Raw genomic sequence first — 214156 nt, 5'->3', positions numbered from 1 at the left:
TTAGTATTAGTTTAGACAATGGTGTATATAAAAAAAAGTGGAAATTACTAATGTCCGTAGATAAGGAATCTTTTGGGGCCTTCGGCTTCCTGTACATTAGTGTATTGTACTGTAGTTGAATAGGCAGCTGCATGGTGTTACGTTGCGCTGCAGGATACACATGAAGAAAGACAGAGACAGCCGCCTACTGTTTAAAGAAACTCAGACCACCACCACTCTAAAGTGGGTCCTGTCCTCATGTGAGCTGAAAAATGAGAGGAGCAGAGTGGGAGGAGATGAGGATAACTTCTATAAGCGGATGCCAAGCCGGCGTGGCAGTTGCTAGGGCAATGCTAGGGTAAGGCTAGGGCAACAGCGGTCGATCTGCCCACCAACAGTTCCACACCAACAGGTCCAAAATGCCTCGGCGCCAGTCTGCACCCTCCCCTGCAGTCCGGCCTGGGCCAGTGGACGGACTTCCTGCAATTACTAGAATCTGAGATGTTGCTCCAAGAAACATCTCAATGTTGACCAAACACACACTGGACAGTGGGATGCAAGGATTCACCTGAACCGTTTTATTCCCAACTACAGCTGCATCAAATGAGTCTTCTTACAACGTCTTGAAATACCAGATTCTGATTCACCACCAAAATCTAACCACATCTACCTCTGCAGATCTAAAAAGTCAGTTTTCATCACCAGTTAAGAGGCAGATGTAAAAGGGGAAAACGCTTTAACTTAGTCTATAGTAGTGTCAATACTAATCTGTCTGTAAAATATTAAAGCACTTATATAGATGCCAAGTAAAAAAAAAAAAAAGGTTTAAAAGACTGGATTGATGTAAAAATCTTTATGCAAAACTGTTTGTTATTGTGAAAACATTAATACTGCTAAAGGTAGGTGCTAGTATGACCAGCACATGCTGGTTTTACAGTGTAAATAATGATCTGTGAATCACTTCAGGTCATGTTAGGTTGAGACAGTCATTGTTATTTTAAAACATTACCAGTATCAGCTACAGCGGAAACCCCAGCTTCCTGCAGAGCTCATCCTAAAACAACAAAAGCTTTGTTGGCCTAGATGCAGACAACTTACCCATGAGTCAGGCTATATCAAATAAGCCATCTGGAAGAGGTACAAATCTGTGCGTGTTGAGCGTTAGTGAGTGCGTGCATTGAATCTGTGTGTTCATTTGTACATGTGTGTATACTTTGGACGCGACTGGCTAGTTACTGCAGCTCTGTTTACATGGCGACCTACATAACAAGCAGCTTTACCTGGCTCAAGACTTCAGAGGGGAGAGGGGGAGAGGGGGGAAAGATGGACTAAACAAGAAAGAGAGCAGGGGAAAAGTGGGGAAAGGTGAGCCAGTTCCCTCCCAAGGCAGAGAGAGAACTGCCATGGCTTCAGTGGAAACTAGGAAGCCGGAAGATTTGAGAGAGCAACAGAGAGACACAGAAAGAGAGCAGCGTTAGTATGACTAATGGAATCAGTGGCCCTGGTAGTGTAAACATAACCAGAAAAGTGCTGGCTGTCAGTACAGTACAGTACAGTACAGTGCTCTCAGCTGCAGCGAGGATCGCAGTATGTTCAAAAATGTTTAAACTTGCACAGCTGAAGTGTACACATAAGAGTCTGCATTATTTGCTGAATTGGAAATGTAGTAAAGATACATATGGGGCAGCAGGTCAGCCAGTTTCACAATATTAGACACACACACACACACACATATATGTAGACCCCTCGCGTGGCCCCAGAGCCCACATGGTGAAGTACCTTCTTCTAAAGCATATGCACAGCTGTAGTGACAGCAGCTGTTCTTAACCAAATGTGAAACAGCAGTACCCAGCCAGGCTCTGCTAACTTTAATCAAATACAGCACCTGTTGGAAACATGGCTGCACTGCACACACACACACACACTCACCCACAAACCCACACACACGCTGGCATACCCCCCTCAATTTGCTTTTGCTCAGTGGTTTTCTTTGCAGTGTGCCTGTGTATTTGTGTGAGTGTATCGACTGTCTGCACGCATGCGGCTGCCTACGTGTGTGCGTGTGTGTGTGTGTGTGTGTGGACGTTCCCTCATGCTTATTAAATAAAGAGAGCAGCTGTCCTTCATCCACAGATCTCGCTCTCATCTAATAACGCCGTTTAGTACGTCAACCAGCATGCATTATGGTCGCCATCCTTGTTGCTCCGGCTGTACCGCACATATTGTTCTGCTCAGTGAAACACCAATTGTGAAGCAACATAGCCACAAGTTAACCTTCAGTGGGTAATATTCAAAAAAACAGGTAGGCTCACCCAAAACAGCACGTGTTGTCTTGTGTTAGTGTTCACAACAGAGAGAGGGAGATGTAAAAAGTATTTTAAATCAACTCTACTCAGCACCTCCACCTGGTGGGAGAAGAGTATATTTCATATGAGTCAAGATTCAAGGGGACGGACATCTTTCACTGAATTCATTAAAGCCTCATATGGGTCAGCTAAAGCTGCTATAAGTCATGAGTCCGAGCTGACTGCGGGCCGTGTCACGCAGACTTTCATGAGACATCAGATGACCCAGCTGCAACTGGAATGAATGTGGACACGTCATCCCCTTTATGCTCCATTCTCAGTCCCTGTGTGGCGGATGGACAGTTTCCGTTGAGAGCGTCACCACTGTTGATTCATGTGGGAAGAAAACACAGGAAACAAAGGCACCCTTGCACATCGGCATCAACACCAGAGGGGGAGGAAAATTAGCAAGGAGTGAACTGAATTGATTTTTTGCCATGATGCTACATGTCCATATAACATGTAGGACACTCTTTGTTCGGTTTTAAATACAGTTATATAACATGTGATGTGAGCCAGTAGAAGCCAATAGACCACGAGAAGATGATGCCTTTACTTTACCACAATCATTATTATTATTTATTTTAAATATGCAGACTCTGTGTACTGTCATGAATATTGTATGGACTGTGTAGCAATCAACTCATTATAACTAACCTAAAAAAAAGTGTTGAACATTTTATTTAAACTGACAAAACTATTAGAGGTGCTCTCACATACAGTACAGAAACTCCAGTGCACATATCTACTATGGAAATGGCATAGTTGAGAAGGCGCATGTCAGAGATAGCGTCACAAATATCTGTTACCACACTAAAAAGACTTGCGTTGACTTTATCTTGTAATATATTTTTATATTTTTTGGGGTCGAAATTCAGGGTTTTAATTGGGCTCTCAACCGCTGCCGTGGTTTGGGCTCGGGTCGGGCTTGGACAGAAATGATGCAGGTTCATGTCGGGTCGGCCCTAATGTTTTGGACCCGATCATAGCACTAATTTGTGTGCACACACCCGTAACATCATATGCAAAAGCACACAGGCAAACATACAAACACACTACAGACTAGAAAGTATAAATGCAGTTTTAGTCCAGTGAACGTTCACTCAAAAACAGAAACATACACAAAGTATGTCCTGCTGAGGCCATTACAGCTCCCTAGAGGAAGCACCTGGAGACAAGGGGCCAAAACGAGAGAGAGAAAGGAGGGAGGGTGGTTCCTCCATCACACACTTGTCAATGATCTCACATCCAGATTTCACAGACCGTGTAGGTGCTACAAGCTATGCTAGGTCACAAACACACACATGCTGCATGCGCTGCTTCGCCATTTCTTTTTTTTTTACGGCAATGACCTTTTTAACAACACACACTAACGCTCGTAAAAATAACCGTTAAGAAGCAGACAGCATTGCCTCACTAATTACTTTAGCATAATCTACACACCGAAACACACACACACACACAAACTCTTATCAATTCAATATGCATTTTGTTTACAGGATCCAACAGGGAGAACAACATCAGAGGGGCAGTTTGGAAAAAGTAAGGATTTATATTTCAGCTTGCTAGTAAACTGAAGCAGGGCTTTCTCTCTCCTGTTGAAGGAGGCTGACTGATGGCCGACTCGGGATCAGAGCCACAAGGGACAAGAGTAGTACTGTTCAAACAGAGCTCTTTCCTGTTTTCACACCAAAGAAGAATGGGAGAATACAGATGGAGAAAAAAGAGAGAGGGAGAAAAATGTCTAAGAAATAAGTGCTGTTTCTGTGTCACTTCACCACGAATCAGCCACTCAGGACGTTATTTTTCCCCTGGAATAAATGTCTTGCGATCGTTTAAATGAAAATATGTAAAGACATGCAGACGGAGATGGGAATAGAAAAGAGGTGGCAACTGAGCGACAACCTGTAAAGACAAAAACATTTAACTGGAAACAATGGGACAGAGGGGGGTGGAGATGGTGGGAACAAACAGAGACAGAAAAGCCTGCAAACATAACAGGCACGGGACAGATAAAGACAGATCCGCCAAGCTGCTGCACAAATCCTGCAGAGCTCCAGCTCCAAAAACCCCAAAGAAAACATGCAGTCAGCAAACAGGACAGAATGAGAGAGTGGAAAATACCGTGGAGGGGAAAATAGAGGCAGGCTCTTACAGAATAGACACCCGATCACAGTGAAAATGCTGATTGAAGAACCCTAAACTACACTTTGTTTTCCACTCAGAATAGAAGCATATGGGCTGAGAGTTTATCTTACCTGAGAATTTGTCCCCCTCCATAACCAGATCACTCCCACCACAGCCACATGTAGTGTCTGCTCTTTGACTCCACACACACACTCACACTCACACTCTCTCTCTCTCTCTCTCTCTCTCTCTTTCTCTCTCTCGCTCTCTCTCTCTCTCTCTCTCTCTCTCTCTCCCTCTCTCTCTCTCCTTCCCTTTCTCTGTTCCTCTTCTCCTTACTCTCTCTTTCCTTTCGGGCTCTCTGTTCTCCCTCCCTCTCCCCAGTTTGATTCCTTCAGTGTGCCTTGTTAATGAATTCAGAATTACGACATCGCCATGTGCTTATCATATGTTGCATTCGCAGCTCTCTCTCTCTCTCTCTCTCTCTCTCTCTCTCTCTCTCTCTCTCTCTCTCTCTCTCTCTCTCTCTCTCTCTTACCCGCTCTTTCCTCTGATGAGACCAAAAGACTGAAGCAGCATTGTATCTTGAAAATAGAAACCATTAGCTCCGCCATGTGACATGGACAGGCTCCTTACAGACTAAAATAACCTGCTGGACTTGCAAACTCTTCCGCCTGCATACTTATAATGTTCCTTGTGTGTGTGAGGCCTTGATTCATTTGATACCAACAGCAAACTTGTCGAGCTGGAGTGAAAGACATTCCCCGTACTACGTCTAGACTTCCTCGTGAATTGGGCACAGCTCTGGCTTTGTAAACGTGTGGAAGGATGATAGCCTGTTGAAACAATACTGACATGGAAAAACAATACAAGGTGGAAGCGAGGGGGGACTCTATCAAAACACACGTCCTTAAAATGTGTTTAAGACCTAAGAGGAGAGGCGGTGTGGGGGAAAATGACAGCAAGAGTGAATATCTGAGACAGAGAAAGGGTGAAAGAGTGACTAGTTAATAAGATTGGAGGAACCCCAGCCCTCGCTCTGAGATGTTGCTCAGACCCGTGTCTGCGTTCAGGAAACTCAGATGACCTCTGACCTTTGGCACGTCCCTCACACTGCGCCGGGGGTCAGAGGCCACAGGGCGAGCGTCTGAGCTCTGATAGAGAGATCAAACACACTCAGACATGTCCGTCTGACGTCTTGTGCAACGCACACCACTCCACTGCCTTTGTGTTTTGCGTTTGTGTATTCATGTTAGCATTTAGTGCGCGTGTGCGTGCTTGTTTTTCTTTTATTCATCCGTCTCTCGTGATGTGTTCATTCATTCTTTCATTAAAGCCAGCTGCCTAGTTTTGGTGCACACTGGGTGATGACATAAGGAAAATGTGCACACTGGCGGTCCCAAATGGCCAAAACATGTAACTCTGATTGCCTGCAAGTTGCCAGAAGTACAGAGCACACAGTTCACAAACCTGTCAGGAGGTGTGTGGAAAGATCAGCTCCCATATAATAAAGCACTCATCAGGCACTCAGTCCTGAAGATTTAGTTTCCAACTCAAGCAGTCTGTGATGCTCCACCCCAAATCATACGGAGATGAGAGAAGCTGTTCTGGGTGGAGCACTCACTCCCTCCAGCTTATTAAACACTTTACACATTCAATTCATAATTTTGCTGCCAATTTGCCAAATAATGTGACGCTGTCAGGTCTCAATAAAGGCGGAAGGGATGTTCTTGTATCAGGTCTAAGATAATAAGGTGAAAACGTTTTTTTTAAGTATAGCTTGCTGGGTCCTTATTAAATGTGACAATAGTAATCATTTTAATATAATTTAATCACTGTTGGAAGAAAATTGAAACGGAGGTTGTTTCACCCTTGTAAACATGCACACCTCTGACTGGGATCAGCACTCGTTGTGTGTGTGACCAGTACAGCAGGATCTGCTGACAGCCAGATGGGAATTAACCACACACAGATCAACAATAGGGACAGTGTTGGATAGACCTTTGTGTGCGTGTGTGTGTGTGTGTGTGTGTGTGTGTGTCATGAGTTGAGGTTACAGTAAAGCATCCTCCCAAACACCCACCCGCTGGCTCATAAATCTGCCCTGTTGGCAGATGTTTTGTATGGGACATCTCCCTCCAAACAAACACACACACACACACACACACACACACACACACACACACACACCGTGGCAACTGCATCAACGCTAGGGAGGTCTGCTGACAAGCAGGGCCTTATCCTCACCCTTAAGCACTTCCCGACAACCTGTATGTGTGTGTATCTACTTATGCATATCTGCATGTGTGTATGTTTCTGTCTGTCAGTACGCTTTTTGTGTGTGTCTGCGTGTATATGTGTGTGAATCTGTCACTGGTTCAGAAAACCGATTTTAAAACACTTTTGCGGAGCATGTTTTGGGATTTTGTGAACACTCAGTAAAATATATATATATATATATATATGCCCCTCTCCAGGTATTTAGGCAGATTCTGAGCACTTGTCAACGTGAAAAGGAAACACCCAAATTCATCAAATTTATTTCACAGCTGTTTCTAGAGTCTAGACTGTGTCGGAGGAAGTACTCATGGTAACTCACATCTAATTTATGACCCTCATGCTGCTGTCCTCATTTGCTCTCAAAACCTCTATTTGTTTTGTGCTAGCTCCTTTTTTTGATGTATTTAATGACCTCCAGATACTCTTCTGCGTGGACACATACGTTTTTCGCAGAACAATCACCGTGCACTGTCAGAATGTGTCTGCTGTCTCGTCGCCTGTCAGCTGTCTGTGGGATGAATACACATCCTGGGGCCGGTTTCACAAAAGCAATTTGCAAGCACACACAGATCACGAATGGAGATATTGCATGTTTATAGATTTTGGTTAAAAGGTGTCAAAATGAACAGGAAAGGAAGTGATCTCATGCTGCAAGTCATAGCTTGCATGCTGCAAAAAACGGGCCGCCACCGAACGACACACGGCTCCTCACATGCTGAGTGTGCGCCTTCACATACAGTCTGCCATTTTTGTCTGGAAACTTGAGTGTGTGTTTCTTTTGATGGCTTTTGGGGAAATTGTCTTCTGTAGATAAGAAAGAGGCATACCTTTCAGCACACACAGACTAAAAAAAGCATCCACATACACAGACACGATAACTCAGACACCAGCATGTGCACCAAAACACGAATGTCTTCTGTTTTTTGTGGAACAGTGTGCCAGTCTCTAAAACTCTCTTTATCACTGCGTCTGTGATCTGTTGTTAACCTGCTATCAGCTGTTATCTGTGCAGGAAACAGTGCCTGCTCCGCCCTCGGTGTTACCACATCCCTCTGCTGGGGGGTCAGTGACACAGACTTACGTAATACTTTACAGGAACAGTAAGGGAATGGAAGCTGTTGAAGGCAGTGCATGACTCTGACAATGACCAAATCTGGATGGATGATTCATGAACTTGGATCCCTCAGTGGGGCAGTCCCCCAGATATGCACTGAATGCGTGTTTGCTCTACGCGTGTGCTGAATGTATGTGAAGGAAGTTTCAGGGGTGCAGTCTACTTACTGGGGCTGGTGATGCCAGATCCCTCTCTCTCTGTTCTCCTTGTCCGAGTGCTGGCGGATCTCGCTGTAAAAGAGGAAAAGGACAGAAGGACACGTTAGTGACGTCTCCTGGAAAGTAATCAACAGATGTGCCGTTACACATTCATCAACACATGACCAACACATGATCTGATACCTCATTTCTGATAAATACTTTTAGAAATATTAAAACTTAGAGAGGACCAGCCTGAGTGGCAGGTTTGGTTTTTGAAATTAGCTTTTTTGCCAACACTCCGGACTTAATAATGCAACAAAACACGCATAAGCACCAAGTGGAAAGCAGTTAGCTCACATTCTCCTCGAGGCCAAATAATCTACAGTTGTCATGTGGAAAAAACAGCTGATATTTGAAAGATTGCTATTATTACTGCTTGACCACCAGAAAACTGCCATTTGGTTACTGAAGGAAAGCCAGACATGCTTTCTCAATTTAACTTCTGGTTTGTTTGTATTTTTAGAACTGTGAGGATGAAGTGGAAATAACTGGGACAAAATGCATGAAATCGGATATTAATACAAGTGCATGGCACACAGTGTAACAACTCTTCAACTATAAAACTGAGCCGCTTTGTTTGCACATCAGTGAAGTCAACATGCCGATGGAGAGCCGTTAAATATCAGCACGGGGCTTTGACTGGTGGTTTACATCACGTAAAACAGTAAGCGGTACACCTAATTAATGATCAGAGACACTATCTAACAAATGTAGTAAAATACACATATACAAAGCATCAATATACACAACATTTGAGTTGACGTAACTAGTGCAAGTGCTAATCACAGTAAGGGCCAATAAAAGTTAGAATAATCAGGGAAAATGTTGCCACGGTTATCTTCTAGTATTGATTTTGTCTTTTTAAAAGGAGTGACAATTGCAGGAAGCAACTGAGGATAAGAAGCAGACAGATATGTCACTATGATGACCTCAGGTACCCGATACTGTTTTAGTTCAAACACGAGGGTTCTGGTGATTGTTCAGTGCGGTCAGTCTTTTCGGAAACCGGATGGTCTGTGTCCTAAGTGACACCGGCTGGTTTAGTGTTTAGAGGAATGCCTTTTCCTCTCGGCTGACGGTCTGCTCCCCGACGCCGGTGGAATGCTGCGGGTAATCTCGCATTGATCGGCGTTGGGGTGTGTGTTCGGTTCTGCTGAATCACCAGCCATTGCACAAGGGAGGACGAGCCAAACAGGGACGCTACTGTTGTTCAGATGGGTGATTCAGCTCCACTGGATCGGTTGGTCTTTCCACCACTTTGCTCCAGGCTGGAATATCTCTGTTATTATTGGACGGACTGCCACAAAGATACAGATCTTCATGATCCACACACAAAAAAGAAACCCTCAAGACTTTGGTGATCCCTTTACTTCTCCTCTAGCGCCATCACGAGGTTGACATGTGTGGTTTCCTGTTCCTTGGAACGGGTGATGGCGCGATAGCAAGATGCTGCATCACTCTTAGATCACCCACACAGTCACGCTTTTCTCACCACTTCCGCCGTGTTCCTCTCTGCATCAACCCAGTCAGTGCTGATCAAATGAGGCTCATTGGTGACTCAGTTGTCCCATCCTGTTTTTAAGTTCTTAGAAACACTTCATACCGCAAATCAGTAGACGACATCATTTTTATTTTCTGCCAGAGCTAAACATGGTGGTTTTCAGCCTGTGTTGTCATTGGTTTCAACACAGAGACAGCTGTTAGAAGGGAAGGGGAGTGAATGTGCCTCTGTGTAACTGGTGAGCTTCTGTAATGTGTGTGTGTCTGTGTGTGTGTGTGTGTGTGTGTGTTTGAAAGAGAGAGAGAGTTCCTTTTTTGTGAAAGGACAGCATATTAAAGAAACTACTGTAAGAGATGATCTGCTTCCCTTTTTAGTGTAGAAACCTTTCTGAATTATTTTGGGATATTTTTCAGGGATGTGTACTTTAGTATTAGTGTATTATTTATTCAATGTTTGCCAATATGCCACTGAAAAAAACTGTGGCACCAAAAATAACTTCTGCTTCTCCTAAATATATCAAATGAGGCTTTCTGGGGAGCTCGTGTCCCTTTCAGGGTAGCCAAGCCCCCCGTATTTTGAATCCTGCCCTTCTCTCTCTAAAGTGTCTACTTCAGAGACAAACGGATCAATATCCCACTATTTCTGCCACTACAAGCCCCACAAGCCAGACGATATACTGTATAGAGAAGGTGAGAACAAACTAATCAAGGCCATATTTTACTACGCTGTATCGAGAAATATGAGGCTGCCAGTATCTTTCTTGAGAAAAGCTTCTCAGATAGTGAAACAGCATCAGAATGTCCGAGCTTCTGCGAAACGAGTTAAGATTTTTGTGCAGCAAAAACCTCATAATAATACAGTTCTATCTGACTACCTCCGAAAACAAGGCTTTTAGAGAGTAAAGTTACTTTTTGTTGTTTGAGTTTCCAAAGTAGGTTGTGCAGAATCATAAAATGTCCTTAGGTAACTCCTACTCCAAATTTCAGCATTAATATTAACTGTTTCACAGAAAGGAATAATCTAAAATTGACAAGAATGTCAGTAACAGAGCTGCTTCTGGCTCCATTGTTGATTCAGAGAGGAAGCATTGACCCATTTGTTTTAGACTTTTTAAATCACTAACAGGGCATTCAGTCTATCAAAAGGCGCAATAGTCAAAGAGTCAACCCCTTGAACCTGCTTTAGGAGCAAATCATTAATCTGCCATGAGCCATGTGATACCACCATCAGACTGTTATACGAGTGTGTCCATATCTAATTGTGTTGGAGCTGCAAGTATATGGAAACATGACAGAACAAATGAGAGCCAGCCAAGTCTTTTAAGCCTTGCAGCTAATAACCATGCCTGTGCTTATTTACTCTTCTGGAAATACAGCTTGAGAGAGGCGAGGTGAACACACGCGCACGCGCGCGCGCACACACGCACACACACACACACTTCGCAAAGTGCTTTGAACAAACCAAAATTTACCATAGCAACAAAGCAATGTGCCACAGAAGCCGTAACAAAGCTGTGATGATAAGATATTTGTCATTGAAGTGATATAATCCAACACTCCAGGTGTGTGGTTTAAAGTGAGGGCAAAGTACCGACAGACAAAACGCAAACAAATATGCAGCAGCCAATCACAGTGGGCTTGAACACAAACTAAAGGGGTGACACCTGAATAAACTGTATGTTGGCAAAAAAGGTGTATGTGTGTGTGTGTGTGTGTGTGTGTACTCACCTGCTCAGTCTTGTCTGGGGCCACAAAAACACACACACACACACACACACACACACACGGTACACATCACAGCTTGAAAAGGTTTCACACAAATGTCCCGACACTAAGATCCATGTCTTTTATCCCCTCAAGGGGATTTGTCATCTTCTGAGGTCATATTTGCCTTATGGCAGTGCTATGTACAACAGAGGTCATTACGGGCACATGACACATGAAATGAATGAAACCAGTGTTCATGCTTATGGGAAAAAAAATGTACTTTGAGCAGTGCTGAGTCATATTGTGCACCAGAGTGAATGCATTGGTGCCTGTGTATTTGCTATATAGGCCTCAACTGATTGATGTCAAGTGCTCTGCTCGATGTAGCCGTGTTTGTGTGTCTCTGTGAGTAACATGACCGGTCAAGTGCATGTGCCTGGATAAACATGTCAACTGATTAGTTATTGGTCTCAGGTGACTCGAGCAGGTAAACAGAGGGCAGAGGGTGCAGCACTTAACGTACTTGAGACACAAGAGCTATCACACACACACACACACACACACACACACACACACACAAATGAAGGCCTGCAAACAGACACACATACAAGGGTGGAGTGATTTACAAAACACGCACTATATTGCACGCTCTGTCTCCTTCACACACACACACACAACTACCTGAGATTTTTGTGTTTGCACAAGGAGGCCACGGCGTGTCTTATTTGAGTAGGAGGTGAAAGATCTCTTTTCTTTCTTTCCTCGCTTTTCGCATGTCCTCTTTTACTTCAACCTTTCCCTTTAGGGCTAGGTGGTGTTTTGGTTGAGACATTAATCAACTGTGTGGTAGAGACTGTTTAAATGTATCAACAACGTCAGGATGGGAGAGGTGTTTCCTTTTAAACTTCTTTAATAAGTAGAGACCATCTTGTGCTTGTGATGGGATCACACCAGACGCGGTGCCAAATTGGGCCAGGGGCCTTCCCCAGCTCCTACCCCCGATACTTTCGGTGTCCTCACCCTTCGTTTTGATCTCAACAACACATCTGGGAAGTTTTGTGACCGCATCTTGCACGGTTGAAAATCTGTCCACCGACAGACAGGCTGACATATAAGCAAATGGCAACATACTCATGTGTGGTAGTTACCGATACAGGAGGTGTCTCCAGGACCATAGTTTGCCGAGATGAAACACACACAGACTCAGAAGGTGAAAACATACCAGCCTCACGCTGTCACGGGTGGTAATAACTTTCATTTTATCAAAAATTTCCCCAGATGTAACGCGTGTGCAAAGAGGATGTTTAGCCCCTGAAAAAAGATTTATTTGCATAAATATTAATAATTCCTTGCATTTCATTTTCACACCAATGTCAGTGCCCTAATGTTAAACATGAGGTTTTTTTTTTCATTAATTAAAGACAATGAAATAATGAATACATTCTGATCCTATGTCCCTTTGTTTATTGTTTATTTATCTCTTGTATCTTCTTTTCATTCTTCTTCCTGTAAAATGTTGACATAAGTTTGATGCGGTTCTCCTCAGGTCTTTATCTCTCTACTCCACATTGCATAGTATTTGCAAAGCCACTTTTGAGCAATTTGTGTGTATTTGTATCACTATCTGGAAACGTTAACATCACTCATTCCTAATTCCCTTCCTCTTTCGTCTCTCTGCTCACCCGTCTGTTCCATTGTGTTTTTATGGCCCTCATTACACGTGTTAAGGGTACGCTGCAAACACACCGTTTCACAACTCTGCCTGTGAAAGAGCTGGGAGCGGATAGACGGGTGGGGAGAAACAGAGTGAGTGGAAAAAAAAGAAGAAGAAAGAAAGCAAGACAGACATTTTTCAAGATTGTTTTTACTGCCCAGATAAGGCCTTTTTACCTGGATGCATTCTTAATGAGTAAGGACCCAACACACACTTATAAGCCCGGGAGACTCAAACGTCACAGAAACAGTCGAGAAAAAACACATTGGCCGTGACCCTGAACTGCACTCCTCCCAAATGAATAGCCGTTGTTCTGGCGCCAAAGGTATGAACTGGCAACACCTTTTCCTACCTCCGCCATTTCAACACGAAACCTATTCCTCACTCACCACGCTCATTGAAAACCAACACCGCTTTGACAAACACACGGTCACCTTTCTGCGCTCTTCACAATGAAAACAGCAGCCCAAATCACATCTTATAAAAGTGCTTTTATGCCAGGGTTAGACAGGATACAGCGGCAGTCTATAAAACAATACTGGTGTGGCAGATAAGGATCGGCCTTCCTTCTTCAGAGGCCGTTGAAACCCACAGAGTCAGTCCATAGAGCTTTATGGGTTGAAACTCCCCCGAGGAAACATGTATTTACTGTATATCACAGGTGAACAACTGGGTGAGTGGGCGGTTGTGTGTATGTCCATGTTGAGAAATGTCAGAAAGATAGGAAGAAAGAGATCTCAGCAAGTGGCGACTAAATAAACGTCATTCCACCTTAACACTGAAGCAAAAAACATACGATACATATGCATGTGTTTGTTTGTTTGTGCATTAAATAACCTATATGTCGTCATTATGGCCTGCACTGTGTCTAATCCATTTTGCAATCTTGTTTCTGAACTCTCATGTGTAATAAAGTTGATCAAACTGAAAGTGGAGCACTCCACCATCAGTTCAGTTCAGCCAAGAAAAATAATGGGTGTTTAACTCCCAGGTAGTTATGAGTGATTATCTTGGACACAAGTAATATAAAGACTTTGTATGATGGCAACAGTGAGGCTCGCACGCAGCTAACACGCATTATCTTGCAAATTGTCCGCTCCAGCTCTCACAGATATGAATCACTAACACTTAAAAGCGTTTGCAATAAAAATTTCCATTCATGTCATGACAGGACAAGGTTGGTCCTGCCAAACAGTGGAGCCACTATCTCTTACGTACATGGGCTCTGCGGCCGACAGCGGTGAAGCAATTTCCACATTTCTTCTTCAAGTCTATAAATTAATCAGGTGACGGAGCACTGAACTCAGATTTAAGGACACTTATACGTTAGAGGTATTAATACATCTATATGAAGTATTAAAATAAGTGTACACGTGCCTGTCCATGCAATTAATCATTCTAATACCCATGTTGAGATGTTGGTGCACATGTTCCACCACACATCAGAACCTCTCTGAGCCTGCCATTATCTTTTTACAGGCTCTCTCCTGGCCTGGGGCCTGCAGTACAGGCAGTCTGTTGTATCAGTTGACACCCCCAGCAGCAGCAGCAGCAGCAGCAGCCAGCATCACAGAGATGCATTCTTGGCTGCAGATAATAAACACAGAGCGGAGTGGACACTTCAGAGGAGGCTCCACACGGCTGAGAGGGGAGGACCATACACAGCAGAGACAAGACATGGACCGAAGGCCCACTGCAATCAGGGGAACTCCGCATTCCAGAGTGTACCAATGACAATATATATATATACAGTATAGTGTAGTACAAAGTGGACTTAATGATTAACTTACATTCATTTCACCTCTGTGCCCAACCACATGCATTTTTATATCTATCTTTAAAGTAATACCTGTTGACAGTTCACTGAGCCACGCCCCCTGAGTTACCGATGCCGATCTCTATATTCTCGTAATAAAGTTCACAATAAAAACGAGCCGATTCAACGCTCTATATTTCCATTTTTTGAAACAATGGCTCCTTGATTTCAGCCAAAGGGGACTTTGATTGATGAGCAGATGTGTACAACCACAGCTAGCTGGCTACGGTTAGCTCCAGGTTAGCTCTTGATGGAAAAATGACATGATATTGTGCTGAAAGACTGAAGCTACATCTATATCCCAGGCAAAGCGTCAGGATAAACTGACGATCCATGTAGAAGACTCCGGGATAAATGAATAGAGCAGCACTAAACTGCAGTTTTGAACAAGTTAGTCCTACTATGTATTCATAACGTAAAGTAAAAGAAGCACGTTATTTCATGATATTATCACTCTGTTTAGCCGCTTTCCTACATACTTGGACAAGCAACACAGATGTAAGATTTATGTGTTATTGTTCACATTTTCAAACAGTACGTTTCACTTTTTTAATGTTACAAGAGAAAGGGCTTTCAGGGTGGCGACGAACCAAAATGTTTGTGACAGTATAACTAACTAACATTTGAAGCCAACATTTAATTAGATAAACAGACTCACTCCGTACACCTTTGCTCTTGTATTTTTGATTCTGGAAAATAATAAAAAGATATACAGAGTATGACTCTTAATACAGCCCTATGCACACCACTTCAACGTGTGGAGAAATCCAAAGAATCGATTGATCTGCTGCCCGTGAGAAGATTGGGGTTTTAACGAACAGTCAGGTTGTAAATACTTCAAAATCAGTTGAGAAAGTGAACATTTAGGAAAACAAAACCGGGAAATGTTATAGGAAAAAAAAAAGGGTAACAGTTTGGTTTTACGGATACGATGACTACCCTGGAAATCAAACCAATTCAACATTTTGGGGTTTTAACTGTCATTCATTCGCTGCCAGTCTAACGCTACACTTCCAACCAGTCAACTGATGCGTTCTGCACCCTCGCACTTTTCTATTCTGGCTATTATTTCCAAAGTTATGTCTCAAACTCAAACATGTAACTCCCATGACACCACTCTTATAGATCATAGCAATAGTCTACTGTACGTGTGCACGTCCACGTGCTCCAGTACCTTATTAGTCCATTATTCACAGGCTGCTAGGAAGCCAAATTGAGGGTTAGACCATCCTCGGCATGCTCTGCTAGATGACAGGGCAAATATGTCTCAACACAGTTTATAGCTCGACTTTAAAGTTGCAATCTAACAATAGCTTTAGGCTCTGAATCAAAGCCTCGCTGACTCTCCAGTATAAACAGGCTAAAAGTCGTAATGCAGCGCGGAGTGAGGCATTTGTCACAGGTACAAGTAGTGGAATTAAGTTTGTGTGTTTTGAGTAGGACATAAAAGCACATACCAGGAGTGTACTTGGAAAATAATGATTGTGTGTGTGTATGTGTGTTGTAGTGGGCTGTTTTCATGCAGGTTACTCATTGATCCAGATGACTTGAGGGAGTGGTGGTACAAGGCGGGGATCGGCTCCAGCAGCAGCTGTGAGGGGTGCATGAGTGAACACAGACACACACATACCCACACATTTCTATATAATTTCTAAAACTGAAACTTCACAGGTGCCAGATACACAATCACTGTGTGTGTGTGAGGGTATTTGCGTACAAAACATACACACAGGCTGACCTTCCTCCCTTAAAGTCACCCCTCCACATCTCTGATGCTTGTCTAAACACTCCTACAGAGAGAGGAGGGCTTTTCACAACACACACACACACACACAAACACACTTTGTTATTAGACAATTCGCCGAGTTGAGCTCTGACAAAGAATGTGACAGCTCCACACACGTCGTCGCACGGCAGAGGAAGAACACACACACACACACACACACACACACACACACAGGAGGAGGCGGAGAGGCGGCATGACCCAACATGCGCTTGGCTCCGATGGAAAACTGTCGGACGCTCCATGGCACAAAGACTCTGGGAAGAGGAGCCGGGAAAGCCGGCATTCCGCGGGACAGGGTTGTGTACACTGTCCTGAGCCGGAGCTTAGAGGGCGAGAAGGAGAGAGAAAGGAGGGAGGGAGGAGGGCAAGGAAGGCCCAGAAGATGATGGAAGTGATAGTAAGCAGTGCCGGAGAGAAAGGGGAGAGAGAGAGAGAGGAAGAGTTGGAGGAGAAGAGAGACAAATGAAGGAGGGAAGGAGATAGAGGGATGTCACAAGTATCAGTCAGGAAGTACAGTATGGACTGTTTGCAGCAGCCATCGTGGTTAGTGACTCCATCCTTCAAGCCTCGAGGCAGCAAACATGTCTCTGCTGAAGGGTCCTTGAGCAAACAGACTTTACCTGCACAATCACAACTTAGTCTTCAAGACATCTGCATTAAGCTGCAAACTTTCTAGTACCCGGTTATGATTACCTCAGCATCTTTTAAAAACACAACTTCGCAATAACCACAATCAGATCCAGCCGGTCGCAAAATGAATAGGCTTATGTTGATGCAGATGCATAAATCAAGTCAATCTTCAGGTTATTAGCAGGGAGGAGTGACTGAGCTGCACCATAAAGCTGTCCATCAAACTGATTAGCAACCTAACTCTCTCACAATATAGTGAACAGTAGGCATTGTAAACCTAAACTTTATTTTTTTCTTCCGCCAACTGCAAATGAAGCCTATACACAACCTGTTTGCACGCCATGTTTTAGTGTCAGTCTATATTATAAACGCCAAGTGGCTTAACTTATTTATGTTCCTAAGGGCAAAAAGAAACTCACATTTTGCCTGAGGACTTGAAGAATGAGCTCAGCACCTTTCTGTCATGATGTCATGTGTAAAGCTACAGGAGATCACCTGCCTTTGGAGATTAAATGTTCTACAACCACAGATCCATGTGTGAGCCTTGTTTTGGCAAAGGTGGAAATTTAAAAAAAATTGATTGAAAAGTTCCCATCTGCAAAGGAGCAGTTATGAAAACTATATTGCTGTTAAACATTTACCTGAAATTACGTCAATCCTTTCTCCCCCTCGGGCACCCTCATGCACGCGCACACCAATAGAACCAATTAGCCCGATAAGGTCAAGAGCAACGCGCTTACCTGAATATGCATATTTCTTCATGATTGTAGATGTTTCTTCTTTCAGTCGTTATGTGCTATTGTAATTTGAAAATCGTAACGGTTGATGCGTCGATCCGGTTTCTCAGTGCGTCAGGACGTTTGCATCCGTAACTTTTCCAGATTGTTTCTATTTTTGTGGGTGCCCTCCTCTCTCCTGGACGGTCAGCTTTCACCTGGGCGCAGGTAAAACCACTTCTTACTGAGCTTTCTGAACTTATTTCCGCGTCTTAACTTCCACCGCGAACCACTCAGGGCGACAGTCTGTTGGGAATGGATACAATCTCACCTGCGCTCCTCCTGACGCACGCCCAGTCCAGGAGCGGGAGTGGTTTACTTATCAACTGTGGGAGCTTTTAGCATCAAACTTTAGGAGGTGGAATAAAGACAGATGTAAATCATATTGGCTGTGGGATTGTGAATAAAGAGACATTTAGCAGATCTGGTCTGTTGCGCTATTTAGAGATCATATAACTTGATATTCTGCCTTTAAACATATGCACAAAATCTTATTTATGGGTCTGCATATAATTTATCAACGACCACAAGTTGTGTGTGTTTTGTATGAGGGAGTGCGGGGACAATTTGTTTCCAGTGTAGACTCTGTGGCCTGCTTCTTGTTCATAGAACATGGATTCACATTCTGCAACAAAGAGCTGCAGTTCCGAGCTGTAGAGACCTCTTGTGGCTGCTGCCCGGTGTCGTCCTCTTCCTCTCAGCACTCTGAACCCAACAGCTTTCATACAGCAGATATATTATATTTCATATCCAGATCTGATACCCGATTTATTCATTCAGGAAACGTTTTGAGGTGTCATATTGACTAAAAATACTATGCAAGTAGAGAGTACTGTTCCTCATTAAAAGGACGGAGTGCTCATTGGAACTGAATTATCAAACAGCAAAAACATGCCAGTACTTGGATTTACAAGTTACACCAGATGTACCTTTCAAAATGTGTCTATTCAGACAGCTGTGGGTGGACCTGCAGGCTGTTTGACCCAGAACAACATCTAGACTCTAGATGCTCATACTTTGATCAAAGTATGAGCATGCATTGTCAGATGCACCCAGCAAGACTTTTATTATCAGTGGTTGTTTTGCAGAGTATAGACTTGATATATTTAGAAACAGAAAGCAAGAAACTTGTAATAAACTGCTGCAACACGCAGGAGACAACTATGGACAATCGTACATGCTAAAATGTAGCATTGAAGTAGCACAAGTGCAGTAGTATCAGCCACTGACTTGTATCAGCTATACAGAAATGTTCACGTAAAGTTTGATAGCATTAGCCACCATTAGCTTCTGGTCATACCAGACCAAATGATCAGTGAAATTAACATATTTGTAAGAGGAAGAACGAGTTCCTTCTTTGAAAGTCTCACTTAAATATTTGTGTTTTTTCAAGGGACGCAGCACAAAATGTCAAGTGAGTCATCTCAGTTCTCAGAAACCTGAGTGTGCTTGTTGTGCATGGACTAAGCACAGCACATACAGTAAATGTGTTTCTCACTCTGAAAGGCTGACGTAGTTCTGTCATGTCTGTCAAAATTGAGTTATCCATTATCTTTAAGTGTCTCTGTTCTAAGCCTCCACCCACAGGGTTTAACTAGCTACTGAGTGGATATATATATATATATATATATATATATATATATATATATATATATATATATATATATATATATGTATATATATATATATATATGTATATATATATATATATATATACATACATATATATATATACAAACGATATACATATATATATATATATATATATATATATATATGTATATATATATATGTATATATATATATATATATATATATATAAATTGATACGTCAAACTGATTCTGACAAAAGACATGTTTTCAGAATGGACCAAATGTTTTATCAAATGATCAAATGGGCAGGGACTGGAGCTGCTGAGGAAGACAGAATATTGATACCCAAATAAAAGTTTCTGGACCCAATAAAGAGAAGAACAGTTCTTTCACAAGTTTAGCTAAGACCTCGATACAAAATCTAAACCCGTAAGACAACTTCAGCATCTAAATCTGGCAGCCCAACATAAACTAAGCAAAACTGAGCTGAGGCCACTTGTGGTGAAGCAGACTAGGAGAGCCTAGAGGTGGTACCGCTTACTTACCTCAGGTGCAGAACAGCAATCCTTTAGCTAAAACGTTGCAATCTGCCGCTACATCCCAGTGCTTCTACTTGCATGCATACGGTGAAAATATTTCACCACGGGTGCTTCCCAACTATTACACTCTGCTTCACTGAAAGAAAGGAACTAATGCAAAGAGGATAATAAAAATAAAAAAGGTAGTTTGAAATACAGGCAAGAGAATGATAACAAGGGAAACAATGAGCAAAACAGCAGCAGGGGAACCTAAAAGGGGAAACGTACTAACAGGGTTCCCCATGCTGCATACTAAAATTATACATTTTGATGTTGTGACCGCACTCACCACCTTAAATTGGGAGGGGAGCATTTTCAACCACACTTGATCAGTTTCCTTTGAGTTCTGTAATGCTTCAAATGTGGGATGCCCTGGATCACAACATCAGCATCACCCTCTGCTTACCAGCAGACACCAGGAACCTCATCAGGCCTTCAGGAACATGATGATATCGCATAACTGCTGATTCAAAGGCTCCGCGTCTCTGTGTTCCAGATGCAGCAAACAGCGGAGGCTGCAAGAGGCAGCCGACCGTAGGAATCCAGGATCCCATCTCACAATGCAGGATTGTGACTGCCCTCGGTTGCTGTTGATATTCACAGTCAATTGATCAACTTTATTGTTTTTTACATAAAACAAATTTCCATGCAGGACATCACCCACCAAATGATGGACCAAATATGGTGTCAGATCCCTGTAGCAGAGTGAGGATATAATTATGTTGATATACCCTTATCAAAAATGATACAGATTAAGTGTAAAAAATAAAGATTAGCTATGTGACATTTTACATTCAAAGGCTGACTTTGAAATTGTGACGGGACTTTGACGTAACATGTAAGGCCATAACCACATCCTGGTACCGTGGTGAACTAGCTCATAGGACCTCTCATGCAACAGGCTTCAACCAGAAAAACTATAGGTGCAAAAGAGATACACACACCAACTCTCAAACTTGTAAACATTATAGGAAAATAACTAATCAGATAGAGTTTCAGACACTTTGAATCAAAACTTTTTGTCACCCAACACCTGCGTAGACTTCGAAAAGCACCTGTTGTGAACAACAGTCACAAAAAACAGCCTCTGACATATTTTGCGAGAGCTAAAAAAACCCCACATGAGAAGTTAGCCCCATTTTTAGAACCAAAAGAAAACCAACAACAAAAATAACACAGCCTTGATCAACTGCACCTGTTTGTGTTTGTGTGTGTGTGTGTGAGAGTGTTAGTGTGAAGGGGGACCACTTGTAAAAACTGGGCTTTGAGGTCAGTGGTATAGCACTCTGAGGGGTTATCAGACACGATACTGAGCCCTCTCAGAGGCCACGTTAAAACAAATTGTCTGTACATGTCAAATGCAAGTCAAATATCATATCATCTGGTTTTCTAACTACGCGTCACAGCACCCATTGGCTGCGGGAAACTGTGACAGATTATTATCTCTAACTGTGTTGTACAGTATTATTGTGCCTCAGGTTCTTCCGTATACCTTATCATTTGGTGTTTCCTGTTACAAGTTATGACAGTTATGGAAACTGATGCAGCTGCACGATCAGTACTTTTCTGCTATTGTGCAAATAAGTCTAAATTCATACAATGAAAGTATAAAGTAGAACATTTGCTGCGTTAAGTAGCTGGGACCTTGTGGTTGAGATGCGTTGGGTTTCTTGCTGTAAATGAGCTGATGTTCTTCTTCTTGTAACAGGGGTCTCAGTTTCCATGTAAGCGCTATACCACTCACCGCAAAGCCCAGTTTCCATTTCTAGATGGACTTTTTACAAGTGGTCCCCCTTCACACACACACGCACACACAAAACTACAGCTACTGCATACTCGCAACGCTGCACCTTGACACATTTCACACTTGAAGGCCTCATCTCATATTTGCTGCTTGGTGAAGAGTCACAGCTTGTGACCACACGGCTGCACCGCACAAGTAAACATTCTCCTGTCTTGCAGGCTGCCATAAGATCAGATTTTGTTTCCTCCGTGACATTTTATTGTTGACTCATACAGTGTCTCTCTGACCTGAGTTTGAATGTGTCTTGTCTTGAGCTACATAGTTTGAACTCTTTGATTTACAGTGTTTACATCGGTGAAAACATGCACTCGGCTCGACTTGGCGCCGCAAATAAGTTATTGTGCTGTTTTTCATAGAGGTTATTTCTTCTTGCGTGGTTCTTGTTGTAAAAAATATATTTAATGTAAAAGACAATTCGCTGAGTTCTCCCGTATTCTGATAAAAAAAATAGTTTGTCACTCAAGAGTTGCCTTTGAAAAAAATCAAATGGACCTATTTGATGTGGGATGTTGGCGGCTGAAGCTGTGTGAAAGTTAGAACCTCAGACTAAGAACTTAATTTGTTGTTGTGATGTTATCTCTTTTACAGTAAACCAATGGAAGTGAAAGTTAACAATCAGACCATGGGATGACTCATTTCATCACCTGTTCACTTTTTCAGTAATCTACATAGTTCCAGTGCTGCTGCTCATCAATCACCAACGTCTGATGTTGCAGCTCAGAGAAAAGGTGTAAGGGGTTGACTGGGAGTTAAAAGTTGGAGTTTCCCTAAATGAATGAATCCAGCATTACTACAAAAAAAGAGTGAACATTTTCACGCCCAAACCATGTTTCTGATTAACACCTTGACCAACCAAACAAAGGGTCAGCGTTTTGCTGTGTCTGTGAACTCATTCAAAAATTAGCTCAAGACTCGTTTAGACTGGCGTTTGGGTAACAACTCATGTCCTAGGCCTGCTTTTAAACCATGTTTTACTTTTTTGTGCATTCCTAATGTATATTATTGGCTCTTATATGGTCACATTGTGTTTGTAATTCTGCTCCTGTTAAGCACTTTGTGACTAATGTCTGTGAAAAGCGCTTTATAAATAAATTTGACTTACTTACTGGTTTTAAATATTTAGTTCACACAAAATTCCAGACATTTCTCTCTAACTTTTCTCACTTAGTTTAATTGTCATTGCAGGGAATACTGACCTGTACCTGGTTAACCTTGTGTTTCATTTTCATTTATTCGGACTTGACTTAAAACAAACACAATCTATCTCATGGCATCATGGTGGCGGTGCCACAAAACCACCGGGTTTAGTAAATGATTTCAGACATGGCTACCAATCCCACTAGTTCATTGTTTTATTTATGTAGACAATAATTACAGCTATTACGATCACAATACATAGTATCATCTTATAAGACGTTCAAGTCAACCTTGGCCTTTTTTTTTTTTTACAATAAATCATCTCTTTGTAGAAAGTTATAAGAAATGTATGAAATTAAAGAAGATATTTACATTAAAAATACATGTCAGGGTACAATCCAGTTCAGATTTCTGGCCACTGAAAGACAAAACTAATCGTGGCATTTGTGCGTCTCTATACTAACAGAGTTGTGTAAAGAATGTTCATACAATGTGTCAAACTGTTCATTAGCACTGCAGGTGTTCTGGCATTGTGTCTGGCATTGCTTGTGCCTTAGTGGTGCAGAGAGATTGTGGAGTTTCAGGTCGCTCGCCTGCAGGCTGACATCTTTATTTTCTGCCTCCACGCATCTCCTCATACACATCGTTGTTGGGGACGCGCCGCGGTTTCTTTGCGGTGCACATCTTGGTCTGGTAACAGCAGAGATCGATGTCAACATGTTAGATGCAGGGCAATTGCACAATAAGTAGGAGGATTATTATCCTGTGTATTTTTTTGCAACTCGTTCTTTACTGGGGCTGTTTTCTTGAATCATAGTTTATCTTTGCAACATGACAGGTTGTATAAAAAGGGACATTTTTAAGTGACACAACATTGTATAACACACTTTATCAATAGTGGTTCACTTGAACTTGTGTATACTCAAGGTTTTATTTCAAGACTGGTCAAGACCACAACTATACTATGTATATATATTTATATATATATATATATAGTGTATGTACACACACATATGTACAAACTGAATAATTCAGATTGAACATTTTGCTCTGACATAAGTTGCTGTCATGCGGCTACTATTATATTGTCTGGAAATGACACTCACAATAAACCTCAGTTTCAAACTGAAATAATAAATTCAACACATAATTGTAATTATGAGTGTTTTTCAGACGAGTACTTTTGAGAATAACAGGAAACACAGAAACAGCCCCTGAGATTCCATCAGGGTTTTGTGAGTCACAGCCAAACACATTAAAATGAAGAAACACACACACACACACACACCCACACACACACACAGAGAGAGAGAGACTAAAACACATGGGTACCTTGAGGATGATCCACATGAGGAAGCATATGATGATGCCCAACAGGGTAGCCGCACAGATCACAACCGACACCAGGATCAGATTGTTGTTGTCTGATTTGTCGTCACACCTCATATCTGTTATCAATGGAAAGTGTGTTCAGCTGAGACTCACGCTGGAGATGCTCTCCTCGTTTTTACCCCTATAATGTTATATTGTCGATGGCATTTTCATTTATTTTGCAACTTTCCATTTTGGGTGAATTATCCTGATACAATATTGTTCTGGTAAAATTACAAAAACTCCACTCAAGATTATATAAAAAGTATAAAGTCTCTGTACCAGCCTCTACTGAATGTGAGACTATTTTATCTTTATTGTCTTTTATGATTATTTATACTAAATTAGGTAGTATTGGCAGTGGAGTCAAAAATAGTTTAATTTGCAATGAAGTGAACAGAAGGCATATCAAATAAGTCAATGTAAGTTAAGTATGTATCAGACACTTTGAGGCACTTTGTGAAATCCCTGCTTTAACGTCTTGGACTGGATATAATCATCTGTTAATGTTTGGATTATTGTTTCCCTCTCACCTCTGAATTAGTTACATCACATGTTGCCCTTCTATATATTCTATATTTCGTGAGTATGCATAAATTGAGAGGCTCACCTGTCACCACCAGGAGCACAGACCCCGAGCCTTGCACTTCTACGTTTAGATTGCTCTCTCCGTCAAACTTATTGTACATGCACCAGTATGGCCCCGTGTCGTCAGAGGTCAGGTTCTTGATGAGAATGTCCAAGTTGGGGAATACTCCGTTCACCTGAAGTCTGCCGCTGAATTCTTTGGCAGTGTTAGATTTGTCTGATGTGCTATATTTGAACAAGACTAACGTCTCACTGAGCCCCTGCTTCAGACTCAGGGAATCGTGGTCTTTTTCACTTCTGCACTGGATGGTGACGGCTTCTCCAAAATCTCTCCATACCACTCCACTGCTCCTTACTTAGATAGACACACAAAAAAAAAACCTGCAGAATTAGTCTGTTTCATCTCACGTTACATTTGAGAAAGCTTTACACACATGTTCAATTCTCGTCTTCCATGTAATGAGTCTTACCTGTGGCACTCAGGGCTGTGCATGAGAGACAAAGGACGGCTGTGAGCTTTAAATAGACGGCCGACATGCTGAGAGTGACTGTCACACAGCGGTTCTCTTGAGTTGTAGCTCTTCAGCAGGAAATTTGTACGTGTCTTCTCTCACAGCACCAAGTGCAGCTTCTATAACACATGACCTACATCAAGGTGTGTGATGTGGGCGAGAAGGTGACAACGTACTCAGACAGCATAGATACATTCTAATGTGGGATTGGCTGACTTTTTAACAAAAAAACCCATCTCTGACGTAACACCGCTCGTACCGGAAGTGTAGATTAACACTTGACTGTTTTAAACCCTCTATAAAGCACGAGGCACGATATCATCATTGCGTGGTGTGTTTTAAGAGTCTGCACGAGTGCATCTGCATTGCTAGCAGAGGAAGATCAAACACGTCTGATGACAATCACAGGTGCTTGAAATCGAATTGGATAAGATCCAGTTCTACAGTAAAAAGAAGAGCTTTTAATCAGTGTTGAGCTAGCTGTCACAATAAACTCCTTAAACAGGCTGTGTGTTGATCAACTTAACTGTAAAACATACTTTATGTTTTAAAGATGAGTATATATTCTGAGTAGATCATATGCAGACAGCTATGAATATAATGCCAGCTAATGGCGTGTTTCATACAAAGGAGGAGAAACCACCTCACTGGCTCAGAATACAGTATCACAAGGAATGAAATTAAACAGTTGTATAAAAGGGTCGGTATGATTCTACGTAGACAGAGACGAAAATAAATCACTGTCGTAATCCCAAAGATGCAAAAGCGTCATGAAATCTTAGACATTAAACATGTAATGAGTCTTACCTGGGCCACCCAGGGCTGTGCAGGACAAACAAAGGAAGGCTATGAGCTTCAACCAGACAACAGACATGCTGACAGTGACTGTATGAAAGAAATGACATGAAATATAAACCCTAAAAAGGAAGCGTTAAAAAGGAAGTCGTTTTTTACGCCTCAGGTTTCTTGACCAAAAGTCTTCCAACAACATGTGAAACTTGTGCGTGAGAATAAGATCATTTCTGCAATATGAGATTGGCAGCTCTAATCTGAACTGGAATAATAATATACACACATGGCATGAGTTGGTTTATCACCTTGACAAAAGACAGATTGTGCGTTTTAAAGATATGTTTTCCTCAGAGGTCGTATAACTCATACTTAAAGGGAAGCTGACTATTAGACTGCTCTTCATTAAATCTCCCGAAAGCATCAGACACAAGGAAACATTAGCACTCAACAATGTTTTTGAGAGCTTGTCAATGCACATTCCACACTGAGAGTAGGTTCAAAGTTTAGCATTTAGTGTGGTGCAGTGGGTGGGAGGCCTTTGTTTTTCACTGTTTCTATTGCCCTCTAGTGGCAGAAGTGTTAACCATTTAGACAAAATACAGTTTGATGCTAAAACTCCTCTGGGCACCAGTAAGTGCAGGCTGGTGTGTAAACAAATAATTAATGACAATATAGTAAAACTTACAGTTGTAAGAATATAAAATGTGTTTTCGTAAGAGAGATTAGAATTGTTGGAATTTTGTTGTTGGGGCTCGCAGCATTAACAATTTACATTTAACAATTCTCCTTTTCACGCTTCATTCCAAAATAAAGAATAATGAAAGAACAAAGAAAATTAAGCATTTCAAGTGCATTTTACGATGCACTTGAAATCTCCACACATGAGCCTCTTTAAATCAAATATAAATAATAGATAAATTCTGAAATTCATTAAAAATCATATGACGAGCCAATCAAGTTAAAAACAAAACAAAATAGATACAGCATCTTTTCTGCATCAACATACTCAAAGAAAAATATCCTCCCATATATTCAGGAGTAAAATCATATAATGTACCTATTGCTAACAAGGTTCTATAAGATGCTGACCAGTCTAGTTTGAAGCAGAAAGGACCTCAACAGACTCCATTAAGTTGTCCCTGTCCTGAGAGAATTGTAAACATCAACATCAATCACATCAATAAAAGGCTTTCATTGTCTTTGGAGATGAACTCAAAGACTACCCCCACCCCGCCTGCTCTTTCTGCCTTCCTCTGGGACAGATTTGAAAAGGTCCCCGTCCATCTTCTCTCCTCCAGTCTCATCCGGTTAAAGAGAGACGACGTGAGCCGCAGCAGACACCGCAAGGATCCCTGTCCATTTGCCAACCAGTGCTTCCTGTTTAGGGCTTCTGGTGGGTGGAAAGCGTTATATTTTTGAGAGTGCCAGACAATCAGGAGGCTCTGTCTGTGGTCACAGAGAGGACATATCATTTCTTCATACATCATTACTTTGGTTGTGGATTCATCATTTCAGTAGAGAAGTAATGCTGTCTTCCGCCTGGTGTTAGGATACAGAGCAACACATTAATAGTGTATTTCCTCATACAATTATTCCTTTCTCCTCAATTGCTGAGTCAGTGCAGTGTGAGTGGATGGGATTATTGATCGCCTGATTGCTTGCCATGTCACTCAGAGATGACTCACCTCATTTCCATGCGCTCATATCCTTTTCCTCCTCAGAGATCTCCTGGGAACACACGAGGCCTCATCTGGAGGGCACATGGTATCAATACATTGAAGTTGCAAATGAGCACGGGTGCTTACACATTAATAACAGACATCGGTTAAATAACTCGGCATATGGCTGCGGGGGAGGAAGATGTTAATCCCCCGTCTCTCTAGAAAGATTAGCAGGATGATCCAGGGGGGGATAGACAAGATAGTCTGTTTCTAATGTGGTTTTACTGATTAGCTGTTGACCTGGACGAAAGAGCAAACGCCAGGGTGGCATTTGTTTGCTACAGAGGGGGGGGAAAATAAGGAATTGTACACTCAAAATGAACAGCGGGTCTTCTACAGAAGAAAAAGCACCAGAGATCCGTTCTGACTCTGCGTCTTGAGGTGTATTAAAAGGAACAGGGCTTTCCCTTGTGGGTACAGCACTTACCTAAAAACAAGCCTTCATTGACTGCCCTCCAACATCCTGGCGCGTCTCCAGAGCAGGAAGTTATTTTCTTGATCTTAAGTGACCTCTGCATGCCTTTCACAGCAGACGAGGGCTTCAACACACCGCACTCTTCACGGGCTGCTCAGGGTTTGTCAGCGAAGGAGGGAGAGACAAAGGCCACAGTTACAGACATATGGAGCGTGCAGAATATAATGGAAAGCCCGCAGTGAGCACAGGATGAAGACTTGGATGCTCTGGGTCAGCAAGACCGTTCAAAATACCCGTCATTCCCAGATATTTCTCTATTATCACTGCTAAAAGATCCTCCAGCTTCACAGTGAGGGTCAACAATACAGGCAGTCAGATCAAATCACAGAGTAAAGATGAGAGGACTCTATTCGGGGGTCATGAATAATCAGAAGTGATCTTTTTCTATTAGAAGCCTATTTTTTTTGCATTTCACATCAAGGACTGAGAAGTGCCTCTTTCCATCTCAGGTGGATATACAGTAGTTCACTAGTTCAAGGACTCAATATATGATCAGGAGTCACTTCCTGGGGTTGAATTTCTATGATGATCACCCTCGTCTCTGCTACTCAGTCTAGCAGTTATAGCTTCCATGCCGTTATAAGATAAACACGTCTGAGCATTCTGGCATCAGCATAGCTGTAACAGCTGAAGGAGTTATGTTGATAAATGCACTAAATATAGGTGACCATATCTCAAATGTGCCTTTATATATCAATACCGACAGAACTACCGTCTTCTCCAGATGCAATAATTTGAATTGGTCCCATAATTGGATAGAAAGTAACCAAAACAAATTTGATTTTTTACGCGTTTGTCAAATAGGAAATCTAATCGTCATGATTCACCATCTTTGTGTAGCTTTCGATTCAAGGAATAACTCAACGATACATTCTCAGAGAGACATTGAACTCTCTCTGAATATTTGAGAATATGAAAAAAAAGAAAATTTGTTAACTGCATCCAAATAAAACTCAAGACTAAGACAAGCAATTCCAAATAAAGCCATCTTCGTGCAGTGCTGTTGAAGGTTATGTTTCAACAGTAACATTACATCTTCGATGAATCACTTCACCTTCTGAATCGGACTTCACAGCAAAATGCAACGCCGGTCTTAAATCAGACTGCAGAGAGCCAAATATCCAGCGTGTGATGTCATGAGACATGTGGGGGCGGGCGGCTTTGTGATTACTGTGGCAGATCTCCAGTCACAGAGCCCGTCTCTGCTCTCAACAGCCGCAGTTTCATCCAACTGTACTAAATAATATTCAGCTCTACGTGCTGAACTGTTAATACACATGGAAACTGAAAAGGAGAGATTTGACGTCTACATTTTTAGTAACTTTACGTGCCTTCATCCACACTATACGTCTAAACTGCAATAATCACATTAGCTAAATAAAATATGCATCCTATCCTGTTGTATGACCGTTACCGAATATAAAAAAAGACTCCAGCCACAGCAAATTCATATCAATCTTTATTGTATTTAGAAATCCACGCATCAAATCTTTTAATTATTTTTTCCTTTACCATTTACAACAAGGGAAGAATGAGGAACAAGCTAAACGTCATGCCTTTCCCAGCAGGCGCGATGCACTACAGGATGGGCTGAAATGGAAGAGGGGCCGAGAGAGAGAGAGAGAGAGAGAGAGAGAGAGATACATAAAGTGCTTTTGTCAACAGTTTTCTTATTTTAATAGAAAAAAGGATCAAAACAAAAGGTCTGAGTGGAGGGAGAGGACACGGGGGCCCATGGACGTGACGGCGCTGAGTGCATGTGAAGTAGGGAAGAAGGTGACGAGTGGATGAGGAGGAAGAGAGCGGTGCGGGGGCATTTATCTTTTAAAATATAAAAAAAAAGCGTTCGAATGAAAAACAAAAAAAACAAACAAGTGGTCTCAACCCAGGATGAGGCTGGACTTGCCACCGGGTGGGTTTCTTCGGCCGCCCGCGGCAGCTTTGGCATCTCCCGACGGGGCAGAGGGCTGTGTCGTCTCCTTCGGCTGCTCCTCTTGCTCCTCCTCCACCTCCACCTCCACCTCCACGCTGTCAGGACACTCTGCAGGTGCAGCACAGAGACACAACGAGGTTCAGCCGGTAAAACACACTGGGGCTGGAAGCCAAGTACAGTAGAGGAAACTGAAGCGTCAACAGTTTCATTACGTTTTAGGGTAAAGATTGGTAAACTGGTTAACGGATGCCTCCTTTTTAGACCGATTGTGTTAGAATTGTAGCATCTGTATAATTTCTATAAAAATAACATTTCATATGTTATTATTACAAATGTCAACAAGTCAGCCTCTGGTCCATTAGTGGCTGAATTACTGCAGGATTTGCAATTTCAAGAGGACGCAACAATGTAAATGTCACATATAAGGGCAACACCGATTTGAAAATCTTCTTTTCTTTTTTCTCATAATGGACACTCAAATATTCTCGGCTTGACACCAGAGCGAGTGGTGCGGTTGCTGTGACAACTGCATTAAATGATGTTTTAGGAGCCTGGTGCCCCAGATTTCAGGACCTACACGGGCAGCCTGTTCAGCGTGGATCCAGAAGCTCACACATCTGAACTCTCCAGGGTAGATGCACTCGTTTCTCAGGCGCGGACGAGACGCCTTCCGCCACAAACGTGCGTCGTATTTATCAAACAGATGCACCCGGCTGGAGTTGCAGTTTGCATTATTTGTTTGCAAGGTGCGCCTTTCACCACATGTTATTTAAGGGAGGATCATGCAAATAATAGGAGGAAACGTGTCAACAGAGGGCGATTATGTATTTTGCTGGATCTACTGATCAGTTTCGCTGGAAAGATTCTCACTCAACACAATGAACTCTGTGGTGCCAGAAATAAACATGCATTACATAAAGGCTTGTAAATAACTAGAACCGGATTATTAGAAACAAAACCGTTAACGAAACAAACATCTGATAACTGTCACGCACACTCAAAGTGGACGGTAAATTGTAGTTTGTGTTCAACTATCAATGAACTGTAAAGCAGACTAGCTTCATTGTGTTGATAAGCTGACTGAAGTCCTTCATATTTCTATTATAATATATACTTCAAAAGCACACACACCTTCCAATCACATTCAAAAACAGGGCAAAAATGTGAGCTTATATTTCTAAACCCTCCATTATGTGAGCAGTCAGCCACTCTCTTACTAACCTGCACCTGGAGGTTAATAAAAAGCCTTCCTCACTAAGTGAAGCCTGCCATCAAAGAACAGCTGCTCGACTGCAGACCATCACGCCATCATGACAGGGACAAACCACATCAAAGAGATCATGTGATGTTGACTTAGAAAAGGAGAACACGTGTACTGTCTCTTTAAGAAGACAAGTAATGGACGCCAGACACACATTTAGAGGCAGTGAAAGTGGAGTTACCCGATCTATTATAGTGGACCACGGAGCTACTCAATGAGTAATCTAAGTCATGCTCTGCTGTTTAGACAGAGAGACACTCACAGGCCTCTTCACAAACAGCTCAGCATACTCACCAGTATTCGCTGGTTCTTGGCCATTTTCAACCTACAATGAAAACACAAGACAAAGACATCAGATATCCTCACTGAACCAAAGGGACTTTATCACCTGCATGTAAAAATGTCTGTTTTATCTGAATCATGGTCCGCTCTGTGACAACACAGTCCATGAGACAGGTAGTGGATTAAAGCTCATTTGTGTCGTCGTCTTGTTATAACAGCTGGTTTAAAAGGCTCTGGGTATATTTTTAACCCGTCCGGAAGTCAGAATAAACCATCAGAACTTGTAAATGGTATCCTTTTACTTTGTTATTTTCCTCTATAGTGGTTATTATCATAAAACATACAATTCAAATGATTAGGAAATAAAAGATTGTATTTTTGTTAATAACTTGGCATTAGTAGTTTTAATTATGTATTATACTCATACTTAGCGTTGGCGTTAGTCATAATTATCTCTCTAATATTACTGTGAAAACATCTCCTTCAAACATCTGTATTTATTAAAGTTTCTCGACAGAATCGACATTTTACAAGATTACATTTCAACACATCAAGTTAATTTAATAATTTACTTTTGCTCAATAATCCTTTTTCCATACGGATCAACAGCGGTCCATTGCACCACCAGGAACAGACTTCCTGTCTCACCGTCTCTTTATACCTCATTTAAACTGCTCGAACAGAACATTCTACCCATGTCAGTGAGCGAAGACGAAAAATTAAACCACCACAGGGATTACAAATGTCAGCGGAGAACATCGATCAAACAACATCCTGGGTCAGTTTCAAATAGATGGATTAAGTCATCCATCCCCCAATGAATTCTCCACTGAACTGTTTAGAATGACACTTTAATCTAAGACCGTGTGCTTTTCAGCCCCCAAACCATAGGCTGTGCCTGTCGAGACTAAAGCGAGCGGTACCTCTCGTCTCTGGTTCCAGACCAAGGCGGCCCCGGAGTTGTGGATGGTAGTCAGCTCCGGCTCGGTGTTCTTGGGGAAGAGAAGAGGCTGCTGGCATCGCCTCAGCGGGGCGGAGGGCTCGCCGCACAGGGTTCCTACAGCTTCTCCAGCTGTGATGGTGAGAGAAACGAACTAATTAAAGACCGATCAGAGTGTAACAGTCAAGTCCATTTTATTTATACTGCCTGATATCACAGATCTGCCTCAAAGGGCTTTACAATCTGTACAGCATACAACACCCTCCATCTAGAAAAAACATGTTAAGAGGAAAACGCAACATAGACGAGCTGAAAGCCTGTTTTATTGATCCCCCCTCCCCCCTTTTGGCCAATAGATTATTTTGAAGCGAGACAGGACACACGGGAGACAAATGACAAAACATGACTCGGGCTTCAAAGCAGCAGACTCATACCATATGAACACTAATCCAATTAGCTACAAAGCCCCCCCCCGGACCCCGCAATGTTTCTAACCCATGAGGCAACCACGCTCACCAAAAAGATTCATCTCGTCAGATTTGACAAAACATCAGCTTTATATAAAAAGGGAATTTGACTGAAAAAAAAAAAAAAAAGATCACTGAGAACCAACAGAACAACATCAGCAAAGCCGATTGGGCGTCTGCAACAGAAACACAGTGGAACTCTTCCAGGCAGACAGCACCATTGCCAAACCTCACGTAACGCTGCAGCGCCTGTATTCTCCTTTAGCAGAAAGAGCATTAAAACCCGGCGCTTTGGCCCGCTGTGGGGAACTAAAGCCACATAAGGTAACAGCCCAGCTGTAGCCCAGAGGGCCGGGGAGCGGACAGAGCGTCTTTTGTCATGAGGGGAACAACGGCTGCCGGAGAAGCGTGGGAGTGGCCATTGTTGTTAATGGAGTGAAGTGAATCAGCCCTGCTGAAAGCCTCGTTCGCTCAACAAGACCTCCTTCATTACCGGCTCCACATTTCTGAGTCTGGACGGTAAGTGGAAGACGATAAACCAGATTCATTGGCTGGCCAGTGATGCATTATGTTATCATCACCACAACACATATCCTTCTACTTAGCCGTATAGATCTCCTGGGGCCGAGATATAAATGCATGTTGACGCTAACGTCATTGGACAAACGAGCTTGAAGGCAGAAACGACAACCATGCTGCTGCTGCTGGTGGTCTCGGCTTCTTCTTGGATTTCAGAGGGGTCCTCGTGTGGCCCGATGCCGAGGACACTTGAGCAAACCAACAGCTCTGGTATCTGAAAATCCTGACAAACAACCTGCCAACGGCTCCGGCTAACACGTCAGCATAAACATAACACCAGCACATTCCTACAGTTGAACTGACACAACACAGTCATAACACTCATCAGAAGATATGTTTTAAGACCCTGACCAACTTTAAGAGTTCGCTTCACACACTCGCGAGACAAATCACAAAGAAATGAAATCTCCCTTGGTCCTTGTGGAAGATATTTTTAGATGAATTTACTCTGATTTTCAGATTCTAAGGCTTCTGTCATCACCCCAACACGATTAAGAAATGTCATTGATCAAAGCAGAAGTTATGCACTCGTCACTCAATTCACATCGTGTGAACAGTTTTTCATTGGAAATACTTTTTAAAAGGAACAATCCCTATAAAAACTGTTCCGTGATACAGACTCAGTCTTTACTGTCCTCTGAAGAGGAAATGTGCTTTCACAGTCGTGCAAAAACACTCAACAACAAGAACGTCAACACAAGTCTTCTAGTGTGCCCAGGCTGTTATGCCTGAAGGCACAAAACTCCTCCCAAAGCAAGTTTCTCATGCAAAGCAGTCGTCCATATCTGCTGCCAGAGGGCACGAGGGTGAAGCACGGGTTTGTGGGGGGTGGGGGCAGGGGTCGTGTGCTATGGTTAGAGCTCTGAGAGTTGTGGCGGTGTCATCGAGAGCCGGCAGGTTGGAGGCCAAGTATTCAAGAAGATATGTTGGTGAAATTCAGGAGCTTGTTTCTATCGGTGAGGGGAAGCATGGGGGAACTAGCAGGTGGATGGTGAGGTCTACAGAGCTTCCTAGCTCTGTTAGTGTACACAACGTTGCCATATAATGTCCAACTATAACCAGACTAACAGCTATACCCAGGCTGACGCATGGATGCATCCTGCAGGACAGTATTCATACTTAGAAAGGATCTACCCAGGCCGGCCTGTTCGTCTATACTAGGGAGTTCACAGGGAGGCCAGACACACAATGCTTATAAAACCTGTTATGGTAATAAATCGTGCTCCATTCAGGCGGAGACAATTATCCTCATCCAGTTGTATCCGTTAAAGGGGGAAAGCTATGAGAAGGCTCTCCTGAACTCGACTCAAGTGGAACAATGCGGGCAGGAAAAAGGCCGTTACTGTCAGCAGCTGCTGTCCATAAAGGTCAGAGGCTGAACTAATGATTTTAGGGTAAATTCTTCACTGTTCACACATCCAGAAATCATAATACACCATGTAAACTGTTTCCCACAGAGTGACCAGCGTGAAGACATGTGATCACTGGCTCGTGAGGAACTTCACGGCCTCGAGCAGGAATGGAATCCTACTGCTGCGGGGACTCAACCTTCCTCTTTCTGCACGGCGACTGGAGCTGGCTCCAAATCCACATCCTTATCACGAGCAATCAGGATAACGCATACTTAAGCTGAGAATGAATTATTCATTTGGCTAAATACTGGCAGGCACATGTCGGACTATATTCATTTTTCATTCGAGCCTCAGTGGCTGCATGTTTGGCAGTGACCGTGACACTTTATACATCAGTTAAACTGCCGCTCACAGGTCCCATATCGCCTACTGCTGCATTTGCCTTCCTCTCCTCGTGTACCCAAAAGCAAAACGTCCCTCGTGTCTGTACAAGGCCACACGTTTCACCGACTGACACGTTTTTATACTGACCTATTTCTTTCCGTTGAGGGCTGATCCTCATCCCCGTCCAACAAAGCCTAGCTTCAAATTACCCTTATCCCAGTGCTCCAGGGCTATTTCACTTGTGGGATGTTCTTTCTGACAACCTAAATGGAAAAATACTTAACACTCTAGTTTGTATCTTTTCCACGGTCACCTGAGAAGAATTAAGTCCATGTTGCTTTTCCCCTGGTGCCAAACTCAAACGACTTGTAAATCTAAACCCTATTGTTTCAGCCCGTTGGTATTGTCACATGGAAAAATTAATCAAGATGGGGTTAAAGTGATATTAGATTGAGTTACTGGGTGGATTGTTCCTCCGATGGGCATGGAGGTCTTCGGGTTCTGCAAAGATGTTGGAGACCATCTTGTCCTTGCGGGGAGTCGAGTTGCCATCTGCGCCGAAGGAAATGCTGGAAGCCCCGCCCGGCGGCCGTAGTACCCTAAGGAGCAACAAATCACGGGTCATCATATCATTTGATTGACATCGGGCTACCATCCCCCACTATTTAGGCCAAACTAAAACGCAGGGCCTTCATGTCACATGCCGCTGATCAGCTGCACAGTTGGAAAAAAAAAAAAAAGAAAAAAAAAAAAAAAAAAATCAATAGTCAAATAACGCCTTAAGCTACTTGCAGCTTTCTCGCTGCTCCACCCTAACCCTTTTATAAACATACCACACACACAAAAAACACACAGGCTACCAGCAAGGTCTCCGCTCTCTAAGCCCCGGCTGTCAGCCCGTCAGACAGACAATCTCTGCCCTGCAGCTGACTCCAGTCACAAATAATCAAAGAGGGTAGCGGGCTGGCCGCTGCCTCTCCTCGCCGCAGATTCCTTTGCAGTGACAACACGAAGGCGTTGGTGTCGGTTCCTGGTCGCATTGTAGTGTCATTATTTTATGAGTAAATCAAACGTGACGCCCCTTCTGGGTCAACGTCACACAATAGAGGTGAAAAGTCTGATGTGTACAGCTAATATAGGTCACCTAATAAAATAGGCTGTTCTAGGACAATATAGAAATGCTGCATGCGGAACCAATGCATGGTAAATAAAGCACACTATCCACCCGACATTCATACACAAGCTCAACAAAAGGGGACGTGATAAGGAGAAGGGAGACCGCTTTTCCTCGCTGTGCTGAAGGACAGTCGGGGTGTGTTTGCAGAGCCCCTGCTTGACCCCTCCCTCTTTTTCCAGCAAACTCTCCTCTCCTCACAGTCCCTGTAGCCACCAGCTGACACACACTGAGCAGCTGTCTGAGGGCCAGGCCAGGCAGATGCTCGAAGCAAAACTACAAAAGAAAAGCAACTGCATTGGCGTGGATTTTCTAAATTAATTATTGTATATACACACACACACACACACACACACTCTTGGCTGTGACAGTAATGCCTAAAGCAGACTTCACCTCCTGGCCAGCGAAGGATGAGCTCATGCTTTCCACTCGGATTGCGATTGGGGGGGGGGGGGGGGGGGGGGAGCTTTTAGCTGCCTGGCAGCAGACCCCACCCTAGAATGAAACTGCAAATAATACCAATGAAAAAAGGGCATTAATGATTAGAAGCTGGAGGTTCAGCCTCAGGGTCGGCGGAGCTAGGGCAGATCTAGCTGAGCTCAAAAAGCCCAAAGATCTGCATGTCTGATAAGAGAAGGGTGGGAGGCTTTTTGATGGCCTACTAAAGATTTTAGCTTAATTCTGCTCAAGTAGCTGCTGCACGGATCCCTCTGGTCGGCTAGCATCAGAAATGACCAGCAACTCGTAAAAAAAAGGGTCTGTAAAAAAAAAAAAGCAAAAGCAAAGAGCTAAGGGAAGATTTACAGGCTTATCTAGCGCAAAGCCCCCACCCAAGGCCTCACATCATCAGAAAACAGCATGCGACTTCAAAACGCTTAATGACCGACAGACACTTGACATGCTCACGATAAGCAAAAGGCGAATAGGAATAGTTTTACTCAGAAATCGGGCTTGTATGCCCTAAAAATCACGACCCATTATAGGCATTTTCTCTGCATTGTTTTTCACTGCAGAGGGGCAGGAATGCATCCAGACGAGACGCATCACTTACTGGAGAGCCGCGTCTGCGTGCCTGGAGGATGAGTGGCCCTCTTAAGGTGTTTAAAAAAAAAAAAAAAAAAGGATTTAACCGATATTATTCGTCAGATGATGTAGTCTATTGAAACTACAAATGGAGTTTCTCCAAACCTCCATTCGCCCTAACCAACAACGAGCCATATCGAGTGATAATGACATATGCAGACACAAGTCTCGTCTACGATTCTTCCTGCAATCAATCAATCAACATTATCATCACATATCTGGACTCTCGCCTCTGAGCTTTAACGTTACACTTTTTTTTACTTCTATTGAAAAATGGCTGCAAAAAAAACAAAAAAAAAACAGTTAATAGATTGGGTAGATTAGTAGCTAGCAACTCCGAACAACAGCACATTTAGAAATCACCGCAGGAGAGGAGCTGGGACTTGAAGAACAAATTAAAAACTTTTTTTTTTTTTGTATGAACCACAGCTAGTTAAAAGCAGGGTTAACGTGAGGTAACGGCAGCTTTGACCATTTCTCCATTTTCTCCCTTCTTCTCAAACCCGCATGTCTAATTGACGCTATCCTACAACGCCCAGACAGGCTAACCTAGCTAAAAGCTACGTGGAGCATCAGTCAGCCATTAAGATTAACTTAATTAGCAAGACTATGTGACAGTTTCTCTAAATCCAGCGGGCTAACGTGAGGTAGCAGGCTTGCCTTGAAGCAGAAAAGAGGCGTTTGCTTGCTGAGAGGTTTGACCGCATCACACTTCTTTTGTTCCTCCGCGAAAGGTTTCCAGCTCTTTTCATTCTTTCTTCTTACCTGGAGCTGCTTTTAGAACCAGGCTCCATTCCTTTGTAGGTGGTTGTCGTCGTCATCTTCGTGGAGTATTTCGACGCCTTGGCGGTGACAAATAAGTCAAAGAGAAACTAGCGAAAGAAACAGTCCTCCTCCTTCTTTCCCCGCAGAGCTGCGACGGGATGTAGACTCCACCCGACACTGAAGAGCACAGCGAAGACCAGATCCCTTAGTTCTGCGGGTGCCAGCCCACGAGACCCAGCCCACCAGCGTTCGGCCCGCTCTGATTGGATAGAACGTCACAGAACTACTCTCTGATTGGATAGAACGTCACAGAACTACTCTCTGATTGGACAGAACCTCAGCGATCACCTCTCTCGATGATGGCAGGTCTCAGACAGTAGAGTCCACATCCCTGCTATCTAATCTATTAGCATTGATCATGAAATATTTCAAACTGCAATGTAAGGGTAAAGAAAAACGCAACTTTGTCCTCAAGCTATCTTGGTTCAAATATCTTGTGTTGTCCCAGTTTTACAAATGTATTTCATATATTTATATGCGTTTCTGCCCAAAAGAGGGTCCAGCAACCACATTGGAAAGCCAGACAAAATTAGTGGAAGTTTAAAAAAAGGACAATAGCTTTATTTTAACAAGCATCTTAATAGACAATACAGATGTTTATTTAAGGGGAGACACCCCAGGTGAATAAGGTAAAAATGTTTGACTGACATATATCATCATGAAACTTCCCGAGTTGATTGTTTATATTAAGGCAATACATTTCTTTTTATTACAAGTTTTCAGAAACATTATTTTAAATATGCAAATGAGGCATTACCTTAATAAATATGTGCTAATTTGCAAAAAAAAAAAAGCCAGGTTAAAAATTCATGTTTCATTTTGTTGACATGTTAGAGGGTAAGGTTTTTACGTCACTCTATAAATCAGAAAATACTGTCAACAGCCATAAAAAAAAAAAAATGTCACCATGTTTTTAAGGAATAAGATGTTCTACAAATCAGGCTATGAAGGATATATGAACAAACCCGTCTTTAGAAAAACTTTCAGAATATAGAACGGAATAAAAGTGGAAACTTTGGTGTATGCAAGTCTGATGGAGATTTCTGGTTCACTGTATGACAGACAATAAAAGACAATACAGGTAAAGAGGGCAAAACATTTTCTGACATTTCATTTTAAAATAAGCAAATGAGACTATCTATTTCTAACATTTGGTGAATTTAGGAGAAAGTGAAGTAAAATAAACACCTAAATGTGTTTTTTGGATGGTTTTGTGTCCACTAGTCTGAAATCAGACACGTTATGGAAGCAAAATATCCCAAATTCTCAAAATTGATTAGTGCATAAAAAACAATGTTTTTGCCCGGGGGTGTCTCTCCTTAACTGAGACGTCCCTTCAGGCTTCCCAAAACATAAAGCGTGGCTGAGTCAAACGACTAACGAAACATTCCTTCACACGTCTACTACTATATAAAAATGTATAAAATCAAGTATTTTTTACTGAAGATAATTAAATGACAATGCAGCCCCATTCCCAAACTGGGTAGACTGTTCCCTACAGAACTACAGAACAGATATTGTGGACACTTACCAAGCCGAGCCCAACAACATTAGCTCAGTAAAGTCTGTTGCGTTCATTCTCCCTCCGTCACCAGTCCTATCTGTCTGCAGCCCTCGAACCACAATACAGCATGAACAATCAAAACCTGGGCGTGGTTCATGTACAAACACAGAAAAGTAACTCGGGTAAGAACGACAAACACTATACAGCAGTTGTGTGTAGTGCAGAGAAAATGAGAACTTCTTCTGCATGGAGATCTGTTGAAGCGGCCGCTGTCTATCACAGGCCGGAGAGGTTGATTGTGTTAAGAAGGAACAATGGTGAAGCATTTGCGGTTGATTAAATGAGGCCTCCAGTCTGTTGTTGAAACACGTCAATTGTATCTTCATCTTCCATTTCCAACTGTTAAGAGAAAGAAAACAAGAAGTTACACAAGCACGTGTCACATGACTTTGATAAGCCTGAAGTTATGTGCAATCTCTTTGCTACATTTCATACACAGTTGGTCTGCATCTTCCAAGATAAATTGGCTTTATTAGGCAAACGTTGTAAAGTGGGAGGAGATGTTGCAGTTGCATGTTATGAGCCTCGGGGCTGAGATCGGGCTTTATTCAAGCTTAAATTTGTTGTTTGCATCGGCAAAATGGCCCCATTTAAACATTAAGCCAGGCTTGCACAGCATTGCAATAAAATGGCATAACATGCAAGTTGTGCGTACTCCAGCCATTAACTGCAGCAAGTACGTTTCCGTTTAAGGTGTCAAATACTATCACATAATTACTTCATTTCTATAGCGTATTTAACATCGCAGAGGGTAGAAAGGGAATATCAAAAATCCAGAGGACCAGTTCGAGCTTGAAAGGGTCTGAAATACGCATACCTTTCTGGATAAGTGACACGTGTGGAAGTGCATGGCGCTTTATCCAGTCTGTTTTGGGTATTAACTTATTGTCTCTTACCTGCGATGGTGTGTCCGTCTCATTTACTGGCTGTCCGTCAAACCTGAACCTGATTTGCCTCATTGAAAGTCCCTGGAGAGACAAACGCATACAACCATTGTTGTAAATCAAAAGACTCATTATTCCCATTCCTTGGTATGAATTGTAAAACAGACGGTGCTGATCAGGTGACTTTGACCAACACTTTAAACGTTCCGCAGCCTAACGGACAGAAGGCGGACAGCTTCCGAGTGAAGTTAACTCTCTAACAATGATGAACTTCATGATGAGTTCACCAGCAAAACAGAGATTTCACTGTGTAAAAAAAACGAGCTGCCTGATAAACGCGTCTCTTTTCTGGCCGTCTAAGGAACAGACAACGCAGAGCTTCCATTCCTCAAGAGAGTTAAACCTCATCTGACTTTCAGATACAGAATAATATCAGAGGCTGCTATTGGATACTCTCTCAACTTTATGAAATAGATACTTCAGTATGTGAAAGTTATCAAACCTCAACATTGTTTTCTGTTGCCATGCGATCACTCTGTAGCTCTGACTGCATGTCATAGAGCAGAACTGGATCATAGCCAATACACTATGAACAATACCTCTTTGAGGGAACAAATGACCTGATGAATAACTCCTTAGTGAGTCTCTTCTGGCTTTTATTTAAGTCCGACCTTTTAGCAGACTGCAATGTCTTTCGATGGCTGTTGGACAAAACTTTAATTTCTCTAACATCCTGACTTGGACCTAAAAGTCTGTCGTCAACTGAAGTATTTGTGTGAAATAAAAACCACAGTTACACACTTAACATAACTAACTAACTACCTACCCACCGAACGCTGGCCGTTTGTGTCTTCAAACAAGACTAAACATGTGCATGCTTCAGAGAGGTTGCTTTGAGCCATCGATACAATTCAAATAATTATTTCCATATGACGTCAAAGCAGCACAACTTAGCAACATAGCTCTTCTAAGCCTCGCTCCACACCGTCCAAACATTTTGGAAAGACGACTACAAGGCTTCTCTGCTACAGTTTGCCAAAAAAACATTCCACTCTGATTCCACATTTTCTTAGCGGCTGATATGAAGATATGCAGGTATTGAGCAACCACCCACCTGTCTGTCGCAGTAGGCCTTCATGAGTTTGATGAGCGGCGTGTGCCTTTTGATCTTGAACTGCACTATCGATCCATCCTGACCCGCTACCTTCAGGTTGATGTGTTCGTTGTTTTCTGTCTTGACCGATTCCTGATCGACAAAGTCAGGGAGAGAAAAAAACAAAACAGTTAACACGGCCATGCAGGGAACCAGAGCGGATTAATCAGATTGACTGTTGGCTTATATATGCAGATGTGATCCACTACAAACACGGTTCATTTCTGGGTTACAGCTTCACAGATGTAAAGAACTGAATGTGTCTCTTCTTGTTCCAGAGCTGCAATCTTAAGTCATCTTTGTCACAAACTACAGTAAGTCGTTATTGTTTGTTGATTGATTTAGGGTGATTGATTGATTAGTAATAAAATATGAAACATCAACAGTGAATGAAGAGCAACAGGTAACAGGTGTAACATGTCATTAAGGTAAGTAGAGCAGTATGAGTATATTCATACTGTGACGCTTTGACTTATAAACCTTCTACTCAGGCAGATATCTTTTTAGTACCATTGACGACAATGTTGCAAATATCATTAAATATGCAAGATTTTTGCATTAATGTGATGCAATTATTAATCCACTTATGTATTTTAGTAAACAGTTTTAATGGCCTGGGGCATATGAAATTGTATCATCAGCAAAACAAATGGACATTAAATTATTAATTAGGAAGAACTATGTTATTTAGGTATTATGTAAACAGCAATGGACCAAGGATGGACCCCTTCCTGATGGTAAGCTGGCTTGACTGAGAACCATTATAGATGCAATATTGTCTTTATCACTTTAATGTTGCAGCTGGTAAAGGTGGAGCTCTGCTGGGAAACCTGATCCGTAATAGCATATCATAATGTATTAGTTGTATTGTATTTCATATTGATGATCTGAATCTACAAAGTAACTAATGTGTCAAACAAATGGAGTAAAAAGTATATTTCCCTCTGAGATGTAGTGAAGTAGAAATAGAAAGTGAACACACACACAAGCTATTAACATCAAAAGTCTCTCTCTCTCTCTCTCTCACTCACTAGTAAATAAACTGAGCCACTGAGGATGACACGCGCTGGTTGGCTGTGTGATCAAGCAGAAAGCGATGTGCGCGCCTGTGAATGCGCGTTCACAAACCTTCCGGTCTATCAAAGTAGGTACAGCGAGTAGTTCAAATTTCGCTCTCAACTTTATCAATGCAAAACAGAACATGTGGACATTTTCCCATGAGTTCCTATGACACAGGTCTGGTGGAATAAAAGAGTATTTTTGACACAATGTGAAGATACTCACCTTTGGTTTTTCATCAGCCATGGTCACTCTTTTGGCGCTTCTCTACGCTGCCACACAAAGAATACGGGTGCGCGCACGTACTCGCTCCCGTTTAAACTATTCCAACCAAACGTGCGCGTCCACGCACCAGTGCGCGTCCACAGTGCCGGGCTGTGATTGGCTACACGTGATCACGAGGATGAAAGCGCGGTCTGGGCATGGGCGGGAGAGTCCCAATGCGCGTGCCAGGGGCACTCAGCACCACGTGCACGCGCACAGCTATGTTTTTTCCTATTGTTGTCAGGAATGTGTCGGTTCAGTTAACCCACAACATGCACCTCCTCACACTGCTGACCTCTCCTCAGTCCTCAGCCAGCATCACTAGACAGTACATTACACTTACCGCACTTATTCTTCTTTCTTCTTTTTAACTCTATAAATCCCAGCGGCCATCTTGTTTTTCTCTCTGATGATGAAGATGTGCTTCTTTATTAAATTATTTCATATATATATAGATGTAAGAATGTGTGTACTTGCATGTAAATCAAATCAAAACACTGATTCTTAATCTAGTGAAAACGTGTATGTTTGTGCGTGGATAACAGAACATATTTAGACAATTCATTAGTTGATGTCCTGTATGTGAACCCAGATGTATTGATCATATGTTGTTCATTTAAGTATGTATGTCTTATATACAATCCATGGTCGGCACAAAGCCACATAATGAGCCATATACAAAGCAGATGTAAAAACCACCGTACAGGCAGGAGAACGGCCACCTCCTAGCATGACGTCATCACCACTGCGCGGTGAGGGGCCTTCGAATGAATGAGTGAGGCGCGCGAGAGGAGCTGTAGTTCATGTGGTGGAGTGTTTACAGCTGAATAGTTGTTCATTTATAATATATTGTGTCTATAATATCGTTCTCTGATGGAGGAGGTAGACGTGGAGCCGGCGGTCACAGTGAGTAGCCCGCTGTAGATGAATCCTCTCTCTTTTCTCGCACTGAATAGCATTGCTAACTAGCTTAACTGTATCGCAACAACACAACTAATCAAGCTACGTTGAATTATGATATAAACAGAGAAAGTCCCATAACGTGTGTGAGACACATTAAAGGTTAATAACATAAATATATACGTCCTAAATAAAAAGCAGTAAGAACATAGCGGATACAATGAAGACTAGTTAGTTAGAAAGTATTCTAACTTAATCATTGGATGATTAAATTTGTAACTTAATTTAAGTTAAAACGTTGGAAATTTGGCTATTTTATCATGCTTTTATGTCTTTATTCAATAATCAATGAAGTTGCAATCATGAGAGGGATTTCTACAAGCTAGAACACATTATGAGTCGATATTTAATTTGAATCTTTCCGTCACCTGTTTTGATGACATTGTCTCTCTTCTTTAAATGCAGAATATTCCTGCAGCCAGTGATGGGAAGCATTTGGGATTTGCATGGGGTCCAGGTGACATCCTCGTGTATGAGACCCTTTACAAAGCATCAGGTATGTGTAGATGTTGATACAAGCCCCTCTCTATGTTTCCACCCTCTGCTGCCCCTCTCCCTCGTCCCTAATGTTGCCGTCCGTGTCTTTATTTTCAGATGCTAAAGGATCATGCTGCTCCTTCATCCATGAAGTCAGGAAAGACGAGGATATATACTCCCCCATTTTACGCAAACTCTTCAATGAGTCGCATCACATCTTTGTTGGCCTGCAGACGATTAGAGAGGACCTCCCCAGCAAGAACAAGAAACCCCAGTAAGGCGACGCCTCTGTTTCTGTGCATGTCACTGTGTTGCTTTTCACACAAACCTTCGTTATAAAAGGCAGACGAAGCACCCGCAGAAAGGATTGGATATCATGATCTGTGTCCATCTTGCTCCTTAGATTTGTCAGCATCAGTAAAAACTACAGATCCGTGATACGAGCCTGTATGGAGGAGCTTCAGCAAGTCGCAGGTCAGAATTCTCAAATGTAATTTTAATATTTTGATCTTCACTGTGAATATTCTGAAATAATCACATTTCTCTCTTTTTTCTGCAGTTTCTACAAAAGATGCAGAAATAGCGACGCAATATGGAAATCAGGTATGTACTGAGCCATTACATCCTTATGTGAGATGCAGACATAATGCACATACAGGATGCAATCTGTGTATTAGTTTAGAGTAGAGCTCGGCAGTAATTCAAGAACAACCTCTGCCTCTGTGTTGGTGTTACAGGTGTCCATTCTGTTGGCCATAGAACTGATCTGGAATCTGTGTGAAGTGCTGTTCATTGATGCTGCTCCTGGTTAGAGTTTGACTTTGTGCTTGTTGTTAATCTCCCTTTGTGTCTTTGGAATACATTTTATAATTTGACTTTTGAGATTACGAAAGCACCCAAACAAACTGTGTGTGTGTGTGTGTGTGTGTGTGTGTGTGTGTGTGTGTGTGTGTGTGTGTGTGTGTGTGTGTGTGTGTGTGTGTGTGTGTGTGTGTGTGTGTGTGTGTCTGTGTGTCTGTGTGTCTGTGTCCTCAGCAGGTTCCCTGTTGCTCCACCTCCTTGACTGGGTAAGGCTACATAAGGCTGATGTGGATGAGAAGGCCAGAGAAGTGCTGCAAAGTGAGAGCCCTGCTGAGCACCACGACTACTGGGATGTGGTAGGTGCAGCACACACACACACACACACACACACACACACACACACCATGCACACCTAGCCCTAGTTTTGAGGGTGAACTCTCAGTTATCTCACGTTTTGTATCTGTGCTGTGCAGGTGGTGAGTTATGTGCTGCAGGGCAGGTTGGAAGAAGCCAGACAGATGCTGGTGAAGCAGGCCACCCTGCAGCCTGCTGCCAGGAACATGTACAAACTGATGGACACTTTGCTCAGCAAGATGCCATTCTACAACGTAAGATCATCTTTCAGCCGTTTATCTCTCAGAGCAGTTTTAGTCTGCCGTGGCGAGATGATATCTGCATGTCATTTTCAATTCTTGCTCGCCAGAAGTATGTCACACGATGGTTTGATCTCAGCTTAGTGTGTATAGATGGCCAAACAATGTGCTGCTACTGACATTTAACATTTAATTCTTTAAATATGTATTTGGCTTATGATGTGGATAAAAAGAGACAGTTCCTGACCGGCACCCCTCCCTTGCTTATGTTATGTTCTTAAACACAGGGTGACTTTTGCATTATTCAAACTTAATTGCAGCTCATGAACCAACCAATAGAGGTTTTTATCTCTCTCTCTCTTTTTTTTTTTTAACTCTCTATGATGATCATTAGCCTGGTGGCACTCAGACGCTGACAGAGTTTGATGTGAAGTGGAGACACTGGCATGACGAGGTGAACCGTTGCCTGCAGGACAACTCGTTCGCCAGCAATCAACACCTGGAGATCCTCTGCAAGGTCAGAGCCCTCAGTAGAATATGTAAAATGACATCTTTAGTAGAAGCAATGAGAAGTCCTGCTTTAAGATATAAAATCTGTACATTAACACCTTTTCCCTCCTGCGTTTTGTCATGTAATGTTAGATCCTAGTGGGGGATGAAGACACGTTGCTGGATCACAAGGACCTCCTGAGCACCTGGTACCACTTCCTGGTCACTAGACTGCTCTTCTGCCACCCCACGGTCAAACCCACCGAGTTACATTACTATGCACAGGTACACTATACTAACTGCTGCTGCACCACTCGGCATTCATGTTCTCTGCTACTGTGTCCCTGTTATTTACTGTGTCTGTCTTTGTGTGTGTGCGCTGCAGTCATGCATGACGATGTTTCTAGACTTGAGGAGCGTCCCAGAGCCCCTGGACAACATCTTGCTGGCTGCCTTTGAGTTTGACATCCATCAGGTCATCAAGGACTGCAGGTAACATGCAGAATTACATCCATCTATAAATACAGATCTATATATATATATATATACTGTACATGCAGTACAAGCCACATTCGTGTTTAAGCTTGAACTCTTTCCTAATGTCTCCACCACGTGTCTCATCAGCATTGCTCTCAACAACTGGTGGTTTGTGGCCCATTTGACGGATCTGTTGGATCATTGCAAACTCCTCCAGTCTCACAATCTGCAGTAAGGACTCTGTTCAGCTGCCTTTGTACATGCATACAGTCTTAATCTGGAGAGAACAAGACTGCACACTTTATTCATCTAACATCTATGTGTGTGTGTCTGTGTCTGTGTGTATGTTCAGCTTTGGCTCCAACTTGAGAGAGTTTCTCCTGTTGGAATATGCTTCTGGTCTCTTCACTCATCACAGGTACGTTTTATTTCAGTTACTAATCATCCTCATGGTGTAGAAATGACGTAGTGTATTAAATGACATTAGTCTCTGCCCTAGAAGGTGTCAGCACAGTTGGAATTTGCCTCTACAGTCGCCTCATCTTATAGGATGTTTTTGTGTGTGTGTTCAGTCTGTGGCAGTTGGCCGTGGACTACTTTGACCACTGCCCAGAGTTCGGCCGTGTCTACCTGGAGCTGCAGATTGAGCGCGTTCCTTTAGACACGGAGCGCAAAGCCCTCAAGGTGCTCCGGATCTGTGAGCAGAGGCAAATGTCCGAGCAAGGTACCGCTTACACAAACGTTAATTCTGCTGTGTGTTTATCCCAATGCGATAGGAAGTTAACCCTTTTTAATTCCTTGTCGTCCTCCAGTGCGGAGTATCTGTAAGATCATGGCTATGCGGGCGCTGAGGAATAACAGACTGGGCTCTGCTCTCTCCTGGAGCATCAGGGCCAAAGATGCCGCCTTTGCCACGCTCATTTCAGAGAGGTTAGTTCCCCGAACAACACTTCTTCTGCAAGATGTTTCCTTTTTAAAAAACCCTTTTGGCTTATTGGAGAGAGGTGTATCTTGTTCTCGTCAACGCTGCTTCCACCATGGACTCTGAAGAGCAGCCCTTCTGCAGGCATGTTTTAATCACGCTCTTATATCTGCCTCAACCCTCAAGTTCAGATGAATCTTCTGAGATGATATTTCTTGAGTTGATCACTCTTAAAGACAACTAAAGTACAGTGAATAAGTACATGTGGTTTGTGATTTGAGGTCTAAATTGCAGCTTGCTGGTCTCTTTGTGAAAGCACTTGAGGTTGTTTTCTTTCCAAGTGATTTTAAAAGTGTGTGTGTGTGTGTGTGTGTCAGGTTTCTACAGGATTACTGCGCCAGAGGGACCTTCTCTGATTTGGACCTGATAGACAACTTGGGTCCGGCGATGCTCCTCAGCGACAGGCTCACGTTCCTCGGTATGAACAAGGAACACTTGTAGCGCTGCTCAACTTGTGACTCACAAGTGAGAGGACATTCAGTCACATGAGACTCGGACACAGAGACATGTGTGCACACAGATAAATAACGCTATGTGCTGCTTAATGTGACAGCATGTCACCGCGTGATAAACTGGAAGAACATCAGTGAAACTAGACGAACCAACCTATAGATACAAGTACCTAAAAACGACGCTCTATTTTCGTTCCCAGGGAAGTATCGCGAGTTCCACAAGCTGTACGGAGAGAAGCGCTTCAGCGAGGCGGCCAAGCTGCTCCTCTCTTTAATGACGGCCAAGATCGCCCCCCGGAGCTTCTGGATGACTCTGCTGACCGACGCCCTGCCGCTGCTGGAGCAGAAACAGGTCGGACCACCGCGCACAAAACAAAGAACAAAAGAGGAACCGCAATGCTCGCAAAGAAGTTGTTTTGTGGACTGTTTCACCTAAAAGGTTGCTTTGTGTGTCGAATGTTCAGGTGATCTTCTCGGCGGACCAAACCCATGAGCTGATGTTCTGTTTGGAGGAGCTCACCTCCTCGCTGAACGCCTCAGACAAGCCCCCGCAGGTACGCAGCTCCTCACGCAGCCTCAATCCTGCTCAGCTGCTGATCATTGTGATGACAAAAGTGTTTCATATTTGGTTGTTTATGTAAACTTGGTGCTTCAGTTTGAATGAAGGTAAGTGAAACCAGACATGTTATTAAAGTTTTCCGATTCAAGGTAAACGAGAGAACAATTCACCCATGATGCATTAGCTTGTAATACACAGACTCTTCTTCTACAGCTGCAACACTGCCTCAATGTTAAAGACATACATTCCTCCACACTTCTTATGTGAGTGTGTTTGTCCTTTCAGGATGAAGACATAGAGCTGACCAAAGTGGAGCTACTGAGACTCGCCCTGGCGAGGAACCTGGCCATGGCGATCATCAAAGAGGGAACTCTGGAGGCATGAGTGGCGACAGTAAAAAGAAAAGCTCTTCTTTTGCATTTTTGTATTGTATATAAAATTCAAGTAATCAAAATGTGCCGTTTGATAATAAAACTCTTTTCTGACTCTCAATAAGTGAAATAACCTCAGACATCCGTTGAAAGTATTTATTTGTTTCAGGTAGCGAACACACGGCACATCATACAGTATGTACAGACCTAGCGCTCTCTCAGAATCTACACGTCACATGTTCACATAACTTGTCATACAATAAAGAATAGCTACATTACACACTATGTACAGTAAACGCCTCGTCTGTGCATCCCATATGACGAGCTGAGGACGACCAGAGGGACCTACGGGAGGATCAGCAGGACTGATTCATGAAACGTTACCCACAGCACAGCCTCACTGCTGAACACACACTTCATCCACCTGGTGACGGACTTCCCTTTAAATTTACATTTTTTTTTTTTCAGTTCACATTTTCTAGGTTCAGTGATGCACTGAAATACTATAACCGAACAGAAAACAATAAATAAGACACAAATACTCCCAACACTGACATCGGTAGAGGAGTAAATCATCTTTAAATATAAAAACAAAAATATGATGACCCACTGCTAACATCGCCACTGAAATGGGAAGAATCACCTTTTATTTATTCTCAAAAGAAAAAACTAATTCCATGAAATAAAACCAGAGTTGGACTCAAACATAACGACATAGTCATGAATACAAATGAACCACCTTAAGTGCAGTCGGTTTCCTTTACAGCACAAAATTAAATATTGTTGGTCCACTACATATTTTAAAAGGACAAATGATAAACAGGTAACCGTGTCAAACATCTCGATGTCTGAAATAATCAGTACTTCTCACTGAACGGGATTCATTTCCCAGTTTGGTTTACCATCTTCAGAAATCTACTGGATCCTGTTTTCAAATGTCTGGATATATTCAAGTATATTTTCTGCGGGCTAACAAAGTGCTCAGCCAGAGGAACACATTAAATAAAAGCACAGCTGTGGGTATCTTAGGCTCTGCTAACTTTAGAGGTTAGCAATTCTGCGATACTGCAATCCATCACGTCCGTCAGGAGCTGAGCTCTGATGCATTGATTATTTACAGCACGTTAAAATCCGTTATATTCATCTTGGGGAAAATCCCTTTTAATATTTATCTTAACACCATCGACCTGTAAACACCACGGCTCTCTTACTTGCCAGTGTATATCTTTAGTTTGTGCGCTGCAGGAAAGTATACAAGCACCGTATAAATACAACTTTAGTTTCTGCTGTTAGCTTCTCACTGCCAGTGATAACAATGGCCAAACAGAAAAATGAACAACTATAAGGAATGTGACGCTGTAAGGTCGAGTGCAGCTGAATCCCTTTCTCTCTGGGATGGATGTGCGCACGCACACACACACCTTCATGGAGCATGAACCGGTGCCCCACACCTCTATAGCTGACCCCATGTCTCTGGTGGGGGGAACTGGTCGACCTCTCCAACCTCGTTGCACAGACGGTCTCCTAGTGTGAAGGCCAGCTTGAAGCGCAGACGCACCTTCTCCTGTGAGGACACACACACAAAAATATATTTTAGCATTATCAGCATTAAGCTCTGTGGTGCCTAAATTCTTAGTGTATTTATGTCCTTCAGTGCGATTGTGTCACCTACCTTTGTTGGGTTGGCCAGCAACATGATCTGGGTAATGGAGGCTGGAGGTAGGATGGGGTTAAACGGTGCCAGTTCTGTTCCTGATGGAGGCAGCAGCTTCACCTTCATTGACTGGTGGTGGATGAAAGGAGTCTGTGTATTTATGCCTTCATTAAAGAGGATGAATTTTCTACAAAGTGCTTCCTTGCCGAAGGTGGCCGAGGGACAGCAACACAAAGAGTCAAATGAACGCACAGAAAGAGAATGCAACAGTGGAAGGTTTCAGAGGTCTCTACCTTTGGCACGGCAGCTTGCAGTACCACATTGTGAACAAGCAGCGGTGCCGTGTTGAGCATGGACACCACCATAACCAACACGTCGGGCCTGCCGGGGGGACAGTCGGCTGCGAAGTTGAGGAGCATGTGAACGCCGTCCTTATCGTAGGCCGTCACGGGCAGCACTTTACCTGAGGAGGGGACAGGCAGACATTCATCCAAATCATTTGTCCGTTAACCAGTCGAGCCCCCGTCGTCCCTCCCCGCTGTCCCCTGTTCCTTACTCGGTCTGATGGCCTCCGGAGGGACGTGCATGCTGCTCAGGGAGTCCGTGGCTCTGGCCGGGCTGCCCTGGAGGGGGAGGTGGCAGGGGGACAGAGAGCGGAACAGCGGGCTGCCCGGGGCGGAGCCCAGGCTCTGGGCCGCCTTGGTGTGGGACAGAGCGGGAGAGCCGGGAAACGTTCCCTGGAGGAAAGAAGGCGAGGAGGGAGAGCCACGCCCAGGTACGAGGGGGGGTGCTGCTGCAGGCAACCCAAAGCTGCTTCCTCTGGCCGCCATCTGGACTGACAAACTGAAAAATCACATTTGATAGATCGCTATGAGACCTTAAAGTACCTGAAATAAATCCTCAAACCTGTCAAAATGTCTACAAACAAGGACATAATAAGAGACAGCTGTGTGGGAATGTACAGTGTTTACTCTTACTCAAATAGTTAGAGAGCACTGACAGAGAGGCTGTCGGTGACTGTGTACCTCTTGTGATCTGAAAAGCCCATCATGGCCAGGTCTTGCAGGTCCTGGAGACTGTGTGTGGCAGCAGCTGGTTCAGCTGGAGGCACAGCTGGACCTGAACACGCCACACTGCCAAACATATCCACACCTGCAGCTGGAGCCTGCAGAGGAGAAGAGGAGACAACAGGTAAGTGACCCTCTCCTGTTCACATGTTAACGAACAAAGCTGCGGTTTGGTTCAACATCCTAGATGTACCTGTAAGGAAGTCCACTGATTGGACAATTCATTTAACCTGGGTTTTGATTGGCTGCTCAGAGGGGTAGGGGGGTCGTTCAGTCCTGGAAGAAGATACAGGCATTCGGATTTTGTTAAGAGAGCCATGAGCCGAGCTTATTACCCAAAATGTCGAAGTGTTCCTTTAGCTCAGTGAGTCCCGATGGGGGATACGCTACCTAGAGACAGCAGCTCATCGTCGAGGAGTGAGAGGGCAGCGGAGGCCTTGTCGAGGGGGGGGTGACTCGGGCTGCTGCTCTGGCTGCCGTGGGAGATGACCAGGCGCTTGGGAGGAGGAGGCAGGACGGGGATGGGAGAAGCCGTGGGATTGGTGGAGACCAGATTCGAGTACTGGAAGGGAGGGGGGGCGGGCTGAGGGGGACTCGGAGTGTCGAGGCCGGCGAGGTCGATCAGCGTGTCTGTGGTCTCTGTCGAGTGAAGAGGACACATGAAGCAATCGCGCTTGTTTAACAGAAACGTGAGCACATCTCTGAGACGTCCCTCACCGCTCTCGCTCTGAGCAGCTGTGGATCGAGGCTGCTCGCTGTCGCCGTTGATGTTCTGCCCCTCGACAATCTTCTTGTAGGCGTTGATGACCCTGGAGAGGTCATCGCTGGCCTGCAAGATGTCACCTGAGGAGTCAAAGGTTACAGATAGTTTACACAGAGTGGCACGGTCAAGAATGGGCTTCTTCGGATAAAGAAAAATAGCAAACAAGCAAACCTAAATTGGTGTCATTGTCCTCTGTCTCGGTGGCCATTTTGAAAGCAGCACGCCTCAGCTTGTCACATCGCTCGTAGAGCTCCTGGGAGGGAAACACAAGGGAGGTGCTGTACGGTTAAAATACAGCTGTGGTGTTGGTATTTCAAAAATGCAAACATATAAAATATTTAGATATAAATATAAGAGAGAGCACTCGGAAACTGATCTTTAAGCACAAACTTACGTACTCTTATTGGGTTTACATATCTGCTACTTTTGTATTGTATTCATGTATTCTATTGTATTTCATTATTATTGTGTTGTATTGTGCTGCACATTGCTGTAGAACAGTGCTACATCTGGAAAAGTTGTGTTTTCCCTGTTTAGAGGGAAATATTCCAGTTTCTTCCTTGTAGGTTAAAGATCTGATGCGTGTGTGTGTGTGTGTGTGTGTGTGTGAGAGTACACGGACACACACACACCTTAATGATATCCCTGTCTGAGTTGGTGGAGCTGTCTTTGTTGTAGTGGGACAGCATCTCCGTGAGCAGCTTGACATTGATGTTCACCTCCTCCAGCGTGTGGATACGCTTTGTAACCTTATGCACTCGAGCCTCATCCTGTTAAAAACAACAAGGCACGATGTCACTGTGTACCACACATAGTCACGTCATATACAACAAATATTATATAATGTTAAATATATTCAATCCAACGGTTTCAGCAAGCCTCTTACCTCTTTCACCATGTTTTTGATTAGTCTGTTGGCTTCCTGGAGGTCTTCTGGATTTTTACTCCGGAGAAGCTCAGCAAGCAGCTAAACACACACAAACACACTTACACACCGACCTCCTTCACTAGTAAATGGACAGCCCTAGTTTCAACTCAGAACAAATGATTCTGCTAAACTGTTGGTGACGATGACCCTCATTTCCTGGGAATGTAAATAAACACTAATTATTCAGAGAGGAGCGTTGCTTTCTTTGCTCGTGTCTTTCCTCCCGTCTCTCACCTTGCCCATGTCCTCGTTGTCAAACACCGGATGTTTCGGTCGAGTCGGAGGAGAGGGAATCAGAGTCCTGTCCAGCGGTAACTCGGGGTCGTGCGTCACGAGGCCTGGGGAGGAGAGCGAGGATAATAAGATGTCTAGTCACACGCGTCATGTGACCCGTCTTGTCTGATCTCAACACACCCTGTCTCCTCAGCGTCTGGTAGGCTTCGCCGATCTTGGTTTCATTTGGAAAAGCCACCGTCCAGCTGTACAGCATCTCCACAATCTTCAGCTTCACCTTCTCAGGTGCACTGTCACCCATGTACTGGAAAAACAAGAGGAAAAAAAAGAGGCTGGATGGTAGGACACACAGTCAGCATACTTTTCAGATACACCTATTTGGAGACTGTTTACCTTTGGAGACACAACTTTAATCAGCTCGTTCAAAAATCGGTATTTTCCGACTTCATTATGAAACCTTCTCCCGCAGTTCTTCATACATGCCTCCAATACCTGTAGACAACATCGTTAAGATGAAGACAGCTTTGAGAGGGAGTAAAAAAAAAAAAGGCGCTTGTTGATATTAAGGTGAATCATTTCTTACTGTCAGAGCCTGAAGAGCTTCCCATTCTTGTGGTGAGTGTATTTTGTGGACGAGCAGAGTCACAGCTATCTGAGGACTGCAACAAGAAATTCCAGATGAGAGACTTTTTCTTTTCTTCTGGAGGTGACTAAAGAAAGATAATCACAGACATACCCTTCCAGCTCCTTGTTGATCTGATCACAGAAGCCTATGATGTACTCCCAGTCCTCCTGTCTGTTTGTCGGATGGGTGGCTTTATCTGTCAGAGAGAGACATTTACACTAACTTACAGTAACTGGTGTGTTTGAGGAGCACTATGCATCCACAACAACACATCCTATTGTGATCAAACGTTATAATGCAGCAATTGTCGTCCTTGTAATTACTGATAGAGTGCTCATTGTATTGGCAGTGCTGCTCATGGCTGTCCAAACAAAACAGCTGCAAGTATTAAACTGTGCCGAGGGTCAACTATCTTCTGTAAACAATCACTGCACAGTGCACACACACTAAGCTGTCACTGATAAACGTGCCCCATTGCAGTGTGAATTAAGGCTCTCCACCCATCCTGCCAGTGATGCAGACTGTGAACCAGCAGGACCCTCTCTATCGGCTCCCTCCAGCAAGCTGGGAAGCGGCTATCAGCGCGTGCTAACAGCTTCCTTACTCACAGATGTACCGTTACTGCTTCGTATCCAGCTAATTACCCACACTATTTAATTCATAAAATGAGATGAATCACTCACTGAGCCAGGATTCAAGCGACTCCCCTTCCTGGTACGCCATAGCACTAACAACATCGCGTGATGTCACCACCGGCGTGTGCGCGAGAGTCCGACATTATTGATCAGAATTATTTAAAAAAAACAACAAACAGTGTGAACCGTTGTAAAAAAAATAAATCACATTGGTGTTCAATTTTAAATCTGCCGAATGAAACTCTGATTTTGAATTCGACTTTTTTTTCTGAAGGCATCTGCAGGAGGTACTAAGCTGGGGTCCTACCTGACACTCACATTTTCAAGATGGCTGCTTCCATCTCAGGATTATTAAAACCTTGGACACCAAGGTAATTATCATTTTACAAAGACACAAACACATTAACAGGTTGTATTAGCTGTCAATTTGACATTACTGTGCTTTGAGTGCAATTTTATTGCAATTCAGGAACGAAACGATGTAAATGATGTGATTGCTCTAATGTTTAAATATCTGCCAACACGAACCTTAAATAGCAAGTCTGCGATAAACTATTATCTTCATTATTACGCTCGCTTCCTCTGTCCTATAAAATAGATTTAGTTAGTTTGTTTTTCAATGCTCTTAATGATTTGGCAATCTCACACATAGAGCGTCTGTCATACGACACTGCATACTACTACACAGACGTTAGACTATCAACGGTCAACAGAATAATTAACACTATAGTGTCTAAAATAATTACATAATTTTTTGTCAATTTAATAATCTAATCTATAAAATGTTTCAAAACGGTGAGATACTGACGGGACGTCATCAACTGTGCTCGACCAATAATAAAACCTAAAATTCAAATGAATGCCCCCAATATTCCTCAATCACTGAATACACTATCACTTAAAGATCACTGCTCAATTGTTGCTGATTAATGTTCTGTAGATCGACTAATCGAGACATATAATTTTAAAGATCTCCTGTCCTCACACACATAAACTCTTGGAGTAACTTGTGAAACTCTCTCGCGTGTCCTTTGTTGGCAGAGTGTTCCTGGTGAGGTGGAGCAGATACAACCCGTACTATCTGGAGCCGGAGGTCAGGAAGGAGGCCTACAGCACCCCGGAGACGGAGCTGAGTGCCGAGGAGAAGGAGCAGCAGGAGCTCAAAGCGCTCCGACCCATCAAGGCAGCAACCAGCGGAGCCACCAGCTCTGTGTTCAGCGACGTGGTCCTCAGGTACAACAGACAGACACGCCCCAGCTCTCTGCAGCAGGAGGTCACGTCTTCAGTCAAAGCTCTGAGACTTCATGTCAGGCGATAAAGGTTTTCTCTTTGCTTTTCAGTAAATTCATCAACATGATGATGACGGATGGAAACAAGGTTCTGGCCAGAGAGATCATGACGGACGTAAGGAAGCAAACACAGTCTCAAAGTGGAGCTCAAAGATTTGCTGTGTGTCTAAATCTCTCTCTCTCTCTGCTTCCAGACCCTGGAGAGCATGAAGAGGAAACAGGTGGAGAAATACCACAAAACTCCAGAAGGGAAGAAGGAGGAGATCGAGTGTAACCCCTACGCCATTTTCCACCAGGCTCTGGAGAACTGCAAGCCTGTCGTTGGACTGGCCAGCATACAGAAAGGAGGAAAGTACTACCAGGTGAGTGATGAGGCAGATCAACAATTGTTGGATGTGAAAGAAATAAACATAAAGTCTAATTATATTCTGTTTCGGTCCCCCCCGTCTCCACCCAGGTGCCCATCCCTCTGTCGGACAACCGACGTCGCTTCCTCGCCATGAAATGGATGATCTCGGAGTGCAGGGACAACAAGCATCGACGCATGCACATGTACGAGAAGCTTTCCCAGGAACTGCTGGCGGCATCCGTGAACGAGGGCAACGTCATCAAGAAGAAGTTTGAGCTGCACAAGATGGCCGAAGCCAACCGAGCCTACGCTCACTACCGCTGGTGGTAGAGAGAGAGAGAGAGAGAGAGAGAGAGAAACCCCTCGGGACTGAAATACAGACATTCAGGGACCCATTCTGCCACTCGGAGCGCTTCTGTGAATAACGAACACCGTGAAAACCCTTTTGTTGGAAGGACTACGCTGTAAAAAGTGAGCTGGACTACTGCATCGTGTACAATATACAGACGGCGCTCAACTGTACTGTTAATAAACACACAATTAAGGAAAAACTTCCAAGATTTATTAGAACAAATACATTTGCGTTAAATGTACAACCCAACCATAAAAAATGGAATTGAGAAATGTAAAAATGTAATAAAATATATGAACAGATGCTGCAGTCAGCACTGCGTCCCGTCACTAACTCTTCAGGCTCACTTTCATATGTCGTTGAACTTATCGTGTTTGTTTTATCAACTTGGTCTGAGGAGGTGAAAAAAAACCTTAAACTGAAATCCTCAAACACAACTAGAAAAACAATATTTGGGGAAATATAATACATTTCCTAAATCCTGACCATGGCTGGGCTTTTAATTAAACTATTTTCCAACACCGAGGTTGATCTGTCCGCCAATTTTATATTAACCCTTACTTATTTACAAATAATTACAGGAACAGCTTTTCAAAACAATGCCATTTCAAAGAGATGCAACATTTCTACCACATGACATTCGTCTGCTTGTGTCTGAATCAAAAGGCACAGCTCTGGTTAAAGACTGTGAAGACGTGAGTGAGAGTCACACAGCAGACTGAGCTCAGCTACATACGGTGGAGTAACCAGGAACAGGACTTCTGCTGGTTTATAACTGACCTGCATACACGTGAACATAAACATAAACATTCCTCCAGCAGTGGTGAGAGCAACTAAGCACATTTACTTAAAAGCAATCGAGGTAAATATTGTACTTTCATTTATTTGATAACTTTAGTTCCTAGATATCTTTCAGATTAATAATACGAGATGAGTACTTTACTTTTGGTTACTGTGATATTGCTACTTTTATTTCAGTAAATTAAACTACAAATTAAGAGCTTCGTCAAGAAGTGTTGCACGACGCTGTTCTTGTTATATTGGCACGAGTTGTTTAACAAATCAAGTTTGTGAATCCAGAAATTTGTTTAATATCTGATTGATTTATCTGTAGAAACAATTTAAAATATGAACGGTCACTAAGCTCTTGGTCTTTAGTGTATTAGTCGAGCTGTAACAAAGAATTAAATAAAAGAAGGTCCCTGAATGAAGACACTTTATCTAATTAAAACAGTAACTCAGGAATCCTACAGGACCAATGAGGGAGAAAAGTCCTCTGAACAGCAATTCAAACCTTTTGTAAAATGTCAATTCCACACAAAAATATTGATTATCAATTAAATTTGGTCACACAACAAAAAAAAGCAAAGCAAAGACCAGCTTGTCTCTTACTGGAATGTCTGTTCCAAGTCCTGTGAATTTGGTAAAAATTAAGTTGGACTTTGAAAAGCTTATTTAAAACAGGAATGCCTGCAAGATCAATAAAAAAAAACTTAAAAAATATCCTCAGCTTCTTCAAAATAAAGTGTACCTGAATGTGGCTAAACCTCGTTAACGTAACTTTGTGAACTATATTGCACATTCCACATCCACGGCACCAAGTCTCGGAAATATTATCAAACAGCCAAATCAAAAAGTCTATTTACAGTTTTATGAACCGCCGTCTTCTCAAAACCCCTCCGCTGGTTTCCTGGAGGATGTCGATGTCCTTCAGAAATGTTGCTGGTTTTTAATAATCAGAGGCTGCTCAGCACCCTTTGTCCACGCAAAACAATCCTAGTCGGCAATCTCACTGTAGTAGTACTTGTGGGCGGTGCCGCTGAGCACCCAGCCTCCGGCCCTGAACTCCAGGACCTCCAGCAGCAGCAGACGGGTCATAGAGGTCAGGCCCTCCTGCAGCAGGAAGCCGTCCCGCAGCAGGAAGAACAGCTGGTCCATCCGCGGGCCGTTCACCTTCTCCAGCTGCTCTCCGATGCGATGCAGCTGCACCACCAGGCAGTCCACCTGCAGAGGAGGAGGAGGGGATGTTAGGGACTTATAAACATGACATTACGGTTACATTAAAGTAAGGAAATGGCCTCAGACACGGCCGAAAACGTTTGTGAATAAAGCATGGTGGTCTAGAGGAGAGCTGTGCAAGGTGTTTTGATTTTGATGGATTTGCATTGAAGGTCACACTGGTCTGCACCTCGTTTTATGTGGTTTCTCAAAGTTAAACATGAGTATTATTGCTACCATGTCCTGTGACTCAAGATATGTCATAGGAAATCAGAATTGCTCCTAAATACTTCTGCTACAATGTCACAAACTTGCTCCGGGAATGTGACAAGGAGGGAGTCCATGCAAGGTTAAACTTAAAAACACAATTTATGTGACTACGGGTAACTCAAATTAAACAACGGGTTGTGGATCAACAATGCAAGCTGTGTGTGTGCTGTGGAGGTGATGAAGGTGCAAAACCAAAAGACAACGAGGCAGAGTGAATATCAGCCTTCATAGCTCCAGGCTCCAGGTGAGTCTAATCAAGCTAACGACCCTCTCTGCTGCCTGCTGAGGAGGAACAGGACCGCCTCCAAGACACTGGGAGGGGTGCGAAAAACTATTTCCACACATGCAGGATATCTATCACTGTTGACTAATAAAATGAATATAACAAAAAAAAAAAAAAAAGCATTCTTCCTCACCTCCTCTTCATTCATTAGAGCATCTGGTTGGGCCAGCCTGAGCAGACAGTCATACACAGGATGGACCAGAGCCACCATCGGCATGTTGTTCACCTAAACGTCAACAAAAAAAAACATACATAGTGCTCAAAGTATAAAAGACTAACACTTTATAATAGATGCAGCGGTGTTGTTGTCCGTAGTTTAATTTCTCTTTCACACAAAGTGAAAAATGAGCACTGAGCCACTATTGAGAGAGTTGACCTGTTCAAAACAACAATGGCCGTTATCAAGGGTGAAACCTGAGTCACTGTGAAGGTGAACTGGGGCCACACCTTCATATTTAACCCTTCTATTACCACACTTACAAACAAGATGTTCAAGATGCTGCAGCAACAAGAGAGGCACATGTGAAGTGTTTTACATCTGAACACAAGACGTGATCAAAGACATCACATCAAGACAACACATTCAAGCCATTCTACAGATGCTCTGATCCAGAGATATTCAACAATGTCGCTCCGTATTGTTGATTAAGCCCACATGATAACATGATCAAGTTTAAACATATCTTAAGGGGAAGCAGCAGTAACTCACTTTGAGGTAGTCGAAGACGTTACAGATGAACGTGACGTAGCACACCCACTCCTGCAGCGAGCGCCCCCTCGTCTCCTCGCGCTTCTTGAACTCCTGCTGGAGGCGGTTCAACACGTTCCTCCTGAACACGATCCCGTTGCTCTGCTTGGCCTCGGTCTGCAGCGAGGTGACCAAGATAGAAGGTGGAGGCATGAACAAAAAGTCAGGAAACGCAGCGATGTAAGGTAAGCTGGCTTAAGAGCCTCCTGTTTCTCCAGTGTAAACTACCAGTTAGGCATTAATAAGGGAAGAGGATTAAGAATTTGGTTAAGAGACTTAATAAGATGTTTAAGTTCTGCTCTGGTTTCTTATATCCCTCTTGTCTCAATGGTGCTCAGTGTCTTGATCAAAGAAACTCATGTGGACAACAAATACTGGTAAATGGACAACCAGCCCGTCAAACTGTGTAGAGGCAGATGTAGCAGCAAAACCAGTATGGACCTGCACGATGGTGTAGCAGATGCGTCCAGCCTCTTTGCTGAAAACCTGGTCCTTTAAAGACTGATCCACGATGATATCGGACACTTTCTCCAGGTTCACTGAACTCGGATCTGAAAGAAACAAAACTGCATTTACAAAAATGTGTATCATTCACACAGAGGATGCTGCAGGAAACTGACATTGTAATAAGTCAGTAATAAGAGGGACACACAAACCTTTCAAGGCTCTTTTCAGCAACATCTGTGTGTCCAGGTCAAAAGACTGGATCCTGTAGTCATCAGCAGTGTTTTCCATCACAGACGGTAGCACCCAAAATACACCAGAGAGCGGTCACGCTGGAAAGATCAGATAATACTTATTTACTGCTTTTTTAGATTTAACTGGTATTTTAAAACGAAATGTAAACACACACATTGAGGGTCTGCCTCAAGCCTGGGCTAGAAACACATTAACGTTAGAGACAGAGACAGCAGAACAACTTCTGGAGCAACAACAACAAAATCCTGTGCTGTCATCAAACTGCCCACAGCTCATTCACTGAGGGATTACATGGGCCGACGAGGGTCAAATGTCACCCAATACCCCAAATCAACAGATTCAATTCAAGCACATAACGTTAGTATTCCTTTAAATTGGGAGGTATTTATACCGTTAGCCAGATGTAATTTACGCTAACGTTACTCCTAATGTCTGGCTAACGTTACACGTGATGTTAGCTAACCTAATTTACACAGAATTAGCTAACGTTAGCTTAAGTGCTTCTCCTCAATTGCAGAAACCAAAACGTTTAATGTTGAGAGTTAGCGTCAAGTTTGATGTCTAACGTACATTTTGTTACGTTACAACCGCCAAAAGAAAGAAACGGAGTAACGTTAGCTTAACGTTACATGTAGAGTTAACAGAGTTACTCACGTTTCGATAATAACAATGCGAAAAATTACCTAAAATTGACTCCACTTCTTTACACCGAAGCTGGTCATCCCACTCGGGTGGATGTAAAGCAGACGTTAGCCTTTCAAAGCTGAAGTATCGCCGCGTGATGAGTCCCTGCCTCTCTTCAAAAATAACGCAACGACGAACGAAAAGAGAGCTACTTACGTCTGTGTCCCGCGTAAAGTCCCGATTCTCGTAGTCACAACGCTTATCTATACTTCTGCCGAATTTTATATTTTTTATTTTTAATGTAATCACCAGAAATGCTATTTGGGTAATCCCAGAGCCGTATCAAGAGATGAGCCATGAGCAAAAAATTGAAGAAAAATACATAAAATGGACTTTCTAGGGCTAAGGCACAACAGTTGCGTTGATTTGTAAGGTTTAGTTACTTCATACTCTGCAGGTTACAAGTAAATACAATTTCAGCTGTTGTATTTATAAATGGCATGCATACTGCTGAGTGTTTTTGTGAATAAAATTAACTGCAGTATTTAAACCTTTACTTGACTTTTTACTATGCCTAATTGTTTTACCTATGCTTTAATGAGCATTTAGCATTTACATATGCCATTGACTATTATGCAGCATTGCATAGTCATATCATCTATATTCAAACTAAAAGCATAGCTTCACATTAGCAATGCTACATCAATTGCTCCGTATTTATAGGACTTAATATGGATGTTAACAAATATTTTACGCCTGTGTTCTTGACGGTCGTGTTATTTCCGGTGTGTTGAAGCGAGGCAGGGATTCATCTTGTCGCGATATTTCGTCTTTGAAAGACGGAGTACGGTGGCCTGTCTCACCCGGAAGTAATGCGGACAAATCGTGACGCGCAGCACCACACTTATGAGTAGCAAGCTGTCTTGTCCTATTATTGTTGGACTGGACGTGTCGGGCTCAGTACTGCAGCTGTAGTTTAATGTATGAAGGACTTTAACTAGAAGGTAAGTGTCTGCAGCTCAAAGGCATCAGCTGCTCTGTTGTTGTTAGCTTAGCTAGCCCCAAGGTCCCACTGCATGTCCTCTAGTTACATGTTGAAAGTGTTATTTTCTCGAGATGTTGATGCTTCTGCAGTAGTTTAGGATTGACGACAGGTTCTAAAAATGCCCATCGAGGAAGATGTGCCACAAACCTCTGCAGACTCAAGAATACAAGTGAATGAATGAATGACGTTGTTAAAGGTGTGTTTGTGCATAATTAAGTCACATTTTAAAAAAAAGAAAGAAAAAGTGCAGGACTTTTACTTGTAAAGGAGTACTTTTACACTGTGTTATGTATACTTTTTACTTAAGTAAAGGACACCAAAATATTTCAGGGTTTTGTCAAGTAATTTTAATGGCTCACACATCCTGAATCTACCAACTTAATAATCCATTTTAAACATTACAAAAAGCAAATACCGCGTTCCATCATTTCTCTCTGCAGTAACGAGCATCTGTTCCTGTGGAGACATGGTGGGCTTTGACCCCGGGGCCCAGGGTGCAGCCCTCTGCCCAGAGGAGGCCGCCCTGGCCGGGTCAGCTGCTGGGATGGTCACCCGGGCGATCATCAGCCCCTTTGATGTGATCAAAATCAGATTTCAGGTAATCATGTGTGGGACTACTTTCTGTGTGCGGTCGTCGGGACTCACGATAGAGCTCAGTGTCGTATTTTATCAGCTGGACTCTCATGGGTAATAGTGCTGTTTGCTTCCTGTATGTTCATCCCTATTTCTTTCCCCCCACAGCTGCAGATTGAGCGCGTGTCTTCACGGAGGCCCGAGGGAAAGTACCGGGGATTATTTCAGGCATCCCGGTGCATTTACTCAGAGGAGGGACTCTCTGCTTTCTGGAAGGGCCACGTCCCCGCACAGCTCCTCTCCATCTGCTTCGGGGCTGTCCAGGTATTAGCGCCTGTGGCCGTTTTCAAACCAACCTGACAACACGATCAGCTGTATTTACATGTTTTAAATAACTGTGTGCGCGTGCTTTTACAGTTTGCCAGTTTTCAGTTTCTGACGGAGGCGGTCCACAAGTCGACACAGTACGACAGCCAGACGGCAGGAGTTCACTTCGTGTGTGGCGGCTTGGCTGCGTGCTCGGCTACTGTGGTCTGCCAGCCTCTGGACACTCTGAGGACACGCTTTGCAGCTCAGGGAGAAACCAAGGTGGAGAGATATTAATAGTAGTCAAGAATTTCTCACGTCATAGTTTTGATTTTATTGGATAGACTCTGTTCGGACTGAAATTCAAGACACTGGGAATTTAGCTTTCTCCTTTGAATGTATTTAAAACATCTTAAGTTGAATCTACAAAAGTCTTGAATATCCTCTCTTGCCTGCTAGCTACAGTAGCCAGCTCATTGACTGATATTGCTATAGTTAGCTAACTTTGGCCGGTATTTAACTTCATGAGCCCCAGACCCTGTGTAACGCTTCTTCTTTCCTCTCAGGTGTACAGGAACCTGCGTCACGCCGTGTCCACGATGTGCCGCTCGGAGGGAGCGCTGACATTTTACCGCGGCCTGTGTCCAACGCTGCTGGCGGTGTTTCCTTACGCTGGGCTGCAGTTCTTCTTCTACAATGTCTTCAAGAAACTGTTGGCTCCACTGCCCAAAGAAACGGGAAACTCAGTAGGTCAGTGGAGATGGTGGCATTTATATCACCGCATAAAGCGTGTGAAGGGTTCACGGCTTGACGTTTTGTCTCTTCCTATGTCCCCCATTCAAGGCCACCTGAGAAGCCTGGTCTCTGGCAGTGGAGCTGGAATGATCAGCAAAACAATCACATACCCCTTTGACCTCTTCAAGAAGAGACTGCAGGTGGGCGGCTTCGAGGCAGCCAGAGCTCAGTTTGGACAGGTAAGCTCCTCCGCAACGTGTTTCACATACCCGGAGCACGTCTACGTCTGATGTGTAAGCACCGTGTCCGGTTTCTCTTGTGTGCAGGTGCGGACTTACAGAGGCCTGGTGGACTGCATGGTTCAAATAGCCAAAGAGGAGGGCGTCCGAGGCTTCTACAAAGGCCTCTCGCCCAGCCTTGTGAAGGCGGCGTTGTCAACGGGCTTCACCTTCTTTTGGTACGAGGTGTTCCTCAATGCCATGCGGGACCTCAAGGAGAGACGGAGAACAAACTACCTCACCAAAGACCTAGAGGAAAGATAGTGAAGGGGGAAAAGTAACAAAGGCACAATCACGCACATCGGAAATAGACCCTTCTTCTTTCTTTGCACTTAACACATTTCATCAGCTATGTTCGGTGGAGGTTTTCGTTGTGTTTACATGTAAGGATGTGAGCACATAACCTCATTTTCTTTGTTTCTGTGCTGTCGTTCCACCTTGTGTTGTATAAGCAGTGGGTTTTGTTTGTATGTATTTCATATTATCGGGGTGTCTGATAGGTATGGATGCTTGCTGTTAAAAGATAAATGTCAGGACAGTTTATGGTCAAGCTGAACTTTGCACATTTTACACTCTGACTTATTCTTCACTTTGCCAACGTTGACTCAACTTTTCTTGACATTCCTTCATCTGCATCATCTTCCAGATGAACGACTTCACCTGGAAGATGATTATTCAGCAAAACTCATGTAATATTTATTTTGTTTTGTACTGTGGTGGAAAGAACGGCATCCTGTTGACTGCAGGATAAATCCACTGCTTATTAAGAGTTTAGTGTTAGTTTGTTCTAAGTTAAACTCTGTAACGTGTCTGTGCCCACACAGGTCTATCAAACACTTTTTTTTAAAATAAGTTTTTTGTAATAACCGAGTTGTCTGCGTGGTCTGTTGTAAAGAGGATGCATAAATGTTTGCAAAACACTGACAGACGTGTGTATTGCAGTAGCATTAAATTAGGTAAAATTTCATTATGACTTGTTTCGGACCCAAAGTTAAGGACTTGTTGAAGGAGGAAAACCGCACACACACGTTTACTCATTTAATTTAAGCCCAATGTCTCAACATGTGTCTTCATCAGAGGCCAAACAAGAATACTTGGTTGCAAACCACTTTTTATACATTTTCAAACACAAGGCAGATAATCACGTCAACATATGTATCACCTGTGTTGCCTTGCCTCCTCTATATGCGTTGCATGTTATGGCGCCATCTTGTGCTTAAATAACAAAACAAAGTTCAAATTTTATTTCCAACAAATTATTCCAAAACTAAATAATAGCAGTTGTACTTAACATATAAGGAAACATCTAAGTCAAGCTCCTCATTCAGTCCATGTGGAGATGTTTTTAGTTTATTTATCCAAAATGCTTCGTGTTTAAAGAGAAATACATCCAGATTGCTTATTAAAATAAGCTTTCTCAATGCCTTGTGTGGCTGTGCCCTAAACAAACTATTAGATCTCCAAATGTTGCTTTTAGGAATCAAGGCTTCTCACACAATTATGGATACATCAGGATTGAATTTTAATTAAATTTACTGAATACAAAACCCATCAACAGTATGACAAAAAGTTAATACATTTGAAATGAATAAAGATGCAAAACAACATGCAAACCACATGACTGGTCTGTAAAAACTCAGTTAAAACACAACATCAAGTGTGAGACCAAGCTAATAAAAACAACATTTAATATTTAGTCTCTGCAGCTAAAATCATGCAATTACATATAAGTCATTTACAGACGCCGTAGCTGACAGAACTCACTATAATAAACACTTAAAGAAGATAGAGTCCTGAATACAATTTCATAGCAGCATCGTCACTTGATATGATATTCTTTTTGAAGTACTGACAATTTACCGGTTAGATATAGATCATACAATATATACAAGAATACACAATCACCTTACACCTGACTGTGAAAACCATAACACTCAACTGATACAGTGGCCAACGAGGATCTGTCGTAAAGTCTCAACCACATAAATAGATACGTCAAACCACAAGGTCCAGTTAACAAAGCCAGAGACTCCGATGCCTAACGCAGAAAAAACAAATTCTGTACATGTAACGATTATGTGCAGTGACTGAACCTCCACATACCCTGTCAAGACACAAAAAAGCAAGGTGATAATCTGTGGGAGAAAAACATTTTCAGGAATGTAAACTAAAAGAAGAATGAGGAGCCTCCAGCTGCTTTTGTTCGCACTATAGGACGCACTATACCTTTACACCTCACAGGACTGTTTGCTATGGAGATCAGGCTGCCTGTCTGAACCTGTTGGCTTTTGCTGTAACACCGGCGAGTGTGCCGAGGGGGCTTGGATCACCAGGACAGTGAAAAGTCTCCTTCACTTCAGCTGGCTTGAGGGGGGGCATTGAGGGATGTGCTGGGCAGGCATCCTCCACTGATCCACAGGTCAAAGGCGTTCACCAGTGGCGCAGCCCTGCTCTCACTCTGGCTGCGGACTGGAGTTCCAGGAGAAAAAGTTGGGCAGTTTGAAGAGGGAATCCCTCCGGCCCGGATCCGGCAGGGTCAAGGTCTCCGGAGCGGACTTCTTCCTGGGGCGCTCCTTCGGCACCGACAGGAACTCGGGGGCTTCTGTGGAGAGGGGAGTGGTCGGGGCGCTGCTGGGGCCGCTGCGGGCGCTGGATGACAGGGGGGTCTCTGAGATGGAGATGGCGGGGGGGAAGGTGCCGATCTTCAGGTTGGTGGCTTCTTGTGTGGCACGCTCGTACTCTCTGACCTCCTCCATGGTCATGTCTGTGGGGATGGATTACACACTTCAAAAGAGTGATAGGACTTCATTCTACAGAAGGCAGGGACACTTTGTCCGGGGTCTTGTGATTAACATAGAAAAAACGTCAGGGAAATGAAATGGATGTTGGCCGTGGATATACTTTACTAACAGTCCAATTATTGTTGTAACAGTTCTATGTAAAGTAATGAGAAAAGGACGACTGACAGTAATAGACTGTCACTTATGATAAGTTGCCTGTTTCGCGGCGGTTTAAAAGCAAATTAAATAATAATGGCTCAGATGATGGCTCAGAGGAGGCGTGAAATGAATCATGAAATAGTGGAGATGAAGAGAGAGAGAGCACGCAGTTGAAAACAATGAACCTTTCAATGAAAATGAAAAACTCAAATCAAACGAGACGGCCTCATTCATTTAGAAGATGAGCCACCGTCATGAAATACAAATAAAAGGTAACAATACCAAAAACAACATGATTCAGCTATGAGTGTAGTGACAGCAACAGGAACCAGTCCAAACAAATGTAATTCTAAAGATGTAGGCTTGAAGCATCATGTATTCACTTCTGCTTTGCCTTTAGAGTGACGACAGTGCTCACAGGCTTTCTGACATAAAGACATATACTGTAAATGACACCACCATGTTCTTGTCTTTGTTGGATTAAATGCTAAACAACAGCATATAAATTATATAGTTATCTATCCATTCAGAGAGATTGTCATCTTTATAAACAAGAGAATACTACAGTGTACACTGTGTCTAAATAATGTATAAATAACATTGGTAGCTATGAAACACATGACCCTTAAAAGATATATTCGCATTAGCTGTCATCAGTTTTATACTTTCTTTGAGGTATACTTTGAATTTGACCCATACAGATTGGGCTAAAACGGTAAGTAAACTTTATTCCACTCGCTGATTTCTGATTTGTTCCGCATTATCCAACTACAATCGTGAGATGAGTCAGTGTCTACACACAAAGCTAACCCATGTTTCACCAGCGCTGCCGTCTCTAACAAACTTACCGATCCACTCATCCACCCAGGCAAAGGCCTGCCTGTGTCCTAAAAGCAGGACATCTCGAATCACCTGAGCAGAACAAGAAAAAGAGAGAGAGGAAGAGGAAGAGGAAGCAGGAAGAGGCGCAAGATCACAGAGGAAGAAAGACAAAGAGGGGCAGAGGGAGTTCAAGGAGAGAGGAAGTGAATCACAACGCGTTAACTTTGAAGGCCGTTAATGTTTCAAAGACATTTACTTGTTCTGAATGTTTCCGTTCACCCCTTGGGTTATGTGATTAATATGAGTCACTCCCGGTGTTACCATGTGAGTAATGGCCCTGACGCTGTGTGTGTGTGTGTGTGTGCGCGTGTGCGCGCGTGTGTGCGTGCGTGTGTGTGTGCCTCGGGCAAGGAGAGCACAGAGACGGTTCACCCCAGGGGCCGATGCTGTAGAGGGCCAGGTGAAATGTATTTGGGAAATAGGAGATATGGAGTTTAAACTGTGCAGCCGAGGCAAAGGGAGGCGGTGCAAGGTAATCTGCAGGTTGTGAACAGGGCAGATATTGTAGAAGGTGAAAATGGAGCATCTGATTTGGTTTCACGGCCAACTGGTGGTGTGCCGCATGTTTTCAGAGCAGAAAAAGTAACGCCTGAAGCACTGACATTGATCAACAAGGGTCAAACAGTCTGACTGAGTAAGGAAAGGGTATTTCTGAGAGGAAAGAACTTGTTTTCATCCCGACCTTGTGTACAAACTGCTCCACACGTGTTTGCAGGCCCCACACTTCAAACTTGACTGAGACCAGCTTGTAGGAGCACATGATGGGCTCTTGGTTGTTGATCCATCCTTCCTCCAGGAGGCCTCGGTTAGTCTTCTTCGACTTAAAATAATGCAGATCCTGCAAGGCCATGAGACACCAGTTTAGAGAAAAGGTAAGACCAAAAATCCTCTTTTAAGATCTGTTTTTCAACCCGTTATTAAAATGCTGTTTCCCATCGTTTATCTCTCTCACACACACATTTCCTCCTCCCTGCCTAAAGGACATGAACATGCATCCATTATGTGTGAGATTCCCGACTCACAAACTTAGCGTGCATTAATCACTGCTCCCTAAAGACTAATTATGCTGTCGTGCTTATTTGTCTTGGGGTAATGTGTCTGACTGTGACAGTGTGCGGGGGTGTTACAAAACTCTCTCCAGCCCTGCTGGGAAAACACTTGCAGTGTGAGGCGGAAAAGGCTTGTTGCAATTTGTCTGCGAATAAAACGTGTCGTACTTTAATTGGGAGACCTTTTAAAACGATTTTATAAAATACCGCGATTACTGATATACTGAATAGTTTCAGGAAATATTCTTATTCGCTTTCTTGCTGAGAGTTAGATGAGAAAATCGCTGCCACTCTCATGTCTGTAGCATGAGCTCAGCCAGCAGGTTAGCTTAGCTTAGCACAAAGACTGGAAACAGGGGGAAACAGCTAGCCTGATGTGGTTTTACGAGGGATAACGTGGGCTCCTGGAGTCTTTGCTGGCAACCTTACAGTACACTTCAGGAAGTGAGCTAGGCCAGTAAATAGTCAGGCACCTAACCCCTGTTAAATCTACAACGCATTTCAACGAACACACTTGCTGTTAGTTCATTGATGCTTTCGAGGTGTCTGACTTCATTCATGAAACTGGTCTGTGTTGTCAGGTGTGGCTCCAGAAAAACATCTATCTTTAAAATCAAATGGTATTTACATTGGCCATGTGACATCCACTTTTAGCCCTGGACAGCATCTCTGTGCTATTTTTAGCTGTGAGAGGATAAAAGCAGAAGACCGTGAAGCCTGTTGGGAGGTGTGTGTGTGTGTGTGTGTGTGTGTGTGTGTGTGTGTGTGTGTGTGTGTGTGTGTGTGTGTGTAAGTGGGGGTGTCAATAATAAAACACCACTGCACTGAAATCATGGCCCCTCGTGATTATTAATAGCTCAGCATTTTATGAGCATCACACCCTGACAGACGGACACACACACACACACACACACACACACACACACACACACACACACACACACATAAATGTCAAATCACCACGGCTAATGTCCATCACCTCCCCCTCACATAAACATGCATTTCCATCACTCCGAAGAGGCAGATGGTCAGAAATGAGCTGGCGCTGCAGGAGAAAGATAACACTCTATTCTGTCTTCTCACACGCCATCCCTTCTTCTGATCTTTCATTTGTGGACTTGTTTGCGCCCCCGTTCGTCTCCATACTCTCTCCTCTATTCTCTCCTTTTCATCCTTCCATCCTCTGTCTTTGTGTGCATGCGTTAATTTGCCCCGTGCTCCTCTACATTCATACAAACATATGTATTTGTACCATGAGGTCAATGACTGGACTCCCCTCACCTCTGACTCCTTGTAGTGGCGCTCGGGGATCTCATCATAGCAGATGTCCACGAAACACACCTCTGTTTCCTCTTCTTTGGGCTCGCTGCAGAAGATCTGAGGAAAAGGGAACAAGTCAATGTGTGAGGAGGACATTTAAATCATCAGGGGGTTGACGTATGTTGTGGGACGGTGCGTTGTGTTGTCCTGGTACGGTTGTAATGGGGCAGCTTTACACACTTACTGACAGAAAGGGAAAAAGAACATTAAATATTGTATCCTTAAAGTACAAAGCACAGGTGTCCTTCCTTCTGGCTTTAACACACTAAGCAAAAAGGATGTGACTCACTCCCTGTGGTCAGTGATGTCTTCCTGTGTCTGACTCACACAGGAACAGCAAAGCAATGTCGTCTAGTTATCCGCTCCTTAGAACAATTTCACCGCTCCTGCGTCACAGAAAGTTGATCACACTTTTTCCACAAGCGTTCGCACAGGTGTAGCGGAAGGGAGAAAGGCCAGTGAGAGGGACGATGAGGTTATTAAAAGAGACGAGGGAGAAGAATGGAGGAAGAAAAAGACAGACTGCACAAACGGTCAAGGCAGTGGCAGGAAGTGTAAGCGGAAGGAGCAAACACTTCTAAAACACCTCCGCTCGTTACGATTAGCTGCAAATGTGAAATTACGACCGTCTGTGAAAGCACACTGGGTTTGCGTCTCCCCTGAGCCGCCACGAGGTGGAGCTGTGGCCTCGTGTTTTCAGCCACAGTACGGATCGAGGCAGTATTGCACAACCTTCAGACCCTACTGCCACCAATGTGGTGCTGAGGGAGAAATGGAGAACAAGCTATGTGCTTTTAACAATAATAATAACACTCAACAGCATTATTATTGTTATGATTTATTGATATGCAATTGTGCTGTAGCTACATCCTTTGGAAATACATTTCAAGCCAATAGCATTCATGATATTGAACTGAAATGATTAATTGCTCCTGTGATGTCTTTGACTTTTAGCTGTTGGTTGTGATGTAGCTACAGAACCTTCGCAGTAGTGGATTCTTTATGTTTTACTATTGATGTTCTGACTGACCTGCAGCTAACTGTCATAACTTCATAATTTCAGTCACATAAATGTAACCAAAGGCTTGATCATACTGAGTAAAAGGTGTCTACAGGATTGAGAACAGAGTAGACTGAGTGCTAAACCTCTTCCTCATCCTTCACTTAATTAATATCAGCAAAATCTCACAATGAAATGATGGCACAATGACACCGTCACCCTCCGACAAAGAGAATTCACCAGCTCGGATTTGGAGGCTTTGAAGCAACAAGGTCGGTGTAAATATGGGAAGAAGGAAAAAAAAAAAAGAGGCAAATTAAATAGACGGACAATTGTGCAACAGGGGACCGGCAAAGGTACAAGACAGGAGGGTCGCTTGAGAAGCCATGCTGAGATCCCTTTAGCTTTGTCAGATCGTTTCCACACAATACAAATCTCCCAACCACACGACACGCTGAGCTCTACTCACATTATCATTGCTCCCTTTGTTGTCCTCGTATTTGGTCTCTATGTGGATGGAAAACTTGGGCAGGAAGGAGCACTGGAGGGAAAAGAAAAGACAAGAGAGTGAGGAATTGATATGAACAGATGATAATTACATAGCTTAGGTTTGGACCAGACTAATTGTGTGTCTCTACGTCTGTGTTGTATCGGCCAAACCACACGAGCAGTAATGATTACCCCTGTGTAGATTTACTGCACCTCTCTCTTTCTTCTGGAGCACTACACACACACACACACACACACACACACACACACACAGACACACTTTATTGCCTTTGGTAATATTGACTGCCGTTCATCAGCTCTTAAACACAGGAGCTTGATTAGATCAAAACTTAACACTTCCTATTAATACACAACCAAAGAATGCTGGTTACATAAGCTGCTGATGTACAAGCTGGTGTTTGTGTGTGTGTGTGTGTGTGTGTGTCTGTGAAGGTGTGTGTTATGTGTGCCACAGCAGGACAAAGACAACCGGAGGGATGAGGAAAGAATGAGCTGTAGAGGGCAGCGGGAATGAGTCCCAATACCTGCAAAGTTAACATTTTTGTCAATGGGCTTTTGGTTACATGCCTTAAGAGATGTTAACGTTTTGTTCTGTAACATAAAATACACTAACAAATACCCATCACTTCAAATTTGAAGCTTTTACCAACCTTTAAAAAAACGGCTGCTAACAAGGAGATAAATGAGACAACAAAACGTCATCACGCCGACTGTCCGTTTTTACAGCCTAAACTCGCACGATCCTGGTTCGTCTGTAGCCTAACATTAGCTTTTTACTTCTGCCCATTACATTGCTACTGCAATTATTGTGCACAGTGCAGGTAGTCAGTGCTGCCAGGTCTCACTGGCCTTGTCACTCTTAGAATGAGACAACAAGCAAGGTGTGTGTGTGTGTGTGTGCATGTGTGTGTGTGAGAGAAGATAAACACATACACCTTCATTCTGGAGAAGATAGACGAGACTGAGCTTTTATACAATATCACATTCATCTCATAATACAGTAGGCAGCATGTTCAAGGACTCGTGCAGTGGTTACTTGCCAACGATGTGCTTTGAGCATGTACTTTTTAAACTCCTTTAATCTGCTGTCATTTACTTTAGCTTTTCTTACAAAAGTTGATTAATGAAATTCCTATGTCTCATGCAGACATTGCTGAAAAAAAGAGAGTCTAAAGCCACGTGAGCAGCTGTGTGAGGCTGTATTCAGACACAGCGGTGCTACGAGTTAAAGGTGGAAAGAAGAAAGATTGTGGATAATTGAACTCAAAACCCGAAGAAATACCGATTAACCATCCCTCTCGCTCCTCTTTGTACATCCGTGGCCTTTCCCGTGACCTTTGCACAAGCAGTAGCGTTGCCTGTTGCTGATTGGCTGTAATAGCTGTTTGCTGCTCATTTACAGAGCCAGGGCCGTTACATTGCATCGACAGCTGGGTTCTGTCAATGTCACGTGGAAATCCAGAGGCGACAGTTCGTTTTGAACAATGGCGGCTCCTTAAGAGGTTAGCGTAGATGCTGCAATAGCATCAGTTATATTAGAACCGGAGAGTGTTTCTTCATTAAAAGAAGAGAGAAGAACGATTTCCAATGACGGGTTCTCAGATGGTTGTGTGTGTAACAAACCATCTGGCGGGTCAGGTTACGAACAACACACACAGATCAGACAGCTAGTTGACTACGATTAGATATTCGATGAATTTGTCAAAAAGTGTATTGGATTAGTGCACGCTAACACATTCAAAATGACAAAGTTAACATGCTGATGTTTGCCATCCCAGTTTAGCAAGTTAGCTAAATTGAAGCTAACATTAGCTAATAAGCCCAAAACACAAAGTACAGCAGAGGCTAATGGGAATCAGACATTTGGCCCTAATTATTGGACAAATTCAAATTTTTGTTGCTAGTTGAAAAGTCAGATTATCGTATGAGATTATGTCAATTATTATCATTATATTATCACAATTCACCCCGAGAGGGACAGGAATCTCTATACCAAATGCCATGGCAATCCATTAAATAGTTACGATGATATTTCACTAAAATCACAAAATGTCAACCTGCTGGTGGCGAGTATAGAGAGAGGAAAGCATGACATGAAGACAACCTATTTTAATAGCAAAGTCATTGTCATTGCCCCGACCAATCATTATCCTCATCTTTTGCACCATCAACCACCTCTAGCTAATCATGACAAACCATTCCCGAGCACAATCAGTCCCATGAGGCAGCGTGACTACACAAGCACCATCAACACAGACTGTAAATACCGAGTACATCTGGACATCAGTTTTGTTAGAGGCTCTTATCAAAATCATGATAATTGCCAATTTGAGAACACAGGGAGCGGCTTTGTACACCTACAGCATCATTTTTTCAGGAAAGGTTGCTTCTGATAAGTTTCGGCAACCTTCCTGACCTCCTTGCAACACCCAGATGTTTCATGCATCTGCACAGTCTCGGGGGAAATGATCGACCAGCTGCTGATTTTATTTGTGCCTCATTGATGTTTCTTGATGCCTGACGTAAGGTGGGCAGATAGCTGTTCCTTTAATGTCCCGAGCAAATCATTAGTGCTTTTTCTCAGTGACGGTAAATTAACCAGTCGTACCACAGAGAGCTTTGGGGGTTTTTAAATGTTTTTAAAGGAAAATAAACTTGATTAGTTGATATTTGCAGGCGGATCGGTGCAGCAGGGTGGCAGGCGCCGTACCAAACAATCAGTGAAGAACGATCTAGGCCTGAGGGGGACGTTCTTACATCTCGATTTGACATTTCAACCTTCATTATGGGCCTGAGTTAAACTTGATTTCAGAAACAAGCAGCTGCAATTAGTTTCCTTTACAGGGTGTCTTTGTGCCCCCATATGCATATGATGAGGAGCTCGTACTGTGTATTCAGAAGGAGCTTAAAGTAAACTGGTGCTCCTTTTGCATAAAAAAAGAGTCAGTTCATCAGGATTCTGATCAGGATTTATCCTGGACGTCCTGAGTTACTCCTGGTATATCCAACTGGCAGTTGACCCCAATCAGACCCACAACACACTGGAGGTATTAAGTATAGCACTTGGCCTGGGAACACCTTGAGAATCCCAAGGAAGAGCAACATCATGGTTACCTTGTTTAGCATGCTGCCAACATGACTGACTCGGATGAGCAGTGGAAAATGAATGGTTGATGCTTATTGTTACCATCTCTTGGGTACCATTTTAATTGGATGTACATCATTTTGTAAAACACAAACTAATCATCAAGTAAGAAGGAGAAAAATGCAAAGTGAGAAAAAAAACAACAAAACAAAAACATTACTTCTGGATTCATTTGAGTTTCCAGATCACGCTTGTTTTTTGACGGATGTGTTTGAAAGATGTGATGGTTGAAGTTAAATGTCACTGTATGGAAAATGCTCAAATCTGAGACGAGATGTTGTTACTGTTTGGATTAGAAGAAATTAGCTGTGAGCACAATAAGATGAATGAAGGCAAGAAATGTCACAAACACGTTTCTCTTTCTCTCTCTATGTTGCGCGCACGCACACACACACACACACACACACACACACACACACACACACACACACACACACACACACACACACACACACACACACACACACACACACACACACACACACACACACACACACACACACACACACACACACACACACACACACACACACACACACACACACACACACACACACAGCATTTATTTATGCACTTCATTCTCATAAAGTTGAATCAGTATGCACGGTATTGAATTGCATTCAAGCACACAGCAACGTCAACACGTGCCCTCATTCAAATGTCAGAAGGCTGAACAGTCTGAAACATTTCCAGGAAAGGAAAATGATTAAAAGAAGGGAACCTGCTAACGTAATATTGGAGCATATTGCAAGACGTTGTATCCTAATAGACTACAGTGTATATATACCCTGTATGCACTACAGGTGTGAGCAGTGTGACAGATGGCGTTGCAAGACATTTCTATATCACGATTCAAAGAACCATGAATTCCTGCAGCATTCAGGAAGTGTAACCACTTTCCCAATTAACTCTCTACACCACAAAGATTAACATGTCAGCTTTTGGATCAAAGTGTTTTTTTTTTGCATGTGTGATTTTGTGCATGGGTGCAGACACATTGAGAGTACTCACCGTGTACTCTGACCATATTCCCAGCAGAGGCCATCAGTGTAATGGGCAGAAATGGGAGGAGTGTGATGAGGGTGCAGACAGGTGGAAGAGAACAGAGGAATGAAACAGTATGAGAGAGATAAGAAAAAAACAATTTAGTTCAAAATGGACAAAGGAACATTAAGCCTCAGCAATAGCACTTCAGTCTCAGCAATAGTGTTTATGAAACAGTCTCATAAAAGTATTATGGACATACTGCACACACAGGAGAGCTGCACTTCCCTGTGCAGCTGCTGCCATGTTGTTTTGCATGCTGCAGTGCTTCCAGTTAGTGAAAGTTCAACATAACCACAAGGCAATGTGATTTCCACAGGCTGATGATAGTGTATTACCCGTCAGTATTTTTTGTTAAGCTTGTGTTCATGTTTAGCCTTCCGTTTGACCATTTATCTTTCAGTTAAACCTGCCTGTCCTCTCTCCATCACTTCCACCCTCCCAAATGACCTCCGTCTCCCCTGCTTCCCTGCCCTCTGCTCATTGTGGATTCTGAATATTATAGAATATTGCTTCTATATCTCTTTGCCCTCCAAATGATCCCATATAATGGCTGCCAGCAGGTGAACGGAGCCATGATTGTAGAGGGCTGGAGAAAATGAAATGTATTTGTGTGTAAATTGTTTTCTTTAATTAAAAAGACAGGTTTTTTTTAAACCAATGCTAATATTTGTGTATAATATAGTGTCCTTTAGGTAATAATGGTGGGACAAATTTAGTACATTTGAGTTAATTGTTGCACAAGGATGTGTAATTAAAGCTTTACCTGTGACAGTGTAGGGGTAATAGTTCCAAGCCTTCTCTGTGACATAGAAGATTTTAGGGACCACTGCTCTGGCCCAGCTGGGCAGCTTGCTGAAACACAGAGAAAGAGCGGGTGTATTTGTAAACTGTAAACTGAAAAAGTTAGAGGACTGATGGTACAAACAACTTGCTGTACAGTAAAAGTAGCCCTCTCTGAAGGTGTCTCCACTCTATTCCTTTCACCCAGAAAAAGCAATGACAAGCATCCAGCTGTTTGGAGCCACGGAGGCCATACAAAGCAGCCAGGATGGCCCCTGGGGAAGTTAATTACACGCTCCACCCTGCAGTGGAGTTTCACCGGACTCTGTGATAGATAGAGAGAGGGACATGGAGGGCGGAAAGTACACAAAACTAGCTATTACTCAGCCCAAATTGATTCTAAATGCGGACAATTGCAGCCGAGTAGACGGCACTTTATTGGGCGTCCAAGCAAAATGCAAACGATTGCTGAGGAAGAGAAACAACAGGGGCCAAACATTGCTACGCTGGAGGGAACATTTTGAAAGAAATGCACGATTTCACAGGTGAAAAGACCAGATTTCTGGGACAGCGATACCTTTAACAATTGAACAGTACGTCCAGAGTAGCAAGAATGAAAATTGAGTGCAGCCTGTCTCATTATTGGGTCCAATCAGAAACATCAGTGCATTCCAAATCACAGTTGGTTCAGATTGCTGCTGATTTTCAGCCAATCAAGCGAGGAAAATAACACCATGATTGGACACAACGCCAAAATTCAGCTATACTAAATTCCACTTTCAGGATAATTCTCTTTTACACCAGCCTTTGATTATTTCTCCTACATTATCACCCTCGTCCTTCTTATTTTGTGTCTAGCAGCTATAATTGAATGTGGAAATTATACGGAGTCCGTACGGACCATCGGGAGGAGACGGACGCTTCCCTCTGGTCTCTCTCCAATGGACTGTCAAACAGCCAGGGGAGTGTGCAGACACAGCAGACTGGTCACATGTCCTCACACTGCCTTAACTACAAGCCACACACACAACCACACACACACACACACACACACACACACACACATAGACTGCAGCTATATCGTGGTAACAGGTGGTCTGTGGGTGGAGAGAGGCAGGCGCGGCGTCCAACAGTGACTGCTCAAATTATCCATCACTTACACTGACCTTATCTCCCACTGCCCACACACGCACACACACACACACACACACACACACACACACACACACACACACACATGACACTAAATCTTCCCGTCCTCTGAGTTTGTCAATGACACTTCACATTTCCCAAAGGCCCACTTACTTGTCACTCCTGACCACGAAACCTTCCCCTCTCTGCCTCTCACGTTGGATCTCTCCATGTGGCTCTCTTTTCATCTCTGTCTCATTGTCTTACTTTGGGAATGAGTGACCCAGTTGTCTGTGACAACAGTATTTGATTCTGATGAATGTGGACTTACTCTTATCTGTCATTACATCTTTGTAGACCTTTATAACATTATAAAACTATATATGAATGCCGTGAACGGGGCAAGAGCACCGAAGGGCCCATTAACAGTGTGATAGTCCTGTTAACACACCACCAGGCATGATCTCAGCTATAAATACTCCCGACAATGTCACCAAAAACGGCGCAGCTTCGTAAAGATAGACGCTATGGCAGCACTGTATCAGAGTGTAGGTGTACCTGATTCAAGAGCTTTAACATTCTTCCATCCATTCTGTTTGTTTATCTCTCATCCTTCGCAATCGTTATGGATCCAATAAGGGAAATCACTGAAGTACTGAACCAGACTTTCACCTATACTCGTCTCATCAGTGTACTCAACAAAAAGTCCAACTCTCCTTTTTCTCTCTATATTCTGTGTACACACTTATTTGTTTACTGCTGTAATGCTGCAGAGCAACATTGATGCAGGTGTGTGATGAGGGGTTACATTCAGAGCAAATTCACAAATGAGAATGAGGAGACCACACTTCAGACTACACACAGAGAATTCAACCGCAATCTACATAAAAGAAAATGAAATAATCAGTTTCACGCTCGTCAAGTCTAACAAAGCACAGGACAATAGGCTTGGAGAGAACCAGATTGTCCCCTCTGCTTTTTTCCTGAAACACAGCAGTAATTTCGTAGTAGCCTTATGATACCTCAAATTTGCTGTTTATGAAATAATCATGTCCTATATGTGACTACACATACTCAGCTATTTATTTGAATAAGACAAATGTTGACATGAACACATCGTAAGATATCTATGGATTGCTAATCTATGTCTGCAAGGACTCTCCTGATATCTTCATCAGCAGCTGCCTAACGAACGCTGACCTGTGATAGAATACTGAGGGTCATTAGTGTGAAATTAAATATTTTTTATTCATATTGAACGTACGTTACATGGCAAGAGGAAGACACTCACTTGTTGAGGTAGATTCGTTTCTCGGTGAACTGGCCCGATCCGTGCTCTGGGTCCTCGTACGGCTCGTTCTGGACCACCTCCACCCCCTCCCCACGCTCACTTTGTTCATGACTGTGTTTACTGATCATATACAGCTGGCCAATCCGGTACTGAAAGACAGACAGGAGACAAACAAACAGAGGAACCTTGATGTTAGATCAATTGTTTTATTGAATCTAGTGAGACATTTAAGGCAGGAGGAGGAGGTCATGCCAACAAACTGTCCTTATAAGCATCTGGAGTTCAATTCTGATGAGGCAACTTTGAATGGAAACAACATGCTCTTTGCTTGAAGTCCAACAACTGATTTAACGTTATAGTTTTAAAGCAGCCATAAAAATAAACACAGAAGGGAAAACACCAGGGTTACTGCTTTCACTGAGTGGTCCTGACACCTTGGCATAGTTGCCATAGGGGAAGAAAGCTGGGGTATTATGAGCTGTCAGATATCAGGTCAGGACCAAGCAGGACAACAATAGTAACACTAGCAGCAGCCAGTGAGGTGACCCTATACCACGGCCCCTTGGGGCACATTAGTCAACACCCACATCTTTCTCTCATTGCTGAATGACCCACTTGGCCCAAAGACGATGTCACTTTGATTGGCTGGTTCGTCACACTGCAACTATTTTCCGTACATTTGGAAAACGACAAGCATTAGAGCGAGAGTGCTCCAGGACGGAGATTTCCGACTACTTGTGGGCCTATTTCCGGGGGAAATAGATATGGCCTTGATGGCGACTTATGCCACTCTGCTGGAATGCCTAGGGGTCATGTAGGACTCAACTGCCACACACACACACACACACACACACACACACACACACACACACACACACACACACACACACACACACACACACACACACACACACACACACACACACACACACACACACACACAACCAATGATAGCTGTGTTAAGCTCTTGGGGGGAAAAAAGTGCCTGGGATGTTGACTTGTGACTCCATATCCAGCCACAAAAAGCAAGGAATGGAGAGAAGAGAAATTGGATAGTGTAGTGGAAAACAGCAAAGCCAATGTGTACCCGTAAACAAGCTCAGGGTGTAACTTCTATCACAATGCCAAATTTTTCCATCTGCCGACCATGAGAGAAAAAGCAAAGGGCTGAGGCAGAGTATTCCTAGCTGGAATGTTGATGGCCGTACGTTTCTGACTGAACAGCTGTTGGAGTCGGGCATAGTTTTTCCACTGCAATGACAGTCGCAGGCAGGAGGATCCTGTGTTTAGTCACACAAACACATGACACACATACAAAGCACAGTGGCAGTGGATGATTTGTGCACGCAAAACAACAATAAGGCACGAAGAGAGACAACTTAAAGCTGCTCTAATCAATATTACTATCACCAATGGATCCAATGATTGTATGTATGTAAAAGGGGTTTGAACCCACAGAGAATTATCAACGGTAGTGACTGGCTGGTGGATATTGTGGAGCTTTTAGCAGCTGAAGAGCCAGATATTTCACTCAGGAGTTGGGGGAAATCGTAACAAAATAAAAAGAGAGTAAACACAAAATCTATTATAGAGTGATAACATGTTGATGTTGAAATTAAACTACGCAGTTTTAAACATTTAGATCTAGTGTTACTACTACTAGAGATCTTTATTGAACTGCAATATTATTATAATATGTATGAAGAGATGGACAAGGGCCTAGAACATCATACACATGCAAAATACATATTGTGTAAACAGCATCGACGGACAAGAATAGCTGTCACAAGGTGAAACTAAACACCAGGGATATACTAAGGACATTACATGAAACTGCTGTATACTGCATAGCTACTCATCCAAAACATTTGAGACCCATCTTTGTCCCTTTGTTTGCAAAAGAGAGTTAGTTATTCAAAGGCGTATGAATTGGCGTAATGAGTTGACATTACTTTGTAATTAACCGCAGCATTACGCCATCATTTGTTGCATATTTCATCTGTATTTATATGATTTATTATGATCGAGAGTGAGGAGGTCCGTGACTTTCAGACAGCTAAAAGAAGAAGAAGGATGAGGTTGTCGTACAAATCAATAATTGCATTTCCAGAGATCCCCGTTTGGGCAAAAAACAAAGATGAGAAGTGGTGTGAACAGCACACATGAATCTCCCTGCTATAGATGAAAAGCATTAAAGGCAGAGTAACCACTCGAGGGGACCTCTGAATGCCACTCTGATCACACTGATGGCCAGCAACAGCGCATTAACACTAGGCACCATCTTTCATGTTTCCCATGGCTCATTCAGGGCTCAGACATATTGTGTAAACACGCCAGCTGTGATGATGTTCTTCCTACCTTCCATTGTATTGAGCCCCTGTGGGCCGTCTACCTGATGGCTGCAGCTGATGAATGAGAGGCTGCTTTCATTGTTGTCTTTGGAAATCTTGCTCTAATGACTAGGAGGGAGAAGTGGCCCTTGCTCAGTTTAGAGTAGCCATGAATAATCTTTTTTATCTCTTTCTATTCTTCCCTAAAGAAAGTAGAGCCATCGGGTAGGAGCAAGGGCTGACAGCAGGGAGAAAAAATGCTTCATCGATGGCTCGGGTACCGTTTTTTCCTCTTCCACCTGTCATTAGATTTATCTACACAGTCAATTTTCTTTATTTCCTTCTATTTTATCCTCACCCTTCCTCTATGTCCCTACCTCTATGTCCCTTCCTCTATGTCCCTACCTCTATGTCCCTACCTCTATGTCCCTACCTCTATGTCCCTTCCTCTATGTCCCTTCCTCTATGTCCCTGCCTAATGTCAACCTTTCCTTTTGTAAACACCTCTTTTCACTCTCTGCCACCAAACTTTGCAAAAAGTACCTCATTATGTTCCATCTGTTAAAGCCACATACAGTTCAGTCACTTTCAGCACTCCGTCCTCTGTATCATTAACTCTGGTTATTACTGGTGGTTGAGAGCTAACATTTTTATTCATTTTGTTTGTCAGAGGGAGACTGGCTGGATGAGCTGACCCAAGAAAAATATCATCCTGATGTTGGCCCGACTTCTTCCTTTCTTTCAATCTCTTTGTGCAACTCATCTGTTTTCATTTCTGTCAAATATGAAGCTACAGCCAGCAGTTACCTTAGCTCAGCACAAAGAATGGAAACAGGGGTTGGTTATATTTCATATGTTTAATCTGATACAAAGACTGGAGAGTAAAAATTACAATTCACTGTTACTGCCTCAAGCCCAGAAATGGTCCCAGACATAACCCACCGTTAAATACGGAATCGTCCTTTTCACACAATAGCTTTTGGATGGATTTTACAAAAAGAATGTTAAGTGTGTGGTAGGTGCTGGTAGACAGATTTAGTCTTCATTTGGACTAGAGCTGCAACAATTAATCAATTAGTTGTCAACTATTAAATTAATCGCCAGCTATTTTGATAATAGATTAATTAATTCTCTGATTCCAGATTCTTGTTTCTTTACCCCTTTATGACAGTAAACTGAATATCTTTTAACGAGACATTTGAGGACGTCATCTTGGGCTTTTGGAAACACTGATCAACATTTTCCACCATTCTCTGAAATTTTATAGACCAAATAACTAATTGATTAATCGAGAAAATAATCAACAGATTAATCAACAATGAAACTAATCGTTAGTTACAGCTCTACTTTGGACAGAGCAAGGCTAGCTGTTTCCCCGTTTCCTGTCTTTGTGCTAAGGGCTGTAGCCTCATCTTCAATGGCCAAATGTGAGAATAGTCCAAACCGGAGACGGCCACAAACACACTTCATTCACTGCACACAAGTATAAAACAAACATGAACATATCAAAGCGCCCCTCTGTGCTTTTACTCTCAAAAAGCGATTTCCGAAATGTCAAACTTTTACTTTAACAAGCAGATGAATATCACATGACGATATCAGTTCAAGGTAATGGCAGCAATGTCCTGGTTACATTTAAATGTAGTCCCCAACACATCGGAATTAATGAAACACATCCTGCTCTTTGGAAATGATTTAAGTATATAAGTATTTTCTACAGTGCATTAAAGAAACATGCTGGTTACAACTAAAACATGCAACCGAGTCGCCATGGCTTGATAGTCATGTATGAAAAGTAAAATAATATTTAAAGATGAAAGCACTGAACCAATTCTGTGATCAAACTGTGTCGCATACTGCCTCTCTGTTTTAACACAACAGCAGGTGGTGGGGAGCTGTTATTGTGCCGCAGCCAAGGAGTGTGTTAGTGTGAGTGTAAGATAAGACTCCTGACAGAATGCACACACACACGCACGCACACACACGCACGCACACACACCCACCCACCCACCCACACTTCTGCATATAAGACAATACTGGGCACAATGCATACATGTAATTAAAATTCTACCAGAGACAGAGTAATAACTGCTTAAGCGCTCTGTATTCTTGGATAAATGACTGTGCTCCTGTTCAGACAAATGGCTTCTGCAGTTCGATGTCCCCTTTAGGGTTGTGTGTCGGCGGGGCAACGGATCATAAAACCCACGGTTCGTCTTGTATCACGGTTTTCATTCACGGATCGAAAAAGTTCTAAATGTAATCCTTTTAATTTGTTATAGTCATCTATCGTTGTTATTGACATAACAACACAGAAAAGATTGTATTTTATTGCAAAATAAATATTGGAATTAGCAGTTTTATTTACATATCATAAACTAGTGTTAAGAAGTTAAACATGTACTAATTCGTTCTCTAATATCTATTTTATATTAACATATCCTTCAAACAACTGTATATATATTCAAGTTTGTCTCCCAAAAACTACAAGATTACATTTGAACACACCGTGATAACGTCATAATTTACCTTCACCCAATACACATTTTTAATGTACAGAGCTGAGCCAGTTTGCCCACTTTTATTGTTTGGCTATCAGCTAACGGAGCTACACACACAGCTGACTGCATCACCAGCAATCTGCAGCCAGAGACAGTTATTCCATGCCTTTGTACTGAGCATCAACCTCACGTTTACATTGGTATTGTGGTAAAAAAAAATAGACTTGAATAGACGGCTGTGAGACGGAGCTGAGAAGCAAGCATACACAGAGCCGGTGCACACATCTGAATAGACGAAAATGAAAGTCTATCTATTGCGTAAGACCAGCGAGTGAAAAACAAGTCTGATACACTTGGATACTCTAGACGGTTATTTCTTAAATAATAAATAAAGTTTCGTGAAAGTGAATACTTTCTTTGTCTTTATTGAATCGGATGTGATGTGAATAAATAAGAGTTTTCATTCATTTTAGGCCATATCACCAAGCCCTACGGTATCTTTTAACAGCTTTATTTATGAAGTTGTATTCCCTCTGTTCCTTCCCAGATAAATGTTTGTGAAAGCCATCCTTGTGGTATTATCTCGTCTGCCCATATGGTGGATGAATTATTCTGACATCTGAGGGCATCTGCTGCTGTGAGAAGAGGGGTCTTTATATGTATATCTGTGCACCATATTTGTTTACGTTGGCAAAGGTTGATCCTAATTTATCAAACCACATGAGAACACCCATATTTCAATACTGGGAACAATGTAGCAGACGATGAATTAAAAAAAATAAAACATCCACCTTCCTGCCAACAACAACCAGTCCCCTCTGTGTCAGGAGAGGAAGGTTGCTTCCCCATAACGGACCAAGACTAATACAAATGCATCTTTTAATTATCTGATCCATCATGAATATACTCAATTTGAAAACAGACAATAGAGATACAAAGGAAAGCCCGCTGAGCTTGTTAAGGTACAGAACTTATGTTTCAGCTTGGTCGAAGTACTCCTGTGGCGCTGCTAATGCTAAACACATACACGTAACACACTGCTAATATCACCAGCTGAACTTAATCAAGGCAATCAGTCAGTCAGCGAAAGAGGCACACACACACACGCACATGCGCTTGTACTAACGAGAACACGACCCCCACCCACGACTACACATCTAACCTGAATACTTTTCCTGAACACACACACACAAACTGCTGTTTCAGCAGAAACCAGGGCATGCTGTTGAGAGCGAGTGCATATGACTGACTGTATTTGCTCCACTCACGCTGATTCAGCAGAATGTGAAGGTGAGCATTGACTCCCTGTAAAGGTTTGATGAATCCACAAGCCATAGCATTGCGGGTCACACAGGCAGCGTAGGAGGATGCCAAAGATGGCAGCAGGCTCAGCCGTGTGTGTGTGTGTGTGTAGCCAAAACACGAGTGTATGTCGTGCCACACGTTGTCGTTTCCTAATTTCATTGCCTTACTCAAGAACTCAGTCAGTCAGAGCAGCATGCAAGAGCAATAGAGTGTGACAGGTCTGAGAGCAAGATGACTGAGTGTCAGTGTCAGGACGAGTAAGTTCAGATTCTACCAGAGTACACCTTTCGCATTTTGAATAGAGTCAAGTGAATTCATCGTGCAGAACTTCTTCTGTAGTCATGTATAACATAGATGGAGTAGACCACATACTACCCTATACAGCAGTTGTATTTTGTGCTTATTTATTAAGGGAAAATTGAAGGGAGGGCGTATAAAATATAAACCTCTGTTGTAGCATCATAAAATCACCCATTAGATGACCTACAAGCATTTCCCAACATAACATATTCTGTGTAACTACCACATGGTTGACGCACAGCAACAATATCAGAATTTTGTACAGATATTGGTTTTATGGGTTTGAGATTTTCTGCCGACGCCTCACTACAATAGAGGGGAATTGAATTTTTATCACTGGGTGAAATGCACTTGCACTTTAGTTGTGGCAACAAAGAATATATAGTGTCCGACTGCTAAAATGAATGGACTGAAGTGGAAATGGCACCAGCCCTGATCCGCACAGCGAGGTCTTCTTAAAGCCACTTGCCAGGAGCAAAAGACTGCATTACATAAACCATGTCAAAGACGTGTGGAGAAGCATCATTTATTAATACTGATGGCTGCTGGTGGGAGGAAGCCCTCTCCTGTCGTGCATCCATCTCCACCCGTCTTCTCATCCTGCATCTCTGCAGTGTCTGAGGTCACTGAACCAAACATTACATAACGTCAAGATCACTCACTACGGATCACACCACTACCCTTCATCTTTACTCCCCGCCTGGCAGCACACTGGGTAGCCTACCGAAAAGAGATGTGCTCATATGCATACATGTACCAGGAGAGAGAGAGAGGAAAAGGGTGAGGAGAGGATTGGATTGAGGTAGATTGGCAGAGAGAGGCGAAGATGGCGACAAGGAAAAAGAGAGCAGTGCTTCAGAAGCAAGGTGTTCAAGAAACTGACAGACTGTTGGAGCTATTACATAACAGGACTTGACTGAGGGCAGCTGTTTCCCTCTTGCCCTGCCCACTACTCCTGTTCCTCTTCCCTTTTATATGATGCATGTCACTTTCTCCTTCAAGCTTGCCAACATTTGTTTCCTCCCCTCCCTGTCTTTGCCTCTTGTCTCCATGCAGGGCGGAGAGCATCATTACGTCAGCCATTCTTCTGATACTAGTGGATGAAAGCATTTCACCCCTTTTACCAGAACGCAACTCCTTATTTCAAGCCCTACGATATTACCTTTGACAATATTTCAGAACCAACATCACATTAGGCCTCGACTGGGCTGGCAGCGGCAGCAGTCTATAACCGTGAAGCTTTTAAGGACTCGTTGATGCAAGACAAATGCCTGCATGAAAACAAAATGAAATATTATCGGATCATAATGCATGCTGTGTGTGTTTACATGCAATTTACATTTATATGCATTCATATATGTCACTTACTTATTAACACTTAGATCTGATCTCTGTGGTTAAATATCTATGCATTGATTGCCATAATTGATCCGAAATAATGACATCCACATCATCCTCAGCCGTACTTTGCGTTTCACACTAATTAGCACGCAAGCACGCTAAGCTAAACTGGTGAACATGGTACACATTATACCTGCTAAACATCAGCATGTTAGCATGCTCCTTGTAAGCATTTTAGCATTATGATAATAGCATTTAGCGCAACGCACCGCTGTTCCTAAGTATAGTCTCAAAGAGCCACCAGCATGCCTCAAGACTTGTGATCCTTAGACGTGCATGTTAAATCAAAAACCAGCAGGAGATCAAGTGCCTTTTTTGGATACTGAAATCCTAAAGTGCAGGGAGTGTTACTGGTGAGAAGCCTGAAAGATGGGATCAATCTTTGTGTGAGAAAAGGGTGAGATTCCCACACCCCAGAAACTCTGAAGACCCTACGGTGACACAATGTGAGCTAGCAAGAGAGAACAGTCAGAGAAAGAGCAGAGATAAAGAATAGTGAGTCACAATTCAAGTTAATGAATAAATTAACTTGGCAAATTATTTTTGGTTCACTGTCAATTGGTGCTGTTGGATTCAGTTCATTTCTTCATACAAGTCTGTTTATTAATGTCCTTGGCTTCGTTTTAGTACGATGGACCACACATACGCACACCCTCAACACAAAACAAACAGTGTTCTCCATTGTTCTGAAACACAGCTAAAAGATAGTCACATGTACCAAGGCCAATCTTTTTTCATGTTTTTGCCATTTTTCTAGCTTATACAGCAGGATTAATGAGCAAAGAAAACATGATTTGACAATCAGTCGACTATGAGGCAAGACTTAACCAATCAGATTCGACTATGTGAGTCTTAGTTGGGACACTCCTAGTACACACACACACTAACACATTTTGGAACTGTTGTGATGTTCAGGTGACACACAAATAAAAAACAATTAACTGAGATCACATCTTTTCACTATGCCACCCAAGGATGTGTTTAATCTCACTCCCTGCAGAGTTTAATTCACAGTCAGTAAAAAGCAGGAGTAGGGAGAGAACAAAGAATACGCCGAGCCCACGGTGGATGCTGAGGTGTGACACACATTAGTAGCAACGCAGATTTTTGGTTATTGTCATTTGTGTCACAAACATAACATGCATATGTGGGCACACACCCAAACTCTGAAACACTGTTTCAACTCATTCTGGTGCTGTTTGATGTGCAGCTGACTGCAATTTAAGGGTAAGCAACTGCAAAAAGAGAAGCTTGTTAAAAACCCTAAAAAAAGGTTGGCATGACATAACACCAGCAGTGACAGGTGCAGCAGACCTTTTTTAAAGTTTGGAAAAAGTATGACATACATGTGTGTTTACACACGTAGTTTGGCAACGGAAATACAGCGTAGTACAATAGCTTGTCAAGCTATGAAAGGGCATTAACTACCAATGATGAAACCTAAACAAGTCAATTTTCCAGATCGGTGTGCTATTAGTGAGTGGATAAAATACATTAACAAGTGGCCCAATATTTAGTGCTAAGATATATACATGTATTTGATGGAGAAACCTAGCGTGTAACGATAAACCAGCCAGACATTACAAGCATACAAGCCACTCATTCATCTACGTTATCGCTGGTCATGTACAGAACGTCAAATACCATGACATATAGACTCTGATTTGTAAGTTTATTTAGTTTTAAAATGGGCACCACAAACACAAACATTTTTTAACAGTCCAGAGGTAGTCAACACGTTAGCTTGGAGCCATAGACTGCCGTGACCGTGTTAACTTGGTACTCTCAGTGTGATGTGTCCGTGGTTGCTCGTTGTGACGGCAGCTGTTGAAAACACGACCGGAACAGGTGTCCTGATAAATGCCTTGGATCAATTTTAATTATAAACTCATCCGTGTTTATTTGCTGCGCCAACCATTTACATCAGTTGCTACGAGCATTACGTACATTATTGATGACATCGGCAGTAAGAGGGTCTTTAAGGGCAGGGAGGCTTAGGACTGAGCATAGAGCAGTCTTTACGGAGTAGGGCAGTGCTGTGGAAAAACAGAAGCTGGTTGTAGAGCCAATATATTTGCAAATGTTAGTTTTTTCTGTTCTTGGGAAAAACAGGGTGAGGGATAAGCTGAGAAAGTGTCGCATGAAAGAAACTGTGAGGTGTGGAAAAATCTGAATTGGAATAAGCAGTTGTTATTTTTATCAACTCAGTCAAATAGTGTTGTTTGGGAGGCTTGGTTCAAGGCAGCAAAAGCAGTGGATAGTCCTTTTTGAATAAACACAATAAAATAATATGACCAAACATACTCACTGTACTATTGTAGTTCACTCTGCTTAGAAAAAGGAAGGTACTGTAGTGTTATAACAATCAAGGATTTCTGGTTGGGCAACAACACTGTTTTTGGGATGCGTGCACTTTATTCAAATTTCGTATGATAGGAGTGCAATCAGTACAAGTGCTCACAACCAGAAAGGGATACAGTTTGAATTGACAGGAATAGGACAATCTTATTACTTGCAACCAAGTAAGACGGCAGTGCTGTAATTTGCCACAGGTACAGTACATTCAGTAGAGAGCAGATAAAAAGTAGAGGGTAGTAAAGGTACCCGTTATCTCTGATTGGGTCTTTGTCGGGTCAGCTAAAGCAAGAAAAAACCTGGCTCTGTTGGACGCGCTTTGTGGTAAGTTTGCTCTTATGTTAACAAGTGGTTCAAATAAGGGGCTTTCATTTCATGCAAAAACTTTCTTCATTTTGTGACTGTGGCCTTACAGTTCAGAAAGTTGACAAATAGCAATGAACGCAAATCAGTGCATCTTTACACATACGGCCTTTTATTCAGTTTTAGCTCTTGTGGCGGCTAACATATCAACATACAGTATATGTGTGCTATCTGATATACCCTGTCCAGTGGCCTCTATGCACAAGCAGTAAAGCCCCACCCCAACAAATATCAATTATTCAGTTGTGGCAAAAAAAAGGTGTTTCGTGATGTCACAGTGACCTTTCACTACCAAATTCTTTGTGCCAAATTTGAAGAAAATTGCACAAGGCGTTCCTGAGATATCATGTTCAGCAAAATGGGACGGATGTGAGGTCACAGTGACATTGACCACCAAAATCGGATCAGTTCATCCTACAGTCCAGGTGGACTTTTGTGCCAATGCACCAATGACACTAGTAGCTGCCCAGAGACGTTGAGTCAGAGAAACCAGGCAGGAACAATTACAAAAGAAGAAATATCTTGACAGAAAGTGTTGGAGAATGGCGTAATCATGTCCCACAGGATGAGAGGGTTATTATTCCGTTTGAAAAAAATATTTGTCATGTAAAAGCTTCAATACCTCAAACCACTCTTTGTTTGTGTGCTTGCCCTCATGAAATAAGTCAAAGAAAATATTGATTACGCTTGGAAGAAAAAAAACAAGCTCAGGTCATCTTGATGGAAATGTTGTCCTTGTGTGATTGTTTCCAACAGATGTTTGACACTCAAGTGAGAGGAAGTGTTTTTGTACTTTCTGATAAAAGCACTATTTACATGTCGAGGGAAAGAAGGCCAATTCCCTTTTAAATGCTTTAGAAACAGGTGGTCCTCACAATCTTCATTTGAGTAATGAGTAATGAGTAATTTGCCAGCAAAATCAATCATGTATAGTATATACAGTATGACGTACATGCATCACGCACCTACTGGTTCCATTGCCATGTTGAAGTGCTGAACTCTCTATCGACGTAGTCACTGAGAAAAGCTGTTCACCAGATTATTAGGTTTGTCAAAACACAGTACAAATCATTAAAGGTGTGTGAAAATTTAACTAAAATAACTTAATGTGAGGAGACAATTATTAATTGAATTAATTGTATTAATTGTATTAATTGTGTTCCCTTTAGTAAACTCTTTTCCTCTGTGTCTCAGGGAAAACAGTTGGCTGTGTGGGTCAATTGGTTTCAAACACACACACACACACACACACACACACCAACCTTTATACGCATGTGCTCACTTACTCCACACAAGAGGCCACTTCATCATCAAAGAGATTTTTAATCAGTTGTGAGCTGCTGATGTTCCTATAGTAGCCTGGGACACTTGTACCTGCTATAGTATGTGCACTGTGTATCTGCGCATACATGAATACACCCACAAACGGTAGAAGGGTGTGGACCTGCATTTGCATGGATGTGTTTCATGGTCAAAACAGGGCTGTTTAATTGTGAAGCAGCCCTTTGGCATGGCACTAAGAGCCACTCGTGAGAAGGTTAATAGCACATGCAGGTATATTTCACGTTACTTTAATTGTGTTTTGGTAATGACCGGGGTTGGGAGATGATTGGGTGCCAGCGGAGTTGGAGTGAACTTCTCCTTTGAAGGCGAACCCTTTCAAAGCCCTAGGTGTCATTCGGACACATTCATGTGTGTTACTTGTACGGATTGGGGTCATAACGTAGTCTTGTGTTTAGCAGAGAAAACAAAGAACTCAAGGAAATCAATTTCACCCCGGTGACAGCGTAACGTCTGTGAAACAAACGTGATGGAATATGGATTCATCAACATAAAAGGACTCGACGATGGCAGGATGGGTAATGATTAAGTGCCTTGAAGAGTTGTTTATTTTCCTATTCTTTGTTAGAAGGGCACTTGTTGTAGTGATACGCTCAAGTGCACTCCCAATCGTCTGACCCTCTGTGAGCCTTGGCAATTTACGGTTAACAATAAGGGGCTTCTTTGCGTTGGTTGTCAAGCATGTTTACGTCCGTGTAAGCAGAAGCAGAATTTCTGTTTAAAACGTTGACAGATTTGTTTCCTATTTTAACACAAGATTGAAGGCTGGAGATAAGACTTTCTTGTTTCGATGGATGTTCTGTAGCAACCGCTTTGGGGGAATCAGTGCCATTTAAAAACAAAAGAAAGCAAATGACTGATGCACGTCACTCCCCATTATCATATAATGATTCTGATCACATAAACAATCCACCGCCAATGCGTCCTGATGCATTGTGATCACATTATAGTGTGGCGTGCCCAGCTGGTGCCCTTCTCACACAGCATCTCTCCTACCACCTGCCCCATAACTCTACCGACACATTCACAGTGTGCCAGCACAGCTTCTATTCTCAGTCGCCATTGTTTCTCCTTGTTTAGACAGAATGTTGACAGTAAGTAAGGTTTAGGAGGAGAGGAGGAGAAGAGCTGGGGTACAAGGGAGAAATGGAGAGACAGGCGATTAAGAGCTTCCTGTTATGAAAAGGTGAATGGCGACATCTTCCCATTAAACTGGAGGAAGTGCAGCCTGCACACACAAAAAAATCATATAAATGCATTTTTCACACCGGTGTAGTTGCCAAACCTGAACTTGCGAATCGGCCGTTATGGGCTACCAATGAGATACAAGTGCATTCTTAAAAAATATGTGCATATATTTATATATATATATATAACATCCCAGAATGTGTTTTCAAGACATCAGCAAGACAGTTTCGACTGTTTACTTTTTGTCCCCACCAAAGCATGATCTACAGGATTATCAACACGCAGAACGTGTTTCTGTTGATAGTTTTTACTCAAAGTTTTTTGTCTAAAAGCTTCTTCATCGCCTCATTGTAACGTCAAATACGAAGGCCGTAATCCAAGATGGCAACAGCGAAATTGGCAAACTCGAGGCTTCAATGCGGCGGTCCACAAACCGATGGGTGAAGTCACGATGACTACGTCCACTTCTTACAGTCTATGAGGGTAATGAGTTGACAATTCTGTCTGATATCAGGCAATTAACAACATATTCTGTAGTTTAATTTAAAGGACATTGTATTGTTGGTTTTACTGTATTCTTTGTTAATCAGTGTGTTGGTATACGTTTGCAGTAATGTGTAGTGCTAGCAGGACTCGACATTCTTGTTTATAAGGGAAATGTTAATGAATGTCCTGACCTTATCCCGCTATAATGAGCAGAGCTGATCCAAGTAAAAATGTCCTCACATTGCTTGTGCACATTTCATTAGATACTGCAAAATAAATAATATCTTTGTGGCAGATTTTTCCTGGAATTAGAGTAGTGTACCCAGGTTCTTAGAAAGTGGCAATGTGTGTGTGTGTGTGTGTGTGTGTGTGTGTGTGTGTGTGTGTGTGGAAGAGACCATTAAAAACATGTCACCGCCTCTTCTAACCCCACAGGACCTCTGTTTGAAGCTCAGTGCTGCAATGTGTGGCGTTTCAGAGATACAGCCAGAGGCAGCAGCAACAGAACACAACAGATGACAAGCAATGGTATGACTCCCCCCCCCCTCCCTCAAGGTTCAGCACACACACGTGTGCCATGCATTCATTTCAGTTCAACCATCATAGCGTGAAATTGTTATTGGCCGTAATCAGTAAAAATATGCGATCAGGAGATCGTCATAAATATTGGCTGATCCCTGATAATGCTACATTGTGAGCAATCTATGTTGAATCAGCAGAAACAGAGCTAGTGATGTTGGCATTGGCTTTCTTTCTTCCATTAATGTCTGTCTACGGTAAATATTTGGAGAAGTTAATAATTTTAGTGCAGGGCTACCCGGAGCTTTACAATCTGTCCCACTGGCTAAATTACTGAGACTACATCGTCACTACAGTGCGCAGGTTTTAGCTGTTGGAGCGACAGGAGCAAAAATAAAAGCGGCAAGGCCGGCATTTTACATGAGATTAGATGCAACATGTGTTAAGCCATTGAGGCTGCATTCACACAAAATGAGGTGCTGCCGAGAAAACGCCAGTCCGCACATTTATTTAGTCAGTTTAAGTATTTTGCATTGGTTTTTTTCATCAGAAGTATCTAATTTGTGACCCTCCTGTCTCTTATTTATTTTTTTTATTGTTTATTGTTTAGTCCCTGACAATTTCTTCTATCCTCTAGAATCAAACAGATCCAACACCCAGCCTTGCTGTTATCATACACAACACCAGTAAAACTCCAGCAGTACGGTTGCTTAGTGATGTAGCTATCAACTAAAGGGCTTGTGGAAGTTTATTTCTCAGCATAGTTATCATTTTGTCCTTAATTCTCCTAAATCAGTCTGATCATTCCCTTTTTCTCTGTCTAGGTCTCTTCTCTAAATCATCAAGCAGCTATATGTAGATATTAAATAGAAGAAGAAAATAATGATTCAGTGCGCTGGATAATAAAGTGCCACCCTCTCTGAGTTTGTACTGTACGCTCTCTTTGTCTAGCTACACAAAACTGTGTGTGTGTGTGTGTGTGTGTGTGTGTGTCTCTTTTGTGAGCCAGTTGCATCTTTGTTTTCTTCTTGGCTCTGGCATATTACCCACTTGATCACCATGTTTGGCTGTTATTCTTCCCAGCTCACCTCTGTCCGTTTGTCTGCCCTTTATCGACCGTGTGCCTTAAATGAATGAACGCACTATGTCTACTGTGATCCAGCCAATATCAAAGGCTCCCCCCTCACCGGTCCACTAGCCACCCTGGTTCTCACGACCTCCAGTCACTTGACCAACTGTTCTTGCACATTAACTGCTCTTAATTTAGTCCTCTCTACTATAAATAGAAAACTGCTGGCCCTACATGTTTACCAGATCAATAATGTTGCTACGTAGCCATTGCAGACGGGCCATTTTTGCCAGTTTGTCTGTTTTAGTATGTAACCCTGCCACGCCTTCTTAGTACATGCCTAAAAATGTTTACTCTGCTTGCATTCTGTGCAATACTTCGTCCTACGTGGCCCCTTGCAGGCAAGTAAAAAGAAGCAGCTGGCAAAACTTTGCATCACAGAGGTTGCGCATCTCCGTCTACACACCCTCCCCAGGCCAACAGCAGAGAAGGCAGTGACATGGACCGCAATTTAAGGGGAAGTGGGCATTACAAATTTGGAGAAAACAGAGAAAAATGCAAAAAGCATGACAGGAGAATGACACACGAGAGTTCCAAAGCCAAACTCCAACCACAAGGGTCGGAACTACATGCTATGCTTTTTAGACCACTGGATCACCACATCGCCATCTTTAGGTAATATATCGGATGTCTTTGGGACCATTTTTTGGAACCATCCAACTAACAGACAAAAAGGGTCCTATACTTGCTGGTGGTCGAGGCCAAAACACAGTGCTACAGTTTTTCACTCGACTGCATTACACTCTTATACAATCCATTTACAGGCCAAATAAAGCTTGCCAAGTTATCGCTTTTTAAAGCTGCCGCGTTTACTCTTTCGTATTTAAAACCTTGGAATCTGTAGAGTAAATATTGTGTGGTGGGTTAAAATGTGAAGAGAAAGAAAGAGAGCGACACAGACTTTTAATAAGAGTCAGACAGACCAAAGATACAATCAAAGCAGATATTAAGACATAGAAGTGTATGCTTGACTCTCTCTCTCTCTCTGCTGTATATCATCTCTGTGCGGATTTGCCACTGCATCACTAATCCAGTGCACCAAAATCTGAATCCCCCCCCCCCCCCCCCCAGCTCATAACAAACACACACAGAATGATGAAGCACACTAACATGATTATGTAGGAGCCTGGATACGAAAAACATATCGCATTCATTGTCTGCAATTGCCCATTGTTCGCCAAAAGATGAGCCAAGCCGACCACAATGTAACGCACTGATAAACGTAAAGCCAATGTAGCTGGATCCCAAAATAATGTATTACACAGAAAACAGCAACAGTCTGACTCAGAGAGAGAAGAGCTCAGCTGGAGAAGAGCAGAAAATTAGCTTTAATAGCGAAGCCGTAATCTCAGACGAGGCTTGTGAGCGCAACCTCGAAAATACCACCAGGGTTTCAATTACCCCCACAGCGGGTTCTCATTCAGCGCTGTCCTATGAGCTGGCAGGCTGGCAGCTGGATAGAAGTCAGTCAAATGGAAGCAATTTAAGAAATGGTATGCGGATAAATAACCAAACTGACTGATCACTATCAGTTACAACCTGAGGTAGAACATAACAAAGCAATAAAGAGTCGATTGTTGAAGACGTACGTAAACAGGCACCGAGTACAGACCATTGCAACAGTCCAGCAGAGGAAGCAACGAATAAAACGTAACATTGGAAAACATAACAGCAAACTACAGCAGGATTCAGCAAAGACGGGGCAGAGAACCACTCCATTGCATTCTTGTCGTGCATTATCTTTCTTTGATTTCATGTTTAAATCCACACGTGCCAATTTAAAAAGTTGAAAATGTACTTCACACCAGTACAGCATATCAGCTGAGCAGATGTTGGAGCGTACAACAGTGAAGTGAAAGTAGTGAATAAACTGTGATGGGTCTGGACTGATGGCTCTGTTGATAGTAGTAGTGGTTTAAACACTAGCACTGATTTACAGTGTAATTAAGCTCCATTTGAATGACTCAGGGGGCTCATTTACTGCCTTTATTAAACAATGATGGCGAGCAGACACTTCCCCTGTCTTTTATCAGAGCGTTCTCCAAAGCTCATTACTCAGGATCTGATCAAGGAAGCGGTGAGAGTAATTCAACTGCTGCCCAGGTGCAGAATAGACATTCTCAGTTCTTTAGCCAGCGAATGGGTAATTAATTGCGGAAGAAACGGCACGGTGATTTATGAGGCAGAGAAGACTCTGCTCCGTGTAGTCTGAAAACAAATGTGAGAAGGAATCGTTCGTAGCTGTATGTGAGATTTGTTTTAGGAGGTACTGAAGATTAGTTTTTGCCTGTATATCCATTCATCAGATATACCGGGTTTAATTTCTTCAACAATATGAATTTTTTCGTCTATCGCCACACCGGTGAATAGCGTCCTGATTCCTATTAACTTTAATCTAAATTATAGTGTTCATTCATGTATTTTAAAACATTTTGTTTTGAAAAGGAAGCAATGTTAAACGTGTTGGCATATCTAACTTATTTATTTAAAAGTTGTTGTTTGTTGCAGTGTGCACAAAAAATGGCTTATTCTGCAACCGTTTCATGCATTCTGATGTCTTCATATATTGTATAATGTATTTTTTGGGGGGTAAGCTTACCGTATAGTAATTAAAGTCTTAAGTATATACATATTGACATTTAAATGTTTTTTAAATATATATTCTAAGTAGTCCTGGCAGTATAATAAGCACTATTAAACCTATTAAAAGGCCCAGTCATGCAGACAAATAAATAAATAAAGTACAGATGCTCAACAACAATTCCAGAGGCCAAAAACAAAATCGTTGTGAATTAGACAGACTCTCTGAGAACTGGCAGATCATCTCAGTGAGCATCTTTCTCTCCATCTGGTGCGATAGAGCCAGGTCTAAGTAACAGGCTTCTCGCTAGTCCGAGCACAGAGTGTCCACTCTGGGGACGTAACGATCTTGGGTGCGAGCTTGGCGTCTCAGTATGCGGGGACACAAACAAACATATGGAAACCCCCATGGACTGACCTTACACTGACTGGCTGATGTCCCCTCAATCGAAACAAGCGTCTGTCTCCTAAGCACGTTCCGATCACGAAGAATGTCAGCATGTGGGTTTGTGTATGTCCTGTGTTACTCTGGCCTCTCTCTACTATTAAAAGTGATTGTGACGATCAAATCCCCCCCCCCCCATCAAACTGTGTCATATGTTTAACAAATAGCATTCATAGTTAGTATGAATGTAACATTATAGAGTTAGAAGTCTCACCAACTTATGCACAAAATGAACAGAAACAAATATGCAACAGAATACTCCGACCCTTGCATATTGTCGGCATTAAGGAAGAGAGCGCTGCAGCTATTTCTTAGTGACATGTTTTTGTAATAGTCAACTGAACTGCATTACTACCATGAAGAGATCATCATGACGGCGTCTCCAATTTTGTTTCCTCAGCAGTGCAATAATGTAATCACCTCCTGAAGACTTGTAGATTGTTGGTAATGAAATCCCTGATCTGTGTGTGCAACAAAACCCGTCCACTTCACTAACGGACTCGTATTTATCTGTGCCCGGACGCATTAAACCTCTCAGGCTATAAGATTGCCTCATTTTCGTCTCAGGATGCCTAAAGACGAGTTGTAGATATAGTCACTATCACGATTTCTTAGGATGTTGTAAGGGAAGCCGTTTGATCTCCACGTGTTTAGCCGGAGCTACTTGAGTAATCCTTTAAGCTTTGCTAGAACATCCTTAGTAACCACTTTCCAAAGCACATTTGAAGAAACTCATATCAGTCTCTTTCAGGTGAACACGACTGGACAGCTGTTGTAGCTACTGTCAACAACGTAACATTCGTGTTTGGACTCGCAACTTTGTTGGAAGCTATAGCCGAACTGCCTCATATATTAACGTTCGCCATGTGGTTTTGTTGAAACTCACCAGTTTTGTCGACTCCTGCCATGTTTGGATATCTCCTTTCTTGCGGTCACAGTAACGTTTGAAACTTGAGGTCGTTTATTATGCAACTGGGCACTAAAGAGGAGCCTGTTTCCCTCATGCTGCAATGGCATTGAAGGAGTTTCTGATTTGTGACTCTTATGATGTGTCAGCAATGCATACAATATAACCCGGACTCTCAGGCACTAAATGGATTACTCATTACTCATCATAAATCCGGTATACCGACTCTGTGAGATGAAGATGTGTTTCTATCATGCATCCAATTTTCATAGAAGCCCATAGCAGGAATTTGCATAACAAGATGACGGCACCACTGAAAGATATATTGACCACATGTCGTCGGTTGCTGCTGTGTTGAATTAGGAAAGAAGAGAAAGTGTTTGTTTTTTTTCCTTTTACTTTGTTTGCATTCGAAAATAGTTTCCATCACCAGTTTTTCAAACTCTTCTGAGATAATCTCTCTCTCACACACACACACAATACTGGTAATGACTATGATTTATGTGTCTTTGTGTGAGCATGCTCCAACAATGAATAGATTACAAATGTTAATTTGTTAAGTCCATGACGGATCAATAGATTAGGTTGAACCCCATAATTATCACAACAGATGTGAAAGCCTTTAGCTGGCCACAGAGGACACCGGTGTCTTCTATCACCATCGGAGCGAAGCAAAGAAGAAGAGCCAATCAGCCTCAGGACGCGTTGTGATAAAGCGGCATCCTGGTAATTATAAACATGAAACTCACAGAAACGAAGTGGGACAAACAGAGCAAGATCAGGATCAGGGGCAGGATCGATAGACTTCAGGAGAGGCTGTTCAAGACTCTCTGGGGTACAGATTTCATCCTCGCCCAATCTAAGAACGCAACAATGAGCTCGGCTGGACTGCAGTGAATGATTGTATCTTCACAAACAGCTGACTAAGACACATTTAATGGTGGTGCAGTATGGTGACTCTTTGAACCACACTTATTCACCCTTTAGGTGGGAGCCCATGTCACGTCATAAACTGGGTTAAATGGTGTGTAAAACCTTACAGTCTCAGTCTCAATAAAACACTTGCTGGAGCATCTGTTGTTTAGGTTCAGGCGTGAAACATTTAAAAAGGTAGGACTGAAGCAGGTAAAGGAGAGACAGGGGGCGGGACAAAGCAGAAATCTAAGAAACACAGTCACAACTCAGTTGAGCGCTGAACATTTGAAAAACACTGTATCTTATCTTGCATCCTAAAATGTCAAAACGCAGCAGCGATCCTTGATGGTGGTGCTGTTTCTGTGTCACTGTGACCCGAGGGCAACTTCAGCCAGCAGCAGATGCTTCTCTCCCTCATCCGTTCTTCACCCCGACCCGTCTCCAAACAGAAACACTGTGTGTGTGAAAGTGTCTCTACAGATGAAAGGCGACCAGAAATGTGCATCCAAAACTGCATTTCAGTCATTTAGCCCCGAGACGGAGCGCTGTGGAACGCATGCATCAATCAAAAATAATAGTACAAAGGTAACAACACAAAAAGTCATGTTAATATATACGACCATGTGGCCGATAAAAACACAATGTTGTTTGGAGGAGAGGAGACAGAATAATAACTGTGAACACGTAGTAGAAAGCAATTTGCTTATCACCACTTACAAAGCAATCTTACAAAGCAATCACAATCGCAATCACAATCCAGACACTCACAATCCAGACACTCAGAAACAGATGCACGATTTGTCCATTGGTACCAATAATAACACGCTTCCCTCTGCTGCTGATAGCTGTACACAGTCTCTCCTAAACTGCATGACTTCCCTTGAACACACAAGAGCTTTTTAGGCGAAAAGAGAGACAACATCAGCTCCACCCGGTGGTTGCTCTTTGACCCCGCACCTCGGTTACACGGGGCTCAATACGTCCTTTGGTGCAAAATGACAAACGCATCACTGACAACTTTGCAAGATTACGGGTTTGATAGTAAACACAACGTGCGGACCTGCGATCCTGTGGCTGTTAGCCACGCATTTGTGATGGAAGAGCAGCCAATCAGCAGACAAGAGAGGGACGCAAAACACGAGGAAACCCAAGAAAAACTTCACCTACCTCCTCCACTGTGAGGGGCATGCAGATGCGGTACTCCTTCATCAACATAGTCCTTTGTACGACGGTGATGGCAACGCAGAGGACGGCGTAGTAGGTCGTCGGGCTTCGGTCTGGAGTGCGATGCTGCAAGTCAGTTATTTCATTGAAATGATTTGTGCAGAGAAACGAGGCAACGGAGTTCCACAAATGCACTAAATCCTTCCTCACTCGTGCATCAGCACCTGAAACGCGCGATGCCTACGTGAGTCTCTACACAACCAGGTCCGAAGTACAAGGGGGTCTTTTAAGGGTTAATTTGACCCTGCAGTCGCCAGTTTGTAGAAACTAATCCAACAGCATCAATTTGTTTTTTTTTGGGGGGTAACGTCTGCAGTGTGGAAAGTGTACCGAAATCACACCAAACTCCCCAAACAAGTCGCTTTAAACTACCGCAGCTTGAAGCAGCTACTTGTAACCGGACGAGGATTGATCCTGTCGTCGTCGCAAACACTCTTCATTTAACCGTGTGCACGTTAAATAAGGAGCTCCTCGCGTGCACCAGTGTGTCTCCTGCTCCTTCGACAGAGCTCCGCTCAGAGATGCGCAGCAGCAGCAGCAGCCGCGTGGATACGCTGCGTCAAGTGAGCGCGAGAGAGAGAGAGAGAGAGAGAGAGAGAGAGAGAAATGTGCAGGAAACACGAGGATGTCACTGTACAGGTTCCCTATTAGAAACGATGAAACCGTTGAGCTATTGTATAACAAATACAAGTAATGTTAAAAGTCTTATTGCTCATTTTTTTTTTTTTTTTTTTTTTTAGCAGCTGTTCAATATTGGCCTTTTGCGTCAAACATTCAGTCAGATCTTATTGTCATGTAGGATCGGAACCGAAGTCCTTCGTGTTTTTGTAGCTCGTTTAACTTTCCCTCCACAGGCTCACAGCTTCAGGATTTCAAGCATCTTTACATTTTTTAATTTCAGTTTACAAAAAAAAGGATGAAAACTTTTATATCAGATAAGTGAGCCGATGTTTAATCCTTCGTGTGATGTATTGCATTTGTATCTGACAAAGCCTTGGTCTAGGTAAGCTCATGACATTATTGTCATCAACTAAACAGAACCCCTTTATTTGACTTGTGAGAACCATATGGTTCATATATATATATATATATATATATATATATATATATATATATATATATATATATATATATATATATATATATATATATATATATATATATATTTATATATAGGTTAAAATGATATACAACATATCACATATAATATAATATAGGATAGGATAATAGGATTATACATGAGACGTCTATAGACAGGCTCATCATGTCTTGGTTCTGACCCGGGATTTGTAGTTTTAGAGCTGACCTTGGTTCTGAACTGGAGCTGACCATGGTTCTGAATTTAGACAAGATAAAAAATGTGCTGTTTGAGTAAAAGTTTTCCACATAACTTGAGCCAGCTGTGTGATGATTTAAAGCAAAACGTTTCCTCTCATGTATTAAAACTGGTTTATACACTGTAACCAATGGCTTTATTTATGCCGAATAAAATATTTGATAATTCTTTCCAGATCCAGTATAAGTAATTAAGAATAACTTTGCGGATGCCTTATACTTTATACTTCTGCAAACAGAGCAGAGCACTATAACATGCAGTACTCTTTTCAAACGGCAGAGGTCGCCAGAGACCGTAATGTTAGTCAGACTTGTAGCGAAGACAAGCACTTGGATGACATACATTTAAATTTAAATTTTTGGAACATATTATAATAACCATCATTAATATATGGTAAATTGACTTAACTTAAGGTGATAGTTATTTTACTGATAATAAACTAATGATTATTAATTAATGCTATAATTCATTTTTATTCAATAGCAAATGTAGTTACTTGATATGTGTTATTTACTGCAGGGAGGGTCCACAGCATCTGTTTTAGTATGTTTAGGACCTTTTCCCCCTAAGATTATAAACAATATGGCATATGGAGTTTGAGTACCAGCAGTAGGCTAGTTTCTAAGGTTGGTTCTTTTTTTCAGGTCATGGCAACTAAATTAAGAATCAGTCAAACTGTCTCTCATCAGTTTTGCATAAATCAAGCAGCAGTGGAGTGTCAGTGTTGTGTGAAATCAACTTTTCCCCTCTTTGCTGCACAGGAAGGAAACAGAAGTTCTTACGTCTGAACTCAAGAGGGTGCAATCTACTCGCATGTGTATCTGAAATACATTTCCCACACTGTCAATGTCACAGAGCAAGACAGTGCAGAGGCACCGGCACAGATTCATTGTGTTCGTGGAGAGTGCATTAACATCTGAGCGTGCATACAACCACACATATGAAGGCCATGATGTGTGATCCAAACAGAAACTCTCTCACCATTATCACACACACACACGCACGCACACACACACACACACACACACACACACACACACACACACACCACTGTCAAACTTTCTGGGATCAAGTTAAAATTGGACTGAGCAGCTGAAAACAAGCTGGTGATGTAATAATAAATAATATAAACATTATCATACGTACATATATATTTTAACTTTAGCACATACTGTTACATACAGAGTGTGTGAATTAAAGAGTGAATTTAATCCGGTATGGTCACAAAACATGCACTCACTGTATGCATGCAGTGCACACACTCACACCGTCACACACAGATTAGTTCAAGGGCCGACTGCCTCAGATTGCCGGTCGATGCACTCTGTTAAAATTACAATCTGAAATCTCTTCAACGTACTGTTCTCCAGCTGAATTCATTATATGCCCACACACAAGGCAAACTCTAACACACACACACACACACACACACACACACACACACACAAAACAGAGGCCTTTTTTTTTTGTCCGAATGCCACAAGACATTATGCCAAGCTTTTTGTGGTGCCACAATGACACCTGCTACAGTTAGGCAGACACACATATCTGCTCACACACACACACACACACACACACACACACACACACACACACACACACCAGACTCTGTTTATACCAGCCGGTATCACAGTGTAGGCGGAGAGGACGAAACTGTTGCTAAGAGACCTGGCTTCCTCGCCTCTTGCCGCTCAACATCATTAGTTGGCCTTTACTGTCACTTTCCTAACCTCTCAGCCCATCAGTCCACTGTTACTGTGGAGAAGGGAGCTTGTTTCCCCCGTTGCCCAATAGTGGGGGTTGGGCTGGTGACAAAACTAATAAGGGCTTTATTGGAGCCATCGCTCTGGGGAAGAAAACACTGGTGCTAGATGGGCGTCACAGTCCGTCTTAATCATTGCATTACATCCAGGTGAATGGAGGGGGAGGGGGTCTCGGGGAGACGGAGGTGCGGTTCTTTTACGCTTCATTTGTGTTGACAGGGAATGTCTAGTTTAGCATGATTGAATTCATGAAAAGTTCAACATGGAGCTACTGCTTTTCAAAATTGGGCTATGCAGTGTGCGCATCAAGGATTTTGGCTCAGCTCAAAACTCTGACTTCTGATCCTCCCGCTTGGTAGAAAAGCCGTCCGTGGGCTGTTCTGCTTCTCATCTTATTCTGCTCTCGCTGGGAAACACATTCGAGGACACTAAAAAAATCTGGACAAGCTGTGCTCATACACATCTTAGTGTCATTTTAGTTAAGTTATCTAATGTTGTTGTTTGCGATCCATCTGAAATCAGCAGGAGAAATTCAGCCATCAGCAGCGTTTGCGTCCATGTCATGTATGAACAAAGTGTTAAGCACTATCAATGCCTGAACTGGACCTCCGCAGAGCCGTGAATGGAAGCCAGTTCATTAATGAGAGGCGAGGAAGTGGCTGGAGGGTGTGTGAGGTGAATATATGCGACTGCTGCCCATCAGCATATGATACACGCATGTATACACACACACACATCCCACACTGTATATACTCACAAACTTCAGTACACTTGTTTCAATATAGGTGTGCTGACGTGTGTCACCAGTGATGTGGCAATTGAGAGTTGAGTGGTGACATTAACGGTGAGAGCAATTTTGAAGACAGAACACCTTATGAGGGATGTTATGAGGTAACGTTGAGATAAACTGCTGTGTGTCTCCACTGCTTGGCTGGAGCAAAGCAGCACTTGCTGCAGTATAGCACTTCTTCTCTGCTCCCTTTGGCTTGATGTTAAAAAGGGACTAAAGAGACTTTGATTGGTACTTTGAAGTACATACTGTAGTGTAGTGTAGGTTACTCAAATATTCTAAGTTCGAGTTGAGCGCCAGACAGGAGAGTAGTCAAAATCATACACCCGTCACTTTAAAAATGTGGATATAAGCAAGTTTAAGAAATACACGGGTTACAAAAATAAGAGGGTCCAAGGAGGCAATAAGCAGGGTAAAGGGCAGCGCAAAATTAGATTGAATTATTTGGATTATGATTGAGGATGGAGTAATGCTTTCTGTAGGTCCAACAAAGACAAGGAAGTCCACAGCTACGTCCAAGCAGGTTCAAAAAGAGATAGAACAAGACTGTTGCCTACGAAAACCATTAAATCCAGTCGGTTCTTGAAGCGACTGCCACTCTGTTTACTTTTGAGCGAAGATATCAAGCAACTGAATGAAGACTTTCATGTATCTCCTTTAGCTCTCACTCACAGGTGCGTCTGATTTATGTCTTCACCTTCCTTTCCTGTCGAGGACCTTTTCCTTCCCTTCTTCTCTGCTACACCACATTCTAATAAATATAGAAATCAAGGGATGTCTAACCAAAAGTATAACAAGCATCTTCGTATGAGGAAAGCAGCAGGAGCTCTTTCTTCCCCCCCCCCCCGAGTTGAAACGTTTTCTTCAGGGCAGCTGTGTTGATTTAACATAAATACACAATGATTGCTGTGGGAAGGAGCCGTAGAGCGCTTGTTCACGATCAGAAACAAGACAACAGAAGGCAACAAGCGTCACGAGAACGCAGCAGCATCCTCGCCCTCATCTGTGGGTGATTTCACAAACTGAAGACGAGATTTTTACCAGCACGTCGCTCTCAAATGGCTCATCTTCTTTTGCCACACGTGCTCTCGCCCCTCTCGCATATCAATCATGCAGATGCAACCTTTTAGGACGAGGATCGACGCATTGTTGTCGAGACTGTTTCCATGGATACACTGAAATCCAATCCGCTTCTCAGCGTTTCCTGCTGGTCTGAAACCCAAACATGTAGGGTGCTTCCAAAAAAAAAAAAGAATTTACCAATCGTATATGAGCCAGGCACCCATAATGTGCCTTTTTTTTTTTCATCCAGGTAATTTCAAATTTCCCTTCTCCCAATCTTGTGGGTCAGACAGCCATCGAGGTGTAACGCTCATTTCATTTAGAAGCCCGAGATTGTCTCTTGCATAATGTATAATGAAATCTGAACTTATTGCCAGTGCAGAGATATTGCTGTGGGAGATGTGGCATCTTTCTTTTTCATCTCGGGGCTCAGCTTGCATTTCTCCTCTAAGATTAAACGACAACTGCTCAATATCACAGCTATTAGGGTGTGATGTCGGAGGAGAGTGCTTTGGGACGTGTGCGCGTATATGAGTCTGTCTCCTCGTGTGTATGTGCACATATATGTGCTTGGGCACATGACCAGAATGTGCAACATGTTTTTGTTTTGCCACAGTGGATGCGGTGCATTTCAGCTACTGCCTCCATGTCACTATGGAGACACTGGTTGCTATACATCAGCCAATCAGTGCGGAGCAGGAGAAGTTAAAAAGTGAGTCTGTTTAAAGACTGTCTCCGTTGTTTGGCGCACGCTCAGGGAAGTTAATCTCCGTGAGTGTCAGTTTTATGTCTTTTCCTCTCCGTTGATGGGTTTCCATCCACGTTATTCTCTTGAAATATGATGCTGTATTCAACACAATGCTCTCATTATTGTGAAAAAGTTTTCACCTTGAAGCGGGGAAGTCGTTTTGTCGATGAAGAAATCTTTTAGAAGGACACATTCTGTTGAATGAACAATGGCTGACTTGTTAGTTCAGTTAGAAGTTCAAATTCACTAGGTCAATTGTTATTATATTGAAACACATGCATGGCCAAACATTGAATAATAAAGTGACCATTAAGAGGATTGTGGTTGCCTTTTGAGGGATAGCGACAGTACAGAACAATGGGAGAGCAGCAGCAAGAAGCTGAAAGAAGAGCTGAAGAAAAGAGGATGAAAAATAGTTCAAACAAGTAAGGATGTGAGAGAGAAAGAGATGGGAAAGTTGAGTTAATGAACCTTCAGATGGGGGCTAATAGGTTCATCTGAGGGGCTGTGTAGACCTTGATGAATGTTAGACACACACACTCACACACACACACACACACCTCCCCTCAGCCTTCCTCCTGCTTCTCACCTGTGGAGTGGGAACAAAGACACGCCATGAATTGATGTATTCCTTCCTCCAATATTACTGATGTTAACAGCTTGCCCCTAACTGTTCAGGCTTGGGCACAGACTGCTTCTTATTAACAGAATTAAGGTTGCTTAAAGTTTAAAACGCTGGCGTGACCAGAACCTCTTTGTCCTTGTTGCTTGTTGATATTAATGCACTGAGAGAACAACAATGACTCTAAACCTAAAGTGTGCTTTGTGTCGCCTCTTTCACCTCTGCTCTTTGACTGTGAGTTGTAGACCAATACACCTCAATTTCTTTGCATTTTACCTTGTCTTGTAATTGAGTTGCAAAGACTGATTTTCTAATGGGGAAATGTCTTTTTTAATACGCACCATTGATCTATCCTCCGCTTTCCAAATGGCCTCTGAAATTACATTTGTGCGTATGGAGTTGGGGTGGCAGACAGAGTATGGCGATGGTGATGTAGGTGAAAGGGGTGCACCGCAGCCATCGCCTCCCAGGAAGCGGTTTGTTGTCGTTGATAGCCACGCTCGCTCACCTGCATCAGCCCCAAACGCAGCGGATTAATAATGTAGCAGCCTCGCTTCTCCCAGAAACACCAATGATTGGATTGAAATCTGGCTGTCGCTCTGTGTGCCTCTTCTCTTGCATTCGAACATAGTGTATACACTATACACACACATGCACACACACACACACACAAAGGTGATCATACATGCATGTCACATTTGGAGACACATACTAGATGTGAGGAAGTTAACACAGGAGACACACACACACATTCATGCACACACAGCTGCCCAGACAAAGGCAAATGTGACACATGTCTGTTCCTTCATGGATGTTCTCCTCATTCGTCTAATTATTCGTGTTAGTAACTGTTTGTCTGCCTGTTTCTCTGTCTCAGTTTGTCTTTTTAGGTGTCATTTCATGCAAATAGAGTAAAGTTTGAGGTTAGGCTTCATGTCAACACATGACATTTGGCCTGACTGGAGCTCCCTGAGATATATAAGAAGTAAAAAAAAAACAGCCGATGTAGAATGTTGCCATGCAACAGCTGTTTCAGAATAATTTTAACCCTGCGTGATAAAACTAGTCCAAGAATGTGTCACACATGAGATCTAGATTCTAAACAAACAAACATACATGTGTAAATGTGAGCCCTGTAGTTTCCTGATCCAAGCGTGAAGGATTCAAACGTTATTTAAAGCTTTTATGTTAATATGAAACCAGCAAAACATCCTTCAGTGGAACTGCGAACCATTCGACATATTAGCAAAGACAACTACAACCTGTGACAAGAAGACACTGCTTTCTTTGTGTTGTATTTTATACGCTTATCACATGTTTTTAAATGTAAAATCTTAACTTAAAAAGTAGCTACAGCTGATACTGTAAATGTCGTGGAGTAAAAAGTGCAACATTTACCCCTGACATGTAGTGGAGTAGAAGTCAAAGTAGGATGACATGGGAATACTCAAGTATTACATTTAGTTTTCAGCTCAGTGCATTTTGTTTTAAAAAACGTATACTTTCCTTTTACAGGCAACATTTTGAAATCACAAAACGTCACAGTGTGTCTTTTCAAGGTTATGGGATTGAGATTGTAGATGAATGAAATGTAGAAAATAGAGCGAGTATACGCGGACAGAAAGGTGGACGACGACCTAAAACAACACCGTCAATAGGCGGACAGATGGAATTAAATACACGTTTAAAAAAAAAAGACTACTCATAGCCGTGACGCACAAACTTGATCCAAATCAAGACAAAGTAAAAATAAAACCGGTGCTAAATCTGGGTTGATCACACGTGGGTGGACAACCTCGTGGGATAAATCAACATGATGGAATAGTGAGCCAGCCCATTCACATTTTCTTTATTAGATACATCGTGCAACTAACAACTTCTGTCAACCCTGAAACATCTATACGCATGTTACGGAGGAAATGCCCTTTAGCCACGGTTGCCACAGAGCCAGAGGAGGCTGTGGGACGGCGGCAGGCGGACGAGAGGGGATTGTGACAAGCTGAACCAGAACATTAGGAGACTGGCAGTGTGAGCTCTGATCAGCTGAGGGCACAGAGAAAACCTCTGTGCTTGAACCTGTAGTTTTGTGGGAGACCTGAGGTGAGTATTTGTGTGTGTGTGTGTGTGTGTGTGTGTGTGTGTGTGGCACTAAAACATGCAAAAGGATGATGCTCAATATTTTACTTAAAAAAAAAAAAATCCCACAGGCACCAACAACTCCAACAAGTCAAACCTCTTGAGGGAAACCAGCCATCATTAACGTCACTCTGCCCTCTTCTCTCTCTCTCACGGTCACCATGGAGACTGCGAAGCTCACATAAAAAGCAGGCAGATACTGTGTAATGAGAAAAAGTAAAATTTAGATTGAGAAAACTTTTGGCTATACTTACGTGCTCTCCTCCCACGTTGCCCACGAGTGACTCACCGGCCGGCACGATGGAGACGAGAGTGAGAAGAATTGTCGCTCCGCAAGCGTCATTCAAAGGTTCAGTGGGCACTTTTTTTTTTTTTCTTCTCTTTTCACTCTGACCTGAAAGGCTGGCGTGAATGTAACATGTTTTCTTTTTTGGGAAAAAGGTTATGTGTCATTCTTATCTTTGAGAGAAAATTCACCCAAGAGGTGAGACCCCCTCGACGATCAAAACACAATGAAGTGTTCCCATCCCACGCTGCGTGAGACCTCAACTTCAGACTTCCGGTCTTCTTTGTGCAGGTGGACTTAATTGCTGAATACTTATTCCTAAAGGTTTTGTGATGAGCTGTTATGCTCATACTCATTTACTCTCTTCCAGCAGCATCTACTGTAACAGAAGTTAGATAACCGGAGTGAAGTAAACAGTAAACTCTAAATTCAAAAAGATGAACAGAATGAGACTGGATAGTTTAGTTTTCCTCTGTTGATGTGATTTTAAATGCCTGTTTGCTCAGTCATAACTTTAAGCTTTATAAGCAAACTAATATCAGGCTCCTGTTATTGTCCACTTCTCACCTGATATTGCTTCATTTTCTTATGACGAAAGTAAATGACAACAGGTACAACACCAAAATTAAAGACAAAGAAACTTAGACAAGAGGAAACACAGAAATGACTGTCACACTATTGCTGTTTGCTCCTAAAAAACACTTTTCCAAGATAGGTTGTCGTCTCAGTGATTGCTCGCTGCCGGCTTTGTCAGGGTACTATATTCACTACTTCCTGTCCCCGCTCTTCTCTCTTACATAATGGAAAAAAACACATAATAAACAAATCTTTTACTCCACAAGGACCGGACTGAATAACGCCTCCATGCTCATCATTGTTAACAATTGTTTCCTGTGTGCGTGAGTGAGTGTGTGTGTGTTTGTTTGTGTGTGTGTGTTTTGGGCAATTATTGCCTGACCTTTTCTTCCACCTCTCCTCCCTATTGATTGTGAAAATAGACTTGAATTAATAATTCACAAAAAAAGCAGTAGGAGTTTTGAGTACTCCTGCAGGACCAGAGCATGTGTTTGCAGGTGTGTGTGTGTGTGTGTGTGTGTGTGTTTGTGTTTGAAATATATATTTCACACCAACTCAAACCCTCTGAACTCTAAGTCTAGTGATAGGAAACCAATCTTCCCTTTGAGTACTGTGAGAGGAAATGTAAGTACGATATTTGCCAGTGTGAGCATCATGATTGACACCTGTTGCTGTAGATGCGCTTTCTGTAATCATTTGCCATTAAAGGAATACTTTTTATATTTTGGGAAATACTTACCCGAGCTGATAATTCCCAATGATGGCGTTGTTGGTGTTCAATTGATTCGAAATCAGACACTAAAGCTGATCATTTCCCTGCTTAATTCACCCCAAAGCAGAGTGGAGACGTCCATTAATGAAATGTGCTGCTGCAAGATTTGTAAGGAATAATAACCTGCACATACATATAGCTGGCTACTGTCCAAGCTCACTGACATATATGAAACACTTCTTTGTCTCCGTACTTTCCCACTCTTCATAATGCTCACTTGTTGAAATACAATCCTCCCCTCCTTTCTAAAATCATATCACTCCTCTTTTCCTTCCAGTAAACGGATGTGATTATTGGAGCGCTCTCAACCCAGAAGACATTTCTTCTCCACATCCGTGCATCGCCGGCTCCTCTGCCTCCAGGCCGGGGGCGAAGTGTGCAGCATGAGGTTTGTACAGATGAAGCGCTGGTAGCGCGTAGCGCTCTCGCGCTGGGTTGGATTGTCTTATTACAGGTCTATCTCCTCTCAACAGTCACTACTGATACAAGTCATTAGACGGCAGAGTGCCTGCTTGCTTGAGAGAGCGCTGGAGCAGAAAGATACAGAGGGGAGAGGGAGGGAAGGGGGGAGAAGAAGAGGTGATAAAGCTGATAAAAAATAAGGTGGAGAGGAACTCACTGTCACTGCCTGCAGAGGAAAGTGTCAAATAGGGGAGAGGAAACGAAGAGAGGATTGAAGCTGAGAAGGGGGACAACAAAGAAACAGGGTGAATAATGAAGGAATCACAGAGGAGAAACTGGGAGCACGGGGAGTCTGCTGCCTGGCAATAAAGAGAGGCAGAGAGATACAAGATGAAGCTGAATGATAAAAAGATTAGAACACAAAGAGTGAGACAAAGAAAGCAAAGGTCAAAAAAAGAAAAGTGGGGTTGATGGGAGAGAACTGGGGATGCAAAGCGAAAAAGTGTGAGGGCAGCAGAGAGAGATACAGAAACTGAGTGACACCATGGCGAGGAAGAACAGAACATGTCAGAGGGAGAGAGAGAGGCAGGTATGAGTGAGAGAAAGAGAGAGACAGTAGCAGAGTCTTCTTCTTCTTCTTCTTCTTCTTCTTCTTCTTCTTCTTCTTCTTCTTCTTCTTCTTCTTCTTCTTCTTCTTCTTCTTCTTCTTCTTCTTCTTCAGTAGTATTCAAAGATCATTATGTGATGTATATTGCAATCTATTGATAAATAAATTGTTTAGGGACAATTGTCTGTGTTTAATTCACGGCTTTCCACATTAGTATGTTTCCTGTCAACCTCAACTTTAAACAGTTAACCAGAATTAATAACTATCCACTGCAAATTTCCATATATTCTACTAACTAATTTGTTCATAGGCTTAAGGACTATGCACACGTTAACAGAAGGCAAAACTAAATGTGTGATCCATGAGCACATCTTTGTGCGTGTGTTATTGGCATCATACTAAACACATTGTTTCTCATGTTTATGGAAACAGAGATCGTGTTAGAGCAAACAATATAAAACAAAACCACGAAGGAATTCCAGGGATCAAAACCAGTGTGGGCGGCAGGGAGTAAATAGTGTACGCTCTGCCCATGCTGCTGTCATTGCTCGAAGGTAAAGGTCCCATGAATCATTTAGGGAGCTTTGTGCATCTATTACACGCGCCCCTGAAAAGCCCTGACCTGCAGTGTGTGAGGCCTCTGGAGCATTTCAAGTAGCGTTGTCTCTCAATTCTACCACATTTTCTGGTTGAGAGATTCCAAGACCGGAGTGGCTCTGTGAGTGTGTGAGTGTGTGAGTGTCTGAGTGTGTGAGTCTTTGAGTGTCTGAGTGTGTGAGTGTCTGAGTGTGTGAGTCTTTGAGTGTCTGAGTGTGTGAGTGTCTGAGTGTGTGAGTCTTTGAGTGTGTGACTCTGTGAGTGTGTGAGCGGCGACACAAGGATGGTTGAATTCTCAGTAAAGAAAAGACTGAATACATCCATTAACTCTCTCTCTCACACACACACACACACACACACACACACACACACACACACACACACACACACACACACGTATTGTAACGACCAGGCAACTTTTGTGATTGCAGTAAGAAAAATGCAAAAGACGTACCTCAGAGCAAATTGAATCATTCTGTGAAACAACATCATTTATGGAATTTTAATTTCACTGCACCTGCGCCAGCTGAATGACTTCAGGGCCTGAGTGACTCAAAATAACATGTTAGACGTAGATGGTTGTTTTGCTAACAATATACGACTCTTGTAGGAAATCTATGCAGGAAAAAAGACAAATAAAAATGAGTGCTGTCAGGTGATTTGTGTCTTTTTATTAAAAAGATGATGATTTGAAAATGAAAAGAATTAAAAAGACACTAAAAAGAAAGTCTGTCGTGAATTCGTTTTTTATGTTTCTGACAGCAACAACATATTTTTCTACAGAACAGTAACATCTTCAAGCTTCAAGGTAACATTTTACAATATGTGCTTAAATGAAAAAGTCATCGGCATCATACTTATCCTATATATTTTAACTTTAGGCATATATGGCACAACACAAGTTAATACAGCATTGAAAACATTATGAAAGGAATTCTCTGAGGATGTCAGAATTATGTAGCAAAGTTTCAATTCACCATTTGCTAAGCCACGCCCCCTATTAGTTACTGTGCCTGTCAAGCTGTAAATATTCACTTTACAATAACAACTATTGCAGATTTACAAGATTAACCTCAAAATTCAGAGTCATTTTTACAACAATGGTCCAGACTTTGATTTCAGACAAAAACAGGCTTTTTAGTCGTCAATGTTGCTAGCTAATTAAGCTAACCTTAGCTTCATACTGTCTTCAGCTGGCTTTTTGTCCTGTCTTTATTACTGAGTACATTCATGATAATGTGATAAAAAACTGAAACTGAAGCCTCATGAACCAGAAAAGTCATAATGTATAAATAAGGAAACAGTATACCACAGTGTGGCTACTGTTTAGCTGCAGAGCTTACTGACAAGCAAGATGTTAAAGTCATGCTTTATTATTCATATTCTCAACGTTTTACCTTCGTTTCACTGTTAACGCTACAAGTTGTGAGGATGAGAATGTGTTTGGAGGATGTTAACGCTGTCTCTGGTAACACGTTGGGATTGCTGGAGTGTAAACTTTCCCAAACCCAAACCTGTTCACTTCTACCACAGTAACCTGTTATCCTGCACAAATGATGGTTTTGGAAGTAACACCATGTTACTAGGTTACTGGTATCGGACACATGCACACTAGAGCATGGGGTGGGGTCTTGAACATCGATCTGAAATGAATGACTGATGTCAACAAGGGAGTCTCAGGCATGTAGTCTCTCTCTAGACACTTATTGATTGATTGATTGTAGGTCCTTGGAGGACAGACGAGGCTGCCGCAGTGCCTGGAGCTCCTTACAACGACTCACTTCACTTTAAACAAAGCGTTGCAGTGCAATGGGTCCCTGTCTTTATCTCGTTTAGTGTGGCACATTTTCCTCTTTTGTATATAATTCTTCGGGTCCAATCCTGTCTGACCTGCTTGTTGTCATAGTTTTATTCTTTTCTTTGTTTTCTAGTCTAGTCCAGTGTAAAACAGCATCTGAACATCATTTTACTTTCATGTGAGTGACAGACATAGCTGCAGTTGGACAGTTCAGATGTTGTCAAATTAGCAATAAACAATTTGACGTTATATTTTTGAACATGATCGTCAAACACTGTGGCATTCTTTGTATTGTAAAATGTGTCAACACCCTTAAATATGGCACTTTTCAAGATTGAACTTTTCTTGACTTTTATGGATTAACTGGTGGCAATTCATTTTATTACAGTATCTAAATCATTAGCAAAAAACTTAAAGCGATGGAAGATAATGAATTTTACAATTAATTTTTGTTATATTTGTTGAAATTCTCCTTATATCCCCACAGCAATCACAAAACATAATTAATTCGGCCTACATGAAAAAATTGGACGGCCTACCTACCTGCTACCTAACTGCATGCAATCGACCTGTACACTCATTCTACAATGTTATCTTTAACCTAGCTTCAAACAGGAGCTCTATGATGACAGTTACAGTTAAGTTACGCTTGGCGTGTGGTGTGTTCAGGTGCTTGTGGAAAGCTCCAACATCCTAAACTTAAGACACAGCATTGCAATTAAAAGAGATGTTGTCACAAAACCAAACCCCCAAAACAATTAAAAAGCACGCATGGACTTTATAAAAAAAATGATACGGTGAGTTTAGTAAATTCTTGTTGTAAAAAAGGTGCTGCTCGACAGACGACTCTTAAGTCTAAGGATGAATCATTCCTCAGCTTTTAAACAAAGCAATTCCTGCTTGTAACTGCTAACCCCGGTGAAGATAACGCGAACGACATTGTTTCTGGTGTGGCCGGTTAACTAAGATAATCTAAAATGAATGGACATGGAAGGTTGGAAAAACCTTTCAATGCTTTGGGAAATGGCTCGCAGTAGAGATAAATATGTGGGATAGGATATGCGATTAAAGGGCTAAAAGATGCGAAACCACTTGCATTTCTGTCACTCTAAACAGGGAATCCCCTGTGGCTACTCCAAGGTGTCAGGCTCCGCGTCCATGCAGGTCTCCCAGGGGTTACGTGGCATGTGGGGCATGGAGATGAGGAGCAGGGCGACTCCACTGAGGATGAGCAGGGTGAAGGAGGCGCAGGCGCAGGTGAAGGACCAGGAGTAGTAGTATTCAATCCAGATGGTCTCGTCGCTGTCAATCATGCGCTTGACAGACTGGCGCATGACTTCGACAGAAATGATGATGCAAAGGCCTGCGTGCCAAAACAGAAACAGAAGTGAGTTGTTGTTAAAAGCAGATGCTTCACTCACATTCATGGCAATATAATCAAGTGCTGTTACAGTTCCACATTTACACGGCAAGATTGCCGGTTTTATTTTGACTTTGTAACAATAAATGCGATGCTAGATGGGACTTGACACCAATCAGAGTTACTCTAACAGAGCTACATCTCTGTTGACTCTTTTTAATTAGCTGCATAAGTAGTATTCATCACAAAAGAAAAAGGTGATGACACTGACACACCTCATTTCAAGTTGAGCTGTAACGCAAGAGACAAGAGTACCAGACAGAGCCGGGTCTGTGATTCACATTATCTGCCACACTGTCTGACCTGCGAAGGCGAAAAACATCCCAGCAGGCCGGAGCAGGTAGTCCCGTCCCTTCCCGAAGGAGAAGACGACACAGACGGTGCCCAGGATCATGAAGAACAGACTGAAGATGGCGATGGCTGCTGCTGAGATATTGTACTCTGAGGAGAGATGACGATGGGAGAAAAGAGGAAAGGAGTAGGAAAGAGACAGTGAAGGAGGCAAGAGTGATGGGAAGAGAGACGGCAAAGTAGCAATAAAAAAATTGAGAGTGTGGGAGCAGAAGGGAGGTTGCAGTCTGGTTTACAGAATAATAGTTTCAATATTGCACTCTGCCGAGTTATGACACAGATAATTAGCCTTTAAATTAGCCTCACTTTAAAAACAACAATTTATACTAACTGGCAATATTTCCATTTGCATGACAGATGCTGCCGGCACAGGACGATAAGAGCATCTCTCTCTTCCTCCCGTCCGCCTCCCCTCCTGTCTGTTTCCCGACAAAGATAATCTCGTCTTTTCTTCTCTCCAACACTCCAGCTGTGATAGAAATACTCCTTGGAGCATCCTATTCCATCTCAGCACCCCAACTGTGAAACTCTGAAAATAACCTTACACTTATGTCTCTCCTGTGTGAGTCTGTTTGAGGTCTGTGTGTGTGTGTGTGTGTGTGTGTGTGTGTGTGTGTGTGTGTGTGTGTGTGTGTGTGTGTGTGTGTGTGTGTGTGTGTCAAAGTCTCTTCATGCTGGGGATCAGCAATATACCATTTTTTAAACAATACCTTCAAAAAATGATTGTTTCCAGTGATTTTTTAATATTATTTTTCTTGAAACGGCCATCCCCACAAAGCTGCATTCATAATAATTCAGCTGGTGTTTTGTTTTTTAAATCAGATGATGATTATATGTGAAGTTAATTTGACTGAAATGACAAGATTATTGTTTTGGCTGGACCAGATTGACTGAAATATTCCATATAATCTGGTGGAAACATTTGACACAGGACTAACACTTAGTAAAAAGTGATTGCTGACTAAATTAGTTCTAAGACTAAGACTAAATCTAAAATAGCTGCCAATAGCTGTTGTTTTTAAATGTTTGAAGAGGTTACTTGTGTTGTGATTGACTGTACACCTTTCTTACAACAAGTTAGGTCTGAAAAAAAAGGATCTGTTGTAACTTGTCGTCTTGGTGGCAGTGAGGAGGCACTCACCTTTCTGGGTCTTGACTTCAAAAACTTCTGCTTCTTCCCCCGAGGTAAAGTGTTTGAAGTAGGAACAGTTTTTAGCTGCAGGGTAAGACAGGGAGGGAGAGAAGAGGGTGAGAGAGGGCGCTCAGGTTGTATTCGTAGCCCTGTGTGCTTGCAATGCCATTCGACGTAGCCTAAATGTTAAATCTCTCCATGGATCCCATTAGAAAGCTATCAGACATAGAACATTATTATTCATTTTAGCCTGGAAGTCTGACGTTATTCATGCTGTAAAAGATCTTCATAAACCTTCTGTTTCATAACTTTAAAAACTGAAAGAATTGAAAACGTTGCTTTGTTCAACCACTTATAACCTCACACATGTTAGACTTCAGAAATTTCTTTGGAATTAGTGTTGTGGGCCCAATTTTCATCCAGTTCTCCCTCCAGTTCATGGACACTTCACCGGGGTCGATGCACGCAAACCAGTGCCTCTTTGGTTGCTTTGCACTTTGCTATGCCAGAGAAGGAGGTATAGAGTGTGTTATGTGCACAACTGTTGCACTTCCTCTTTGCCTCTGTTTGATCCGGTCAACACCGCCCACAAACTCCCTGCAGTGTTCTTGTGTGACCTGTTATCCTAAAGTAAAACGTCTTAAACTCAAAATCCATCACTGTCTGCCTGCATCTATTTCTACACAGGAATGATCCATTTATGCACTTTGCTTCCCGAAACTCTTTAGTCCTTTGACCACAATCTTCAATACAGCCTCATACAGAAAAAAGCGATCCCTGGGTGCAGTCATTGCCCGCAGGTCCATCTCTCTATTTGCTGTCTCTGAGGGCAGCTGGGCTGAGAGGGACGGGTGGAGAGGAGGTAAAGGCCAAGTGAGAGTCCCGTCTCTCCTCTGCCCCACGATTCTCGCTGAGATTAAACCCATAAAGCAGACAGGTGCTCTCTCTGTCCACACAGAGACGGACAATGTGTGTGTTGGTGTCTGTATGTGTGTGCATATGCTGTGTGTGTGTGTGTGTGTGTGTGTGTGTGTGTGTGTGTGTGTGTGTGTGTACCAGGCAACAGAGGAGCTGTTTGTTAAACAGGATGAGTAAGAATCACTAAAGAGGTAACCTAGCAACAGGCTGCTGCAGGTCTTGGCTGGCCCTATCTGTTTACAAAGGCATATCAAGAGGAGTGTGTGCATGCATGTGTGTGTGTGTGTGTGTGTGTGTGTGTGTGTGTGTGTGTGTGTGTGTAGGGGGATGGACTGGCTGACGGTGGGGGGAATTGGAGGCGGGGTCACAGAGCAGCTTGGATCTGCAAATATATAATTTTCATTAGTCTTCACTCATTAGCTGCCTTTACCTCTGGGACTAAACTAGTCTAAGCCAGTATGTGTTTGGGTGTAGCTATGAGATTTACTCCAGTTTCTATGAAGATTAATATCTGCTCACCGCACAAAGACAAGACACAAAGACCTTTGGCGTATACAAAGGAAGCTCGAAAAGCCTGAGAATAAGAGCAGAGTCGTTGACCGTTTGCTGAGTCCCACCTCCCCCTTAGTTGCTGACACTACACCTGTAAAGCTTTCTATTCTAGCATGGTACCTGTTCACAGTAAGACCGGCGGTCCGAGTTACCTCAAATTTTTTAGTAATTATGGTAAATTCCAAAACCATTATTTCGGGGATTTTGCTAAGTGTAGTCCCTAGATTGTATAGAAATGGACGTGACGTCACACATTGGTGTGTGGGCCGCCATTTATAAGACTCGAGTTCATCATTTTGGCCGTCGCCATCTTGTTTTCTTTGGAACCAGAAGTGACACGAGAGGGTGGAGCTAAGTAAAACCGAACACTGAGTCAAGACATTTTCAGGCAACCAAAATGTTATAAAATTAACTTTTATGAACTGAAAACACACTGTGAAAGGGTTAACAACTCACTGACCGGACCACGCTGTGATAGTGTCCTGTCAATCACGAGGTAGCCACGCCCTAAAGCATAACCCCCTTTATGGTCTATTTTTGCTAAGACAAACTTTGTTGTCAAGTTCCGTCCTAATGACACACTATGCTGGAGGAGAACACGTGCAACTACACTCACGTTTTGTACTAAAAGTAAAAAAAACACGGCCCACAAAAGGTTAAAAACAAATCTGGCTTGTAACTTTGCGATGGTGGACATTCGTTGATGAGGAGAACATCTGAGTGCGTATCATTGACCTTGCAGTCGGGCTAATTGGGAGATTTAGTTCCAGTGGGGGAGAGTGATTAGAGCGAGGTACCGCCTGTCATTTTAGCTTTGCCTCTTTCCACTACCAACCTCCTCTCAGCTTCTCCCTTACCATCACCCTCTTCCACCTGTCATTAAACCCGTCCCTCTCTTACACCTCAACTTTGTCTGGTAATTCTTCTCTCCAGTCCAGTTTTCTCGTGGTTGTCCTTTCACAGTTAGTTTCCAGTATTTCCATGTTTTTACCTACAATGTTACTTCACATTTGGTCCAGAAAATAGCCTCTATATCATTTGCAGGAGTGTTAGAGAAGATGTGTTTTTTTAGGCGATGCAGAATGACCGACTAATTCTGGGTCAATGTGAATGTGGTGGGTGGTGGTATTTGAATGTCTTTTCCACTGAGAGGTCTGATAACTGGGACAAGGCAGGCAGCAGAGGAGCGTCTTCGCAACCTTTTAGTGTGAAATTTAAAACAGTAAAGTTAGTCCGTCGCCATCATAGCCACCACAAACTGCATCCGAGCATCTCAGTCTGTAGTTGTATCTGAATATGTTGCTCCCTTTATATACCTCACATATACATAACGGGGAGTGATTCATTCAAATATTGAACCCTACACTTGTTTCCTGAACGCCAAATCAGCGCCACACCTCCGCAGTTTTGGCTCCGCACCCAAAGCTGGCAGACTAGTGAGGAAAATGACTGGGCGTCTAGAAAGGGAAAGTGGTGGCTCAAGGTGACATCTGGGCTTTTGAGAGTATGTATGTAGGGCACCGGCATTGTGTCACCGAAAGAAGCAGAGGACGTTTTATTTGAAGGTAAAAGTGCTCTGGTTGCAATCTCTTCCCAACTGTAGGACTGGAAGCTCTAAAACATCCCTGATAACAAACTCCTCACCTTCTTCTTTGGACACATATGTGTAGGAACACACACACATATGTAGGAACACACACACACATACGTGTAGGAACACACACATGCCCATAGAAGCACAATTTAAGCACAATTTAAGCACAATTGTTGCCCCCCGAGCAGCATAATGCGATCCATGAAGGTTTTGTTTGATTTTTACAGCACTCAAGCTGTCGTGCATCCTTTGTGGGAAGCTCATTTCAAAAGTCATTTGGGTTCACCGCTTTGCTGATGTTGTTATGCAACCCCTTCACAAAAATAGTGTAATTGTGCCTATATGAAAAATTGTTTGGACAACTAACTCCCCCTCTGTTTTGGGAAAATGCAAATGTGTGTAATTGAGTCAAATCGACGCTGCTTGCTTGGGTATACTGTTCATCGAGGATGTTTTCTGTTATGGTGCACTCTCGATCAACTCAGCTTGTTTTTTTTAAACACTTTACCTACGACGCACATTAAATTGAGAAGCAGATAAAGTAACGCCGGTGTGGTGCTGTTAGCCGGCCAGCCGCTCCATTAGACTCTAAAGTGGCCATGTTATATTCTCTTTGACTCCAGTATCCTATAAAATACCAGTAAGAGTAGAAGTTGAGAGTATTTTGTACCACTACTTGTTGCTAATTGAGCCAAAAATCATCTTTCTTATTTGTAGGCTGAATACTGGAATATAAAATCTATGGAAATAGTCAAACTGACTCCATGTTGTAGACCTCGCCATCATGTAGTGTTAACTCTGCTGCTAGAGGTTGGCTGGCTTTTTTTAATCCAAAAAAAAAACCTCCATCTGTGAATTCACCGCATGTGAAACACTATTATACATGAGGAACTGCACTCAGAAGCTGAGGCTTCGGCACTCAGACATGCTGCCAGTCCTAATAGCGCTCTATCGAGGAGAAAGCAAATGGCTGCAGCCAGAGAGTGGTTTCATTTCTCTGTGGTCCTCTCTGCTGTCAAACCACAGCCACCGGATTGACCAACTGGGTGCCAGTAGAAGAAACCTGCAGATGCCTTTTCTTGGCCACTATAAAAACAATCAACTTCGCCTGGTGAAGAACTCACGAAACTCATTTTCTAAAGCGCCAATCAGCATCTCATCCAATGTCATCCTGACGTAAAGACAGCACCGAGGACGAGGATCCACACTCACAGATCCATTTTCTGGCGACACTCTGAGTGTGGAAGCAAATGGCAGCGTGTTTTATAGCCCTGCACCAAATCCCGAGACATTTTCAGGTAATATGAAAGAATGACTCATTTTCGCTCATAATCTAAGTTTAGTTGCGGGAATGTAACCAACTGGGTCTCTGTTAAAACAGCTGATATTTGTTGCCGCACACACACACTCTGGCAGGTGGCAGCACACTGGGGGCTGAAGTCCTTTCGCTGCTGGAAGCAAGACAGGTGAGCCGCCAACAAGTTTATTCTGCCAGATGGCTCCTCTCTCCCTCGTCATTATTGTCCATTCCAGATCGTATCGAGTACCGCAAAGCAAGTTGTGATTCTTCACAGATATTCTGAGACAGTTTTACTGCTGCTGTCAGGCTGTGGGCGGTTATTACTGGATCGTTTATCATATTTGAGTTGTGAGTCTGTCAGCTGCAATATACCTGGAGACTTGTCCAATGGGGGAAAAGATAGAAGGTGTTCTGGAGGCCCTCTGTGAGTCACATTTTCATAACCGGCAGCTGTCACAACTCTTGTCTGTCAGCTTCTCCGCCCTCCCTTCAACATTTAAGTACAGTATCACCTCCGCCTCCTATGGATACTATGAAAGTGCTCTCTTTTTCCCATCAATACAGGCATCCCTGCCTCTATCCACCTACACAGACTCCTGTTTTCTTCCCCAGTCCCCTTCATCTCTCCCGAGTCTCCCAGGTGTACTTTAACTCGTGAGCTGGAGCGGGAAGCCACACTTCATTAGGGCTTGTACTGATCCTGAGGCGCTGGAGCCAGAGGCTCAGTCAATGATAGAGTCAGAGTGAAATCTCTGTGTTAGGCTGCAAGGCACGCACACACACAGCCAGAGGCCAGCGAGATGCTGCTTATCCCCGGGCCGGATCTGTTCAAATAGGACTTGTAATTAAAGCTATTTTGGAGAAGCAGACGTTTGAATACTAGACAGAATGTTGTTTTTTTGTTGCTTTTTTTGGAATCACTTAGAAGAAGGGAAATAACTTCCAAAATGGACTTGCTTGAAGACCAAGCAGCCTCTCCCACTTGGTGCATTTAAACATGCCAAACCGAGGTTTATCTGTGGCATCAGAAAACACTGCTTTAATTAGGCTGATTCCCTAAAAACTGCTCCGTGGACCAACCTCAGATCTGCTCTGACATGTTGAGCCAGACTGAACAAGAGATGTAGTAAGTAGCATCTATACATTCTAGTATTTATAGAGCCGGAGAGTATGGTGTATAATTACATAACACAGGTAAAATGGATTGTATTTGTCATCCACCAGCCCAGAGAGAAGAGATTCATGTTTTTGCCGAGTTAAGTACAGCAGCGATGCTCCTCCATTACGCACTTGACTTCAGCTGTCCGCCTGTGCTTAATTGGTGGTCTCTTCAGAGACTTTCTCTGTGGAAGATAATGATGGTTTCAGTGAGAAGCCGGTGATAGAACTGTTACACGGGGTGGAAGATAGGCTGACCAAAATGGCTCTTATGTACAGACACTCGACTCCAACCCCTTACCGGTCCCGCTCTAAATCCACCAAGGCTATTGTGAAAATGACACGAGGGTTTAATGTCCCAAGATTTATGGAAAAATAAATCAGATCAAACACTGTACGAAAGCTAGCAGACAGACCACCATATTCAGCTGTTAAGTCCATTTGTTCTGTTGTTTTTGTCTGCTTTGACCTGCGTGTCTACACAGATACGTAAAGCAGAACTAAAAGTACAGACATTTCTTCACCGGTTCCAATCCAAGATCCAACAATATACATTTTTTTGTCATTCCTTGTGCCTCTAAAAATGACGGAAGAAAACTACTCACAGGGTGTGAACATACAGGAGTAGTTCAAGCCAAGAGAGCTGTTAGTCAGCAACCACACAACAAGTTCACTTTGACAACAAATATAAGTGTCGGAATATACCTTGACGTGAACCTTAAGCACGACAACACACAAATCCTCAAACAGCAGGTTTTCAGTCATTCACAACAGTCAGAACAAAAGGCTCCTTACCTCCAGGTAAGCTGATGGGGCCGCAGCCTTTGCCCCGAGGGTCCTCCTCGACGATGAAGATGCTCTTCTTGCAGAGCCTCCACAGGCCGAAGTGGGCCGCCTCGCAGGTGGCGTTGAGCTTCTCCACCCGGGGGCTGAGCACGGCCCAGTGGTCGGTCACCACCGCCGCCAGCATCGACGACATGCCCACCACGATCACCACAGACGTGATCTTGACCCTGGTCGCCTGCTCCTCAAACATGTTGCCGCTCGATGTGTGCGCGAAGCTGTGGACGTGTGTGAGTGCACGTGTGTGTGTGTTTATAGATGAAGTGTGTCTGATCGTAAAGACTGTGTAGGACAGTCAAGGTTGTCTTGTTTGTCTCCAGATCCTTGACGTCGGATGTTGACTCCAGAGGTTCCCCCGTCTCGTCTGCAGCTTCACGACACTTGAGACGTCCTCTCCTCTCTCCTGCTCTCCCGTCCACAGCTCTTTCTTTCTGTTTCCCTGCCACGCGCCTTGTGGTTGGTAAAAAGGGGCCAGATAACAGTGCCCTAGTTTCTACTTCTCTCCTCGCTTCCTCTCCCTCCCAAGTTGCCTTCGGTGAGCTGAGGCCATTTCAGCTATACGATATGAAGATGTACCGGGGCCTGTTTACACCTGTTACACCTTTTACGGGTCAAGATCAGACGCTTTCATTCAAAGTTGAGGCACGGTCTATCGATTGTGAGCATGCCAGTTGTGCACTTCTAACTGCAACGTCTCCTGAAAACATCCGGCTTCAAGTTTTGACAATTCAATATTCAATCGCCCTTCCAAATACTGATGTTATCAATCTATCATTTATCTGAAACATTCTCTGTTTCTCCTTTTCTTATTCAGCCTGTTTCCAGCTCAATTGTCTCAGTCGCTGTGTGCCAGGGGGACTCCTGGGGGGGTGGTCCTTTATTAGTTGTCATCTGAATGAGCTGATCTACTTCCTCAGCCAATCAGCAGTTAAGGCGGGAGACAAGGGTCCCACCTGGTGCCGGCAACTGATCTAGATTGCTGATCTAGAAACACAGCAAAAGGGCTTCGACACAGGACGTTCAGTTCATAACGTTTAAATGTGCTCTTCAGCAAAGCAGAGAGAGCTCAAGTTTGAGAACTTTTAATATCCTTGTTTATTGAATTGGCCTTCTGAATGTTCCTGAATATATATTGACTTGCATTTGTCAACACATCATCACTCCCAACTAGTCAAATGCAGACGCTTGGTCAATGGTCCTAAGCTTCAAACGATGACGTTCTACGTTCCCCTCTAGCGTCCGTTTTGGACGTGTCAGTTGTCCGAGTCTTTTCAAAATAATCTTCACAGCAAGTTAAGTTCAGGCAACAAAACCACTGAGTCAGGTTTAAGGAAAGAGCATGGCTGATATTCATTTGACTGACTCAGGTCACTACAAATGAGTCACGTGACTAACGACACAGAAAACTAACAGCGGTCTCCTGAACAAAACTCCTGTGCTTGCTTGACCCGTCCACCTCCGCTCTCGTCTGTCCCGTGTGGACTATCTCGCTCTTCATCCTACGTCAGTCGCTCTGACCGTTTATTAATAATGATGCAGGTGGGTGAACAGGTGAGTTAATTGAACGAAGTCATGGAGCACTGGGAGGAACACCAAGTTGATTTGGAGCCAGCAACATTTTTTTGAAAGTGTCTGGTCATATTCTGTGCTGGACATGAATGTTTGATACCATGTTTTCCTTTTTGTAAAGACTTTTAATTTTATTTGAACTAAATATATTGTTGATCAGACACACAAATGTTTTTGATGGCTTCACTAAAAAATGCACAGTTTGAGGATGGAAAAAAACACTAATAACCTGATAAATCTCAAAGTCACAATCAACCTTTTCCCTGTGAAATACTTGAGTAAGTGAGAAATGCTTTTTATAAACCGCTCTGCCCCACTTTAGACGGGATTCTGGCCTATTTTCAGCCCTGACAACGCTCACACAGCTCTGGGTTTTAACACACTAAACGAGAAGACGCCTAAAGCAAGAGCAAGAGGTAAAAAAAGAAAGACTTTCGAGAGAATCGTGTGTGTGTGTGTGTGTGTGTGTGTGTGTGTGTGTGTGTGTGTGTGTGTGTGTGTGTGTTTGTGTGTTTGTGTTTGTGTAAGTGTAAAACAGAAACAGAGAGAGTCTGGATTGTTTATTTAATTTCGAGGCCAATTATACAAAATATGTGTCTGTGTGTGTTAAAACGAGAGAGCTGGAGAGAAACACCACAGCGTGTCTGATGTCTCACACTTTTTTAGAAAGTGAATGTAATGTGAGACTAAAGTGCTTTTTGTAAACACCTTCAGTTGCTAACTGAACCGGGAAATTGATCATCAAAGAGAAATCATCTCACTTGCTGGCTTTAAAGAAAAACAACAACACAGTGTTAGTTAAGACAGACAGTTGTGTTCATTATCATGTTCCACCTGGAAGCATTTCCAGCAAAACTGCCTTTTTATCCCGGAGGAGGCTGTGAGAGCCACCGCTTGTCTCTAAGTGTGTAATAATAGTGTTTTTCTGGGTGACCCTCTGTCATTGATTTGGAGCCAGCCCCCCCCCCCCCGGTGACTGCGGAGAGACCAAACACCTCACTGCTGCGGAGTCTCCAAGCAACGGCGAGCGGCGTGGACGGCTGTCATCAACGATACAAGTGTGTCTCGTACTGGAGCAGTGATGAGAAACACTAAAAACAAGACAGCGACATCTGGCAAGAGTCTCTGACAACATTACCAGAAATATCACCAGCTTTTCAGTGATGTTAGAGCAGAAACATAGAGAATCACTTCTGCTGAAATCAGGACAGACACATCTAAAATCAGCTACGGCTGCCGGCTTTACTGTCTGATTTTTTTTTTTATTCCAGGATGAGAAACAACCTTAACTGGTGACTAATTTTACCCACAACAGAATAGATTGCACAGAGGGACCTGACTATATATTCATTTGCTAATGACAGGCAACATTACTCAAGCTAAATTAGATTGGCCCCCGAGGCCATTTCTGTGAGGGTCATGTTGAAATACCTCCCTGAAACAGAGGGATCAGTTAAACATACATGACGCCGTCCTCGCTCATTTGACCTGTTTCCGGCCAAAAAGCTGCGGCCATCGATCGACACGAAGCAGAGGTTTTAGGTGATGACAGTGAAAATTAGGTGGAGATTACGAGGAGCTGATGTAGCGGTTTAACTGCAGCATCAGATTTCACTATCAAAAGATGATTTCCCCAGCTAGATAACACAGCAGCCAACATTGAAATCTCACCAGCATAATTACACATTTCAGACAGGGTAATGTCGTTTTCATTTTTCTTATATGAGTCACAGCATTCCTTTACTTTAAATAGAGTGTGCTCTGTATCCAGTTATATATGATGATGTGCTTTTGAGCTATGCAACCACAATATGCAGTAGGTCATATTCAGCTGTTTCTTGCAGGTTCCTAGTTGCATTTGGCCAAATAGAAACCTTTGAAAACGCATTAATGAATGGTGAAGAAGCCTTCATTCTGTCTTGAGAGGTAAAAACATTTTGAACAGGCAAAAGGGGTTCAACCTCGGCTGAACAGTCCTATTTCTCTGCCCGCTACCATCTGCTCTTTTCTTCTCTCGGTATTTTTCTATATTCACACACACACTGAGAAAACACAGGTTCAGTCTGCGAACTGATTGGATCAGCATGGGCAATAAATAAATGGCTTCATTTGGTCAGGTGGCATCTCTTTGAGCGACAGTGGCGGCTTATTAACGCTTTGATCTACAAGGGGCTGCCATCAGCAGGATGCTAACTGATTTATTTCTTTGCCACAACAACGCAGAGACTCTGAGGCTGAAGAGGCTAATAGCTGATTCTGAGATGACGGTGATTGAGTCCTATGCAGCAGAACTGAAGAGGCATTCGGCACTCAGAGGAGGTCAGATATATAGAAATCTGAATGAAACGCTGCAATCAAAGGTTTTCAATGGAAATCAATCTCCTCTGAGGTGAATGCCATCTGTATCTGTATTCTGTTCTACACCCTGACTGAAATATCTTAACAACTATTAGATGGATTAAAAATAAATGTTCAGACATTCAATGTTCCCAGAGGATGAACCGTTGTGACAGGGTGAACCCTGATTTCCCCCCCTAGCGCCACCATGAGGTTGACATTTGTGGTTTGAAGGTGTGTTTAGCAGCCAAAGTAGCCGCATGCTACTACGCTAAACTAAGATGGATTAACATGATAAACATTAAACCCGCTAAGCATCGACATGTTACAGTTTAGCGTCTGGCATGGCTGTAGTCTTGTTAACAATAAATCACCACTACAGCACAACAAAATAACCCTGATGTAGTTTATTTGTCTATGTACAGTATGTTTTGGGTTGTAACTAAAAAAACTGAAAGTGAGAGCGACAATCTAACTCAGATGAAATAAAAGATTGTTTTGATTGTTACAATAAAAGCAGGAAATACAGGAAATTGAAAATAAAACAAAGGCATTCTCAAATCCAATATCAAACAGGAATACTTTTACAGTCGTGATGTTTGGTCTTGAAACAGCATGAAAAAGGGAATTACTTTTTGATACACTGGGACAAGTGCTGTTTTTTTTTTTTGGTGTACAAGTCATTCTATTAGTAAATGTTAATCGCTAATTTCTTGAAAGAAATATTGAGAATGTACTTATTTCACAACAATAGTAAGCCATAAATCAAAAGAAGCACACAAGGTAAAGTACAGCAGTGCCTACACATGGCATGGGAAATATAGCTTTGTCTCCTACACGTTTACTTCACTTCACCTCACAGAACATTCAGTAGATTAACCTTAAACAGTGTGTGTTCACCTGAATATCTTCAATGACCAATGCCAGAATGCATCAAGGCGTTATTATTGAGACATTGTTCAGTAAAATGCTTTGAATCCTCTGTTGCACATTCAATGTTATTTTTGTATTTTTATTGTACTTTTATATACAACTTTACAGCTTTACATTACAAACAAACACGTTTGGATCGTACTATAAAAGTGTTAGACCGACACTTAGAATGGATCATACTGGCGGCTTACTTTTACATGAGCTAAGCCGGTTACATGAAGTGGTTTCTCCAACGGGATATCAAACACACTAAATACAATCAAATACGACTCTGTGGTTGAGTGAGCTCGCTTGCCAAACCAGAACCAACTCAATAGCCCTAAGACTGAAAAAAAACACACACATCAGCTGGTTCTTGGAGCAAGCTCAAGCAAACACTCACAGCATATAAATAAATACAGTAATGGCATTTTCTTTTCTCAAATCATTTCCAACCAGGTTTATCTTTATCACTGGTCCATTTCCCAGCACTGCCATAAAGTAAGGGGAGGACCTCAAAAGTGTCCAACCTGCAAGAACAACACAGTATTTCCTGAGAGAACTAAAGGAAAGAGCAGTGACACACACACACACACACACACACACACACACGACAGTACACACACACACACACATCGGGTTATTAGAGCCAAATCCTTCAGGGACGCAGTCGCAGACAGCTCCCTCTGCCTCTGTCTGGGTCCTCTGTTCAACATGAGAGGGAAGAAAGACAGCCAGATGGACTCAAAGGCAACGTGACAGACAGACAAACACTCTTCGCCTGCCTGGCTCTGATCCTTATCCATTGAACACTATGGATGCTTTCTTTTCAGAGCAAAAGGAAGTCCTGACCTGTGCCGTGTTAACAGTTCTGAGCACCCCCCTCTTTGGTCAGCTGCTCGTCTCTGGTGACAGGAACACGCACAACTGTCACATCAATCAGGTGGGCTGTGACGGGAGGACGGACGACTGATATGGAAGTGAAGAAAAAAGGGGGGCATTGAACGGAGGTGCTCCGCCGACAAAACAGACTTTTTTTTTTCCGACTGACAAATGTCAAGAGAAGAATAAGGAAGAGACGGCGAGGGAGACAAGAGAGAGAGAGAGAGAGAGAGAGAGAGAGAGAGACCCGGTTGTCTCTTTCAAACCTTTGCTTCGAGTATAAGGCAAGACCAGACTGGTTATGAGGACACGAAACAAACTCTGGAGAAGGATCCACAAGTTATAAACATATAAATGGAACACTTTCAAGTTGAAGAGTACATTTCATTGAGCACCTTGTTGAATAATTTACAGGTAGATTACTGCTGATTGGCACATCTCAACATGTCCCACCCTCAATGTTTAGTGACTTTTACACAAACAAGGGTTCGAATCAGCTACAGCACGGACAATGAAACTCTATTCTGCTTCGATGATCTCTCAAAGCAGATGAATGGTTCTCAGGTTATGTTAATTGGCTCATCGTCCGTCCTGCTGAGTGTCCTGCTGAGTGTCCTCTCTTTTCCTTTCAGGTCCTTCCAAAAAAAGGACAGTCTCTCCAAAAAACTGTGCCTCTAAGATGGCAGGCTATCACCAGCACCCGGGCTCCAACAGATCAGCCCATTGATCTCTCGTAATCTCATGTTCCTCCGATTCCAGGTGAACCTCTCACACCGGCGTGGTCCTGCGATTCACCCCGTCCTTTAAATCATTGGAGAAACAGTTATGGACCTGGAGGAACTCTACAGCCGCTTCGTGTTCGGGGCTGTACGCGTTCTCCGTCACACTGTCCCTCGCCAGGGCGTACATGGACAGCTGGTCCAGGGCCCCGCTAGACGACGGCCCCCCCTTCAGACCGGCCACCGGCGAGTTCTCCCGCGACGCCTCCGTCGAGTGGGAGCTGGCTTGCGATGTCCGCCGGCGGTACCGGAAGCTGGGTATCCTGGAGTACGGGGAGGAGGAAGAGAGGGAACGGATGAACTCGCGCCGCGCCTTCCAGCGAACCTCCTTGTTCTTCTCAATGTAGATGTTGATGGCGAGGACAGCAACCGCTTCGGCCACGATGAAGGAGAGGGCGCCGAAGTAGAATGACCAGCCGTAGGAGTACGTGTACTTCCTGTCGTCGTGTTTATCACTGGGGTCCCCTGCATTGCTGGAGATGTAGACGATGATGCCAATTATGTTGCTCAGACCTGAGAAACAGAAACAATAAATGGAAACAGGGAGAAGGGTTGGCGTGGATGAAAATAGCGTGGACAAAACTGAAAATGTGACGACCAATCATCTATGACTTTACCACTAACAATGATGGAGCTCTCATCACCACCGGGACCCTTAATAACACTCGTGTGTGATGAATGGAGATCCTGACCTTAATCAGTGGGGAATGAAGTTCATCTGCATGATTGCATTGCCTTTGACGGAGTACATTATGTGATCACAGGTGCCACATCAAGCTGCCTTTCTTCATTTTGAAAGCTGCAGCTCTTCAATGATTGCTCCTCACTGCGAGCGCGGCAGACAAGTGTAATCCTCCAGCTCACCTGCAGCTACGAAGAGAATGCCGGCGCTGAGGAGGACGTTGTTGGTCTTGCTGTAGACTCGGCCCACCCCGACACACAGCCCACCAAGCATCAACAGGACGGTGCTGAGGATGGGGAACACGCTGGAGGCACGGACTATACCTGCAGGGACGGAGGAGGACGGACGTGACATGATTAATATCTGGGTTAAATGGTTTTAACAAAATTCATTAACCAATATTTGTCCAATACTTCGTCCAAAGTCTGATAAGTCGTCTTTGTTCTTCTCCACATGTTAGACGTTGCTTTAAATGAAGGTCTTTTACTAATTGAATATCCCAAACTAATCACAATCTAATCTATGTAGGAGCTTTGTCGCTGTCATTTTTAATCAGCTGTCGCTGAAAAATACCTTGAAGTTTCACAAGCAGCAGAATGTGTTTTGACGAGGATTTCATGTCCCTGTCACCACAGTTCAGTGGAAACAAGTGTAACTCGTGGTGAGCAGAGCTCACAATATGCTTCATGTAAAAATGAAAATGAAAATAAGCTGCTGATCCTGCACCAGCATCACTCAAAGTAATTTAGAAAAATAATAATAATATGAAATGGTGTCGTAAGTTTTTTTATTCTTAGTAAGAAAATAATAATGAGCTTCTTTTTTGTTTCAGCTCCATATCTATTGTGGCGCTAATTGATTAGCAAGAAAGGAACATTTAATTAAAGCATGACAGTCAACTTAAAACTATAACAGCTTTAATACCATTTGCAAGAAAAGTCAGACAATAGAAAATAGATATCACGGGTTGTGGTCTGATACAGCAGCCCTGAACCCGTTTAAAGCCTGTCTTACTCAACGCCTTCGTTCTGCATTTGATCAATCTCCGTATAAAAGACTGTTTAAAAAAAAAAAGACGCTGAAGGTCAGCGGACTTCCTGCATGCCCTTCAAAATAAAGGAACGATAAAGGCGAGACAAAGAGGACGAGTGGGGAGCACTTACGCAGCAGGTATTCAGAGCTGTCTGTGTCGTAGTCGTTGTCATCAGGGAAATGGTTGATTCTGTAACAGCTGCCCTGATTGATGCCTGCAAGACAGAAAAGAGAAAGTCTCCATGTTAATGATGAATTACAGTCCCCAAGGTGCTATAACAGTCTGATGTACAGTGTGTGATGTTTAGGAGCACTGTTCAGATAACAAATAGGATCTAGAATACGGGAATTGATCTCCTTTTGAGGCAAGCTGAAGTTAAACCGGATTTATTTGATGCTTAGGGGTTTGACTTTTGAACTCCAGTTGGTTTCGGTTGGTTCAAGGATGTGTGGGGACCAGAGTCTGAGCCACAGATGGGCAGGTCGTTCCTGAGCCTCGGGGCCCGGGTTGCAGAAGCTCTGTCCCTTCTGGTTATCTTTCATGTCTCAACCGTGCTGCTTCTTGAGAGAGAAGAGACACCGGGAGCAGCAGGACGTGGGAAGGGAAACAGATTACTTCAACTTAACTTTGTCTTCTGTTCAGGCAACTGTCATCATGAAAACCACAGTCAGGCAAGTGCTATTCATACGGTTAATATGACAACTTAGACAGAGTAAAGACATTGTTTGCTCTTTGTGTTTTTGATAAGCACTTTGTTCTAAAACCACTGTACAGACTCTTCCTTACAGCGTTTGCTGAATAGAACGAGCTGGATCCATGAATGTAGCACAGGAATGAAACATCCTCTTGGATAGACTCATTCACCTCTCCATGGTTTTCCCCCTTTTCAGTTTTTAAAGGTACACTGGTGGTCAGACGTGGATTGTTGTTTATAGCTCAATGCACACATATTGAAGGAGAAAAGCCACCGTGAGGAGGGGTCTACGTGTTTCAGGGATCAGTGTTTGTTGTTATACCGGTGGTGGGATTAAGGTTGCGGTGCCCAGAGGGGCTTGATGGCTGGTGGCGCGTGTCCAAATCCAGCTCAGGTGAATGGATGAGTGGCGGGAGGAACAAGAAGCCAATTTGAACAACAAAAGACCGTGTGGTGGAAGCTCTTAGTGCCGAGGTGAGCTAGAACGGGAGAATGGAGAGGAGGGTGGAAGAAGCATGTTGCTGTAATTGTGCAGGATTACAAACACCTTGTCTAGAGAGAGAGAGAGAGAGAGAGGGGTTGGGGGGGGGGGGTTAATGGATATGTTCAGTGCAGTGGTGGTAATGCTGGGAGCTCTTTGGGCTGTGAATGACCTCACCACTTCGGTTATTCTGCAAACTGCACCCACAGAATGAAATGTGGGCTTAATTTGCATATCTTAACAGTAGTATATCTATGTTTTCGTGTGCTTATCTTTGCATTCGTCTGCGTCCCAGAGTAGGGAATAGCAAGTGACCATCCACTACTGTTGCTATGCCTTTGCTATGTAACTTTTTAAGCAACAAGACTTTGATTTCAAAATAAAAAGTGGAAAAAAAGCAGGCTTCCCTCCTTAAATGACAACTGTCTCCGGCAGATTTATCAGCTGTATAGCTAGCCTGCTGATTAAGCTAATGCTAACTGCATGAGCTCATTTAAAACGGCATCTCCCTGCATGCTTACTGTTTTCGCCAGCTGACTCTAATTGAAATAATTTGCACTTAACGGCTACATTTATGATATCGTGCTAACAGACTGAGGTTAAAGCTGCATGTACCAGGAACGTAAATAAAGAAGCAGCATTGCTCTTGTATTGCCGTGTAGAGATATTCGTCATAGAATTATAAGTGGGAGAAGGAAAAATGTAAGATTTGTTTTCATTTTGATAACCCTGTTTGGCTGCATTAACTTACCCTTTTCAAAGTTGATGCACTATAGTAATAAACGAGCCATTTTTTGGTAATGACTTTATAGTCAGACAGACAAAATGCAGCAGAGGTTGGGCAGACAAACACACTTTTTAAACAATTTCTTACATTTTTGCCAGTGTGTTTTCGATTTTTGGGAGGGATAAAAAAAAGAAAGAGGAAACCACCCTCCAAACTCTTTAAATGCAAAGTGTCTCTCTCACTCACGCCCCATGCACATGGCCTCATGTGAAGAAATCCATGCTGTGATCGGACAATCACTTTCAGGGAGAAAGAGCGAGGAGTTTAGCGAACAGTCAATAGGCTGAACCTCGGTTAAGCTTTGCCTTTCTCTGTAAGCAATTAAGACTTTTTCTTATCACACGTCAAACATACAAAGTCCTCTTTCATCTCTAACGATTAGAGCTGACCTCCCACCGTACAAACGTCAACCGTCCCACTAAGACTGTGCTGGAAGCCAACAGACGCCTGTCAACTCCATTTCCCAGGTGCCCAAGGGTCAACAGCCTTCATCGCCTGTGCCCCAGCTTTTAAGGGCACGCTTGCTTCCATTAAACTAGGTCTGCTGCTTAATAAGGGACATCAAATTAATTAGCGTCAAATCAGTCGGTGGAAATGGAGCACAAGTTTCTGTGTCTAGTGGCTGATGGAAAAAAAGAAGAAGAAAAGCTATGTGGTATTTTAAGCAGCGTTGTGAGACTTTGTGCCTTGTGGAAAAAACCAACACATCTTAGCTCTGGTGGTTAGATCAAGAACTGTGAAGATATTAAAAGCACAGACACCTTGGCTGTTCTGTTAATTGCGGTGTAAACACTAAATCAGCTGCAGCGCCAGAGCTTGTTGCTGACTTTCACTGTGAACACAGAAAGCTATTCATTTTGACTGCTCCGAGTCCAGACTCCAGCCAGTCTGACGCCTCTGTCTTGTCTCCTGCGTGTGTGTGTGTGTGTGTGATGGAGAATGGAAGAAATACAATACAATACTTCAACTGATTGGTAATCTGATTATCAGCAGAGGCCTCGAGGCGAGTGATTTATGAGCGACAGTTATCAGCTCAATGTGCCTTTTGCAATTGTGTGTGTGTGTGTTCTGGCTGTAAGCTGGACGCTTCATGAAATGAAATAAAGTCTGAATACTGACGAGCTGAGAGGGAAGGAGGAGGGAGGAAGCGGAGATTAAACGCGGGAAGAAGGTACAAGGAAATGAAACAACAGAAGTGCAGGGAGCAGAGGAATGATGGGGATGAATTAAAGATAGGAGGCCACATTAAAGAGGGACTCAGTCAGAGCCGGGAATCAACGGGACCAGTGAGAGCGATAAAGGGGCACAAAATGCGTTTCAAGATGTTGTGCAGTAAAGGTCGGACTACATTTGTGCCATGCAAAGGCTGTGAATCTGAAAGGACAAGTCGAGACCAAGGTTTTCCACACACACACACACACACACACACACACACACACACACACACTTTCCTCCTCTTCTCCATGGCAACCCGTTAGCCTTTAATAAGTCAATTTACATAAACAATCTCCAAGGATGCTTCCGACATCATCATTGTATTTTGATACCGACCAAATAAGAGACGTACATACGAACACACTGTACTGGGAGCAGCTGTGGTGCAGCTGGCACCAGGATGATGTACGTCTTCATTATTTTTGAATTAACGCTGCTCAGGCAATAAGGGAGCTGCCTCAGCGGAATACACCGGTAGCATTGTCTGATGGAGTCCAACACTTGACTCTGGCGTCTCCGGTGCAGTGTATCAGGACAACGAGCTCCATGTGGCACACATGCCCCCCACTTTCCAGTTCTCACACTTCAGTCGCCCTGCAAAGAGATTGATGGATAAGCCCATCAAAAGTGACTTGAATATTGTCTTTCACTGCGCAGCTTATAGTGGATGATACACTTTCAGTAACGCTACACAACTTGTGCTTTGTTCTTATGCTCAGAGTGTAAAAACTGACGAGGGAAAGCGCTCTGAGGTTTACAGCAGGTGGTATTTTTTCAAGCTGTAAACGGATGAGAGCACTGCTACTAGGGCTCGATATCAAATGCACGCTCGAGTCACAAAGTCTTAGTGACACATGCATTTATTACTTTGGGACCAGGGAATGCCAGGATGGAGTAATAAAGCAATGTGTAATGAAACAAAACCCTCCAGAATTTCAGCCCAAGTTGGACCAGACAGTTAATTAAACAGGCAGCAATTTCTTCAAACGCAGCTCTGCTCGTGTCACAGCCGCGGAGTTTTGCTGGCTTGTGTTTCCTTCTCCTGCCATGTCCTCCGTTGGTCTCGTGTGGTTACTGTCCTGCCATCTACCTGGATCTGTGTCCACCTGCACACCTGCCAGCTATCAGCTCATCGCCTCTCCAGTATTTCAATCCCGGCACCGTGAGGCAAACCGGTAAACGCAGAAAGAGGACGACTTGAGAAGGGAAAGTCTACACTGGAAAACAGCGCTTAGAACAGAGGCAAACAAAGCAAAAACACAAGGAACGTATGGCTAGAAATCTCACTTAAACACAGAAGATTAACGGGCAGAGACAAAGGAGAGCAGCTGACTACACCATGAAGGGAGAGTGATAACGAGGGGCAGGTGAAAACAATCAGGGCGGGGCAGACCTTTACAAAGGCGGGAAACACACGAGGGCAGATTCTGTGGAAGTTGTTATGTTGAATCAACAAGAGCCTTGCTACTTCTAGACAATTAGAAGCTCAGTTAAATGAAAGATTTGTGATACCTCTGGGCAGATGGAGAGCTGCTTCCTTCTGCTTCCTGTCTTTATGCTAAGCTAAGCTAAGTGGCAGCTGGTAGGAGCTTTATATTGGCGTCGACCTTCTCTCTGGGCAAGAAAGCAAATTAGTGTGTTTCCCAAAATGTGAAACTTTTCCTTTTGCTGGAATCTATCAACATAGCTGCATTCGACACAAACAAACTTAATTGAAGAGGACAAGAGAATAAAAAAGGGGACAAGAAGGTTTGAGGGTATTGAGAGGTTTCATTAGAATGAAGCAGATGAAAGAATGAAGAGAAAGCAGGAGGTCAGCCTAAACCGAGATGAGAAGAGAGAGTGCACACCGAGCAGAGGAGAGGGGGACGGAGTGACGAGGTGGAAGTTGGGGCCTGCTGGCTAATTAGTGCCCCCGCTTGGCTTCTCAGCTGTAATTACAGACTTGTGGAGCATAGTGGGAACAACAAAGTGACCCCCCCCGACCCTCTCCACAACGCCTAAACAAAACCCTCCTCTCAAACGCACACTTCTACTGTCCCCCATGCCTCGCCACTCACACCAACACACCACAAGCTGGGATGTTTCCTGTAAACATGTATACCTGCTAATTGGATTATTTCCCCATCCTCAGAATTGGTTTTATTTACTCGAGTCACGCGTAAGGAACAGCCTCTGATGCATTACAGATTCTCATGCAAATCAGACGCACTCAGTGCCGGCCTCACAGCATTTACGCGGGCAAAGAAACACAGCAGAAAAACAGCTGTTTAGAATTGCATAAGTGAGGGTAGCGCTGACCTCACGGCAAAGTAGCCTCATGCAATATATTCCCGCCTGCTCCTTAAATGTCATGCGGGCCCTCGGGAGAGGAGGTGACGCCTGTTGAGCAGGACGACTACCCACTACAACACGTTCATTAGGGGGTTCTGCCGAGCGGCTGCTGCTGTGTGTGTGTGTGTGTGTGTGTATGTGTGCGAGATACAGCAACGTGCTGTTGCTGAGAGAAAGACATGTTGTCGCCCGCGATCTGTTCAGACAAACGTGGTGATGTTTTTCCCAGTAGCTGTGATACACACAGAGCCGTCCCCGTCAATAACCCAGTGTGTTTGTCATTATGACCGGAGGGGTGTGTGTGTGTGTGTGGAAGGGGGGGGGGGGGGGGGGTTGCTTCCTTGTCTTCTCCACTATACTTACGAGTCTCCATGACAACAGAGCCACCATCCAGCAGTGGAGAGACTGATGTGATAGGCTGACCTTTGATTGTGCAAATTCTGAATTCCAAAAGAAGTCTGAACCTCATTAACATCTGCTCAGTCTCTAGTGTCATTAATCCACTGTCATTATTTACTTCAAAGCCCAGTCGTTGACTGGCATTAGAAATGTATTTTCATTTATTGGGGTCTTACTCATGGATATATATATATATATATATATATATATATATATATATATATATATATATATATATATATATATATATATATATATATATATATATATTACACTGCAGTCTGTCCACATCAAAGACAGGCGCCCAGCTAAGCATGACTCTCAGTAAATTGCAAGTGTCATAACACACCGGGATGTGCTTCACATGAGTCTAAAGCGTCCATCTTCACCACAGGACAAGCAGAAACAGTTTAATCATTGATGGCTGCTCCCTGTGGGCTCTGGTGACATTAAGCCTTAAAAAAAGGGAATGAAGACGAGCTAATCCACAGAATCAACGGCAAATATTGAAAGGCACCTGACCTGATATTTAAACAGATTCTTACAAAGGGGAATAAAGTATCTAGTGTCAGGTAAAATGTTGTTTTTCTTCATGTGGGACAAAGTGAAATGTATTCAGCAGCTTTTGGAGTATTAAGAAACAAAACAGATTTAGATACCTTTTTTAAATTATGAAAAGTCTAGGCAATAATAATAAAGAACTCTGACTAAATCCACACAAAAGACAATACAGTCAACAGAAGATGCATAAAAGAAAAGAAAAAAACGTTTGAGTTTCCTTCTGTTGTGAGAAGGTGTTGAAGACAATATTGCTCCAGATGACAACAAGGCGGTGTGTCACGTTTTAGCAGCTCCGTGTTTAGGGTGGACACCTCCTCCTGAATATACGTGTATCTGTATCTCTAAAGTGTCTGCCTGGAGATATGGCCAAATGCCTATTCTGTACTCTGTGGATAACTAAAGATAAAATCATGTTTTTAGATAAGAGTTTTACATGACAGGCACTTTGGCATACACAATCTATAAAACAAAATATGTTTGGGGCTGTATTGTAGGCTGTAATACATCATATCAACAGGGTATTTGAAGGTTTGTTACATTTCGTCGGTTTTGCTGTATTTTCAAAACATCTCTAAACCAATTTTGAAGATATGTGTCGTATTTTTTTCGCTCGAATTTATTGGAAAAATCTGCGCGTCATGCCATGAAGACATCCATCCAGTCGCATCGACTAACTCCTTGATAGCTGAGGCGAGAAGTCAAGGGGTGGCTGGCAGGAATTGGCCAATGGACGAGTGTCTGTCTGCCTCTGGAGTAAGTAAGACGTCACTGTCAGCGCACCTTTAAACACCAAATGCGTAAAATGGTTCAAAAGCACATTCCAAAGGGAAGAAAATATGAAATCGGGGATGTTTACGATCAAGTTCTCTCACAGTTTTTTATTTTCTATTTGCTTGGACGTGACGTGAACTCTGAGTCATCTATTTTTAAATCACCGGGCATGTTTCCATAGCAATTTCAGGGATGTTGCCAAGCAACAGCATCGGATACAAAGACATGAATGAAAGTAGACCAACAGCGCGCACATTTCCTGGCAGCGACCGTCATTAATGTGAATGGGCTCAGACGCGCCGGGTTGGCAACGCATCGCAGACTGTAACAGAGTCGTATTGTGTGGGCCAATGCTCGAACAATGCGATGTAACAGTTGGCAGAGAGCTGGAGTTGAGCGTTTATCTTTGTTTATCGGCTACTTCATTAGTGTTCAAATCCACAAGTGTGCGCATCGACGCTTTCTCGATCTGACCTATAATCTCTGAAAGTTGTTCCAAATGGATGATTATTTTCTTGCCCGATTGAGACATTTGGCGTGCGTAAAGGGAGTGCGTCCTTTTGTGCGCACTGAGAAATAAAGAGAACAGTCAAACTATTTGTATGAAAAGAACAGGGAACCTTGCAGTCTATGTTAAATTGCCATGCAGAGCCACGGCGTGAGAGTCGATTTGGAGCAGGCTTACCTTCAATACAGCAGATTCTCCACAGCCCAGAGTGGGTGAGATCGCCCTTCTTGGTTTTAGGCTGTGACTGGGTCTCGTCTGTGGTGGCATTGGTGGTGTTGCAGATGTACGCCCGAGAATAGAGCCAGTAGTCCGTGCCGATGGCGATGGTCATCAGGCTGAAGGCAGCAAAAGCCCCCACGGTGGCCAGCAGCGTTTGAACCCCGCGGTCACACCAACCCATGGCGCTTCATGCTCGTCCACACTCTCACCTGTCCAACATGCGCTCACCGGAGCGCGTCAGGGCGCGGATGCTTTGGTCATACTTTTAGGTTTGGGGCGCGCCCACTCTCTCCGCTCCTCGGCTTAAAGAAAAGTGGAGCGCAGAAAAAGAAGAATATTTTCTGAAACGCTCATCTGATGCTCAAAACCAACTGGTTGCAGCTGTGACTGTGAGAGAACACCAGTTGTGCCCACTCCAGAGGCTCCACGCAGGACGGCACAAGCGCAACATCGTGTACCAATTAAGAGCACTCCAAACCTCCTCAGTCTTCTGTTTTCCCCCTTTACCTTTGTCTCAAAACTATTTTCTCTGTTCCTACACAGACAGCGCCTCTGTTAAAATCCGAGAGAACTATACGTCAGTGGCTCTAAAGTGAGACCCCACCCTCTCCAAATCTAACCAATGGAGGTGCTGTTGATTAAAGAAAGAAACGAAAATCCCGGTGACATTACAATTTAAAATTGAATCGCTAATGCATTGAAAACATGTGGAAGCTTTGGGGAAATATGAATTAGCTAAACAATCTGTCTCTCAACTGAGACATTTGGAAACTCTCTACTGAATTCTGAAGATATTACCAAAACTGCCGCGTGGATGAGGTTGGGGGTTGGGGAGAGAAATACGGAGAGGTTTGGACACAACGGTCCTTCTCTGTGGTGCACTAACGCCAAACAGCCAGCCCTCCCTCGGAACAGAGCATTAAAAAAAGCAATTAGATGTTTGGTGAGCTCGTGTTATCACACAGCACATCACTCAGGTTCATCTGATTTCCCAAGATCATACCGAGAGGATGCTGAAAGTAAATGATAGAAAGATAAGTAAGGTGTGAACGGCAATGTGTGTCCCACTAAAGCAAAATAAAATGAATAAAGTAAAGTGAATAATGTGGCATAACATTTTAAGGGGAAAACATAGTGAAGAGAATATAATGAATGTGAATAACTTGCAAAATCTCCATGTCTCACTCAAACTCTTCTCTCCCCGGCTTCTGACTTTGAACATATAGCGGACAAATTGGTTTACTAAACAGGCAAAAAGAAACACCATTCATGCCAACTGGATCTTGTTGGTGTTGCCAGTCTGGTTTCTGTGGAAATCTGACCAGCAGGCTGGTTAATTTCACCCTGCAGTTCATCCTAGAATAAGAATTGGCTCTATTCCTTTGTCACATTTATAGAAAAAACAGCTTTCACAAGTCAAACCACTGGAGGACACCTGAGAGGCCCTGCAATACAGGTGAAGTAGTGCGAGCAGGGAACAAAGAGTGGTATGAGGTTAAGACAAGGTCTGGTTGTGTGTGAAGCTGTTTGTACTTCTAGGCTTCTATTTCTCAGAGTATCCGTCTCTCTTGTTTTAATTCCTTTGGGTAAGTTAGTGCCCTTTTAGAGCCAAGTTCCCACATGAATGAATGAGCATCACAAGTAAGTTCTGATCTTTAAAGATCCCTTCCAGACATATTTTAAAACATATGAAAATACTCTACTTGGAATAAACGTTTGTGTGTTATTTTGTGCAACAATTACCATGTTAAAGATTATTCTATCTGCTCCTCCCGCCTTGAAAAACACAGAATCTACAGTAGGCTATATGCAACTATGATTTGTTTCAAAATGTTTTACTAAATAGACACAAGACCTACCTCTCTATAAAGTCCATTCTCAGTGTGTTCAAGTACACATGTGTGCTACACATACTGGACCACGATTGGCTCACGGACCAGCTGTGACGTCACATGATCGCGCTCATCTGTCCACATGCTAAACCTTTGCCCTTCAACGGATGAATGTGAAAACAGCATTATAGTGTAAAACTCTGCACATACATTATTATGCACAGTGAGTCTAAAGCATCACGGTGAAGAAGCAATCAGAGGAGCACAGTATTGAACAGAGGGGGACTTTAAATGCTATGAATATATTTATAATAGAACAGTTAGAGAACTGTCAGCTGCAATGTTTTCATTTAGTGAAAGAATAAGCCGGACAATGTGCAACCCAACATTTTTTTATTTTATTTTTTTACTTTTTATGCATTTCAAAATGAAATATACAACTGTGATAGATCATGATAAGTAATTTAATTCCTATTTCTTTGTTTCTGACTAAATATATTTCTCCTTCTATAGCTGTTTTTTGTTGTGATTGCTGCTCAAATGGTCATTTACATTTTACTGTATTGTCTCTATTGAATAAAACCTGACTGCATGTTTTTTAATTCAATGTCTCAATTAAAACGTTGTGCCTTCCGCTGCCCTGCAGGTGGCGCCAAACCCTCAGCAGCGCCAGAGAAAAAGGAAACGCTGGTAAAAGTACTTCCAGCGAATGCGAGTAAAAGCCACAAGGAGAGGACCGTGACGTAATGGCGAGCTCGCCCGTGTGAGTACGACGCATGCGCCTCGCTCCACCGTGGCCATTCTCTCAATTGGCTGTCGCGGACTCTCAACGCGCATGTGCGAAAACGAGGAGTGACGACAGTGTCCGCTCCTCGTTCGCTCACTGGGCCACATCTGAACAAAGGCCTGCCCCTTTTCATGAGGATTTCTCTACCGCCATCGTTACTTTACGTGTAATCACGATTACTAAATTGGATTACGATACTTTTATTATATTTCCAGATGTCGACAACGGCGGAGATAATGTCCGAAATGCATGTTGATCACCAAGAAGGCAGCGGCGAGATCAAATCGGCCATGCATACTTGGCGTTATCGCCACCATTTCACGTACAAGGCAGATCAAGGGAAAAATATCATCGTCCAGTGTAATCTGTGTCTGCCGAGGGTTAACCTGCTCTCCACGTCGAAAACCTCCACGTCAAACCTGAAGAAGCATTTAGACGTGAGTAACACTCGTTGATCCCCCTGTAATGACATCCTGTAACCGTCAGGTTCACGTTTTAAATGAATGAATACTTAGTGATAAATAACGTTACATTGGAGCTGCGTGTTGATTACCGACTCGTGGCGCTGGAGGCGCTTTATTTTTCTCCTTCGCTGGACAAACAAAAACAAAAATAATTTCACAAGTGGCATTTTGAGTTTTTTTCTTTTCCCTTTGCATGTTAAGTTTATAAACTAATAGAAACTGAGAACATACAAATGGCACGTGTCCAACAAACTGACATGAGCCCTTGTGGGCGTTTCGTCCTGCAGAGAACCCACTTGGGCTGTGAAGCCAGGCCCGATGTCAAGAGGGGGAGGAAGAAAGAAGAGCTCAACGGTGAGGAGAGCCGGCACTGCCAACTCAAAAGGCTGAAAGCGGAAATCATCTCCAAGTGCATGACCCAAGCGAAGATCGACGAGCTGATTTTCAACTTCATCGTGGAGGACTGCCAGTCGTTTTACGTGCTCGAGCAGCCTGGCTTCAGGAAGCTGGTTTCGGGCTTAACTGGGGGGCTGAAGTCCATGGACAGGGTGACCTTGTTTACAAAGGTGGACCAGGGTTTCTCCAGGATGCGGGAGGAGCTGATGGCCAAACTCAGCAGCATCCTGTACGTGTGCACCACGGCCGACATCTGGACGGCCAACAACAGAAGCTTCTTCGGGATGACCTGCCAATGGATCGACAGGCATTCTCTGGAGAGGAAGTCCGCCGCCCTGGGGTTCGCCCGGCTGCAGGGCCGAATCACGCACGACACCATCGCCGGGCGGATACACGACATCCACGTGGCGTACAACATCGAGAGCAAAGTTCAGACCACGGTCACGGACAACGGCAGCCCCTTCGTCAGCGTGTTCAAGGAGTTCGCCTTGGACAGCCCGGAGAGCGACGACGACATCGGCTTCTACGAGAACGTGAACGCCGTGCTGGAGGGCGAGCCGGAGCAGGACATGCTCCTGTTCCTGCCCACCGTGCAGCGCTGCGCGTCGCACACCCTGGAGCTCATCGTCACGGAGGACTTCTGGCAGGCCGTGTCACAGGGGCCCATGTGCCAGCTGCATTACAGCACAATGGCCAAGGTGTACTCCCTATGGAGCAAATGCCACCACCTCCAGGTGGGCATGGACGCAGCGGACGCAATCGGAAAGATGGCCCTGGTCGTGCCCGCCGTCATACGCTGGAACGTGGAGTACTGCGCCGTGCAGAAGATCGTCTCGCTCACCGAGCAGGAGCTGACGGAGCTGGGCGCCCGCCTGGAGGTCCCGCGCCTGCAGCCGGAGGAGATGGCCTTCCTCAAAGAATACGTGACCGTGTTCCACCCGCTCGCTTTTGCACTTGAACTTTTCCAAGCGGAGCAGAAGTGCTACCTGGGTCTGGTCATCCCGACCGTGCTCAGTCTGAAGAACAAGCTGAGCGAGCAGAAGGATTCGGCGAACTACTTCGGCGACGTCATCGGCGCCATCGTGGTGGCCATCGACGCGCGGTTCCTGGAGCTGTTCGCCAGCACGGAGGCGAAAATTGCGACGGCGACGACGCCGCAGTTTCGCCTGTGGTGGATGGCCGCCTCCGACCGGGAGGAGATGTGCTCCCTGCTGGCCACAGAGGCCTCCCAGATAGATCCCGGCATCATGATCGAGGCCAACTCCACCCGGAGCGTGTCGACCATCGAGTCGGAAGACGACTTCTTCAGCTACGGGTCTGTGAAGCCCGCCATTCAGATCCAGCAACGGGGCGTGACGGAGGAGATCCGCAAGTACGTCGAAGGAACGGGGAAGAGCCTCGAGTGCCTTCAGGACTTCCCCAGGATGAAGCAGCTCTTCCTCAAATACAACACCACGCTGCCGTCCACGGCCCCCATCCAGCGCCTCTTCAGTCAGAAAGGCAACCTGGTCACCTCGCAGAGGAACTTCCTGACCGACGACTACTTTGAACGCATTCAGCTTTTGAGATACAACAGTCACGTGTGCGCGTTGCTCACAGAGTGAAAACATTAGACGGCGTGCGTCTCCTCTCGGCCTTTTAATTGATGCAGAATCAAAACCATATTGTGCTTAAAAAAAACCCTGAGCAATATTTTATTTCAGACAATTTAGCCCGTATGTGTTAATATTCTTCCCGTATCTTGTTTGATAGGCACAGCATATATCTCCCGACTCCTGAATGGCTTAATGAAAATACCTTAATTGACAATCATGGACAATGACATTCGAGGACCGCTTATACTAACAAAAGCATCTTTCTATCTAGCTATTGTTGTGATTTGAAGTAGCCACAGGGTTAAACTGAAGTGATTTTTGTCTTTCAGTTCAGTTAGTTTTTTCTACAGGTGCTCAATGAGAATGCATCTCCTGTCTGTATGTTTTATATCATATATAAAGAGACAAGGAAAGAGACTTATTTGTTTCTGTCTGCATCTTGCTTCTTTGCAGTTTGTTAACTAAAGTAATTGGATTAGAGAAGTGCATCAACAGATACGGATCACCGTTTTTTTAAAAGAAGTCAGTTTGTGTCACACGTCAAAAACGTGTATTCAGCGCCACGCGTCCACATGTCAGTTAAAAGCGCTGGTCTTGTCAGACAGCTGCCTGGAGACCAGCAGGAGGCTGTGAGAGCACACAAACACACTCAAACACAGACTCTGCGAGGGCCCGAGCTGACATGACAACTTCTGAGAGATGTCAAACCCAGAGAGCGTGAAACGCCCTGGGATTTGCTTTTTCTTCTTTTCGACACCATTGCATGTGTGCATCTTTATGTATGTATTCTAGTCTTTCTTTGACTTTGCCTGCCAGAGAGAGATTTAGGTTTAAAACTCTCCTGCTGTGGAACTGCCCTCACTGCTCTAAAGTCTGCTCTGCTTGAGAGACAGAGTGTTGGGATTCTATTCAACAACACACCAGCTGATAAGGGAAACAGCAGCTTCATAACCCATAATTCCCTTACTTTGTATTTGCTTTAGTATCCTCCTCACTGTGTTAATGTGTTCGTTTGTTGCAGTCGTCCAATGACAACACTGGAGCACTCGGTAGGGAGGACACAGATTGCCACCAGATATTTTACACTGTCCAGAGACATGGAAGCCAGGTAAAGATATTTCCAAAATGTGATTTTTCCCTACCTTCCACTTCTTGTACGGTGGGACAAGGTACAGCCCTGACTCTGGATCAGCAGGTGAAGGAAGTTACTGAATGACTACATTATCTTCAAACTATATGACAATCCTGCCACCTGTAGGACACAGAGGTGCACTTCAGTAAGACACGTTAGTTGTTTTTTTTAAAGGAAATTTGCTATTAAATTGATCGAACATTCAAATAAAACAAACCCCAGGTCGCAGCTCAAAGTTTGATCCAAAGTGGAAGTTTTAATGGTTTAAAATAAAACAACGGTGCAAAGTATTACCCATGAGAACACCTAGTAATACCTGTCAGCACACACATTTAGAACAGGGTCATGTTAGGCACAAAGTGGGTGGAAAGTGTACAGAGTGTGTTACTTCTGTCAGTACCTTTGATTTAATCCGTCACCAAGCCCTCGTCTTTACTGTCCTCCCATGCTTCCTCCCTAAGAATCCCTTTGTTATACAAAAGCAACATGGCAGAGACAAATATGTTACTTTCATACTCAACCATAATGCTTCTACAGAGTCTTTGTCAGTTCTGATATATTACAGTAAGGAGGGAAGCATTAGAGGGGTTCCAGACACGGCTGGGATATTTTAATAATCTAATGCCCTTCTCTCACTTTGCTCGGGTAAGACACCCTTTCTGGTTTCTGGTCCCGTGACGGCCCCCGGTCACTTCAGAAATAGCCTGGCAGGGCTGAAGTGGCCCAGGTTCTCACAGGACTTGATCCAGCGCTGGACGTTAGCGGGAGTAGAGGAGGCGGGGCCGCTTTGCAGCACGCAGCAATAGCAGGCTATGTCGGCCAGGGAGAACTCTGGCCCGGCCAGCCAGGGGCCGCGGCCCAGAGCGGAGTTGAGGGCCCGCAGGACGGCGGCCCGCTCCTTGGCGCTGCCCTCCGCCAGCTGGAAGAAAGCCGTGTCCACCCAGCTGTCCACCAGCGTGGCCACGGCCGGGTCACTGGGGTAGGGAGACAGCAGCTTGAAGAGGAAGCGCGCCACGTTGGCCTCGCCCTCGACGGGACACATGTTCTGGATGCTGAACTTCATCTGCAGTTTGGGGACTGATGTGTGCAAAAGGATAAACATGTTTCCAGGTAAACAAGGGCACAAGCATTTACCCTATCCATGTCAATATGTTATTGATAACATGAACGCAACACTTAGAAATAGCATTCCTAAAACACAATGACTATTTGTTTTATAATCTAACCGTCTACACACAGTAACAAAACATTTCATCTAAATTATCCAGCATTGTCGTGGAGCTCCTTGCTAGTTGTTTACCAGGGCCACGTGGCACCAGCGTATCAACCTAGTTCAAGTACAGTATGGACATACTGTCTGTTTTCATTCACTACAAGATTTGTGAATTACCATCTTTCCATATGAGGGTGAAGCCCAGCTGGAACATCTGGCGGGCATAGCTGTCTGCGTGGCGTGGGCCGAGGCAGGACAGGAGCTGTGGCGGCACGCTGGCGGTTGAGGAGTGGACGTGGACGGTGGAGAGCACTCGATAGCGCTGACACAGCACACTGTGGAGCACCAGCAGGGTCAGAGGGGGCTGCGCCGGGTTGGCGTTTATGACGATATCTCGGAGAGCACCGAGATCCTTGTGACATAAACAAGATGACAAGGTAAATAGTCGAATCATCCGGAAATAACTGACGTAATACAATATGTGTCTACTCTAACTAGGACAATCCAGCATGCACAAACTGCAATCACACCATGAAATGTGCTTCAAGACAAATTCCAAAACAAACAAGTTGTGCAGGTTAGCAAGGTATTAATCACTTCTAATGACAGGTATGATGGCCGTGATCAGGACAACATCTACAGTTGCTGCCCCAGAGAAGATAAAGTCAAAGTATGTCAGTTGCAAGAAACAGGTTCTGCCAGTACATATTTCATGCAGAATATCACTTTAGTATAATACTCACTAGTTAAACTGAATTCACTAGTTTCATGCCGAGACTCTCACCTTGCCCAACAGCGTGTCCAGGTCTGTGACGCCTTTGAAGGTTGTGGAGGCGGGGCTTTGGGATGAGAGGCTGCTGCTGACTGTCAGGTCCAGATCGGCATCCGGGGTGGACACCGTCTTGGCCAGGCCCTCCACCGCTGCCTTCAGCTCGTACAGCTTCCTCATGATCTCATCCTGTCGGGCCTCCAGAGCTTTGACTGCAGGGTCCACTTCGCCATTCTGGGGACACAGAAAGAGTCGCTCGTTTAGGCTGAAACCGCAAATGGGTGAAAGCATTCACTGTTTTTTTAGAATTTGAGCACAATCCTGCAGCAGTTTTACAACCTGGGTGTTAGCTGGTGTCCCAACGTTTAACGGACTGCACAGATAACAGATTCAGTGTTGAGAACATATTTAACATATCCCAGGTCAATGGTTATTGGCTTATAAAGGCTGCTGGTAATTTGTGCCACAATGTCTACTCCAGATTAAAGTCAACAGTGAACAACACACTGCAGGGTTAGAGGAAGTACTCAGACACACAAGTAAAAGTATCATAATCACACTGCAAAAATACTCCATTACAAGTAAACGTCCTGCATTAAAAATATTACTTATCGATAACTATGTAATACTAGCTAAATGTACGTTAAGTATCAAAAGTAAATGTACTCATGCACTTTTATATGCAGTATTAATATTGCTGATGTCATGTGTAAGTAGCATTTTACTGTGGTAGTTTCATATAACGTTACCATCGGTTATGTAGTTTAATCTATAAAAATAAATCATATTTTATGTCTATTACAATGCATGTATATATTTGAATGTGTAAAGTAACTAGTCATAGCTGTCATATTAATGCAGTAGAGTAACAAGTAATAAAAACATAGCTTTAAATTGAAGTGCAGCGCGAGTATAATAAAATGGCATGAAATACTCAAATAGACTAACGGTAGAAAACTGTATTTAAGTAATGTTACAGTAACCTAACCTGTTAAGGACCATGAGAAGACATGCCATCGTGATGTGCACTAAGGATTAGTAATAACGACAGTGTAAACATATGGACCAATATAAAAATGGACTAATATACTCCATTATAAAAACATTAATACAACATTAATCTTTAAACGTCGGAACAGTGGAGACGTGCAGTAACGTTAGTTGTTGCATCAGCCACAACTGAGCTAATTTTCCTGACAAGCTAACTTGGCTAGCTAGCGAACTTGGCTAACGTAAGCTAATGCTAACACACCGCGGGAGATGCACAGTTATCAAAACGAGTTCTGGGCAACAACGAGGGCAAAATACAACCTACAGGAAAAAAAAAAAGAATTAACCGTGTCGAAATGAAATCAGTTAAGAGTTACCTGAAGCGCGTGCTCAGACGTGCTGCTGTTTCCTTGCTGCGCGTGGACATTTCGTAAGTTGTACATGCAGGTTGGTAAATCTGTCGTTATGAGGCTCCGACAGACGGGCTTTACCTGGTACATGGACATGGCGGAGGACAGCTAGTGCTCTGTCAGAGACAAACAGTTTACTTCAAAATCCCGAACACAAGACGTCTTCTTCTGGGGCTGTGATGTTGACAGGCAGCAGCAGCGGCCACCGACGCTCACGTTCACACAGGAAGGAGGCCACGGTGACCTCACATCCGGTGAAAGTAAAATTAGTTATATGAATTCGTTTGAGATTACACAGTAAATTACCTTTTCATACACTGTTTTAATATTCACACAGTTGTGTTAAAACCATCCAGATTCACAGTTACATCGCGCACCGCCACATCTCTCGCTGCGCGTGTCATCGCACGTGCACTAGAGGGCGCCACAGTATAATTTCTCACATTCCCATTTCTGTAAAATGATTGCGGGAGGTCAGCAGTCAACAGAGGAGTCGGTCGTACTTGAGTGAACTTCTGCACTTAACCATGACTCAACTAAGGCAGACTGATTCAAAGATGATGATGCAAAGTAGGGTTTAATCTGTGGAGTCGTGAAATAATCATAATAATTATAATCTCAGTAATATCAGTACAATGGACAATATGTCGTTTAATTTTAATTTTGTACGATTGTTTTTCTTTTATACAAGAGAAAGCATCTTGTTGTGAGGTTTTTACATCATACCTGTAGAGACGTCACAGTGCATTTGAATTGTACATGTGGTATACTTCCTAGGTTAACCGTTTTATGAGCAGGCATTTCTTTGACATTTAGCAAAGAATGACTGTTTTATAGTTTTTCATGCCATCCACGAAGGCCTTCCATATCTACGCTACAAATAGTTCAGTCTATAAACTTAAATAAATACGTTTTTACTAATAAATATATATATAAATAATACAAGTTTTATTTTTCAATTATTCCATAAAGAATGGTATAATCAATAAGTATGTGATACAATGTTCAAATGTGTATATTTGTATGTGTATATGTATATGAATGTGACTTTTGTTTAAACCTTGTGTGTGAGCTTGCATGTGCACAACTGTGTATGTGTGACTATACAAGAGTCTGCTAGTCAACGGTCTATAGTCACCTATAGTACCTCATCTTTAAGGACAGATTAGGAGGAATATAAGTAAGAGATAACGTAACATTTTCTTTCCAAATATACATTACTATAGTCTACCATGGCAGTTAATACGTAGTAGAGTTTTGTACCTTGAGACTCATGCAGTCTGTCTGCTTTTTGTTTTCTCGTGTCTCGCCTGACATCACCATCACTGTGATCTCCTGGGTTCAAATAGACAAAGTTTTTTTTTTAGATGCGACTGCTTCAGTCCTACAGCAGTCAACCTGTAACACAGATCAAAATCAATTAGCTCAGTCTAGCCTCTGTTATTCAATCACAAGGGATTGAATCAAACCTGGCAGCTCTACAGAGGTAATGGTCGGATCTGATGGCCAGAGTAAGACCCGAGAAAGAAACTGAGACTATACAGAGGGAGCTGAAACCTGACAGTTCACAGTAGTTCTCTAAATCATGGAGGAACAAGGGACGTGGAAGTCTATCCTGTCAGGCTGTGGGTAACATGGGTGTAGGGTGGGGAGTGACAAAGGCCTTGTCCTGTCAGTTACAGTCTTACTGGGTCACCGACATAGATAAATAGTGTGTGAACTGATGCAATGAATACTTTACTTAGAGATGCTTACACTGCCTGAGAGGAATGCATTTAGTAATTTTGGGAAATACACTCATTTGCTCTCCGGCAGAGAGTTGAATAAGATAACTAATTCCATTTGTAAACTCCAAAACGTAAATCAAACGTTTGCTTTGAACACGTCTTATAAATTGGACGTGGTACACAGGTTCAGTGTAGTTATTGAATCTCACTAACTTGAATATTAATATCACGGTTAAGATGCACTATAGGGCATTAAGTTCATAGAAGGAACCATCATATCACTGTACATGTGGAGTACTCAGTCCACAGGTGTGCTGGGAAAGGATGACGTTGATACTCAAGGCTTGTTGTTGTTGTTGGTTATTTGAACAGCTTTAAAGAGATTAAAGGCATGTACTCATTTGTAGGTGTAGTATTAGTCGATGACGATACACTTTGACCGTAAACTACATTTTAAGACGCAGACAAGTAATGTCTGAGCTTCTGATCGCACCATGCGTGTAATGCAAGTTTATGAAGTATGTAAGTGCTTTTGTGGCATTTGTTGTTTGGTGTTTACTGACCAAACTCCACCGGGACACAGACATCTTCTCCAATCATTTGCCTCCATTATAGTCGAAGTATGTTTGTCCAGGACTCTCGCCATCTTATCTTATTGTGCCCTCTCATTTGGGAAAAGTCAGCAAAGTACCCGTCTACCTCTCCACGACAGCCATTACTCAGTCTGAGGGTGAGTCAGCAACATGTGACAGCTGTTCAGGGGATTAGGCAGGGTGTGGCTTTTAGTTGCAAATTTAAGTCGAGTGAATAGATGTGTATATATATATATATATATATATATATATATATATATATATATATAAATAAAACATCAATTAGCGGATATGTAAACAATACGCTCAAGGCAGGGTGGAAATAGATTTCTAGAAATCGCCTTCCACGAAGGCCCTGTGTGTATCAGGGGTGGCCATTGATATGTGCGTGGCCTATCATTCATTAATGAAGGGAAGCTGCACGCAGACATCATAGGCAAAGGCTTAGGACTAATGCTTGTTGGAGAACAGAGGCAATGCTGTCATCCCCTGCATTATGGATGGAGTTCCTGCACAGAGCTCACAAAGCCCATTCAGTCATCCTAACACGGCAGTTAAATCTTTCACGATGTTCCTCCCTGTTCAGACGATCGGGTAGCAACATCTCTGAGACCTCCAGGCTCCGAAAAGACTGTGGAGCGAGTCAAAATATGATCAGTGTGTGTCACGGCAGGCGCTGGACGCAGAGCGGAACGTCCAAATGGTTCAACTTCCTTTCACCGCGTTTGCTTGAGCACTTCGGTTTGTTATCGGTTGAAGATGGGGTGCACATTAAAGTTTCACACAGACTTAATCAGTAAGGGGAGCCTGACACTCCTTTCTTGATATGAGTTTTTGGTGACAATGAAGCGAGGACATCAATTATTGAAGAGACAAGCAGACGAGGCCCATGTGTCCATCCTCAAGTGCCCTTCCAGACCAGTCACATGGTACAGTATTAGTAGTCCCACAAAACGTTTCAATATAAAAGCAGTTAAGTTAAAGTGAAGTAAAAGTAAGTTAATCGTTAAGTCAAGTTTGCTGCTAGCGAGTGCTTAATTTCTTCCGAATCCTTTGTTTGTTACCTAATGCTGCATCCTAACATTTGAAGGTGACTACTACTACTGTTACCACTTCTATGACCTGTACTACTGAATTCAGCCCTGATGACATTTCCATTGCATTTTTTTTTGTAACCTTAATTCTTAGAATGCAAAACAACACCCTCATTGATCACATAGATGGTGTAGAATAGATACGGGTTGTAGTGTAAGGAATATTCCTCATCCCCAAAATATATTCTAATGGCATGAGCCCCAGAACATGTATTTACTCTACTGTTTAAGATTTCGCTTTATTCCCATCAACAGAATAAATAGTTCAAAGGAACTCAGATTTTAACGTGCGTTACATACTCAATGTCCAACCTGCAGTCCAATATGAGCAAAATGTTGTTTTGTCATGTTGCTCATATTGTCAGCCCCCCAGGACTGTCGGACATTATTGGCCTGTCAGAGCTGTGCTGTCGTAGAGAGAAACAGAGCTACACACAGAGTCTCTCTCTCTCTCTCTCTCTCTCTCTCTCTCTCTCTCTCTCTCTCTCTCTCTCTCTCCCTCTCTCCCTCCGCCCTTGAGACCAGGTAATCTGCTTGTCACATTATCATGTTCTGCTGTCCCACCGCAACACATCCAGCAGTCAGTGTCGACCTGTTGGCTCACATTTCCTTCCTGTTTACCACTCGCTTCTCTTGACCCGCAGGGGTCACTGCTCCGTCGTGTGTCCTGTGGCTATAGTGTTACCTACTGGCTTCCCCAACCCTTGTCCTTATATATATAAGGACACACAGGCAGTATGTGCATGGCTGAATAAGGAACACTATCATTATTACAGCACACCATCTGAATCAAACAGCAGGTGTGACTACACATCCTGCACTGGTGACTACGACCTCATGCTAATATCAGGGTATGCCCTGTAGTTCTGAGTAGCAGGTGTCTGCTGTAATAGTCAGGTTCCCCCTGTAATATACAGGTAATTGAAATGACACTAAGCTGGAACCACTGCAAGAACGCGTGGTGCTCTGTATTTTGGCGCCTCTTGTGGGTGGGTAAATAGGGAAGCAGTTGTTAATTTTAATCCCATGAATCCTGTAAGTGCTATTTAATGTCTCTCGGAGGGAGGATGCGGAGCTGTTCGATGGTCAGTCTTCTGTCTGAGAGTTTGTGTGAGTGTAATAACTCTCCTTTAATATATCCTGAACAAGCTCTCCTGAGCTATCAAGGCAAACCTGGCAGGGGAGTACATGTGAGGCTAGCATCCACAGCTATAGCTTTCTGCAGAGTTTGCAATCTTCTTCTGTGCATCGCACACATCTACACGCTCACACTGGTGCATATATTAACATCCACCCTGATGTGGGTTCATGTGCATATTTGGGATTATGTCTGCTTGCATGGAGTGCCGTCTGTGTCTGATCTCATATTTGATTTTTGCAAATTCATTAGGATGTGTGTGTGGGTGTGTTTTTTGTTGCTCTAGCCTGAGACACACCAAGGCTCAGCTGGGTTTATTTACATAGCTGAGGTCAGGTGTCACTCGATCCAGTCGCAGTGACACTCAGGTGGTCATCAAGGTCACCACGTCTGCTTTTTCTCTGTGCTAGCTCTATGAATCTATAACCTCTCGCTCTCTCTCACACACACACACACACACACACACACACACACACACACACACACACACCTGTACTGTATGTACACCTCAATCAGAAACCCTGTGTTTTCAGGACACGTTTCACGAGAAGATATAAGGACTTGTGTGTTTGTTTTGTGCATGGGCACATCTGGATCAGCATGTGGATACATGAATTCCCACTTCATAAAAGTTAATGAGACTTGTGCATATGAAACAGTTCAACACTCCCTTGATCACCATACTGTGTATTTTTCTTGCCATGCCACCGTGTGTCACCTCAAACCACATACGTATGAGTAAAAGACATTCAGAAACACACAAAGCTGTTGAATATAAATAAGGAAAAATAGCCTCAAGATTTGGATTTTATTCTTTTATTTTGTCAGTAATTTGGGAAATTTTACATTGATTTGGGAAATACAGCTTTATGATATGTTTAAAATATGGAAAACAAATTATGATGTGAATGTGGATGACTATGGACTGGAACGAGTCTTGAAAAAAAAAAAAAAAACAGATTCAAAAGTTTTTATCTAACCAGATGGAAAATAATAAAACTAAGTGAGCCCTTGAAGCAGTGGAGGAGGGGCGGGTTGAGGGGGGTCAGAACGACCTGGAGCGATGGAGTCCAGTTGTTTAAGACAAGACCATGGCCTGGAACTCTGAGGAGAAAAGAAACACAAATTGATCAGATGATTATTCACCTCATCTGTCTGACACCTAACTCTAAAATATGTGTATTTTATATTTGGTAACATGACGGATATGATCCATTAGAGAGAGCACGGTGGTGCAAAACTTCACTGCCACTGTGCTTTTAACATTTCGTTAACACGATAAGTCTAACAAACTAAAATGTAAAATCGCAGATGGTCAAAAGCAACATTGTTGGGGTAATTATCATGGCTGCTTGTTTGATTTTAGTACTGGAATATATAACTGTCTCTCCTTCAAGCACCCTGAAAACCAGACTTCCCTAATAATACAACACATTTAGTCAATCTGCATTCTATTTAAAAATGTAAAATGTGGAGAATTGTTTCCTAAAGCGTCGTGGTTTTCTAGTTACAGATACACACATGCATGTCTGGCATAATATATCAAATAGATGTGGATCCACTCACCGTCTGCTCCAATCCGGCCGTCGCTATCGTCATCAGCAGCACACAGGAATTCCTTCGTCTCCTTGTCGGACAGAACGCGTGCCCCAGGGGAAAACCTCTGGAGGAAAAACCTGGCGTACACAGAGAGACACAAGTTAGAGGTAACAACTGGACGCACAGCAACAGCCACAAAGCCAGAAGTCAGGATCCTTTACATCCTGGGCACAATATATAAATGTCTGTAGTTAGTGAACTGGCTGCTCGCTTACTTGAGCTCTTCCTCCTCAACAAAACCGCTGCCATCATTGTCCAGGATCCCGAAAACCTTCTTCACTTCCTGGGGGCTCTTCTTGGTGAGGCCGCACTGCTGGAAAAACTTCCTGTGGCAGAAGGAGTCCGGTGCTGGAGGAGAATATAGAGAGCAGAGTCAGGAACTTCAACATTTAGTGCTGGTTCAAACACTGGAAACACGACAATGACTGATGTGGTATTAGTAAGTGTGACATACATAGTATGGAGAAAATATTGCTCCTGAATCTGTTTCATTTTTTAAAAAGGTTTGAGGAGCAAATGTTTAATCATCCTTCTCCTCCAGTGATAATAATACTAACAGGATCATATCTAGTCTCTCTTTAGCTTGAGGCTTGTGCCCAATTGATGCTCAAGAAATCTCTTAACCTGCACCTCAGGTTATTCTGTACTTCAACTTTAATGTCAACATTTTGCAGTCTTCCAGTTGGCCATCAAATAGAGACAACCCTATTGACTGAGCAGGCTCCAGTAGAAAGACTGTATAGAACTAAAGAAAGCAAAAAGATCCAACAAAGAGAGCAATAATGATATTGGTGGAAGACGATACCTTGGCAGTCCTTGATAGCACTGTCGATGGCATCAGCGGAAAGGATAGATGAGAGCGACATTTTATTCCTGTAGGAGGAACAACCGTGGTGAATTATTAACACATGTAGCCAGGTACAGAAGCAAACCCTCTAACTTGACACTGATGGAGAGTAAAATGTGTGCCGGTGTCAACACTGACATTGAGAAGTCAGCGGCCATGAAAGTCAGCATGTACATTAATCTTTCTTCTCTGTCAAATAACGTCTCATCCAATGAATTAAACATGATGGAAATAACTTTTATGGAAAATAAGTACCCAATTGATTCACCTGTCCTCTAAAGTGCTCTGAATACACAGAAAATCCACATCTGCAAAGTCTTTTAAAGCAAATGAAAGTCAGCCACTTCCCATCAGCAGCGTCCTCTCTGAATCCACCCAGCAACTCACCGTGTTTAGGGGGTTCTCGCCCGGTTGGTGATCCAGCAGAGAGGAAAGCGGTGTGGTGACTGCTGCACGTCAAGGCGGATTTATATAGGTCTGACTGCAGTGACAAAAGGGATTGCTTGAGTTACCTGTCTATGGATCAAATTCTAACTGCCCGCCCCTGATCCGATTTCCCAGCTAACTAATTAACCTTTACTATTTATAACGCCCAGGGGCAGAGAGACCGGAGCATGGACATCATGTAGCACCCTTGGAAATAGCAAATTAAGTTAAAAAGCGTGTTCGTCTCCCCATCCACCACACCCGCCTCTTATCCCAGCGCCCCTCCTCCTCTCACCTCTAGAATTATACAGTACAGTAAATGCAGGGAGGCTGTAATGTAACTGCAAGCTCTCTCTCCTTTTCTCCCTCTCTTGCTGTTTCTGCCCCCCCCCCTTACCCTTTCATGCAGATATCCTTTTACAGGCAGCAGTCCCAAAACGAGCACATCTGAGCCACATCCCGCTGCATCTATGCCCCTATCATTACAGTTGAGGTGAGTTATGAGAAATGATATGTCAGCTGAAGTTGAAATTTTTCGTGGCATATTTGGACCGTGTGTGTCTCATGTTAATGCAGAAGCATGTGAGATTATTGAGTCACCTAAGAGGTCGGCCCATACACAACATTCTGGGGTTTTCACCTGCCCAGATCTGCCTGGACATTTAAAAAAAAAGCCTAGTTGCTCGGACGCAGATTCACAACAGATGGAGTTCAGATTATTTGCAACCAAACCTGAAATAACATTAAACACACAGAACTGCTCATCACTGAATGTCAGGGACGCCGGTGCTTTGTAACCTTCTCACTCTCTCAAACTGACGTGGGGACATCCTCGCTAAATTGCTTTGTCAACTGTGCTGATTAAGGGACCCGAGGTCACCCTCTGCTGTCGGTGTCCCATCCCGCCTCGATGGTGTTGATGATGCATAATGTCCCAGGTATCCACATACACCATTTGAATAGAGATATAGCAGTCAGAGGTCACTCGGGGCTGAGCACTGGCTTCATTTCCATTGGAGTTTAGACCATTTCCCCCACTTTGTTTCTCCCTTTGTCCGTCCAATTTTGTCTAGTTGCAAAATGACCAATTCAGGTTGACTCTTCCAAGGGCATTCGTGGCCCCCAGCGGACAAATGCAGGGGTCATTAAGCACATTCCTGGGGGGGTGTTCACTGCAGCAGCACACAGGAAAAGGTCATTTATTTCCAGGATGTAAGAGTTGTATGTGAGCATATGAAGCAGCGTGTGGTAAAGAGAGTTTATGAGTGAACATAGACAAATGACTTAATAATCCATGTATTTAATTAAATAAATACAGGTCCTACCGAGATTTGAACTCGGATCGCTGGATTCAGAGTCCAGAGTGCTAACCATTACACCATAGAACCCTTATGGAACGTGGCGTGTAAAAGTAGAAGTAACCTAATCTATCCTTGAATTTTACCAAAGGCATGGGTCCAGCAGCCCCCAGACAGCGTTCTCAAATTGGAAGTCAGCAACTTTGAGCGCATGCTTGCGTCCGTGGAGCACACGCGACTGTTGGCAGGTCCACTCTCTTGCACGTGTCAGCTGGCGACCTTTAACTGCAGGTAAAGTCCACCTGGTGTCATGATACTCTTAAACATTATTTAAAGGTCTGAAGGCAGAAACCGAAATAAGTCGGAAATCAGTCGAAATACATTTCATTTAATTCGTGTAAAGTGTTCTTATAGGTGATAAACAATTGTGTTTCGGACATGAATTGTACGCACAGTGTGTGCACACAGTACCTTTTTGTTTAATTCATTGGCAGCATCCTAGCGTCTTTCATTATTGAGTAAAAGCTTGTATCTCCGGTAGTTTGTCATTATTAGCCACCCTTCCTAAACCTAATCCCGGTGCCGAATCTTTAATTGGGCCCCTCAACAAGTGATCTAGTGAAGGTGGACTCCTGAGAAACTCAATCACCTGCTCCATATGTGTGAAGAAGAGACTACTATGCTGATACCTCGCAGACTATACTGTCTCACAATAAATATTCAAAATATGTATTCTTAAACGTACAATGGAAACCCATTTAAAATTTGATTCTAACCAATTTTCACTGCATTTTTGTAGAATCTCACTTCAAATAATTAGCATTATTTAGTTTAAAAAACTGAAATTAACTCAACTACCAATAATTTCAGGAATAATTGTCCAATAAATATTCGTTGTTATTATTATTTTGTCCTACATGTATGCATGATGAGTTTCCTGAGTGCCCTACAAGCCAGGCTCTCCTTACTGGCACGCTTGTAGCGAGAAACTCAAATGTCCAAACAGCTGTAGTTTTTTATTGCCAGATAATTTACAGTAACTTATATCTTGTCTCTGTCCGGTGCGTCTGTCCCAACTTCTGATGGACGCAACTCCATCTAGTGGCTGCATGACTGTAAGCACAAACATAAACTATGTAAAGACTAAAGTGTGTGTGTGTGTGTGTGTGTGTGTGTGTGTGTGTGTGTGTGTGTGTGTGTGTGTGTGTGTGTGTGTGTGTGTGTGTGCGTGTGACAGAGAAGTCTTTTACATATATTTAAACATCACCAGTTCGTAAATTAATTAATAGTGCTTTATTTTCCTTTTCCACTAAGACCAAGAAAGTGGATCACATCACTCCAGTTCTGAGGTCTATGCACTGGCTTCCTGTGCAACAAAGAATTGACTTTAAAATCCTGCTGCTGGTTTATAAAGCACTGAATGGTTTAGGGCCAAAATACAAATACATATGATCTGCTGCTACCTTATGAACCATCCCGACCCCTTAGGCCGTCTGGGACCGGTCTACTTTCTGTTCCCAGAGTCAGAACTAAACATGGAGAAGCAGCGTTCAGTTTCTCTGCTCCACACATCTGGAACAAAGTCACAGAAAGCTGCAGGTCTGCTGAGACCCTCAGCTCCTTTAAATCAAGACTGAAGACTTTTCTGTTTGCTGCTGCCTTTAATTGAACCAGATTCAAGGATATTAATCAATTTCCTGCATTTCTGCATTCTACTACTGTATTTTATGTCTTACACTGCTTTTTAGTGTTTTAATGACTGTTTTTAATGTTTTAATCAATGTTCTTAATTGTTTTTGAATCTCCTTTTCTTTTGCCTTATGTTTTGATGATTTTAATGGTTTTATGTGAAGCACTTTGAATTATATTGTTGTTGAAATGTGCTATACAAATAAACTTGCCTTGCCTTGCCTATCCACTATTACAGGTACAGGTGTATTTATATGCTATATGGCATGTCAAAAACAAAGCAAATTGAGTTTTGAAGAGAGAGAGGTAGAGAGAGAGGTACAGAGAGAGAGAGAGAGAGAGAGAGAGAGAGAGAGAGAGAGAGAGAGAGAGAGAGAGAGAGAGAGAGAGAGAGAGAGAGAGAGAGAGAGGCTGTGAATGAATTTGCCCTGTTGAGTTTGTATAGTTTACGAATTTCAAAGACACAAATAACACTTGGAATGAAAGACCAATTTGTCAAGATAAGACCGCAGAAAAGAATATTTATTCTTTTTTTTTTTTAACCTTTTGTACCTGGAAAGTGCATCATAGATTTTACAGTAAGCAAAATTCATCTTTAAGACATGAACACAGCCGAGCGACATTCACAATCATCATTTTTGGACAATGTGTTGCATAGGAGGAAACGTCTCTTAAGCAAATGTATAAAAATTATTTATATCAGATGAAAATGGGGGGAGGTCGACGTGGGCTTTGTGGTTCCATCAGAGCAGGTGTTGTTGGTCAGTTGACACTTTATTGTTTAACCATGGCAGCAAACTCTGTGGAGATACAAGAAAACACACAGTTTGGCATCTATTTTCCAGCAAAAAATAAATAAACATCCAAAGAATGCTGTAACCACTTTGCGTGACAAAGGGTCCGTACCCTCAGCGCCAATCTTGCCATCACCATCGGAGTCGCCGGCCTTCAGGAATACCTTGGTCTCGGCATCCGACAGTGCGCGTGCACCTGCCTTGAATGTCTGCAGGAACAGCCTGCAAACACAATCGGTGGTTAGTTCACGGACCCCAGCTCCCATTGGCTGACACACACTTCATGTTATATAATTGAAAGCATTAGATATAAATAGAAAGTGTATGTAGTGGCTGAAGATAGTTTGACCCTGTGGTTTCACAATCAATCAGTACCCTGAAGAACAATTCATATACCCTCTGTCATTAACTTAATTGATGTTTCATGCAGATGATATCAGAACAGAAGATGCATCAATGTGATTTGTGGATATCTGTTTAGGACAAAGGAAGTGTTGAGTGTCTTACTTCAGCTCCTCCTCCTCAATGAAGCCACTGTTGTCTTGGTCAACGATGCCGAAGGCCTTCTTGACCTCAGCGGCAGACTTGCCAGCCAGACCGCATGCGTGGAAGAACGTCTTGTGGTTGAATGATTCGGCGGCTGAAATGAACGTGAGTTATTACTTAAGCACAGCCACATACAGGAGCTGCACAAGAAGCCCAGTGATGCTCGAAGCAGGGAGGGCCTGCGATTGGGATTTTGCAAGAGTCACCTTTGCACCCTTCCAGGGCTTTGGTGATGTCGCCATCCTTCAGTCCTACACTTGCGAATGCCATTTTGATCTGCAGAAATCATAATGAAAGTGATTACTTCTAAAGTAACAAAAGCATCACATATTGTTGACCATGTGGATTATGGTTAACGACATTCATTTCTTTTCTATTAGAATAGGTAATCAATCACATTATCATTAAAACAACAGAGCAGCACTATTTGCACAATAGTTGAAATATAATAATAAAAACATTCTGTTATTGGTTCCAAATGGAATAGAAATAGACTCAAATGGAAATATTTAAAATTTCAAAGGGCAAATTAGTCCGTCCACTTCTTTCTGTGAGTGATATGATGCTGCATTTCCAAATCCGGTTCTAGAGGCTGAGATTGTTCCCTACTGCAACTCTACAGATGCTGGGAGGTCTGAGCAGTAATCCATGTCTTCATGCAGCTGACGCTCGTGCAAGAAAAGCCAAATAAAACTCCTTCTTTGGATGCTGCATTGCAGTGCAAAGTCCAAAAAATAATTTAAAAAATCAATGTTTTCTGAAGCGGTGCAGGATGCTGAGGCTCTGTCTGCGTGGATCCCAGGTTTCTTTTCCATTTCCATTTAAACTCACCTTTGTGATGTCTTTGCTTTGTAGACTACAGATGAAACGGACAGGACTCGAGTCGAATGCGGTGATCTTCCCCGGTGCTCCCGATGACCTTTTTATAGTTTCCCTCCATCGAAATCTGAGGCATAAGATAACTGACACCGCGAGAAGAGGGGGGAAGGGGGGGGGGGGGGAGGATTTGTCCTGTAGCCCAGAGAGCGGTCTATTTTAAGTTTCACAAATGAAGACGCTTAAAAGGTGCGTTTGAAGAAGTCTTTAATGTCCCCCTCAACGCTAAGAATAGGCTTGTGCACTGCTGAGGAGGACAAATTGGAAGTGCTGCTGGCTACACACAACAGTAGGCTATTCAAGAGGATACGGAGCATGCATTAAGGCTGCCACTTGGTTGTTGTTCCTCTTTTGGTGTTACATTGTTAATTTGGAAGACATTGGCTGTTGGATTCATGACTTTACTAGAGTAAAAGAGCCTTTCTTTCACACTTATGGATTATATTTATGTCTTAAAAAATGTATAGTTCCTTCTCTATGTTTGATATTGTCCACCTGATAGTTGCCTATTCACAGCCACAACGTGTCATATTAGTATTTTCAAGTCATTTGTGTTTTGTCAGATTTATCTCATCACAACCAAATCAAGGACCTTACTGTCATAGTTACGGTGTATAAAGACAGTCAGCACTGTCACAATCAGTCCCATTTTTGGCTGGAAAGTCAACAATGTATTTATTGTTGGTCAGATTAGTCAAGATGGACTGAATGATTTTTCTGGAAAGAACCCCCCCCTTCCGGATCCCTGTTCTTTGTAAGCCCATGCAGCCTACCATTCGTGTTATTCTAAGAGCTCGATATGTTTAAAAGCACATGGAAATGTTTCATCTTTTTTTTGTAACCTCCAAACAAAGTAAATGACAGAAGGAGAAGGATGTTCTGTATGGTGCATCTTGACATTTATCGCTATACACTTGTAATGCTGAGATTATATTTCACCTATAGGTGGCAGCACTGCCCTTTGGGGTGAGGGTGAGCCGGCATCAGGCTGCTGTTACTATCTTTTTGTTTTGACCACTGGTTGATGGTAACAAGCTCAGCGTGTCATCTGATAGGGTTGAGGGTTTACATATTGCTGATTTGCAGATCCCTGAGCACACATAGCTCCCCCTTGAATTGGAATTTGTTTTAAATCTGACTGATGATCTATTTGAATTTATTTCTATGCTAAAACATTCATGTAGAATATGTCCCAAATAAATGTGGCACATTCTAAACACGACAAAACAAAACTGACTGAATTGAAAAGGAACCCCTTAGATCACTAAAGATGTGCGTCAATGCACCAGATTCAAAAGTTCCTGATGATGCAGCTGTTAATAGCCCTCCTGTTGCCACAGCACATCATCTAATTGACTACTCAGCAGTGGGTGGAGGAAAAGTCCCTGGTTACACTGTGTGTGACAGCTATCCATTGCAAACCTCCCTGGATCCAGGTAGTATATGAGCAAAGAGGGCTATTCCCAACGTGTTTGCCAGCTTGAGTCTAGCTATCCTCCCCATCTCGTTGACCGACCATCAAAACAAGTGCTGTATGAAGCGCAGTACAAAGATGACTGACCTGAAGCAGATGACTTTCGACCAAAAGAGTATTTATTCCTGGTTTTTCACTCTTCCTCAAAAGTGCAGATGGTGTTGTACAGTTTGCACAAGTCATTTTTTCAGAACATTTAACACATCTAAGTATCATTCACAGTAAAAACATGTGTTCCATGTTGAGAAATAATCTGCAGGCAACTCATAAATAACATATAAAAAAATATTCTTTCAGCTGGTGGATAGGGAATCTTGCAAGGAGTTCGCAGTTCCATGAAAAGAAGTGGATCTTGGTCAGTGGAAAGTTATGCCTTCACCATAGAAGCAAACTCTGTGAAAGTAGAATGAAACTGCCATTAGTGGTGAACAGAATGTCATCATGCTGGTATGAGCTAGGCTAATTGGACCCAATCTCTGACCAAGTTTGAGTCTGTGCGTGGATGTATGTGAATGGATAATGTATATTTATCTGTGATGCAGGTTAATTGAGAGTCCATTGCCAGTAAGTATCAGAATTAACCATGCATGTCTCTGCTGATTTCTGCTACGTTCAAAGGTATGTAGAAAGTGCACTCTGCTCAAAAACAGAAAGAAGTCCTACCCTCGACTCCGATCTTGCCATCACCATCGCTGTCACCGGCGATGAGGAATGCCGCGGTCTCCTTGTCAGTGAGTGCTCTGGCACCAGCACTGAAGTTCTGCAGGAACAGCCTGACGGGGGGGGGACACACAACAGCAGGTGTTAGAATGAGCATCTCAGACTATACTAATTAATTGGAAATCACTGTGCAGAATGAGCATCACTTAAAGTGTTTCAGATTTTAAGGCAAATGCAACAAGCCTGTCCATAGAAATGTGGATGTACAGTCATAAAACCTTCAGGCTTCATTAAACGTGGCATTTCTTTCGTTTTTTGTATTGCAGTGAGTGCGTTTGAGCTGCAGATTAAAGCCAAACTAAGACAACATGTTAAATTAAATTAAGTAAAGCTGCCCCCTTGCAAAAAAAACAAAACAGTACAGCAATATTAGATCTGGTGCATATTTTGAGCTACAGAGGCATTGCTGGCTTAAGTGAGAGTTGCTTGAGTGTCTTACTTCAGCTCCTCCTCCTCAATGAAGCCACTGTTGTCCTGGTCAACGATGTAGAAAGCTTTCTTGACCTCATCGGCGGACTTGCCGGACATTCCGCATGCCTTGAAGAACGTCTTGTGGTCAAAGGAGTCAGCAGCTGGAACACATTTTAACACCATTAGCACCCTGTCACGCTACATATATAGACCTCAGTGTTGACTAAATAGGATTACTGTGGCTGGCAGTTTAGGAAACTGAGAGTTCAGTACATAGATATCAATGGATATCAGTGGGGGTTTTTTTTTGGATCAACTTTGCATTTGTAATTCATTTATATTCATAATTTACAAATATAATAATGAGGATGACGTGCGTGTGTTGACTGTATAATCTACTTTGTACTAAGTTAAGATAGTGAAGCTCACCTGCGCAGCCGGCCAGAGCGGCTTTGACATCAGCTTCATTGAGGATACTAGCGAAGGCCATTTTTTTATTCTGAGGGAGGAAAGAAGACTCAGAGTTAGTACACAAGCATCACAAATCCCATACAGTAGCCATGTGGTTGCATTGCAAATATCCTTCATTAAAGCAATAACTACTGATGTTTTGTATTTTGGGGGTTCTGCTATTCGGAGTGCCTAAGATACAGTCACTTCAGACTGGTATTCAGAGGGTTTGTGTTTTCCTATAGGTTTTTAAATCATTATAACAGAGCCTGAAATCATGTATCAACTTCCAAGTATTAAACGAGGCTTTTCCTCCTCTTGCTTCACAAGAGATGGAAAATGCAGTAACACCTTGGAAAGAATCTAGAAACATAAAAATGTTCAAAGCCTCGTGTTTGTTTTAGTGAAAATGAATTGCTTTAATTAGCAAATGCTGCCCCTGAGCATCACCACTTTCTTTTCCTAAGGGATAGAGCGCAGCTCTTTGGTTCCGGATGTCAGCTCAGGTCTGACTCTGTTTATCCCAACGCTGCTATGGCACTAAATAGATGATGCCCCCACTGAGAGGCCATCTCTCACGGCAACATGAATCACGGCTGCGAATGAACTTTGCAGCCGGGGAAACGCGTCGAGAGCTCTTTTTCATCCGGTTAAAAGAGACACGGTAAAATAGCGCAATTATCATCCACAGATATTGATCCGTCGAAACCAAATGGCCACAGTTGGGCCTCCTTTTCGCACTGATTGAGTCGTCCTGTGGTCCGTGTAGTTTCTTTCTATGTTGGTTCCATTTCTCTCTTAAGTTATAGTCCAAGAGGTTCTCCTCGTCTCAATCCCTTTCCTCCCACTCTGCCATTGCAGGGCGCACATCCAACTCACCTTTGGGTTGCGTTGAGGCGAGTGAAAACCAAGGAGGACTCGAGAGTGAATGTCTCCTGCAGCAACCCATCTCTCTTATATATCCTTGAGCAACACCATTTACAGAGATTTGAGTCTCAGTATCAGGTACCAAGATGCATGGGTTTCGAAAGAAATGTGTCAAGTAGTCTCGACCTATTTTTAGGTGAACAAATGAGGATGCTACCATGTGTGCTGAGGCATATAGCTAGACGTGTGGAAACCTGAGCAGGCCTGCTGGCTGACTTGACGGCGACACGTTGCCTCCATATCATTTAAAGCATTCAACATGTTGAATTCTGATGCTGTAAATTTCATCTGACAATATTGATGAATGTGTGAGAGGGTATGTAGGCCAAGGGTCATATTCCTGAGAAAAACAACATGGATTGCCACATGAATGAGCTCAAATGACTGCCAATGCTAACTCACAGAACTCAATGAACAGAGGAAATGTTCTATTAAAAAAAAGTATTATTGGCTACTAAAATGTTGTAAACATATGTGGAAGGACTGCCCTCAAAAGCACCATTGGGTTTTATCTTCTTATTTATGATAATAGATGTCTCTCTGTGATAGACTGCTTGTCAGACTTTCTGTCTCTGGTGGAATCAGTAAAAATGTTCCCGGATAGCCCATTCACATGCATTTGCGTCAAACATAATATGACCTATTTTATCTTTACCAGCATTATTTGATACTCATGCATGCAGTGTATGTTGCAGGCTGCTCAGAAGTGGATTTACCTAATTGCTTTTTTTATTATAGTTTGTATAAATTCTTGGAGTCAGGTTTTTTCATTCTTTCATCTGAAACCTCCGAGCTGGTCTCGGATGATACATAGACCATGTTTCTGTCCTGTAACATTAACTAGCTATACTTAAAATACAGGCCAGCATATATTTCCATATGGTCCATTTGAACTCTGCAGTGGGTCGAGTTTCAAGCCAGCGGCCAAGCAGGTCTTTGGGGCTTACACCACCGTATCCCTGTCCTGAGCAGGCAATGCACCAATCAATCAGACTAATATTTGTTTGCTGTGCATTTGCGAGCTTAAACGTAAACAAGTTAGGAATATGTCGTCACCTCACCTCATTTAACTCTGACGAGCTGCCATGGCACAAAACTCGTATGAATAACATATGAATAACTTTATTAATGCATGATACAAACACGGCCCTTTTGTAATTTTTTTTTTTTTTGTCATTATTTTCTTTTGTGCGTCTGATGGGTTTGTTTTTGTGGCCTTTATGGCCTCTTCAAGAAATGTAAAAGCTAGACTGTTAACCTGTAGGCCATTTAAACCTAACCACTCATCTCAGTCATCTGAATTCTGTTTCAATACCATAAAGTATGCTTCCATAAGGTGGCTATTTCTACCTGTGTCTGCAGGAATTCAAAATCCGTCCAGCAGAAGGCAGTAATAATCCCAATAAGGAAAACATAGTGACCGTTTTTGGAAACGCCCATGTGTCCTAGCATTTAAAGAGGGGTCCCATCAATTGAAAATACTATTTCAAAAGTGGGGAAATTGGTGAAGTGGCTGTTCAATTTCCCCACTATCACAAGTTCTAGGTTATAAAATGATCTGCAGCAGTGAATCACAACAGGCCATGTTTGACTTGTTATAGCAGGGAAAACACAGGTGTTACTAATAACACTAACGATGTCTCTAACATCTAACGATGCTCTGTTCAAGTGAGCCAGTGAGAGTGACAGTGAGCCAGCATAAACAGCACGGGACCCTGAAATCAAAGCAGCTGAGGGGAATTTGTTTTATTACTCACACTTTTCAAACAGTGAAAAGTCAAAATGGCTTCTGTGGAAAAGGCCTAAGGGGTTTTCCTTACATCCCAATTATGCCTAATTATGTCATCGTCACCAGGGCAGATGCCAGTGTGAGTCAGATAAATAGCTGAGTCAATAGGGCACTCATCAAACATTATCCTGTCAAACAGGAACTATTTCCTGTTTGAGTCCTGCTCACGAACTAGTGAATGGTCATCATTATTTAGTGATGCTATGTCTTTGCGCAAGATAAATCGGTGAGAAAGTCTCATATGATTCAACATATAGTCAACTTGTCGGTCACGGTCACCTTAAGTGACGCAGGGACTTTACATGAATACGTTGATTCAAACCTCTGAATGTTATTACAGTAGTTTAAGTGTTAATTTTAAGGCCTACATGAGACACTTAATGCATTATCCATTTCAGGCAGGTGAAAAAAGAGCAGTACACAGTTATATCACATCTTAAATACATTTATTAACCCATGTACCTGATTGATTAAACACACGCACACACTATAACGTCCAGCTTTAGCCGTCTGTCCACCAAACATCTTTATTGTAACACATAAACAGGGAGAGCAGCAGGCAGGTAGAGAATATCCCAGGTTTCTGGTCTTTGCATCAATCAATCTGGAAAATCAGGATTTCCATACGAAAACCGTGAACTTAAAATAGGGAAAAACAGCCGTGGTCAAAGATGTTCATCCTCTTTATTTCAGGATATCACTGAACTCTGTGGGGGAGAAAAATAAATTCAGTCAGATATTCCTATTAAGCACAACAGTGCTCTCCGTACAAGTCAATGTAAAACAATAGTATGGTTATAGCTAAACAATCAACACATAATTTGGTGTACAATTTGATACTGTTTTTGTATGTGCTTTATCGACTGCAATTTCAGCACTAAGTAACGGACAGCTCCCCTGCACAAACGGCTCCTTTTTCTCATCTGCCGTCAGCTTTTTTCAGATGTTTTACATGCACCCACCTTCCATCCCAATCTTGCCATCTCCATCCTTATCGCCTGCAGCCATCAGAGCCTTGGTCTCAGCCACAGTCAGCTCTCTCGCCCCCGGAGAGAAATTCTGAAGGAACAGCCTGATGGGTGCGCAAAAAATATGAGAGAAAAGTTCAGGCTTATATCATGATTGAATGTATCTTTTCTGATGCCACTTTCTTACCCTGCAGGCCTTTCTGAGCAATCCCCCTCCCCATCACTCACTCGCCAGCCCTCCCCCCTCATTTATTACTGAATTCATTCATACAGTGACCTCTGCCTGTGGGCCATCACGATGGCTACACATGCACAAACACACTCACACGCTCATCTGTATCCTCGGTCTAGCCTGTAAACCACACACAGACACATGCTATCCTTACTTGAGCTCCTCCTCCTCAATGTATCCGCTCTTGTCTTGGTCCAGCACCGCAAACACTTTGTTTCTATCCGCCTCGGATGAGCTGGCCAGTCCCACTTGAGCAAAGAACGACTTGAAGTCGAATGTGCCTGGAGCTGCATCGGCATAGGAGAGAGAAGAAGTGAGCAAAAAAGAGAGGCAGACAGATGTGAGAGTGAGAGGTCAATCACAGAATGACAAGAAAGCAAGAATGGTGAGAAACTGAATAGAGATGTCGCATGTACTCATTTGCTCAGATGACTTTCATTCTTCCACCGATGACATTTACCAATATACACCCTGTAGCACATCACTGTCTTACACCATTATAGGCTATGTCATTAAGCCATCGAAACACTGAAAGCACACTGAATATTGCCCATGGGCCGAATGCAAACCTACTGTAAATGTTAAAAGCCTTTTTTTTTTGTATCAAGCTGTTCAGAGAGGAAATTCTTACGCTCAAGTACATCACAATTATTCGCTGAATAAGACTTGCAGCCACAGAATGCAAGATCATAAGATTTAAGAATATTCATCTTAAAATAAAGGACAGGAAATGGTAAAAGGAAAATATCAATATCTTGAAGATAATTTGTCTGATATGCCCACTTTAATAAAACATTTAATTTTCCATCACTTCTTGAAATAAATCATAGAAATACTACCTCCATACATACATTCACAGAAATTAGACACAGCTTGCATGTTTTTTTGCCTGAATCATTGCTAACAGGGGGGTTCTCCTGAATAAAGGGCATATAAGCACTGACATTTGCTTTTCATCTGAGGGGTTGTGCTGCGTCTGCCTTGTCATGCAAACACAATCACTATAGATTACTGATGAAGTGCTTTGGGAAGTGAGGGCTGTATATCTTGTGTGATTTGGGTCTCTCTGTGTGAATGCTCTGCGTAAAAACACTTTGGTATCTGGGTGATGACTGCTCTCCTGCCACATGGCTGCCTGGTTACCTGCAGACTCCCTGTCCCCGCTGTGAACAACGCGTACATGGTATCCCTAGTGGGACTGCATGGGTTTCACAATGTCTGTCTCTCTCCCTCTCTCTCTCTGCAATATGTGTGTGGATTTATATTCACTAACTTGTGTTAATGTGTGTGTCTCCCTGCGTGCGAGCGTGCCTGCTGTCTGACTCACCTTGACAAGCCTGGATCGCAGCCCTGATGTCCTCGTCGCTCAGTAGCCCTGCAAATGCCATGGTCCTCTGTAGCTGCCTGAGGGGTGCTAACACACACGTAGGGAGGAAATGCAAAGTGACAGTAAATAAAACTGGTGCAGGTGTTTTCTGCTGTTATATAACCGTCTCTGTCAGATAAAAATGTGTGGATAGATGAAGCACAATCGTTCCTCCATGAGTAGTCTTCAGACACATCAGCACTGTCAAAACCGAAGGTGCTAAGTTATACCTTTTATCAGTAGGGCTGTGCTATTTTGACAGTAAGTTATAAACAACTTAACAAAAGATTTCAATCAGAGAGAGAAACATCATTTGACATGATTTAAATCACATGAGAATGGCTTGATGACCCAAGCTTACAAAATAAAAGAGAAAGTAGTTGCAACTTGAAGGAGCAAACAAAAAGGTCCTTTTTTTATTCCCCATTATTTTGAAGCAGAAGGATTGAGATGCTTCAAGGCACAAAATCACACAGAACTGCTAGTTATCGTCACACAACCATTGCCGAGCACATGCAATTGCAAAAAGCTTGATACTCACTGTGCTTAAGGTGAGGTTTGCACTCTCTGAGCCTATGATGCGCTGATGTCTGCTCCTCTTGCTCTGCTTGCCACCAACACTCTTTTGCAGCTTTGTGATCCGCAGTGTAAGAAGAAACCTGACGTATCTGTCCTCAAACCCAGGGAGATTCCCCCCACGCCACAGAATGCCTCCTCCTCCTCCTTCATCAGTTAATCAGAGCAGATGATTTTCTCATATTGTTGTGCAAACTTGCAGGCACAGTAAAAAATAATGACACTCTGATAATCACAAATATGAATGTATTTTAACGAGTGGAATTTCTTCATATAATATTCATCTTACAACTATCTACTGCTTTTACTGATATTGCTACAACTACTGCTTATACTATTGTTTATATTAATATTAATAAGGAATAATAATATAAAATACAGAAGCAGGTTTACTCAGGAAAAGCAAAATCTTTCATGAGATGAATGTGATAATTATCAATCAGCTATGTGAATTTCATTTTAGTATTAAATGTGTATGGTAATTTAAAACAATGTAACAAAGACACTGTGTAAACAGAAGAACATGACGCTGTCCTATTGTAAGTCTTGGCTATAAATAACAAAGGGGAAATATTGGGGTTTGTCTTGTTAACAAACATGAAGAGTATTACAATAATTACATTTGGTGATATATTCTCCATAGGTTTTATCACATCTCATAAAAGAATCAAGTATCATGTGCTATGGCTTGAAAGTAATTAAAATAGCATTATGTCAGGAAAAAAAATATATATAGAGGAATGGTCTTTAACTGGGATAAATAACAAGTTGACTTTTCAAGAGCATCATTCCTATATTTGTCGCTATTGAAACCAAAATTTTGTATTATTTCACAATGTTTCCCGGTAAATCCTACAACCATCAACATTCATATCAAAACACAAAAAAGAAAATGAAAAAAATCCTCAATAAATAGTTCATAGTACTTAAACCAGCCTCCGTGCAGCAGCCAGATTACCCTGACCACCTATTAAATGCTACTGGGCAGTTTAAGGTTGGCCATAAATCTAAAAATAAACATATATTATATAATTTTTCCAAATCATTATTGCGTGCCTCACATGTTTGGCAAGTGACTGTATGTATAAAGCTGTCTTCAGCTGTGATACACTGGATTTACATGTCTGATAATAAAGCTCGAAGCTGATTGGCTCCGTGTGTTTAACCCGAAGGTATTCTTCGCTGTGATTGGCTTGATTGCTTGTCAATTATTTGAGGTCTTTACGCCTCATTTCGTGATGTGACGTCGTACAGGAACATGGCGATTCGGAAGGTAGCCGCTTCATGATAGTCAGGGCTATCGGTTAATTTCCTCTAGCTGTGTTCATTTAAATAACATTAGGGTACAAACATCAAATATGACACGTCGTGAAAGTTGATGGCTCGTTTTGTCTCCATGGACAACGGAACATGTCGTAGCGGTGTTTGCTGTCGTCAGCTGAAACTGTTAGCGTTGACATGCTAGCTGAGGCTAGTTAGCTGGTCTAACAGTAAGTAGCTAACGTCAAAAACAGACAGGAAATATGCTCGTTTATGTAGCCTACACTGACGTTAAACTGGCTATCAATGATTAATAACGGTTTAGCATCAAAACAGACATTTATTGTTTCGGACGACGGTTCCCACTAGCTAACATTTAAGCTAGGAGGATGAGGAGCCGCTATGGATGTGTTGTGTTGCTGGCCGGTGGGATCCTCCTGTCGGTGTGTTGGCTGTCTGAAGGTGCCCCTCTTCAATACCCTCGCACATCAGGTGAGACAGCTGACTGTAAGCTGATACACAGCTAAGCGATCGTCTGTTCACTCACTACATCTCCTGTCTATCTAGCTGCTGAGCTAGCAAGTGTTTCTGTTGAGTTGTGGCTGCTAATCAGCAGCTAAAAGCTAACAACACAACAGTTTGGCTGCATTTCCTGTTAACCACTGGAGACCGTTTCAGTGCACCTGGACTAACTACTATTGTTTATGTGACAACACAGTTAGCAGGATGGCAATTCCTTCTGTCTATATGGACTGGTGCACATTTTAATAATGCTTATAATGTTAAGTAACAGCATGTCATCGTCACGACTTTGCTAACTGGTAATAGCAGTTAACTTTACAGTTTTCCTCAACCAGAACTCAGAAAATACCTAACCTCGTCTAGTTTATTTCAGATTGATATTTAACTCAAATGTGTCTGAGTTAATATAGTACAGCCTATTGTAAGTGCAGTTTCAGACGTTAATCTGTCAGTGAGGGTTGGTCCAGTCATTGGCATTTAAACCAAGTTTATGGAACAATAGACTGGATGTTGGCCTACCAGCATGGAAACACTGTTTCCTCATCACAGGTTGTGTCACGGGTGTGATCACTTTATTATTATTGGATGAATCAAAGTGTACTCACGGAAGAAAAAAAAGGTTTGCCAGTGTGATAACACATGTTGATTCAGAGACCAGCAGGAAATTGAATGTATGAATCAATTTAATTCAATCTGTTTTATTTGCGGTTTTGTAATTGATGTAATTGACCAACAAAAAACTAATTCATGACAATTTTGATTTATACGCAAACATTTGGTTACATCACATCAGATATTAGTACTGATTTGGTTCCCACATTTTGAATTGGTTGCTTTTAAACATATTGTCACGGTTTTCCAGACAAAATTAGGAACTTTGATTCCCCGAGAAATGGTACAGTAAATAAAGTAGATGAATCAAACCACAAAAATGATCACTTGTTGCAACCTTGTGTTGCGGATGCCATATACACTCACTGAGAGACACGGTACTGGTTTCAGCATTTCACTCTTTTTGCAGCTTGTCAAAGCAAGATGCTCAGTCAGTCAACGTGCTTCCTCGTGAGAAATGAATGGATGCAGACATGAATATGCTGTAGTCAGGTCTTGGTAATGTGTAACCATATTCCAGTCTTATCAGCTCCAGTCAATGATTAGCAACAGTGTTGTTTGCTAATTATGTTACAGCTCGCAGGAAAGGTTATGCTGCAATTACATGCACATGTCTTTTATGCTTTTATTACAACCTGTTCTTTGCCCCACTTCCTCAATCTTTATTTTCCAGTGTGTCCTGATGTGATGCAGTTAAACATTTAGATAACGTGTGGGTGAGATCCCACTTATAAGAACAATAACTGGAAAGTCTCTTGCAAAGCTAGTCTTCAAGTGGCGTGTGCTGTGTTTACACACATGAGTAAAGGTAGCGAGTTAAGCTTTAACAGAAGTGTCAATGTTTCAACTGTAGTAACAGCCGTGTGATGGACGCCCGTCCGGTCTGTTAGTCAAGGTGGACGCTTTGGCCATAACCTTCCACTACATCAGTGATGCCGTGATAACCAACCCCGTCTGTAAGGGATGCTGCTTCTACACACTGTGGACCAGTCTGTGAAGGGATGTTTTTATGGTTTTAATGGAAATATTACTATTTTATAACTGAAAATGACAGAACACAAGCTTATCCAATATGGATTCCTTCGACGGCCAGCCACTAGTGCATTTGATCAATGAGGCGTAGTGCTTCTTATCATAGCAGCCAGACAATTCCTAGTAGAACCCAAACATGCCAGCCAGACGATTTGCCATCCCTCATCCTGTACATGAACGGAAAGTTCGGACATGCACTTGTGCACACTGGTGGGTGAAATTTGCAAAAAAAAAAAAAAAGAAATGGGTCAGCTCCTGCTTTTGCGTGAATGCCTCCTGAAATATGCAGTGGAACTGAAATGAGACCTGGCAGCTCCCTGCCGTATTGGTCCAAAAGAAAACACCAGTTGAGTCATTTGGTGTGTCCTGCCAAGTCATAATATGAACCCATGACTCAGATAAGGCCTAACCGAGGAGAACTGATCCCATGTAGCGCTGCCGTGACCCGGCTCCTGTGTTGTTTTTCTTCTCTCTGACTGCTGCTGCAGCCTCTCCGGGTGTCGTGCACCGCCTGGAACCCCGCTGCTCGGCTGAAACAGACGGGGTTGAAAAAAAAAAAGGCTGCCTGCAATTCTAGCCAATATTTCTCACAGGATTGTTGTGAAGTTCAGCTTTATTTTAAGCCAATTGGAATTCTCTCTGAATGATCGCTTCTTGCTAGTGACTGATGATCGCGTTGTTTGCTATAATTCTAGATGGAGGTAGTGTTTTGTGAAAAATAGGCAGCGTGACGTATTTTGGATGGGATTTAAACAGGGCTGTACATTTTCTGTTCATCATTAGCTCTCTCTTGGACTCATAATGTTGGAAAATCTTGCCTGTCTAGAATTATGAAATGTGCATTTCACAAAAGGATGGTCTCAGACTACATGGTATGAGTTTAATAATAGCTTGATCTGATGGATGTGTGGTTTTGGAAGAGAAAAAGTCTTCTTCTTTTAAATCCTTCTTCTTCATGGCATAGTGGAAGACCCCAGTCAGGGGTTTCCCTCTCTGTTGCGTGACATGGCAACAGTACAGTCATGCATGCATGCATGCAGTAGACGTCGTTTCATGTTAGAAATGTTTACGTTGGTTTGATGTAGAGCATGTGTGGCTCTGTAACCCACCAGTTCCAACTAACAGCTGTCCAAAATAGAGATGAAGAAGGGACACCGTAGTGTCTTTGGCCTTTGTTCACCTGTTATGACATTGTTTCTTCTTACTGCTCCCTGCATGTATTTGCCTCTTCTTGTGTTGTTGATGTGTTGTTTGTTGTAAAATGTTGTGCAGTCTGTGGTTTGGATTCATGCACGCTCAGCAGATTTCAGTGGTTTGGGCAGTGTCGGCTAGCAGTTCTCCACCTGTGCCTTCCTCTTACAACTGTAGCTCAGAGGAATGTAGTACAACCGTCAGCAGCCCATATACGACTTAACAAGACCCTCCTCATGTCGAAGATAAAGTACAAGATGGGGAACACTTTCATTTAACAGTTGTAAGTACACATCTCCATTTAGAGCTAAGCCTGTGTCCTGATGACGGAGCCATTTAATCTTTCATTCCTCTTCTCATCAATATTTCAACGCTCACACTGTTTCTCTATCTTCAGCATAGAGGAGAGACTTGTGGACGTCATCCTGAGGAAGCATCCATTATTTAGAAATGGGTAAAATATCAGAGCTACGTGTATTTAAACATTTTACAGCTGGCGTCACAGGACATCTGCCTTTAAGTTTCCTAAAGCTGAGGTGACATGTGACGTCTTTGATCATGATCTAGATTTGTAATGTGATCATAAGTAAATAGGTTGAGCAATCCTTTTCTGTTTTTGTCGGCAATAGCTCGGCGTAGTCTGGTAGACATGAAATTGATCTCAATGGATCATATCTATTGCTCCTCAGGGAGATGAAGCGATTGCTGCTCATCTCGTCTGCCCCTCCCCCCCCACCCCGGATGTACAACTGTTCAGACGTAAGATCACCGCGCTGTTCTTAGACTACCCATCAGCCTCTACAAGTTCTTACCGCTATTTCATTTCACAGCAATGATTTATTTATGAGAGGGGGAGAAGGCTGCCAGATTAATTCATTTTTATTCTGCCTGAGACCTTTGGTGCTGAGGTTTAGCCAACGTTACCACTCTGTCACCTTTTAATAATGGCATGGTCAATGGTCAACTCCTCTATGAACCTAAATATAAATACAGATTAATGATGACACAGTTACCGTGGGATGAGCTACAGATTTGGGGACATCAGAAATTACGATTTCCTTTAACATTCCAGGACCGGACCATCATTTGGTGAAGATTCACATGCATCACCTACACTATAATGCAAGGATTCTTCAGATTGATCCCATCTGGAAAAGCACAGTTTATATATTTTGGGAAAAAAATGTAATTTAAGTGTCGACACATTGGCCTGAATCTGGTTTCTCATTAGTTCCAAAGGGCTTTCTTCTTGTATTACTGTCCTACTCTTAAGTCTGCTGTGTCTCTCCTTCATGCGCTGACGTAAAACCAAACTAGAAGCAGGTTTTGTAGTCTGGATGTATTCAGCGCCCGCCTTCGTCTGTCAGGAATCTGAAGGAGGCTCGGTAGGTGTTGATTCTCCCTCTAGCAGACAGGATGTACCTGACAAGCTACAACCAGTGGGAGACAGAATAAACACAGGAGGAAGAGTGGGGACACAAAATCTCACTCGTCTTTCAGTGCACGCACATACACACACACACACACACACACACACACACACACACACACACACACACACACACACACACACAAACAATATACACGTAAGCACCAAGTGGGAGGGATTGACTTGAACGTCTTCTGACACACCAAAGTGACTCAAATGAGCAGTGACATTTTGACACGAGAAGACGATGTGGGACATCATCAAAATCTGGTATAAATGAGTTTTCGCTGTCCACTGGAGCCCACTATTGTTTCCTGTTAACGGCACATTATCCATGTTACTCACAGGGGTTAGAATACTTTGGGCCTTTTAATAGTTGATGTGTTTTGCGTGTGAAGCAGAACAAAGATGTCTGTTTGCACTAAATTGGAAAGCCTCATGTGTGAACGTTGGTCAGCATCGGTGTAGTGTGAGAGCAGCAGCTGAGCAGCGCGGGGGGGGGGGGGGGGGGGGGTGTCTGGCTGGCTGTCAGCCCTGACTGCTGCTGGGCCAGCAGCATCTCCACCGGCACAGACTTAACACTCGCTGTCACCGCTGCTGCACCATCAGCTGCTCATCAGCCACAACTGTCTCTCCGAGGGGCTGATGAGGGGCGGAGGTTGGGTGGTCCGGCCGGAAGAGTCACAATTGTCATATTTGCAGAAATTGTACACCATAAAAAAAATGCACTGTTTTGACACTTTTACGCACTCGTAATTGAGTTTGTCTCACACAGTGTTCGTTGATAGTGAAAGGGAGCAATGCGCTCTAGAAGTTGCAGTTCATTTTTGTCGTCGAGCTTAAATGAACCTTTCTTGTGGGTGGATTTAGACATTTTTACGCTTGGGTTTGCTTGGTGCCAACTGTCATTTTCTCATTCATTAATTCCGAAATGAAGCACAGCTGTGAGTGTGAATAATTCAGCTTAGTTTCTGTCTTGCTTTCTCATCATTTCAGGTGGAAGCACGGGGGCCATGCTGCCCGTCTCGCTCTCCCTGTCCCTGGTGGTATCGCTGACGGCTCTTCTGGCCTTGGCGGTGTTGCTCGTGAACTGTGTGACCTGCTGCAAGGAGCGGGAGATCAACTTCAAGGTGAGAGTCCTGGCGGGCAGGTAGTCAGACGGCGGACACGGCTCCACCTGCTCCCCCACGCAGGCCAAACCTAATGAATACGCAGAGTGGGCATCGAGTCACAGGCACAGTGTCTGTGAATTTATGCTCTGTTGTGAAATGGATGCCCCGCAGTTCTGTGTTGTCGTCTCATGGCGAGCCTGTTTTTGAATCCACTCTTGATTTCTGTTGATGTAGGAGTTTGAGGACCACTTTGACGATGAGATTGACTTCACTCCCCCGGCAGAGGACACACCTTCTATGCAGTCCCCCGCCGAGGTGTACACCCTCGCCGTGTCCCCTGTGGCCCTGCCGGGACCACCGCACCTCCAGCCCCCTGCCCGTATCACAGGTCAGACACGTGCACACTCGCAGACACAGTTTTAATGGCTGGGTTTCTGGATGGTATTCTTCCTTTTTTTTTTTTTTTATAACTGAAATTAAGGACAACAAATGTAACTTTTCCATAACTCCAGATGAAACTGGTTAATTAGCACAGTCTTAATTAACATTGTGTTGTGGTTGGTTTCTCAGAGGGGTCCACAGGCTTCCAGGTAGCACGTCACAATCTCAGTTATATCCAAGAGATTGGCAACGGCTGGTTTGGACAGGTGAGACTGCTTTCATTAATGTACAAGTTCAGCACAGTCCCAAACGACTAAAAAAAATAAAAACTGAAAACATTAAATTGTGTTTTTTTTTGTAATTTTTCTTGATTTTTCCATTAAACCCACTATACATTTGTATGCAGCATATATTGAAAATTAAACTTTATACATGCACGGGACAGCTGCCTCATTCAAATATCATCTGTTGCCTTTTTCAACATTTGCCTCTTTTGTAACTTGTTGTACGTAGAGGCATAAATGCTCCATGGCTCTTTTCTCTGTGTCTTGTTCATCCTGAAGTATCTTCATGTACCAACAGGTCCTTCTCAGTGAGATCTACACTGATCCAGGAGGAGCCAGGGTGGTGGTGAAGGAGTTGAAAGCTAATGCAAGTGCTACGGAGCAGAATGACTTCCTGCAGCAGGGAGATCCATACAGGTAGACACATTCTAACTGAAGGCTATTATTGTTTATAATTAGGTGATCTAAAAATCAATATATTTAACACGTGTAGGGCTGCAACAAATAGATATTTTCATCGTCGATTAATAGAAAGATTATTTTCTTAATTAATCGATAAGTAGTTTCGTCCGTAAAATGTCAGAAACTGGTGAAAAATGTCAATTCGTTTTTCTCAAAGCCCACGATGACGTCCTCAAATGTTCTGCTTTGTGCAAAACTCAAAACACATTCTCATCCTCTTACACATTGCATCAGACCTAATCTCCTCTCCAATATTACCGATAGTATTTTAAGGTGTTCTTTCAAAGCTTATTGAAGTGCTGATCAGCATCAGCATCAACAGGCTTTGTGTTATTTTGTCTACAGAGTGCTGCAGCACCCAAACATCCTCCAATGCCTGGGACAGTGTGTTGAGGCCATTCCCTTCCTACTTGTCTTTGAGTACTGTGAAATGGTGAGTGACCACACGCTCTTCTAAATGTTATTTAAAAGCACAAAATACACCATCAACGCCCTTTTTTTAATATACAAAAATGTATAACTGACTGTGTATGACTCAACTCATAATATATTCATGGGAATGAAATAAATCTGCGGTGTGTAATCTTATTTCTTCCCCTATTTGACATGCAATGTTTGTGCACTAGTGTCAAGGAATTAAGAGATTTACTGCTCGCTAAACTTAGAAGGCTTCATTAATTGACATATTTGAGAATGATCTCATGTTAAGCTCACACATTCATGGGGCAGGACCCCTTTTTTAAAATACCGTCCAGTAAGCACGCATCGCTGTGCGGCCCTACTGCGTAGCCCCTCTGTGCATCTTAACATATCGACGTAACTCGGACACCATCATGGCCGCTGATTTATCTTTTTCTCTCTACCGATTGTGAGCCTGACTGCTGGGAACGCCCTCCTCCTCTTCCTCCTGCCCACGCTGCATAGCCAGTCTAAGCCTGGGACTTCTCACATTCTCACATCCAGTAAAGCGCCGGGCTCCATTTACGCTCCTCCGGCATCGCCTCCACCAGTTGCTGTGTTTGTGCATTTCTATGGGTTGCGTTTTTGGAGACTGGTTGAGTTCGGTCTAAAGTAAACTAAGCTGTTCCTAAAGAAACCTCCGGGGTTGCCCAGCGACAAACGCAAGAAGTCACCTAAAAATATACACCACCAGGTGTCTGTTTGATTTATTAACAGCACAAACCTTAACGACGGGAAGTACCGTAGCTTTTTGCACCGTGGACTCTAAAATATTTATGTTATTAAGTAACCGAGAAATTAGAAACACTGCAGATTTGAATGCAATACAAGCTGTAATAAATACTAATCAGTCAGAGAGAGGTTGAAGCTGTAGTTTGTCGTTTTGGATAACAATATCTTGAAAAGTGTTTCTAACTCTGTGTTCTCTTGTTCGTAAAAAGAAGAGCATAAATATTAGAAACGCCTTAAACTGTGACGTAGCCTAATCCATCGGAGTGCAGCCTCGAAACATACCTTAGAAGGGAGTCAGCATTCTCTCCACTTAAGTAGTCCCTGCATGTCACTTCTAGTCTGTCATAATTGCTACTGGTTGACTGATTGTAAGGTGTGTGTGTGTCATCTGTATTCATGCAGATCTGTAGTAAGGGAGCATTAAAGCTGCAGAATAGAGTTGCTACTAGTAATTATTTTCCTTATTCTTTAAAGTGGCTAAAACCGATATTTCTATAATAACAATGTAACAAATGGCAACGTGTTTACAGCCCAACGGTGTAAAAGGGCTGATGAACCTACAGAGAATTGTCATAGTGTTGTTATTTGGCAGCTGTTTCTACTGCCTGATGCCCGGATGCAGGAAGTCTTTTTTTCGTGGTTCCCATTAATACAACTTGAGCCATGAAGTTCGACTTTCCAGTTGTGTTGTTTTTTTTTTTTTAGGGAAATATCACATCCAGCTGGTGGATTCAAATCTGAATTTCATGTAACGTATTAGTTGCTTGAGTGTAAATGTGCAGAAGATTTCTCATTTGCGCTCTTTGGATGTTGAGCCACATTTTATTTGCTCGCAGGAAAAAAAGGAAATGCTTGGCTGCTGTTTAGGTGACCCCCCCCCCCCCCCCCCCCCCCCCCCCCCCCACCACCACCACCTCCCCCAGCGTGTTCTAGTTTGTCTCGCCAGGCGTTGCATAACTTTGTTGGGTATTGTCCGGCTGCCCAGACCTGGCCGGTGTCTCAGCATTGTGGTCTCTCCCAGCCAGCTCTAGTAATGTTTGACTTATCACAGGTGTGTGTGAGTCATTCGGGAAGGTCTTGTATTTAGACCAGGTCCCGTTTGTTGAAGGTGATAATGTGTGAGGGGAGCACAACTGAGTGATGTCTGTACTCGTTATCCCCGGCTGGATTAAGAGTTTTTAGGACTTCATCCAAGTGGGATTGTGTCTGGCACAATACGTGATTCCTGTCTTTCAATATAAACAGTTCATGTTCCATTCGCACTACCTGCATGTAACACCTAACTCCATGTAGAAACACTGCGTTAAACCTGCTTTTATGTTGAATTTAAAGTAAAAGACGACTTTTCTCCTTCCTCCTACCACCTCGGGGGCCGCGTCAATCATCCCCATAGATGTTGAAACGTGACACTGCAGCTGCACGGTCGACGAGATGAATCCCCAAAAAGCCAACATACTGTGACTTTCCCTCTGACGGCCTGACTCAAAGCATTTTACACATCGAAATACATCAAGCAACTGGTGCAGGGGGGGGCCCACAGACTGTCACATACCGCCGAGTGAGTGACGGCCTCTGATGCACGGATCTCCTCGTCAGGCAGACCCGTCTCTGGTTCAGGGTCTCGGTCATGAGCCAGCTGACTCCTGGCTTTCCAAAGCTGTTGATCTCCTCCATTTATTCCGGTTGTTAATGCAGCAATCCTCCCGATGTAATGGCAGTGCTCTTTATCTTATTACTGTCATGGCCTTTAGGAAGTTATACATTACTGACTATGGGCAGATTGAGTGTTATATTTCACCTTGTCAAACTGTTGGTGGGAACTCATTCTTTAAAATTCGTTTAACAAGGACTGTTGGTTACACAACCCATCAATGGTCCACTTGCTCTTTTTAACAGCGGTGTTAAGCAGTAACGTGTTACTCAGTAACTGCACCGGCTGCGAGTGTGAGTTTCCACCTTTCTCGCTATAGTAATACGAGTAATGTACTCATTTATTACACTTAGTGAGTAACAGTAATCATAATACAGCCCGCTTTAGTCTCCACTAGTAGTATGGAGGACTTAAATAACTTGATTCTTTTTTTTCTTTTTCTTTTTTTACATAACTCGATCATGTGATGGCTGAGCCAGACACGGATCTGTTCATTTGGAACTTAGTACATTCTTGTTTATTCCCGGGTCAGACACGAGGCCTAATTGTTTTGGCCTTTCACAGTAAACGTTGTTTCATTCACGGCCTGAAACCCGGACCTGATCACCTGCTGAGCAGCCGTCACAAATACAAAGGGTATCACTTACCATACATTGGATATAGCTCTTCTGTGAAGACTGCTTCTCAGAGCTGTGTGTATATATCTGTCTCTCTGTGTGTGTGTGTGTGTGTGCGCACGCAGGGGTAAATGTGGTCGAAGCAAACCATGCCGCTTACGTAAGACGACTCATCTAACTTAAGCTGCAGGGAAAAGAACACTCAAACACAAACCTGCACGCTCGGTAACTGCATGTGATTTTTGACAGTTTTCAACAAAAGTGCCCCACGTATTCTCTCTCTCTCTCTCTCTCTCTGTGTGTGTGTGTGTGTGTGTGTGTGTGTGTGTGTGTGTGTGTGTGTGTGTGTGTGTGTGTGTGTGTGTGTGTGTGTGTGTGTGTGTGTGTGTGTGTGTGTGTGTGTGTGTGTGTGTGGGGTAGCTGGTTCCTCAGGGGAAAGTGTATTCGGTCTGCTCTTTGTCTTTATACACATTATAGTGGAGTACTGTAGCTTCTCAACCCTTACATCGGACCGAGGGGAACTCCTCGTTCCTGATCCCCTTTATTATATTCTGACGGCACTATGATCACTCACACCGGTGAGCGTTGTTTGCTCTCCTCCACTCACGGGGGGCTCCGACACCCAAACGGACACAAGCACCGTTTATTTCTCTGACCCGAGCTGAACTCCTTTTATTTATAAGTCTCTGTGACCCCAGGATAGAGGTCCATTAAACAGCGTTACCCTTATTTGGTCCTCTCCCACATCCGCAGTGAGAAGTGCTGAGGAGACAGAAACGGGAGAGTCTACTGCCCCCGTGTGGCCGTCTCTGAGCAATGCATTTAACCAACACCTGCTTGTCCAATTCCTCCTGTTGCGATAATACAAATACGATTCCTCTGGATTTACTGAATGTTTATGTTAGATTTTGGTAAGCTAATACAGCTGTGTGTGTGTGTGTTTGCAGGGGGATTTGCGGGGCTACCTGTCTCAGCAGGACTGGATGTTCAGAAATGCTGAGTTGCTGCAGCTGCAGAGGATGGCCTGTGAGATCGCCGCTGGTGTCACTCACCTTCACAAACACAACTTCCTGCACAGGTAGCACTTATACCAGCTCCCAGGTTCAAGACTTACTAAGCTGAGCACAGTGTTTGTAGTTCTTTACCCTCTTACTTGTATGTATTTTTAATAAGAAAGCATATGTGATAATGTTTAATATTTTCTGACCTTTGTCTTTATCATTTGGACTGCTTTTGTTTAGTGAGATATAATCTGTCATTTAGCTTTATAAGTATTTCAATTTGTGCAGAACGTGTGCTGAAATTTCAGCATTTTAACATTACTTGTCAACACATGTTGCATAATGTTTGAATCAAGATCAACACTAATACAATATTCATGGTACACTGTCAATATATAGGAACTTAACTGGATACTTAATGTCACGAGACACAAACCTCATAAAATAAGATTGTTACGACGTTGGTCAACTGTTAGTTCTCTTTAAGTGCTTACTGTCCAACCGGTGTCAGGAGTACCAGTGTTCTCCAAAAAAGGGGTGTACAGCAGAGAGGCAACATTTCATTTTCATTTTCACCCCCAGCGAGTGCTGGCTGGCTGTCTGGCTGCGCGTAGCCAGCCGGCCACAGAGGGGGGTCCGTGTGGCTCGGGGTTACATACGACGCTCCGCTCATCAGCTCTATTTTGTATGCTCCGAATAAGCCCGGAGGGTTCCAATAACACAGCTCCCATGCATTGCCACAGTGTCAGCTGTCCGCAGCCAGAGGGATATGATGATTCTGCTCTTTGCGTGTAAAAGGATAGCCTCATATTGGGCGTTGTGTTTTAATCCTTGTTACAACTCAAAGGGGAGTTCTATAGCTCCCCCCCATGTGGACAAATTAAATTTGCAATCGTAAAAATATTTCTGTGGCACTTAAGTTTAGCAACACAAATTTTATAAATTAAAAGGTTACACTAGCTGAATTATTAGTGCAGCCGCACACTGGCAGAACTGAGTGAGAGGTGATTGATGGTGCTGCTCCACAGACACAGAACCGTCAGTGCTGTGTGGGCCGATATCCAGAGCTGAAACCTCAGCATCATGCATGGGTGAGAATGGTGCTACAAAAGAGCAAAACGTCTTGATGTATTCTCATTCAGAAAGTGTGGAAGGTTTTCCTTTTTAAGGCACGGTTTAGTAATTGCTCAACATATATTTTCAGTACAAAGTACTGCCAATGTTTTGCTTTTCTTTTCAAGGTATCGGCCTTGTAGGGCGAAGAAGTTGGACCCGTTTCCTTACTGTATGTCGGGCCCGAAGCCAACAGAGGAGTTTAAAATAAATCTCCATTTATCTTACAGAGGTTTTAGTTGGTCTGACAGTTGCTGGGCCACGCACACGCAAGAACACTGGTGTCAGCAGTGTTTGCCGTTAAGCGAGTCAAAGGGACTCTGAACTTGTGCACAGGGAATGCCGGCGGGACTGAAGGGGAAACCAAAGCCTGCCTCTGAAAGTGCGAATGAACTGCCATATATCCGCTTAATGTGCGGAGAGAGAGAGAGAGAGAGAGAGAGAGAGCGAGAGACCCGGACGCTCCGGACGCCCTCTCCTGGCAGCTTCACAAAACGTTTCTGTGTTTCCCTCTAGAAACTGTATCTTGCTGCTGTATGCACGAGTCAGGAATAGCCTCCTGTATGAGCCTTGTTGCAAGGTGAAGAGCAGAGGCAATGACAGGAGGAGAATTTCATGTAGTTGCCAAAGTCTCCTGTGATCCTTGCCAGACTCCTTTGCCCTGATACTTGTGCGGTAATCTTAGCCTTTTAAGGTTAAGAGGAGACGGTGGGTTCCTTTGTTGATACGATCGATTTTGTGTTCTTTTCACACTGCTGCCTGCGCGCTTCATAATCTGTGATTGTGGATTTGTGTAAGAATCTAATGTTGTCGTTCTCTCTGCTCTCGCAGTGATTTGGCTCTGAGGAACTGCTACCTGACGGGAGATCTAACGGTCAAAGTGGGAGACTATGGCATTGGACCCTACAGATACAAAGTAAGCAAAAACCTCAATTTCAGGTATTTTCAGGATAAAGATTTTGTTAATTGCTGTATGGAAATGCATATTTTTCAACAGCGAGGGCTGGTGACACAAGATGCTTTACATGATCCGATAGGGTTGGGCAATCGTCTGTTCATATCGTCCAGTGGCGGTTACTCCGGATATTCGGTAGGCAGGGGTTGGGAGTAGTAGGAGGATGTGGGCGGAGTTAGCCAGTCTGACAGAGCTTTGTAATAACTTGACCTTTAAAACTCAAATTGCTGGCAGAAAGCTTGTTTGTTTTTCTTTTGTGGTCACAAAAACTGAGTGAAAACATCAAGGAGGAGCTCCTCAAAATCAGATTTCAGACACATTTGCACACATTGGAGGCTTTATAGATACTCTGACACATGGAGAGGAATGATCCAAATACCAAATGTAAACTTGTGTTAGGTGTCTTTGCTTGTAGCAGATCAACACAGCCCACAATGCCTCCTGCCAAGCACCAGCAGCCCGATGATACACAGTAGAAGCATCTGGAGTGTTTGTGTAGTTAGAGAGAAACTCACGCTGGCTGACATGGATATGTGGGGGGGAGACTGGGCATCCATGATGGATCCAGCAGTGAAAACATTTCTGTTTGTTTTACCTTATTTATCATCTTCTTTTTCCTGATGGGTGAATTGTGAGAACACTTATCAATCCCCTGATAATAAAAGTGGTCCAATACACATAAGAGTCCAATTAATTGGAATATCTCTATACTTGGATGAATTTTGATCTTAAAAAGTTAGCATAGGTGCTGTTGTAATAGCCGTGTTCATCAGAAAATGTGGCCGGCTAAATGTCCTTAATTAAATTGTTCCACGAGGCACATGTTAATGAGAGTTGAGTAGTTTAAAGCCGTTTGTTTTTTGCCCCAAAAAAGCTGTAATTTACCCAAGTCAACAACATAGTCCTTCTTACAGTGGATCAGGAACTTCTCCACTTTGTGCAGCTGATGAACTGAAGTTGCCGATGTGTGAAGTCTGTTTATTTGTTGTGCAGCCAGCTCCAGATGACCTCACAGAAAATAAATCTTATTTTTTATTGCAGGTGTTTGATCAGTCGCATGTCTCACTGAAGATGGTTGTCTTGTCTTGTAACCGGACATGCCGTTATGTCCCGAGGCATTTCTGTCTGCTGCATTCCTTAAATACTGCTGATCCGTCAGTTTGGCTGTCTGAATTTAATACTTGAAGATAAGGTCACCCTGCGAGTCTATTTCTGTAAAGAAAGAAGAGAGGCAGAGGGAGAGCGAATAAACAGTCAAATGGCTCCTGTTGCAGAGCTACTTAATGAGCTCTAGTGTTTGCACAATTATTTACAGTGTAATCTAGATCGGTCCACTTTGTAAAAGAAGCAAACATCGTGTGTGACTGATTTGATTTTTGTTTTACTATGTTACTATAGGAGGATTACGTCATCACAGAGGATGATGTGTTTGCACCTCTTCGCTGGTTGGCTCCTGAGCTGGTGGGCGAGCGCCATGGAGGTGTGATTACTCTGGAGCAGACCAAGCCCAGCAATGTGTGGTAGGCACCACACCGCAGCTCTTCACTGACACTCGAGGCCTTGTTTTTTTATAACTCTTAAGTATACATGACATTTAGTATATTTGGAATAAGACATTAAACTGCTCTGCAGTACACCTCTGGCTGATTGCTGTGAAAGACGAGCCCTTCCTGCAAATACAAGGGCTTGTAACTACCAAACAATCTGGATCATTTCCAGAAGACACGACACAGACTAAGCATCTCTCCACACTGCACACTCTTTTCAGCCACTCCCGCACTTCACGACTCATTGCCCAAATGCTTTTCGGTCAAAACATGCAGAGCTAGGTGAAGTAGTTTCCCAAGTTGCCTTTGTTTAAATGTGGCTCTTACTATCATAGCTGCTTATGAATCATTTCATTTATTTTTATTTAAAGTATTGTGCTGTGAGTTAGGGTGTTCATAACCGCTCACCTCATGGAGTTTTGTGGTTTGAGGTCTTTTGCTGAATTCGAGGTGCACAAGATAACTTTTGTAAGTTCCAACAGTCATTTTGTCCTCGATTGTCCCGTAGGGCCTTGGGAGTCACATTGTGGGAGCTCTTTGAGAACGCTACCCAGCCATACCCACATCTGTCTGACCGGGAGGTTCTCACTCATGTGATCAAGGATCAACAAGTCAAACTCTTTAAGCCACAGCTGGATCTCCCTTATTCCGACAGATGGTGAGTTTTTGGAATAGGTCTATTGGCACAAATTGCATACAAATATATAGTGACCGTCGTTTACCTTAAAGCAGGATTCAACGTTATTTGGCCTTTTAAAATGTATCTTGTCTGATCTCCTTGTTACTGCAGGCATGAGGTCCTGCAGTTCTGCTGGCTGTCTCCAGATAAGCGGGCCACAGCAGAGGAAGTCCACCGTTTGCTTATCTACCTGCGCATGCAAGGCCAGAAGGACATAGAAGAAGACTTTGACCAACGCTGGGATGCTCTCAAGCCGAACCCTTCCGCGCGGCAGACCACTGTCAGCCACTCGTCTTACCCGATCTTGGAACAGTTCGCCGACGATGCCCTGCGGCAAGAGATCGACGAAGTTCTTACGGTTACAGAAACGAGCAAAGGTCTCAGCTTTGAGTACGTTTGGGAGGCAGCCAAGCACGACCACTATGATGGCAACCATGGGCGTTCGGGCATGGACACCACATTGAACTATCACAGCATGTTCTTTCCTGTTTCCAGTGAAGACATCCAGGCCCATTTCCCTGATCCGGTTGCCAGAGCAGCAGGCACAAGAAGTGGTCACGCTCCTTCAGGAATTCCTGGAATTGTACCAGTGTTTGATGCACAAAAGCCGTCGAATGGAAATGAATATTTCATACAACTAGAAGAACAAGGGGAGAGCACTGTTGGGGAAGATGGGAATAGAGGACAAGACATGGACTTCAGTTCGGGCCGGCAAGACTTTGTTGTTCTCCAAGATGTCCGTCTGGATGAGTCTAGTACGGATGCTGATTTTTTCCACCAAAGTATTGACTCCAAGGATTCCTATTTACCAGACAGCCATGTCTGGTCGTCTCTTGAAAATGAAAGTCCGTACCACACCAACATTTTCACTGACGGGGGGTCCAAGCAAGAGGACTCTCCTTCCTGGAGACGGAGTTTTATGGAGCTTCCAGAGCGCAACGGGAACCCTTTCCTTGAAGGTGCACCTTCAGCCGTCCAGGAGGTGGATTTAGATATAAGCAATGGGGATTCTTTTTTAGGGGATTGTTCAGAAGCCCCTCCCCTGGCGGATTCTGTGGAAGCGGAGGGGCAGAACACAGATGAGAAGAGGCTTCTGAACGCTGAAAAACTAGCCGACAACTTTATGTTTCTCAAAGAACACAGCCTGATGAAAGACGGACCAAGTTTCTCGAGTCTACAGGATAATTTTCTTCTCCCCGGTCGAGCCCACGAACCAGAGGAACGGTTCAAAATGAGTTCTTGGGACAACATGGAGAATTTAGGCAGCTTATTCTCAGCGGACAATTATTTAAAACCTGCAACATGTAGCACATCCTCGAGACAGGAACTTTTAGACTCTCCGAGTTACAGCTTGGGGGAGTTATCTCCGTCTCTGATAGAAAATAAAACACTGGTGCCTTTCATTACAGTGGTCACAGACGATAACACAAGCAACCAGCTGCCAGCTAGAAATAGTTCTTCCACAGAAGACCTCGGTCTGCTGCAATCCTCTCACAGAGGTGCAGACTCTGGTTTTGATTCTACCTCGGAGAGGTTTGAGGTCATCGTCGGTCAAACTGATGGCCACACCCCTGCAATCTCTGAAAGTGCCACTACAGACTCATTGTGCACAGATGCCAAAATTCCCAGCCTTGCAGAAGACCTTGGAACCTCAAAGAATAATATTCAGCCCATAGGAAGTACAATGCCTGAAAACCTGCAAGTCCAAGCATTGCCCTCAGACAACGGACACAGCGAAGACCTCACAAGTAACGATCTGTTGAGTGAGCTAATCGAGGATGCAGATACAGAACTGGAATCCACTCTATCTGACCACGAAGAGTCCTTTATGGACTCTGATGGGCGCCCTATTGTCAGATCTTCTCTGTTGGTCTCCGGGCCATCTTTGGACCAGATCAGCCAGGACAGTTTACTGGAAGACAGCATGTCCACCACTCTACCAACTATAGACAATTCAGCAGAGACACCGGACTCTTTAGACTCTCTTGACATCCACAGGCTAGGTGAACAAGGAGAGGAGCTGAATGCTCAATTAGCCCAACACAAACTCCAGCCTCCGTACAAAATATCCGACAGCGGGTATGAGACGGAGAACCTGGAGTCTCCCGAGTGGAACTCTCAGCCGAATGTTAAAGACCATTCCCCTGTCAAAAATGGCTTGAGTGTTGCCAAAGAAGAAGAAGAAGAAGAAGAGGAGGAGGAGACGGAGGAGCTCACAGCTGCCACTAATCTGGTTCCACCAGAAATCATCATCTCTGAAGTAGAGGGTGTGCTGGATACTCACAGTGAGGATCCCGGCGAGGACCAGCAACCAGATGACATAGCTCCTGCCGAGGAGCCGTTCATGGGCAGTAACTACAGAGACTCCGCCTATTTCTCAGACAACGAATCAGAACCCGAGAAGAAGTCTGAAGAAACGGTTGCTGCAGGTTCTGGTGAAGTCACGTGGCTGAGAAACTCTACCGAGGCGATCAGCGCGGCTGCTGGAGGTCCAGCACTGGAGGTCAACGTGGAGAGGGATGTCGATTCTTTATTTTCTCAGCAAGAATCTTCTGTAGCTGCCGAGGCACAGACCGACGAGGAAGCGCCTCATGTTGGGGGAACATTACCGGAGGCAGATTCAGATATTGCAGTGAAATGCGAGACGGAGGCGGCAGAGTCTCCCAACAGTGAAGATGAAGATGTGAACAAGGATGTCACATCTCCTGATCAACCAGAAGATCTAGAAACCTCAACTGAAGTCCTTCCACAACTTCCTTTTGTTGCCCCTTCAAAGCCAGTGCCGGAGAGCTCGGGTCATGCTAAGCTAACCAGGACCTACGCGACTGACATAAAAATAAGAGAGCCGGACATGGAGGGGCGTTTCCTGGGGAGGCGGGACGGACAGGAGGACAGCATGGATGCGGACGAGGAGGACGAGAACAGCGATGACTCGGACGACGACGTCCGCGGGTACCAGCTGCACAGCTCCAGTTCAGAGAGCGAGGATGACACGGTGCATCCGGTGCCACTCATCGTCTCGGACGACAGTCGTGCAAAGAACCTGAAGAGCTTGTTGAAACCCACCTCGCTCAACGTCCAGGCCTCGTCGTCCCCGTTTCCTGAGAGTTGCGATGCAGATCACTCCAGAAGAGCCGTGTCGTTCTTCGACGATGTCACCGTCTACCTGTTTGACCAGGTACTGTATCGTCAATGTTGTTGTTCATTGCCCAGAGCTATTATAGGTGTAACAAATAAGACTAATTCTAATTAACATCCAACTCCTTCTGATGTAGGAGACCCCCACCAAGGAACTGGGTGACCACTCCTCAGGCTCACGCAATCAGGCTCCAGAGTTCAGCAGCCCGGTGTCCACTGCCAGCTACCTGAACCGCTTCACCAACTCCGAAAGCTCCACTGATGAAGAAGGTAATGGCAAAAACCCTAAATGTGTGCAGCGCCTGCAGATTGTCTTTGCCATGACATGCCCTGACTCGTTCGTGACATCCCTGCAGGTGGTGGTTTTGAGTGGGATGATGATTTCTCGCCCGGCTTCCTGCCCAAGACGGATAAAGACGGCGTATCAAAGACGATGTCCTCATCGGCAGCATCTCGCTTTTCGTCTTCGCCGCCTGCAGCAGGGGGGCGCGTGCTGGAGCCCAGCTGGTCCGGCTCCTCAAACTACTCCCGTTTCTCCATCTCCCCGGCCAGCATCGCTAGCTTTTCCCTCACGCATCTCACCGACTCCGACATCGAACAAGGAGGCAAGTTAAGCATGCAGTCACACCAAACCTGTGTGGGTCTTTACACGGGCTGAAAGGAATAGTTACTTTCATGCCAGGAGTTAGATAAGAAGATCGACACCACTCACATCTCTGTATGTTAAAAGATATGACTAGCAGAAGGTTAGCTTAGCATAAGCTGAAGTCTCCAACAACACACTGGGATAATACTTCTCCTTGACAAAGAAATAGTCTGTCCCATAACTCGCTGTAAATCTACAACATGTTATTTTTACTCTTCTTTGTGTTTATTAGTTAACTGGTAGACGTGCTGGTTGAGCTTGTTCCGGTCTCAATGCTACGCTAAAATGCAAATAAGTGTATTTCCCAAAATGTCAAACTATTCCTTTAAAAGTAGTTGATCTCATCATGTTATTGGTGCAAATGTACTAAGATATTATTTAATTTACTATTCATATATATAACACTATTCTAGTTCTCTTCTCTTACTACTGTGAGCATATCTTTCATGTACCGAGCTCATTGGTCCGTACAATTACATGAAATAATCATGTTAGAGTAATATTCATGCATCAGTTGAGCTCGTGTTTAAACTCTCTTCATCCTCTTTTGTTCACCCCAGGAAGCAGTGAAGATGGAGAAAAGGACTAGTGTGATACATTATCATCACACTATTGGAAAAATGAAGCTAAACTCGCACTTTTTAAGAATGGAGAACGGCTGAACGGCTGAACAAGGACAAATCACGCGGTTTGCCCCACAAACCCGCGGAACGCTTCTCTCAGGCAGAACTGCTCTTTTCCTACACAGAGACGCCCACGAGAACCACGACTTTCAGCAGATAAGACGGGACGCGGTCCAGCGCTCGTCTCGAGCCTCATCACCTCTCCAGCTACATCAACGTGTGATTTAAATTCAGTGCAATTCCACTTGGAGGAGAAAAAAACAAAAAAACGAGTTTCTAAATGTTTGCTTTAAAGACTTATCATGCGCATTCCAGGTGTTTGGCTGCTTCTTTTCGTTGCGTGTCCAAGTGCACTCATTTTCCAGGACTTTCACCAAAAAAAGAAAAGAAATACTTTTTTTATGCTCTGAATTCATCACACTGGGCTGGCAAAACTCGTCACTACAGCCAAATACGAATAAGCTCTTTGATTTCAGCAGACCTGGAACTCCAAGCTTTTTCCTCTAACTTTGTTAATTTTGCTCTTTCATGTTGTGCGATTATTTCAGTGGTTGCCTCTTTTTTGGAAGAATGATTTTGTTTTTTTTCGTAACCTCTCGTCGGGTGTTTTTATGTCACAATCTCCTAATTGGAGAGAAGCTGTGTGTGGTATCCTTCTGTACAGCATTTGAATAAGAAGGGTTTAAATTTACCTGAACTAAAAAAAAATAACTCATCTGCAGAGGTGACACACTGAGTGTTCCTTTCTTTATGTTTGAAAGGAACATTTACAGTAAGTAGTTTCATATTTTTGAGACACCCCAGTGAGAATGTTTGGTGGTATTAGACGAGGATTGACATATTAATCCTCAGAGACGTGAAATACAGTTGTGAGGAAAAACTAAAGACAAGTTATTCATTTTGTAAAGCTTCATTTTATGCTCTGAAATGTGCCGGAAGCTGCTGGGGATGGGGTTTTTTGACTACTAAGTCACTGGGTCTCTGTCAGAGTGCCTGTGATGCTGTAAAAGACGGGTTCCTGTCACTACAAAGTTCAAAATCACACGTTTAGTGAGATTGTGTAAAAAAAAAAAAAAAAAAGTGGGAGATTTTTATTTTTAAATGTCAAGAATGAAGAAATGTTGGTGAGCTGTTTGTAAACAGATGTGCAATGAATTTCGTTAATCAGTTGAAATTTTGAGTTCTGGCGAACGTGGCGGCATTTCTTCAGTAAAGTGCAGGGACTTCACAAAAACACTAGAACAAAACACACACACTGCTGCTTTCATCCGTGTCATGAACAGAGTTGTCTGCCTTTTTTTTTTTTTTTCTTTCTTTGTGTCAAACCTAATTAACCTGTTCACACGTCACTTCCCTCAATACGGACCCCTCGTCCAGTTGCATTTTGTGAGCATCTCATCTTATCATTTGCAGGCCATACGTCCTCTCTGTGGCTGTGCGTGCGTTTGTCCTGATCAGTTTCTGTAAAGAAGCATAATGCAAACGGTTATGGATCAAGATATGCTTTCCCTCCAGGGTTTCCATGTACAGCTATAAACACTTTGAAACTGTAGGTTATACAGTTACTGTCGGGTTCTTCAAACACCTTCAAGATTTTGTCACAGCCGACCTGCTGAACAGCTGCACTTCCCCCCCCCCCCCCCCGTGTTAGATGATGTCCCCGTGCAGAAGGTATCGTAGATGTGAACCTCTGTCAAAACCAGCAGCCTGTGCTTCAGTTAAACTTGAACATTTATTTAAGGAAATCTTGTTTTTATTTGACTACAGTATACATTTGCTTAATCTTGCACATTTGAGAAATGTAACTTAATGTTGAACTGTACTGATGATGTATGTAAATGTACATTATTATTTTTTTGTCTGTAAATGGGAAATGATGTAACATGAGTTATTGGTATGAGGTTTCATTTTGTAACTTAAAGAGTTGATCAGAGGAACATATCACACGGCATCGGCTAAAAGCAGTTAAATTAAGACACGAAAGCAGATGTGAATTCATTCTGTCCTTTAAACTTGTAGATTAAAAAAAAATAAAAAATAAAAAAAAAAATATTTTTACTTCATATTTATCATGCTTAGTGTAATTGAATGAAATGTTTATAATTACATTGTTTATTATGAAAATAAATGCAAATGAACTTCTAATTTGTGCTGTTTTTTTGACATTTCTCTGTGTAGTTGCTGCACAGAGTTCGTTTATGTGTTGATCTGTCTGGTGGCCAGCAGGACAAGGAAAAGAACGACTCCTGGCTACAAAAACTGGCTCTTTGGATGCGGATGGTAATCGCACTGGTGGGAAGAAGCCAGAGCTAGTGTTGGAGGTAGGCTCCAGCTCCCAGGATAGACGGGATAACTAAATGGCAGCAAAAGCGCTTGTTTCATGCTCAAACACCCCCATTCACAGTGCCAGAAGGTCATACGAGTTAAGTTGTTTGATTTACACCGACACAAACCTTAATTAAGCGATAAGTCATCAAAAACCAGCACCTGTACATGTCTTCAAATACTGTAAATATTGTGTTAAGTACTCCAAATTCAACTTATTGGCTCGAAGCTTTCTACCACAGCCTTCTTCAGAAGAAGGGAAGTCGGATGTGTCCCAGAGGTCAGTAATGGGCTGTTGTGTATGGCGTTCAGTAGCTAAGTGATTAAGACCCCTACAGTATAACTACTACGTCCCTGGTTGAATTATGGCCTTAGTTGCATGATATTACTAGTTTCATAATGAAACTTTCAGCCTTGCAGTCCATTTATTGAAATAAAAACTTCCAACTCGGGTGAATTACTGTCTGCTCTTTGTCCACAAACTGCATTCCACTTGTTTTCCAGACCGACTGAAATGACGTCCAAACACGAATCAATATTTTTAGACTTTTATTTCACATTTCAATGCCCTTGGAAGGTGACGTTTCAGAGCTGCTGTGAAATTACAACAGTCGCAGTTATGTAGATGGATATGATGCTAACGGGAAGAGCTTTATTGCAGGAGGATAGAGAGCGGTGACTTCTTTCAATGTAGACAGAATTTCCCAGGTTACTCTGCGAGCTAAGAACGCGTTGTGAAGTATGAAGATTTGTTTTTAAAAAGCCTTCAATATTAAAAACACTCCATTGCAAACATATAATAGGCCAAAACAAAATTCAACAAAAGCATAATAAATAAATAAATAATTGAAAGCACATGCAAAAGTATAACAGGCAAAAACAAACAAAAACAAAACAAGATTTTAGTAACCGACACAATTTCGGCTACTGTGGGATTGTGTGTTTGAAGACGAGTTAGTGTAGTAGCCAAGCCTTAGCCCTTTATCGAAGAGTCCCACCCTCTGAGGTTTTCACAGGATACCGTATATAGACGAATAAAAGCTATTGCTAGATCCCAAAACACCCAATAGCCAAAGCCTAGTTAGATCAAACACATGCACTCACTTTTACATTTTTATCCCACAACACGTCAAGATCCATTAAATGCTCTTTGTGCTCCCTTTCTCTTGTTTGGTCACCACTGCATCCTGCATTACTTCCTGCCTGGGAAACAAGCCAGGAAGTAACATTCATCCATCGATCAGGAGTGTGATTGTGCATTCCCTTTACATGAAGGGATAATAAGAGCCCGTGGGAATGGTCTGAGGAGACAAATGTGGATCCAGGCACAAACAGGGCGGAGGAGGAGGAGGGATGGCGCTACACGCCCACAGCGTTCCCGTTCACCTGTGTGGGGGGCAGCGGGCTGCGTGGGGCTCCGACAGGAGGAGGATGGGGGGCGCGAGGAGCCTCTGCTGAGTTCCCCCTCACACTGATGTGCTCCCATCCTCCCTGGGGGTCAAAACACACAATAAAAATAAAAGACTTACTTGCACGTTACTTAACTTGTGCACTAGAGGGCACTAACGAGGCCATAACACACCGGAAACATGTTTCAAACCCTGTTCAAAGAATAGAATAGAATAGAAACGGTACAATGTGTAGCGTGGTGTCGGTCACTCTGTGAGCCTCTGCCATCTTCGGTTAACCAGAAACCTTTTATTTGCACTATTTCATGTCTGTATCAGACGTGTAGTAGTCCCGCGCTGAAAACGGTCCTAAACAAATGCCGTATTTACTCCGGTTGCTGTTAAAAACTACAGTGCCCAGCTGTTTTAGGAAGTTACTGAGCTTTCTTTCTAATCAAACTACGTATGTGCGAGCTGTTTTTAAAGTATTGAAAGACATTTACATTGTTGTTTTGGTCTTTTCATCGGATTTGTTGACAATAACAAAAATACATCTTTCTTTAAAAGTAAATAGCTTTTTTCAACACCCTGGAGTGCTGACAATAAAAGTTAATATTAAGGTCAAAAGCTTTTCTTTCTTCTTATTATTTATATGTGGATTAGAGTGGGTATACTTCAGGATCGTGGACTCACCCCTATACCATAGTCCCAGGACTGGCCCTTGGGCTGCATGGGTCCCACCCCCAGCCTGTGGCAGACAGCTCCAGGAGTCTCAGCCGGGAAGCATGGAACTCCCTCTGCTATGATCCACACCTGCAGAGAACAAACAGCACTGAGCCAAACACTAGTTTATCAACATATATAGTTTACACTCTGACCCCACTATATATATATATCCTGCCAACTACTGATAAAACTAAACCAGTGCCGGACCTGGTCTAGCGGTCCCACAGAAACCTTGGTGACGTTGTTAGAGATGAGCTCCCAGGCTGAGCCCTGAGGGTAGCTGGGGGTGAGGCCCTGTCTGATCCACAAGTTACCTGTATGAAGATAAGAAAAAGGGTTAACTGGATGTTCTAATGAAGTAAAAAATATTAAGGTTTACTGCTACTCACCGCTTTCATCCACAGCAAAGACAGAGGTCCTCCCAACAGACAGCTGTCTGAGAGTCTGCCTGGGGGGAGACGGGATGTGGTACCAGCATTCTCCTGTAGGGGGACCAGAGCGCTGCAAAGTTTACTGCCTTGTACTCAAACAATAATAATAATGCTGCAAACAGGATGGAAATGATATGTTGTAACGCAAGTGTAATGCGTTATAAGAGTTTCACATCTTCAACAGACCTGCGGGGTTTTGTGGGGAGACGGACCCTCTGTAGAACACCGCTCCGTCCTTTGCGATGGCCCACACCTGGTGTGCTCCGCCGATAGAGATGGACTTGAAGGGCTGGTCTGTGCCCACGTGCAGCCAGGAGCTGCCCTGTGGGATCAGACGGACTGGAGTTAGAGAGAAGACGTTTGCAGGGAACGGATGAATGCAAACACTTTGAAGGAATTACCACGTTATTGTAATCAGGACATAAGAATCTAAGATCTAGGAATATAAATCAGTAAATCTAGAAATATTTCCTGCTGCACTCACTGTAAATCTCTCTTAAGATCTAAAAATGAATAAATGTCTAGAGTCAGAATTTGTTTTTCAGCAAATCTCACTGCAGGATTTTGGGGGCTGACACCCAGACGACACAGGACGTCTCCCTTGTCGCTGAGGGCCCAGACGGGGACCTGCTCCATCCTGCTCTGGGCCAGGCATGGCATCAGACAGATGTCCGTCAGACGGATGGGTGGGACCTGCTGCCACGGACCTCTCAATGTGATCTTACACTTCCTGTACGCAGAATATAGGATTATTTGAATGCCAAAGGAACCGTGAGTTACAAACCACATGTTTGATTGTGTGTTTGATTACCTGGTCCATCTTCTGCGCCTGACAAAGTCTTTCATGGTTTTGTGGCCATGAAACGTCCTGTCGGAGGGAGATCAGTCAGACAAATGGAACACCGCTCTTTCTTATTACAACGCTGATCTTTCTTTCACATCCTGAGCAATAATAATAACGTACGTGGGGAAGTCTGCAGCGTACTGCCAGCCTTCTTTGTCTGTCCCTCCAGGGACGCTGTAGTCCACAGCCCACTCTGACACCTGAAACACAGGTTGGGTGGGGGAGAATTAGCCGGCGATGAAACAAGAAATTAAATGTGTTTGCTACAGGAATTTTTTCGATCGCACCTACCCAGGACCACTGAGGGGAGGGCGGGTGTGTGTTTCCTTTGGTGCACTCCTTCAGTCCGCTCTCATCGCTCCACATAGGCCGGTCAGTAGGAAGTCCTCTGGAGCCCAAAAAAACCGCCAAAAGGTTTATGTTTTCAGAGTAGTCAAAGACAGTCCTGTCAACAGCTACAAAGATTGAGATGAAGACATTTGTAATAGATGAAATGTTCCTACTTGTCTGTATATCCCGTCATAGGGTTCCACCTTTGGTTCTCATACACATGGACACTCCTCACATCAGTCTGCTGGTGCATCTGAACTGCATCTCCTGCCGTAAACACAAGCATGCACAAAAAAAATGTAATGCCAGCTCTGAATTAGTTACAGATGTGAGTGCAAACATTTCTCTACAGCTGCAACAGATGCTTATTAAGCAATTGCACACAAAACTACAAGCTGTAAGCAAGAAGATTGATTATTTCTTGTGTGTTAGCAAGTGAATAATGAATTATGTAAGTGACATACATTTGACATTTAAAGTAAACAGCTCTGCAGCTGATCTTCATTAGAGACTTCTGTACCAATTATAGATTATGGAACGAGCATTTAGTATATAAATATAAAATAACATGGCTTGTATTTCAAGTGAATCTAAGCTTGAGAAGTTTTACCAGCAAATATTTTCCATGTTTACTTGATACATATTTAAGCAGTTTAAAAATCAAATAAAAAATCATCACAGATCAATTTTACTGGGCCCCTTAGGACCCATAAATGGTTTCTACATACACTGAACACTTTTCTTTTTCCTCCCATTTTTCAAGAGTTGAAATAAAATTATTTTTCTAACCACACAAAATGCTTTTTTGTAAACAAATGTGTTTGAATTGGTGTTAGTGAAGACTTCTGCTTTGCCACAGTAATGCATCCACCTGACCGGTGTGGGACATTAAGACGCTGATTAAACAGCATCATTATTGCACAGGTGTGCCACTCTAAAACAATGCACTTTTATCACACAACACAATGCCACAAATGTCAGTTTTGAGGGAGCGTGCCATTCGCATGCCGACTGCAGGAACGCCAGCAGAGCTGCTGTTCATCTGCCGCCATCACCTCATGCTGCAGCATGATAGTGCACGGCCCCGTGTTGCAAGGATCTGCACACAACAGGCCCTTCTCACAGCAGCCAACGGCGACACGTCGTTTGCAGGGTAAACACAGGTGTAATCAATAACGTTCATTAACGCGTGGGCCAGCTCCCTGGTAATGTGCATGTCTGCTCACTGCAATGGCTGTGACACACTAATCACACAGTATTGGGACCATCATTTATTTGATTAATTACACCCGTGAAACGTGAAAATGAATGCTGTGAAAAATGTTGATTCCTTGAAGCTGAACACATTTCAAGATAAAACAGGCGGGCTTTTAATGTGACCAGCCCAAGGCACACCTGTGTGATAATGATGCTGTTTAATCAGCTTCTTAATGTGCCACACCTGTCTGGTGGACGGATCAAGCGCTCACTATCCTGGATTCAAACTAATTTGTACACACAATTTGAGATAAATAAGCCTTTTGTCTGCATATAAAAAGTCGCAGATCTTTTATTTCAACTCGTGATAAATGGGAGAAAAAACAAAAGTCTTTATATTTTTGTTCCGTGTATGAATATCAATAAGTCCACGGGTGTAGATGATTACTGAATTATTTCTGTGGGAAACATATGGGTAAGTTTACCCGGGGTGGGCTGTTGCCCATTGCGCCCGCTGTAGACCCAGGCGGTGCCGTCCCACCCGACGCCCCACACCAGCCCAAGACTGTTAGACTCTACACAGCGCAGGTGACCCGGGACCTGCCGCCAGAACCTGCAGCACCACACAGCGGAAGCACCCAGCATTAGCCACATTATTGTTAGCACACAGAGACAAGGTGCTGCCCACACAGTATGGAAGAGATTTCACCATGCAGAGCAGTGTGTTAGCATGTTAGCGATATGTTAACTGACATGTAGCAGAATTAAGACAACGTAAGCACAAAAAAAAGCTGATGGGGAAACTAGATCTACTGGAAAAAGCAGACAGTCTACTATTTGGTATCAGTCTCACATGAGGTCACAGGCCAGTGTGTGTGCGGGAGCTTCCAGAGAGAAGGACGGATCGTGGACCATGATGTCTCCCTTTGAGGTCGTGGACCACAGGGCCTGTCTGGACGGGGGTCCTGTGATCCCTCGACACTCACAGCAACAGTCAGACAACAGGCACAACTAAACCCATAGGACAGAGGAACAGGGAATGTGATCAGCAATGGGCTTCAGCTAGTAAACATAAAAATACCACTAAAGTAGAAGATGAAACATTCTACCTAACATGCAACGCGCTAAGCTACGTTTTCACTGTAAGTGTTCCTCTGTGTGCTTAACAATATGTATTGTTCTGTGTAACTGTTACCCAGTCATTCATGTCCTTTTCAGTTTGTGCTGCCAGAACCAGGGGCCACCTCTGTTTGGTCCTTTGGGTGGTGTACACAGCAAAGGCATAGTGGCAGTCCATGAACACCGGAACCAGCGCTGTCACTTCATGTACAAACACATGAACGTACTGTGCGAAAAAAGAGAGAAGAAAGTGAGGATGAAGAGGGCGAACAACTGTGAGTAGACAGGTGAGAATTTGACTGACCGTAACCAACCTTTTTCTCATCATACTGTGTGTAGTAGACAAAGAAAATGCTGTCCTTCCCGCCGTCAGACTTGGTGGACTGCTCGAGAGCAACACTCACATCCACCCAGCGCTGAGGCTTCCAGTCTCTCCACCAGCGCAACGCACCTTTACGCACCCACACCGACTGGCGAAGGAAACGGGAGGATGTGACCACACGGAGAGGAGATGTGATCAATCCAAGACGGAACGGAGGAGTTTAAGAGAAGTGTCAAACACAAGCAGTCTTACGTGGCTTCTCTCCAGCGGCTTCTTGCTGATCTCCTCTCTGTTCTCCTGCTGCTGCTGCTGCTGCTGCTGCTGCTGTTCGCTCCACGCTGCTGACTGGACTGGAGTCAGAGACAGGGAGCTGGTGAGAGGACCTGACAGACAAGTCGGACGTTTAGACAGACAGACAGACAGATGGACAACCATAGAGATGACACACACAGTATATCTCTATACATGTAAATGCCCAAACGCACAACACAGAGTACAACAGTCAGACACAGATAAACGGATATAAACTGACATAAGTTCCCTTGAGGTGTTTACATTATTGTGGGTACTCTCACTCCATTCACATGCAATTTTCATCAGCCATCATCTCACCTGCAGATCTCTTTTATTTATTCAACACGTTTTTGGTGGGGGGGGGGGGGGAATTGTTCATTTAATTGTCTGTAAATAAACATAAATACTGAAAATCACTGCATGCTGGCTGTCCATGTACCTGTGGGACTAAGCCAGCTGATCTGTGAACTTGCGTCCACATCGCAGCCTCCACCAGAGACCCAGGTCCACACCGGTGCGTCCTCTACTCCAACACCATGAGAGGTCTCCAGAGTCCCCAGGGCGCCCGACGAGGCCTGTGCACATCGGGCTGCTTCGGCTCCCTCCAAATCCACATTCATCCAGGGGACGTCGTGTCCCGCCGTCTCCGGGGTCGGGAGTATCGGAGCTGGGGACGGCTCCTCGACTTCTTCCTGCGGTACCTCTGTGATGGGGAGTTGGGGAGTGGAGGTTTTGTCCCGGTCTGACACCAGGCTGTTGATGAAGCTGTCGCTTGCAGGGATAAATGGTTTGGGGGCATCCTGTTGTAAGGCCGAGGGAGGGTCCTCTGTTTTCAGGGGAGGTGTCGGTCTGTCCGCTCCCCCTAAAGGGAGAACAGAGGGGGCTGCTGCCTCCAGGACTGGGAAGTCTTTAGTGCCGTTCTGTGGATCAGGAGGACCTAACTCTGAGTCGGAGTCAGTGCAGCTCAGAAGGGAGCTTTTTAAGGCCTCAGCCAGCTGGTCACCAAACTCACTCTCCTTCCTATTAAACAACGCATATGGAGAGAGCAGGAGAAGATAAGGGATATAATCAGATCAGTTTCATTACAAGATTCAAAGGGATTAAACTTGATCCTGTATTCATACAGACCTGGGTGGGAGAACCTCTTTACTATTCCCCCATTGGGCAGAAACAGGAATCCAGCCGCTCCCGCTTGGTTCAGACAGCGTCACACCCATTCTGAAATACAGGCCTCGGTCCTCACCTACCGCCCACACCTGGCAGAAAGAAAAGAGAAGAAAACAATGTAGAACAACAAAGGTGAAGCACAACAATCACAGGCGCACACGCCTGTTGTGGCGTGCTGTTTACTGAACCATTAATTAAATTCATAAGAGGAAAAACAACAAAAACTAATAGGATAAATGTGGCAGAATCCTGTCAAATAAAATAGAAAAACACTTGTCTTCACTCTTCAAAGGTGCATCAGTGGCACCAGTCGGTCACAGGCAACTGTTACTTTATAAGGCCGTATACTGCAACACTGGCGCCTGCCACCTCACACAAGCTTTATCCATATCCAACCCTGAAATATGAAATATGGGATATGATGACGACGGCTTGGCCAGCTTCTAATTAGGGAGTCTCCCATATGTCAGGCCAGTAGGAATATATTCTGGGGATATATATAAGGCTGGGCCTGAGGTGCTACTGCCGGGACATTGGCTGGGAACGGCTGGCTGGACTCGTGTTACAGGGCAAACGCGGGGCAGGACTCGAGGCCAGAGGTAGAGGTGCTGGGGGGAGGGAGGGGGGGGGGGGAACAGGGGTGAGAGACAGAAGGGGAGGAGGTGTGAGGTGTGGGTTTGCAGTGCTAGCAAAGTCCTCAGCAGTGAGATACAGAGAGAAAGCCTCTCTGACCCTGACCCCAACCCTGATCTGGCTCGTCCTGAAACCAGATCCAAAAGCCGAGGGTAAAGTGAATCGGTCAGAGGGGAAGCAGCTCGAGTGCAGAGGAAACACGCTACAGTCAGGTTGTCAGGAATCAAAAAGGCTGGAACGATCACGTTCAATCTAATTATTGATAATAAAATGTCATGGTCAAAAAAAGTGTTGTTTCTGGTGTCTAATACATTTAAATGTTGTTTTCAAAAATGATTTCTTCCTAAAAAAAACATCCTACATTGTTGAACCTACATATTTGTTGTATAAACTGTATTTTTTTACCTTAAAGAGGAAATTCAATGCTTTGTGATAAAGCTTAGGCTCTAATCCAAAAGCTGTGACGATGAAATGATCTAGAGAAATCTTCTCACCTGTTCGTTGAGTCCTACATCCACCACCATCATCTCCCCTCCGATGCTGATCCAGCCGGAGCCACAGGGGTTGTGGGAGTTCACGCCACGCCTGAACCACACCTGGAACCACACGCACACAAACAAACAGATATGTTACCGTCACAATGAACAGCAGCTATGTAGTCGGAGCGTGAGGAATATAGATTCACCTTGTAGTCTTTAGTGACCACCCAGACCACACTGACTCCAACGGCCACATGAAGCGCTTCAATCTCCTTTCCTGGTGATTCCAGCTCTACCCACGATGTGCCTGATGGAAGAAAAAATGCCGCATGTTTACTGACACAGCATGAAGGCAAGCTGTCGCCATTCCCACATGACAACACCACAGGTGGTCTATCCGGTGAGTCAATTTCCATCTTTTCTTAAAAGTTTTGCGTCCATTTTCCAAACTACTTTTTTTATGTACAGTATAAAAATAGAAAGGTACCTCATATACTATGATGCTGTAACCAAGAAAACTCACTTATCCAGAGAAATTGTATCATAAAGTCAAAAAGCAATCGAGATGAAGAGAAACAAAGGGCGTATCCTGTGGGTACATGTAAATGTGAATTACAGTGAATACTGACCAGTCGGGCAGTCCAGGCTGAGGCCAGTACGGACCAGCAGGTTCCCATCCCACAGTAATGCCCACAGGAGGTCCCCGGGGCCAGCCGATAGCTGAGCCACCTCCTTGGGCACTTCTATTTCCTCCCATCCGGAGCCCTCTGGGACCCGAGGGTGGATACCCTCCCTGAACCACACCTGCAGGGTAAAGATATGGTGCATGGTATAGCATGACCCACAAGGGTGTATCCGTATAGAATAATAGAGCATCAAACCATATCTGATGCATACTTTTATACTATATACAGGATTTAATTATCTCCAGAGTACATAAGTAAGTTTGACTATGTAAATATGAAGTCATGCTGCCCTCTTGTGGCCATAAATGATAAGTGAACAACACTAACATCTAAATTTGAAGCATTGCATCTCATGTCAGCCTGTATGAATGGAGTGTCCAACAGCAGTGTAGAGGTTGTCTAGGGGGGAAATGCCCACTACTGTGAACAGCAGGGCATCATCGGTGCTGCATCAACTTTTCAGGAACTTTTAGTGTTTGCTGATAAATCCCAGGGTTGCAAATTCTCAAAACCATAGTGAGGGGAGCATGTAATCCTTCCCTTTAGCTAGGTGTACTCTACATGCACATTTGTCACAAGACTGTTGGTCCAGTAGACTGACCTCTCCTTGTTGGGACACGCCCCAGAGGTTGGGATACCTTCCAGACTGGTCACTCATCTCCCAACCACCGCAGCTTATGTCACAGAGCGGCAGCGGCGGCTTCCTTGGATAGTCCAGGGGGATCTGCAGAAAGACAGTGGCTTTGTTTTGAGTCTTCAGTCGGAAACCTGTGCTCAACTTTTCCAAACTGATATTTCTAATAACCAGAGAGTGTCCACACCTTTGCCCAGGTGCCTTGTGCTGTGTATCTCCTGTAGCGGATCCACCGCCTGCGACGGACACAAGAGTTCCACTTCTTGTCCGGGGAGAAGTTGGCGGGGAAGTCGACCGCATACTCCCAGCCCTGAAGAGACACACAAACAGAGCCTCACTAGAGGTGTAGGTCAAGTGTGGTAACACACTTTATATCGCATGCATCAAAATTAGAAAGACAGAAAGCAAGAAAGAGCCACAGACATACATTAAAAAGGGCACTGTGTTGTTTCTTACCCCAGTCTGGTTGGGTTCTCCACAACTCTGATCCACATACCAGTCTCCCTCCCACTCCCAGCTGCGGGAGGGCAGCTCAAAGCTGTGGAGCGGTAGAGGATTCATCCCGGTCACGTCGCTCCACGGCCAGCGGTCGGTGGGCAGCAGTGTGTCGGTGAAGCTGTCCACCGGGTTCCACCTCTGAAAAACACGCACGGAGCAACAGCGCTTGAGCATTAACCACATTACAGCGCCTGCTTTGTATGTGCATCAACGTACCTGGTTTTCATAAGTCTCCTCCCGGTAGCGGATGGAGGTCTCGCTGGGCATCATGTTGAGGTAAACGTGGTGGTCGCAGCCGATGCCCCAGCAGCGGCCCTTCCCCGCAGTGACACGCTTCAGCTCCAGCAGCATGTCATCTGCACGCTCCCAGCGCTGGCCAGCTGTGGAAAGGCTGTACACCCTGCCGTACACATCCACGGCCCACAGCAGCGTGATGGGCATGGTGGCCCCTGAACGGAGACAGCAAGACAGCACTCATCTTTCCAAGCGGTCTGGTATATATTGTATGACTCTTGTGCCCTTGAGCGTTATTGATATCCTGAAGAGACACAACCTTGAGTAAAGGCTACATTTACATTTACATTTATCCTTGAATAAGGACTGTTATTTCCCCAGTCTAGTCGTGTGCATAAGATACTTGTTTATGTAATGAGATGTGTCATATCATCAGAATTATGTGGTTATTGTCTATTATTATATTCCAACTTTACGCTCAAAGTTTGGACTTCTGAGTTCTGACTTTAGTCTAACATTTTAACTTTGATCACAAAATATTCCCAATCTTCTATTTTTTTTTTTTTAATTCTTACTTTTTCTCAAAATTGTGGGATTCATTTTAGATCATTTGTTTTTTAGTAACCACTAAAGCGTGGCAATGGGCTTTTAACTTGAAATTTCTGACCGGAAGTCTGGCGTTTATTCCAGCCATTTAACTTGACACTCGATTGATACTAATCCTACAGTATTGACAGTCACTATGATGCCTCGACTGCCACTATACAATCAAACAGGCCTTTATGCGGTTTATTTACATGAAATGTAATATTAGGTCATGTGATCTCAACCAGCCGCTTGAACTTTATTCTCTAATTAAAAAAGACGGAACCAAAAAGAGTAAACGTAGCCTATCACATTACATCGTTTTATGTTTCATTAGACTGCAATTTCCTGTAATGAATTTAACCTGCAGTGTATCTTTACACACACACACGCACGCGCGCGCGCACACACAGAGCACCCTAACGTCACCTGGATATAGGTGTCCGATCCGCGGTTGTCAAGGGAGTATCAACACACGCGACGTGACATCAGGTGCAACAGCCGATACCTGCCATCTCCAAGGCTCCGTGCTATGGACACATTTAAATAAAAAAAACTCAAGTTAGTTCCCAGCAGAGGAAGTTATTAAAGCATGCGATGCAGCGTGCAAACACAGACAGCTGACATGGAGTCGAATGCCGCAAAGTCGGCTATAAGCTGTTTACATCTCCAGGTCTCAGGGCTGCAGTCACAAAACCCCCTCAGAGGCTTTCACAACACGTGCACCATCACTTACAGACGAGGCTCTGTCACGAGCAACACCTTTTGGAGACGACGAGTAAAGTCATTCATGCATATTCCGGCTGCGGTATTTAATTTACATTCCGGGACCAGAGGAATGCTCCCGACCAACTCCCGAGACCACAACAGGAAATGGAGGAAGTGTGGCTCTGATTGGCTGAAGCTCTGCAGGAAGTGTTGGGATCTCTTCCTCCTATTGGTGGAACAACATGAGCTCCTGGTATTCTTTCTTTTCTTTTTTTTTCTTTTTTCCGACACCCGCTGATTGACGCGTATATTTCAATAATTTATTATAATTATTTATCTAATGAATTATTGAGGCGCGAGGTTGGTTTTACGTGTTTGGCTACAGTTTGGAATATTCCATCACAAACCAACAGCTCGACCTGGATGAAAGGAAAATACAAAGTAATTAACACTGATGTTTGACATCAGTGGAATGTAACTAAAGTACATTTACTCAAGTACTGTGTACACTACAGACCCCCAGGTAGGGTTGTAGGAACTTTTAATGTACTTAAGTATTTACATTTTATGAAACCTTTCCTGTCCGGTTAAGTAATAAAGTATTTCCAATTTTGGTGACATTTATTTGGAATTTTTCTGATAAACTGGAAGACGGAGTTCTCCTTAATGTGTTGATGAAATACTTCTTAAGATAAATAGAGTATTTGAAAAGCACATTTGTGCAAATAAATAAACATTTAAACAACGAGTCCCCCGGACAGCTCCCTCGTCCTTGGGGGGGTCCCAGGTTCAGCACCTTGGACAGAGGCAACAGTCATCAGCCATCACCTCATATCTATTTATATGACTGACTAAATATGATGATGTGAATCAAATATTATGCAACATTAAGGGTAACCCACTCCTAATAAGGATGTAGTTATGTAAGTCCCCAGTGTGAACACGTGTCCCCTCCACACATGGGGAGTACTCGATCTGTGACAAATTGCACTCCGCTGACTTCATTGTGTGAACCATTGGGCCCGCCATTCGGCACCGGGAGGTCACGGTGCTCTGCGGTTCACTGCATGCAGCACTGAGCCTTTTATTTCCGTGCACTGTCGCTTTAAGAAGCCTCTCGGTGCGCAGAGGCGCAGCTCATCACATGATTCTTCTCTTGTGACAATCCAGACAGAAAGGAAAAGCCTCGCTGAGTTCCAGCCGAGTTAGAAGACCCTGTGATGACAGATTAACTGTCGTATTGGTGCCAAAGGACGAACTACAAGGAGGGCGATGGAGTTAAGTTAACTATTACCGGAGAGAGCAAGACCGTTCCTTGTCTTTGAAGGGGACATTTGCTGAAAGATTTAGGGTTGTTGCGCCAAAGAGGACAAAGTTGGCGCATGGAGAGGGACGAAGTTTCATTCTTTTTGCGCAGCGTCTTTTCCCTTTTGTTTTTCTCGCCACTGCGTGTCATACCAACGTCACACGGCTTTTCGGACAACCAACGCCAAGTAACCGGAAGGTTCGGTTTCGCGTCGCTGAAGAATTAAAAAACTAAAAAGTTAAGGGAGCCAGACAACGAGACAACTTGAGGACGCATCACGTCGGTTTGAGATGGTGGACAACAAGCCTGTTCTTCAGGACAGACCCCCCTCCTACGCCAGCGTCCCGGGGGCTTATGAGTACGGCCCGCAGCCGCAGCCCGGCTATGGGGCCATCCCGTCTCCGCCGCCCTACCCGTACCCCGCCGGACAAGGCAAGTAGCCCCCGTATTGCGTCGCACACGTACATGTTCCACATTTATCCCCGGAACGTGGAGCAGCCAGACGAGGAAGAGAGGGCTCACTGCTGCTCACTTCCGTCTTCGTTTCAAGTGAAGCTCAAATGTCGCTTTTATTGTGACTCGGGAGTCTGGCAGCGACACTGTTTTTGTCTCAAGGGGGCCACAATTTAAACCAATAAGTGTGACTAAAGTAACAAATACCGTGGAAGAGAAATAAGTTTCGTTGATCAGGCGCTCCAATGCTACGCATGCGCAGTAGGGCAATAGCGATGTCTGGTTTTTATACCGACTAGTTTTTGCTTAAGGAAATATGCGCCTTTTATTAAGGTAGTACAGGCTTAAATAAGAGGTAAATTAACCAACAATAACAACTTTATAGTCGGATTATTTACAATGTCGACACATACACTGGTTCGTGTTTGCATCAGAGCTGCAGTGACAAGGAAGTTACTCTGTCCTAAAAAAAAAAAAAAAGTAAATTTCTTGTAACTTCCTGTTTGCTAAATGTTCTTGTAGTCTGTTGTTGCAATTATTGTAGAAGAGTGCAGGCATTTGTACAGGTAATCTGTGTTCCAGTAAGAGTTATACGTCTCTCTCACAGGGAGGCGTCCTTATCAGACACACGTGTTGTAAACGAACATGGTTATGGTGTCAAAGTTTACTGGTTAACGCAAATACAACTGCAGATGGACACAGGTGGTAAACAAAACAAAATCAATATGCACCGAGGGTCAGTGGAATGAACTTGTGAATCCCCAAATGTCCTACCAACACAAATCCAAACATGATATGGTTAATTGTTAATTTGTTTGTTGTTGTTTACAGTGAACGTAGACCCAAATATGTCTCCCCTTCTCTCATCCACAGGGTACGCATCAGCCCAAATGAACCCTGCCATAGCCCAGCAGCCCTACCCTGGCACTTACACCATCTTACAACCGTCTGTCGTGGTGGTCGGGGGCTGCCCCGCCTGCAGGTGAGAAAACACACACACACACACACATGCACATAGATGTGTATATCGGCTCGTGGTTAAAGACGAGCGTCCCATGTTCACCGTGACTAAGCCGGTTTCTGTCCGTGCGTCTTCTTTTGGCCTGTCTTATTTTCAATGCCCCCGTGTGCATGTTGTCTACAGTGTGACCTCGATGTTAAGCGGATGTGACTTTCAGTTGTGGAAGATGTTATTTTTACATTGGTTTCACTGGGCCTGAGTCAACATCCTGTCAGATGATTTCAGCCTCAAACATGTGACGGGTCAGATCCAGGCCAAGGGGGTTACAGGACACGGTTCACAGAAAATTAAAAAAAAAAAGAGAATAAGATATCGTCCCAGCCACTTGTTGTATGTGAATAATGAAATACACCGTTTATCTACTCCGGGGACTGAAGGGAGCAGGTTGGGCAGCTTTTCGTAGCAGGATAGTTTATTGTTGTCACGAGGTGAAGGAATACTTCTGTTCAGTTTTACATGAACTGAAAGTTCACGTGGTTTAATATGCCAACAGTTCTCTGGCACCAGTGTACAAATACATTGTGTAACCACTCACTACATGGCACCGCAGCACAGAGCGTGGCGTGGTGCCACGGTAGGTCAAGCACGTCCTGTTTTTAGGAGCTATTCTAATCTTAATAAGGTTAAATCCCTGCAGCAGAATCTGATATTATCAGTGTAATTCAGGACTATTTATCAAGATTAAAAGTCAGAAATCCACATTTATGTGAAAGGTCTTTCACAGCATTAGCTTCAGGCGCTTTCCAGAAGCAGCTTCTAATCTCCCTTCTCTTCAGGGTCGAGTTTGAAACATTGCATTTGTTAATTCCTTCTCGGGCCCTCCAGCAGATTTACTGGTTGCGCTGATTGGTGTGGAGCAGTCATGAGACCGTGGTTAGCACTTTGTTCACCGTGACTCTGAGAGAACAAAACAAGTTGCTTCATGTTCTGATAACTATTTGTTGTTTTTTAATGTCACAGGAGACGCACATCCTTTCTAGGTTGTGCTTTATTTTCTCTAAAGATCTTTTGACCGTAAGCCAAAAGTTTAGCCACATTTTTTGCAGACTTTAGCCTCGGATGAGTTTAAGCAAGAGAAGTAAATAATTGGCAGATTTAACTTTGGGTTCTTTCAGGTCAGACTTGTACAGAGAGGTGTCTTCTCGATGCCGGTTTACAGTGGCATGTCAGGACATGGTTCAGATTGGAGAGATTTCAGAGAAACATTCAGTAAACTGTGATCACAGCGTGATACTTCTCAGACCTCGGCCTTCTGTGACCTATTGATAATAAACTACATTATTATCAGTTCCATTGTTTATTCTGTGTGATAAATAATAAAGAAGAAATGTAAAAGGTACTCCGTCCCTCCTACAGAAGAGCAAGACAGTCAGACTGAAAGAGACACAGATGACGTGTGGCCGTTTTGTGTCTATTTGTGGCTGTTTGTCTTTTTGTTGTCTTGTGTCTCAACAAGAGGTTGTGACCCAGTACGCCGTTCAGTAATCCATATCCATATAATAGTTTGGATGAATCTGTGCCGCCACATCGTGACATTTTTGTGGCACACTATACTTTTAATGAATTTTATGACGCACTACACCATGACTTTTTATGGCATGCTGTATAATATTTTTATGACAAACTATAATATGACTTTTTTTTTTTTTTTATGACTTTTTTTATGTCTTAGTTTGTCCGTCTGTCTATCCGACGTACAGACGTCCCAACGCGATATTTCAGGAACGAACAAATCACATTTTTGGCAATAACTCAAGAATTGATATGCTAATTTTGACAATTTCACACTAATGTCTAACCGGATAAAAGGATGGAGTGATGACATTTTAGACAGACATCAATAAAAAACTGTGTGTGTTGCAGAGTTGGTGTCCTGGAGGATGACTTCACTTGCCTGGGGATCATGTGTGCCATCTTCTTCTTCCCCCTGGGTCTCCTCTTCTGCTTCGCACTGCGTCAGAGAAGGTGTCCCAACTGTGGCGCCTCTTTCGGTTAGAGGGACCAAACCGCAGCTCGTGCACCTGCCCGTGCTTCCATGCATACACACACACACACACACACACACACACACACACACACACACACACACACACACACACATTATCCAGCATTTTTGTCTCTTATTTTGTCATCTTTTCTTAATATTGCACATTGCTGTTGCCATTATGTTGTGTACAACAAATTATCAAGATATTACCGTGAATTATGACGTTTTATTAGAGGCACGTGTAGAAATCTAATTTCATCTGCCAGTTGTCAGTGTCCAGCTGTTGTCAGTGCCTTCACTACATGCTGTGATCATCAGAGGTTCCATCAGTCGTGATGTATCCTGTAGATTTAGCTCGGTTATTCAAGGATCTGAGCAGATTCCTTCATGTTTTTGTCAAGCCAGAACGACCTAAAACATGTGCTTAATTAAGGTTTTTCTTTTTTTTGCTCGCACACTTCACACATATTTTAATGCTTAGAAACATTGTAGTCAACGCATAATCCATGTAGATCACTGATGTATTAGCTTTTTTCTGGAAATGTAAACCTTCTTTTGAAATGTTTGTTTTTGGCTCAGTGTGTCACAGGGAAAAACACACATTAAAAAAAAAAAAAAGACGTGAAGTGTCCCGGCCGAAACAATGGACTTGTCTCAGACTGAAAGCCTGCACCATTTTGTCTGTTTTTGTTGATACTATTTCTAGGGGCCATATTTGCACTGATAGTTTGTTTGATGACTATTCTGCTGGGTTGTGCTTTTCCAGGGCCAATGCAGACCTCAGGTACATACAATCTGAAACGCCCTCGACTTTACAACCTCAATCACTGTTCTACTTGGGACTTCTACCTACGTCAAGGACTCTTATGTCAAAGCGCAGACTCCTCCTTTAATGTGCGAGGTTTCACTTCAAGGAAGCCGAGAGTAAAAACCTGAAGAAATCTCTCAACGTGTACAATCTCTGGATTTTTATCTTAGTACTCTGTGACAAGTCACCCTGCCCCATTCCTCCCAACCAGACAATCAATTGAGAATGTCCTTGTCCCTGTATCTGCAGTGTCTCTGTGTCTGTCTTCCATCTCAGCCAGATGTTGTACAACTGTCCATGGCAGAATAAAGAAAGATAGAACTGGGTGGGAGTGATTTTAAAGAAATTCTTGCTTTAGAAAACACACTACGCATGCTCTTATGATTGAGGTTCTTACTTTTTATATATCGGTTACTGTAATTAAAAATGAATGCTACTTACGTTTTTGACTACTTGCTTGATTTCATTATTTTTTTCATTTTCAAAGGGATGAAAATTCAAATATTCTGTTACTTCTCATATGAACGAAGGAATTCATAAGAACATTCACACAGACACTTTTGTAGACCCGTTGTGCATGATAGACAAAAAAGCAAATTGAAGAAATAAATCTTTATTTTTCATACAGCAAATTCTATTAAGATTGTAATGTGAGCCAATAACAAGTCTACAGACTGGTCTTTGCATGTGCAATGATTGAAGCAGAAATGACTGCACTGCTAATGTGAAGATG

The 214156-nt window shown here is 43.2% G+C and overlaps 19 protein-coding genes and 1 non-coding gene across 25 annotated transcripts; 6 read left to right on the top strand and 14 right to left on the bottom strand.

Annotated features, from left to right (window-relative positions):
- Positions 1-29991: 29991 nt before the first annotated feature.
- Positions 29992-38964, bottom strand: LOC142944901 (jupiter microtubule associated homolog 1-like). 2 transcript variants are annotated; one of them, XM_076086096.1, is made up of 5 exons: positions 38766-38964; positions 36203-36342; positions 32945-33093; positions 32034-32064; positions 29992-30586 (listed from the first exon to the last, which is right to left on the bottom strand). In XM_076086096.1, exons 1-5 carry the CDS (start codon positions 38819-38821, stop codon positions 30426-30428), a joined length of 537 nt encoding a protein of 178 aa, XP_075942211.1. In that variant the 5' UTR covers positions 38822-38964; the 3' UTR covers positions 29992-30425. The 2 variants fall into 2 exon arrangements, with proteins under 2 accessions (XP_075942211.1, XP_075942212.1); XM_076086097.1 differs by lacking the exon at positions 29992-30586 and adding an exon at positions 30692-31768.
- A 400-nt stretch (positions 38965-39364) lies between these two features.
- Positions 39365-43795, bottom strand: LOC142944902 (small ubiquitin-related modifier 2-like). Its single transcript, XM_076086098.1, has 4 exons — positions 43711-43795; positions 42388-42519; positions 41286-41357; positions 39365-40728 (listed from the first exon to the last, which is right to left on the bottom strand). The coding sequence occupies exons 1-4, from the start codon at positions 43729-43731 to the stop codon at positions 40666-40668; spliced, it is 288 nt and encodes a 95-aa protein (XP_075942213.1). The 5' UTR covers positions 43732-43795; the 3' UTR covers positions 39365-40665.
- A 717-nt stretch (positions 43796-44512) lies between these two features.
- nup85 (nucleoporin 85) lies at positions 44513-50048 on the top strand. 2 transcript variants are annotated; one of them, XM_076086092.1, is made up of 19 exons: positions 44513-44655; positions 45115-45205; positions 45304-45460; positions 45590-45660; positions 45746-45789; positions 45924-45993; positions 46225-46343; positions 46461-46595; positions 46975-47097; positions 47223-47354; positions 47455-47561; positions 47694-47777; positions 47899-47964; positions 48119-48270; positions 48359-48476; positions 48846-48946; positions 49181-49332; positions 49445-49534; positions 49825-50048. In XM_076086092.1, the coding sequence occupies exons 1-19, from the start codon at positions 44623-44625 to the stop codon at positions 49921-49923; spliced, it is 1944 nt and encodes a 647-aa protein (XP_075942207.1). In that variant the 5' UTR covers positions 44513-44622; the 3' UTR covers positions 49924-50048. The 2 variants fall into 2 exon arrangements, with proteins under 2 accessions (XP_075942207.1, XP_075942206.1); XM_076086091.1 differs by having other exon boundaries at positions 46222-46343.
- Positions 50049-50052: 4 nt separating this feature from the next.
- gga3b (golgi associated, gamma adaptin ear containing, ARF binding protein 3b) lies at positions 50053-55925 on the bottom strand. The gene is made up of 17 exons (XM_076086089.1): positions 55865-55925; positions 55293-55377; positions 55140-55215; positions 54950-55048; positions 54737-54860; positions 54557-54660; positions 54281-54361; positions 54027-54164; positions 53566-53647; positions 53349-53474; positions 53022-53270; positions 52825-52907; positions 52590-52729; positions 52121-52407; positions 51858-52027; positions 51583-51693; positions 50053-51474 (listed from the first exon to the last, which is right to left on the bottom strand). Exons 1-17 carry the CDS (start codon positions 55902-55904, stop codon positions 51364-51366), a joined length of 2106 nt encoding a protein of 701 aa, XP_075942204.1. The 5' UTR covers positions 55905-55925; the 3' UTR covers positions 50053-51363.
- A 182-nt stretch (positions 55926-56107) lies between these two features.
- Positions 56108-58135, top strand: mrps7 (mitochondrial ribosomal protein S7). The gene is made up of 5 exons (XM_076086100.1): positions 56108-56187; positions 56858-57049; positions 57157-57220; positions 57300-57467; positions 57563-58135. The coding sequence occupies exons 1-5, from the start codon at positions 56144-56146 to the stop codon at positions 57782-57784; spliced, it is 690 nt and encodes a 229-aa protein (XP_075942215.1). The 5' UTR covers positions 56108-56143; the 3' UTR covers positions 57785-58135.
- On the bottom strand, positions 57995-62635 carry LOC142944900 (MIF4G domain-containing protein B-like). Of its 2 annotated transcripts, none has more exons than XM_076086094.1 (6): positions 62488-62635; positions 61762-61881; positions 61547-61656; positions 61067-61222; positions 60491-60583; positions 57995-59810 (listed from the first exon to the last, which is right to left on the bottom strand). In XM_076086094.1, the coding sequence occupies exons 2-6, from the start codon at positions 61838-61840 to the stop codon at positions 59583-59585; spliced, it is 666 nt and encodes a 221-aa protein (XP_075942209.1). In that variant the 5' UTR covers positions 61841-61881; positions 62488-62635; the 3' UTR covers positions 57995-59582. The 2 variants fall into 2 exon arrangements, with proteins under 2 accessions (XP_075942209.1, XP_075942210.1); XM_076086095.1 differs by having other exon boundaries at positions 62459-62561.
- A 654-nt stretch (positions 62636-63289) lies between these two features.
- On the top strand, positions 63290-66231 carry slc25a19 (solute carrier family 25 member 19). The gene is made up of 7 exons (XM_076086093.1): positions 63290-63432; positions 63914-64071; positions 64215-64370; positions 64464-64634; positions 64919-65102; positions 65196-65326; positions 65414-66231. The coding sequence occupies exons 2-7, from the start codon at positions 63940-63942 to the stop codon at positions 65627-65629; spliced, it is 990 nt and encodes a 329-aa protein (XP_075942208.1). The 5' UTR covers positions 63290-63432; positions 63914-63939; the 3' UTR covers positions 65630-66231.
- Positions 66232-67818: 1587 nt separating this feature from the next.
- pitpnc1a (phosphatidylinositol transfer protein cytoplasmic 1a) lies at positions 67819-101739 on the bottom strand. The gene is made up of 9 exons (XM_076080812.1): positions 101692-101739; positions 80460-80608; positions 78021-78109; positions 77222-77229; positions 73025-73096; positions 71517-71612; positions 69869-70024; positions 69153-69216; positions 67819-68129 (listed from the first exon to the last, which is right to left on the bottom strand). The coding sequence occupies exons 1-9, from the start codon at positions 101737-101739 to the stop codon at positions 67819-67821; spliced, it is 993 nt and encodes a 330-aa protein (XP_075936927.1).
- Positions 101740-116373: 14634 nt separating this feature from the next.
- On the bottom strand, positions 116374-124704 carry cacng1b (calcium channel, voltage-dependent, gamma subunit 1b). The gene is made up of 4 exons (XM_076080799.1): positions 124464-124704; positions 118156-118230; positions 116967-117104; positions 116374-116606 (listed from the first exon to the last, which is right to left on the bottom strand). The coding sequence occupies exons 1-4, from the start codon at positions 124702-124704 to the stop codon at positions 116374-116376; spliced, it is 687 nt and encodes a 228-aa protein (XP_075936914.1).
- Positions 124705-128820: 4116 nt separating this feature from the next.
- Positions 128821-140855, bottom strand: LOC142937724 (voltage-dependent calcium channel gamma-4 subunit-like). The gene is made up of 4 exons (XM_076080786.1): positions 140633-140855; positions 132836-132919; positions 131855-131995; positions 128821-131503 (listed from the first exon to the last, which is right to left on the bottom strand). Exons 1-4 carry the CDS (start codon positions 140853-140855, stop codon positions 130980-130982), a joined length of 972 nt encoding a protein of 323 aa, XP_075936901.1. The 3' UTR covers positions 128821-130979.
- Positions 140856-143340: 2485 nt separating this feature from the next.
- On the top strand, positions 143341-146165 carry zbedx (zinc finger BED-type containing X). The gene is made up of 2 exons (XM_076086087.1): positions 143341-143730; positions 144045-146165. Exons 1-2 carry the CDS (start codon positions 143509-143511, stop codon positions 145755-145757), a joined length of 1935 nt encoding a protein of 644 aa, XP_075942202.1. The 5' UTR covers positions 143341-143508; the 3' UTR covers positions 145758-146165.
- A 945-nt stretch (positions 146166-147110) lies between these two features.
- On the bottom strand, positions 147111-150497 carry aimp2 (aminoacyl tRNA synthetase complex interacting multifunctional protein 2). The gene is made up of 4 exons (XM_076086088.1): positions 150230-150497; positions 148878-149096; positions 148271-148505; positions 147111-147957 (listed from the first exon to the last, which is right to left on the bottom strand). The coding sequence occupies exons 1-4, from the start codon at positions 150356-150358 to the stop codon at positions 147569-147571; spliced, it is 972 nt and encodes a 323-aa protein (XP_075942203.1). The 5' UTR covers positions 150359-150497; the 3' UTR covers positions 147111-147568.
- Positions 150498-155373: 4876 nt separating this feature from the next.
- On the bottom strand, positions 155374-157279 carry pvalb8 (parvalbumin 8). The gene is made up of 4 exons (XM_076080773.1): positions 157219-157279; positions 156629-156761; positions 156381-156490; positions 155374-155918 (listed from the first exon to the last, which is right to left on the bottom strand). The coding sequence occupies exons 1-4, from the start codon at positions 157277-157279 to the stop codon at positions 155893-155895; spliced, it is 330 nt and encodes a 109-aa protein (XP_075936888.1). The 3' UTR covers positions 155374-155892.
- Positions 157280-159002: 1723 nt separating this feature from the next.
- Positions 159003-159074, bottom strand: trnaq-cug (transfer RNA glutamine (anticodon CUG)). Its single transcript has one exon. It is a non-coding gene; the product is annotated as a tRNA-Gln (tRNA).
- A 2100-nt stretch (positions 159075-161174) lies between these two features.
- Positions 161175-162900, bottom strand: LOC142944892 (parvalbumin beta-like). The gene is made up of 5 exons (XM_076086083.1): positions 162845-162900; positions 162220-162289; positions 161975-162107; positions 161580-161689; positions 161175-161473 (listed from the first exon to the last, which is right to left on the bottom strand). Exons 2-5 carry the CDS (start codon positions 162281-162283, stop codon positions 161448-161450), a joined length of 333 nt encoding a protein of 110 aa, XP_075942198.1. The 5' UTR covers positions 162284-162289; positions 162845-162900; the 3' UTR covers positions 161175-161447.
- On the bottom strand, positions 161175-166005 carry LOC142944894 (parvalbumin beta-like). Of its 2 annotated transcripts, none has more exons than XM_076086085.1 (4): positions 165924-165984; positions 165523-165655; positions 165027-165136; positions 161175-161473 (listed from the first exon to the last, which is right to left on the bottom strand). In XM_076086085.1, the coding sequence occupies exons 1-4, from the start codon at positions 165982-165984 to the stop codon at positions 161448-161450; spliced, it is 330 nt and encodes a 109-aa protein (XP_075942200.1). In that variant the 3' UTR covers positions 161175-161447. The 2 variants fall into 2 exon arrangements, with proteins under 2 accessions (XP_075942200.1, XP_075942201.1); XM_076086086.1 differs by lacking the exon at positions 161175-161473 and adding an exon at positions 164731-164756 and having other exon boundaries at positions 165924-166005.
- Positions 166006-169135: 3130 nt separating this feature from the next.
- Positions 169136-172009, bottom strand: LOC142944893 (parvalbumin beta-like). Its single transcript, XM_076086084.1, has 5 exons — positions 171768-172009; positions 171188-171274; positions 170015-170147; positions 169623-169732; positions 169136-169367 (listed from the first exon to the last, which is right to left on the bottom strand). The coding sequence occupies exons 2-5, from the start codon at positions 171246-171248 to the stop codon at positions 169345-169347; spliced, it is 327 nt and encodes a 108-aa protein (XP_075942199.1). The 5' UTR covers positions 171249-171274; positions 171768-172009; the 3' UTR covers positions 169136-169344.
- Positions 172010-173047: 1038 nt separating this feature from the next.
- Positions 173048-193289, top strand: lmtk2 (lemur tyrosine kinase 2). 2 transcript variants are annotated; one of them, XM_076086077.1, is made up of 14 exons: positions 173048-173554; positions 178845-178978; positions 179195-179348; positions 179531-179607; positions 179924-180042; positions 180433-180520; positions 184494-184624; positions 186492-186576; positions 188014-188135; positions 188671-188820; positions 188953-192019; positions 192117-192249; positions 192336-192584; positions 193186-193289. In XM_076086077.1, exons 1-14 carry the CDS (start codon positions 173452-173454, stop codon positions 193212-193214), a joined length of 4641 nt encoding a protein of 1546 aa, XP_075942192.1. In that variant the 5' UTR covers positions 173048-173451; the 3' UTR covers positions 193215-193289. The 2 variants fall into 2 exon arrangements, with proteins under 2 accessions (XP_075942192.1, XP_075942193.1); XM_076086078.1 differs by lacking the exons at positions 173048-173554; positions 178845-178978; positions 179195-179348; ... (1 more) ...; positions 179924-180042; positions 180433-180520 and adding an exon at positions 182230-183771.
- A 2820-nt stretch (positions 193290-196109) lies between these two features.
- tecpr1b (tectonin beta-propeller repeat containing 1b) lies at positions 196110-209789 on the bottom strand. Its single transcript, XM_076086081.1, has 26 exons — positions 207877-209789; positions 207570-207670; positions 206538-206770; positions 206280-206459; positions 206011-206133; positions 205791-205913; positions 205133-205307; positions 204710-204810; positions 204519-204620; positions 203353-203480; positions 202664-203244; positions 202183-202313; positions 201923-202078; positions 201685-201834; positions 201343-201500; positions 200975-201102; positions 199466-199559; positions 199254-199350; positions 199083-199162; positions 198930-198986; positions 198674-198848; positions 198305-198440; positions 198077-198169; positions 197895-198001; positions 197655-197774; positions 196110-197064 (listed from the first exon to the last, which is right to left on the bottom strand). The coding sequence occupies exons 3-26, from the start codon at positions 206760-206762 to the stop codon at positions 196933-196935; spliced, it is 3552 nt and encodes a 1183-aa protein (XP_075942196.1). The 5' UTR covers positions 206763-206770; positions 207570-207670; positions 207877-209789; the 3' UTR covers positions 196110-196932.
- On the top strand, positions 208996-213863 carry bri3 (brain protein I3). The gene is made up of 3 exons (XM_076086080.1): positions 208996-209586; positions 210481-210589; positions 212492-213863. The coding sequence occupies exons 1-3, from the start codon at positions 209445-209447 to the stop codon at positions 212622-212624; spliced, it is 384 nt and encodes a 127-aa protein (XP_075942195.1). The 5' UTR covers positions 208996-209444; the 3' UTR covers positions 212625-213863.
- The last annotated feature ends 293 nt before the right edge of the window (positions 213864-214156 follow it).

Source organism: Anarhichas minor, unplaced genomic scaffold (genome assembly GCF_050575085.1).
Source record: "Anarhichas minor isolate MPS153535 unplaced genomic scaffold, ASM5057508v1 ptg000007l, whole genome shotgun sequence".
In the NCBI taxonomy this organism is placed as follows: domain Eukaryota; kingdom Metazoa; phylum Chordata; class Actinopteri; order Perciformes; family Anarhichadidae; genus Anarhichas; species Anarhichas minor.
The sequence above is the reverse complement of the archived record's forward strand: the minus strand, read 5'-3'. Positions and strand labels throughout refer to the sequence as shown.

Coding starts and splice junctions, on each gene's coding strand:
- gga3b (XM_076086089.1), bottom strand. CDS start 55,904: ATGGCGTACCAGGAAGGGGAGTCGCTTGAATCCTGGCTCA. Junction 55,216..55,292: donor ATCAACAAGGAGCTGGAAGG/GTATGTCTGTGA, acceptor TTCTTGTTGCAG/TCCTCAGATAGCTGTGACTC. Junction 54,362..54,556: donor ACAACGAGGACATGGGCAAG/GTGAGAGACGGG, acceptor GTGTGTGTTTAG/CTGCTTGCTGAGCTTCTCCG.
- nup85 (XM_076086091.1), top strand. CDS start 44,623: ATGGAGGAGGTAGACGTGGAGCCGGCGGTCACA. Junction 44,656..45,114: donor ACGTGGAGCCGGCGGTCACA/GTGAGTAGCCCG, acceptor CTTTAAATGCAG/AATATTCCTGCAGCCAGTGA. Junction 47,778..47,898: donor CTCCAGTCTCACAATCTGCA/GTAAGGACTCTG, acceptor GTGTATGTTCAG/CTTTGGCTCCAACTTGAGAG.
- LOC142944901 (XM_076086096.1), bottom strand. CDS start 38,821: ATGACGACGACAACCACCTACAAAGGAATGGAGCCTGGTTCTAAAAGC. Junction 33,094..36,202: donor TCGGAGGAACAATCCACCCA/GTAACTCAATCT, acceptor TCACCATCACAG/CTGGAGAAGCTGTAGGAACC. Junction 30,587..32,033: donor CCAAGAACCAGCGAATACTG/GTGAGTATGCTG, acceptor CTGCACCTGCAG/AGTGTCCTGACAGCGTGGAG.
- bri3 (XM_076086080.1), top strand. CDS start 209,445: ATGGTGGACAACAAGCCTGTTCTTCAGGACAGACCCCCCTCCTACGCC. Junction 209,587..210,480: donor CCCGTACCCCGCCGGACAAG/GCAAGTAGCCCC, acceptor TCTCATCCACAG/GGTACGCATCAGCCCAAATG. Junction 210,590..212,491: donor GGGGGCTGCCCCGCCTGCAG/GTGAGAAAACAC, acceptor TGTGTGTTGCAG/AGTTGGTGTCCTGGAGGATG.
- LOC142944902 (XM_076086098.1), bottom strand. CDS start 43,731: ATGGCTGATGAAAAACCAAAG. Junction 42,520..43,710: donor TGGCTGATGAAAAACCAAAG/GTGAGTATCTTC, acceptor TTTGTCGATCAG/GAATCGGTCAAGACAGAAAA. Junction 41,358..42,387: donor AGGCCTACTGCGACAGACAG/GTGGGTGGTTGC, acceptor TTGTCTCTCCAG/GGACTTTCAATGAGGCAAAT.
- LOC142944900 (XM_076086094.1), bottom strand. CDS start 61,840: ATGGAAAACACTGCTGATGACTACAGGATCCAGTCTTTTGACCTGGAC. Junction 61,223..61,546: donor TCTGCTACACCATCGTGCAG/GTCCATACTGGT, acceptor ACCTCGCTGCAG/ACCGAGGCCAAGCAGAGCAA. Junction 60,584..61,066: donor ACGTCTTCGACTACCTCAAA/GTGAGTTACTGC, acceptor GTTGACGTTTAG/GTGAACAACATGCCGATGGT.
- zbedx (XM_076086087.1), top strand. CDS start 143,509: ATGTCGACAACGGCGGAGATAATGTCCGAAATGCATGTTGATCACCAA. Junction 143,731..144,044: donor ACCTGAAGAAGCATTTAGAC/GTGAGTAACACT, acceptor TTCGTCCTGCAG/AGAACCCACTTGGGCTGTGA.
- aimp2 (XM_076086088.1), bottom strand. CDS start 150,358: ATGTCCATGTACCAGGTAAAGCCCGTCTGTCGGAGCCTCATAACGACA. Junction 149,097..150,229: donor CGTCTGAGCACGCGCTTCAG/GTAACTCTTAAC, acceptor CTGTGTCCCCAG/AATGGCGAAGTGGACCCTGC. Junction 148,506..148,877: donor TGGACACGCTGTTGGGCAAG/GTGAGAGTCTCG, acceptor TTATGTCACAAG/GATCTCGGTGCTCTCCGAGA.
- LOC142937724 (XM_076080786.1), bottom strand. CDS start 140,855: ATGGGTTGGTGTGACCGCGGGGTTCAAACGCTGCTGGCCACCGTGGGG. Junction 132,920..140,632: donor GAGAATCTGCTGTATTGAAG/GTAAGCCTGCTC, acceptor TCTGTCTTGCAG/GCATCAATCAGGGCAGCTGT. Junction 131,996..132,835: donor CAGCTCTGAATACCTGCTGC/GTAAGTGCTCCC, acceptor CCGTCCCTGCAG/GTATAGTCCGTGCCTCCAGC.
- cacng1b (XM_076080799.1), bottom strand. CDS start 124,704: ATGTTTGAGGAGCAGGCGACCAGGGTCAAGATCACGTCTGTGGTGATC. Junction 118,231..124,463: donor CCCCATCAGCTTACCTGGAG/GTAAGGAGCCTT, acceptor CTTACCCTGCAG/CTAAAAACTGTTCCTACTTC. Junction 117,105..118,155: donor TGAAGTCAAGACCCAGAAAG/GTGAGTGCCTCC, acceptor ATCTCTCCTCAG/AGTACAATATCTCAGCAGCA.
- lmtk2 (XM_076086077.1), top strand. CDS start 173,452: ATGAGGAGCCGCTATGGATGTGTTGTGTTGCTGGCCGGTGGGATCCTC. Junction 180,043..180,432: donor CAGCAGGGAGATCCATACAG/GTAGACACATTC, acceptor TTTTGTCTACAG/AGTGCTGCAGCACCCAAACA. Junction 192,020..192,116: donor CCGTCTACCTGTTTGACCAG/GTACTGTATCGT, acceptor CTTCTGATGTAG/GAGACCCCCACCAAGGAACT.
- LOC142944893 (XM_076086084.1), bottom strand. CDS start 171,248: ATGGCATTTGCAGGGCTACTGAGCGACGAGGACATCAGGGCTGCGATC. Junction 170,148..171,187: donor TGCGATCCAGGCTTGTCAAG/GTGAGTCAGACA, acceptor ATGCCGATGCAG/CTCCAGGCACATTCGACTTC. Junction 169,368..169,622: donor TGGCAAGATTGGGATGGAAG/GTGGGTGCATGT, acceptor TCTCCCCCACAG/AGTTCAGTGATATCCTGAAA.
- mrps7 (XM_076086100.1), top strand. CDS start 56,144: ATGGCTGCTTCCATCTCAGGATTATTAAAACCTTGGACACCAAG. Junction 56,188..56,857: donor TTAAAACCTTGGACACCAAG/GTAATTATCATT, acceptor CTTTGTTGGCAG/AGTGTTCCTGGTGAGGTGGA. Junction 57,050..57,156: donor TTCAGCGACGTGGTCCTCAG/GTACAACAGACA, acceptor TTTGCTTTTCAG/TAAATTCATCAACATGATGA.
- slc25a19 (XM_076086093.1), top strand. CDS start 63,940: ATGGTGGGCTTTGACCCCGGGGCCCAGGGTGCAGCCCTCTGCCCAGAG. Junction 64,072..64,214: donor TGATCAAAATCAGATTTCAG/GTAATCATGTGT, acceptor TTCCCCCCACAG/CTGCAGATTGAGCGCGTGTC. Junction 65,103..65,195: donor AGAAACGGGAAACTCAGTAG/GTCAGTGGAGAT, acceptor CCCCCATTCAAG/GCCACCTGAGAAGCCTGGTC.
- LOC142944892 (XM_076086083.1), bottom strand. CDS start 162,283: ATGGCATTCGCAAGTGTAGGACTGAAGGATGGCGACATCACCAAAGCC. Junction 161,690..161,974: donor ATTGAGGAGGAGGAGCTGAA/GTAAGACACTCA, acceptor TTGTGTTTGCAG/GCTGTTCCTGCAGACATTCA. Junction 161,474..161,579: donor TGGCAAGATTGGCGCTGAGG/GTACGGACCCTT, acceptor GTATCTCCACAG/AGTTTGCTGCCATGGTTAAA.
- tecpr1b (XM_076086081.1), bottom strand. CDS start 206,762: ATGCCCATCACGCTGCTGTGGGCCGTGGATGTGTACGGCAGGGTGTAC. Junction 204,621..204,709: donor TGGTCACTAAAGACTACAAG/GTGAATCTATAT, acceptor GTGTGGTTCCAG/GTGTGGTTCAGGCGTGGCGT. Junction 199,351..199,465: donor ATGACGGGATATACAGACAA/GTAGGAACATTT, acceptor TTTGGGCTCCAG/AGGACTTCCTACTGACCGGC.
- LOC142944894 (XM_076086086.1), bottom strand. CDS start 165,984: ATGGCCTTCGCTAGTATCCTCAATGAAGCTGATGTCAAAGCCGCTCTG. Junction 165,656..165,923: donor CGCTCTGGCCGGCTGCGCAG/GTGAGCTTCACT, acceptor AATGTGTTCCAG/CTGCTGACTCCTTTGACCAC. Junction 165,137..165,522: donor ATTGAGGAGGAGGAGCTGAA/GTAAGACACTCA, acceptor CCCCCCCGTCAG/GCTGTTCCTGCAGAACTTCA.
- pvalb8 (XM_076080773.1), bottom strand. CDS start 157,279: ATGTCGCTCTCATCTATCCTTTCCGCTGATGCCATCGACAGTGCTATC. Junction 156,491..156,628: donor GTTGAGGAGGAAGAGCTCAA/GTAAGCGAGCAG, acceptor TGTGTACGCCAG/GTTTTTCCTCCAGAGGTTTT. Junction 155,919..156,380: donor CGGCCGGATTGGAGCAGACG/GTGAGTGGATCC, acceptor TTTTCTCCTCAG/AGTTCCAGGCCATGGTCTTG.
- pitpnc1a (XM_076080812.1), bottom strand. CDS start 101,739: ATGTTGATGAAGGAGTACCGCATCTGCATGCCCCTCACAGTGGAGGAG. Junction 80,609..101,691: donor TGCCCCTCACAGTGGAGGAG/GTAGGTGAAGTT, acceptor TCTGTCTTTCAG/TACCGGATTGGCCAGCTGTA. Junction 69,217..69,868: donor TGGAGCAGTTTGTACACAAG/GTCGGGATGAAA, acceptor TGTTCTGCTCAG/GTGATTCGAGATGTCCTGCT.